The sequence below is a fragment of the Chelonia mydas genome, chromosome 2 (assembly GCF_015237465.2).
Source record: "Chelonia mydas isolate rCheMyd1 chromosome 2, rCheMyd1.pri.v2, whole genome shotgun sequence".
NCBI classification, from domain to species: domain Eukaryota; kingdom Metazoa; phylum Chordata; order Testudines; family Cheloniidae; genus Chelonia; species Chelonia mydas.
In genome coordinates this window covers 37,732,143-37,961,368 of record NC_057850.1, presented here as the reverse complement: position 1 = coordinate 37,961,368, position 229,226 = coordinate 37,732,143, and the positions used below count along the sequence as shown (strand labels likewise).

At 44.0% G+C, this 229,226-nt stretch overlaps 2 protein-coding genes and 2 long non-coding RNA genes across 14 annotated transcripts; 2 read left to right on the top strand and 2 right to left on the bottom strand.

Moving 5' to 3' along the window:
- Positions 1-67,123: 67,123 nt before the first annotated feature.
- On the top strand, positions 67,124-79,060 carry LOC122464419. The gene is made up of 3 exons (XR_006288413.1): positions 67,124-67,135; positions 74,536-74,538; positions 78,965-79,060. It is a non-coding gene; the product is annotated as an uncharacterized LOC122464419 (long non-coding RNA).
- A 22,239-nt stretch (positions 79,061-101,299) lies between these two features.
- Positions 101,300-128,892, bottom strand: ANKRD46 (ankyrin repeat domain 46). Of its 9 annotated transcripts, none has more exons than XM_037892197.2 (6): positions 128,749-128,888; positions 115,606-115,706; positions 110,748-110,866; positions 108,702-109,044; positions 107,199-107,357; positions 101,300-103,331 (listed from the first exon to the last, which is right to left on the bottom strand). In XM_037892197.2, exons 4-6 carry the CDS (start codon positions 109,010-109,012, stop codon positions 103,115-103,117), a joined length of 687 nt encoding a protein of 228 aa, XP_037748125.1. In that variant the 5' UTR covers positions 109,013-109,044; positions 110,748-110,866; positions 115,606-115,706; positions 128,749-128,888; the 3' UTR covers positions 101,300-103,114. The 9 variants fall into 9 exon arrangements, with proteins under 9 accessions (XP_037748125.1, XP_037748124.1, XP_043395200.1 ...); XM_037892196.2 differs by lacking the exon at positions 128,749-128,888 and adding an exon at positions 128,146-128,677; XM_043539265.1 differs by lacking the exon at positions 128,749-128,888 and adding an exon at positions 120,065-120,090.
- A 7,327-nt stretch (positions 128,893-136,219) lies between these two features.
- SNX31 (sorting nexin 31) lies at positions 136,220-199,106 on the bottom strand. Of its 3 annotated transcripts, none has more exons than XM_037892190.2 (14): positions 198,761-199,106; positions 197,950-198,024; positions 180,637-180,751; positions 179,611-179,675; positions 153,436-153,546; positions 150,088-150,178; positions 146,794-146,881; positions 144,974-145,043; positions 143,746-143,838; positions 142,792-142,995; positions 142,285-142,392; positions 140,398-140,475; positions 138,298-138,354; positions 136,220-136,649 (listed from the first exon to the last, which is right to left on the bottom strand). In XM_037892190.2, the coding sequence occupies exons 1-14, from the start codon at positions 199,061-199,063 to the stop codon at positions 136,554-136,556; spliced, it is 1,554 nt and encodes a 517-aa protein (XP_037748118.2). In that variant the 5' UTR covers positions 199,064-199,106; the 3' UTR covers positions 136,220-136,553. The 3 variants fall into 3 exon arrangements, 2 of the variants coding, with proteins under 2 accessions (XP_037748118.2, XP_037748119.2); XM_037892191.2 differs by having other exon boundaries at positions 138,298-138,351; XR_006288410.1 differs by lacking the exons at positions 136,220-136,649; positions 138,298-138,354 and having other exon boundaries at positions 142,285-142,412.
- A 78-nt stretch (positions 199,107-199,184) lies between these two features.
- Positions 199,185-220,397, top strand: LOC122464417. Its single transcript, XR_006288411.1, has 4 exons — positions 199,185-199,420; positions 199,559-199,787; positions 210,259-210,320; positions 219,941-220,397. It is a non-coding gene; the product is annotated as an uncharacterized LOC122464417 (long non-coding RNA).
- The last annotated feature ends 8,829 nt before the right edge of the window (positions 220,398-229,226 follow it).

The window sequence follows — 229,226 nt, the reverse complement described above, 5'->3', positions numbered from 1 at the left end:
GCTGCCCAGGGTTAGGGGTGCTGGAGCTCTGCCAGCTGGCACTCCAGGGCTGGGGGAGCTGGGGCTGCCTGCCTGGTACTCCAGGCTAGGGGTGCTGGGTCCCCACCACCCGGTACTCCAGGGCTGAGGGCACTGGGGCCACCCACCCAACGCTCTGGGACTTGGGGGGCTGGGGCTGTGCTGACCGGTGCTCCAGGACTGGGGGTGCTGGGGCTGCCTGCCCAGCACTCCAGGGCTGAGGGCACTCCGGTGGGCTGGCCAGGGGGGCCCAGGGTGGGGGGCTCGGGGCTCCGGCGGGGGAGGAGGGAGGAAGGGGTGGGGAAAGGCCGGGGCCTCAGGCAGCAGGGGTGGGGCTGGGGTTCATGCTCCACTCATGCTGAAGGAGCTCAATCGATTTAGTTAATTGAATGAAGGTTAAAGGACGACTTGATCACAATTTATAAGTACTCACATGGGGAACAAAAAATTGATAATAAGCTCTTACATCTAGCCATCAAGGGAATAACACAATCCAGTGGCTGGAAGTTGAAGCTAGACAAATTCAGACTGGAAATAATGTGTACATTTTTAACAGTGAGGGTAATTAATTATTGGAACAATTTACGAACGGTTGTGGTGGATTCTCCATCACTGACAATTTTTCAGTCAAGATTAGATGTTTGCTCTAGTTCAAACAGGAATTAATTCAGGGAAATCTTATGGCCAGTGTTATACAGGAAGCCAGACTAGATGATCACAATGGTCCCTTCTGGCTTTATACTGTAATCTGTGAATTTTATTGTACTGTTTCATAAGTAGAATGTTAATGCTACACTAAGTCAGCACCCTATGCAAATATAGATTATTTGAAAGATATTCTAAATTAAGAGCAGAAAGTTATGAATGTCATTTCCCTCCTCTTTTCTCTCCAGCTTGGATAAGAAGCATTTTTTCCTTCCCAGGCTCTCTTCTTCTCTCCTTTTCTCATGTTTCTATTATGTTTTCCTTTCTGCTCTATGACAGTGGTGCTGCATGTTAATGACTTTTTGGACTACACCAAGTGTTCCATTTTGAGGCTAATATTTTTGGATTCTGAACAATCACTCTGTATTTTCTGCTAGCAGCTGAATTCAACTATCCAGTTATGCAGGCTGAGTATTTCAGTCCTAGATGCTGTCTAGAAAATGTTGTGAAAACAGATGCTAATCTGTTTTTAGAAATCATGCCTTGTCATTGAATATTACAGGTGTGAGGTATTTCCTTTCCACTTCGTTAAGGGGTTTTAAAAGCTGACACTTTATTTTAATACTTCTCTTCCATCTCGTTCTGTAAGAAACATAAAAATAATAATTAATAAAATATATCCTATGTATAAATCTAAACAAATGTTACTAGCTTGTGTGTATACTTTGTGCAAAAATAACACCCTTTCTGCATTAAGATAATTTATCATTTGAGTATTTTTCTTAAAGTGCACTGGCTTCACTGGGATCCCACTAGCCTCACAGCAGTGGCACCCCAGGGCTCCAAAGTGGTTGCTGAGCCTTCCAACTTTTTATTATTTCTCCGAGTTCCTGATATCATCCACCTTTGCCACCTAGACATGATATGGATTTTTTTTAGTCAATACATTAATGCTTGGGTTTTGGTTTTGGTTTGTTTTTTGTTCCTGTCGCCAGTAATTGCCAGTTCCAAAATTTGAGTTTCTTAAACAATTTGCTACTGGTGATCCAATCAAATTGTGTTGCCCTGTTTTACATTGCAACCTACATTCTCATAATCCCTGCTCACTTCTCTTTTCCACCCATTTCCACCTTTTCCCTTCAAGACATACCTCTCCCCTTGCCTAGTTTTGGATCCTCTACTTCCCTTACTCTGTTTTCTCTTTACCAAACTCCACAGGTAAAAAAAAAAAAGTGTAAGCATCCATCCTGCAAAGACTTATGCTCATGATTTCTTTTGTGCATGCATTATACAATAGAACTCAATGGGACTAGTCGTGTGCATAAAATTACTTAGGTGCATAAGCATTTGCAGTATTAGGGCCTAAATAATGCACTTAGCATCTAGAAAGAAACAAGGAACTGCTACGATTTGTACACAACATACGAGTACACAAACATAATCTTATTGCTGTTACTCCTATTTTGCATCTCCCCTCCCTCTCATTCTTTGTTCTAATAATTTGTTCTGTAATTTCTAACAAGTCTCTGATCTTTCAAAGACTTACATGATACAAACCCTGTAACAACTGTAATGGGACTATGCACATGCATAAAGTTAAGCATGTGTGTCTTTTCAGGACTCAGACTCTTTGGTTGTAAACTCTCTAGGACAGGGACTATTCATGTTACTTGTCTATAAAACATCCTGCACATTTTAAATGCAGTATACATCATACCATTAATAATCATAGCAGATTTTTTGGGATTCCACAGCAGCTAAGTGGAAGCATCCTTGTGCTCTACAAAAAAAGGGTGATATAGAGAAGATCAAACACAACAAATTCCTCAAAGTCTATGCCGAGGCTATATTACAGGCCAAGAGAACCTTCCTATCAACCTCTTTTGAAGCTGCCAAATCTGCCCCAAGGAGCTATCCAGTGCAGTGAAACTAATTCATCAATCCTGAGCACCTACAGTCTGCACTACCTAGTTGGTGTCAACTGTACTGAACATAAAGGACTCAGAATATGCATATAGTATAGGAAAAAATCTAGATGGGTTTTCTCAAAAAACATCATCAGCTTGAAGCTAAAATCAAAGCGTGTCTGAATGTTCAGATATCACAGTGGTGAGCACACCACAAATACCTAGAGAGAGAGAGATTAGGGAAAAACAGAAGTAGATTAGCTAAACAGAGCACCTCCTTATCAATCATCAAGGATAAAAGGATACTAAACCATCATCGAAATAACAGCTGAAGGAGAAAAACTTTCAGGATTCTCAGTGTACCAGAAAACACTAAGGATGAATATTTGCATCACATTTTCAAAAAATATTTTTAAAATCTTTGATATGTTAGCGCTAGACAGTATACCTGACCTACTCAATGTACAAAAGTTGCACCAGGTTCCTCTAGTAGTCAGATAAGGAAAAAGCAAGAAATCGCAATTTAAGGGTTCTGGAACTGCATACTTCAGAATATCCCTGTCCCTGAAGAGGAAAAGTCACTTGAAAATAATCAAATATTTATTTCCAGATATGAGTTTTCTTATTGAAGTTAAAAGGAAGGAAACTTTGTCTAAAGACCTCATCCCACATGGTTTACTATGGCAACATTTCCATTGACTTCAATGGGAGTTTTGTCTGAGTAATGAGTTTATGTTTGGGCCTGCTAAATTGAGAATTAAATTCCAGGGACAAACCTAAATTTTTAGGGCTTACCTTCAGCAAATCTATTTATTGGCAAAGCTGTTTGACTACTGGTGTGTATCTGACTCCCAATGAGAGTGATGACTCTTTTTATGAACATTTTTCAAGACACAATATATCCCTCTTAACTGACCTAAATTGCTGAGCTAAATATTTTCATTGTAGTATTATGCCAGGCTATGTGGCTTTTGAATTTAGGTTGAAAGTTGTGTTTTGTGCCAATTCTTTCCTACAGTTAATCATAAAGTAAGAGATGGAAAAGATTATAGTAAATCATCCAGTTAATTTCCCTGCAAATGCCTATGTAAGCATGATCTGAATGAGCTCTCCCCTGATATCTAGTGATGCACTGGGGAAAAAAACTTCAGGAGCAGACGGTGTTTGCATAGACACAACTACTCTGCCTAGGTGCACAGCATGATGGAGCTGATTTGCCAAAATGATTAATTTTTGGCTGGTTTTGGTTACAAATCACTCTAGTACTTGAATGCAGGGGTAATGAATTGTTGTTATCCTTATTGTATGAGTAAAAGGCAGGAGAACTGAGATCCTGTGTGAAAGACAGCCCAGAGAGTGTGCTGGCTGATAGTGATTTCAGCAGGTAGTGGGGAACCTAAGAGCTGGGTTAAGTGGCAGAACCTCAGAACATGACGTTGCAGGACCAGCAAGCAGTGGTGGCAGAGAAGCAATGGCAAAAGAGAAGCAGTCACGTTGCTTGATTGTCCCTCCCACCCCCCGGGGTAGGAGGGGAATGCACCTCTGAACCCTGTATCTCCACTAACCAAGGACAGCAAACAGTGAGTGGGGTGCAGCAGAGGGCAAGGGGAGTGATGTGGTAAAGGGACGTTCATTTGTCCAACTTGCCCACTGCAAGGTGGGAAACTGAGGCAAGGGACACTCTACAACGTGCTGTGGGGTTGGGTTTGCGTATGGTCACATGCTTTTGAATGTAGTTGCGGTGTTTTCCCAAATTAATGCTTGATTTCCTTTCCCTTTTAATAAAAGTTCTCTTTTGTTATACACAGACTCAGTACTTGTGAGTGGGGAAGTATTGCCTCTTAGAGGCACGCCGGGATAGCATTAAGTTTAGCTGATTATGGGGTGGGAGCTCCAGCCAGTTCTATTTTCTGTTTTTGAGAGAAACCTCTAGACACTGAACCCAGCCCTTGTTGCTGCCGACTTCACCTGGCAGAAGAGTTACACCTACAGTACATTTTCTAGTGATTTGTTCAGAAATATTACATTTGCTGTGTTCACTGCTTCTAACATTGAAATCCTATTTTGTTTTGAAAATTATGAACACTCAGTGTTTGCTTGAAATGAAATATTTGAAATGAACCAAAAAAAGCTATGGCAGATTGTAAGATCACAGCATTTTCCAGCCACATTCTTATGGACAAAGCAGCACAATTAATATATATATATATATGCATGCCAGTGTTAATACGATGGTTTTATTTCCTACTCTTCCTCTATGACGTCAGTGGAGCTATGACAGTTTACAGCTGCTGAGGATCTTCTCCCAAGTATCTACAAGCTTTATATGAGAGTCCATCCTTCATTTGCCTTTCCAGCCCAGGAATGAAGAGAACAGTCCCTATTACCTGTGTTCAGCCATTTATATTTACTTGGACCAATAAGAGGTGCCTTTTCAGATCCTCAGCCTAATTAATTATTTGCACTTTTGGTTCTTTGTAGGAAGAAAACGACTCTTCTTGTAGCCCTGCTGGAGGAGGGGTTAAAAAAAAATCCCTATTCCTACCGAGTTCCTTTGCAGTTTATTAGTATCTTTTTTGCTAAAGTGAATTTCCTGCAGAAGAGCAATTCCACCATTAACCTTTTTAATGTAGTTAAAAGTTTTTTCCAGTTGAAAGGGGACCGATTTCTTTCACTTTTAATGATGCCATTTTAAATCAGATTAGGCATCCTAGTATTTTAGTGTAAAGGCCACTTGCTACTACTCCCTGCTCTCATATAGAGCCAGATACTCACATTATACTGAACTATGGGTGCTTTCTGAGGTAGGAAGACTGTTCTAGAAGAAGAAAAGAGAACCAAATAGGAGTTATAGCAAGAGTAGCAGTAAATCTTGTTGTTTATGTTGCAAAATACTCTTTCCATTCTAGCCCCCAATTTGTTTTTCTCCACGTGCTCACAACTTTCTGAAATTTCCATTTTTTTGGGTTGAAGGCGTCTATGCTTAGTCTCTATCCAAAGGTGAAAATGTTTTTGGAAAGCTTGAGCAAAAAGTGGTTCAAGTATGAGGAGAATGAGAAAGAAAAAAGTTGCATTAAAAAAATGTTTTAAAAAACAGCTTGTCCATCAAAATAGCTAGTGGAAAGTTGAAAATTGTGAGGGAAATAGCCCTGGCTAAGGAAAGCACCCTGGGTTGTTCACAAGAAAACTGCTTTTAACCAAGTTATTAGCCCTTGAAAAATCATATCTTATGCAGGCTTGGGCAGAATCAGAGTTGCCCTCCTCAGGGGATGAATTTCTGCTCAGGCACAGCTGCCTCCAAAGTCACAGAGTGGTGTACATTAGACAACCATGTTTCACTGGGATGAATTAACCCCCAATACTGTATGTGATAAATCATTTAGAGTCAGGTCATGCCCTTTCATGCAGACCTACAAGAAGGAAAAAGATAAGTAAATACCACACAATATCATATCTCGGGGGGTAAGGTTTGTTGATCTACATTGGCCTTTTAACCATCCAGTTGACACAAAAGTCATGGCAAAATCCCTGGAGATTCGCCATAGGACCATGGGTTTTCAAACTGTAGAGTGTGCCCTCTAAGGGGGAGTACAATGAGGTTATCAGGGGCACGAGGATACGATTCCTTTCACTCATTGAGGCTTCTGCTGCTGCTACCAGGCTGGAAGAGCAAGGAGGGACCAGGAGCAAAGGGGCCAGGCCTCTCCCTGCGCAGGAGAGGAATCCAGCTCCCTCACATATCCAGGAGCTGATGTGGTGTGCCTCCTTAGGAGATTGTGTGGGCAGAGAGGAACTGTCTATTGCACATGCATGCTGGGGATTGCACCAGGGCCCAAGTAGCCTGTGGCCTATGAGTTATTCTGTGGGGTGCTGGGGCAGGGGCACAAGGGAGGGGTGCAACCCAGCTGTCTGTGTCCTACTGAGACCACCTGCCCAGTACGTGTCCTGGGCAGAGGATGCTGGCAGGCTGGGGAGCAGAGGGGGTGCCCTGGCTGGGATGGGCTCCTGGACTTAAAGCATCTGTGGAGAAAGAGGGGGCTGTGCATGGGACACGAATCTTTGAAGGAGGAGAGCAGCATAAAAAAAAATTCTGGGACCCTCTGCCATAGACCATGGCAACTGTGTAGAGGCTCAGCCATCCAATGTTGATACCCAGAGGAGAGGCTAAGGCCATGGAGTGGGACTTTGTTTCAACTTCTGGGAGAATGTCATTTTGACTTTGCATTGGAATGATATGGCATAAAGCCGCTGTCCTCAGGTACATCCTCCCACTATCTGGCCACTCCCTAAACCTGCAGAACCCCTGTTTTGTTCTATGCTACTCTATTCTACATAGGTTTTTCTACCATGCTCACCACCATAGTATCTGAGCACCTATCATAGTATGTGTGTGGAGAGGTTTTTGTGGATTCAGACAGATGGCGGGGGGAGAAAAATGCTGCTAAGTTGGGGGATGAGGTTCTTTATTTTTCCCCCACTCCTCTATTCAACAGTTTCAGGGTCACAGGAGTGACACTTCCACGCTTGTCTTCTACATGCAGTAGAAAGGCTGATGATGTGGCCCTTTAGTTTTCAACACTGAGCCACACTTTGATTTTTTTTGATAGTGACAGGCAAAGCAATTTTTTAATATATATTGGGCATTTTCTCTAAGCCACAGTTGTTAAATTCTAGAACTGGCACACGATCTTTGGGGGTTAGCCTCTTATTTTCTTTCAGATTGGAATTTGCATTCTATCCCAAAATAATCAGCACAGGAGCCAGTGGATTTGGCATCATTAAAAATTGTTTATGCCTCTCTTTGAACAGTTCTGAAGGAGGTGCTGTATGCCAGAGGTTCTTCCTTTTCTTTGGGGGGGGGGGGGGGGGGGGGGAGGGTGTGTGTAGTGTTTTTTTTTTCCTCATTACTTTCTATTTTTGCACTGCATCAGCCCCATGCTGTATACAAAGAAAATTCATGTCTCTTTCCTCAATCCTGCCTAAGACACATGGACAGAAAATTCCTTCCCCTGTAAGACAATGACTCACCAAATCTGGAATGACATGAGGAAGGCAGTCAGGTTTCAGCTATCTCTTAGGCTATCACGTTCTTCCTCAATTCCCATTCGTACTGCTTTTACTCATCACTTGTTTGTAGGATTGCCAACTTTCTAATTGCACAAAACCAAACACCCTTGCTCCACCCTGTGTCCCGCCCCTTCCCTTCCCTTCCCCTCCCCAAGGCCTTGCCCCCTACTCATCTATCCCCGCTCTATTGCTCGCTCTCCCCCATCCTCACTCACTTTCACTGGGCTAGGATAAGGGGATGGGTATGGGAGAGGGTGAGGGATCCAGCTGGGGGTGTGGACTCTGGGGTGGGGCCAGGTATGAGGGGTTTGGGGTGCAGGAGGGGGCAACTCTAGACATTTTGGTGCCCTACTCAGCCCCCCCCCCGTGGGGGGGGCATTCCCAGGCCTCCATGGGGGAGGGTCACAGGAGCAGGCTTGGGGGCAGGGGGGAACCGCCCCCCCCCCCCCCAGCATGAGCTGGCAGAGTGGAGCGTGCTAGGGCCAGGTTGCTCTATTTCCTGCCGCCCGCTGATTGCAGGGTGGGCCCGACCCTGCACTCATGGGGCGGCAGGAAGTGGAGTGACTTGACCCCAGCCCTCTCTGCTCTGCTCCCCTCCTCTGGCTCCCAGCCTTGGGACTTGGGGGGCAAAAAGGAACGGCCCCCCATCACTCACCAGCGGCGTGACTGGGAGCCGGCAGAGCGAAGCAGGCTGGGGCTAGGTCGCGCCACTTCCTGCCGCCCAGTGAATGCAGGGTGTGGCCGACCCTTGCTGAAGTCCCCTGGGATGTAGCTCAGGGGAAGGGGTGGAGTGGTGGCAGGGTGGGGGTGGAGTAGGGGCAGCTTTCCTGGCCAGCTCGGCCGGCTGGGGGATCGGGCTGGCCACTGGAGCAGCATGCAGCTGCGTAGGGCACCAGAAAATTTGGGGCAATTTGGTGCCCCAAATTTCCTGGTGCCCTACGCAGCTGCGTAGTTTACGTATGTGTAAGGATGGCCCTGGGTGAGGTATCGGGTGCAGGCTCTGGGAGGGAGTTAGGGTGTGGGAAGGGGTTCTGACCTGGGGCAGAGGGTTCGAGGGTGCGGGCGACACTTACCTCAGGTGGCTCCCAGTCAGCACCCAGGGGGTCTAAGGCAGGCCCGCTGCCTGCCCTGGCTCTGTGCTGCTCCCGGAAGTGGCTGCCATGTTTGGCCCCCAGCCAGAGGTCTCTGTGCAGCCTGCAGGCGGCACCCCTGCAGCTCCCTTTGGCCATGGTTCCCAGCCAATGGGAGCTGCAGAGGCAGCGCTCGGGGCAGGGGCAGCGCGTGGAGCTTCCCTGATCACCCCTGCCCCTAGGGGCTGGACATGTTGGTCACTTCTGGGAACTGCATGGAGCTAGGGCAGGGAGGGAGCCTGCCTTAGCCCTGCTGCGCCGCCGCCCAGACTTTAAGTGGCCTGGTCACTGCTCAGAGCTGCCAGGGTCCCTTTTCGACCAGGTGTTCCAGTCGAAAACCAGATGCCTGGCAACCCTACTTGCTTGTCTTCACTACAGGGATAAGTCAACCTAAATTACACTACTCCAGCTGTGTGAATAACGTAGCTGGAGTCGACGTAGCTTAGGTCAACTTACCCCGGTGCCTTCACTGCACTGCGTTGACGGGAGACACTCTGCGGTCAACTTCCCTTACTCTTCTCGGAGAGCTGGAGTACCAGGGTCGACCAGAGAGCACTCTGCTGTCAATTTAGCGGGTCTTCATTAGACTCGTTAAATCAATCCCTGCTGCACCAATTGCAGCAGCATCGATCTCCCAGGTAGTGAAGACCAGTCCACACCTTCTCTGTAACAGACATTTTGCCTAAGCGTCTGAATTTAGACTTAAAGCTGGATCTTGTACGGCACTTTTTTTGTTTGGTTGAATAAAAGTTTAACCATGGGGCAGCCCTAGTTTATGTTTTAATAAACACAAGGGCTAGTACCCTGTTCAATAGGCAAACTCCCACTGATGTCACTGTGAGTAAGCATGAGTAAGGACGCTGTAAAAATGGAGGGGCAAATTCTGCCCTGCTTTACTCTCTTTGCCATAGCTTTAGCTTCATTGGATTCCAGGGATGTAAATCAGGGCAGAATCTGGGCCTGAGTAAAGACCTCAGGGTTTGATCATATTTAATTTTCAGACTAATGGTAAAATACAGATTGAAAACTCTCAAAAACTGAGAGTTTTCAATTAACTCAGTGCTAATTCTCATAAAATAGTACAGCTAGAATCATGTCATAACTGTTTCACCTTACTTGTTATGTCTAGATTTCTCTCTCCTACAGTTAGGACCAAGTTCTGAGATCCTTGCTCAATTTTGACTTAGTCAACACGCCTATTAAAGGGAAGGAATAAGTAAAAACTAAGCAAGAAACTCAGAATTTGGCGCAGAATTATTAGTTGCTATAATAACTATTAACACATGCCAATGTGTTCCTTTCTGAATGTGCGGAAGAAGTTTTTCTTGTAAGGGTGTACTGCCAAAACCTTGTGTCTTGAGCTCCACTTTGTCCTAATTGTACATATATATTGCTCCATCAAAGCTGTGTGTTGTGACAGGGGAACCACAAGCGTATATTTTAAAGGTTATTTTATGAACTAGTATAATCATCTGCAGGAATTCACTGCCATGGGACATAAAGTCAAATACTTTGCTGGAATTTACAAAAGCCTGGATGAGTTTACAGTTGTATAACTACACGTTAAGATAAGGATAATCAAATTGCATGCTTCACAGCATAAGCTGGTCACCATGGGTCAGAGAGGACTTTTCCCCTCCCACATGCAGCATTACATAATTGGCTCCATTTGTTCTTATTTGGATGGGGAGGGTTGTCTGCCAGGGACAGGGCTCAATGGACTGTGACCTGACTCACAATGGCGAAAACATTGATGCCATTGATTTCAAACCTTTTTGTATTGTGAATTACTTCTTAAAGACAGAGTTCCTGTCACAGACCACTTACTCCCCAGTTCTGATTTCACACTTTCCCTGCGACAACTATATTCCTTGGGTATATGAAAAAGTAATATTAAGACATAATAAGGAGACAAGATGAAAATAAAGTTACTTTGATGCCACGGGCACTGGCTATGACCTCCCCTTCAGTCTTTGTGCTATTTGTCTTCTCCTGGTCTATAGGGTTTTACATTTATTAGGACTGAATCCCCGAGTACCCGCAGCCTCCACTGCTCTAATCTCATCAGGTCATTTTGCAGTTTGTTACCATCCTCCTCTGTGTTGACTGTTATGCCTCTAAATTTGATGTCACCTGTAGTTTATCAAGTTTGAGCTTACACCAAAGAAATACCCAGCACAGAAAGATATAAGGCACCTGTGCAAGGTACTGAGAGATGCTGGTTTACTTTTTGTTTAGTTGGGGGGTGGGGGGGAGGAATCTCTAGGAGCCCTGTGGGGCCTGGACTCAGCTACTATCGGGCAATATCAGTGCATGAAGACTAAGATTTTTCATCACTGTGACCGAAGCAGCTCTGTGGACTACCTGGATGTGGCACATGGAACACGATTTGAGAACTATTCTTCTGAAGAATGGGCATATTGTGTATGACTTAAATTGTGATACTGAAGTCCTGGGTTAAATCAAATACTTTATTGCAAATCCAGGGACGACTGACATAGCATGATCTTTTGTCAACACCTAGTAATGTAAAAAGAGGTTGCATTAAACCTTTCATAAATACATTCACAATATTCAGATTTTGTATTAGTTTTCAAATGCTAGCTTCCTTCCTTCCTCAAGAATGTAGCTAAAAAAAAAAAAAAAATCAAGATGATGATTCTGATAGATTTGGTATTATAAAAACTCATACTTCAAGGCAAATTGCAGTAATTACTTATAATAGCATATATAGTTTCATATACTAACAAACTCTCCTTCCGCTTCCCGGTTCCAGGTAGGGTGACTAGACAGAAACTGTGAAAAATCGGGACAGGGTGTGGGGGGTAATAGGAGCCTATACAAGAAAAAGACCCAAAAATCAGGACTGTCCCTATAAAATCGGGACATCTAGTTCCAGGGCTGACTTACCCTTACAAGTCCAGACCCAGGCTCACATCACATGAACCAAAACAAAATCATTCTAAACATGATTCTAAAACCAGAATATACTAACATCTTGAGGCCTGTTAGTCTGCTTTCTTTCTGACAGCTGTTAAGCAAAGTATAGGAAGCATAAATAGAAGAACTGAATATAGATTGTGGAAAATTATTTTAGCACTGTATAAAGGAACTAATACCTGTAGCCCTGTAATTGAAATACAAATTGTTGTTGTACAGTCGAGTATTTAAAAACACCCAAAGTTTTCAATTCTAGTCATAAAAATATAACTGCAGGAAGAAGCAGAGAGAACACTGCAGAAGATGACTGAAATATTGCATTCATTTGAGAAACTGAGTTATTTCAAAAGCTTAGAGGAAATAGATCTTTATCTATGGAAAAGGGGAAACGAAAGGGAAGTGGAACTTCATGTATACTGACTTCTAAAGAGAATAGAGAAGTAACCTGCCAGAAGTCTATTTGAGCTACAAAAGAAAGGGTTCACAAACATGAAAAGTAATTCAGATGAGCTAAATATTATTATTCTATAAATAGGGATGGGCACTAAAAGAATACGGGAAACACTTAGTGCTTGTCCACCTGGTGCTGGTGCGTTAGTCTGCACTGGAGGGTGTAAGTTCTAGCATGTACTAACATGTTAGGATTAACTGGCCCCTCTAGGGCCTTTGGTACACATGAAAAGTTCCATAGGGCACATTAACATAGTACTGTTTGAAACAGGACTACATTAATGCCACTAGGGAACATTTAGTGTGCACCAGCAGGGTCCCCAGGGGCCAGTTTGTGCAAAACACAATAATATACACTAGAATGTACACCTTTCTAGTGTGAACTAATGTCATATAGCTAAGTCCTTCAATACTAAATTTCTAGGTTAATAGAGTAATTAATATATGGAAAGAAGTAGCAAGGGCAACAAGTAGTATACTAGTATACAATGTTTTGAATAGGAGCTAGTCAAATATTTAGACATACACAAGTGTTTGGTTATTCCTGCTGCTGCTCCAAGAAGAGGACCTAGATGGACAACTTGGACATTTTCCATTCTAAAATTTCCTTCATTGCCTGAGGAGCTCATCATATTAGGTTGAATCAGTGGCCTATTTCTGTGTCACAGTACTGATGGCCAATCTATAGACCCATAGGGTAAATTGAAATTAATTCCCTGTAAGGAAGACTTTTCTCCTCCTCTGTTTCCTACAACACACACAACATGGGCTTTGAGCAGAGGGCTGAAGGAACGAAATCCACCCTCCACCTTTGGGGAAGGTGTAAGGTTATGCCAAACTCCCTCTGTGATAAATGAAGCCCCTGTTTATGAACACCCAGCCAGCCAGTTAACTGTAAAATCCCTCTTGGTGTCTGTTCTCAGCTTGCTTTACCTGTAAAGGATTAACAAGCCCAAAAGGTAAAAGAAAAGGAGTGGGCACCTGACCAAAAGAGCCAATGGGAAGGCTAGAACTTTTAAATTTGGGAAAGAAACTTTCCCTTTGTCTGTTGTTCTCTGGGCTTCAGGGCACAGAGCAGCAATGCTTTAAGCAGAAATGCTGTGTAAAGCTTTAAGCCAGGTATGATCATAAAATCATCAGATCACACCTAGAACTACTTATCTGAAACTCCAAATGTGTAAGTAGATCAGAATGTTTACCTGAGATGTGATCAGGTCTATTTTTTAAGGCTTGTGGATCTCCTCTGTGCTAAGCCCAGATGCCTTTGTTTGCTTGTAACTTTAAGCTGAACCCCCAAGAAAGCTATTTTGGGTGCTTGATTTTTGGAATTGCTCTTTTAAAATCTAGCAAAAGCCAAAGTTCCAAATGTATTTTCTTCCTTTTTGTTTTTAATAAAATTTTTCTTTTTTTAAGAACAGGATTGGATTTTTGGTGTCCTAAGAGGTTTGTGCATATGCTGTTTGATTAGCTGGTGGCAACAGCCATTTTCCTTTGTTTTCTTTCTCAGCTCTTCCCCGGAGGGGACGGGGGGAGGGGGGGGTTGGTGAAAGGGCTTGAGGGTACCCCACAAGGAGGAATTCCCAAGTGCTCCTTCCTGGGTGCAAGGGGTCTTTTTTTGCATTTGGGAAGTGGCAGCGTTTACCAAGCCAAGGTCAGAGAAAAGTTGTAACCTTGGGAGTTTAATACATGCCTGGAGTGGCAAGTATTAATTTTTAGAATCCTTGCGTGCCCCCACCTTCTGCACTCAGAGTGACAGAGTGGGGATTCAGCTTGGACACCCTCCATGGAGCTAGCACAGACCCCGGTATTGCCATGCACCACAGTTCCACTCTAGCAGGTGCCTTCCATGTCTCTTATGTCCCTAGCTGGACTTTTACTGTGTGAACTAGGTAGCACACAAATGTAATGAGTGAATCTGCCTGTGTCCTTTGCAGTTTTTCCATGTCCTCGTTAGTTTTTCAGATGAATCTTCACATGCACCATAATCTCACCTAAAATGCCAAGACCTGTGTATGTATTTGGAAATAATTGCGTGCTGTGCATGTTCACTCGTGTCCTGTTTGCTCCCTCTTCTAGCTAACTAATAAAGATGTTAAGACCCGACTTAACACTGATCCCTGTGATAGCTGACTAAGCACTTTCTTTGCCACAACTAAATGCAGTTTGTTTATCACTGCCCATTTTTAGAGTGAAAGTGCACATACAGTGAGTCCCAGTTCTTGAAATCAGTGGTGCCCACTGTGCACTGACACTATTCAGCTATGTGAGAAATTTGACAATCTGTAGTCTGTGGAGCACTTGCTGGTGGTCCACAGAGGGCCTGCTGATCATTGGATCCTGGCTTCTCCTCATTTCCAGTTGCTAAACTATAATAAATTCAGGGGGAAAATACTTTTCCATATAAACAATTATTTGCTTGGGAAGGGCGTTATTATGTGAATGTGAATAGGAGAGGATATGGTATGCACAATCCTGAAAGGGTAGGGAGTGCGTTGGCGAGTCAATCCATTAAAATATGCTCCTCCATATTAAAAAGTTGGACAACTGAACTAGGCCTGTAATGGCTTGCCAACTCACCATCGCCACGCCTCCTGTTGGTTGCTCTGGGAATTAGCTCAGTCCTGCTCCAGAGCGCCCTCTGTTGGTGGTGTCTTGCTCATTGTCTGCTCTACTCCGCTGTTTCGGACCCATGTTGCTCCCCCACTCAGTGCTGTCCTCTTCAGAACACTGCCCTCCGGCAGTGCCCACTACTTCTTTCTCACCCCCCTTCCGGGGGTCCCAGCAGTTCTTTGGCTTGTACCCACCACAGAGGCCAACCACAATCCAAAGTCTAGCCCCACACTTCAGGGTCAAGTTGCAGTCTGTATTGGGCATGTGCCTCCGGGGCCAGGTGCAGTGAAAAGGGGGTGGGACCCAGGCCCGTCCGCTACTCTGGGTCCCAACCCAGGGACCCTCTAGTGCATAGGTGGGAAAACTATGGCCCACAGGCCGCACCCGGCCTGCGGGACCATCCTGCCCGACCCCCGAGCTCCTGGCCTGGGAGGCTAGCCCCCGGCCCCTTCCCTGCTGTTCCCCCTCTCCAGCAGCCTCAGCTCACTGCTCCGCCAATGCTCTGGGTGGCAGAGCAGCGAGCTCCTGGGGCAGCGCAGCTGCAGAGGCCGGCCTGACCCGGTGCTCTGTGCTGCGCAGCATGGCTGCCTGTCCTGGTGCAGCCACGCCGCCAACCACCGGTGCTCCAGGCAGCATGGTAAGGGGGCAGGGGGCTTGGATAGAGGGCAGGGGAGTTGAGGGGGTGGTGGGCAGGGGTGTGGATAGGGGTTGGGGCGGTCAGAGGGGTTGTATGGGGGCAGGGGTCCCGGGGGGGCAGGCAGGAAGGAGAGGAGGGGTTGGATGGGGCGGCGGGGGGACATTTGGGGGGGGGGGGGTCCAGGGGTGGTCAGGGGACAAAGAGCAGGGGGTGGATCGGACAGGGGCCCCCGAGGGGTCATCGGGGGGGTCAGATAGGAGGTGTGGGCCAGGCCATGCCTGGCTGTTTGGGGAGGCACAGCCTTCCCTAACCGGCCCTCCATACAATTTCAGAAACCTGATGCAGCCCTCAGGCCAAAAAGTTTGCCCGCCCCCGCTCTAGCGGTAGCCTTTCTGCCCTCCTTCTCTCCCCTTGTCTGCCTATCATCCTTGGGCCACTTCCCCTTTGCTCTTGCATATTCCTGGCCCTTTCCGGCAGGGGCCTGCAGCCTAGCAAGTAACAGGCCAGAGCTCACCCTCCACTCCCCTGAGTCTGCCCAGCACTGCTCTGTCTCAGGTGCTTTCCCTGGAAGCCAGTCCTCCTCCCTTGCTTGTCAGGGAGAGACTCCCCTCTGCTCTGCTGGGCAGCCCCTTATATCTGAGCTGCCACAGGAGCTGCCTCCTGTTTGGCTCCTAACAAACCACGTCCTAATTAGCTGCAGGTTTCCACAGCCTCCCCGGCTGGTTCTGCCCCACCCCCTGCTGGAGTGGGCCACCTGCACCACTACAAGGCCCTTTCACTCCATGCTAGATTAGCAGCCTGGGGACACTTCCTCCTTTTCTTCCCTATGGGAGCTATACTGCCAAACACAATACTGCATACCATACGAACACTACTTTTACTCTAATTGTAAAATAGAAGTTAGAGATGGAAAAGATCTATTTGATTCTAGTCCATTTGCCTGCCAGTGCAGAACTGTTCCGTGTATTCTATCTTATAGTGCTTTGCTCAGTGTAGCATTAAATTTCCCAATGTGTGGAAGAAGCTATAGAAAACCAAAAGATTCAAACAGACCTCTAAACTGTCTAAACTCTAGGCCAAATGGGAGTTTTCCCTAAGAGCTCCAGGATTTAGCCCCTAACAAACATTCAGTATTGATGTCTGGCCCATCTGAATTTGCAGTTTTATTTAAATGACTGAAGAAATATATAATTTTTTGCCTTGAGTGCTTAAAAATCCCCTCACTGTGGTATTTCACAATGCAACTGTTCCAGATGACCCTAATGTATCCTCTTTAAAGAACTTCTTTAGTTTAAGGAAGCATGGCAAATAAAAAAATCTTCAGCTAAAAGAAAAATTAGTTCTAACTGTATGTAGTACCAGGAACTCTAATTTTAAATACAGCACTTGGGCCAAATTCTGATCTCGCATTCATGAACCCGCCCTCAAGTCAAAAGTGTTGCATGGGTGTGAGAGCACAATTTGAGTGCAAGGCGATTAATTCCAGTTTCCACAGACGTGCTGTCCAACTTTTTAGTGGAAAGTATGGTCAGGTCTTTTGTTCAGTCTTGTGCCAGTTTTATAGCTCATCTTAGTGCTGAAGCCAGTTAGAGTGCTAATTCACACTGTTCGCAGCTACAGCCGTTTGAGAGACTATTCAGCACTGTAAAAACTCAAGGCCCCAGTATTCTGCCAAACTTTTCCACAGAACTTACTGTATCGCTGACACTGAATTAGGGCGCTGTCACCAAATTTGCTGTTACATCCAATGACATTGTTTCACTCTCTTCTTTTGTGCAATTCTCTCTAGAGTTGATCCCCTTTTTTTCCCACTCGGCTTTGCGATGGCATTTCTTCAAGACTACAAAGGATTTGTTATAAATTAATGTAACTGGTGAACTAGACAAGGTAGATAATGCAGTACCTGTTGTTGGACCAGAAAATAGCTTTTTAATACAAAAGCAAATCTAACTGTGAAAAGTATAATTCAAACAGATGACATATTGTAAATATCTGTGTGTGTTTGCACTCAACAGTGCACTTAATACTGTCATTTAATCAACTAACACCTGTTGTAGCCCAGCACTTCTATGCTGATTCATTACTATCCAGCTTTCAAGCAGGATAGATGATTCTTTCAAGGTTGGGGGTGGCTTTAAGGTTAAACAGGCAGCTACTTACAGCACTATATTTCTAAAGGAGCACTTGAGTAACATTGTGGTCATTGTGGTCACCCACAGGCCAATCCCAAGCTGTTCCCACCAGCTGTGGTGTTTCTGCTCACGTTCCTCATTTACAAAAAAGGTGCCCCTATTTCTCTTTAATCATGGGAAACAGAAATCTTTGGATCTTAGATGCAATGCAACCCAGAATACTTTGTATCCATTGTTCTGGGAGTCTGTTAGCAGCATCACAGCTAATGAAAAGAGTTCAGAGATATGTTCCCATTGCAAATGCCTGAGCAGAAATAGGGGCACCCTTTTGGAAGGAGAAATGAAGCCAACAAAGCAGACTGATAGACACAGATTCTTAGATATCATAGTGATAGTTGTGATAACAACTATGCAGAACACAATCAAAAACTTGTGGGCTGGAGGCAGCAGCACAAGGAATAACATTTTGGGAGCAGTGGGTTTTTTTCCCAACTATACATACAAAATTGTAACAGTAGCCACTGAAGTCAATGGATATCACCCTTTTTAACATGATCATTCATATCTCTCAGAGCAATTGTTTCAGGCTCTCTGCAGGCACAGGGAGACCTCATTGCATCAGGTTACTTCAGTTCAAATTTACATTTTTTTCACAACCATAAGGGCTCGAGATTCAATTGTGTTACAAATGAAAGAGAATTATGCAACAATTTAGGGGTCCACATAATAGCATTATACAGGAGGCCCTGAGCATAAGCAGTTTTTGACTAGAACTAGACCTTAATTATTACTAAAGTACCAAAAAAAAAAAAAAGACAAGGAAGACCAAACCCCGCCCCTCATTTACTGTTAATGACTGCTGCCCAATAATATAAGCCCAAAAATTAGGTTTTAAAAAGAGTACGTTTTACAAGGCAAAAGCAAGCATGGCTGACTTGTAAACAACTTAGCACAATAACATTGATTGCAAGAGCAATTTGGATAATTACATATGGAAATGACCACGATTCACCAGAAATGTGCAAGAACCTTGCAAATGTTCACATACGCAAGCTTTCCAACGTCGTACTATGATATGTATGCTTAGTACAAATTCCTCACTATATGTCAGTAAAAACATGGGGTTATATTAAATAAAGAGAGTCTGTAAAAAGTGTATTAAAGAATTTGCAGTGTAACTATCAAAATTAAGAAACCTCCCTTTTGAGAAGATTCTGGGTTATTAAACTTGACAGTCAGGATCTTCTTATGGAGTCTCTTTGTCAACATTAGTAATAGAGGGTCCAGAGGACAAACAAAACTAAATTTCAATATGTGAGGGTGGGAGGGAAAAGGAATCTGTACATTTTATATTACAGTTCTTCTGTTTGGTATCATGTCACAAAGTTCATTTCAGTGTGAGGAGAAGAACAAAGAGAGAAGACCACCACAGATTTTAGATAGGGTTTTATATTTTATTCATATTGAGATTAGGTTCCAGAGAAATGGAGAAAATGTTAATTGATCTGTACAAGGAGACAATCATTCTCACCAATAAAAAAAACATTACTTCAAGAAGTTGGGTGTTCTTTTTAAAACTCTGTAATGCAAGGCCATAGAGAAGCTGAACCAAGCAGTCCAAAGACACAAAAGCAAATGCCGATACACTGAATAGACAAACTCCACTGATCACAGATATGATTATGGCAGATGTTCACTGAACACAGTTTTCAGAGCAGACAGAAACATCGGAGAGAACAAACACTTCTTTTAAACAAATGCTCATAATGATTTTTATTTTGGTGGTTGTTTTTAGTGCTCTACAGAGGGAGAAAAAAAGATGACAGGGGGACTCTTGGCAAATGTTGAGTTGAGATAGTGGCACTACTGAGATTCTACCCTCCCCATAAAATAATGTGTTCATGAGCTGTATACATATTCGTTGTTTAAACAAATGCTCCTTGTGATAGGTTCCCAGTGGAATGCTCAGAATAACAGCTGCATGTGATCTCACTACTCTTATAAGCCTCAAACAAACATACAGGAGAGTTACGGTTTTGGAAAAATCCACCCCCTGTTAATTGCCACAGTGAACTTCCTCTATAAAAATTTCCCATGTTCCAGCTGTTCTTAAAATAAATACAATGGACCACATAAACATTAATGTGCTAAATGAAAAGAAGAAAAACCAGAAAAAGTCTGCTTTAAACAGTGCTGTTCAGCCCGCAGAGGGAGGGCACTCATTAATTAAAATCACTTTTCAGTGTTGTTTCAGTTGGACACAATATTCTTCACTTTCTGCCCTGTTTCAGTCTTTGTTATACTTTATTTTTTAATCTCTCCATTATTTTTTCCACTGAACTTTATTGCTCCATTGTAGCAGCTCTTAAAAGTGGAAACAGGGTCCAGTACTGCAAGGTCTTAAGTGCTCTCATCTACCACTGAGTTCAATAGGAGTTGAAGGCACTATTCTATTCTATTCTATACAGGCTCTTATACCATGCTCATCAATGTAGTAGCTGAGTGCCTACCAGTAGTGCATTAAACAACGTGACTAATATCTGTTACCTGTTGTTTATTCTCTCATCCTCTCACTGGAGGGAGGTGTGTGTGCAGTGGGAGTGCTTTGCTCTAGATTTTTTAAAATATATATTCACATGTTGCTATATGTTTATGTCAGAGAAGGCAGGTCAAAGAAATGCATCTTGCACTTGGAGCAGAAAGTGGTGAGGTTTCTGATGGTCCTTAGTTCCTGGGGGAGTTTATTCTGCAGTCTTGGGCCAGTCCCCAAGAAAGTTCTATCTCCTGCTCAAATGAACTTTACCCTTATTGTGGAGTATTCCATTGTGCCAGAGGAGCAAAGTTCCCAAGTTCCCCAGAGACATTTCCCTGCAGCATCCAATCCCTCAGAAATGAAGTCCGCTTTCTCCAAAGAGACAATGTGCACACACACTGCCCTGTTAGTCCATCTGAGGACACACTCTTTATCTTAATACACAGCACTGAGATGGTTTATAGTAAAACTAAGCTTACATTTTTTAATAAAGAACAGAGATTTAAGTAAAAAAGAAAAGGAGTACTTGTGGCACCTTAGAGACTAACAAATTTATTTGAGCATAGGCTTTCGTGAGCTACAGCTCACTTCATCGGATGCATTCAGTGGAAAATACAGTGAGGCGATTTATATACACAGAGAACATGAAACAATGGGTGTTACCATACACACTGTAACAAGAGAGTGATCATTTAAGGTGAGCTATTAACAGCAGGAGAGCAGGCGGGGGGGGGGGGGGGAGAGGAGGGGAACCTTTTGTAGTGATAATCAAGGTGGGCCATTTTCAGCAGTTGACAAGAACGTCTGAGGAACGGTGGGGGATGGGGGGAATAAACATAGGGAAATAGTTTTACTTTGTGTAATGACCCATCCACTCCCAGTCTCTATTCAAGCCTAAGTTAATTGTATCCAGTTTGCAAATTAATTCTAATTCAGCAGTCTCTCGTTGGAGTATGTTTTTGAAGTTTTTTTGTTGAAGAATTGCAACTTTTAGGTCTGTAATCGAGTGACCAAAGAGATTGAAGTGTTCTCCAACTGGTTTTTGACTGTTATAATTCTTGACGTCTGATTTGTGTCCATTTATTCTTTTACATAGAGACTGTCCAGTTTGACCAATGTACATGGCAGAGGGGCATTGCTGGCACATGATGGCACATATCACATTGGTAGATGTGCAGGTGAACGAGCCTCTGATAGTGTGGCTGATGTGATTAGGCCCTATGATGGTGTCCCCTGAATAGATATGTGGACACAGCTGGCAGTGGGCTTTGTTTCAAGGATAGGTTCCTGGGTTAGTGGTTCTATTGTGTGGTGTGTGGTTGCTGGTGAATATTTGCTTCAGGTTGGGGGGCTGTCTGTAAGCAAGGACTGGCCTGTCTCCCAAGATCTGTGAGAGTGATGGATCGTCCTTCAGGATAGGTTGTAGATTCTTGATGATGCGTTGGAGAGGTTTTAGTTGGGAAAAAAAGAGACAGGTACAGTTACAAACAAAACAAAACAAAAACACACTTTAGCCGGTTACAATCTATGCCTAAGTAGCTTTCTCACATCAAACTATCACCATCTCCAGTCCCTGAGGCAAGAGGCTCCACCATTCACCAAATCAGAGGGTGCTGTTCCCTTTGTCCCTTCTCTCCCCTTCTTTTTTTATAGTCCGGGAGACCTTTAAACCTATTCCTTTAAAATGTATACCCCCAACGGGGTAGTTCTCCCCTGCTGGTGTGCAGATGCCATGCTATCTGCCTCATTCATTGGTCAATTTGCTTTTTCGATTGGGTTAATCACTTTGTTTATCTTAGATGTAATTGTACTTTCATTGTCCTTGCTTGTAATCAAGCCATGCAGATAGATAAATCCGTATTCCTACTCTAGGGCAGACTAGTTTATCATTTGCCTCCAAAACATATTTTAAGACCATAGTTCAACCACAGGCATAAAGGAGGTCTTAAACTCACAGAGCCGAGGCTGTGGTCACAGTAGCCTGTGTTGCAGAGGAGATGCACTGCAGGATTCTATATCAATTGGATTTTCCCAAGTCCTAAAGGCTTCACGCCCAGGTATATCACGCTGCTGTAGTTCTGCCGAGAGGTGACAAAGTCATGAATAACCAAGGCCAAGTCATTGTGTACCAGGATGGGACTGAGTCTGCTAGACAACTGGAGATGGTAGAAAATATTACTCACAGATGCTGCTATGTGAGAGGTTAGCATCCCTGAGACATCCAGGAGTATCCTTAAATTACAGTTTGAATTGACCAACTGTGCATATGTATTTTCAATCAAAGGAGACTGCACCATGGCTGCAAGCATTTCAAAATGCTTTCCTCTGCCCAGCAACATTACTTCTGTCTTACTTAGGTTCAGCTTCAACCAGCTGCTCTTAGTTCATGAGCAGAGCTCGTCCAAGCAGTGGGCCATTTTGACGACAGTCTATAATTAGCTATGTGGGAATCAAATATTTAATAATGGGCTCTTCAGTCTAGCATGATCCAACGGTTGGAAGTTGAAGTTAGACAAATTGGTAGTAGTGGTGTGGGTGTTTGTGGTGAAGGATAGGTAGAGCTGTGTGTCATCTGCATATTGCTGACACTTGACTCCATGTCATCTGACCAGTTCATCTAGTGGTTGCATGTAGACATTGGAAAGGGCTAGAGAAATATTTGATCCTTGTGGGACAGCATAAGCGGGGTTTTAGAGTTGGAGGTGAGTTTCCCATCACTACTCATTGGATCATTCCCTACTGGCAGGGCTCAAACCATTTTGCCACATTTCCAAGGACTCTTGCTACTTCTCTGGGGCTAGACAGCATCATCTTATGGTCAACAGTGTTAAATGCTGCAGAGAGATCCAGGAGGATGAGAATGGATGTCTGCCCTCTGCCATCAGTACCACCGAGGTGGTTTCAGCTCCGTGTCCTGGCCTGAATCCAGATTGTGGTGGGTCTAGTATGTTAGCTTCAGTTAGATGAGCTTGGAGTTGGCCTTTGGCTAATTGCTCTATGGACTTGTTCAGGAATGGGAGTTTTGACACTGGATGGCAGTTAACTAGAACTGGAGAAAAATTTTCAGATGAATAAACTTTATTAGCCAAAAAAATCAGTTTTGGGTCAACTAAAGCTATTTGCAAATTTAGAGTAAGAACGTAAGAGTGGCCATACTGGGTTAGACCAATGGTCCATCTAGCCCAGTATTTGGACTTCTGGCAGTGGCCAATGCCAGAGGCTTCATTCAGAGGGAATGAACAGAACAGGGCAATTCTGAGTGATCCATGTCTTGTCATAAAGTCCCAGTTTCTGGCAGACAGAGGCTTAAGAACACCCACAGCATGAGGTTGCCTACCTGACCTTCTTGGCTAATAGCCATGAATTTATCTCATTCTTTTTTATACTTATACTTTTGGCATTCACAATAGCCATTGGCAATGAGTTCCACAAGTACTATTTTATGTTTGTTTTAAACTTGATGTCTATTAATTTCATTCGGTGACCCCTAGTTCTTGTGCTATGTGAAGGGGTAAATAACACTTCCCTATTCACTTTCAATTTGCCTGATTCTGAAGTTAGGCTTACTGACCTGTAATTGCCAGGATCACCTCTGGAACCTTTTTGAAAAATCAGCTTTACATTAGCTATTCTCCAGTCATCTGGTAAAGCAGCTGATTTAAGTAATAGTTCACAGATCACACTTAGTAGCTCTGCAAATTCATATTTGAGTTCCTTCAGAACTTTTGGGCAAATACCATCTGGTCCTAGTAACTTATTACTGATTAATTTATCAATCTTTTCCAACACCTCTTCTATTGACACCTCAGTCTGGGACAGCTCCTCAGAACGGTCACCTAAAAAGAATGGGTCAGGTGTGAGGATCTCCTCCACATCCTCTGCACTGAAGACTAGTGTTGAATTAGGTGAATAAAATGATTTTTTAGTATACAGTCAAAACATGTTGTTTTGACAATTTCAAAACAAAATATTTTGTCTTTTTGCTTAGGAACGATGTTTGATTTTAAAGATTAGCTAGATTTATTTTAAAGAAAGGGTAGAAAACACCCAATTTCTAAACAAACATAAAAACTGGGGGGGGGGGGGGGGGAGATTATTTCAGGTTGAACAAAATGTTTTGTCAGAACCAAAATGAATTATTTTCATTTTTTTGCTTCAGCATACCTCCTCCACAATCCAATTTTGGATCAACCCAAAATAAACATTTTTTTGGATTTTTCAGTTGAGCCACTGAACAGAAAATTCAATTATTTGCTCAGCTCTGTTCTTCAGTCCATTCTTGTGTGTTTGAAAAAGAAGAGGAGGGGAGGGATAGCTCAGTGGTTTGACCACTGGCCTGCTAAACCCAGGGTTGTGAGTTCAATCCTTGAGAGGGCTATTAAGGGATCTGGGGCAAAAATTGGGGATTGGTCCTGCTTTGAGAGGGGGTTGGACTAGATGACTTCCTGAAGTCCCTTCCAATCCTGATATTCTAAGAGAAGGTTCTTTCCCTGTCTGATGCATTGGCTATTTTGATCACGAGTAGCACCAATAACGATGGAGAATCTGCCACTGTTCCAATGGTTAATTACCCTCACTGTCAAAAATTTACACCTTATTTCCAATCTAAATTTGTCTGGCTTCAACTTCCAACCATTGGATCATGTTATATATAGCCTTCTCTGCTAGACTGAAGAGCCCGTTATTAAATATTTGATTCCCACATAGCTAATTATAGACTGTAATCAACCCTTAAACTTCTTTATTAAACTAAGTAGTTTGACCTTTTTGAGTCTAATTGCTATAAGGCGTGTTTTCTAATCCTTTAATCATTCTCGTGGTTCCTCCCTGAACCCTGTCCAATTTATCAACATCCTTCTTGAACTCTGGGCACCAGAACAGACCAAAATATTCCAGTGCCCAGCGCATGTTTAGCTGATTATTCAGAGGACCCTACCAGATTTACAGCCATGAAATCTGATCCGTATCATGGACCGTGAAACATGATCTCCCCCCGTAAAATCTGGTCTTTTGTGTACTTTTTACCTATATTACATAGATTTCACTGGGGAGAACAGCATTTCTCAAATTGGGGCTCTAAATCTTGACCCAAAAGGGTGTTTCAGGGGCAATGCAAGATTTAAGGGGGGATCACGGTATTGCCACCCTTACTGCTGCAGTGCCTTCCGAACAGGGAAGCCAGAGAGCAGCTCTGAAAGTAGAGCCCTGCCAGCAGCAACAGAGAAGTAAGGGTGGCAATATCATACCATGCCACCCTTACTTCTGCACTGCTGCCTTCAGAGCTGGGTGGCCAGAGAGTGGCTGCTGTTGACTGAGGACCCAGCTCTGCAGGCAGCAGTGCAGAAGTAAGGGTGGCAACACCATCCCATGCCATCCTTAATTCTGCACTGCTGCTGGCAGCACCTCTGCCTTCCGAGCTGGGCTCCTGGCCAGCAGCTGCCACCCTCCAGCTGCCCAGCTCTTAAGGCAGCACTGCCGCCAGCAGCACAGAAGTAAGGGTAGCAGTACTGCAATACCCCCTACAACAACCTTGGGGCCCCCCCACAACTCCTTTTTGGGTGAGGACCCCCTACAATTACAACACTGTGAAGTTTCAGATTTAAATAGCTGAAATCAAGAAATTTATGATTTTTAAATTTCTATGATTGTGAAATTGACCAAAATGGACCATGAATTTGGTGGGGTCCTAACTATGCACCATGACACACCCACCCCCATCTCTCATTGCTTCCCAGGATAGAGTCCACCATCTTGAAAGTATGGCCTACATTCCTAGATACATTTACATATAGCCATATTAAAATACAAATTATTTACTTGTGCCCAGTTTACAAAGCAATCCAGATTGTTCTGAATTAGTGACCACTTCCACAATTTGTGTGTCATCTGCAGACTTTATTAGTGATGATTTTATGTTTTCTTCCAGGTCATTGACAAAAATGTTAAACAGCATAGGTCCAAAAAACACTCTGCAGGACCCCTCTGGAAACACACTCACTTGACAATGATTCCTTCTTTACAATTACATTTTGGAGACCTATCAGTTAGCCAGTTTTTAATCCACTTAATGCGTTAATGTTAATTTTATATCATTCTACTTTAATCAAAATGGCATGTGGTACCAAGTCAAATGACTTACAGAAGTCTAAATATATTACTTGTGGCACCTTAGAGACTAACATAAGCATAAGCTTGAGCATAAGCTTTCGTGAGCTACAGCTCACTTCATCGGATGCATACTGTGGAAACTACAGAAGATCTTTTTATACACACAAAGCATGAAAAAATACCTGGGTGGTATGCATCCGATGAAGTGAGCTGTAGTTCACGAAAGCTTATGCTCAAATAAATTGGTTAGTCTCTAAGGTGCCACAAGTACTCCTTTTCTTTTTGCGAATACAGATTAACACGGCTGTTACTCTGAAACCTAAATATATTACGTCAGCACAATTACCTTTATGAACCAAACTTGTAATCTCATTAAAAAATAGTTTGACAGGATCTATTTTCTATAAAACTATGCATAGGCACCAACTCTGTGAGTGCTCCAGGGCTGGAGCATCCACAGGGAAAAATGGTGAGAGCTGAGCACCCACCACCAGCCAGCTCCCCCCATTTCTCCCAGTGCCTCCCGCCCACCGGTGATGCTGCCAGTCAGCACTTCCCCATCCCTCCCAGCGCCTCTCACTCACCACATATCAGCTGTTCCACAGCATGCAGAAGGTGCTGGGGGGAGGAGCAATGGTGGGGCATGCTTGGGGAAGGGGGAAGAATGGGGTGGGAAGAGGCAGGGCAGGGTGGGGGCTTTGGGGAAGAGGTGGCAGGACCTGGGGCAGAGCTGGGGGTTGCACACCCCCCAGCACATTAGAAAGTTGGCATCACTAACCTGTGCTGCTTTGCATTAGTTACATAACCCTCCTTTAATTCTCTATCAAGTCACCTATCAGCCACTCCATTATTTTGCCAGAGATCAGTCTCAAGCTGACAGGCCTATGATTACTTGGGTCATCCTGTTAACCCCATTTGCTTTCTTCCAGTTTTCTGGAACTTCCCCAATGCTCCAAAACTTGTTGAAAAATAATTAGTAGTCCAGTGAGCTCATCAGCCAGCTCTTTTAAAACTCTTGGATGCAAGTTATCTGGACTTCCTGAATTAAAAATGTTGAACTTTAGTAGCTTCTGTTTAACATTCTCCATACTAGTGGAATAGAAAGAGTATTATCACCACCATATGATGAGTGTAGATCTGTTTCCCCCCAAATAGAGAACAGACATGTTTATTGAATACTTCTGCCTTTTCTTCATTACAGTTGATAAAAAAAACATTCTGGGAAATGGTAGAATTAAAACTGGCTCGGCCTTCCTCAGTTGTACTATTGTGATTCTGGGGCATCTAGTAAGGTGTTTCTAAAATGATTCCCTATTATCATTCACATTTTTCAGATTAAATTCTTCCTCCCAGCTGATTTGGCTCATAATTCTTTTCAGTTTTGTGAATCTGGTCTTATTAAAGAACCAAGTATATATATTACTGGTCTGGACTTTATTTTACTTGCTCATTATAAATGATCAAGTCAGTCATGATCACTTGTACCTAACTTACCATTAATTTTTAATTCTGGGCTAAGATTTGGGGAAATCTTTCCACACCTGTAACCTAATTTCTCAGAAATGGACTTGAATATTACAGGTGCGATTTTGAATATGTATTTACATCCTGATGCAAAATTGCCCAACAATTTCCCCCCCATTTAGATGCCTATCTACCCCTGCAAGATAGCTAAGAGTCTAAATGGATGTAATTCAACTAACCATACCTGCAATTCCGTAACAGCACATAACTGTGATCACAGAACTGCACTGGCAATACTGGCAGCTAAACTGAGTCCTTGCTTAAAAATCAGGGCCTCCATTTTAATGGGTACAAATTTATATGAATAGTCTCCAATGGAGCTGGTAAATAAACGTGCACAGAGTTATTATATAGAAAATATGTTCCCAATATTCTTACTGATCAGTACATAAAAAGCAGTATCAGCCTTAATTTGCCAGGAATTACTATGTAATCTGTTTACCAGTTTTAAATATTTCCAATGCATCCATATGTGTAGTATCTAGGCACAATCCATTTTCTGGCTTTTGTTAGCTTATGCCACAAATTTTCCCTTCTTTAAATAAGCGCTGGGGAAGAAGAGTTGTATTTGATAATAAGCCTGTGTGGGTGAAATCCCAGCCCCACTGAACTCAGTGGCAACATTCCCTTTGACTTCAATGGGAGCAAGATTTCAGCAACTCTGTATGCTAATTGTCAGTCTGCAGGCAGAAATCCTGTTCACCCATAAACTGGAAGAGTAGGACACCTCTCATTGCTAAAGTGCTACATTCAGAAACATGGAGCCATTCTTTGCAGAATTGAAGCAAATACACTTACCCATTTTGGTTCATATGGCACAGAAACAGCAAGCTCTTTAGTAGTAAAGAGCTTTGTGGTCAGATTCATAACAGAGAGCATTAAAGACAGCCTCTGCTAAGAGATGTCCCCTAAGATCTGTGCATATGATGGCTGAAAGCTGTGCTAGCACCAGTTGTGTTTAAAAACATCTGTATGTAGCTATTACTAGCCTGGTTTTCCCTGCCATTGTGAACAGAGTTTTTTATTCTGATAACCATCCCAGCCAAACTATAGATGCCACCACTGAAAAGCCATTAGTAGGGATGTTGGACCAAATTCTGCCTCCCTTCTTAAGGTGACCAGGTGTCCAGTTTTTGACCGGAACACCCGGTCGAAAAGGGACACTGGCGGCTCCGGTCAGCACCGCCGACTGGACTGTTAAACGTCCGGTTGGCGGTGGTGCAGTGCTAAGGCAGGCTAGTCTCTACCTGTCCTGGGGCACCACACTGCGCCCCGGAAGCAGCCAGCAGATCCGGCTCCTAAGCAGGGGGGGCCATGGGGCACCACACGCTGCCCCTGCCCTGAGCACTGGCTCCGCAATGCGGTGCCTGCAGGCGAGAGCAGTGTGCGTGGAGCCTCCTGCCTATTAGCACTGGACCTGCTGGCTGCTTCCACTGCGTGAGCAACATGGTGTCAGGACAAGCAGGCAGCCTGCCTTAGCCCTGCTGCATCGCTGCCCGGGAGCTGCCCGAGGTAAGCCCGTGCCCCAACCCTGAGGCCCAACCCCCCACCCCAGTCCTCAGCCCCCCCAAACCTGGAGCCCCTTCCTGCACCTCAAACTCCTCATCCCCAGACCCACCCCAGAGCCATCACCCGCCCCACACCCCAACTCCCTGCCCTAGTCCTGAGCCTCCCCCCCAAACCCGGAGCCCCCTCCTGCATCCCAAACCCCTCATATCTGGCCCTACCCCAGAGCCTGCACCCCCAGTCCAGAGCCCTCACACATACCCTCACCCCAAACCCCTGCCCCAGCCCACTGAAAGTGAGTGAGGGTGGGGGAGAGTGAGCCACCGCGGGAGGGGGAAAGTAGTGAGCGGGGTGGGGCCTCAGGGAAGGGGTGGGACTAGGGTGTTTGGTTTTGGGAGATTAGAAAATTGGCAACCCTATATGGGGTTGGAAGGGTCCTAAATGATGTGTAAGAGAGGGCTTGAGTGTCAGATGGGGATAGCCAAGGAGAATGCTGATCTGGAGGCTTAGGGTGTGTGCAGCTGCTACTAAAGTGCATGGTCTGCTGTAGTGGCAGACGAGTAGCTGCGCCAAACTGCTGGATCAGTGCAGGAGGATCCTATCTACTGCACAAAGCCTATTTACTCCAGCTTTGTGTGAGGGAAGGGAGGCAGCATTGGTCCAATGGGAGAGAGAAAACAGGCTAAAATACTTTGGAGTAAATGGATTTTTTAGCATAATCCCTTAAATGTCTTAAAATAGGACCTCTCCATCCTAATAGGCTTCAAAAAAGAACTAGGTAAGTTCATGGAGGATAGGTCCATCAATGGCTATTAGCCAGGATGGGCAGGAATGGTGTCCTTAGCCTCTGTTTGCCAGAAGCTGGGAATGAGCAACAGGGGATGGATCACTTGATGATTATCTGTTCTGTTCATTCCCTCTGGGGCACCTGGCACTGGTCACTGTCAGCAGACAGGATACTGGGCCAGAAGGGCCATTCTTATGTTCTAACATGGGATAACTGGCCTTTATGGGCAAGTCTTGCTATCAGCTATCTCCACTGGAAGAAGATAGGAGACAACTACTGCTGCCCAGAACACTCAAGAAAACTGCTAGAAGTCTGCAAGCAAGCACTGTCAGATATGGGAGTTGCTAGCGTGTCGTTGGACCCCTAGAAGCAGAAATAAACCACTACAATTTTCCTGACCTGAAAAAGTGTGTTTCAAGTAGGGCTGATGCATGATTAATCACACTGTTTAACAATAGAATGCCATTTATTTAAATATTTTTAGATGTTTTCTATATTTTCAAACATATTGATTTCAATTTCAACACAGAATACAAAGTGTACAGTGCTCACTTTATATTTATTACAAATATTTGCACTGTAAAAAACAAAATAGTATTTTTCAATTCCCCTAATACAAGTACTGTAGTGCAATCTCTTTATCATGAAAGTTGAACTTGCAAGTGTAGAATTATGTACAAAAAAATAACTGCATTCAAAAACAAAACAATGTAAAACTATAGAGCCTACAAGTCCACTCAGTCCTACTTCTTGTTCAGCCAATCGCTCAGACACACAAGTTTGTTTACATTTGCAGGAGATAATGCTGCCTGCTTCTTGTTTACAATGTCACCTGAAAGTGAGAACAGGCGTTCTCATGGAACTATTGTAGCTGGCGTTGCAAGATATTTACATGCCAGATGCGCTAAAGATTCATATGTCCCTTCATGCTTCAATCACCATTCCAGAGGACATGTGTCTACGCTGATGACAGGTTCTGCTCGATAATGATCCAAAGCAGTGAGGACCAACACATGTTCATTTTCATCATCTGAGTCAGATGCCACCAGCATAAGTTTGATTTTCTTTTTTGCTGGATCAGGTTCTGTGGTTTCCACATTGGAGTGTTGCTCTTTTAAGACTTCTGGACGAGATGCGGAGCATGCTTTCCTCTCAGATTTTGGAAGGCACTTCAGATTCTTAAACCTTGGGTCGAGTGCTGTAGCTATCTTTAGAAATCTCACATTGGTACCTTCTTTGCGTTTTGTCAAGTCTACAGCGAAAGTGTTCTTAAAACGAACAACATGTGCTGAGTCATCATCTAAGACTACTATAACATGAAATATATGGCAGAATGTGGGTAAAACAGAGCTGGAGACATACAATTCTTCCCCCAGGAGTTCAGTCACAAATTTAATTAATGCATTATTTTTTTAACGAGTGTCATCAGTATAGAAGCATGTCTTCTGGAATGGTGGCCAAAGCATGAAAGGACATAAGAATGTTTAGCATATCTGGCACATAAATACCTTGCAATGCTGGCCACAAAAGTCCCATGCGAACGCCTGTTCTCACTTTATGGTGACATTGTAAATAAGATGTGGACAACATTATCTCCTGTAAATGTAAACAAACTTGTTTGTCTGAGCGATTGGCTAAAGAAGAAGTAGGACTGAGTGGACGTGTAGGCTCTAAAGTTTTACGATGTTTTGTTTTTGAGGGCAGTTATGTAACAAACAAAATTTACATTTGTAAGTTGCACTTGCATGATAAAGAGATTGCAGTACTGTACTTGTATGAGATGAATTGAAAAATACTACTCTTTTGTTTATAATTTTTACAGTGCAAATATTTGTAATAAAAAATACTGTAATAAAGTGAGCACTGTACACTTTGTATTCTGTGTTGTAACTGAAATCAATATATTTGAAAATGTAGAAAAACATCCACAAATATTTAATAAATTTCAATTGGTATTCTATTGTTTAAAAGTGTGATTAAACTGCAATTAATCATGATTAATTTATTTAATTGCGATTAAAAAAATCAATCACAGGTAAACTGCAATTAATTGACAGCCTGTGACAGGTTTCAATCGGTCCTCCGAGCCCCTAGGGAGCGATGGAGAGCTATGGTCCCACTGGTGGGCCTTAGTCACACCTTTCGGGCACTGGGGAATTAGCGGGAAAGGTGTGCTGGCCGGAGTCTGCAGCACGCCCCTCGGGCAGGGGAGCGCCAGCCCGCGTCGGCCGCGCACAGTTCTGTTACCCAAGGCAGGTTGGCCGGGGTTGGGGAACGCAGGCCCACCCAACTCCACTGCGTTCCAGCCCAGGGCCCTGACAGTGGCAGGAGGCGAAGGTCCCGCCGCTCGGTCAGCGGGGGGCCATCCGCGCCCACTGACCAAACACACCCACCCCATGGTGCAGTTCTGCCCCTGGGCTACTTCCTACCTGGTCTCTCAAGCGGGCCTCTCCGATCCCTCCAGCTCGTCCGGGTATTCCGCTGCTGGCAGCTCCAGCTCCCCCTCTGTGTCAGACTCACGCTGGCCCAGGCTACAGCTGGGCCCCTCCAGGTCCTCCGGGTACTCAGCGGCTGGCAGTCCTGGTCGCCGCAGGCCTTCCTCCCGGTCAGGTTCCTCCTGGCCCAGGGCCTCCCCTGGGTCGGCAGCAGGATCGCGAGGGAGCAGCCTGTGTCTGTCTCCCTCCCTGGTGCTCTCCTAACTGGGCAAAGAGCCCCGGCCTTTGTACTTCCTGCCCCACCCCTCCCCTTCCGGGGATTGGTGTAAGCTTGGTCTGATCCTGCCCACTCAGGCTGAGAGGGTGGCTCTTTACCCTCTGGTTCGGAGGGAAGCCACCCTGGCTCCCTACACAGCCATAGTTTCAAGTAGATTAAAACAGCAACAACAAAATGCTCTTCACTTCAAATTTAAAGGAGGAGGCTCAAGAATCAACAGCAAAGCAACCCCTCTCCCCAGTGCTGCTAGGATTCTCCAGATCATTTAAATACTTTAACTGTATTAAAACAAAGTCTGTGCAAGAGGAAACAAACAGGCAAACTGAGAGCTAGACAGTTTCCATAAACTGGACGATTGATTAACAAGTATGTTTGCATAACTGTGTGTAGGCTGAAGCAACCTAAAAGCTAATAGCTGCAAAAGAAGATTTAGATAAAGAAATGGATCCCAGACTCTCATAGCATGGGTCACTTCTTAGCAGTGAGATCCTCATCTTTACTATTTCCTCTCGCAACCTCTCGGTCATGTTCATATCCTCCCCGTTTTTCTCCTTTCCCCCAATGCATACAGAAGAACTTATCTCCTCAATTCATTATCCAGTTTCCTTCCATTCAAAAGTAATTCTCCTTTATCATACTCCTTCACAATGGGTCCTCAGTAATGGCTGGGGCCTTTAGACACCACTGTTATACAAATAAACTATAAATAAGAGAAGTAAGAATATTAAGAACAGATGAAATTTCTGTTAATTTCTCTGTATGTTCAGGATCAGACTGGAGATTCCATGGGTCTAAACCTATAGATAATAAATGTACAATAGATGCCTTCAAGGCTCTACAGTCTGTGAAAGTCTAGAAATTATGTTGTAGTGTGTATATTTTTAAGCTACAGTCTATCCACTCGCTGTGGACCTGCTTTTTATCTTGCTGCACACAAGTTTGACGTGTGTATATATTGAATTCAGTTGTATTATTCCTTATTTACACTGGTGTACATAAGTACAGAATCAGGTTCAAAGTGTGCAGTGGACTGCACAAAAACAAAACAGTCTTCTCCTTGAATACACTATAAACAAATGAGCTTTTGTCTTGAATGGAGGCTGCAACATAAGCCAACACTCTAGACAGTGTTATTTGTAAATTTATACACAATAAAATCAGGCATTTGATAAAGCAGAAGAATGTTTCTGCTGGTTTCTTTGTTTCCTTCACAATTCACCTTACTTGTAAATCTCGATAATGGTTTTATTGCAGCTCAGTTAAGACAGGTGATTGTATAGCTCAACAAAAATGAAATGAAATACCAGGAACAAACCACAATAGAAATTATGATTACTAGCATGCAAAACTCTATGGACAATCACAAGCAATACTGACAAGGAAATGTGGGTATCACAGGAACAGCCCACAGCCCTTCACAGAGCATGCCCATTAGAATCTAAATAAAGGATCTAGTGTCATATGTATCTAAATATTAATATATAATAAATAATGGGAAGCACTTGTATTGACCTTTTCATCCATAGATCTCAAAACCCTTATAAAAATCAAATAAATAATTATAACAACTAGCTTTTATATAGTGCTTTTCACCAAGATCGCAAAGCCATTCACAAAAGTGGGTAAATACTATTTTGTACTCATTTTATAGATGGGAAAACTAAGGCACAGAGAGGTGAAGTAGCTTGCCCAAAACATATAGCAACTCAGTGACAGAGCCAGGAATAGAAGACAGGGCTTCTTATTCCCAGTCTGGTGTCCCATCTCCTGGACCAAACTATATGCATATGGATATACATGTATGTAATTGTGTACACAAATTTTTTATACATGCACATCTGTAGGTACATTAGAACTAGTGGTGCTCAGAAAATCAGAGGGTTTTTCTTCTGATTTTTTGGGGGTGGGGGGGTATCAAAAACATTTCAGGTTTTGGCAACCAAAAACCAGAAAATTTCAGCCAAACACTGCTGCAGACTGAAAATTTTCATCTGAAAAAGAGAAACCAGTTTTTGACCTAAAAGTTTGGGGGTTTTGCTTTTGATGAAAAATCAAAAGTGTTCTAGGAAATCAGACATGTCCCGTTAACAAATTTTTAGTCAGAAACCCAATTTTCCATTACAAGTTCCAATAGAAAATTTTTGAGCACAGTTAATTATACCCTTAATTTCCTGAAATGTTTCAGAAAGGTTTCTGCTCCCTTGTGCCACCCACAAGTGTCTTTGCACTTTTTTTCAGACTTCACTGATGCATGTAACACCTTCCTGACCAGATGTACAAGGGTGCCTTCTAGTCTTTCAGAACCCTTTCCATGGCCCACTTGTGGTGTGACACGTACATGAAAGCCAGCCTGTGTACGACAGCAAGACTGAGGAGCAGTTGGGGCAAGTCAACCCATAATTACAAATCTAAATTTGTTTTAAAAATAGCAAGTGTCTATAGTTATATAAAACTTGTACATGTCTGATGGTCTCTTTCCTCACCCTTTGTATATCACTCATCTTCTAAAACTACGCTTTTCAGGGCAGGATCTGTCTCTTACTAGGTTTGTTCTGTACCTGCCACAATGGAGCTGACTGGGGCCTCTGAGCGTCAATGTACTATAAATATCAAATTACACACACAAAAAGCTGCATTAGAAGAACATTACTGAGGTTGCAAAGTCAGGCACTCAGAAGTTAGGCGATGTCAGAATTAAGGTTGCCTGTGCATTCAATCCCCTTGTGCATATGCACTCTGATACAGTCTTTAATTACATGATCACATTTGATTTTTCCCCAGGACCCCTGCATCAGTCAGTGCACAGTGCTCACTGAATGAGCAGCTGTTTCATATTTTGTTTTATTTACCGGACACTAGTCAAACACTGCTCTGAAGGCAGAATTATTAATTTCCTCATGGGCTTTTCTAAGGTGCTCATTACTATAGCATCTGAGTCCCAGATTCTCAAAGGTATTTAAATAAGAGTGAGGCATCTAAATATTGTTGAGGATCCGGGCATGAGGGCTTCACAAACATTAATCAATCAATCTTCACAACACCCCTGTGAAGTAGGGGTTGGTAATACCCCATTTTACAGATGGGGAGCCGAGGCCCAGGTCCAAAAAGCTATGTAGGCTCCTAACTCCCACTGAAATCAATGGAAGTTAGGAGGCTAAATACTGTTGTGGCTCTGGGCCAGAGAGATTAAGATCAAAAGTTTCCACTAATTTTGGGTGCCCAATTTGAGATGTCTACAAGCTGATTTTTCTGAGTACATAGTGTTATAGAGCACTTTATGTGCAAGACACAGCTCCCATTGACTTCAGTTCCTGCTGTGAGTGCTCAGCACTTCTGCAAATCAGAGACGGTGGTACGAAGCTGGGCACCCAGAAAAAGAGGAACATGTAATTAGTGACCACATGTGAGAAGTCTGGGTTAAGTGACTTGGCCAACATCACACAAATTCAATGGCAGAGGGAGGGAGAAAAAACCAGTTGCCAGAACAGCATTCAAGTGCCTTAACCACAAGATCCGTCCTCTCTCTTCCTGCAGGCCCCTGCCTCATATACTACATACCTTCTAACTTCTGCAATAAATGAGGCAGGCGTCTTGCGCTCCAGAACCCTGCTCTACTCCCAGTGCAAATGCATCCCGTGCATTGAATGAGGGAGGGGTTCTGTGGAAAAAAGAATTGGAATCAGAGCAGCACAACATTGTGCCAAAGCAGCTCCCTGCAGATTTTAGGGGAGGAGTAAATCAGATAAAAAAACCAATTCTGAGAGATGTTTTCCAAGCTAAATGTTTGCATCAAAAATGAAAAGCTCTAATGAGAGCTAAATGCAGACTGAAGATGACTGGTACTATGAGCGCTTGTCAGTTGTACCTCAAAGGATTTGGAACTTACTGCCTCATAGCATTAGCCAGCCAATTAGACCAATGTTTAAGAGCAGACTAAGGGAGAAATAGAGCCAAATCAAAATCCTGCATGCAAATATCCCTGACCTTAGAGCAAGTTCAGATCCAGAATAAAAGTCCAATATTGTATATATTGCTTGGCCACTTTTAACTGAGTGGTGAGAGTCACTGCTCGAGGCCAGAGCCTTTTCTCATGCATACAATGGGCCAGATTGGTATTCTTTGTGCAGTCAAACCTCCAAGTAATGAGAGTGGAAATTTTGGGTGCACGAAGAATACAGCACTTGGCCCTGTATGTTTTCAGGCCTGTCAATAATATGAGTGAAATTTTAAATCATTCATCAAGGTGCCTTGCACTCTATGGCAGGATTCCCCTACATTCTGCAACAAGAAAGCTGGATTCTGTGGTATTCCAGTGCAGCAGACTGGAAACCCTGTGGCAGCTTCAGATAAGTTTACAGAACGGAGGTTTTAATTAATTAAACCTGAAAATGAGTAATACTCTCAGTACAGCATTCCTAGTGTTTGAGATTGTTTCATTTTACATTTCACCTACATATTTAAATGCCCTAGAATTTTACAGGGAAAACACATAACTACCTCATGGAAGTTGTCAGGGGAAGAGAATAAGGTTTTGGCAGCAGGGCAGGGGCAGCTGGGGCTTTTGGCATTTTGGGAAGATATGGGAGGCCATTTAGGACTGTGGAACAAGCATATTGGCTGGATATTTCTGCTACAACTATCAGCAGTGAAATAGTTATCCATGTTGACATTGACATCAACATTAGGTTTAGTCAACATTCAGTGGAGATGTATGGGACAGTCTACACCTCCACAGAGCTAGGGTCTTGGATAAGTCTGTGTAATTTGCAGATTTTTACATAACTATGCCTGTTTGTACTTTGTTCGTATCTGGAAAGGCTTCTTCACAGCCGTAAGGTCTAGAAACAGGTGGGTTTTTTGTTTTGTTTTTGAAGCTAGACATTCTGCAGCCCTGCTCTTCAGTGGTTCAGAGTAAGTGTTTTTTTTAAGGAATTTGTCCCCCTGCTACATACAGGCTTTACCCTTTCAAGCCCATGGAATGGTTTTCTTTCCACTCATTCCTTGGTTCCAGTGTGGTCTTCTCAAGACATAGTTAAATCTTTTCTCTTGACCAGTTGGCATTCTGGCATGACTCCAAAAGATTCCTTGTGTTCTTTCCCTGCCCTAAACATGTACACACACGTGATTCTACTAGGAGGCTGTGTGGGCTGTCAGCTCTGATCTTTAGTGCTTCGTACTGCAACAAAATAAAGGTGATTTGTCCTCCCCTAGCTGAAGACCATTAAAGTGGTTTTAATTCTTTTACCCTACACTGTATGGCACTCTCCTGGGAAAAGCATGAATAGCTTAATCTACTTCCACAAATTCCCCTTGTCGGGTACATTTGGTCCTATATCACTGCATGTAAGGAAGGAAAGAGACTCACAGTCAGCTGTCATAGTGTTCATTTGCTTTTACATCTCACTGTGCATGTCGACTGCAGTCGTCGGAGCTGAAAGCCAAAAATTTTCTTACTGTACCCTGAAGGTTGAGATCCAGAAAACACAAACATTGGATAACTTTGAATTTCCTGTCTTAGGGTTTTATACTGCCATGCAACCAAGGGTATCGGAGCCTTCCCAAAAGAGGGGGGGGCCCCCGAGCCTTCCCCCAATGGCCTGCCCCCACCCCTCCTTGTCCTCTAGAGTCCCCGCCCCCAGCCAAGCCAGAAACCAGAGCAGGGCCAGAGAGCCTGGGGTGGATGGGTGGCCAAAAGCAGCCACTTCGCTGTGTCCCTGCCCCCTGGACCCCCACCCAGGGCAGGTGGAGGGACCCAGGCTCCCTACAGCTGCCCATACAACTGTCTTCGAACCAGCTCCGGCCTTGGAGCTGTAGCCCAGCCATGATAAGAACCACGCGGGCAGTTGTGGGGAACTGTGGTGGACCCTCCACCTGCCCGTGTTGCGGGGGGCCTGATGAGAGCAGCTCCCAGCCTGTGCCCCTCCCCCCAAACCCACTGCCCAGGGCAGGTGAAGCGTCTGCAGTTCTCTACAGCTGCCCAGGTGGCTCTTACCACGGCCAGGCTGAGGCTTCGAGGCCCAACCCCCCAGGCCAGAGCTGGGTCAGGAAGAGCTGCGCAGGCAGCTGTGGTGAGCTGGTGCGGAGTTGTGGACCCTCAACATGCTCCAGGCTGGGCAGGGAGCCCTGGGGGTGGGGACATGTGCCAGAGACTGCTCTCAGTACCCCCATTCTGTGGTCAGGTGAAGAGTCCACACAGCTCCCACAACTGCCTGGCAGGGGCATATTAGGGTTTTGTGGGGCCCCTGGGCCAGAGCAATTGGGGACACTTCCCCACCTCTTCAGCCTGCAGTTCCCCCTGCCCCTCTCCCCAGCGCTCCTGCTGAAGAAATGGGGTTGCGGCACAGGGGCTTGCCCTGCCCCACCTGCCTGGCCCTCCGGTTGGGGTGTGGGGATTTGCCCACTCCTCCCACCTGGCATGGGTGGCAAGAGGGCATGTGGAGTGGGGCAATCCCTCATGCCCCAACCCTACTTTCTGGCTGGAACGCTGCGCAGGCAAAGCAGGGCAAGGCCTGACTGGAGTGTTAGGCTGGCAGAGTGGGGCAAGCCCCTGCACCCCAACCCTGCTCCCTGGCAGGAGCACCCAGTGGGCACAGGGAGCACCCATTTTTCAGGAGGCCCCCAATTGGCTGGGGACCCTGGGCACAGGTCCTGTTGGCTCAGTGGCTAATCTGCCACTGCTGCCCAGGCTCCCTAGCTGGGCTCCACGCTGGCCTGGCTGGGGTATGGGGCCTCAGGGGGGAAGTGCAGGGGAAGGGGTGGTATCTGCCCCAGCAAAAAGTAGACAGGACTGGCCTGTCCACTTTCAAAAAGTGGGAGGGCTATGGCCCCCTTGGCCCTCTCGGTTCCGGTGCCATTTCACCCATCCCCATACTGTCTGAGCACATTGTGGTTGTCACCAAAACAATCTAACTGAGGCCAGGGTTCTGAAATAGATGGGACTCAGTATATCATGATCACTGGAACTGGCATCAGCGGGCCAGTGTTCCCTGGAGTGACTATCATTGACAGGCTGCCAGGGGAACAGGGAACACAGGGCATTAGGCTGGAAGCAATGCAGCCACATGGACAGAGCAATGTACTGCATTCAATAAAGTTTCACTTGTTCAGTTTAACTTGCATTCAGCTTCACTCTTTGCTAATGGAAGATGACGACAGCATCGGAGCTAAGTTTTCTGCAGTGCAGCTGCAGGCAGTGTGAGTCATGGAACTTGATGTGAAACCCACCGGGGCCTTGGATTTTGTGAATACTCTAACCTAGCTCAACTATGGACCCGGGGAAAGGAGGAGTTTGAGCTAGACGCAGACCTGGCCATGCAGGAGGACGACAGTAACTGGAAAGTAAAACTGCTATTTTACCTAACTGGGCAACAAGGTAGAGAGCTCTGCAGCACTCTAAGCTCACCATTGCCTCCAGCCTCACAGCAGTCCTGGGGCCTATTGCTCCCCAAAGCAGAATGTAAGTGTGGACTGATGCAGGTTTTCACCAGTGATCAATCCAAAGGGGACGGGATAGACCCGTGATACTGCCTTACACACTCTGGCTGCTACATGCAATTTTGGGGACTTGCCAGACTCCTGGATTCAGGACAGGATTGTCTGTGGCACTTGGAAATTAACCTCCTCAGGAGCAGCTGCTCCAGAAAGGTGATCTCACATGAGACAGATGCTTATACATGGGATGTGCAGCAGAAGCCTCCAGAGAAAGGATGAGAGCCCTAGAAGGCACAACACCCACAGCAGTACCTGCAGTGAGACAACAGCAAAGGAGAGCAGATGGCCAGGGAACCATGCCTCTGGTGAGATGCATTTACCATGGGAGACAGCATAAGTAGGTAAGAGAGAAGTACCTTGCACTAGGACAGCATTGCAAGGACTGTGGCAAGTTGAACCATTTTAGCAGTGAGTGCAAGAGCAGAGGAAGGTCCCAGAAAGGTTCAGACTTGCACCAGAGGGGAATGGCACATGAGACAGCAGTGATGACATCATGATTCTCTCTTTCAATCTGAGAGCATGTCAGGTACAGGCTGCTTGGACAGGAAAACAGGGCACAATACCAACCTCTGTGCATATGACAGTGTGCATATGCCCTGTGCATTTTCAGCTGGATAGCAGAGCTTACTGTAATGCGATTCCTTGGTGTCAGCTGGACTCAAACACACCCATTAAAAAGAGCAAGTGCAATCTATGCTCTCATTGTACATTATTAATGTAGCCTGTCAGAAAATGTGACCTCATACTCAGCCTGAAAAACAGACAGTATCAGCTAAAGTTTGTGGTTGTGGATGGTAAGCACCACAGAGCGTTATTGGCATAGGTGACAAATTTTACTTTTCCCTGGGCAGTGCCAGATTAAGGTATAAAATAACTAAGCTGTGGCTTAGGGCCTCGCAGTTTGAGGGGTCTCTAAAAAAGAAAAAACTGATTCCATTTAAAATGTTATCAAACTCGATTGATATATAAAGGAGATATGGGGAAAAGATGATCTAATTGTAGACATTTTTGTTCAAATATGACAAAAATACACATATCTGGCTACACGAATACCTTTCCCTGCCTTTACCCTTCATTAATTGTTCATTATGGACAGGCAGGAGGCCAGGGCTGAGGGGAAAGAAAAGGTAATTGCACTTATAGAAATACTAATTTTACGAGTAAGTCTGTTATCAGTCTCCTAAGACAGGGTTTTGCTGGGCAGCTGCTACTGGTAAAATTCTGACCGTGCTTTCGTAACTTATTTAAATAAATTATCTCACTGCTGATAAAAGTCGGGAAAAATGTGAGGTTGGAGATGGCAGTGTCGTGAAGCCATCCTGCCAAGCGCCTACTCGTATGTTAGTGTGCTCTCTCTTCTTTTGAGCTGTACATACGTACAATTGTGTATTTTAGTGTGCCTGCTGCATTCTACTTCATGCGCTATCCATGCTTCACATGATTAAGTTTGCAGGTGATCGTTTTATGGACTAGGGTCGAGTGGATCTTGAGGAGTATAAATTTGTGTTGGCTTCCCTCCATCAGTTTTGGGAAACTTCACAGTAAATATCAGAGTGCTGATGAAAGGATAACTAGAGGGTTTTGAGAGAAGTGAAGGAAGATTTACATATAAAGTAAAATATTCTGAGTACTTGGTGAACACGTTATTTCAAACTATGTGCATATAGGATATATAGGCTATTAAAGTCTATAGTATTCATTATATTTGCTTGAGTATAGGCTAGTTTTTCCTCACTTTCTCAATGCCTGTCTAGAGATTACCAGTCTTTTTTCTGGTAAATTCTCTCTCTTGCACATATAGCCTGTTGTCACTCTGTGTCCGAGGTGTTTACTTCAGATTAATTAGTGGTCCTGCGGGAGACAGAGGACAGAAGCGAATGTGAAGAGAGATGTCTGCCTAGAAAAAAAAACTTGGATATTCTGCTCAGCAGGTTTGGAGCGTTCAAGTTAATATTTTATTATAGGTAGTATGCTGTGTAAAAATGCATATAGAGACTTATAAATCACGTATCATATGGATAATACATTGTATTTTTATAGTATGGCAAAAGAAAAATCCCAACAATTCATTGTTTCATAATGAAAATTAAATCAGAACAAACATTTGAAAATAAATTATATACAGTCTGGATTAATTTTGTTAAGGAAATACAAAATTTAACATTTTTCATTTATTCATATTAAAAGAAGGATAATTTTCATTATTCATGATGTAAAAAAATTGTATATCCTCTTGTTTTCCTGTGAGAGCAGAGACAAAATAGCACTAACTTTCACAGAAATATCCTGGTAAAGATACCAGTTTTGGCACATATAATTTGTTGTTGTATAGATATATAAATCTCAATATTTAGTATAAAATTTTTTTACTGGTTTCAGTAAAAACTTCCTGCTACTAATTGTAGTATCAGTATTAGGTAATTTAGCATAAACTTCCATAAAAACAAAACAAATCCATTTATTGGAAAATTCAACCTGCATACGATTTTCTGATGGTTTGCTTATTACCTGGGTGTAATTCATATCACTATAACTAATAGTTGAGCTTTAAGATTGTGGGTTATCCGCATCTTATATCCTCTATTGCCATCTTATATCCTCTAAGGGTATGACTTCACTACCCACTGGATTGGCGGGCAGTGATTGATCCAGCAGGGATCGATTTTTCCCATCTAGTCTAGATGCAATAAATCGACCCCTGAGCGCTCTCCCATTGACTCCTGTACTCCAGCGCTACGAGAGGCGCAGGAGGAGTTGTGGGGGAGCAGCACCAGTCGACTCACCGTGGTGAAGACACGACAGTAAGTCGATTTAAGTACGTCGACTTCAGCTACGTTATTCATGTAGCTGAAGTTGCTTAACTTAGATTGATTTCCCCCCCGCTAGCGTAGACCAGGGCTAAGAGTCTTGTTGCATATTCAGACAAGGAATTCCACAATTTAGATGCCCCCAACAGAGAAGAAAAATGTCCTGAGAACTTTTCTAGTAAATTTTTTTTAATTTTGTAATTTTATATTGGATTGTTTGCTTTTTACTTACATACATAATTAGTTCAAAGAATTTGTCTAAAATTTATTTTTGTCATGATGTCATCATTACAGGGAGGGCTGCTGAAAAAAGAAGATTATTATTCTATTTTTACAACTTCACCTTTGTATATATGCAAATATAAAGCTTTCATGTTTATATATTCAACGTCCTGTTAAAATAATAAACTCATTTTTTTATGGTATGGGGCCTCTTACTCTTGAGTTAGCTTAGTGCCTCAGAATGTCATAATCCAGACCTGTTCCCAGGGGTGCTTCACCCCTGCTCCACCCCAAGGCCCCATCCCCACTCTGCCACTTTCCCCAAGGTCCTACTTTCACTCCGCCTCTTCCCACCCCTGCTCCGGCCCCTCCCAGAGAGTCTGCCCTCGCTCTGCCCCTCCCCTAAAGCCCCACCTTTGCTCCACCTCTTCCTGCCTCCACTTTGCCCCCTCCCTGAGGCCCCTATCTGCCCACCACTCGCTGCTCTCCATCCTCCCCTAAACTCTTCTCCAAGCTGCCAAACAGCTGTTTGGTGGCACTGCCTATCAGCAATGACTGGTGGGTGCTGAGCACCCACTATTTTTTCCATAGGTGCTACAGCCCGAGAGCACCCACAGAGTTGCCACCTATTCTTCTTGGGGAATACAGCCATATAAGCCATGGATCTGATCAGGGTGCAGCAATGGAAGAAGCTAAAGGGGAATGCCATGGACAACGGAGACAGCATAAAAATCATATGGGGATGTTTTCAAAAGCAACAGGTGCCTCAAAGGAAAGCTGAGACTGGAAGTAGACCTCACAGTGGAACCTGGGCTTACCATGAAGAAAAATTCCAGTGGCACTTTGTAATCCAGTCCGTAATGAGCTCAACAGTCTGCAAAGCAGGGGTATCATAGCACAGCCAGAGTCCGGCACAGCCAGAGTAAGCAGCATAATGGTAATAAAGAAGCCATCAGCCAGCAAATTACTCATCTGCATAGATCCAAACCTGCTGAACTGGGCACTGAAAAGACGCCACTACCCACAATTGATGATATTCTGCCAGAACTTTCTGGAGCCAGAATCTTTACAGTCCATGGTGTGAGGAAAAGGTTTTTGCACATAAGCCTGGATAAAGAGTTCAGTATGCTGACAACCTTTGCAACACCATTTGGTCACCATAGATGGCTGTGCTTGACAATGGGCATAAACCCAGCACCAGATGTGATCCAGAGAAAACTCACCCAAGCACTGGAAGGGCTGCCTGAGGTGAAAATAATTGCAGATTGTATCAGGGACAGGAGCAAGGACAGCTGAATGAGACCATTACAGAAAACTACAAGCTTTTCTACAGCAGTACCAGGACAAGAACATAAAAACTGAACCCAGGAAAAATGTGGCTCAAACATCATGAGATGACATACACTGGACATCTACCTACAGCAGTTCCCAACAAGATCAAGGCAATCAGAGACAGGCCAGCTCCAATGAAGGTTAAAGGGATATGGCACTTCATAGGGATGACATATTTTCTGTCCAAGTTCTGTCCACCCTGTTAAGCACTGGGGAGGTTGTTAAGTACTGGGCTGTGGGTAGTCTTACCTAATGGTCAGTGGTTGAAGCAGCAGTAAATAGGTCTAGTGGCCAGAGCCCAAATCAAGAGCCAAGTTACCAAGTCCAGGGAGCAAGCTGGAGCCAAGAATCAGGATCCGTGGGTTGCAGCCAGGGTCAGAAGCTGACTACCAAGTCCAGGAAGTGAGCTGGAACTAAGAGCCAGGAAACAGGAGCTGAGGGTCAGAGCCAGAGAGGGGCAGGAAACCAGGAGCAGGGCCAGAAACACAGCTGCAGGTGTAGAATGCTATTGAGCAGCCAGGGATACAAACTGCTGCAGGGTTTAAGAATGTGCCTGCTGGTGTCTTCAGCCAATCAGGAGGCTAGGCACATTAATTGAATCAGCTGAGGGCAATGAGCTAGGTCTGGGTTCAGCTGTGGGGGTCCCTAACACACACCTGGTTGAAACAGCAGAAGCTGTATGTCAACTCAGAAAGCAGGAGCTTGAGTGGGACTGGGCAGGTCACCAACAGCGAGCATTTGACATGCTGAAACATATGATAATGGATGCTCCTGTGCTGAAGTACAACCAGCCAGGAGAGCTACTGACAATCCGGTGTGATATATTGGAGAAAGGATTATATGTAGCTCTTTTGCAGGATATAAAAGCTACAGCTCACTTCATCGGATGCATACTGTGGAAATTGCAGAAGACATTATATACACAGAGACCATGAAACAATACCTCCTCCCACCCCACTCTCCTGCTGGTAATAGCTTATAAGGGGAGGAGGTATTGTTTCATGGTGTCTGTGTATATAATGTCTTCTGCAATTTCCACAGTATGCATCCGATGAAGTGAGCTGTAGCTCACGAAAGCTCATGCTCAAATAAATTGGTTAGTCTCTAAGGTGCCACAAGTCCTCCTTTTCCACCTGCAGAAAGAGGCTTTGTTACCACATTAGCTGCCCACTCAACCATGTGAAGAGGTGGGAGCCGACCTATTTACCTTCAAGGAATAGCACTTCATTTCAGTGGACTACTATTCAAACTTTTGGGAGGTCAGTTCCCTTCCTGATCCAAGAAGCAAATCAGTGACTGGGAAACTGAGGGCTCACTTTGCAAGATATGGCATTCCAGACACTGTATTCACCAACAACAGACCCCAACTTGCCTCAGAAGAATTCAAGAAATTTGTACACAAGTGAGAAGCAACTCAGCCACATGGACAGAGCAGTACCCAGGATTTAATAATGTTTCACTTGTTCAACTTAACCTGCATTCACTTTCACTTTACTCTTTGCAAATGACACACAGGGTACCACAGAACCAGGCTAGTAGAGCTGCTATACCCCTTCCCGTGTGTGTTTTGGGGAGGAAGTCTTTTTTTCCTCCTTTACTGTGCACCTTTCTGATACCGATTCTTTTTTATTGTTTGATGTAGAAGTCAGCACTGCCAATAAGATGCCTAGTCCTGCTCTTTGTGTCAATGGCAAAACTGCTGTTGATTTTAATAGGAGCAGGAAATGACCCAGGAATTTTGTGAAATTCTAATGCCATATAATATGGATTTATGTAACACATCAGAGATGAAAAATAAATCCAATGAAAAGGTAAAATTAAAATACACATAAGCAAAAATAAGGACCAAAATGTGGAGACCAGGAACTGGTTTGGAATTAGTTGATTTGTTTTCACTTAAATAAAAGTTTGGGCTCTTTCTGATGGAAGAGAGAAAACAGCCTTTCATATGAAAAAAATCTCCCTTTTTCTCCTTCACTAGTTGCAGTAAACATGACACAAATTCTTCCTAATACACCTAGAAAGGAACCAGAAATCTCTTCAGCTGGCTTTGAAAAAATAAACAAGGAGTCTGTGACATTTAGGCTCCTGGTCGCTCCAATCTGTGTACATTAAATCAATGATGCGGACAGTGAATTAATTGCTTTTCCCTTTTATGTACCTTAGCTGGCAACAGCTGTTCTAGACACTTTGCAATATCCTACCAACTACAGTATTGTTTGCTAACATTTTCTAAATGCTCTGGTAGGCATCTGGTTGCCTTGTTAGCACCAGCTGTTTTGTGTCACTTGCAACAGCAAGTAGCTTTGCTTAGGCCCATACAGGTGTTTTGGAAATAATCAGGGGCAACCTTGGTACTTCATAAAAGCTGTTCTGTTTATTTAATTGTCTTTGCATAGGAGCTTCTAATCACAGCTGTGTGAAAAATTTCACATACACAGCAGCCTCAGACAAAATGTGGCTTTTTGAGTTATGCAAGGGAAAATGTCTTTTCACCTGATTTGAACAGCATCAAATTTTTTGTAAGTGAAAGTGCATCTGAAAGATCAAAAGGGGGAGGAGATGCTAAAATCGAACTGTAGACCTTGTCTGCGCAAGGGATTATCCCTAATTTCAGCCATTGGTGGCCAGCAACCAACATAGCTGCACTAGCCCAAATCCCTAGCATAGACAGTGTGATTTGCACTGGTTTCAAACAGAGATGAGTTCAACCAGTACAAATTGCAGCTTTCCACAGATATGCTAGGGGTTTGCATGAGTGCTGTTTCACAGATCGCTGACCACCAATGGCTGAAATGAGTTAATTCCTAATGGAGACATGGCCTTACTTTCCCTCTTTGCTTGGTCTTCATCTGAACTCTGGTAATGGGAGTTGCAAGACCCACTTGACAAAGGAGTGCTGGGGGAACTTTCAAAGCTGAGAGTGTTAGCACAGGCATCAGAAGGAAAGTCAGAATACAGTTAAATGAATTAGACTGCTCACCAGATTAATAGACGCTTGGGAAAGAGACAGCTAAGGGGAAATATGATTGCAGTCTATAAAATCATGACTGGTGTAGAGAAAGTAGATAAGGAAGTGTTGTTTACTACTTCTCATAACACAAGAACTAGGGATCACCAAATGAAATTAATAGGCAGCAGGTTTAAAATAAATAAAAGGAAGCATTTCTTCACACAATGCACAGTCAACGTGTGCAACTCTTTGCCAGAGGATGTTGTGAAGGCCAAGACCATAACTGGTTTCAAAAAAAGAACTAGATAAATTCATGGAGGATAGGTCCATCAATGGCTTTTAGCCAGGATGCGCAGGAATGGTGTCCCTAGTCTCTGTTTGCCAGAAGCTGGAAATGAGTGACAGGGGATAGATCACTTGATGATTACCTGTTCTGTTCATTCCCTCTGGGGCACCTGGCACTGATCACTGTCAGCAGACAGGATACTGGGCTAGATGGACCTTTGGTCTCACCCAGTACGGCCATTCTTATGTAGTTAGTATTTAGGATGTCATGCATCTATAAATGCCTCTAGTGTCTGAAGAGTCTGAAGAAGTTAAAAATGTCTGTCCTTTTAAATCTTTTCCAGCTCTTCTATTCCTTGAAGATGAACTGCGCGGCTTTTAAAATAAGCAAATAAACGAGAGCTAGATTGTGGCTAAACAACCTGCCCTGGGTAGTGTGTAGCAGCACTGCACCAAAAGCATTCCAGGGAAGGAATTGTGGGTCAGAAAGGCATGATTCCTTCTCTGCTTCCCCCTTTGTCCCGAGTGGCAGCAATCTGCTACTAACCCATACCAGTAATACACTATCTGGTACTTTGAGGTAGGGGGTGGGTGGGAAGCCTTGTGAAACCAAGGTTCCACCCATTTTCAGCTCCTCTTCATCCATTCATCTATGCAGGGATGGAGGAAGTACTGGAGGCACAGTCCTTGCTCCCTCACCCGCTTGTGTCTGCTTCAGAGATACAGAGAGGTCACACAGGGTCATGGAACGTGGTAAGTCTTACTTCCCTTTATGCCCCTACATTGATGCACAGCCCAGGGCATGATCTGGCCGTAAATAAATAGAAAAACACTGTTTAAGGTCCCACGTCATGAATGGGAAATGCAGATAGATGTCAAAGTTGCAAATAAATACACAGGAGAACTCCTGTAGAATGCAACAGGGATGTCTGACGCTGGCAGGCCAGATGCCAGGTTTTGCCAAGACTGCAGGCTTTAGCTAAGAACATCTGGAGACCAGACCAGTTCACCTGTATGTTAGTTTTGCTCAAAATAGGTATGAGTCTTATACGAATGTATTTGGTGTTTAGATTCTATGAAATGCTTGTAAATTGCTGCATTAATCTCACTTGTAACATCTGTATTGCAGGCTATAAGAAAATATGTAAGTTTTGCTTTATAACTTTGAAAATGTTTGCTCTGAACTTGTGAACCCAGGCAAAAGAATCATCCCTGCCCCCACCCATCCAAAAGGACTAGCAAAATCAGATGGGCCATCAACGAATACCACAATACAAAGGATTGGTTAATGGCCCTATTGCACCTGGGGAGGCGCGGGGGGAGGGAACCTTTTGTAGTGATAATCAAGGTGGGCCATTTCCAGCAGTTGACAAGAACAACTTCTGAGGAACGGTGGGGGGGGAATAGTTTTACTTTGTGTAATGACCCATCCACTCCCAGTCTCTATTCAAGCCTAAATTAATTGTATCCAGTTTGCAAATTAATTCCAATTCAGCAATCTCTTATTGGAGTCTGTTTTTAAAGTTTTTTTGTTGAAATTGCCACTTTTAGGTCTGTAATCGAGTGACCAAAGAGATTGAAGTGTTCTCCAACTGGTTTTTGAATGTTATAATTCTTGAAGTCTGATTTTTGTCCATTTATTCTTTTACGTAGAGACTGTCCGGTTTGGCCAATGTACATGGCAGAGGGGCAGCGCTGGCACATGATGGCATATATCACATTGGTAGATGTGCAGGTGAACGAGCCTCTGATAGTGTGGCTGATGTGATTAGGCCCTATGATGGTGTCCCCTGAATAGATATGTGGACACAGCTGGCAGTGGGCTTTGTTGCAAGGATAGGTTCCTGGGTTAGTGGTTCTATTGTGTGGTGTGTGGTTGCTGGTGAGTATTTGCTTCAGGTTGGGGGGCTGTCTGTAAGCAAGGAGTAGCCTGTCTCCCAAGATCTGTGAGAGCGATGGGTCATCCTTCAGGATAGGTTGTAGATCCTTGATGATGCGCTGGAGAGGTTTTAGTTGGGGGCTGAAGTTGATGGCTAGTGGCGTTCTGTTACTTTCGTCCTACTGTATTTTCCACTGCATACATCTGATGAAGTGAGCTGTAGCTCACGAAAGCTTATGCTCAAATAAATTTGTTAGTCTCTAAGGTGCCACAAGTACTCCTGTTCTCTTTGCAGATACAGACTAACACGGCTGCTACTCTGAAACCTGTCATTTGTGTCTGTATGTTTGCTTGCTTTAACCTGTAAATAACTCTCTTTTTCCTAGTTAATAAACCTTTAGATAGTTTATTACAGGATTGGCTACAGGCGTCTGTGACTCCATGATATAGTGATCCAGAAGTTTACATTTGTTACTGGCGTTGTGAAATCTAAAAATCTAATTATAGAACACACCGTAGGCGCCAACTTCCCCTCTTTCCCTGGGTGCTCAACCCCCCTCTGCCCCTGGCCCTGCCCCCACTCCACCCCTTCTATGGGCCCTGCCCCTGACCTGCCTCTTCCCACGCCTCCTCCTCCCCCAATCCAACCCCTTCCCCAAATCCCTGCCCCGGCCCCGCCTCTTCCCCACCCCCTCCTCTGAGCGAGCCAAGTTCCTGCTCCTCCTCCTCCCTCCCGGAGCGTGCAAACAGCTGTTTGGTGGCAGCTGGGCAGGAAAACGCTGGGAGGTAAGTGGAGGAGCAGGGATGCAACGCACTTGTCGGGGGGGGAGGAGGAGGGGAGGTGGGGGGTTAGGGGAGTTTGGCTGCCAGTGGGGGCAGAGCACCCACTAATATTTCCCGATGGAGCCCCAGAGCACCCATATAGTCGGTGCCTGTGGAACACACCACCAGTTTGGAGTGTCTGCCCTGTTTTTGACAGTCTGCCCTGAGGTAGGCATTCGTGGTCGTGAGCCACTGCAGGCAGCATGAAACCACTGGTTTCTCTACAAATTACTCTAGAAACTTATTGACTGTAATAGAGTGCTGGCTTTTCTACAGGGAATTTTAAACCATCCTAGAGAGCAGTGGTCTCCAAACTTTTTTGATCGCACACACCTATCAGTCAAAAATTTTTGAGCACGCACCCCCAATATATGTATATTTATGTATAAATTATATACATGTACTACTGTACTAATATATTATATAAATTATAAAACATACACAAAAAGTAGCAATTAAAAACCAATGAGATAAAGATGAAACAAACAAATATTTTTAAAATAATTTTTAATTTTATTTTATTTATTAACGGTACAAAAAACCTTTTTGCTCTCACTAAAAAAATTATTATTAATAATAATATTTTTAGTGAGAGCAATGTGATGGAATATGCTTTATTATTTTTGAAAATCTTGGTTTAACACTTTGTGATACAGCAAAAAGAAAAGGAGTACTTGTGGCACCTTAGAGACTAACCAATTTATTTGAGCATAAGCTTTCGTGAGCTACAGCTCACTTCATCGGATGCATACTAGGTATGTGTTAGATTATGATTTCTTTAAATGGCTGAGAAAAGAACTGTGCTGAATAGAATGACTATTTCTGTCTGTGTGTCTTTTTTGTAACTTAAGGTTTTGCCTAGAGGAATTCTCTATGTTTTGAATCTAATTACCCTGTAAGGTATCTACCATCCTGATTTTACAGAGGTGATTCCTTTACTTCTATTTACTTCTATTTCTATTAAAAGTCTTCTTGTAAGAAAACTGAATGCTTTTTCATTGTTCTCAGATCATCCGATGCATCCGATGAAGTGAGCTGTAGCTCACGAAAGCTTATGCTCAAATAAATTGGTTAGTCTCTAAGGTGCCACAAGTACTCCTTTTCTTTTTGCGAATACAGACTAACACGGCTGTTACTCTGAAACCTGTGATACAGCAGGCGCTCAAGGAGGGGGTGCGGGGTCTGGGAGGGAGTTAAGGTGTGGGAGGGCGCTCAGGGTGGGGGTGCAGGGTCTGGGAGGGAGTTAGGGTGTGGGAGGGCGCTCAGGGTGGGGGTGCAGGGTCTGGGAGGGAGTTAGGGTGTGGGAGGGCGCTCAGGGTGGGGGTGCAGGGTCTGGGAGGGAGTTAGGGTGCAGGAGGGCGCTCAGGGTGGGGGTGCAGGAGGAGGCTCAGGGCTGGGGCAGGCGGGAGGTGCAGAGCACTTACCTGGGCAGCTCCTGTTTGGTGCAGGGGGGGGTGCAGGTGGCTCTGCGCAGCACAGCACCACCTGCATGGCCGCGATTCTGGGAGCTGCCCCCCCCCATCGCAGGCAGGGCCACCCGGAACGTAGGGGCTTTAGGGGATTCAGGGCCCTGGGCTAAGGGGGCCCCGGGGCCCTGGCCTGCAGCTCTAAAGCCCCTTTCGGGATGCGGCCCTGCGAGCACGGGCCGGAGGACTCAGGGCCATCGCCCCCCTTCCGCGGTGCTCCTCCTGCCGCGCCCCCCCGTTGGAGACCACTGCTATAGAGCACAACATACAGCTAACAAACCTATTTCCATGCTCAGCTGCCTCTGCAGGAGCCCCTCCTTTCTCTGTGTGATGAGAGTCTTCCCCCTGGTGCTAGGCTTTGTCACACACCAACACTTATTCTACATTTTTACAACTGGGTTCGCAGTCTCCTCTTCCTGACCTATCGCGTCAGCGTTATCGTCCTCATTAATCAGCTCCGACATGCAGTTGACACAGTTTGGCAATGTGATCGGTGAGATTCGGGCTCTGTAGTATCCTTGTTTGGCCTCAGCCTGTGGGAGACACGGAGGTCAAGAAGTCCTTGAACCAGGCTGGGCTCTAATGAGAAACGTTTAATAAAAGGTTTCAGAGTACCAGCCGTGTTAGTCTGTATTCGCAAAAAGAAAAGGAGGACTTGTGGCACCTTAGAGACTAACCAATTTATTTGAGCATAAGCTTTCATGAGCTACAGCTCACTTCTTGCATCCGATGAAGTGAACTGTAGCTCACGAAAGCTTACGCTCAAATAAATTGTTTAATAAAAGAGACATCTTCCTTTCTGATCTCTCCCCAGAGTCATTTAGAAACTAAGGGACTGTCTCCTCCTCTGTGTCTGTAGATCAGTGGGGCCCCAACCTCAGTGGGGTTCTCTAGGTGGTATCATAAAACAAATAGCTAATAATATCTACTTCAATATTTTAATATGAAAAATTACATGTCTCATTTCCTGCTTAATCAACACTCTGGAGCAAAGAATCTAAAAAACTCTCAAGAATCAACTTCTTTGATCCATAGGTGCTGACCCTCTGGGTGCTCCAGATCTCAAGCACCCATGGGAAAAAAATAGCAGGTGCTCAGCACCCCCTGACCAGCCACAGCTGTTTGGCGGAGCCGCCAATCAGCTGTTTGGCATCTGCGGGAGGCGCTTAGGGGAGGGCAGAGAGCAGCGAGCACAGGGTGGGTGGGGGCATCGGGGAGGAGGTTGGAGCGGGGCAGGAAGAGCTGGAGCAAGGGTGGGGCCATGGGGGAGGGGCAGAGTGGGGGCGGGGCCTCAGAGCTGAGGTGGAGCATACCTGGGAAAAACTTAAAAGTCAGCGCCTATGCTCTGATCGCTTAACGTACTCTGTGGAGGACTGATCTCTTTCATGGCGGTTAAAGTGCCATCCTCCCACACTCAGATATGCATAACATCACTTCCACATTTTGTTGCATACAGCAAGCAAATGAGAGAGAAGATGTGGCCCATAGGAACATCCCTGCAGAGTACCATACCTGGGGCTTCATGTAAGAGCTGCAAGAAAATGGAGGATAGTCGAGCAAGAGATGTCAGTGAGATACACAGGGCCAGACCATCGCTCTCTGCATCTCCTAGATTGTAAACGCTTTGGGAAAGGGAATATATCTTGTCTTGTAAAAAGCAGTGCTCTACGAATGGTTAGCGTGAATGGACCAGGTCCTAAAGCGTTTACTCAGGCAAAACTCCCGCTGGATTCCGTACGCACTGTGGCCAATTCAGAATAAGGACTGGGTTAGGCCTTCAGGATTTAGCGCATTAGTAGTAATCTTTGGAAAATGTAATGGGTCAGAGATTAATCAAAGCATCCACACGCCCTGGTCAGTAAGGTACCCATAGGTGTAGTTTGACTCCTATATTTGCGGGGAGGGGGGCAAAGTGCGCCCATTCACGTGCACGCATGCACATGTGCATGCTGAAGCCAGTCCCCTTGGTTCACTGACTCTCTCCCCCCACCTACAGTGGTACCTGGGCTGCCAGTGCTGGGGGGCCAGGACAGTGCAACAGGGGAGCCGCAGCTGCTGCTGGCGGCCACTCTGGCACGATGTCGCTGCTTTGAGGCTGCTGCGGTTGCCTCCCTGCTGGGGCTGCTGCTGCTGAGGGTACGCCACGTGCTGGGCTCCTCCTCCCCCCCCCCCCCCGCCCATTTCTGTATCCCCTTCTCTTCCCTATCCCCTTCCTCTCCTCTTCTCTTCCTCACTGTCTCTTCTCCTCACCCCACCCCCCTTGCCCTTGCTTGGTCACCATTCCCCCGTGGGCCCCCACCGGTTGTAGAGACAACAGGTGGGTACTGAGACCCAGGAGGCAGCATCCAGATGCTGAGGCAGGACCTGGAGTGCAGGGGAAAAGCTGCTCCATCTGTTCCCCATGAGCCCAAACGTGCTGCGGGGGAGGGCACAGCATGGGAATGACAAAGTCCCCTTCTCCCCCTCCCCCAGGGCAAGCAGAGCAAGCCCTACAGGGCAGCTCTGCGCTCACAAAAATAGGGGGGGAAGTGGTATGTGACCCCCCCACACCTCACCTCTGTTTAGGGAGGCAATGCCCCCCTGCACCCTCCCAAGCTATGCCTATGAAGGTACCCCCCTCTGGCTTGAGGTAGGGTCAGGACAGTTCGTTTGGCATCTGCAGCTCTCCTGTGGTTACAATGGGCTGCACAGGAATAGCCGAAGTGATTATAGGCTTGGCCTGGGATGGCCAGCATCACTGCTGCATTTTCATGTCTCATTAAGCAATCGTGGGCAATCGGATTGATGGAATGTGCATGCGAACACATTTGCCACACGGATGACACATTTTCTAAACCAGCAGCATATTGCAAAGCTCCAGTTCTTTTGATCTAGAAAGAAGAGCGTCCTCCTGTGATGTGGGCTTTCTTTTGAAGTCACTTGGCACTGGTGCATGTGTTGGCATCTATGCCCCCCCTCCCTTGCCACTAGCATGGCTCGGAGGTGCTCTCTCTTGGCCTCTTTCTCTCTCTCCTCGCTTTTTGGTTCCCTTCTCTTTCTGTGACCTTCATTCATATAAGTTTCACTTGCCTCTGAGTCTTTGCCACCTCGTGTGCCTGTCATGTGCTGGAAATATCCCCTCTGTTTATAGTAAGGCTTTGGAACAAAGAATCTATTCCAGTCTGTACAGAGAACAATGCATGCAGAGACTGTAATGGAAAAACAGAGCTTTTCCCGGCTTCGTGAATGGATCAAATCTAGAGCATGTTGGTAATGAAAGAAAGTTGTCACCCTGTCTCAGCTGTCTGGTGGAATATGCAAGATATCTTTGCTGGTCTCAGGCCATTTCCAATAGACAGGCATCCACATCACAAAAAACCGACCACTACTGCCTCAACATTTGGCAGTCACAGCAGGAACTGACCCACCCTCAGACTCAGTAGATTGTCTCTCTGGACACCAGGGTTCGAGCAGTATGGGATGCCCTCCTGCCTGTGTTAAACCTATTCTTTGGTTAGGCAGAGGACTCTAGCCTCCGGAGCTCTCCGTCTGTTCCCTTTCACTAAGACCAGTACACACTGGAACAGAATACATAAGGTGTCTTAGCTATGCGTGGAAGCAGCTTAGCTTAGCTAGGCAGCCAATCAGCCTGCTGGCCCTTTACCTTTATCCCAAGCTTTAATGTGTTAATTAAAGGCTACAACTCACTAGTTCCATGAGTAACACTCAGAGAAGAGGCTGTTGCTTTATGTGCTGCTAATCCTGCTGGCCTTTTCACCTCTTTTTTTCCATCCTTCCACCTGCTTCCTTACTTTCTGTTTCCTTGCTGCACTGCACAGTGACAAACAGTGCAGGCTCCCTGTAGTCCCACGTTCCTCATCTGCTGATTATCCCTTCCACTCCTCCATCAAAAAGACAGAGCGTGCTTTTACACCTTGTTTCCTTGGGTTGTCAGTTTCTCAGAGCTCTGCAGTCTTTGTCCCCACAGTACAGGGCTGCAGCTGGCACCAAGTGCAAGGGAGGGCTTGTGCAAATTCCTTAGGGCACGACTACACTAGAGCATTTACGGCAGCGCAGCTGCACTGATGCTCTGTAATGTAGCCTCTCTGAGCAGAGGGGAGAGAGCTCTCCCACCGGCTTAACTACTCCAGCCCCCGCTAGCAGCGGTAGCTATGTTGGTGGGAGAACTTCTCCCACCGACACAGAGCTGTCCACACTGGCGGTTATGTGGGTGTAACATGAATAAATCACCCCCCTGAGTGACATAAGTTATGCCGACATAAGCCGTAGTGTAGCCATAGCCTTAGGGTATGTCTTCACTAGCAGCGCTTGAATGTGGCTGTGTAGTCGCGGCACCAGCGCTGTAAAAAAACCCCTCCCCGAGGGGCGTAGCTCCCAGCGTTGGTGCACTGTCTATACTGCCGCTTTACAGCGCTGAAACTTGCGGTGCTCGGGGGGGGAGGGTTCACACCGCTGCGCCAGGAAGTTGCAGCGCTGTAAAGTAGCAGTGTAGACAAGGCCTTAGTTTCCTTTCAGATAGAAGGTAAGAGAAAACTGTCGTTTCTGCCTGTCGCGGGCCTTGCCTCCTGTGTTACTGTCACAGCTCCTTCAGTGAGGATGAATCAAATGGCTTTCAGTGCTTGCTATCTCTCCTCAGATAAAGGCACTTCAGTACCTACACCATATCTCCCATCTGTCAGCACTATGTTGACCCCTTTCTAGTGCACTTGACACCCATAACGGAAAAGCTCTTCTTGTTGGTTATGAGCTTGAATAAAACTATGAGCGCCAAGTGCTCTATTCACAAGGCACAGGCAACATGGGCCCAGCATTATTATTGAAAGACAATAAGCTCACATTAAAAACTACTTGCCTTTCAAATCGACTAACCAGAGATGACTCAGCCTGAATGCAAGCATATATAACAGGAGTTTAGGAGTGAGTGCACTGGTGTGAAATTTTTATCCTTCATAGTAACTAAGGCGATCAAAGAATAAAAGTGTCCCAGACCTGGCAGACGATCAAAGTGAATTTGTCAAGTTCCCAGAATGGTTCTATGACTATAAGTAGAACCATAAGATATTTTAGGAACAGGAAAAGGCCACCAGCCTGGACAGGCCTGCCCTTCTTTTGGTTCATTGCTCATTCTCCTCAAACTTTGGAAGGTGTGTTGTGAATGAAGCAGAGGTCCCACAGTAGGTGCAAGGTGCTGGATGGCAAACAGTGAACAAGGCAGAGCACCAGATATTGAACAAGGTAGACAATTAAGTTTTGAACAACTGCCTCATTCACATCTCATTCACTGTGCACTGAAGGAAAGAGTAGTATGTGATGACGTAATTGAAGACTCTTGTAATGCACTAAGGGTAGAGTTAAGTTGCATGGTTCAGTGTTCACTTCCGCAGTTCCTGAATTCTTAGTGCTTCACTTTGCAACCTTAAACGTTTTTTCATGTAGATTTTTTTAATGTGGAATATTTTCTCTCTTCTTACGTAAACAGTTAGTTAGCTCAGCTCTCAAAGGTACAAATCACTGGACTTGTCATTTAAGGCTGACCTTGTAACCTTGCGCTAGTGCTCTGCATTGCCATGTGGGTGACTTGGGTTCAAGTGAAGGTCTCTCCCTCCCACAATGGCAGTGACTGGAGACACATGGTACATCTACGCTGCAAGCTAGAGGTATAGTTTTCAGCTCAGGGAGACAGCCACCTGCTAGTTCTAATCCAGCTAGCATATTACACATTGAGTGTAGCCACAAGCAGTGGGAGGGGCTAGCCACCCTGAGTATGTGCCTAGGTCTTGGATGGATACATATCAGGGTGGCTAGTCCCTCACCCCTATTTCTAGCATGCTAGCTCGATCAAAGCTAGTGTGGGTATGTCTCCTCGATCTGCAAGTCACACCTCCAGCTCGAAGTGTCAACATATCCAGAGTGCAGGCAGCATAACCCAGGCCTGGTTGGGGGCAGGAAGGAAGCAGCTCTCGTCCAGCCAGTTAAGTAGTACTGAGTTTCCCACTCCTTTGCAGCTGGGTTGTGAGTTCCTGAAAGTAGGGGGGAAGGACAAGGTGTAGATCCTCAAGGATTCTCAATGGATGCAGAGGATGCACCCCACAAGGCAGTACACATTCTACTTAATCTTTTCCAGAGTGAGAGTACTCACCTCACAGCATCCCACCAGACCCAAGCTGCTTATCACACCCTTTTTGCAATGAGCTGCTTGAGAGAAGAAATTCATCTTTAAAAAAACAAACCAACCCGAGAGATTAGAAAGGGCAGGGTGCACACACTAGGAGGGAGCATAGAGAAATGCTGAACAGTCACCTGGATAAAATTTAAACCATGCCAGCTGGCGCTGTAATCTGAGCCGTGTAGGAATGCTGGGCTCTGTTAGAGTTTGCGTGTGTATCCACAGAGATGGCCATATTTCCCTGGTGGGTGACACTATCCCCTCATTCATGACCTGCCCCACAGCAGGGTTGTGAGGTTGGATTATGGAATGTTTGCAAAGTGATTTGAGAGTTTTGGATAAAAACATCCATAGAGAAAGACACAATCAGAATAAACAAATATTGCAAACTATTGATTTAGCTGTTTGTAGACCACTTTTAAGTAAAACAATCATTTCAGCTGTTAACAGGTTGGGGGGGAAATCTATAACTCAGCGATCTCATTTATAATCGTAGGGAACCAATAGCTTTATTGATGTTTCTCTATAAATAGCAAGCATCATAACATTGTGTATTTTCATTCATAAAACTCAGATGCCAATTCATCTTTCTGTCCTGCAGATCCCAGACCTATTGTGAAATTATTGCTATAACAAATGAGGTTATGGAAAATTTTGTTAAGTAAAGCACTACTTCACCCCCCTCTTATATTTTCATCTGTGATAGGTCTCTCTTCTTGAATCTTCATTCTGCATTGTATTACACTTTGGGCCTGAGCAACTGAGCTGTTCAGTACCAGGGTGACTTGGCAGAGTTCAGGAAAAAATGTTGTACTGTTTATTCAAAACTGATAGTTAATTTGATGCCCCTTTACAATCTATTCAAATAACCTGAACATCAGAAAATAAGGCAAACTCATATACTTCTATGCGAGAAAGGAGGAAATACTTATATTTCTGCTGTCAAGTATTAAATGCTCATGATGTGACAAATGTTTTTCATCCTACCTGGAAAATGATTCTTAATTGTAACATTATCACTGCTGTCAATTATCTCAATTTTGTCATGACTAGCAATATTTGATGAATTTTTCAAGCTCCAGCTCCTGGAGTCAAATGATTATGAGAATCTGAGCTTTATCTATTTTTAAGTGCGCCTCTGGCCCTTCTGGTTGTGGATTTAAAACATGGCCTGTGTGTACCCTGAAGGTTTAAAAACAATAAGGCACAGAAAAACAACTGAAAATTCATTATATTTTTTTAAATCACATAATTTTTAGGCCAATGTCATGATTTTGGGGGCCTGACTCATGATCTTTGAATGCTCAGGGTGAGCAATACTACACTGTAGATCAGGAAAGCAGTTAGCTATTTAGAGCTAATTCATATATGCTGCTTAATCTGTTGCTGAAACCCCTTCCTGCCTACCCTTTGCACTTGCAGACACCATATTTGCAGTGAAAACCTCATATTTGCACATACATACTGGGCCACTGCACCAAACAAGTGCTTATGTGCTTGAATACCCTTTTTGGAAGTTCAAATGTCACTGCACAAAAGTTGCAGGCGCAGTTTAGATGCTCATATGTGACAATGTGTATCATAACCTTCTACGTCAGTCCTGTGTCATTACGTACCCTAAGAACAGAGACATCAGGGACTTAACTAGAGCTATCTAGTAATGTTAACAAAAAACCTGATGAAGAAGAATTAAAAGGAAAAACAGTGTTCTTTCCTCTGCCTCTCTCTCAGAAACTAAAATTTCACACCAGATTCTGGAGAAGTGAGAGATGAGGTACGCTTCCAGAAACCATTACTGAAGATTGGTGGAAACATCCAGTTAAACCAGTGGTCAGATGTGGGCAATAGCTGGATTTATTTTAGTTTGTGTGTTTTCATGGAGAGAGCTTTCTACAGGCAACATTCCATCAGATCCCCAACATTCTGACCCCCCCCCACACCTCCCGCTCTTACTCCTTTTCCATGGTATTAACTTTCCATTAGGTGCTCAGACATCCAGACGTCGCCTCTTACTGCACATCAAATTTCAGAATCACCGGGATGGGGTGTGAATAGGAATGTGCCTCTACATCACCTCAGCGGGTCCATCCAGTTTTGTCTTGTTAACACTCTGCAGTAGAAGGTAGAATTGTTGCTAGGATACTGTATCTGTGTGACTGTGGTTTTCTGCCTCAAAACACGACTCAGCTCCAGCTCAGATCAACATCATTAGTGCTTAACCATGCAAAGAAGGTGCCAACATGATGGCTTCAGTCACTGAAATTGGAACATCTAAGGTTTGGACCTTCCAGGTCAAATTCATTCCATAGAAATCAATGGAACTGTGCCTGCATTGAATTTAGCATTTATGGTAAAATTGATCCTGTTTCTATAAACGTAAAAAAGTACAAAAAACTAGCAAATCAACAAATGTAAGATATAATAATATCCTTAGTTCTTATAAAGCACTTTTCACCTGTAGGTGTCAAAGCGCTTTACAAAGGAGGTCAGTACCACTTTCTCCATCTTACAGAGGGGAAACTGAACCACAGAGAGGCTAAGAGACTTGCCCAAGGTCACGCAGGAAGCAGAGCAGGGAATTGAATCTGGGTCTCCCAAGTCCTTTGTTGCGTGCCCTCACCATAGGACAATCCTTCCTCTTAAATAAGGGTAGAGTACAGCACAATGGATTGGAAGGATGGTCTTGTGGGTAAAGCGCAGGCGTGAGAGTCAGAGGACGCATTGTCTATTCTTGGCTGTGTCAGAGACTTCCTGTGTGATACTGAACTCAGTCCTGCATGGCCTTAAGCACCATCAACTTTGATTGAATTCAGCAGCAATTGAGGGTGTCAACTGAGGGGCAAACACTTAGCAGGAGGTGCTCAGCAGCCTGCAGCTTTGGGCTCACAATATCTGGGTCTCCATTCCCCTTAGGGTTGCTAACTCTGATTGATGATATTTTGGGAGATTTCACCACCACCACCACCACCATGACGTAATGTCATTTTCTTAAAATATCCTACTAAAATCTTACAGATTGCTTTCAATAATCACTGGCAGATCGATGCCGATTCTGGGAGACTCCAGGCAATCTTGGAGGGCTGGCACACCTCATTCGCCTGTCTATAAGATAAGGCTAATATTACTAATCTATTTTAAAGAGCTATTATGAGACTTAATTAATGTATGTTGTAAAGAGCATTGACACCCTCTGTCAAGGCTGACTCCCCACTCTGTCACTCGGCCTGCAAGGATTTAAAAAATTCATACTTGCCACTCCAGGCTTGTATTACACTCCCAAGGTTACAGCTTTTCTCTGACCTTGGCTTGGTAAATGCTGCCACCAAATGCAAAAAAAACCAAAAAACAAAAAATCCTTTGAACCCAGGAAGAAGCACTTGGGAATTTCTCCCTGTGGGGTACCCTTTCACCACCACCACCCCCATTCCGGGGAAGAGCTGAGAAAGAAAACAAAGGAAATTAGCTGTGGCTACCAGCTAATCAAACAACATGCACAAACCTCTTAGGACACAAAAAAATCTAATCCTGTTCTTAAAAATGGTAAATTTTACTAAAAACAAAAAGGAAAAAATTACATCTGGAATTTAGGCTTTTGCTAGATTTTAAAAGAGCAATTCCAAAAATTAAGCACCCAAAATAGCTTTCTTGGGGGTTCAGCTTAAAGGTTACCAGCAAACAAAAGCATCTGGAGTTAGCACAGAGGAGATCCACAAGCCAAAATAAAAAATAAACCTGATTGTGTCTAACTAAACATTGCCTATCCAAATAATTTCTTCTAGGTATGGAAGATTTCATACCTGGTTCAAGCCTTACACAGCATTGGTGCTCTGTCCCTGCAGCCCAGAGAACAACAGACAGGGGGAAAGTTTCTTTCTCAATTTTAAAAAGTTCTACCTTCCCATTGGCTCTTTTGGTTAGGTGCCCACTCCTTTTCTTTTACCTGTGGGGGCTTGTTAACCCTTTACAGGTAAAGCAAGCAGAGAACAGACCAAGAGGGATTTTACAGCTAACTGGCTGGCTGAGAGTCCATCAAAGGGAGCTACTCCCCCCCATTAATGTATCACACCCTCACAGAGAGGTGCTGTAGAAGTGGGACATCTTATTACTAATGTGCTAACCAGAACCACCCATCCAGTGGACTGATAAGAGAAAGGGTTTGGGGTCACCGAGGAAGAGTCATGGAAACCATGAGCCAGGTACTCAGCAGCAGGAAAAAAGTGAGAGCATGCTCAGAAGTATTAAGGCTAGATGACGAGCAGCCCCTGCATGGCTGCACCTGGGCTCAGGGAACCTGCACAAGGGCAGCTAAGAACAGTGGTCTCAGTACTCTGGGGGGGAAACAGCAGGAAGCCCTTGTACAAAAGGAAGCATATTACAGAAATCTAAAGGAGTAAACAACGAGGGTAGCACAAAGCCACACTACCTAGGGTTTCCTCACAAAAGGACTGTGGCACAGGAGGTATAATACTCCCCTGATCACCCCTGGTTGGTGGGAGGATCATTTTCTCTTCTCCAACACTGGCAATCTCTGGGGGGCATTTCGGACGGTGCTGGGGCCTTGGTCCCTTCATGACTCTTTTGTGGCGATTTTGTACCCCGAGGTACATGGTGGGAACAGTCCTTGAGCCACCTAGCCCTTTTATGTGGGGTGGGTGTAAAGGGATTTTCCTTGACCCCTCCCCACATCTGTGCATCTACACTAGAGCTAGGGTCAGTCTGGCGCAATATCAGCAGAATTATAAGAGCTTGGATCCAACCTAGTTCTCAGTTAAATTTATTTTAATCCAGAGCAACTTCACTGAAGTGTTATACCAGTGGTAATACAGCAAAGTCTGGCCCCTTGATGAGAAAATATGACTCCCAGAAGAGCTGTGTATTTTAATACAAAGTGCATCCACCCTCTTCTTTGGCCTCTTTCTTTTAAATTAACTCAGTTACACAAATTCCTGCTTGCAGTTGCCTTTGATTTCTGGAGCAAGTTTGCTGTGAGTCACGCATTCTTGTTTTGAACTCCCTCAGCATAGTCAGTGAATCTAGAATTATGAAAATCAGAAACGAATGAAATTACCATGATGTGATTGCCAGAGATGCCTGATATTAATTCATCCTGATCTGCAGAACCTCTATGCTGGCATTCAAAAGCAGATTCTCCACGGGAATATTGTTAGCTCTCTGCAATCATACCAGAACATATGGGTGGGGTTACTTCCACAGTTTGCTGTGGATTCACGTTCTGTTCACATGTACTTTAACACACAAATGATGAAGAAATCATGACATAGATGTAAACAGGGTCTGAATGAGCTCTCCCCTGACGGCTAGCTGGGGAGGGGCAAGGCTTCAGGACCAGACTGCATTTACATGAACATACCCACTCTGCCTGGGTATCTAGCAGACAGAGCTGTGTTGCCAAAGGATCAACTTTGGCTGGTGTTGGATTACAAATCACTTTAGTACTGAATGCCGGGGTAGTGAAATGTTGTTACCAATGCTTTTATCTTTATTGTATGAGTAGAGGGCAGCTATCGGAGCGGAGCAGCGAGTGGCCAGCGAGGGCGGCCAGCGGGGCAGCGAGTGGCTGGCAGGGCGGCCAGCGGAGCAGGGCAGTGGTTGGCTGGCAGGGCAGTGACGCCAGAGCAAGTCCTCAGATGGTGGAGCAAGCAAGGTGCCTTCTCCCGCCCCCACCCTCCACTCTGGGTGGGAGGTGAACTCACACTGATGCACCTCTGAACCCTGGGTCCTCACTGACCAAGGACAACCACTGTGAGGAGCAGAGAGGGGCACGGTAACGGAACTTTTGGTTGTAGAACTCAAGAACCGGAGGCAGAACCGGAGGCAGACACTGCCCCATGCACTCTGGTGGTGTCCTGCTCACAGTTTTATGTTTATGAATCCAGCTTGTGGCACTTTCCCTAATTAATGTCCGGTGACTTCCCTCCTTTCATTAAAAGTTTCTTTTCTACACTCAGACTCTGTGCTTGCAAGAGGTGAAGTATTGCTTCTCAGAGACACCCTGGAGTGCAGTGTAATTTTCCCAGGGTATTGACTGGGGGCTCGAGCCAGTTCAGTTGTATTGTTGAAAAGGAACCCCTAGATATTGAATCTGGCGTCCGTTAGAGTGTATCTGAGCCAGGAATCCATACACTGAAAAATATTTCTCCCACAACACTTGAGCAATGGTGGTGGCCTTCTGGTCATGTGTGGGATATGCCTGTGCATACCGTATAAAATGGTCAGTCACTACTAAAATGTTCCCAACATTCCTCCTGTCCACTTCTAAAGATAAGAAATCAGTGCATACCAGCTCCAAGGGTTTGCTGCCGGTGATATTCTTCAGCTATGCTGCTCTAGTGGGCAGAGTTTTACCGAGCACTTGTCTCACATTTCTTGAGAACATTCTCAGCCATCTGGGGCCAATAGAACCTAGTATGAATAAGTTCTAAGGTTCTATTGGCCCTATTCTCATTCTCTCCATTCTCAAATGTCCAAAGTCATCATGCAGGGCCCTAATGGCCAGGGCTCTGTACTCTTTTGGTAGCACTAGTTGTGTTTGTTGATTTTGTAAAGGGTTTGCAGTAATTCGGTGCAGCACTCCCTGAATCAGTTTTAGTTTGCTCCATTCTCTCAATAGTAGTTTACCCTCAGGGGGTAGATGGAATAATTGCAGCAGGGTTTTGCCCCTCCCTTTTTGCAAGTCATGTGTCACAAATGTCACTATCTTGCAGTTGGGCTTTTTGCCAGTCAGCGGCATTGAGCATGGACAATGGAGATTGGTCCCACACAATACAGTTCATTGAGGCAGGTGGTACACTTTCAAGGGGCAAGCCCAGAGTTTCTGCAATGCAACCATAAAGATTCTCATGGGCCTCTGGCTCTTGACAACTCCCACTGCAAAGAGCTCTCACTCCCTCCACAGGAATTACAGCAACTTCAGATGCCTGTGGATGCCGGGACAACGCATCCGCATCTACATTGCTTCTCCCTGATTGGTACTGAATGCTGAACTCGCAGCTAGCCAAGGCAGACAGCCATCTCTGCCCTGTAGCATCCATGCTAGCACTAGTTAACACATAAGTCATCAAATTGTTGTCTGTCCACACTTGAAACTGAGCACCATATAAGTAGTCAGAAAACTTCTCAATGATGGCCCATTTCAAGGCCAAGAACTCCAGCTTGTGGATGGGGTAGCAAGTTTCACTATCAGACAGCCCTCAGCTGTCAAAGGCCACCGATTTACGTTTGCCTTCAACTTCCTGGTATAGGACCGCTCCTAAACCCACCAGACTGGCATCTGTATGTAGGATAAATGGCTTGGTTGGGTCAGCAAAGATTGGGACTGGAGCATGAATTAGGCAATTAATGATTTCTCGAAAAGCCCTTTCACATCTCTCGTCGCATTGTGATCCAAAGGGCTCTAAGGGGCCATAGTGTCTCTGCTCAGGAGACCTTGGGGACCTCCCCTTACTCTTGGTCTTAGACTTGTTCTTGCTGGATAGGTATCCCCTGGTAAGATCATTGAGAAGTTTTACGATGGTAGCATAATTCTTCACAAGCCTGCTATAGTAGCCACTAAATCCGAGAACTACAGCATGGCTGTTTAGTCAATACACATCTGGATTTTCCCATTCTTTTTACGAATCACCAAAATGGGTGAGGTGTATGGGCTGCGGGATCTGTAATGATGCCATTCACAATCAGCTCCTGAAGATGATGTCGCACATCTTCCATCCCTGAGAGAGCAATCTTCCTAGATCTCTCCCTGAAGGGTTGGGAGTCTTGTGGACTGATGTTGTGTTCCACTCCTTTTGCATATTCCATGTCCCACTCATGCAGTGAGAATACCTTGGATCTTTCACAAAGCTTCTTCCTCAGGCGATCCTTCCACTCCTCGGACAATGGCGAATCTCCAAAGTCAAACCTTGCAGGATCCACTGCCGGAACTTGAGTTTCACACTGGGGTCTCACAATGGTTTCGGGCTCAAAGAGGTCTGCTATCTTCTGTCCTTGCTTCACAACATCACGGCTTGTTTCATTAGCAATCAGTATAATCACCTTTTCCTGGGCTTCAGAGGTAGGGTTATGACTCCACTGGGGACCAGCACTCCTTTAGGGAGCTCTCCATCAGCCGGCTGCTCTACCATTGCTAATGCCCCTTTACTGCCTTTCAGCCAGGTACTCATGACAAGCACTTCTCGCTCCATCCTTGCAGGTATACTAAGGGCATACATCAGTGCTCCCATTGGTAGCTCAGAGATCTCCTTGTCAGTGCTCTTGATTTTTCTGTAGGCTTCAGCACAAAGTGTATGGATCGTTGGGGTGTTAAGGTATTGGTCCCCAGCTCGTTGTCTGCAGTAATCTGCGAGTACCTTGAAGAGACCGAAGTTGGTCCCTGTCAGCACAGACACGTCAGAGATTCCTTTAGAGTTGGGACATGTTAAGGCAGCTGTGTCTACCTCTTCTCTTACCCCGGCAACCTCCTCTGGAAATTCCAGGTGCACTATGACATACCCTTGGTAGGGGTATTCATCCATGCTGAGGCCACACAAGCCAAGGCCGGTCAGTGGTTGTATAGGCAGGTGCCTAAGCATCCATTGGTAGAATGACTGAAATATAATAGTCACTTGAGATCCAGTGTCAAGCACTGCATTACATTCTGCCCTTTGAGCCTCACCGTGACTTCTGCTCGAGGCCCTGTCAGTCCTGATGGGATCCCAGCTGGACAGTCTTTTCCAGGGGAGCCTTCAAGTCCTGTGGGCCTGTGTAGTAGTAGGATTTTATTTTTGTATTTTGGATAATTTAGAATGAAGGATATAATAATATAGCATGTATTAAATGTATTGATGTATGATTTGACGATATCCTGCCAGCCACCCTTTTTGAACAGCAGAAAGGAATGGCCTAAGGGGCCATTGGTAGAAACTCATTAGACAGGCTGCCAGTGTCTGAACTGATGTTAAGGCAGGAACAGACCAGAACAGTCCTTATGGCTAATTATGGTCACCTTTTGTTTTAGGATAAGTTTTCATTACAGTATTTGCTATAAGGTCTTGTTTCTTATCTGCATTGCAAATGAAGTTGTGTAAGGTTCCTTTGTAATCCCTTTGGTAACCATATAACCCTTTCTAAAATGTGATCCTATCTGAAATTCTCTGGTAAAATTGTTTGGTGTCAGTAAAGGATGTGTGCATGGTTAAGGCTGAGTGTGAAAGCCATCATAAATGTCCAGATGGTCAAGAAGAAGTGAGAGACTTGGAGAGACCACAGGAAACAATCAGAAAACATGCATTGTATCTGATACTAAGCGAGTTAACAGCATTGACAACCACCCCCTGTAGGCGAGACAACAAATAAAAGATAACAGCGGAAAACCCCAAGATTAACACCATTTAAGGACTAACGATTACAAAATGACATTGCAAAATCCACAGACTAAAATGGGAATTTACAAGTATAAACCTGGGGTGTTTTGCCATAGAACTTTGGGTTCAGTCCTGCAAAGCCTCGGAGTATCGGATCGTGACTGACAGAACCCAGCTCCTCATTTGTGCTCAATCTAACTGGCCATTAGATTGACTCAAGCTACAACAGGCTGGTAACTATAAGACCATCTGCAGGACTTGTGTGTGTGTGTGATTGAATGCATATGCTAGCTGTTGTATTTTCAAGAAACGTGGCATATTGCCTTTTCCCCTGAAGAGATCCTGTGTGCTTTTTATAAGCATAACACCGGGGTGGGTCCCCTTCGCAAGCCCCTTTGGCAGTTCTTCGACCCCTCCCAACTGGCCTTCAGCTTTCCATACACTAAGGAGGGATTTTCTTCATTACGACTCTTGGCAGCACGGTGTCCATTCTGGCCACACCAGTAGCAGAAGAATGGTCCTTTCCCTCTTCACTCAGGTGGGATGGTGGCTCTAAATGCTGACTTCTCCATCGCCACAGCCAGAGGATCCTTATGCCTGGAAGTCTTAGCTTGGTCAATGGTGCTTTGCAGCTCAGCTATCTGTTCTGTCAAGACCTGCACTTGTTGGGCAAGTTCCTCTCTGGTGCTCACCATCAGTACACTGGCCGTTTCTAGGGGTGCTGTGCTGACTGCCTCAGAGGGTTGGACTTCCCAAAACTCACTGGCAGCCTGCCTTTCCTCCTCCCCTCTGACCTCTTTTATCAGTTCGGCGTAACTTGTGGGATTTTCCTGCCCTTCTCTTAACCAGAGATGAAGTATAATCGGGTTCTTAAAATTTTGAGCCAGTCTGGTCTGATCCATCTGCTCAGCAGTCACTGCTCCCACAAAAGCTTATGCCCAAATAAATGTGTTAGTCTCTAAGGTGCCACAAGGACTCCTCGTTGTTTTTGCTGATACAGACTAACACGGCTACCACGCTGAAACCTGCTCCCCTCTTGACAGCTCTCTGTAGCAGTCTATCCAGCCTCTGTATATAATCGGAAACCTTCTCACTCCTTTGCTGACAGGAATTAAGGAACTGACAATAAATGTCCTCAGAGCCCTCTGCGCTCCCAAAGGTGTGCTCGAGGGCCTCTAAGCAGTTGTTCACACTGACCCCAGGGTTAGTGAGCTTCAGGGTGCGAAGCACGTCTAATGCTGGGCCTCTGAGGCTCTCTAGTAGACAGCTTCGCTTTTCTGCATCGGGTACGGCCCACTCCTGCAGCATTTCAGTGGTGTGTTCCAACCAGGGTTCAAACTGTTCTTCCCCAGGTATTGGGATGGGACCCCCAGCAAATAACCTTAACTGACAATAAGAGCCTGACAAATGGGACAGCACTCCTTTTTCCAATACTTGCCACAGTGCCTTTCCTCACTCACTGACTGAGGCTGCAGCACCCAGTGTTGGCGGTGCTGAGTCAAGGCCCAAAAAACCCAGCATATTATACATTATACAAACTGTGATTTCTCCCAAAATATAAACAAAATTGTTTTCCCAGCTTAGTGGATCACTCAAGATGTGCTTGCAAGGGGGTACTGATCCAGGATCCCAGACAAGCCCCCAAAATGTAATCCTTCTGCCAGGTGGAGTCGGCAGCAACCAGGGTCGGGTTCAGTATCTAACAATACAACACAGAACTGGCTCGAGCCCCGACTCAGTAACCTGGGACAAATTACACACCACTCCTAGGCACCTCTAAGAGGCAATACTTCCCCACGCACAAGCATAGAGTCTGAGCGTAGAAAAGAAACTTTTAATGAAAGGAGGGGAGTCACCTGACATTAGGGAAAATGCCGCAAGCAGGATTCATAAACATAAAACTGCTCAGACCCCTTTAAAAACGATAAACACCCACCCACCCCATTGGGCAGTGTCTTCTGCCTCAGGTTCTTGAGTTCTACAACAAAAAGGTTTTTTACAGTGTACCTCTCTGCTCCCTCACCACACCCCACCCCACTCACAGCGGTTGTCCTTGGTCAGTGAGGACCCAGGGTTCAAAGGTGCATACATTATGAAGCACAAAAAGGGGCACAAATGTAATTTCTTTTCCCTTGCCAGCAGATCTCTTAATCCCACATCACTACAAAGGCAATTTAGGCTGGCAGTTCTTTAATTATACCTCAAGTGAAATTTGGCCAGGAAACTTGAACTAACACCTTCCTGTTATGGAAAGTACGAAGTGCCTGGGTATCTTTGCTGGCCATATGCGATCAGGACCTTACTTTATATCTCATCTGAAAGCCTCCAGCAGCACAGTACTGTCCAGAACCACACTAGACCTTGGCCCAGTAATGTTGCAGAGGGAAAACACCACTTCCTGCAAAATGCAGGTGTCCTTTGGAGGTCACTCACCCTGGCACTGATCCTCTTTGCCTTGTGAGTTGTGACAGGATCACAGCAGCAATCCAGATGCCTGAGGCAGCAAATTCCTCAGGTTGACTATACAGGATGTAAACAAGATTTTTTTGGTTCCTGTTAATGACTGCTTTCACTTCCATCAAGCTGCCCCCCTGGCACTAGGCTACCAGTTTACCCACCCCAAATACATTTGTTGGAGGTAGCTAGTACTTTCAAATGCTCAATGTGCACACTTTGGATTTGCAAACACTCTCTTCTGTTCAGGCAGAAGTAGCACATTGGCTCCTAGATCTGGTACCTGCGATATATGAAATGGCTCAGATCCCTTATGCCGCACCACCAGCAGGTTTTGGCCCGAAAGTCAGCATGGAGCTGCGCTAGCAGATCCTACGCCATCCCTCCTGTTGCCAGCCTAAGGGGTGTGGCTAAGAGAAAGGAGGCATGGCAGGGGCCTCCTTATGCCCCTTAATCTCTGACTACTGCATTGGTCCTTTTAGGCTGCTCTAAGATACACTAGGAGCCCAACTGGCACACAGTTAGCACAGGATCATGGGGATGTAAAGGTCACCTATCAACCCCTATCTTGAGCTCTGCTGTGTACTTCGCCATTGCTAAGGATCTGGGTCAGTATTTCTTTTCAGGTGAATTACAAACAGGTTTGAAATATGGCTCAGCAGCTAGAGAATTACTATTTAGTATGTATAGCTATATACAAATACGTAATTGTATATCCTGAGCATACTTAGAAGTCCGACAGGAAAGAGGCAGGAGCCGGAGTACAGTTAGCATGCTAATAGCACTGATGGACTCTTCAAACTGCCATGCACAGGCTGGTCAGCTTTTTAAATTCACGCTGACAAGATAGGGTGATCTGTGCATTTCTTCTCTTCACCCTGTTTACTTACGACATATCTCACAGGTCCACATACAACAAGTGGCAGAGTAACAGTGTCCCCTCTCAGCTATGTGCCTTCAAGATCCTGTGATGTCTGAATTTAAGATGATCTATTGATCATCACTTTGTCAGAACACAGAACACATTAATTGCGCATCTCCCTGCTGGGTTGTAGAACAGGGTTGGCATCACATGGTGACTCAGCTTTTTGTTTTGAAATGTAAATTTGAGTACATTTCCCCAACTGCGTACATTAGCAGCTCATAAGATGCCCACTCCGGCTCTCTTTGAAATCATTTGGAATTGGATTCGGCCCCAGATCACAAGAACACCACACCCTGGTCACCCCACAGTAGGAGATCCACATTAGGATTTAATCATTATTTCATAGAGCTCAGTCATGCTCATCTTGCTCTTCTTCTCTGTAAGCTAAATAGCCCTGAATTTTAGAGCTTTTCATCCCATGTAAACCACACAAGGTGGCTAACCAGGGGCAGCGTGTGTAACTGACAAGATGGGTGCAACATAGGGAACGGCTGTTTTGTGAATAATTTCTTATTCCCTACACCTGATAATTGTTCTGGGTTAGTGAGAAAATGCTGAACTTGTTTATAACCCCTCAGAATTGTGTATTTTAAATTATTGCCAAGGGGTTTGTTTTTAATGTAGAATTTCTCATTGATTTCAGTTTAGCTGGATTTTTTTTTTATTTGTGAACATTTTAGTCTGCCAATTAAGTAGACTAAATTAAGTATTGGTGAGATTAATTTAGTATAGCTCTCAGAGAGCAAGCGCACAGGTCAACAATATTATGATCACATTCTGTTCTAATTAACATGTTAATACTCACGACAGTTACCGAGCAACAATAGGATCATTTTAACATGAGCTGTAAAACATATTCAAGGTTTAACTTATTATGACATCAAAGTAAGTAGGAAAAAAAAGAACACAAACATATCCATTAGTCAAAATCAAACCCTAGATACATAAACAGAAAGGGCCACATGGCATAAACAGGTCATCTAGCATCAGTGTTTGTCATTAACTATGACCCAGAATGGAAAAAAAAAAGGACAGAATAATCAATATTAAGATAATGTGTGTGGGATGGTTGAGTGACACATGACCTTAGTGGTGGTAGGGATGAAAAGCCTTTTTCCTCTAGGTCAAAAGCAAACACATTATTGCTTCTGCTTCCACTGCTGGCTTAGCAGTGCTGTCAAGAGTAAGAGAAGCAGAGTGAAACTGACAAATACTGGTCAGTTTCATTCTGCTGCTCCTGCTGGGTCATGGGGAAAATGTTCAGTGCAGCTGTTCAAGCATAGGAATAATGCTCTAGTTGCTGCTGGGGGTGCTCTAGGAATAAAGAGGTGAGATCAATTACCCTATTTAATGTCAGGAAAATTACAGACAAAAGACCCTCAGTTACACTTATGAAACCCCATTGGCTTAGGTTAAGTTGCGTGGGTATAATGAAGGCATCCGTAGACTAAAGTACTTGTGACTATGCTGCTTAATGGCAAAACAAGGGGGATATGGCAAAATCCAAATGTCTTCAGTATGCTTCTCTCTAACTCATGTCAAAATTTAACTCATCTGGGCGTCAATCAGGAAAATCAGCTATCCTTACAGTACATTGAAATAATGAAAAACAGTAACTACAGCAGAAGATCATCCCTGACCATGTAGGATGGGTTTGACAAATTTAGAGTCAGGAGGAGGATGGTGACAGTTGGCTATTAAGGATGGTGATAGTTGGCTACTAAATATGCTTCAGTACTTTGGATACAAATAAATAGAGCCCTACCAAATTCATCGTCCATTTTAATTAATTTCACAGTCATAGGATTTTAAAAATCATAAATTTCATAATTTCAGATATTTAAATCTGAAATTTCAGTGTTGTGACTGTAGGGGTCCTGACCCAAAACGGAGTTGTGGGAGTCACAAGGTTATTGTAGGGGAGTCACGGTATTGCCACCTTTACTTCTGTGCTGCTGGTGGTGACAGTGCTCCCTTCATAGCTGGGTGGCCAGGGAGTGCCGGATGCTGGCCAGGAGCCCAGCTCTGAAGGCAGCACTGCTACCAGGAGCAGCGCAGAAGTAGGGATGTCATGGTATGGTATTGCCACTCTTAATTCTGCGCTGCTGCAGTCAGAGCTGGCCCCTCGGCCAGCAGCCGCCACTCTTCATCCACCCAGCTCTGAAGGCAGCGCAGAAGTAAGGGTGGCAATACTGCGTGGTCCCCTTTTGGGTCGGGGCCACGAGTTTGAGAAATGCTGGGCTCCTCCATGAAATCTCTATAGTATAGAGCAGCGGTTCTCAAACTATGGGTCAGGACCCCAATGTGGGTCATAACCCCATTTTAATGGGGTTGCCAGGGCTGGTGTTAGACTTGCTGGGGCCCGGGCCCAAAGCCGAAGCCTGAGAGCTTCAGTCCTGGGTGACAAGGCCCAGGGTTACAGGCCTCCCACCTAGGGCTGAAGCCCTTGGGCTTCAGCTTTCGCCTATTTCTCCCCCTGAGCTTGGGTGGCTCAGGCTTTGATTCAGTGTAGTAATTTTTGTTGTCAGAAGGGGGGTCGCAGTGCAGTGAAGTTTGAGAACCCCTGGATTAGGGGTATGGAACAGCTTCCATAGGAGGAGAGATTAAAAAGACTGGGACTGTTCAGGTTGGCAAAGAGACAACTAAGGAGGGATATGATAGAGGTCTATAAAATCATGACTGGTGTGGAGAAAATGAATAAGGAAGTGTTATTTACCCCTTCATATAACACAAGAACTAGAGGTCACCCAATTAAAGTAATATGCAGCAGGTTTAAAACAAACCAAAGGAAGTATTTCTTCACACAACGCACAGTCAACCTGTGGAACTCATTTCCAGGGGATGTCATGAAGACCAAAAGTATAAGTGGGTTCAAAAAAGAATTAGATAATTTAATGGAGCATACGTCCATCAATGGCTATTAGCCACTATGGTCAGGGATGCAAACCTATGGTCTGGGTGTCCCTAAGCCTCTGATTTCCAGGAGTTGGGACTGGACGACAGGGGATGGCTCATTCTTTGTTTTAACAATGACAATTGTTAAAAAAAATATTTTAAAAAGAGATATTTAGGAGAAATATTTCCCATGTGTAATTCTGAGGCCTGTCTATGAAGTGTCAAATATGCCTGTGATTAGCTGTAGAGAAACCACTGCTGTACTGTTTGCCAAGGTCACCAGGAAACCCATAATTCATCCATCACTTTGCACTTCCATCCAAGGATCTCAGTATGCTTTACAGACACCCTTGACTTAAGCCTTGCAGTCCTTACCTGTGAGGTAGAAAAGCACCATCCTCATTGTACAGCCATTGAAACTGAGACTATGGCTACACTACAGAGCTTACAGCCTGGGCCGCTACAAGCTCTCTAGTGGAGCCACTCTGAGCCGGGAGAGAGCTCGTCCTCGACACCGGCACTTAGGTTTGTGTGACTTATGTCACTTGGGGGGAGGCTTATTCACAGCTCTGAGTGACCAAGTTATACCGACATAAAGAATAGTACAGTAACTCCTCACTTAACGTCATCCCGGTTAATGCTGTTTCGTTGTTACGTTGCTGATCAATTAGGGAACAGGCTCGTTTAAAGTTGCGCAATGCTCCCTTATAACGTTGTTTTGCAGCTACCTGCTTTGTCCACTGCTTGCAGGAAGAGCAGCCTGTTGGAGCTAGCTGGTGGGGGCTTGGCACCAGGGTGGACCGGCAGCCCCTGTATCAGCTCCCCTCAGTTCCCTGGGCAGCAGCTGCCCAGCAGGCTATCAATTGACAGCAGTTCAGCTGTCCCTTCCCCCACTGCCATGTGCTGCTCCTGCCCTCTGCCTTGGAGCTTCTCCCCGGAGCCTCCTGCTTGCTGTGCAGGGATTAGAGGGGAAGAGGGGTGCTGATATCAGAGTGTCCCCCTCCCCGGGGTCCTGTCTCCCGCTCCTATACCTCATATCCACAGAGTAGGGGGGGACATGACAGGGCTCAGGACGGAGAGAGCTTGCGGGCAGCAGCTGCTGTCTCAACTTGCTGATCTACTTAAAAAGGCAGTGTACTTAGCGTGGGGACAGTGTACTTAAAGGGGCAATGCACGTCTCTCTCTCACACTCATGGTGTGTGTCTCTGTCCCTCCCCCCCCCCGCACACACACATGGTGTGTGTCTCTGTCTCTCTCTGCTATGTGTCTCCTCCCTCCCTTCGTGCTGCCTTGTACAGTGTGAGGCTACATTAACGTGTTAACCCTTGAGGGCTTAAAATTTATACTGCGTGGGGTGTGTGCGTGTGTGTGTGTGTGTGTATTTCGCCAGATAAAAGACTATATTTTATATAAAGATTATAAAATATAGTCTTATCTGGCAAAAAAAATTTCCCTGGAACCTAACCCCCCCTATTTATATTACTTCTTATGGTGAAGTTGGATTCGCTTAACATCGTTTCGCTTACAATAGCATTTTTCAGGAACATAAGTACAACGTTAAGCGAGGAGTTACTGTATAGACATGGGATTCTCAAACTTCACTGCACTGTGACTCCCTTCTGACAGCAAAAATTACTACAGGACCCCGGGAGGGAGCACCAAAGCCTGAGCCTGCCCAAGCCCCGCCACCTCGGGCGGGGGGCCAAATCCAAAGCCCGAGGACTTCAGCCCCAGGCAGGGGGGCCTGTAACCTGAGCCTTGCCACCCAGGGTTGAAGCCCATGAGCTCGGGCTTTGGCCCGGGGCAATGGGATCGGGCTCCAGCCCTGGCAATCCCATTAAAACGGAGTCACGACCCATTTCTCAGTCCTGACCCACAGTTTGAAAATCGTTGCACTAATCTTTTCTGTTGCCCTTCTCTGTAGCTTTTCTACTTCTAAAATATATTTTTTGAGACAAGACAACCAGAACTGCATACAATATTCAAGGTGTGAGTGTACCGTGGATTTATATAGCGATATTTTCTGTGTTCTTATCTATCCCTTTCCTAATGGTTCCTAACATTCTGTTAGCTTTTGTGACAGCCACTGCACATTGAGCAGATGTTTTCAGAGAACTATCCATGATGACCACAAGATCTTTCTTGAAAGGTAACAGCAAATTTAGACCCCGTTAGTTTGTATGTATAGTTGGGATTGTGTGTTCCAATGTGCATTACTTTGCATTTATCAACATTGAATTTCATCTCCCATTTTTTTGCCCAGTCACCCAGTTTTGTGACATCTCTTTGTAACTCTTCACAGTCTGCTTTGGACTTAACTGTCTTGAGTAATTTTATATTGTCTGCAAACTTTGCCACCTCTCGGTTTATCCCTTTTCCCTGATAATTTATGAATATGTTGAACAGCACTTGTCCCCGTACAGATTCCTGGGGAATTCCACTATTTATCTCTCTTCATTCTGAAAACTGACCATTTATTCCTACCCTTTGTTTCCTGTCTTTTAACCAGTTACTGATCCATGACAGGACCTTCCCTCTTATCCCATGACAGCTCATTTTGCTTAAGAACCTTTGGTGAGGGACCTTGTCAAAGGCTTTCTGAAAGTTCAAGTACACTATATCATAGAATCATAGAATATCAGGGTTGGAAGGGACCTCAGGAGGTCATCTAGTCCAACCCCCTGCTCAAAGCAGGACCAATCCCCAACTAAATCATCCCAGCCAGGGCTTTATCAAGCCTGACCTTAAAAACCTCAAAGGAAGGAGATTCCACCACCTCCCTAGGCAACACATTCCTGTGCTTCACCACCCTCCTAGTGAAAAAGTTTTTCCTAATATCCAACCTAAACCTCTCCCACTGCAACTTGAGACCATTACTCCTTGTTCTGTCATCTGCTACCACTGAGAACCGTCTAGATCCATCCTCTTTGAAACCCCCTTTCAGGTAGTTGAAAGCAGCTACCAAATCCCCCCTCATTCTTCTCTTCTGCAGACTAAACAATCCCAGTTCACTCAGCCTCTCCTCATAAGTCATATGTTCCAGTCCCTAATCATTTTTGTGGCCTCCGCTGGACTCTTTCCAATTTTTCCACATCCTTCTTGTAGTGTGGGGCCCAAAACAGGACACAGTACTCCAGATGAGGTCTGACCAATGTCAAATAGAGGGGAATGATCACATCCCTCGATCTGCTGGCAATGCCCCTACTTATACAGTCCAAAATGCCGTTAGCCTTCTTGGCAACAAGGCACACTGTTGACTCATATCCAGCTTCTTGTCCACTGTAACCCCTAGGTCCTTTTCTGCAGAACTGCTGCCGAGCCATTCGGTCCCTAGTCTGTAGCAGTGCATGGGATTCTTCCGTCCTAAGTGCAGGACTCTGCACTTGTCCTTGCTGAACCTCATCAGATTTCTTTTGGCCCAATCCTCTAATTTGTCTAGGTCCCTCTGTATCCTATCCCTACCCTCCAGCATATCTACCACTCCTTCCAGTTTAGTGTCATCTGCAAACTTGCTGAGGGTGCTGTCCACGCCATCCTCCATATCATTAATGAAGATATTGAACAAAACGGGCCCCAGGACCGACCCTTGGGGCACTCCACTTGATACCGGCTGCCAGCTAGACATGGAGCCATTGATCACTACCCATTGAGACTGATGATCTAGCCAGCTTTCTATCCACCTTACAGTCCGTCCATCCAGTCCATAATTCTTTAACTTGCTGGCAAGAATACTGTGGGAGACCATATCAAAAGCTTTGCTAAAGTCAAGGAATAACACGTCCACTGCTTTCCCCTCATCCACAGAGCCAGTTATCTTGTCATAGAAGGCAATTAGATTAGATTAGTCAGGCATGACTTTCCCTTGGTGAATCCATGCTGACTGTTCCTGATCACTTTCCTCTCCTCTATGTGCTTCAGAATTGATTCCTTGAGGACCTGCTCCATGATTTTTCCAGGGATTGAGGTGAGGCTGACTGGCCTGTAGTAACCCGGATCCTTCTTCTTCCCATTTTAAAAGATGGGCACTACATTAGCCTTTTCCCAATCATCCAGGACCTCCCCCGAGCGCCGTGAGTTTTCAAAGATAATGGCCAGTGGCTCTGCAATCACATCCGCCAACTCCTTTAGTACTCTCGTTCGCAGCACATCTGGCCCCATGGACTTGTGCTCATCCAGCTTTTCTAAATAGTCCCGAACCACTTCTTTCTCCACAAACGGCTGGTCGCCTCCTCCCCATGCTGTGATGCCCAGTGCAGTAGTCTGGGAGCTGACCTTGTTTGTGAAGACAGAGGCAAAAAAAGCATTGAGTACATTAGCTTTTTCCACATCCTTTGTCACTAGGTTGCCTCCCTCATTCAGTAAGGGGCCCACACTTTCCTTGACTTTCTTCTTGTTGCTAACATACTTGGAGAAACCCTTCTTGTTACTGTTAACATCTCTTGCTAGCTGCAACTCCAAGTGTGATTTGGCCTTGCTGATTTCACTCCTGCATGCCTGAGCAATATTCTTATACTCCTCCCTGGTCATTTGTCCAATCTTCCACTTCCAATATCCACCAGATTGCTCTTGTCCACGTTTGTTGACCCCCTCAAAGAATTCTAATACATTAGTGAGGCATGATTTCCCTTTACAAAAGCCGTGCTGACTCTTCCCCAACAAATTGTGTTTATCTCCATGTCTGATAATTGTGTTCTTTACTATAGTTTCAACCAATTTGCCTGGTACTGAAGTTAGGCTTACCTGCCTGTAATTGCCAGGGTTGCCTCTGGAGCCTTTTTAAAAAAATTGACATTACATTAGCTACCCACCAGTCATCTGGTACAGAGGCTGATTTAAGTGAGTGTTACATACCAGTTAGTTCTTCAATTTCATATTTGAGTTCCTTCAGAGCTGTTGGGTGAATGCCATCTTGTCTTGGGGACTTATTACTGTTTATCAGTTTATTACAAAACCTCCTCTACTGACATCTCAATCTGGGACAGTTCCTCAGATTTGTCACCTAAAAAGAATGGCTCATGAGTGGGAATCTTTCTCACATCCTCTGCAGTGAAGACCGATGCAAAGAATTCAATCAGCTTCCCTGCAACAGCCTTGTCTTCTTTGAGTGCTCTGTTTGCACCTCGATCCTCCAGTGGTCCCACTGATTGTTTGGAAGGCTTCCTGATTAAACATCTTTTTGCTGTTAGTTTCTGTCTTCTACAGTTAATGCCCTCTGGAGTACCTGGCATTCGCCACTGGTGAAAGACAGGATCCTGGGCTAGATGGACCATTGGTCTGACCCAGTATGGCCATTCTTATGTAGTCTACAGAGGACAATGGAAGTATGAGCAGGGATGTTCCATGGGACAGCTGTTATCAATACAAAACTACCAGTAAGTGTGCTGCTCACTCACCCCTTACTTCATACACAATAACTTTCTCTCAAGAACCCACACTCTTCTCTGAATCCACAAGTGGAAAGAGCCTAAGCTTCCAAAACGGATGAGTTCTAACTATGTGGCATTCACCTCCTTTCTCCAGTCCTCATGGAAACCCCTTTATGGCAGGATTGGGACTTCAGGAGGGAAAGCACTGAGTTCCTCTGGATTCTCTCAGCCAAACCTACAGAGAAGCTGCACAAGTTAACACAACTACAGACTATATTTCTTCTGTTATTTTCTGGAAATCCCCTTTGAGGGAAGATGCGTTAATTAGGCGAGGAGAGAATGGGCTCTTCATTATTTATTATTAATGCTCTTCCTTGAATCGTCTGGTTGGACTCTGACCTTGTTCTACCATTCATGTGTCTCTTTACCAATCTTCCTCACTCTCAACTCTGTTCCTGACATTTCCCACTGTTTCCCAGCAACATGAACTTTTCAATAAAAGTAAATACAATTAATAAACTAATACTTGCACTGCAGCGACTTCAACCCAAGTTAAGTGAGAATTTGTAGAGCTCCCTACTTGCATGAACTGTTTCATTCACTTCGGTTTTTCATATTTATGTGATGTGGTCCTCACACATGCATTTATTTTCTCAAGTTTGTAACATGAGTCCAGTTAATCCAGCCATTCCTTTGTGTGGGAGGGATGGCTGCATTCTGTTCCCTAGTTTCAAAGCTGTGAGCAAGAATAATCTGTGACATATTCCAACTGGAATGTCTTTTTTCAAAAGGAGTTTTTGGCAATATTCCCAACACAGCAAGTGCAGGATCAGGATCTGATTTCACTTCTAGGGCTGGAAATATCTGGCTATTATGGAGAGAAGGCAGCAAGAGTTAAGGTTTACCTAGTTTTCTGTTATAGTCTGATTTTCACACACACACACACACACACACACTCACACACACACTTTTGCCAAAGATAAACTAATCGGCCTGCAATTTCTAATCTGTTTTCCTTTACCAGAGGAGAATTTTTTTAAAGGTTTGAGGGTAGTTAGACAACATGTTTATCAGATATGAAAGTTCACAAAAATTATATGTTTATATTTTGGAATTTTTCCCTACCACTTTTCTACCAGTTTCATCACTCCAAAATCTCCAGATGTGGGTTTTGTATTGTCCTGCCTGAGGAATAGGGTCAGTACAACAATAGTATTTTGTGCAAGTTTGCTGGGATAAATTTTGGATGTATTTGCTACATTTGATCCAATCCAATGAGAAGTCCTGGCAGTTTGTAAAAGTCTGCAAATAGTACTGGATGCGCTTCAGAAAGATTGCAGCCCCAGACTGCTTATATCAAAGCTGGGCAGGTATTTTGGAGTTTGACATGTTTGTAGATAAAAGCACCACAGAACTGCTGTTGGGATCCTGCTACTGTTGTGGAGTTTGCTACTTGGAATCCCTGTGGTAGTTATAAACCCTAGATGGATGCCTGAAGCGATTATAAACCTGCAAGGACCCATGAGGAGGTTTGCACTACAATAATAGTTCACAAATGTAAAGAGAAATACATTCTAATCCCAGCTTCCGGAAATGCTAATACACAAAAGAGTTATAGAACCATTCATAAAATGGGTTTTAAAGAGCCCAAAGAGATTTCCAGATCAAAAAATTCTGAGAAACTGGAATTAAATTTGTAAATGTGTGAACAACTTTGGAGGAAAACTTAAAAAGAGTATTGTTAAGAAATCAGAAAGTGAGGAAATTCAAAGTTAAAGATACACTTAAACCCTTTTCACCCAAAAGCTAAACATTTGGTAATATAGAAACACATGTTAAGGTAGCCTTACGTCTGCCCCTTCCTCACCATGTCCTGAGACCAATTCTTCTCAATGCACTTCAGGAGGAAGTCCAATGAAGTCAATAGGACTTACACAGTCATAAAGCTCATGCAAATGAGAGCAGAATGCTCTGTGTAAGGTACATGCTAGTGTATAAATATCTCAGCACATTCAACCACTAGCTAACAATAATATACCTTGGCAATTTGGAGACTCACCCTGTCACATTGGCTATGGACAGTGAGAAGCCCTTGTCCTGTAGCTGCAGACATGTTAAATTGGGCCCACCATGGTTTAAACAAGTTGGTATGCGTAGCTGAATCATGAGAGCATATGGGCTTTTTTACAGCCATAGCCTCAGGCCAGCTGGACTTGTTTACAGTGGGATAAAAACTATTTATTAAGATTGAGATCTTAATGAGCAATCACCATTTTCCACATACTTTGCCATGACCTGTCACAAATGATTACTTTCTCAATATATTTATTAAAGTGAAAGCAGCAGCAGCAGGAACACAGCGGGAAAGGGAAAATGATTACGAAACAAATAAGTGACTGAGTCAAAGGGTTTTATCTGAATACGTCAGGCACTTGATTCTCTGTCAGTGCTAAAGGCAAGCAGAACTGGAATAGTTTTCTTTTGAGACTATTCACTCTGCCATTTGATTATAAACATTAGATAAAAGCTCGACTCCATTGCAGGATGACAATTTCACTTTGTTCTGCCAGAATCTTTCTCGCTAAACAACCACATGTAAAGAGCAAATTCAGATGGCATACAATGGAAGCTTGCTTGCAACCATAACTATACAGTCATGACTCTGCCCCCATAATGAGCTTGTCATGATTACAAAACTTCTTTTTAAATAAGACCTCTAATAAGCCCTAGAGCTCAAAGACTTAACAAACAGGCTTGGCTGAAAGTATTAATCAAAATAAGATGAAAATCTTTGTTCTGCACACACAGAGAAGTTAGGTAAAACCATAAATACTCTTGCCATAAGGCTGTAATGTAACACTATTATTTCTTAGAATTCAGAACAATAATGCACAAAAACCCCACAGCAGAGAGACACACAAAGCAAGCTGCTCCCTAAAACAGAGAGGCACAACTCAGCCCACTTTACTCTAGACTCTCTCTCTGCAAACTGACTACTGCTAGGCCCAAATTGCATGCTTCCTTACAGTGCACCTAGCCTGCAAGCAGGACCGGGAAACCCTTCCCTGAGATTTAAAGTGACAGATTAAAATTGTAGCACAATTTTTATTCCACCACAATCTGCTTCTCCATAGTCTGGATTGAATGATGACATTCTGGGAACTTTTTTCCATATTTTTGTGTGTGTGAACTTAGCTCTGGTAAAAGGTGCTGGCCTATGTGAAACCCATGAAAACAGTGGAGCTCCAAAGGCACCTCCCTCACAATGTGGGGAAAGGACCACAAAAACAGGGGCTCGACTAGCTGGCAGGTTTTCTCAGATATTGAGAAAATAGACACAGGAATGGGGTTAAAGGGTCAAAACAAGGAATCCAGAAGGGGGCATCCAGGAAGGAACCCCAGATAGAGCCCACGGCTCCAAGCAAGTATCAGGGCAGGTAAAGTCAAACTGCTTCCTCTGCTTCTCGTTTGGATACTGAACAGTTAATATTCTTGATTAGTGTCAGAGCACCCTAATAAACTAGAGAACTGAACGGGTGGGAGAGTATCAATAGGGCAGTGTGTCTACAGTAACCATGCCGCTTAGGTTGTAGTTTTGCCCCATATCCTCACTTGTGCTGCACTACACTGCTGTGGTTGCACTGGGTATCTCTCCCACAGTTTCCAGCACAACTACAGGGTGTGATGCAGTGGCTTGTGGGAGATTTCAAAAGGCTTTCTGGGAACCCAGCAGAAATGTGGGAGGTCAAGCTCCCATGGGTTCCTTGAAAATGTCTCTAAGTCCTTGTGACTAGGTAAGAGGCTTTACACCACTTTTGTGCTCCCACAAACCTGGGCCAGCTATCTCCCAGGCCAATTGTCCAGTCAATGCCCCTTTTACTCCAGTCATGGCTCCATACTGCTATGGGCAGGAGGGGTGTCACGGGAGCTGCTATGCTAGCTCTGTGCCACTGGAGGACCTCCTCCTATAGTTGGCTACGCCACCTTTTAGATGCTTTGTCAAACAGTTTATCGATTGCTTTAACCCTAATGACTAAGGATACGACTTAGTCACGAAGGTCACGGATTCCGTGACTTTAATGAACCTCCCTTATTTCTTTAGCTTCAGCCACAGTGGAACGGCTCCAGGCTGTCAGTCTGTTCTCTCTCCTCAGCAGTCAAGCCCCACCCCTACATTAACAGACAGGTCACGGGCTTCCATGAATTTTTGTTTATTGCTCGCGACCTGTCCATGACTTCTACTAAAAATAACCGTGACAAAATCTCAAACTTACTAATGACTCATACAAAAGTTGGAGTGGCTGCCACTGTTTTAATCTGCAGCTCAGCTAGAAGGCAGGCTAGAGTTCATTCATATTTTCCAGAATGCATTTTAAAGAGTTAAGGAAATCCCATAATCCTCCTCTCACCTAAAAGCAGATCTTTTTTTATAGATTCAAGATCAGAAGGGACCACTGTGATCCTCTGCTTTGCCCTCCTACATACGCAGGTCGTTGAATTGTCCACAGAAGCTGGAGTAAAGCATGTCTTTTAGAAAAAGATCTCTTTGGCTTTTGTCCCTAGAAATAAATGGTGTTGACCATTAAAACACTCTCTAGTGTGAAGTCTCCATATTTACCAAACAGTCTGGGAACTGGGCAAAAAGTCTTGATAAAGTTCCAATAAAAACATTTACACACAGCAATGTAATGTGATTCTTGCCATTTCCACAGCCCTTGGTGCCATGAACCTGCCTTCAGCACAAAGCTCCTTTCCCAAAAAATTACTATTTCCATTGGCATCCATTCTGTATTAGCCATCGTTCACCATAACACAAGTGGATGCATTTCTGGATGTTTATTGAAAATAATTGTACTACAGTGGTGCCTAGAGACCAGAAGCCCACTGTGCAATACTACATACTGTACAAACATATAACAGAGACAATCCCTTCCCTGAAGAGCTTACCACCTCCGTGTAAGACTACAGACAAAAAGATGGATCAAATAGACAGATGAGAGAGACCAGAGAAACAATGAGATGATACTGATCAGCATGAAAAAGAGTAGTCACAGCAAACCACCTGCCTCGCCATTGTTTTTTTCTGGTCCTCACAGCAGAGAAGGATTTTAAGGAGTACTCTGAAGGAAGGCATGGAGGTGGCTTTGCAGCTATCTACAGGGAGCTCCTCCCATGCATAAGGGGGTAGTATGGGAGAAGGCACCAAGATACATGAAGGACAAATTAAAAAATGGGCGATCACAACTGGCATCATGGAGTCTTCCTAACAAAGTGTAAATATGAATTAGTGGAAGGAAATTAGATCATGTAATACAGTTCTACTTAGGACCTAAGGGATCTGTTCTCATCTTGCTATCCAGGGATTTATTCATGTAAAGTCCTGTGCATCAAGACACTTGTAAATTGCTTTGTGTTTCAAGCAAGTGTCTTGCGAGTACAAGGTCAGTCTTCTTTGACATCCTGTTCCCCTCACCATGATACAATGGGCCAGATTCTCTACTGAAATAGGCCCCTTTGCAAGGCTCAGGCAGAACAAAGGAGATAGAATCCGGCTCTAAATTGTCAGCAGGAAATTCTCCTGGCATAGAAGAACTCCCCACTAGTATAAAGCTGGTGGGAGCCCTATGCCAGCTACTCCCCAAGCCCATCACCAGCAAAGGAATGTTTTAGAAGAAGGAAGGGAGCATGCTGGAGTGGTACTTTGCTACATCTATCCTCTAGGAGACTCAATACCACTATGTAAATGACAGCAGCTCCACAGGTCCTCCCACTCTCATTAGGACAAGAGCAGACCATCTTCCAAGCTCAGGAAGCCATAACCACCTTCCTGACCCACCCACACACTACCCCCTCACATCTCCTCCCCATCCCCTTGCATGCTGAGCAGACATCAACCACAGGAGAGGCTCACTGTGTCCTCAGAGCCTGGGCTGAATATTCAGCTGAATCCAGACTTGACTCAGCTGAGGGGAAGAACCACAAAATTGCGGTTTGCAGTTCTTTAGTTTGGGGCAGTTCTATGCTGTCCCTGTCCCCAGATTATGATGATGACCCTCTGGATGCCATTATCCTGGCAGAGGCATAGGGTACTCTGGCTGTGTTCCCTTCCTCTCTGTAGTGCAAAAGGAGGTGTAGGATGGAAGGAAATGGTGTAGAACCAGCTCTAGAGCAGTCAATGATTCTTCAGGTGAATGTTCTGGTTAGCTTTAGGTCCCTGGCTCTGCTGGAACGGAGTAAAGGTGACTTAGCATGAGCCAGGATCCAGCCCATTGCATTCCTTTTAATCTAGTAATCAGCTGGTAAAGGCCACTGCAAACTGTATGGTTAAAATGCCACTTCCCACAAGAGTTATAGTGTCACCTGCACAAGACACAGGGCCAGAAGCCTTAGCCTCACTCTTGAATTCAGCAAAACTCTGGATAGATCAAATATATTACTACTACATGAGACACAAAACCAACGGTCTGACCATTTATCGTCTTTAAATGTTTTAGGGAACACTATGCAGAGGTGGGGGTGTTAATCCCAACATGCTGCCAAATTACAGGTCCAGTAATTGGATGTTGCCTTTCCATCTTCCCCCTGCAGGTTCAGTGGATTGCATTTGCAGCTGTGTTCTGTACTTTCTGTTCTCGACTGCTGTGTGGTTCTGCTAAGCAACATTAAACAGCTGCTGAGTTCCATGCCAGAGGTGGATCCGTTTCAGTTGTGGGTGAACTGATCCATTTCTATCCCTTAACCTTCTTCACAGAGATGTGGGTTCAGTAGGCAATTATACATCACATGACAGTTTTTCAGCAAATGGACGAAATTACTGATGAACTTAGCAGAGGCTGTTACTGGAAGAGGAGAGGTCAATCGAGCTGTTTGAGAACTATTTTGAGCCAACAATGGCCACCACATTTGCCCATAGAGTAACTGCACTATCAACATCACTCAATACACTGCAAAACAGCTTTGGATACCTGGGGAAGGAAGGGTGTTGCGTACAAATAAATTCTAGTCTAAAATAGCAGACAATACAATCCCAAGACTGGCTGGCATAGTTTTCTATTGGACAACTCAGCTAGAAGGTGCACTATATTGCAGTGAGGAGACGATGACAGAGAGAGCAAACCACACATGACAGATGTTAGCCATGTTGCTTAATGCAAGACTGGAGGGTGCTCAGACGCCGCGGGGATGAGGCCAGTTTAAAAACCTAGACAGGACAGAATGCCTTTAAAAATTCATCAAAACTTTACATTCCGACTGGTGCATTTCAGGACGGGAAACAAATTCTTACTCTGGTTCAGCTTTGACTTAGGGTTTACTACATGCTTCAGCTGAGGCATGTAGGTAAGACATGTCATGGAGGGGTTTCACCTTTCAATTAATGGCATTATCGTGACAAACTGTATTTAAAAGCCATAAAATATGGGGGGGGGGCTAGTTATTTAACACGCATGTAATTGCTCATGTAGGGTGTTAAAAAAAATGAAAAATAATAGTATTAATAAACAGTCTGATTGAGAAGAATTCCAAAGGTGCATTGCAAATTAGTTCCCTGGACAGCAATCACTTTCCTTGCCAGTGAAACACAGCCACCTTTGGAATGGGAAGTGACAGCTGTCCAACTGTGCAAAGCAGCACTTCACAGCAGTTTGAGACAGGAAGTGAAGAATACCAAAGCCAGCTGAAACACAATAGGCTTTTTTCCCCTGGCATATTTTCTAAAAAAGCTCCATGATCTGTTAGGGCCTGATCCAAACCCTCTAAATCAGTAGGAAGACTCCCATTGAGTCCACTGTGCTACGGATCAGGCACCTCTTTCAGCACGTCATTCAGCACGTCTTTAGTAAAAGTGCATCTTTTTCCTGTGTTATACTTCACTTTACAGATGTAAAATGATCTGTATTATTACTGATTCTAGCTATCAGCAAGTCCAAATTCTAGGTTAGTGTGGTGACTAATGCTGGCAGTAATTTCAATTTTCTACTGAATTTACCTAGAGCACTAGCAAGATTTTTATATTTCAGAGATCTTATGCGGAGCAGTATACCTACTTTACCTGCTTGTGGGGTGCCTACCACAATGGAGCTCTGACCTCAGCTGGGGACTACTGCAATACACATGTGAAAGAACAACATGTATAATTCAGCATAAATTGGTATATCGAATGCTATAGGGGTAGAAGGGCATGTTGCAGCAGGAAAACAACTGACAGAAGGATATAAAAAGTGTAAGTTAATTGCTCCTAGGCCAAATTCTGCTCCCAGTTATATATGTGTAGTAAATCTGAAGTATCTCCCTTGAATTTTTAGTGGTTACTCCAGATTTACCTGGATTTAGCTCTGAGTAGAACTGACTGCTTAGCTCTTCCTGCCAGACCCCCTCTCCTTCCACCCTCTCTGAATGTAAGTTATCCCAGTTTACACGGATTTACCATTGTGTAATTTAGGTGTCTATTTATATCCTCTCTGTATTTAGCCTTATAATTCTCTTATAACTAGTACAGTTATGCAAAATAAACATGTTTACATAAACGGTCATGATAACTCTCACAAACTCCTGTATTTCACGCACCATGGTATGCATTTTAAACTGGCTTCCTAATGCACTTGTGAATATCACTACTAAAGCTCCACACACACCAATTACATCATTGTTTCCACAATAACTACTATATTTCAAAAAGGAAAAAACAGAGGGAGATTTAAAAAGGTCAAACCTCAAAGAAGTGGCATAAACAAACTATGAGCTGGTGTTAGAGGAGCTAGAAAGTGCTCAGCACTTACTCAGGAAAAACTTTTGGGCATGATCCAATGTCCACTGAAGCCAATGGGGATTTTTCTATTAACTTTAATGGACATTGGATCAGGGTCCTTAAGCGTACTGTGATCATGCCAGCCACATGGTGGTAACATTTAATTGCACTGCTGCACTCACTTGGCTAGAGAAACTTCAAGTGAAAATTTTCAGCTGGTCCCTTATGGATCTAATTAGGTTTTGGAACCAGGCAGCAGATCCACTGGTCCCTGGTGTTACTGACCAACCCACTGAAACTAGCAGAGACCAGCTGAAGGATTCTAAGAGTTTACTGGAATTTCCACTAGAATAATTCACAGTCATGAATTTCAAAGATAAATACGTTGACCACATCTTTTCTGGTGATACAGTATCTAGTTGTGCTGCATAAATCAGTGACTAGTGACTTTATGGAATTTTAGGTAAACACACAAAAAGCTCTGTTGCCTTCAGCTAAAGAAGTCACTTCTCCTCTTGGTGGCAAAGTACTTGTCCTGCATCTGGAAGACCCTTGTGATGATAATTCCTAATTACAACTATTCTCTTGACATTTGTTAATGGCATCAGAGATGGCTGATTACTTTGAGGAGTCTGTGATGGACTTGGTCTTTCGTTGTTACCAGAGGCAGGAAGGCACCTGATGTAATGTATTTCCTGTTTCAGCATCCATGAAGTTATCAGTGCAGGGTAATATTTCTGTCCCACAAAAGGGCCTTCAGCTTTACTGTTTGCCGTATAAATTGCCATTAAATATAGAAAATAAAAATGAAGCCACTGCAAATGTTTACCAGGATGACATTAAAATAGGGTTAAGAAGCTGTTAAAAATGTCAGTATTATAATTTTGTTTTTAAAATGAATTTGACTTCTCTATTCCCATGAAGTCAATGTTTCCTTGACTGAATCCTATGGCTAGTCAGTCATGCATTCAGTTTTGTGTAAATCATTCCTAATGTACAAGCAGAGCTGTTTATTGGCTAGAAGGAAATAAATGTGTAACTGGGGTTTTTATTCAGGTCTCTTGGCTTACATCCAGCTGAGATAGTAACCCTGCCCCGCTGGACTGCCTGCTTTCCCATCACTCACTTTCTTTATGCTACACATACTAATTTCCAGTTTCAGGTGGTTTTTTTTTTTTTACTATTTCATAATTAAAATGTCATGACACTTTTTTTTAAACATAAAAAAGAACCAATATGTATTCAGGCTTTAATCTAAGGCTGCTGCAATCAGTTCCTGACCAAGCATTTTAATGCTTACGTCTTTTGTCTCAGTGCTCAGCATCTAAATTGTATGCATTAAGGAGAATCATCTTGCACCTCTTATGCACACAATTCTCACTTACACAAGCAATACTGCTGAATTCCGTCTGGACTGGTCACTTGGGTAAGGATTATATGCAGAATAAGGGCTGCAAGAGCAGGCTCTGGACCTACGATTTCCATCTACCATAGAAGTTTTTCTAAAAATTGCTTGAGAAATAATCAAAATCACCCAACTGTTAAATCCCTTTCAAAAAATACCATTTAGTGCAATTCTCAGTGACCTCAAAATAAACAAAACAGACCTAACCTAAAGGAGCTATTCAGACATTTCATTCTGGGAAATCAGCGTCGTTCAGCTACAGCTCATAAAGTCACAGAACAGGCCCAGCATCTGATCTTAATAGGCTGGTTATGAAATACAGTTCTGAGAAAATAAAAAGTGCATCTCCAAATTGGGCTTTGCAGGCAGGTGATGGGGAACCACCCTATCTCTGAATGAAAAGCTGCTGGGCTCTTGATTTGCAACCAGTAAAAAGCTTGTCAGTTGATAAATTGCCACAAGACTAGGAATAGTTTATGGGGATTAAGAACAGAAAACCTTGCCTTTAAATGGGGAGCCCAAGAATTCATAAGATTTTCAAAATGCTCTTTGACAGTTACGGGGTTTGAACTGTATTATCCCCATTAAAAACAAATAAACAACCCCCCCCCCCAAGAATTCACAGGATGCTCTAATTGAGACCCCTGGCCTTTCAGACCTTTTTTATATATTGTAAATATATATTTATATTCAAGGCCAAGACAAAAAAGTTACTCCTAAGTTATTTGCTCTGCTAATGCACACAAATGTTTGTGGTAAATTGACAGGGAGCTCATCTTGGTGACTGCTCCAAAAATATTGCCTTAGTCTGTGAAGCAGTACCCTGCACATCTTACAGCTGGCAAGAGACAAGAGTTCAAGTGCCTTTAGCATACAATTTTGCTACATATTTACCTGATATTAGTATATACAATAGCGTGGGGACATTGTGGGTTCTGATCTCAGTCACATCAGTGTAAAACTGGAGTTAACACCATTGACCTTAGTGGAGTTAATCTGGATTTACACTGTGGTAACTGAGGTTAGAACCTGGCATACGGATGATGGCTTATTTTTCATTTTCTGAAAGAAAATTAGTTGAGTAATGATAGTCTCAAACCCCAAGCAAAACTGAGTGGATTCTTACAGTTAACAACGCATACCCTGTTCTTGTGAAGAACAGGGAATTTCCGTTTGGAAATCCCCTTGCACCAACGCCACATCCTTCTCCATGAGAAGCGCGTGCGCAGCCACATGCGAGAGAATTCTGACAGGCCCGTCTGCTACGAACATCAGGGGAGTCGCTCCTTTAAACAGTTAACTTAGCTGAAAGAGCAAAAATATTTTCTGGAGTAAGAATTTTTTTTAAATGTAACAATCTACAAAATAGAGTCAAGGTGGACGAGGTAATATCTGTTATGGACCAACTTCTGGCAGTGGAAGGGACAAGCCTTTGACCAACAGGAGTTGGTCCAATAATAGATATTACCTCACACATCTGGTCTCTCTCATATCCGATGACCAACACAGCTACAGCAACACTGCAAACAGTCTGTAATGTTCATATTTGCCCAGCTGACAACTAAGATGTAAACACACACCTCAAGAGAGAGCCTTAATTCAAGCCCTGGTCACCCTTCACCTCCCCTAAGCCACACTGGGACATGGTTTGGGGTGGGGGTTTTCCACTTAACAAAGCAAGAAAAAACAAGAATTCCCCAAGGAATGCCTCAGCGTGCATCTGAACCCAGCCATTTCCAGACTGGCAGCTCCACTGCGGCTAGTGAAAGTGGGAGCTCTCATGTAGACAAGGCATAGTTGTCAAAATGCTGGCACCCTGTCTGCACTAGAGCTTCCACCAGTGCGGTCACTGGTAAAGCTGCAGTGATGGCAGTGGTGGAAAATGTTAGGGAAAAGAAGCCTCATGGAGCCATAGCACATAGTAAAATAGCAGTGAGCAATACTGACCCATTACTGCCACCAGCACCTCTAATTCACTTTATTCCTTCTCTCTCTCTCTCTTTTAATTTCTTATTTCCTTCAATATTTCTCATTTTTTTCTGATTGCTGCATTTTGCTTACATAAAGCTTTCTTTACCGTCCTTTTCTAATACCTGGAGAAGTGCTTCAATAGGTGCTGAGAGCCACCTGCTCCTGCCTTCTTTAGAGAGAAAGTAGTTCCTTCCTCCACAGCTGTGACAGGGCCTTGGCAGTGGAACTGGTGTACTTCTGCTGCACAGGGACTGCATAATGGATGAACAAGTTCTGCACAACAGAGCCCTACTCTGTGTGAACTCCCAGGTTGGCAGCACGTGAGCAGCAAAGGGGGTGAGATATGGGTGGGATGGGGAAAAGAATAAGTGGAGGCAATAAGGTCCATAACTAAGGTAATCCTCATCCTGGGGGATGGGCATAAGGGCCCTTGGAGGTTACTCCATTTATTGGATTGGAATAACCTGTGTAGAGTAGCTCTCACCTGCTCTGGCCTGGATGGAGAATATTTCCTTGCTTCTGTCACATGCACACTCAGCACTTAGCCTGATTACTCAGGATGGGTGCTGAGCTTACAGTTTGGCCCTTCAAGCACTGCCGTTAAGAAGACAGTGACTTGCTAAGGGTATGTCTACATTACAGCGGCAAGTTAGGGGGCTGCAGGAAGTAGCGTAGATGCTTCCTACAACAGTGGAAGGCATTTTTCTGTTGATGTAGTTAATCCACATCTCTGAGAATTCTTCCATCAACCTACCTCCATCTATAGTGGGGGTTAGGCTAACCTATTATCTCACTGGGCGTGAAATTTTTCAGAGTCCTGAGCGACGTAGGTCAATCTGATTTGTAGGTGTCCACTAGGCCTACAAATGGAGAAATGCCCAGTGAGATGTTTCAAAGCTGTGTTCCATGCTGTGTGCATTCTGTGGGTGCAGTATTTGTCTCCAGCATGAAAGCTCTCTTCCAGCTCCGCACAGCACCCCACCACAAAGAACCAGGACAGTGCACTAATCAGAATGCCTCTCACTCCCTAGGCTCAGCCAAAGCCAGGAGCACTGACTGCCCAGGAAGGGCTGTCCTCCCAGTACATAAATCCGGAACTACAAGACACATACTCAGCCTCCACAACACACGTTCATTTAATTTTGTTCCCAATTCCTGTTCACAGAGTCTCATTTCAATATAAGGTCTCCTGGACAGGTAGCTTGCCTGCCTGTTTTTGGCCCCAATCCTGTATCAGGGTCCATTAGTGTGGATCTGGTACCTGTGTCAAATCCCACTGAAGTCAATGGGACTCCACATGAGTGTCTAATGCAGAATCAGGGCTTCTGTCTGCAAAGGTTCATACACGTGTGGTGTTGTGAGGCAGGGGGCAGCCCTCTCTACTCACATCCACCACAGAGCATTCCTTTCCTCTGCTCCATGGGACACAGGTGTGATAGGAGCCTCCCTCGCAGGGCCCACTGCTCCAGCATGTGCATGTGCCCTAAAGGCCACGCCACTAGCAATGGCTGGGGAATGAAGGGCCTCACAAGCAGAAGCAACAGCGGCAGGCTATCCTCCCTTGGCTGCCTCGAAGATTGGGATCAGCAGCAGTCAGGGCTACCTTCCTCCCTGCCCAAAGATCAGCAGCAGCAGGGCCCCTGGCTGCAGGTACTTACCTGAGCCCCTGGATCTATAGGGACCTTTTGTGGAGCAGAGCCTCATGCTGCTGGCAATCTGCTCCACATGCTCTCTCCCTCAGCTGTGTGTCATGATGTGGCCAGGTAACCCCAGAGCTGGGCATTGCTGTGCCTTGGGGTTAATCCACCCCTGCTGCTGGATTTGAGGAGCAACATAGATGCTTGCCTTTAAGGCATCCCCTCATCTGCCCTCCCAGCTAGAATACAAAACTGAGGGGACGAAGTTCAAGAACTGAATAAGGAGGAAAACAAAACACAAGTGGAGAATGAAGAGCTGAGTGGTCCCATTTGAACTTGGCTTAGGTTCAAGTTAAGCAGCTGACAGAGAGCTTCTGATCCAATATATTAATGTTAAAAAATGGAAGTGGAAATTATATATTGGGATACTTATTTATAGAACCTGACATCTTAAACTCATTCTGTACCTAGCAGTTCAGACCCAGAAAACTTTCCAACCCAACTTTCCATCTCAGTAGTGTCAAGTTGAAGGTTTCAGTCCATTCTGTTTTAACAGCTGGAATGCTGTTACAAGAAGAGTGCACAATAAAAATCTTATAGATCTTGGCAAAAAAAATCTGATTCTGTTTAGGTTTCCTGTTAGAAAACTGAGCATGTTTTGCTCATTGCAGCAGTAATAGCTCCAGTAAAGTGACATTTAAAGGCCTGCATCTGGAAGAATGAAAATGGAAAGATTTCCCAAGAAATCTATTCTTTTCTGCCAGTAACAGGTCTGAGCCTGTCCAGCTTGCTTCTTTGGAATGTCTGTAGCTTTTAAGGACATTGGCTAATCTCTCTTCAGCTTTTTGCTCACCACTTTTTGATCCTACTCTTCAGCATTCTTCTTTCATGTGCCAAAGAGACATACTGGAGCTCAGATTCTATTACTGTTTTTATCACTGGAAACCAGAGTAAATTAATTTATATAGAACACTTTTCAGGCAGAAAACATGCTCTATTTTGTGCATCAGTGATACTTGAACAGTGGTCAGTGGTCCACGGACCACTTGATGAGGGGCCACGCAGAGATGGCAGGCTAAATGGTGCGGATTACACCTCCTTTCTTCCCAGCTTTTTCTGCATGTGTCAACATGCATCATTACAGGGAAGAACCTGGCTGCCTGTAGAAGCAGCCACAGGAATGTTGTATGAATGCAACTGAGAGAGGAATGGCCCATAGCAAAAAGAAAAGGAATACTTGTGGCACCTTAGAGACTAACCAATTTATTTGAGCATAAACTTTCGTGAGCTACAGCTCACTTCATCGGATGCATACTGTGGAAAGTACAGAAGACGTTTTTATACACACAACCCATGAAAAAATGGGTGATTATCACTACAAAAGGTTTTCTCTTCCCCCACCCCACTCTCCTGCTGGTAACAGCTTCTGTAAAGAGATCACTCTCCTTACAATGTGTATGATAATCAAGGTGGGCCATTTCCAGCACAAATCCAGGTTTTCTCCCCACCCCACCCCCCAAAACACACACACACAAAAACACTCTCCTGTTGGTAATAGCTTATCTAAAGTGATGACTCTCCTTACAATGTGTATGATAATCAAGGTGGGCCATTTCCAGCACAAATCCAGGGTTTAACAAGAACGTCTGAGGAAGGGGGGGCAGGGTGCCTGGGGCTAAGGCAGGCTCCCTACCTGCCCTGGCTCCGCGCTGCTCCTGGAAGCAGCCGCCCCATCTCTGCAGCCTGTAGATGCTGGCCAAGGACTGGGAGGCTCTGTGTGCTGCCCCTGCCCCGAGTACTGGCTCCGCAGCTCCTATTGGCTGAGAACCACGACCACTGGGAGCTGTGAGGTGGGGGTTGCCTGTGGGTGCGAAGGCAGCGTGCACTGTGCAGAAACGCCTGGCTGCGCCTCCGCCTAGAGGCCACAGGAACCTGGTGGCCGCTTCCTCAGAACCGTGGTAAGCGCTGATGGGACCCACCCTGTCCCCCCTCACTCTAACCCCTGGCCCAGCCCGAAGTCCCCTCACACACTCCAAACCTTTCATCCTCCCCCACCCCCACCCCAGCCAGAGCCCTCACACACACCCTGCACCCCAAGCCCCTGGCCCGGCATGGAGCCCACTCCTGCACCCTGAACCCCTCATCCTCAGCCCCACCCCCAGCTGGAGCCTGCACCCCCCACACACCCCAACCCCCTGCCCCAGCCTGGAGTCCCCTCCCACACCCCAAACCTCTCATCCCTGGCCCTACCCCAGAGCCCACACCCCCAGCCAAAGCCCACACCCCCCTCCACACCCCAACCCCCTGCCCCAGCCTGTTGAAAGTGAGTGAGGGTGGGGAAAAGTGAGCAACGGAGGAAGGTGGGAATGGAGTGAGAGGGGGAGGGCCTCAGGGAAGGGGCAGGGCAGGGGGTGGAGCAGGGGTGTTCGGTTTGTGTGATTTGAAAGTTGGCAGCCCTACTATTTCTGCTACAGAAAAATGGCTGTAAAGCCTGCTGAACTACCCACCAGGAATCCCCGCAGAGAAGGGGGATTTCTCAGATGACATAGAGCTGCTGTAATGGCTCTATGCCACATGTACCCCTTGCAGCCCTGCAATGGGGGCCACTCTCCTCTTGTGAGCGCTTCCTGTCACTTGGGTACAAACCTGCACTCTCTCTCTTTGTCCCAGCACCTCCTGTTGGCTGTTAACCTGATCAGGGTGTGTAATGATCTTGGGGTTCATTAAATAACAAACCAGTGAATGAGAAAGGAATAAAACAAACCTGAGAGTATCTCTGGTGACCTGCTGCACACAGCCATGTGGCATTCCACCTCCAGGACACTTCTGCAAATTCCTATGTTCATATTACTGTCCCTTATGAGGAAGTGTCTCTAAATTATCATCTTCTACAAACATATCTCTACAGGTGGGTCTTCAGCAGCCCAGCCCTCCAGCCAAGTCACACACGGTCAATATGCACAAACAAACCCCTTACGGGCTGAAAGGTCCAACAGGACCTGTCTCTGTGCCCTTGATAAAGTCTTTAGCTCTGTTTCTGGGCTGTCTTCAGCCTTTTGGGGCTAGTTTTAAGTTCATGCCTGCCTTGGTATAAAGCAGTGCCCCCAACACTTCCTCTCTGGAGATTCTTTGCCTTATCGGTTCTTATTGCCCCAGCTCTCCAGCCAGGCCACTCCTTCAAGTTCAGTCCCCTTCTGGGGTGACAAAGTTAAACAAATGGTTGGCCCTCTGCAGGGTCTTCAGACGTGTTCTTGAGCCCTTTAAATTCTAGCCCAAAACTTGTCCCTTCTCAAAGCTTTGGTCGGGGACCCAGGCCCGCCCAATACTCCAGGTCCCAAACCAGGGACCCTACAAATAGCAGCCATGTGCTGCTTCCTTTAATAATTGCTGGTGCTCTTCCCTAGGCTGCTTCCCAAGTAGCCCCTTCCTCTTCACTAGGGTTGTCAGGTGTTCGGTTTTTGACCAGAATGCCCACTTGAAAAGGGACCCTGGCAGCTCCAGTCAGCACTGCTGATCAGGCTGCTAAAAGTCCGGTCGGCGGCGCAGCGGGGCTAAGGCAAGCTCCCTGCCCGTCCTGGCTCCATGTGGATTCTGGAAACAGCCGGCATGTCTGGCTCCTAGGCGCAGGGGTGGCCACACAGGCTCCGTGTGCTGCCCCCACCCCAATCATGGCCAATGGGAGCTGCAGGGGCAGCACATGTGGGCGTGGGCAGTGCCTGTGGATGTGGGCAGTGCACAGAGTCCCTTGGCCCCTCTGCCTAGGAGCTGGACATGCCAGCAGCTTCCCGTAGGCACCTGAGGTAAGCACCGCCCAGCTGAAGCCCGCGACCTGAACCACTTTCACACCCCAACTCACTGCCCCAGGTTGGAACCTCCTCCCGCACTCCCAACCCCTCGGCTTCAGCCCTGAGCCCCCTCCCACACCCAAACTCCCTCCCAGAGCCTGCACCCCAACCCCCTGCCCCAGACCTAAGCCCCCTTCTGCACCCAAACTCCCTCCCAGAGCTTGCACCACACCCACCCTCCTGCACTCCAACCCCCTGCCCCAGCCCGGTGAAACTAAGGATGGGGGAGAGTAAGCGATGGAGGGAGGGGGGATGGACTGAGTGGGGGTGGAGCCTCAGAGAATGGGCAGGACAGGGGGCAGGGCCTCGGGGAAGGGGCAGGGCAAGGGTGTTCGGTTTTGTGCGATTAAAAAGTTGGCAACCCTACTCTTCACCCTAACCTCAGGGCTGAAGTTCTTCCTCACATAAGGCCAGTGCCACCAGAACCTGTCTTCTGGTTTTCCCTTGAGCTCCAGCAACAAGAAGCACCTTCAGTGCTTACACCTCCGTCCCTGCAACTCCTTTTATCTGAGCCTGCTGTGCAGTGATTGGCTGCTTTCCTGTAGCCTTTCTAGGCAGGCTTAGAGGACTCACCTTCACTGCTCCTTTTTTGGGGTGGGACGTGGTAGGAACATGAGGCCTTCAGTAGGGGGCCTCAAAGGACCTGATACACCCCATCACATACATCTCCCCGCAGAAAAGATTTGGGTGGAGGTACTATGGAGGGTAATGTCCCCTCCTATCTAGTCTTGCCTTGATTTCATGGGGTCTACTTTCCCAGGCCTCTTTGCCTGGAAAGATTTTTTAACTTCGCCTGGCTTGTCCTGGTCTTCTGTTTGCAGTGTCTGCCCTGGTTAGTCAAGGTCTTTCTACCTGGAAAGCTTTCACAATCTTTGCCCCCTTTAATCAGGGTTCTCTTTCCCAGACCTATCTGGAAAGTTTTTCCAGTTTCTGCCCTGCTTTGCTCAGGATCTTCTCCCTCTGGCCTCTACCGGGACAGCGTTTTTGTTGACTCCAGTTGCTCTATCAGCTCATCAGCCTTTAGGAGGGGGGCAATAAAACAGGCCCACACTACCTCTTTCCCCATCCTGGGGTCCTGTTGCCTACCTAGCCCTCTTCTTGAGCCCGTCTCTGTTGGAGCAATCTTGTTTGAATCCCCATGCTAGCTTGTTCAACGGGTAGTTCAGACTGGGTTCCCAACTTCCTAAGCTGGTCCCTCAAACCTTAGGGAAAACCATGTTCTTGGTCCCCTTTGCCATCTTTACTCTGGCTGATAGCCCCTTTACTTCCTTTCCCAGTTGGTCCCGAACCCCCCGGTCCTCAGCTGCTGACCTAATCCCTCCTGCATGAGGGCTGAGAAACCCACCCAGTCTCTCCCCAAAACCATAGGTATTTGTCGCACCCCGTTGGTTTGAAATGGTTTCCATTATATACAGGGTTTACAGTTTGGTTCAGTGGCTCTCAGCACCTCCTCTACAAAATTTGTTCCAGCACCCTTGCCCCGAACTATGGTCCAATGCAGGCCCTCGACCACCTCAGCACACAGTCAAGCTCCCCAGCCCTGCACTTCCAGCTCAACTTCTGCAGTGAGGCAGACACAGGTCTCGCCATGTATATAGGAGAGACATATTGGGAGGTGTTGGTCCAGGCTATTTAACCTCACCTGGTTTTCCTGGACCAAGGTGCACCCACAACCTGAGTCTACAATACCCTTAACTATGGTCCTCCCATCTTAACTGCTACTACCTATTGTGGGGTCACCCTGACTTTCAGAGTAGATCTGTGGATTATTTTTTACAGTCCACCTTATTTTCCCATTTCTAGTATTTTTAAATTTCAGGTCTTCAAGAAATTCTTCTTTAAAACACATTGGCCACTTCACTTTCATTTCCGCAGGAATTATAGCTTGTTGCCCCTTAATTATGGTATCTCAGAGATTCCCAGTCCTCCTTCCACTCTAATGGACTGTAATACTGCCATCTTACCATACTTATTAGGGGATTTGCTGTCTTTATAGGGAAGGCAGAAGTGTCTTTTAGCCTCCTGTTTCTTTCTGAGAGGAACCAAGTCCCATCTGTCTTCCTAAAATTCTTTAGTTGCTTAATTCTTATTTACTATGGTGATGGATGCTCTATTAATATCTAAGCTAGACACGTTTTTTTAAATGGCTACTACAGATACACAAAATTCTTTTGATAAAAACATCAGCAGTGGTTCAGTACCACTGATACTGCAGAAAATCACTATCAACACTATGGGAAATCCCAGTTTATCTCAGATTTCTGCTACACTTTGACTTTAGAAATCCGGGAGTTCCCCATTTCCTAGCTATAGATAATACTGATCTTACAGTTAATTGCATTTGTTCCCTTTCATCATACATTTCTAAGTATCTTTTCATACGAGCATCTCTAGGAACTGCACAAAGACAGACACAAAACACAAATTCAGTTCAAGCACTGGAAAGGCTGAAGACAAAAATCTCTGGGACTTAACTGTAAGCAGAGATACTGAACTAGCTCTAATGTCATTAGGCAGGGAGTTTCATAACATTAGGGCTCAACCAGCAAAGGCTCTTGCACCATCAGTCTCAAATCTGTATGTAAACTCTGGTAATCAATCAGTTTACAGGGATATGTGCAGGATACAACACAGTGCAAGATGGTCAAATTTTTCTAGGAAGCCAGTATGGTGACAGGAGTGTGATAATAATTTGTTTAATCTATGTAGCATTCTTGATCGCATAGGAGTTTTCACAGGGTATATTCTGGATGACCAGTCTATATGAATTGTTTATAATGAGGTAAAATCATAAAGGAGCACAGAGCTCTCCATAGTATAATAATTCACTAGTCATAAAAGGCTTTCTTAGTCACCTGATCAAAATATGGATCAAGGGATAATTTAGGTACATATTAACTCCTAAATTCCTTCGGAGGTGAGAGCTGGCTATAGAAATAAGAGTAGCACTTCTGAGGTTTTTGTTTTTTTTGCCAGTGAGGAGAATGTCAGTTGTTAGAATCAGGCTTCAGCTAACCTTCAGACAACCACCTGTAAACATATCTGATCACTATCTCTAAAATGCTTTATTGTGCTTAATTTTTACTATTAACCTTAGCAGTTAATATTAATTTTAAACATATAACAAGGCAAACAACAGTATTAATCCCTGCACATGTTAGGCATGTAGATGCTTTTGTCTGTGTCCTATGCTTTCTAGACTTATTTTAAAGTATCTTATTTAATTTCTGGATAAATTACTGCCATCATTTGCACTTCTATAATGCCTTATGACCAATGATCTCAAAGCATCATTGACATTAATTAGTTCACCTACTGCATCTCTGTAAGGCAGGTGCTAATCCCAATTTGTATGTGAGGACACAGCCAGAGAGAGGTTAACTGACTTGCCCAAGTATCGAACTGCAAGTCAATAGAAGAGCCAGGAACAGGAGCTAGATCTTCTAAGTACCAGTCCTATACTTTAAGAACCAGACCATGCCAGATTACTTATAGTGCATCAGCTAGAAAATGTACTATACTGGACTATTGTATACTGCCCAGAAACAGTACAGACTCCAGGAAAGTGAGACAACAATTGACTCTGTCCCATAAAACATAACGCCACTATAAGCCTCAGAAAGCCTCCAGAACCACAAAATACCTTTCTGGTATGACACTGGGCAAACTATGTCACCTCTCTGTGCCTGTGTTTCCCCTCCCACTTTTCTCTCTGTGTTGTCTATTTAGCTTGGAAGCACTTCAAAGCAGGTACAGCCTCTCACCCTGTGTCTGTACAGCGCCTTGCACAATGGGGCCCATTAGCCAGATCCTCTTGGCACTACTGTACTACCAGTAAATAATAAATCTTAGTGGAATATATAAAATCCAGAGTGGACTTTATGAAATGTCCAGATCCCTGGAACAACAGGTTCAAGTACAACAGGTTATACTTAGCTCTCCACCCTTGCAAGGGCGAAGGTTGAGTTCCATGCAGTTTGCTGTGTGGGGGAGCCTGGCTCTGTTCTTTTGAATGGACCCCAGAAATTGAAGTCCTGCATGGTGTGTGGACATAGTAAAGATACAACTGCCCTCTTCATTTAAGGGGTTTGCCCTTGTGCACTTACGCAAAACTTCTCCTCCCCACTCTCGCTGCCCAGTGCTGTCCTGGCAGATTCCCTCTACCCCACAGATGGCTACATTTCAGTGGTGTTCAGTATATACTGAGGTTCAAGGAGTGCTTTGGATTCCGTTGGGATGAAAGTGGCTATATTAGACATTATAGAAATAAACAATTGACCAAAATAACAGCAGTAAGAGGGAAAAAAACATGCAAGCCCCCCCAAAATAATCAATCATTCTCCAACACCATATATGTTAAAGCTAGATTTTTCTGAAGTGGGAGGCCTCCAGCCCTGCATCATCACAAAAGCCTCATGCCTCAACCCTTAAGAATGGGAAAAAATCCTCTTTTTTAATACACATTGTTTCAATGTGGTCAGTGCAAAATGGAAAGAAATTAACAGCGAATCACTAAAATGAAATAAAATCTTTAGTTCTGTTCTAAAATAGTAATAAAATGAATGTGTCTACTTATACATCTTTATTTATGGCATTCATTCACACTCAAAATACATTTACAAATTATACAGTGTGCACATAATGCAAAATTTCATTATTGAATATAAGACACGGTGTTCTTAACAGAAATGGACTTACCTATACAAGTGAATGTAGTTTATATGTAATAGCTTATGTTTCTCTATTCATAAACAGATAAACAACAAATTAAACTGTTTAGAAGAGAAGCTCATTTTTTGGTTTTTGGAGACTTCCCTCTTTGCTGCATTTGTAGTATCTGGAAGAATAGCTTCTAAATGAAAAATAAGACTCAGAATTCTTCAGAAACAATTTAAAATGAACGCTTCAGTGAAGCCTACCCAACATCACAAAGACAAGATGCCTCCTCAGTCAATGATCACAAACTAGAGACAACAAATACGTATTAACACAATAATAAGGTATATGTATATCCACTATCATTTACCGTAATTTCTAACTTTGCATGTGTTCAGTTTATTTTGCATGATTTAGGATCATTTTAGTAAAACAAATCCTTTTGCTGTTTATTATTAAAGTTTGCTGAATTCACTTGGATTGGGATTGTCAAAGCAACCTAAGGGAGTTAGGCACCTAACTGCCATGGAAACTGAGTGGGAGTTGGGCACCTTTGACAATCCCAACCTTACTGCATATTTACCCAGTCTCCATAAAAGAGTATTAAATCACAGGTATTATAATTTCAGATTAACAACAACAATGAACCTCACATTGGGCCAGATTTCAATTTAAATAATATTCCCTAATATGAAGACACTCACTGTAATGTTGCATTATGTTAACTCAGAAAGTACCCTATCACATTTTGAGTGTCATTTGAAAACAGCTGAAACTGATAGCAACATAACAAAAAATATATCCCAATTAAACCCTCGCACAAAACTGCAAATGAAATGAACGTACTGTTTACTGTACTGTCTGTGAAAACACTCAGTTATCCTGCATGACACGTTTCACAGCAACACAGAACAAAATGTTTGAATCGCTTTTCATCTACGTTACAAAGAAAATGTTTCCTTAAAGGTATTTCAAATGAAAAAGTTGCATTTTAAAGATGTTTGGGTCCAAAAGCACTTCAGATAATTTCACTTCAAAGGATTTATTCTCACACAAATATTAATATCACCCCACTGACTGGGAAAAAAAACTATGTTATATTAAGCTAATACATAAATACAAGACTGATCCAAGGATGTCAAAGGAAGTTTAACAAAGTTATAAAATTTGAAATGTTTCTCATTCTTTAAATGTATATCTACTTTATAACCATACACGTGAACATGCTGAGTGCACTAAGAAAACTGCACATTTACAGTGTTGTATGATGTAAATATCAGAATATATTAAAATTACTCCAATTTAATCTAGGTAGCTTTTTATAAGAATACTCCTCAAAAGCTGAAGCATAAGAAAAGTAGTTTCACTTTTTTTTTTTTTTTTAAATGGAAAACAAGATGATTTGGTCCTGTACCAGGACACATTTTTTCATGCTCAAGGATTTGCTATTTATTTATGAAGGGCCTTTTATAATCACCACATTTGATCACTAAACACTGCTATCTATAAGTTTTGATTAGAAGTCAAGAAATGTCAGAGGTAGCCTAGGAATGCTTTAGAATTTGGTGTTGTTAGTGGAAATTAATGCAGCTCTCTTCCAAAAGGGTTAGAAGAACATATAAAAGGCAAACAGTATATACAGCTGCACTGAGAAAAAAAATTATAAGAGGCTCAAAACCAAAGATTAGAACTCAGGAAAAGAACGTTGTGCCTCTTTTCATTTGCTTTAATGCACCAATTCAGGCTGATTTTCCACAAAAGGAAGCACCCCACTAACATAGTATGCGATTCCAAGAGAGAGAAGGGCAATGACGATGATCAGGAGTAGCACCCTCCAGAAGCCCAGGTCCTCCACAAACTCTTGCCATGTTGTGCGGAAGCTGGAAAGAACCCCTTCACCTTGCTGCAGGTTCGGATTAAGGAGGGAATGGCTTTCCATTGCACTGTGAAGGATTAAAGTTATAAACACACCAAGTAAAAGAATGCATCCTTAAGTATAAGAGTAATCCTGCTAATACAACTAAAACATTCAAAATTCAGAATTAAACATTTTCAGATTTACAGTACTTATGCATGATCTCAAGACAGCAGATAAGAAAAAGGACCCTCCCCTGACCCCACCAACTCAATGTACAGTAGTTGACAAGTTTCAGAGTAACAGCCGTGTTAGTCTGTATTCGTAAAAGAAAAGGAGTACTTGTGGCACCTTAGAGACTAACCAGTTTATTTGAGCATGAGCTTTCGTGAGCTACAGCTCACTTCATCGGATGCATAGCATGCATAGCTATGCATCCGATGAAGTGAGCTGTAGCTCACGAAAGCTCATGCTCAAATAAACTGGTTAGTCTCTGAGGTGCCACAAGTACTCCTTTTCTTTTTAGTAGTTGACAAGCAATCCTTTGAGACAGATGACCTTATAATCTATTTTTTCAACGAATCTTTGATTTGGGTACAGAGAAGTATTTAAAAAAATAAGCAAATGTATTTCCTCTACTGATGTATGAAAGAACCACACTAACAGCAAAAAAACTGACTGAAGTCTTGATCATACACTTATGCAGGTCTGTAACTTTACTCATTTGAGTAGTCCCACGACTTCCCAGATGAGCAAAGTTACGTATGAGCATAACCATTTGCAGAATCAGGCTCTTACTGTGTAGAGAGAGAAACAGTGAAACTAGATATGTAGACAGTGATGTTAAGGCATAAAATATATAGAGTAAAAACGATTCCCCCCTCCCCCAATATCTCTTCAATTACAGTAATCTTAGGCATATCCTGTAATATTAATAGAAACAAAATATTTCAGATAAAAGTAATTTGTGAGTTAACACTATCCATTTAAATGCTCTTGCTTCTGATATGACTAAAGACGACAGTAACACATGCCTAGAAGGAAGATTCATTTGTAAACCTTTTTTCTGAAAATACACTCCTGATTAACATTAATGTTATTCATGTGACATTTTTCCTCACTATAAAGTACAACTACTGAATAATAATTAGACAAAGCTCCAGTAATTTACTGAACTACTACAGTGTCATGTGCAGAAATTTTCAGGCATTTCTAGTAAAATAGCTTGTCTTTTTTGGTTTTTAAATATTTACTTGGCTGCAAACAGTGACGGATTAATGATTTTGCCACCCCTAGGCCCTGAAATAATTGCCGCCCCCAGCCTCATATGAACTTGTTTTAGTTTTTGTACAAATTTGTTTGAACCCACTGGCAGCTGTTTCCTGCGACAAGCCTGGGAGGGAGGGGGTAGAAGTGGAGTGGCGGCGTGCTTGGGGGAGGAGGCGGCGGTGGAGCGGAGGTGAGCTGGGGCGGGGAGCGGTTCCTCTGCCCCCCCAACCCAGGTTACTTGCTGCGGCCCTCTCCGCGCCCCCAGCTCACCTCCGCTCCGCCTCCTCCCCTGAGCACGCCGCCGCTTTGCTTCTCCTCCCTCCCAGCACTTTCATGCAGCAAGCCTGGGAGGGAGGGGGAAGGAGGGGAAACGCGGTGTGCCCGCAGGAGGAGGCAGGGCTGGGGGTTTGGGGGGCGGAGTTGGGAGGGACACAAGCATACACCGGCGCCAGGTAAAGTCGGCGCCTATGGCTATTATAAATTTGCCGCCCCTGCAAATTTGCTGGCCTTGTCGGCCGAGGCGATAATACGCCGCTGGCTGCAAAACTATGGTGGTGCCCATAACTACAGAACTTAGTCATCTTCCCTGCTTATTATCATTTCCTCACTAATTAAGAACCAACTAGTTAATACATAATCACTCCAGGGGTTAAGAAAGGCACAAAGCAATCAAAAAAAAAAAAAAGGGGGGGGGGGAGAGATAAGTTCATTGTTAAGAAAACCACCACAACAAAACCAAAGATCCTCACTAATCTCAAAGAACCCCCTGTGGCATTTTCTACTGAAACCAAATTAAAAGCAACATTAATAAAGCAACAAGTGCCTCTATAAAACTATTCTGGAAAAGTCTGTAAGTGACAAATCCTTAAATGTTCATTTTGCTTCCAACAAAACCATTCAATGTTGCTTCCTGTTATAGTTACAGGTCAGTACGTCTATGCATACAAGCAGATTCTCTATGTGAAAATAGAGAGGGAGTGTTCTGCCCAGGCATAGCACAATCTGATACCATATGGGGCAGGCAAAGGAAAAGAGAAGAAATCTGATTTGGGAACCGAGTTTTGTTTTGTCCTTTGCTTGTGAGTCAGAAGCAACTGAGTGTAATGAGGAGGAGGCGGCATTAAACTGAGCCAGGAAAGGAGTGAACACTTTTGCACTGCTCTCTAGAAACTTCTCCTGTCAGTTCAAAAGTGAAGTTCAGGGTCTCCAGAGGGAACAGCAATTATCCTCCCTTGGCTTCATGCATAGTGGGAATGAGGGAGGAGAGAAACAAGTAGGGATTCTATTCTGAGAGTCTCTAGAATCAGGAAATAATACCAAAAGGTAGGAGTGAAACTAGAGGTGTGAAAAGCCAACCCCCAAACAGTGCTCTTACAAGGACAGAAACTATTTAATTACAAAGCACACATGTGCATTCATTTGCTTCTAATGCTGTCTGGATCTATTTTTATTATACAAAGTTATATTACAAAAGGAGATACTTCAGATATTTTAAACTAGCTCACAAACAAACTGGGAGTAAACTGTAAGTCTGTTATTCCAAAAGGCAAGTTACAGGTTTCCCTGCCAAATGAAACGAGAACATTAATGAAGGTTCCAAAAGGGAAAGGAAGTTACAGGTTTTAAAGGGACATTATCAGTTCAAAAATCACAGCTAAATCCAAGCCCCATTAAAGTGAATGGTAAAACTCCCATAGGAAACAGGACTTGCCACACTGGATCAGATTTGTGGTCTGTCTAGTCCAGTGTCCTGTCTCCAATATCGGCCAGCACTAGATGCTTCAGAGGAAAATGCAAGAAACCCCAGAGCAGGCAGATGTGAGATAATCTTTCCTCCACATTAGGTCTCTCCCTAATTGTTAGAGATTGGTTTAAACCCTTGACACATGAAATGAACATTTATTCCAAAATTTTTATCAGTAATTATTCTAACTTGTTAGTCTCTAAGGTGCCACAAGTACTCTTTTTCTTTTTGCAAATACAGACTAACATGGCTGCTACTCTGAAACTTATTCTAACTCTGGATATTCGTCTTATCCATATAAATGTCCAACCCCTTTTGAAATCTTGTAAAATTTTAAGATATAAAATGTAAAGTGAGTAGGCTTGTTTTTAAACATATGGCGTGACATATGTTTGGGCTCAGGCTGGAGCTCAGGCTCTGGCTGCAGCCCAGGCCCTGGGATCCTGTTAGGGAAAAAGACCCAAAGCTCAGGCAGCAGCCTGAACGTCTACACCGCAGTTAAACAGCCTCTCAGCCCGAGTCAGCTGGCATGGGCCAGTTGCGGGTGTCTAATTGCAGTGTAGGCATATCCTTAGTTTCTAGAGCATAATGCTGCAGGATATTGAGGGACTTGCTTATAACCAGTTTCGAGTGAATTTCATTTTCAGATTATCTTGCACCAGTAAAACGGTACAATATTTGGGTTGCAAACCCTGTAGTGGAATACTTAGCTGTTATAAAAACTTCTTTCACTAGAAATTAAAAAAAAAAACAAAAAAACACAAACTTTTATATTTAACTTTAGTTTTTATGAAAGGTAATTTTTATAAATATTTTGTTCCATTTTGAGGGACAAACATGTCAACTCATGTATCTAGCAAAAAACAATATGGATTTACCAACAAAGATATACTTTACACACATGCTTTTATTTTTTTCTAGTAAACATCTGTCTTATAATACCTTTCACTTTCCGCAGTCTGCATGGTTTCCATCTTAGAGTGAGCTCCTCTGTTAAATCCTTTCACCTCCTGCTCCTCCAAAGACTCCAGCAATCGAATTACATCCTTATTTACTCCTCTTCGTTTTGCCAGAACAAGTGGTGTTGCACCTTGGTGATTGCTAAAATAGTCCCCCCAAGAAAGCAGATGGGGGAAGATAACCCATAAAATGAGAATTCTAAGATAGGCTGAATCTGCATAAGTATGCAACGTAAAATGTACTAACCAATAAGTATTTAGGACTAGTCACTAGCTACACAAAATAGTTAACTATTCTTAGTTATAAAAACTCCAAGAATAAAAGGCAACTGTATGAAAAATTCAGTACAGTTTATTTTTAAAGCACACAACCCTATAATATTTTACTCTTGGTACACAGTCAAAAAACCTAGTACAACGGGGTCTTATCCTCATTACAGCCTTTGGATGCTCCCGCAACAAATATGAACAAACTAGCAACATATTTATATCAGTGTATAAGGCTTTGTATGATTACTGCTTGAAATCTAAGTTTCTTTCACAGCTCCTTATTGTATAAGAGTCACAGAATATTAAGCAATAAACGAAACACAAGATGGGTGAATCCTCCTACTTCTACCTTTGAAAAAACCAAACCAAGTAGGAGTGCATTTGTTGCCTCCAGATTAGAGGCTGCCAGCAAACAGGTGTTTGGGATAAAGGGAGGAAGGAAAAAACCACATGATGATCCTGGGCTGGCCAATAATTAATACTGCGGATACGAGGAGATCATGGGCAGCTCCAATAATCAAAGATGAAAAGAAGGCCCAAGGGCCTAAACTTTTTGACAGCTGCCAAGTTTTCCTCTGTTGGGATGCATGTGCAGAAAGTTCTCAGAACAATGTGTCCCTGGATAACCTAATTGTACTCAATAAAATAGCTAGTTATTTGGTATTCTGAGTGCTTCTGTCTGAACACTAGCATCTGACAGCTGCTGGGAGCTAGAAAGAAAGAATATACCATATTTGAAAGACGGATTCGCTTTGAGGAAGGGGGAGCACTGAAAGGTAGCAGAGTCTCCCAAAGAGTACCAGAGACCTGATACACATTTACTGTATAGTCTTTGTTTGTTACAGTAGTCAATTAAAGCATTAGGACTGTGGTACAGAAAATACTAAAAAAAAACATCCGTCATTCTAAATTATTCTGTGATGCCATCCACCCCCTCTTGGCTGTCTGGCCAAACCAGGATAGCAGAGCCATCAGCTAGTGAGAGACAGTGGCTATGCCAGGCCAGCCCAACAGCTCCTGCTTCTATTGCCGTTCATGATCAGTTAGGAGTGGGCCCATGCTTTTTTTTTTCTTTTTTTTCATAACTGGCATTTAAAAAAAATGAACTGCACTGAATTTACCACTAAAGCATTTGTATCAGGCAACCTATTCGTACAAATACTTCTGAGAGAGAGACTAATATACTATAAAGAGGTCAAAAAAGAGACAAACTTACCAAATATCAATTTTGAGTCCATTAGAGACTAGGAACTGGATGGTATCCACATGCCCACACAGGTGAAGGGCTGTGTTACCTTGGTAATCGGTGGCCAGTAGATCAGCACCAAATTTGTGCAACAGCTGACAGATGTCTACATTTCCTCTGGCTGCTGCAAGGTGGAGACCAGTTCGGCCACGACTGTCACGAATATTTGGGTCAAAGCCACTCTCCAGCAGCCGTTTGGAATAGTTAAAATCTCCATCAATGCACGCCTGCAATAGGGGCACATTTGTCTGGGAAGAATCATTTACAAAAACATAGGACATTGTTCCACTTCTGTCTGGAGTATGTGACAAACCTGCAGTTAAAAATGAGATGAAATGATCAGGTGAAGTGAAGTAAATAAATACAATGCAAATACCTCACAAATGCTTTCTCAAATAAAAATGCGAAGTAGTTTATGAATATAAGCTCTGAAATTATTGTATATTGTATATTATTTTAATATGCTGCAGTCTTTTCTGATACATAGACAACGCTCCTTTTAATCCTGGGCATATACCTGCTGGAACAGAAATGCATAGCCTTGTTACTTCAGATGACTGCATTAAAGCACCACCATGAATACAAGACACTAGGTAAACCCCACAGAGGAAGAGATCATACTCTGTAGATTTCATATTAAAAAGAAAACTTTGATAGGTCCAGCCTGTGAGCTAATTCTATTTAGAAAGGGGGAAGAGGGGGAGAAGAGTCATCTTTTATAACTCAGATTACAGGACTGAACAAACACAGTGGGCTCTCAAAGTAATGGATATAGTAACATTTTACGTACTATAAATAGTCACTAATGGGATTTCCTTTCTCATTTATCTGTTCCTTATTTACATCTGAACTTCAATATACAGTAGTGACAGCTGCTGAAAAAATTCATTGTTACTGTGAGCATTATCTCCTTCACTCTCTCCAGGAAATTACATTTTTCAGCCATCTCTGCAGAACATTTGTATACAGCACCATAGGTGAGCACAGTGTTTCACAAGCAACTATAAAGATAAGGTCCCTGCCTAGAGGACGTTAACTTAGACAAAGGATGACATGATAGAATTTTTAGATAATGTGAAGACAACAATGATAAATCAAAGGAGGGTCTAGAACTGTTGTGGGTGCAATTTCCACACCAGGACCCCCATCCAGCAAAGCAAGGGAATAGTCCCAAAGGTTTTAAAGATAAACATGTGCTTTGTTGTTTTGGGACTAAAAGTGCAAGATAGAAATTGGTTGCACCACAGATTTCTTACTAAATATTTTATTTGATTAAATATGATTCAGCTGACTAACTAGAGATAATAGGTATTGTGAAAAAAGTGAGATTTGGATGGGGAGAGAGTGAATAAATGATTAGAATTTTTCTGGGGGGGAATGGAGAAGAAATTATGAATCTTGGATACTTAGTACTCCATGCTCATGACATATCTCTAGCAGATTATAACCAGGATTCTGATTAGCTAGCTGAACCTTTGATAGGTTACTTAAGTACTTTAATTCTCTTGCCTATATAAGGCATCCTCCCAGCATAGTACACTCATTTCGCTGGAAGAATGGAAATATGGCCAGCAGCCAAAGAATTAGATTTAAGACTTCTCTTGCTTTTGGGGTGTTTACACTGTTCATGCTTTATAGCTCTTCCCTAGTGTTTCAGATAATCATTTTCCAGTACCTACATGACATGCACCTTGGTTTTGAATGCTGCTCTGATTAAGGGACTGTAATATTTTAGTCTATTCAAATTAACAAGTATTATTTACACTTCACAAGTTGGCATTTCTCATCTAGTCAAATTCCGCTACCAAAAATGTATGTATCAACACTATTTACTTTGTCAGGGCAAGACACAAAACTGACTTTTCTTATCTCAGATTTGGAAGAGGAAGAGGTGGGGAATAGCTTTCTGGCCCTGAACAGCTACACAGAGAATGACTTAATAACTCAGCACCTATGCAGAATACATTCTTTTTAGTCTGCAAGTACTATTTATGTAGGGGGTAATTTACTGCTTACGTGAAAGCTCTCTCTTCCGCAATCATCTCCAGCAACAGAAAGCCACAAGATAGTTCACACAATATTGTTTCCCTTTAGGACACGAACTGCTTCCATTTTATCCAATATGGACAGAGCAACTGAAAGAACACAGAATTTATCTGGTACTCCCAACTGAAATGCTACAAGAATTCTGGTGGGCTGCAAGGCAAGGACTCAACAGCAACAAGGTGGCTAAAAATCAATGATTTTTTTTTAAATTTAAAATTGGATTGTTTTGATAAAATGATTTTTGAAGAAAAATCCTATCTCAAGATAGTTTTAATTAAGATACATTATAGCTCAAAGGTATCTCATCATGGAATAGGGTTTATAAATTCTAATTCTATAGTATGAGACAATATACTCATGTAATGTTTAAGAAAAGTTTCATGAATGAGTTCCAATAGTTCACGGATTCGGGACCCAATTTTATGAGGTTCCAGGGGCTTCTGTATAGATTATTTAGGGTAATCTTTCTATCTACCCAATGGGACTCGGTGCTCAGTCTAGAAGATACCATCAGAGATGCTTAGTTTTGCAGTTCTCAAACTGTGGATTTGTGTCTCCAAAGACAACATGCTTGTTAACAGCAAAAATGTTTATAAATAAATAAATATACAGAGGTGAGAAACAACAGACCTCAACCCTATTGTTCCTCTGCAAATGTGTATACACAGAGTCAATCCCTTACCTCTCTCTAAAAGTGCAAAGTTTCAAAAAGTTCAATGAATAGAAAATTGTTGGGGGCAGAATAGGTCTGGAGATAAATGTGAGAAGGGAGAGACAGGCAGGAGAAACAAAAGTGAAACTGTTTGAGAGGCATACTCCAGAAGTCTTGAGGTCTTTCTGAGTGTAGCCTACATTGATTTGAGATCTACCATTACCATTCTCTCACTAGAAGGGAAAACCTATAATGGCAGCAGGCCATAAAATAGACCCAGTTTGGGAATAGTTTAATGAAGTTCCCCTACCTGTGGGTAAGACAGGCATGCGTGCAAAATGCAAACAGTGCAACAAAGAAATGCAAGGCCTGGTTGCCCGAATGAAACAACATCATGAGAAGTGTTCCTTCTCAGGATGCTGCTGACTTGAAGATGATGACAGGAACATGTCTGAACATGCAGGATCTTCAGGTTGGTAAACTTTTTTATTTCATACTTCTTTCTTAAGGATTGCCTGTCTTCCTTCTGGACTATTCTTGAATTCTCATGTTTGAGCAAAAAATATAGTGGTTACTCTATGGTACTATCATTTTAGATGCAGTTATGATTCAAAATAAATAGCGAAAATACAATTTCATCTTTAAAGTAGTACAGAGTGTCAGTGAAAGCAATAAGTAATACTAAATGAGCAGTATGGTAATAATAATTAAATAATTGCATTGACTTATTTTGTTTAGGAAAATCCATCCTCAACATACAGGATTCTGAAGACTATCCACCTTCAAGATCACCATCATTTTCTACAGTTTCAGAGTTATCTGCCAATGATAGTGTTTCAGTCACATCATGTACAGGAACACCTCACTTAAAGTCGTCCCGGTTAACGTTGATTCGTTGTTACATTGCTGATCAGTTAGGGAACATGCTCGTTTAAAGTTGCACAATGCTCCCTTATAATATCATTTGGTAACCGCCTGCTTTGTCCACTGCTTTCAGGAAGAACAGCCCATTGCAGCTAGCTGGTAGGGGCTTGGAACCAGGGTGGACCGGCAGCCCCCCATCAGCTCCCCGTTCCCCTAAGTTCCCTGTGCAGCAGCTGCCCAGCAAGCTATCAACTGCAGGCAGTTCAGCTGTCCCTTCCCCCACTGCCATGTGCTGCTCCTGCCCTCTGCCTTGGGAGCTGCTCCCGGGAGCCTCCTGCTTCGTGTGTGGGGGGGGGGGGGGGTGCGGGGGGGAGCTAATGTCAGGGTGTCCCCCTGCTCCTGCACCCTGCTTACCCCATATCTCCACAGAGCAGGGGGGGACACGACAGGGCTCAGGATGGAGAGAGCTTCCTGGCAGCAGCTTCTGTCACAACTTGCTGATCTACTTAAAAAGGCAGTGTACTCAGCATGGGGTCAGCGTACTTAAAGGGGCAATGCACATCTCTCTCTCTCACACACACACACACACGGTGTGTGTGTCTGTCTGCCATGCTGTCTCCCCTCCCTCCATTCGTGCTGCCTTGTAGAATGTGAGGCCACATTAACAACAATGGGTTAACCCTTGAGGGCTCAGGTGATTGCTAGTTTATCATTTAGCAATAAGGCATTCCCTGGGAAATATCCCACCCTCTGACTTCACCACCTCAACCAAGCTTCACAATCATCTTCGCTGTGTATCAGTATTAAATTGTTTGTTTAAAACTTATTGTGTATGTATAGTCTTTTGTTGTCTGGTGAAAAAAATTTCCCTGGAACCTAACCCCCCATTTCATTAATTCTTATGGGGAAATTGAATTTGCTTAACATTGTTTCGCTTAAAGTTGCATTTTTCAGGAACATAACTATAATGTTAAGCGAGGAGTTACTGTATGTCACATAGCCACAGTATATCACCTGTAGGAAAAAGAAAAAAAATCTCTATCATCCAGAAACAACCACAGATAAGTTTGTGATAAGAACCAGCAAATTACAAAAAGAGATAATTGATGAAAAAATTGCCCGGTTTATTTATGCAACAAACTCTCCTTTCCATATGACTGAGAGCCCACACTTTATTAACATGGCTCGGTCATTAAGACCAGGATACAGTCCACCCAACAAAGCAGATGTCGCAGGCAAATTGCTGGATAAAGTGTATGAAAGAGAAACTGAAGAGTGTACAAAAGGTCTAGAGGGTGAAATTGTTATCCTGAGTCATGATGGGTGGAGCAATGTCCACAATGATCCTGTTGTATGTGCCTGGATGACAACAGAAGAAGGGAATTTCTTCCTGTCAGAAACAATTCATACATCAGGAAATGAACATACAGCAGAATACTTACAAGAAGTAGCAGTAAAAGGTATAACAAACTGAAAAAAATTCAAATGTCTAGCAGCTTGGTCACAGACAATGCTGCAAATGTATCCAAGATGAGAAGAAATTTAGAAGAGAGTCCCTAGCTAATAACAGACGGCTGCAGTGCTCATTTGATGCACCTCCTAGCCAAAGACTTCAGTGTTCCAGAAATAAAGGCTAATGTTGTTGAAATTGCAAAACACTTCTTTAACAAGCACTTTGCAGCAGCTGCTCTGAAAAAAGTGGGAGGAACCAAGCTAACTCTCCCACAAGATGTGCGATGGAACTCAGTAGTGGACTGTTTTGAGCACTATATCAAGAACTGACTTAATCTGATGACAGTTTGTGAACAAAATTGTGAAAAAATAGATGGCACTATTCTCAACATTGGGCCAAAGAAAAATGTTGAACACATGCTGAGTACCCTGAAGCCTATTTCTGTAGCCTTAAACAAAACTCAGGGAAATAGCTGTTTTATTGCTGATGCTGTTGAAATTTGGAAGGAACTAAATGAGATCTTAAAAAGAGAAATATGCAATGACAGAGTTAAATTACTAGCATTAAAAAAAACAAATGTGACAAGCAATATCTCCAACTCATTTTCTTGCAAATATTCTCAATGCTCAGTACCAGGATCAAACTTTAACTGCTGAAGAAGAGGAGTTGGCTATGACATGGACATCCAGCAATCATCCCTCCATAATGCCAACTATAATAAACTTCAGAGCTAAGGGTGAACCATTCAAGAAATATGTTTGCTGATGATGTTTTAAAGAAAGTCACACCAGTGAACTGGTGGAAGTCACTTAAGCACTTGGATTCAGAGACTGTTGAAGTGATAAATCTCACTTTTAACAGTAGCTTCTTCTGCTGGTGTAGAAAGAGTATTTTTGTCCTTTGGACTAATTCATTCCAAATTGAGAAATTGTTCGGGACCTGAAAAAGCAGGAAAGCTTGTTTTTCTTTTCCAGATTATGAACAAACAGGAAAATGAAGGTGAAGACGACGGAGGTAGCTGCAGAAGCAAATATTTTAAGCTTCTCACGTTGACCTGGCTGACAGTCAATTTTTTTTTAATTTCATTTAACTATTTTAGTTAAAAACAATTTTAACAAAAACAAACCTGATTTTAAAAAACTTGAATGTTTAACTAAATTCAAAATTCATATGTATGTTTTGTTAAAATATCATATGTTTACTGTTGAAGAAAAAAATCCAGAATACATAACGTTGTTTTAGTTAAATAAAACAATTTAAATGTCTGTCTGGTGATGTTCTGCTCCTAATACAGCATGACAAGAAAATCCTCCAAATATTAATGATTAACCTGTTGAACTGGAGATAGTTCACCTCCCAATGACTTCATAAATATCTGCTTCAATTACCTTTGGTAAATGAAATAACCAAACGATCATTCATTTTCTGATATAGCTGTAAAATTAATTTGAAAAGTTTTCAAAATAAATCACTGTTTAAAAATGTATATGGTGTACCTTCTAAAAATGAAACCTACATCTATCTCTGAATTGTGAAGAATATGTGTTAAGGTTATAACACCCAACAAGAATGCACTTTTATATAGAAATCCATGATTAAATGAAGTCTTCCTGACAAATGATTTAAATCATGATTTAAATCAAATCCACCCTGTAAAGGAATCTAAATTTTCTTGGCTATTTCCCTTCCAGAATTAAAGTGGTACAACTGTATCTTCTTCAACCCAAACCTTTCCCAGGAGCTGACAGGCCCAATCTCCAAAAGATGCAATTTTCACATGAGAGCTCTGTACTAGAAATACTTTAAATCATTTAAAAATCTTCAAGTAGCACAAACATACCAACAGTATAAAAACTCACTTGTTCTTAAGAAAATAAGATTTTTCCTTCAGATGTTGAAGGACTCTGGTGGGATCCTTAAGCTTGTTTAATAAAATGTCTTGTAGTGTATCAGCGCAAATCTGTAACAAACAGATTATTCCATTAGAAGAACAGTACAGAACTTCCTAAAAAAGAATTGTGTGTTTTGTTAAATGTGTATTTGTTTGTACATCTGGTAAACCCTCCTGGAGTTCTCCAGGTACTTCACATGCAAATCCTGATGGAACAATCTAACCACCAGAAAAAACCTCACTGGACTAAGTATGCCAAGGTAGTTGTGGTGTGTAGGTGTGTGAAGAAGCAGCTGTTTATCATGCAGCAGGACTGGAAGTATTCTGGTTTAGAACTAATACGAACTACAATCTGCAGAGACATGCACAATGAAAGGCAGAAGAATTAGGATAAACCATTAATGCTCCACAGTAAGTAAATAAAAACAAGCAAAAATAAATCCCACTTGCCACTGTTTGAGGATTATGGACCATGCAACTGACATATTCCAGCCCACAAAACATAATTCCAGTATTCCAACATGCAGGCTACCAACCTCTGCCAGTGGTTCTAACTTTGTCACAAACTAGTGACAAAGGTAGAACAGTCCCTCCCAAAATTACCAGTCCCCTAATGTCAGAAATGTTAAACAAAAAATACACTAATATCTTGAACTGCATCGGGTTTAGTGAAGTTTTCCGCCATCAAAATACAGCACAATTATGATGGTTTATTTGTTCAGATACCTTTGATAACTTTGGATAAATAAACTGTGGATTTAGCGCTCTGATCAGAAGTTGCAACCTTATCCAGGACGTATGCCAAACGGGTTACTTCTGCCATGACCAGTACTTGTTAAAAGGATTAGAAGAAATATTGAAGTACTAACCAACCTCCTTAAATGGTTTCAGAAAGGTAAATTTGATGGCACCTCTAAATATAAGCAAAACACAGCATCATCTACCAGTCACCACAAATGTATGAGACAAACTAAAAAGAAAAGTATGTACTATAGTGTTGAGAAGCAAACATATTGTAAAACAAGCATTCTGAATATTTGTGAGAATTACCACTGTTGCACCTGGAACAAACACATGTAATTTGATTCAGTGAATTACTTGTTCCAAAAATGTGGCACTATTTATTGAAATATGTATTTTCTAATAGACAAGCAGTATACTTGTGTAACAAGATACGGTCATTGTCATTTTGTTGCAGTAATATGAAATGACTATTTTAAAATAATCAATTGAAGATATCATTTCAATGAGAAAAGGTGTTAAGGGGACATCAATTTATTGTAAGCCTATGCAATTCATACAAATTGAACACAGTAGTGTGATCACAGAGTGTATTTGTACTATTAATGGGAATTATGCAATAAATTGCTTTTTCAGTGCCACAGGAGATTTAGTGCAGTGGAAATATCACACTAAGAGGAAGAATCTAATGAAATTATTCTGTTTTCAAGAGGATCATAGGGGAAATGATTAGATGGTTGTAAAAGTTATTTACATTTTTTTATTAGAAGCCTGATGTCTGTAATTTTGCTTGTAACTCTGCTAATAAATCAAGCTTTTTTCTTTTACATTTTTTGTGCCCATTTAGACAAGACACTGCAGAAGCAGCAGGGGCGGAATTATCTTTAGCAAGTAAAATTACACTACTAGCCACAATTTGTCAAATCTTAAACAGCTTGTAAGTTTGAAATTTACCACCTCTGGGTAACTTTATTTTGCAGCAAGTGGATGTTTTCCTCTTTGTATTTCCCAACATTTAAAAGTTAGAGTAGCTAAGTAAAACAGCTACCACTCAGTACCATGAAGAGACAAAGAAATGGCTGGATCATTGACGAGACAAGATCACTCATGGGGAAAGGTTCTCCCTCTCTCTCATATGCATCACAAAGATATAAGTTATGATCAGGGATCCTAGAAATCCATTTCCAAGAATCTTTAGTTTTGACATTTTGTGAAAAAATAAAAACATATTAACTAAATTTTCCTGAAAGTACCAGTGTCACTTATTAAATGTGCACAACCTTCCCCTCTTGTTGTTGATTTTTGAATGCACTTTAAATTTACATACAGTAGAACCCCGTTTATGCAAACCTCCGTTACCCGGCTCTATGTGTTAACTGAACCACCAGCCGCCCGGGGCTGACAGTGGCAGGACTTGGGCAATCAGCCCCAGGCAGCTGGTGGTTTGGTTAACATGGACAGCTGGATAATGGAGGCTCGGATAAATGGTGTTCTACTGTATACCAATAAAACATTGTGTTCAACTGATAGCTATATATATTGTGGCTTGGGAAACTAAAGTTCAGTGTCCATTCTAATTGCTGAAAAACACAGATTTTTATCATTTTTTAATCAGAAAATTTGGGGGTTTTTTAATCACAGAAAACTAGGATCCCTGGTTACAACTGGCCAAAACCCTTTAGTCACCCAGTCAGTGCCACCCATAATGTATCAGTTCTAAAAGTCCGGGCGAAAAAAACTAGGAACACTCACACCATCTCTCAGAAAATGAATGAGCGTAACCATTACTACCTTTGCCCTTTAAAAAATTGATCAATAGGATGCAATGACATGTTACCAGTGAATGAGACTTCCCAACATTAATGACTACTTCTGATTCCCTGAGCCAAAATGCCAGTGAGTTACTACTGGTGATATTCTGACTAGCAGCAACGGGATATTTAGAATATGTCAACAAGTCAAAGCTCTCCGATGGAGAATATGGAGAGGTTAATGTAAGAGGTACACAGTTTACACATAAACTCCACATTCATCAACTCCTTAATTGCATATAATCTTCCACTCTTTTGTCATACACTTTTAGAGTATTTGACACTGGCTCGTATAGCCTCTCCTTTTTTTAAACTAACAAAGCATCCATCTTAAGCAGTTTGCCCACATCCTCTGAAAGTGAGGTTTCCTGTTCAACTGGGATTGCACGTAAAAATACAGCGAGACAAGAATAAGCCCTATTTACATGTGCATGCAAGATATAAACAAAACTAAAATGATGTAACTTTATCCATGAGAGAAAAACACAAACACTCTCTAGGTACTTGTATGACTCCTCCTCTGTCACGGCTGTATATGAGTACCTCTCAAGTATTTAAAAATAGAAACAAATAGCTCCCTCTCCCCCTTCCTTCCTGGCATGTAGGAGAAATTACTCAGTTTACAGGATGTGTTTGCATGTGGATTTCTTTGGTATGTGGAAATTGAGGGAAAGTTACGTTGAATAAATAAGTTTTGCATTTAGTTCTGAAAATGGTAAGGCCTATTGTCATTTTTGTTTAGGGAGAGAATTCCATAGTTTACATTCAGCTCCTTTGAAAGATCTCCTGCACTCACTCTCCCCCTCCCCACTGGATTACAGTTTCACTGTTCCAGTCAAACAGAACTGTTGTGGGAGGCAACCTCTCAGGTAGCCAGAACCAATCCCACTAAGGGCTCTGAATACCTCTCAAATACAAAGTTCACAATATACAGATCTACACTTCACTAACCTATAGTACTTGGCATTTTCCCCTACTCCTGCCTTTAGCTATTTTCCCAAGAGTTTCGCTTTCCACGGTGTTGATGCACTGTATCCAGGGGTCATAGAGATTACAATTTTTAACGGCCTGCTATCATTTTGTGTTTTCTCAGATGGGACTTATGAGTTGGTGGCAGTGCAAAAGCAGTGCTACCTATGTCATGTGCTGCACACTAAGGAGATTCACGTATTGAACCCTTTCCACTAACTGGGACCTGAAAATCCAGTTTTAGAGCTGGAATCTTCCAGTCAGCAAGATACCAATGTTGGAGGTAATCGTTCCCATTTTCCTTCAACAATATTAAATAGGGGTGTGTGAGATTTATAGCTATACTATCCTGACTTTAATAATAACCATACCCTGAGAAACTTTGCCACATAATAATATTACCCAGCTCTCATATAGCACTTTTCATCTATAGCAATGTGCTTTACAAAGGAGGTAAGTGTAATTACCCCATGTAGGTAAACAGAGGAACAGCGAGTAGATGTGTCTTGGCCAAGCTCACCCAACATGTCAGTTAGTGGCAGAGCCAGGGACAGAACCAGATTTCTTATTTCTATCTAGTGCTCTATCCACTAGATGACATTGCCTTCCAGTACAGTATAACGAATGTGCTGTACCCCCGCCCCAAAAGAAATTTTCGGATCTTACTCTGTTGCAGAAAAGAATGTTACTTTACACCACAGCTTTACTGATGAGATTCACAAATATTTCCCCCTACCAACCACATATATGCAAATCTGTTACACCAAAGTATTTTTACAGACAGAATTTGTTTAAAAATATTTCACTATTTAATAGATGCCTTTAAAAATCCTTTCTGAACCATTTTTATACTTTGGATAGGGAGCATTCAGTTAGGAGAATAATTTATAGTGATGTTGAACATACCTGTTCAAATTACCTGCAGACTTAATTCACTGCAATTGTCTCACGCAAAGTGGACTGAAGGAAACGGAATACATATATTTAATCTCAATATAGAAGTTGAAACAATATTTGCTGGCTAATGCCATAAGTTCTAATACTTTCGTCTTTATGAGAAGTTACTAAATCACATTCTTCATAAGTATAAATATGTTCCTGCTCAGAAACCTTCATGCACATTCTCTTTCCACTGGTATTCTGCAGGAATGCTAAACAACAAGGACTTCCAGAAGTTAGGTTCAAGGTCAGTGCAACATTTTTTGTTTAAAAGCTACTGATAATTATTTTTAGCTCTTGATGATACATTTCCATTTGAATTTGCTGCAGCTCTTAAAAGATTCTTATGCAATAGGAGACAAGTGCCAGTGAGCAACTGTCCATCAGAAATCAATTCTTTAATAAGTGATTTATTCTCAAATTGCTGTTTGTATGTGGATGAATGGTGCCACCATACGACCTGCTGAATTCACATTCAACTGCAGCAAACAGCATATAACCCCTCACTATTTCTTCTTGCTTGTTTTCGTGGCTGTAGTTTTCTTGAAAAAAAACTTGCAAGTAAAAGCTTAAATTATTAGGGAGACAAAAGGGGATCCTGAAATCCAAAATAACTTGAAAAAGCTAGAGATAAGTTTTGCAGCACAGTTACAAGACTCTATCCCATCTAACTGTTACCACCAAAAACAGAGTGCATTGTCCAGGAACTTTGGTCCTAAAACATCTCTCATCACTTATGCTAAAGATGGTTATCCTGTCTGGTCTTTGATCCCTCCTATTCTACTGATATTAGAGGCTTGGAATTGGGCCATGGGTCTCAAGATAAGATCACTTTCCTTCAAAACCACCAAGATTACTTCTGCCTGTTTATAGAAGAACAGTTCACATACCGTCAACAGCTTCAAAACCTTGAGGTTACTAAAATGGAGAGACTTACTGCCTTTCACGGACATAGAACTGAGTGTCATGGGTACATCTGGCATAGTGCTGTTCAGCAAATTAAGATACACACATTACAAACCAGTCAACCACATGAATTTTATATTAATGTACTACCTTTCCCCCCCCTTTTTTGTCAGTTATCACTTAACATATTCTAGCTAGGGTTATGCCTTGCCATGAACCTTCCTTTGAACATTTGTGCTTACGTTTTTTAGGTTAAATCTCCTACCTGTACATTTAACCTCCGTGGGCCCTTTCAGAAGGTTTCAGTAGGGTAACCATACATCCTATTTTGACCAGGACAGTCCCTTTTTTAAGCCCTGTCCCGGCCATCCTGACTTTTTTTGAAAAAGTGGGACAAATGCCCACTTTTGTTTAAAAAAAAAAAAAAAAAAAAAGGGCAGGGGTTACAGAGGAACATGCCGGGAAGGGGGACGGGGGGGAGAAGCAGCAATGCCAGCCCTGTGCATGGGGGAGGAAGGGCTCGGCAGAGGGCAGGCAGGGCTTGGGCGAACACTGATGCCAGGCCCATCCAGGGAGTGGGGGGCAGGGCTTGTGTGAGCAGCTCAGGCCAGCCCCGCATGGGGAGGGCGGGGATAAGCAGCTCAGGCTAGCCTCATGCAGTGTCCAATTTTCCCTTTGGGAAATATGGTCACCCAAGGTTTCAGTGTTCTCACTGGCATTTACAACGTTCAGTCCCATATAATGGCTAACGAACAGAGTCAGGTCAGCTTAGGGGAACTCTAGGTTAGCAGAGCCGTCTTAATTTTGTGCACTATACATCTATAGTGTTGTATGCTATTCTGGAAAAACTTTTAAAATATTAAAAAAAACATTGCTGTGCTTGTTCACAATAGGTCCTTATTACGAATATGCTATTTGCCAATACTGAAGATCATGAAATTGTAATTATTCTAGAATAATGTCCACACGGGGGAGTTATAATGACATAGCTAGAGCAGTGTCTGTGTTGGTCAGTTTCCCTGTGAATACAAGCACTATGTTAGCCAGAAGAGGCAGGATTGATAGTGGTGGTAGGAGAACTGATGTGGCATGAAATGATGCTATGCACAACGTTTTTAGGCTACATTTCTAATGAGTACATACTGATGCTAAGCACTTATCCTTTCTTGTGTCAAAATTTAAAAAATAGTAGCTAAACTCATAAAGCAATAATCTGGTATTTAAATTTCTTTTTCCTGATGTCAGTAATGATGTTTGTTGAAGAAATGTAAATGTCTTCTTCATTCAGTATTATTTTTGGTGGTTTTGTATTTTTCTAGAAAAATCAGTAAAGAAAAAAAATTAAAAGCTAAAACAAAAAAACAATTCCTGTTCTTCAGGCTAGAGGGACTCACTCATAACCTGTTCAACAGGATTATAAACTACAGCTATTTGCCCAAGTTTTGCATCTTAACTGCTTCCAGAAGAATCACCCATCCAGGAAGTTGCTATGGGACACAAAACAAAATAAAAGTTTCCAGTCATCAGGTTACAGCAGGAGCACTCTGTATACACAGACCTTAACTAAACTGTTCACTGTGTACTTTAATTTCTGCTAACCAAACTGCCTCCTTAAAATCTGTGCAAACCATGGATCCCAAAATTTGTGACAATTGTTTCAATTACTTTTGTTTTCCACAGAGAGTGTCTGTTGTTGCCCTCAGTTCTCCTACCACCACTATCAATCCTGCCTCTTCTGGCTAACATAGTGCTTGTATTCACAGGGAATCTGACCAAAGCAGACACTGCTCTAGCTATGTCGTTATAACTCCCCCATGTGGACATTATTCTAGAATAATTACTTGCTACAGCTAGATTTGTCTTTTTCCCCATGTAGACAAGCAAACAGTTCCTGCTATAGTCTGCCAACATTGCTTCTAGAAGGATTAATTTGTCGGGGAGGGAGAGTGAATCAGCAGATACGATGGATCACAAGACTCCTGAGCATACTCCCAGACTTGCTTGCCCAGGAATGAGGGGACTGAGTTGAAGGTTCACATCTCTGATGCCCACATAGGAGGGCACTGCATCACTTCTAGACTACTGTACTATCCCATGACTTTTTAAAATAAACGTTATGATTCCAAAGTTTAAATAAAACTGTAGGGAATTATTTTTTGTTTCCTTGTATTTATAGTTTATAACTCAGGGAAAGTGCCAAGCTGACCGAATTAAAACTAAAATCTACTTGTCCTCAAAACAGAAACGAGGCCAACTGTAGTAACAACTTCCCCACCCAACAGTGTGCCTCAACTCTGAGTCAGGAGAGACAACCTGCAAGCATGAACAGACAGCTCAGTCTCCATGTACATTCAGTCCTTAGCCGCTCTGCTGAGATTGCCAGTTACATGCATTTATACACCATAGTATCAGAGTCACAACAAGTGTGCCAATTAGTATGAGCTGTCATAATGGTTTTTGTGATGAGATACACAGAACTCAAAAAATTTACCAGACATCTAAGAGCCAAAGGTAAATCAAAAAGACAAAGGGGTGGCCTTACTAATAAAGTTGAAGGGCTGGGCTCTGGTAAGAAGCCCCAGATGTTGGTGAGGGTGCGGGGATTTCTAACAAGGTATTCCATCTTTTATAATCACCTGCTGACTTGGAGGTATCTGATAAATCTGAAGCTCCACCCTCTATATGCTGGAAGTTTGAAGGAATTTTGTCTCCTTCCCTGAAGAACCTCTGGGGCTATCAGAAGGGGTCTCTGCTACTCAACCCTTGGCCTAGCTTCTTCTTTCTTTTTTTTTTTGTTGCTTTCTCTGTCCTTGTGTGTGTCTGGTGACGACATAGCTTTTCCATGCAGGAGAAATACGAATTTGACATGATTCTTGAGAGTTACACTGCTGTTTACAAGATTTTGAATATTAACAATTAAACTGACCAGAGTCCTTTAATTCTACTCTGCTGCTTGGTAAATTTATGAAAATTCAGGAAAACTACGTTGTGCATCAATCAGCTTACATTCAGTTCACAATTGGATGGTTATGTTCACAACTGTAAGAGGCAGAAAATTCATTTTTTTAAAATAAAGCTTAATTCTTGAAAAATTGATACCTTTGGGCCCCACACTCACAAGCAAAAATGTCCCACTTGCCAGTGGATTGTGAATGCCCTGACTATCAAATGTTTGTATTCATGATGGATTTTTAAAGCACAAACACCACAACTGCATCCTAAGTCGCATCTATTAAAAAGTCAAATAAAAATGTAAACAATTATTTTAAAGTCAGAGCCTTTCTGAATAGCCTCACCATTCTTTACTAAACTGAAGTCATACTTTCTTCCATGGGAGTAAGAATATTTAATAAAAAAATTCAATTATACTTAAAAGTGAGCTGCAAGTTGTTTAATCAAAACTCACTCAACCAGTAATGAACCCAATGGCCACATAATAGGGGCACTTACCACATTATTTTAAAGTTAACATTTTTCTCTCTAAAAAGTAAATTTTCTCCTGTGCATTCATTTGGCTAGCAGTTTTCATGATTAGTTTTGTTTTTTTCTATCTAGTTACTCAACACATTCAGTAAGTTACATAAAAATCAAAGGTTCAGAAAGCACAGCAAATCCCTGGCAAAACAAAAACACTAATCAAACTGCAGTATCTGCTGATGTGCAGTGTCAACTGCTATAAAAGCACTTCTGTCACTATACCAAAAAGGTCAGGCAATTAATGATGGTGAGACCAACAGGCAAATGGGGATAACTGATATTTTACCTGATTTTAAAAATAACTTTAAAAACTAGCATTTGTAAAAAATATATATATATATATATTTGATTGTGTCTTTCTCTCACCACATTTCACATGCAATTTGTCTTCTTAAGCCAGACCTTGACAAAACTTACACATGTTTAACTGGACATATGAGTAGTCCTACTGACAAAGGCATAAAGTTAAGCACCTACATAAACGTATGCAGGATTGGGGTCTTGGACTGTATGATTTTCAGGACAGGAACTGATATAAATAGCAGTTGCATCAGAAAAATGAAGTTTTAAAACTAATTAGAAAACACTAAAATTGTAATTTTCACATTTTGCAAAACTAAAGCTTTCTTCAAATATCTTTTTTTCTTTCAATTCCATTATAGCTTTACTTGGTCTTATTACCAAGTGACTCTTCTTCAAAGCTAATTATTATTTAAAAAACACTTTGTTTTTACAATGAAGGCTAGTGCCTGAAAGAATGAACAGCCATACCCAGATTTCCTAAAAACGCCTTGAGAGGCAATTCACAACACCAGGAGAAAGAGTAGTCAGAAACTATACAAAAAATAAAGGGTCACAGCACGTAGAGCTATTGTGACCACATACAGTCACAGTGCAATGTCATTAAGAACGTTGGTTGCTGCAATTTTTCCTTCGGGTTCTTTATTATACTTTTTAGAGCCTTCCGATAGTATCTCTTTTCCTTCCCATTGTGTTAGCCTCTTTTCTGTCTTTCAGGCTAAAGAGCAGTGCTCATAGTAAGCAGCACTTATATACAAACTTTTATTTTATCCTTTTTGGCACTGCTGAACAAAAATATTAGACTTTCTCACAACTTGTTTTGATCTACTACTAATCCCTCACAATCCACACAAGATTTTAGAAAATGTTAAAGACAAGCTGCCAAAATATTCTAGTGAATAAAAATAGCATTAAATAGTAGGAAAAACACCCAAAACAAAATACAGCCATGTTGTTTATTTTGGTATTAAAATAGTTAAAAGGTGGAAGGCAGCTTTCCAGGGAAGAAATGGAAAAAAACAAACTACAGTGAACTCACACTTTGTGAGATTTTGGGCTTGTCTACATGGGGAAATTATTCCAAAATAAGGAAGGGCCTGCATTTAAAGCACAGGTTTCAGAGTAACAGCCGTGTTAGTCTGTATTTGCAAAAAGAAAAGGAGTACTTGTGGCACCTTAGAGACTAACCAATTTATTTGAGCATAAGCTTTTGTGAGCTACAGCTCACTTCATCGGATGCATCCGATGAAGTAAGCTGTAGCTCACGAAAGCTTATGCTCAAATAAATTGGTTAGTCTCTAAGGTGCCACAAGTACTCCTTTTCATTTAAGGCACAATAGCTATTCTGGAGTAACTCTCTGTATGAACATTCTTATTCTGGAATAAGTGTCCATACAGGGTCCTATTGCAGAATAACTTATGCTGGCCCATTTCCCTGTATAGACAACTCCTTAGTGATGCAAGGACAGTGCTCAAAGCTATTAAAATCAGTGGGGCAGAATCTCCAATGCTCTTGAGCTACAACTGCCAGAAGGTAGCTCTAAATTATGCTCAAATGCAACAGTCCTTTAGGAGCTGCTCCACAACCAAGAAAAGCTTTAACTATACAGTGTACTCTGGTCCCATCCGCTGCACTGGGTGCTGTGAGGAGGGAGCAGCATAGCTCTATTCTGGCAGTTCTGTGGCACTGAAGGAAAAAACCTTACACCAGGAGTATTCTCTGGTGGCTGAGGCTACCCTTTATGTTACTCTGGCAGTGTAAAAGGGCTGCAGAATACAACAGAATTTAGCCCACTGAATTTACAAGTGAAAGACTTCTTCAGTCATCTAATCATTCCTCTGCCAGTGCAGGACTGTTCCCTACAGTATGTATAAGATTATCAGATTAAAAACTATATTAAAAATCTATGCCTGTATAGCTAGCTAATATCATTTTACGCTATTACAAACATTAAAAATAAACCTTTCACCATTGGTGTGGTTGGTTTTCTCCCCCAACACACCTTTCTCTTCAACTCGCAAAGTGAGCGTCCAGTCAGTTTCACTTTTTGATGCTCATGCACTAGAATGATTCTATATTTGGGCTGCAAACACTGCATTACTTTCATAGCTTATTAAAAATATAGAACATACAGTCCTGTTAATAAAACTTACTGGTTTGTAATTTGTAATTTAAAAACAACAAAACACAGAACTAAAACTATATTAGGTTTGGTCTACACCACAGACTTATGTCAGCATAACTACGTTGCTCAGGGGTGTGGAAAATCCACAGCCCTGAGCGACAGTTATACCTAGAACCCTGCAAATTTGCTGATATCTGTTTTATACTGGCAGATATCTGCATCTGTTTGCGGATCACAGATGGATGTGGATCCAAATTTTATATCTAGAGCAAATCTGCAGATATCTGCTTTATATCCGCATCCACAGATGCGGATATCTGCAGACCACGTTTGCGGATTGGGGCTCGGATGTGGATACAAATTTTGTATCCGTTCAGGGCTCTAGTTATACCAACCGACCTTCTGGTGGAGACAGCTCTATGTTAATGGGAGATCGTCTCCTGTTGGCATAGTTACTGCCTCTTGAGGAGGTGGAATACCTATGCCCACGGGGACGAAGTAGCATCTTCATTAAGTGCTACAGCTGCGATGCTACAGTGCTGTATGTGTAGACAAGCCCTCATTAGTATGTAGCACAAGTGAACCCCAATCTTGACTGGGGCTTCTGAGTGCTACCACAGTACAAATCATAAATGACAGTACCTTTTAAAATATCTACCATTTCTTTTCAAAGACTATTTCAGTCTAACAGATCATCTCACTGTAAGAAAGTTTTTCCTGATAGACCACATTTTCTTAATTCTATCCCATTATTCTTAGTTACATTTTTGGCGGAACAAAAAGGGAACTCCTCTGCCTCCTTAGTGTTTACATGCTTAATGTTCTGGTACATCTTTACATCTCTCACACTCCTCTAAGGTATTTAGTCAAGCTGTACATATTTATAGATTTGCTCATGTTTCTTTGTAAGTCAAAGTTGGACTGTAAGGTGGGGAATTTTTTTCCTCACTCATTTTCTTTCTATTACTTCTAGTTTTTCCATCCCTTCATCATTTCAAAGGGCCCCTCCCCTGCCTTCATAGTGACATTTAAAGTATTTGTAGACAGGTATATCACTCAGGCTATGCAGAGTTAGCTATTTTAGTCTTCTCACAGCTTCATGACAATTTTGTGGATAGGGTCCAATTTGTCAGGGATGTTCTTGACACCTAGGTGCTAAAAACTAGTCAGTTATACCCCTGCCTACAGTAGCTCAACACAGCATTAATTCTGTGCGACCACATCACACTGGGAACCTACCTGATTGCCAGGCCAGTATCACAGCTGTTTTTCAACATTACTCCGAATGCACAACCCCTCTCCTCCTCCCCCCTACCTGGGATTAGTTTGCACTACACTATTTACACATTAACGCTTGTATTGGACAGGGGGGGCTTTACAAAAGCCATCGCTCAGCCAGGCCTTGCCACAAGGCGATCACCAGCTAAAGGGCAGGCACAGTCCGAGCACTGAGGACGGGAGGGTTTCTGGCCGGCATCTGCCGTAACTCCGCTAGCCTGGCCCTGGATGGGAATGACCCGGCCTGTGTTACGCAGCGGGCTGGGCCCGGCTCCCAGGACAGGCCCGGCCGTCTCCCCCCGCGCTAGGGGGGTGGCAGCTCCCGCAGCAGCGAGCGGCGCCAGGGCCCAGGCTCGGCGCACCGGGGTCAGGCTGCCGGCGAGGCGCCCAGCCAGGGGGGCGGCGCCCGACCCCAGCCAGGTGCGGGGCCTGCGCCCTTCAGCAGCCCTCGCGGCTGGGCACTCAGCAGGGAGCGGGCCCCGCGCCAGAGCCCCTCCCGCAGGCCGTGCCGGGCCCCGACCCCCGGCCGCCGGGCCCACCTCCTACCGCTGCCCGTCCCGGTACCTGAGTCCCGCAGCGCCGCGCTGGCCTGCTTCTTGCGACGCACACGCAGCCGGGCCGGGAAGGAGGCCGCGCCGCCTGCTGGTCGGAGGCCGCCTGCACCGCTCACGGGGCCCCCTGCCTCCCCTGGCCGCGGGGCGAGGCGCCTCGGCCCGTCCCGGGGCGGTCGGCGCGGGGGCCCATGAGTACAGCGCAGCGCTAGGCCAGGCTGCTGCGGCCCTGCCCTGCGGGGAGACTGCGGCCCTGCACGGGAGCTGGAACTGGCGGGGCCTCCGCACCCCTGGCCTTGAGGCGGCTTCCATTAGGTAGAGCAGTGGGCCCCCCTTATCCCTGTCAGCCGTGCCCTCCCCGCCCCCCGGAGCCAGGGCCGCGCTGAGTCGCGGGAGCAGATCCCCAGCCACGGCTGGCAGTCGGGGGCCCTGGCGCGGGCCGGGAGTGGATCCCCGGGCGGGGAGCCTGGGGCCGGGCCGGGAACGGAGCTGGGTGGCGCTCCCTCCCCACCCCCTGTGGGGGGGCTGTCCTGGGTCCCGGCCGTGCCCCCCTATGGGGGGGACACCCCACAGTTTGGGGATCGCTGATGTACAGGGTTTCGTTTGGTTCAATGGCTTTCAGCACCCCCACTATAAACATTGTTCTAGCACCCCTCTGGCCAATCCCTGCGAGCTTTGATCGAGCAGCGAAGCCTGGCTGCAGGTGCGGGGACCGGGGCAGGGCGCTAAGCTAGCACATGCAGCCCCACATGCGTTACTCCAACTCACAGCTAGCTCAGGTAGGGCTGTTTAGGGGTGCTTCAGTCACACCTCCTGTCTGCAGTGTTCATGTACAACTTCAGGGGTTCGGGTACCAAGGCAATGCCTGCCTTAAAATAACAGAAATAGCTCATCAGGCTTGAAGTGATAGCAACTAGCCAGAGCATAGGAACATAGAAACCTCCACACTGGATCAGACCAGACCTGCATCCAGTGCAGCAGCCTGTCTCCAACAGTGGCCAGCACCAGGTGGTAGGGGTAAGAACCCCACAGTCAGTGGATGTGGGATGGTATGCATCCCCACAGTAGGTCCATCCTGATCTCTAATAGTTAGAAAAATGCACCAGCATTTAACGTAAAGGTTTGTTTCAGCTCAGTAACACCTAAAGAAGTGGTTATACACTTAAAACTCTTGCATCTAAAACAGCCTTTCCTATATTAGAAGAAATTATTTCCATGTGTGTAAGGTTTGTAAATTAACTTGGTAAACTTGCTAATTAATGAGCATGCAGCTCTTTAGCCCTCAGCTTTTTAAAATCTAACGGAAAAGAAATATCCTCTTTACAACATGGCTGCCTTTAAAGAAAATAAAAGTGGCACTGATACTGAATTTGCTTGTAAAAGCAGGCTAGTTTGCTCATGGCAGCATGCTGGAAATTAACATGAGGGGGAAAGTATTTCACCAGTATGCTGAAGAGTGACATTGGGACTGTTCAGGGCTGCTGTCAGAAGCTACAAATTAGTTTTATAAGAACATAAGAATGGCCATGCTGGATCAGACCAAAGGTCCATCTAGCCCAGTATCCTGTCTTCTGACAATGGCCAATGCCAGGTGCTTCAGAGGGAATGAACAGAACAGGTAATCATCAAGTGATCCATCTCCTGTCCCCCATTCCCAGCATTATGCCTGCTTTAATAGTGCCTTATAATTAAGGCTAAGATTTTGTCATGGATATTTTTAGTAAAAGTCAGGGATAGGTAACGGGCTTCCATGAATTTTTCTTTATTGCCCGTGACCTGTCTGTGACTTTTACTAAAAATATCCATGATAAAATGGGAAAGGGCTGGGCAGCTGCAGGTGGCTGGGAGCCCTGGGGCCCCCACCACACTTGGGGGCTCAGAGCTCCAGGGTCCCTCTGCCCCGCCCCCTGCAGTGGAAAGCTGCAGTGTCCCCCTGCCCCCTCCCCAGCAGTGGGGGGCTGTGGGAATCCCCCTGATGACACAGTGAGGAGCAGTGGGAATCCCCCTGATGACACAGTGGGGAGCAGTGGGGATCTCCCTGCCCCCCTATGGTGGCTAGGGGCTCTGGGGGTCCCCCTGCCTGCTCCCCAGCAGTGGGGAGCTGCAGGAATCCCCCTGATACTGCTGCAGTGGGGAGCTGTGGGGGGCCAGGGGCTCCAGGGGTCCCCCTGCAGCAGAAGGGAGCTGTGGGGATCCCCCTGACACCGCCGTGGTGGGGAGCTGTTGGAGTACCCCTGTGACACTCTGTATCTCAGGGGAACACCCTGCACCCCCATATTCATTGTTATACAATGATTGTGTGGTATCCAATGCAAAGTTTGTCATGTAGAGTGTCTTCGGAAGGCTCATGATGCACTGATCATTGTTGTTATAGTAATCTTATAGTAATGTTATCGGCTGCAATTTCATGTATATAGTTATGAGGCTGGAAATGTGTCCTCATGGCTTAAAACAAGCCCGGGCAAAACTCTCCAGGAACAGAGGGGCAGTTCACACCTCATCAGGGCATGTATGGGACAAACCGAGCCCAGCCTCACAGGAACAAAGGACACTGGCCTAGGCAGCAACAAAGGATCTGTTGGACTCTCGAGTGAGTCATCCCCGTTCCCTTGGTCAGTTTGTGATTACGATGAAGTAATGCTCACCTGACCCTGAAGAGGTGGTGGGGGGGGGGGGGGCAAAGCCAAGAGGGAAGAAAGAACATGATAAAAGGGAGAGACGTTTGCCATGCACTCTCTCTCTTCCACCTCCATCTACAGACACCACCACCAAGCGAGTGAAGTGCTGACCAAAGGGGAAAGCCTGGCTGAAGGGCAACCAGCCAGCCTGTAGTGAAAAGTGTCTAAGTTTGGAAGGGCACTGAAAGTGTTAAGATCAGCTTAGAATGCATTTTGCTTTTGTTTCATTTGACTAAATCCGACTTCTTATGCTTTGACTTATAATCACTTAAAATCTGTCTTTTGTAGTTAATAAATTTGTTTGTTTATTCTACCTGAAGCAGTATGTTTGGTTTGAAGTGTGTCAGAGACTCCCCTTGGGATAACAAGCCTGGTGCACATCAATTTGTTTGTTCAACTGATGAACTCATATAAGCTTGCAGCATCCAGCGGGCATAATTGGGCACTGCAAGATGGAGGTTCTGAGGGTTGTGTCTGGGACCGGAAATATTGGCTAATGTCATTCGGTTGCACAATCCAAGGAGCAGCTTACATGTAAGAGGCTGTGTGTGAACAGCCCAGGAGCGGGGGTTCTCACAGCAGAGCAGGGTAAGGCTGGCTCCCAGAGTTGAGGATTGGAGTGACCTAGCACATCACCAGTCCCGATAACACCAGGGGAACGTCACACCCCTTTCCCCCATGCTGGCCAAGGGCTGTGAGGGTCCCCCTGCCATGCTACAGCGGCTGGGAGCTGCGGGTGTCCCTCTGTCCCCCGCAGTGGCTGGGAGCTGCATGGTATCCGCCCTACCTGCGGCAGCTGGGTGCTTGGGGGTCCGCTGCCTCAGGCAATATGTCACAGCTCCCTGCCGCAGGGGCTCAAATCACGGGGGTCTTTGGAAGTCATGGATTCCATGACTTCTAAAACCTCCATGACAAAATTGTAGCCTTACTTATAATTCAACATTTTTTGGCCTTAATTTAGCATAAAATAGTGAGAAATCTTTTCTTTTCGTGCTTCTCCTTTTGGTAATTCTCACTTTCCACTGACATTTCTTAATAAGGCTGTGCACATTTTTATTTTGAAAACAATGATCTTAAGAATATAATTTTCAGTCATTTAAAAAGAAGTTCATCTCAGGCCATTTGAAAAAAGAAACAGTGCTGGCGACGGTGCCACACAGACAGCCCTGGAGCTGTAAGTCTTCACTATGTACGGAACAGGTACAGCACGGACAGGGACTGCGCAAGCTTCCCGCACCCTGAGGAACACAAAGTCTATCCCAGCTAAGTTTTGTGCATAAGATTAATTGCTAGTGATGTTACTGTTTCTCTTTGCACAGTCACAGATTCTTTTCCCTCACAGAGAACTGGTTATATCATCTTACATATACTTAGTCTGATCTTCATTTTGTTTTGAATTATTTCTTTCACAGTGTGTTTTCTTTTATTCTCTTCACAAAACTTTCTGTCCAGATTCCTTACAATGGAGTAACAATTTGTTCAGACCATTTCACAGGGACCTGTTACGCAATTCCCCTTACGGTCACAGGTCTACTGGAGTCTTTGGCATTCCTCGTAGTCAGCATTCCCATGATAAAAGTGTGCACCTACAGGTTAGGCTGGTCTACAAATGCTGTGGCTGGGGCATAAGAGCAAGTTGTGACACTTTTGAAATTCTTTCCTTTACATCAGGTAGTGGTTAAAGTGTATTCTGCCCTATTTGGAATTTATTATAGGCCCCCATGATAAAAGTAACATTGCCAAATGTTTACTGTCAGTCTACCATGGCTGGCCTTGCACTTTGACAGGAATCAAAGGAATATATGCATCAGACATAAGTGAAACACTTGGACCATTTTGAGAATGGGCAGCAGGTAGCATAGGCAGGGGAAGGCTGTGCCTCCCCGAACAGCCTGGTGTGGCCCTGCCCACACTCTGCCCCCGACACTCTCTTGCCTGCTTCAGTTCCCTTCCCACTCCTCTGTGGCCGAGAGGCTGGGGCAGGCATCCAGGCTGGGGCAATTGCACACAAGCCTGGGGCTGAGACCATGCTGTGCTACCTGTCCATAGGGGTGCTGGGACTGGGCTGCCCGCCCAGTGCTCTGAGGCTGGGGGCGCTCCGTCCACGCTGTCTACATGGCGCTCTGGGGCTGGGGGTGCTCCAGCCATGTGCCACCCGCCCAGCGCTGGGGCTAGGGGCACTCCAGCGGTAGGGGTGCTCTGGCCACACCGCCCGCCCGGCACTCCACTAAAGAATGTATATTTGTTCATACTGGAGGGTTGATGCAAGTGGAAAGCAGTGCTCGGTCTATGAATGGTCCTTCCTGCTGGTTCCCATTGCTGAGGGGCAGATGAAAGTTTGGGTTTGCTGGGGCAATAAAGACTCTTTTATCCTAGTTAACTGTTAAATACAAGCCACTGCTTGGAACCTAATCTTGCCCCAGAAGGAACCTGAGGTATGAAAATAATAATTAGAGACTTTTACCAAACAACAGCAAAGGTTCTGATCTGATTCTTGATGTTTGTTAAAGCCTAATACCAACAATATTTCTTATTCATTGTTAACATTTTTTGGCATTCAAATGATTTCCCATCACATGCTGCTAAAAATGTTTGTACATTTTTAAAAGTAGCAGCTGTTACTATTAAGACAATAATGGACTACAGGTAATTTAAATTATTTTAAAGCAGCAATGATTTCATTCTTCAGAATGACAGTATAATGGGTATGATTAATGAAGATAATTGCTACCATCCACAGCTTAAGCAAAAGGTGGCTATTGTAGTTATTAGCATTGTTCTACTGTTCATTGTAGGCCTGTACCTTTAAGTTTAGTATGAGATCCAGGTGAAAACTTTAAATCTTTAAAAGAACATTTCAAGCAGTTAATAGATGTTTAGTAATTGCTACTCATCATTTATACCCCTGACAAATCTTTCCCTATTGAAGTTTTTCAGCCAATTTGTATCATATGTACCGTAATTTTCAACTGTCCAGTTATTTAAGTGTTGAGCTATGTGAATTTACTAAAAACAGTGATGTTTATTTCTAAAACAAGCACAAGTTGTAGATAATTGAAACAGATCAGACTTCAAAGTTGAGAACATGAAAGTGTTGTAAAACACTTCAAACTGTTAACCCTTTTAAAAAACTGACTAGATCAACATCCACTTCATTTGTGAAGTACTGTCCTGTTCATAAATCCCACTATCAAATTTTGTGATTTTACAGAGACATTTTCCTAGTTTAAACAGCCTTTCCCACCCCCCCACCCCCCTCCGTTGCTGTGTGAAAGTGTGAAGCTCTGGGGTACAATCCAGACCAATGAGGGGTTGTGTCACTGCCAGCCCTGCAACCTTGGATGCCTCACAATGCTTTGCTGTCGTAGCTCCCAACCTGGGTCGCTCACAAACAGCATGCAGGTCACACCCTAAGTGTCTGTGTATAGGTGCAGCCCTTGTCCAGCAGTTCCGATCCCAGCAGCCTGACAGCAACACTCCAGTCGCACTCTGGCTTCCACCAGCCTTGGTTACTACTTCCAGGATCACCTCAACACAGTGATTTCCCCCAAAATGTGTTTTCTGCACTGTCCAGCCCTTTTCTGGATAGGTCAGATATTAGAGGTCTGTTGCCCAATATTCAACAGTTTGTTACTTCAACTGGAGTTACCAAACAGTTCAATCATAAGGATCTGCACACCATACTACAAAGCACGGACAAACACAACACATGGTCAGAAGAATCATCCAGCCCAACTTCGCATTCAGTCAGACTCCTGCAAGCTGGCACAGAAGGATTCCTGACAGTCCTCATAATATCCACCCCACCAGCTTGTGCAAAATATTGGGATCAAAAACTGGTCAAGGATTGGCCAGGTGAAATTCGCAGGGTCTGCAGTGTGCCCTGGAGACAGCCAAGGAACCTCCCTCTCAGTAGTTCTTACAACCCAGGGTGCCTCAACTGAGAAAGTTCTCCCTGTAGCTTGGTCCTGTCTGAAATTAGGGACCAAGAACAGCCTTAGCATAATCGCTGGGCATGGACTCATCATTTTAGAGGTTACATTTTGAAGGACTATATATATGAACACTTAAGAACTTGTCTACACAGGGAAAGAAACCTGGAATAGCTAGTGAAAAAATAGTTATTGTGCTTTAAATTCACACCCTAACTATTTTGCACTAACTTCCCCCTGAATTCCCTGTGTAGACAAGTCCTAAGACCTTTACATATGTTCTTAGGCATATTAGCAGCCAATGTAGATTCCACAGTGTGCGTTAATAGGCATAACTGATTCCCTTGCTCTTATGCCAGGAAGTACAACAACAGCTGCATTCAGCAACTACTGCAGTCTCCAGATCAGCATCAAGGGAAGCTCAGTTAGGAGCATGGAGGCATTGTAGTAGGCTTGCTGCCCTTGATAAGGAAGAGCATAAATGATCATGGCAAGGTATGTGTCCAAGGGAAATGGGTGGCCCTCCCAGATAAATCCAGAGATGGCAACACTGAGCTGCACTCAACCACAGTCTCAATATTTAAATGGCTCAACTTGATTATCATACACATTGTAAGGAGAGTGATCACTTTAGATAAGCTATTACCAGCAGGAGAGTGTGGTGGGAGGAGGTATTGTTTCATGGTCTCTGTGTATATAATGTCTTCTGCAGTTTCCACAATATGCATCCGATGAAGTGAGCTGTAGCTCACGAAAGCTTATCCTCAAATAAATTGGTTAGTCTCTAAGGTGCCACAAGTACTCCTTTTCTTTTTGCGAATACAGACTAACACAGCTGTTACTCTGAAACCTGTCAATATTTAAACCAACACTCTTAACTAATAAAACCTTGTATTTTAATGCAAAATTAAATTCTCCAGCTCTAACATTTCAGTAGACTTTTCTATTTTAAAAATTTCTAATTTCAGTTATAAAAATACACAAGAAATGTAAGATGTTTTTATGTTGCCCTGTCTTCACTTTTTCTTCAAATTTGTAGCAAGTTCTAACTTGAGGGAGCAGTTAACTGGATCTTTCAAACTACAAGATCAAGAATGTTATAATTGTCAAGGAATTAGAAAAATGTGTAAGGTATTGTTAAATTGAAGACTATTTTAATATAATTGATACTTTGCAACATATTTGTATAGGCAGTTCTAAAGAATCTATCACAGATCTTCCTCTCTTATCTTCTCAAAAACACCGTCCTCTTTATTTGGTCTAACCAAAATCCTTTTTCTTGGTATAAAACCAGAGTGAGCTATCTGCAGAGAAACAAATACACAGTTAAATACAGTAAGAGCACACAAATTACAGTAACCACAAAAACCAACAGACATTCAGAGATAAGTATGAACATTAATGCAACTAAAAAAAAGTTTATCAGACATTATCCTATTTTACCGATGCAGTGTATGGCACTTCTAGGTCGGCATTTAGGAGACAATTTCTCATTGGAGCAGGAAACTGCTCCAATGATTAAAACTCATTTACAGTAATGTTTGTTTCAATGCTCTAAAGATGGGACAAATTGGGACATTTGGTGCTGCTTTTTATTGGTGTTATGCCTTAATAATAATGTCCCAATCCAGCAAATACTTACAAGTCTGTGCTTAACTTTAGTATGTGAGCAATTTTATTGAAGTTAGTGGGAATAGTCACATGCTTAAAGTTAGACATGTGGGTGTGACACTCTGTACCCCAAAGCAATACCCTGAAACCCTCATATCTACCATGGTGATATAATGATATGTTTTGTACAAAGTATGTCTTGTGAGGTATCTTTTTAAAAGTCTTAATCTGTTGAACATTAATATCCTGTTAAATTGTATGTGTAGTCATTGTATGTGGAATTATGAAGTTTTGCTATATGTATGTTACTGAAATATGTTATGAAGTTGGAGACACCCACAACCAGTCTACATCTTAGCAAAGAACAGCATGGAGTTTCCTTCCGCGCAGACTGCCTGTCACCTTGGTCCCAGCTGTAAACACTTAAAGTGGGGGACAGGACTATAAAAAGAAGTGGCAGACACCCCTTCTCTCTCTCCCTGTGTGTCTCTGGTTGCACGTCAGACGACAAAGGAAAACAGCCATTGGACTTGGGTGGGAAGGGAGGGGCCTGACCTGAGAGTTTGGCCAGTAATCTGCTGGAGCATATGGTGACAAACTTTGCTTGAATCTAATATAGTTAAGTTAGGCACCAGTAAGCAGTTTCTCATTATTTTTCTTGTAACCATTTCTGACTTTTATACCTTATTACTTATACTCACTTAAAATCTCTTTGTAGTGAATAAGCTTGTTTTATTTTATCTAACACAGTTGTTTAAGTTGAAGTGTTTGGATAATTATTTAAAATGATAAACTGGCATATTATTTCCTTAAAGGAATGAGACACTTAATATATTTGTGCTATCCAGGAGAGGGCTGGGCAGTGCAAGATATACGTTTTGGAGGGAAGATCTTGCACTGGGGAATTGTTCGGGTCACCCTGCAGCATAACTATAGCTACTAAGAGCCAAGGTGTGGCTGGCTGGCTGCAGAACACACAGCCAGAGCTGGGCGGGACTTACATGCTGGAGGCTATTTGTGAGCAGTCCAGGTTGGAGGCTACGGCAGCAAAGCACTACAACGGGCACCCCAAGGCAGAGATGACAACTACTCGGGGCTTGTCTTCACATGCAGCGCTGCAGCTGTGCTGCTGTAGCATTTTAGTGAAGATGCTCCTACGCCAAAGCGAGAACTTCTCCTGTTGGCGTAGTTAATCCACCTCTCCGAGAGGCGGGAGCTATGTCAACGGGAGAAGGGTGGATTTTTCACACCCCTGAGCAACGTAGTTATACTGATATAAGTCTGTAGTGTAGACCTGGCCTCAGTCTGGATTGTACTCTGGTACGTCATTCACTCACTGACCTGACTTTGTTGGACGCTGGATTTTTTACTCTTCAGGGACTCAGGCATCTCAATCTGCTACACAGAGTAATTAAATTTAAAACACAGTAAACTCAAAGAAAGCAAGTATACAGACAAACCACATTGGGCCTGGCCCAGTTTCCATTGAATCCAATGGGAGCAGGAGCAGGCATTAGTTCATTTATTGACACTTTCTTAATCTGGTTCAAAGTCACCATAGCTACTAAATAGTAGTACCAGCAACAGCTGAAAATTAGCCATCACTGCAACATTTAAAATGTTAGCATATCTCTACTACAAATAATTTAGGGCTTAAAGATTAAATCAGTTTCAAAATTGGTCTCCATCTCCAATTACCCAATGTTTAATTATTAATTGCTTAAAACGGAACATAGAAGTCATTTGTTGCCTTTCTGTCCATTTTAATGAGCATGGTGATATCATAATCCAAGTACTAACCCAGCAGCACACATGCATTCTCTTCCTTTCACTTCTTAAAGAAAAAGAATTGAACATAACAGCTGTTCTACAATACCGTTAAATTTCAGGAAGTCAGCAAAGGTATTGACATTTATCACTCAGTCACTATAGCTAAGACCGCCACAGAAACACATCTTGTGGGATAAGTATAAAATTAAAGATTAATTTGGTCAAGGATATGTATATGTGCTGTAAAGAAGGCCAGAATCAGCAAGTAAAAGAAGTCCATGAGAATAAGTAGTATTAGCTGTAGTGTGGGAAGGATGTATGGTTCCAAAAGTAACTAAGAAAATAAAGAGCTCCAGTAACAAGACAAAGAAAAACTGTCTTAAAAGAAATAAGGCCCAACCTTCCCATCATTCTGCCGGTAAGCAAGGAATGCGGGGACAAGATAAGAAAGGAAAGGCCTTGGGAAGAAAGAAGGCTGTAAGTCTTATCTGGATTAAGACTGGAAATAAGGGTGAACTGTCTCAAATTTGTTTTTAGGAGAAGTCAGTAATGGCAAGGACATCACTTGTTTGTTAAAGGATATAAAAAGTAAACTCTTAAAGGGTTCATTGCTAATACCTGCCTGACCACATTGGAGCTAACCAATATGGGTCTAATCACTCCTGGGTTTAGCCCATTTGAAAATATCTTAATCATATGCTTACAAATGTTTTGTTACTGTTTGGATGTAGTAAATTGCTTATTAGTTAGGCTTTTAGGCATCTTTATAGCAACTGCATCAATTACCGTTTGGCCTTTGGCTTTTGATGCTATCCCATATTAATAATTACAAATATTATTAATAAATTTAACACCTATAAAAGAAGTTCCTTTTTAAATTTAAAGAGACATTCAACGGTAACAGGGAACTGACTATTAGTCTTTTCACTTTTTAAGTTTACTAAATTTCTCTCTTTTTAAAAAAAGGCCCTCTCTGTCTCAGTGTGAATTTTTCAAAAATTTGGACTGATCACTGCAAACATGGTGAACAAAATGTCTTAGCAGAAAACAAAAATTCAGACAGGACCTGAATCCAGCAAGTGAAGGGAGTTATACAAGAGTTAAAAGATAAGTATGCTTTGTCATATGTGATAAAAGTTAAAAGCTAGAGGGGGATGGAGAAAGACTAATATTAAACACCATTACGATAAAAGGTCATCTTTGAAATCCAGATCACACAATATGTTTTGACAGGTTTCAGAGTAGCAACCGTGTTAGTCTGTATTCGCAAAAAGAAAAGGAGTACTTGTGGCACCTTAGAGACTAACCAATTTATTTGAGCATCAGCTTTCGTGAGCTATAGCTCACTTCATCGGATGAAGTGAGCCGTGGCTCACGAAAGCTGATGCTCAAATAAATTGGTTAGTCTCTAAGGTGCCACAAGTCCTCCTTTTCTTTTTACAATATTTTTTGTGACATTTCCACCACCTTGTCAATTCCATCTACAGTAAAAATACTGGAAACTGCAAGAGCCTTTTCTACACTGTGGATGCCACTGATGCAGCTGAATTGATAGTAGCAGCAATGGGAATTTCATTCCCATAAAAATTCCCTAGCATAGACACATGAGAGTCACTGGCCAGCTGCCATATATTTGGGAACCAAGAGATGCAGATAGATAGCTTTGCTCACCATTTCTTTGTCTCCTTTGGTTGCCTTCATCAGCTGTTCTGATATTATCTTTTTTAAGCAGCTACTCAGTAGAAATGCCTACATAGATAAACAGAATATATTCTAGTTTCTTTTGTTAAAGATTTACTCAACCTTATTTCCCCTTCCACTTTTCCTGGTAACTACTGAACTATTACTTACCTAATCTGGTTAATTTTACCATGTGTTTAAAACATTTATGATCATCGAATTAGTTGTAATCCAATCTCACTGTGACTAAACCCGGACACCACCACTTAGAAAATGTAGGGTCGGTATCTTTATTGTGGGTTCTGTACCGCAAGTTATTCTCTTATAATTACTCCCATTTTGTGCCGCTAAGGCAGCTGAACTACATTAAAGGCTGGTTTAGGCAAATTGCACTGGTAATGACAATACCAAATTAAGTATCGGCCATACTTCTAACACACCTTAGACTCGAGTTTCAGAAGTGCTGAGAACTCAAAACTTCAATGGAAATAAATGGGAGCGGCAAGTGCTCAGCACCTTCAGATTCCCTTGTGTCTACGTGCAAAAGTTGTTGCAACAATGCAAATGTTGACAGTGTGTTGCAATTGCGTGGAGCCAGTCTCACCGCCATTGCGCACGGCATGGTTACAGTGGTAGTGTGAACTTAAAGCAGTGGGCATGGCAGCACCACCAGTTCTATTGGGGCCAGATGCTAAGCCCATCAAAGTCTATGGCAGTCTTTCCATTGACTTCAGTGGGCTTTAGATCAAGCCCTGGGGTCCTCCCAGCACCTTTTCAGGCTATATTTTCTTCTTCTCACTTTTGAAGAAAGGGATGCAGTTTTCCTACTTACAGGAGCCTAGGGGCAGCTCTAGTTAACAAATTCAGGAGGAAAATTAACAATGAGGGAATTTCAGTTTGGCTGCTCTCTTCCCATAACAGCGACCAAAGTGGTAAGCCTCTTTGCTTGTGAATATGGGGGTGATTCATGTTCTTTTAAAACTCTGAGTAGCAGCAAAATAATGAGCTGCTACATAAGTGGGTGGACAATACAGAGTCATATTGGAATGCAGAAATAATGCGTGAAAAATTAAGCATTCTGATTTCACTTGTAAGTTCTTATCTGCTATTAATTTTGGCAGGTTTGGGGTGGGGGGGGAAGGAAAGGGAGGAGAGAGGAGGAGAAAGAAGAACACACCACATTCCCTTTGTCCCCCCCCCCCTTTTTTTTTTTTTTTTTAAAGCCAATTACTAGGGATGGGCCGTACCAAGACCCCCAGATTCAACACCGCCCCCCCCCCCAAATCTGGGTTCTTTCATATCCAGCTCTGAGTTTTGCACCTGCAGTGCATAACTGTATATTGGCTACTTCTCTTTCTGAACACCTTTTTCTTTGAACCAGAGACCTGATGGGTGGGGTGGGACACTATTGAAGTACTGTGGAAAAAGGAATTTTTAAAAATTGTTATGATTTACAATATGCTGGTGTGGATTTATATCTACCATGTACCTATTTTGTATTTAACATGGTCTTCAGTGGAATATTCATGTGCATCATCTACCACGTGGAAGATAGGGTCTAATCATTAAGCGTTTCCACCACATTAAAATTTGTGACTATCCACTGGGCTAGTAAATAAAAAAAGAAGACTAACACCTCTGCATACCATGCCAGGCTTGCAGCCCAGTGCAGGGCAATTTCTCTTGCCAACCTCAACCCTCTCTCTGGGGAGAAGTATTTGAGCTCCCATGTAAGTCTGTCGTTACACTGAACGGGCAGAGACACAGCAGTTGTCCAGTTATAGGAGCCACACAAGCACTGAAGAGTAAATTCCAGCTCCATTGGCTAGCAGCCTACATTTCACCAAAGGCCTTTTTCTTTACTGCCCTGATGCTAACCTGTTTTGTGTAAAAGACGATCCATCTCCATGAGTCCGAATCATTGTACTCAAACCTGAGCTCTAGGGTCTGCTCATGTCCTTGGTCTTTTGGCTGTGTAATAGCGCCCTGAAGAGGAAGAGAAGAAACTACCACAAAGAGGTATTAACTCAGAATCAGGGCTGGACTCTCCAGTCAGCCAGGTTCAGTTTGTGTGGCTTACAGGGCAAAAGTGAATTTGAAGCAGATGGAGATCTGTACTGGAAGAGTCCCCCTGCGAAGGGTGAAATCTCCAGGAACATAAAGTTGACTCAGGTGGCTCTGCTACCTCCTGCCAGTTCCGCTGTTCCACTCCACCTTCTCGCTTAAAGGAAGAGAGCTGAAGGTACGTACGCCGGGGCAAGGTATCTGAGAATTAGGGAGCTCTGACCAGCTCCCTGACAGCCTTAATCTCACATAGGAAAAAAGTCATTTGGAATTAAATGTGTTGAAATATTTGGAGAGGTGCAATGTCAACAAGGTACTTACCAGAAAAGTGACCTGCCAGCACCTCACCCTGTTGATCTTGAAGCTGACTTCTTTGGTCTGGTTACTAGGTAACTTTATGCAGCAGCTGATCTCATTATTTCCTATATGAACAGCAGCAGAACAGCCTACTTCTGGATAGTCACAGGTGCAGGGATCAAGCTGTATGTATCCATAGTGCTGCACTTCCTGAACCAGCTCTAGAAACTGCACCAGAAACACAGAATCAGAAAGTGATGAAAAATAGTGTTCTACATGATCTTCTGTACAGAGGCAGTTGTGATCTAGTAACTCAGCAAGGCACAAGGAACCAAGACGCGATTTCTAATCCCAGCTCTACCAAGTCACTGTGGCCTTTAAGTCACCTATAGACCTGGAAAAGTTTTTCCATCTGAATTTTTTTTTTTCGCTAAAAATGCAGATTCGGCAACATCAAGCCATCTTGTGAATTGGTGTAAAATTCACCAAATTGTTTCAGTCAAACCCCCTCCCCATCTGAAACAATGGAAATGTTTTATTCTGACATTTTTTAAATTAAACTCATTTTTTTTGCTTCAGAAAAACTTTGTTTAGAAATTTCCTTCACTTTTATTAAACATTAATAGTGTTTAATAATGCTCATAATTGAAACATTTTGTTTTGGAGTGAATTAAATGTTTAACCCAAAGAATTTTCTTCAATTTTTTGGAATTGCAGTGAACCAAAAAAATCCATTATTCACCCAGCTCTAGTCATCTGGTGTCTCTGTAGCTCAGTTTATCTGTAAAATGGGTCTGAAAGTCACACAGGGAGAGAGAGAGAGAAGGGATAAATACAGAACGTTATGATGCCATTTTTACAGAGTCACTTTTCAGAGAAAAACCAAATTAAATATATGTGGGGGCTGCAGCCTCAAGGGTCTTCATCCTGAAATATATTCTTTCAACAGATTTATATCATTTTAAAAGAGCACTTTACCTTCATTTTGTTTGCTGCTTTTTGTAGCAATTCCAGTTTCTGCAACTGTCCATCTGTGGGTTTGACCCAATTCTTTTCAATTTCCTGTAGTGCCTTATTTAGAAAAGTTAGTAAATTTTAACTAAAAAAAGAAAGGGGTGGGGGAGAGAGAGTATTTCCATCTGCCCTTTACTGTGCGTGTGGGGAAGATATCCCAACATCTTTTAAAACGTGCTCAGAATTTTGGACAGCTGCACACAACTTTTAGTCTATTCAACCCTCAGTCCCTGCACCAAAATGGTTTCCAATTCAGCGTTGCCCAACATACCTGCAAGCCCCTGACCTCTGGCTATGAAAAGCGGTATCTATCGTTACTCTGTCAACCTGCTGGTTTACTTGTGCAGAACATGGTTCCAGTACACAGAGGAAATGTAACAACTCGTGGAATGAGGGGTCACAACTACCAATTTTAAAAATAAAATGAGCAAGCAAAAATGGTAATTAATCATGACACTGAAGGACCTCCCAGCACAATATAGTGGTAAGGACACTGGAGCCCTGTCTACACTACAGTCTCCACCAATACTATCACGGGTGAAGCTGCGCAGAGGGTGAATTACAACCATGAAATTTGCTAACAGAGATTGCTTAAGACGATGCACGTGCCAGGTTTGAAGCCTTTTGAGTTGAGTTCTCAATAGAGAAAGGAGGAGTGTAAAAGTTATTATGGATATTTATTTTTTTCTACCTTCAGATAAAACAGAAGAAGCCTAGTGGAGTTTTATGAAATCTTCCAAAATAACTACCAGGAGACATTTTAATCCTTAATTGATAATTTTTTTTTTTTTGAGAAAACGGTACGTAGTGGTAGTATTCAGTATGGAAGTGTAATCTCAGCCTTAAAGCACTAGCACACAATAGCACTGACGTATATTGTCATGAGAAGCAAACGGACCAGGGTCTAAATACATCCCCTTTACGCATGGAATAATTACTTACACTAAACAGAATTTGCAAACTAGACAGTGTTATTTGTACACGAAAAATTTTCATAGAACAAGTTCATCCATAGTTATTTCTTTTGTTTTTAAATCATAAAAAAAAGAAAAATACAAGATAGAAGTACCTGTCCATACTTAATATTCAGATAACTTGCACTATTTAAAACATAGTGCGTACATTATTAGAATGGAAGACACATTTTGGGAATTAGCTTTTAGAAGTATCAGGAGTTTTCTTCTTTTGTTACCTGCATATAGAGTAAGTTCACTGAAGCTCTACAGTCCATTAACATGTTATCAAGAGAGGGATCCATATACCTGACAAATGCAAAAATATTAAAAGTTACATTTCTAAGCACAACAATTAGCATTTCCATTCAGCAATAAATATGCACTTGGGAGTACAACTGAACAGTAATAGACACAGAAAGATCCCACTACTCACAAAGTAATAAAAGAAAGCAATACGTCACACCTTTGAAATTACACATCTGTCAAGTATGTAAAAAAATTACTCTTTACAGCATTGTAGCAAATAGACTGCAGTATGAAATAAATTAAATTGCTCATCTGCTATTATCACAGTAATATGGAAAACAATGATTTAGAATCCAAGTGTTAAACAACTCCATTAAATATTTCTCTTGCATGTGTCTAAAACCTAGGGCTTACCTACATGGGGAAGTTTAGTGGCAGAACTATACCAGTACAGTTATACTGCTATAACTTCCTGTGTGGACACACTTATTCCAGTCTGAGTGCCTTTTTGTGATTTAGTTTACGCTACTTCCAAATACACATATGCTAAACCACAAAAAGGCACTCAGACTGGAATAAAAGTGTCCACACAGGAAGTTATAGCAGTATAACTGTACTGGTATACAGGGCCGTCCCTAGCAATTCTGGGGCCCCATGCAGCCTCCCCCCCACATGGCGGGGAGGCAGCCTCTGCAGGGGACGGGAGGGGAGCGGGGGGGCTGGCCGGCCCCAGGGCTCTGCGGGGGAGGAGGGGGTCAGGCCTCCACGGGGGGGGGCTGGCTTGGGGGGAAACCACCCCCCAGCACTCGCCGCCGGTGCAGCTGGGGCCAGGTCACTGCACTTCCTGCCGCCGGTGAGTGCAGGCCCAGCCCTGCTGCATTCCTCAAGGGAGTGGGGGTGGGGGTGGGGCTGGGGCTGGGGTAGAGCAGGGGTGGAAAGACGCAGGGCTGGGGCGGGGTGGGAAGAGGTGGAACAGGGGCTGGAGCGGCACACAGCTGCACAGGGCACCAGGAAATTTGGTGCCCCAAATATCCTGGTGCCCTACGCAGCTGCATAGTTTGCATATGGGTAAGGACGGCCCTGCTGGTATAGTTCTGCTACTAAATTTCCTCACGTAGGTAAGCCCTTATAAACTGGAGAACTTAACAGAAGGGCTTAGGTATGCCAAGCTTCAGTCCAGTTACATTTAAAATTGACAAGTTACAAGTGTCTGAAAGTATTTTTATATAGCTCAGTGACAGACACTTAAGCATAATGGCACTGCTATAATTCAGGAATTTTGTGATCTAATATTTATCAATGAGATCTTTAAAGAAAATCTCCAAAAACAACCCCCCTATCTCCTGCACATACTGCAACTTGCAGCTCAGAACCCCCGCCCCCCCTATTTTTCTTTTAGAAGATACAATGCCTCATATAAAACAAAACAAAAACAAACAAACATTAACTAAAGCAAAGAAAATAAGTATAAAAGGTTTCCTTTATTGGTGGCTTTGGCAAAAAAAACACCCAACAAACCACAGAACACACCTGAATCTATGTCCAAGAGTAATTGGCTGATCGCAGTAGTGAACATTCCATCAACAACTGTTACAGGACCATATACACTGCTCAGTTCCAAAATTACACTGAGCGGCCCAGAGACCAGCAGTTAGGAACCATTATGTTCCTTTTTTAAAAAAAAAAAAATCAGCTTTATATGTTAGGCTTTCAGGCCAAACACACAGAATTTAAGTTGTGGGGATTCTCTTCTCTAGTACATTTATAATTTTAATGCATCTTCCAAATTTCTCTTCAGCTTCCAGCTCACCATTTTCTGATCCCAATTGTACAGTCTGACTCTTTCATACTCTGAAGACTCACGTAGGGAAGTTCAAATTCTGCCACTTTTTTCACCACTGGGGGCAGGGTGGGTGGGGAAAAAAAAAGAAGAAGAGACAAATAAGCCTGATTGGTTGAAACCCCACTGAAGCAGCAGAACAGCTATTTTAGTATTTCAGTAAGTGCTCCAATTCAACACATGTTATATAAAAGAAAGAGGACATCACAAAAACAACTTATAAAAAATGGTTGGTGACAGTCATGTTGTTTAGACACTCCCCACCCCAACCCCTTTATCTAATCTTTAAGGAGCAATATATTAGTGTCTCCTTATTCTATTTTATATTAATGCAAGGAGCGCAAGTAAGGAGCACTAAACTGAGAAATCCAGGAAAGGAGATTTAAGTTAGTGATCTCAAATAACGCTGAGCTCTTAGGGGCAGCTGCAAATATGGGAGGCAAAAGAAATGTTTTGTGATTTGGATATACACTAATAGGGTTGTGGCTCTTTAAGTTATTCATTGCTTGAATGAAACAGAAGACAAACACACTATGACTAAGGTGCAATAAGGAATACAAGTCACCTTAGAGGTGACTGCTTTCAATAATAAGTTTTCCAAACATAAAATTAAGGGCCTGATCCTGCAAGTGCTTACTCCTGTGCTTAGTCCCCAATTCAGCAACGTAATTAAACATGTGTAACTTTAAGCATGCGAGTATTTAGGCGTTTCTTTAAGGTGGTTTGACTCTGGGGGTTATGCTGCAGCTTAGCAGGTTTTATCGTCCACCACTGATTGACGTACGTGTGTGTGTGTGTGTATATATATGTAAGCAGTTTGTACACGTACTTGGAGAACTCAATATGTCCATTTTTATAAAGTTTTAAAGTAAATAAAATTGCAATATGTGGAAAATGTATTCCAATATGCTATGTATTTTTATACTACAACACAATTTAGAGATAAGTTCATTTCTGAATATGGCAAATAGGATATAAATAAATAACTACAAAACACATCTTACCTAGATGTGTTTTATAGTTAAGTGTAAGATTCCAGGATTGCCTCTGGCTGTGTCTCACACTGAAGCCTAGAACTTCTGCTGAGTCAGTGTGAAGCAATGGAAACAACTACAAGCCTGGCTGAGAGCAATTTTTGTTCAGAATGTCAACAGGTTGGTATGTGTGGTCTGTTACTGTCCTATTTTTAAGTTCTCAGCCACTTGGACTTTATGAATTACACTAGTGAAACAGTAAGGCGTGTCTCCATGCCATTGTTACACCCTTAATCGCAAGACTCTGCTTTTCAGTATAAACATTGTTTATTCTAGGAATACAAAATCTTTTGCTTTAGGAGTTTCTTGCAGACAGAGATCTCCTCAGAGCCCAGCTACAAACAGCCTCCTCCTGCATCAGCACATATTCTGAACACTCCAGGCCAGGGTTGGGAAAACTTTTTGGCCAGAGGGCCACATGTGGCTATGGAAATTGTACACCGGGCCATGAATGCTCCCAAAATTGGGGTTGGGGTGCGGGAGCAGGTGAGGGCTCTGGCTGAGGGTGCAGACTCCATGGTGGGGCCAGAAACGAGGAGTTCAAGGTGCGGGAGGGAGCTCTGGGCTGGGGCATGGACGGTAGGGAATGTGGTGGGGGGGTTAGGGCTCCCAGCTGGGGGATGAGGGTTTTGGGGTGCAGGAGTGTGTTCTAGACTGGGACTGAGGGATTCAGAGGGCGGGAGGGTGATCAGGGCTGGGGCAGGAGGTTGAGGCATGGGGGGAGTGAGGGCTCCGGCTGGGGGTGCAGGCTCTGGGCTGGGGACGAGGGATTTCTATCACCATAACAAATATATACACAACAAATATTTTTATATTTAGTAATTTTGAATATGACTATAAAACATCATCTATTCCAGGGACCTCATATTGTGCCAAGAGTCCTAGACCATTGTAATATCAGAGGTAATTAGACAAATCACCACCCTAACTCTACAGCTAATTTGCATGCAACAATTTCATTGGTTGTCTGAGGGAGAATGCACAGATCGGTTACTTGGCCCAACTGCCACACATGCAATAGCACAGACTTTCAGCTACTACTCATGTAGTAAAAGCTGGGGATTCCACATTCAGCAACACATTCATCCTTCCACATCCATAAAAGCAAGACCTAGTTAAGACAGAGAAATGATAAATAAAATAACCATATGTAGTGAATCTTAGCAGCGATAGTTGCACTACAAACTCATCAAGGGATTGAACACCTGTCATGACCCTAACACCCAGAAATCATTCAGCCTTAATTTTACATATATTTTTAAAAAATAAAATAAAATCTAGATCACTGTAAAAGGTACTTCTACAGCACTTTTTTTGTCTATGGACCTGAAAATACTTTCAGGAGAGTATCATCATCACTATTTTGCAGTCTGGAAAACTGAGGCAGAGAGAGATTAAGTGACTTGTCCAAGGCCACACAGAATCACTAACAGAGTCAGGTATCAAATTCAAGGGTGAAATCCTGACCCCACTGAAGTCAAAAAGAGTTTCACCACTTACTTCAATGAGGCCAAGATTTCAACCCAGATTTGAGTCCCAGTCCTGGGTTCAGTCCACTAGATTACAGCTGCCCAAATGGAGGGAGGGGTAGAAGGCATATATGTATCACCAACCCATATTGGACAAAAAAAAACACAGTACTCCAAGAGACTTCTACATTTTGTGAGCACAGAGAATCACACCCTAGATTTAGGGCACATCTAGTTCCATCACTGTTATGACCTTTCTATGTTTATCAATTAAAAAGTGAAAGAGTGGAATATGAGGGCATAAACGAAAGCAAATTAGGGACTTCATTTTATAAAGGGGATAGAGGGGGAAATCTTCCAACTGTTCAGATCTGAGTTGGAGATTATATAAACAGTTTTTACTTCAAAGTATAACCATATGCAGAGAAGCCTGAAATAAAGCCAACCTCGCTCAATATTTACCAAAACAACCCACACAATAGTTACCAAGTTACTATATGCCTTGTAAATTAAATGCAATCCAAACTGTGCTTATAGGCAAAGTCCACTATGCTATAGATAACCCCAACCCACCTGTGATCCTCTGTGCCCCTCATGATTGCTGGGCTACATATAGAGATTGATGAACTTCTAGCCTTTGAGCTAACAGAAATGGGTCTTTTAGCTCAAGCATCATAGATTCATGCTTTTAGATCCAGAGGTCCGATCCCCACTGGCAATGACCCACCCAAGGGTGCGTTATGTGACTGCACATGGCTTACCAGAGAGAACTCCATTGCTGTGATCTTGAATAAAAAATAAGCTAAAATATCCTATTAATTCTCTTGACAGCCCCATCTTGTATGAGACAACCTTAAAAACAAAGAATGAAAAAGGAAGTCACCTATACATCCGAACATGAATTTATACGAGGTCTGGTCACTGGCAATTAATGCAGCTTCAAAATTGTTTTTTTTTTTAAACTGTTCCTTTATCCCTCTAGGCAGAAGCAGCTGTTAAGACCTAAATTTCAACCCTCCACAGTCTTGCTAATGACAATGCATGAGAAAGAAAGACCTACCCAGCTTGACTCTCAGAAGTAGATTCTGTTTTGCTATGGCCCCTTTACATCATTTGGGTGGCATAAAGGGGCCTTAAAGGGGGAATGGCCCCCAACTCCACTGGCAAAGAATGTAGGAACAGCCCTGTGCCAGCCCTGCCCCCCAATCTCAAGTGCAGGACATGTGACGAGGAAGGGGTGGGGCAGGGAGAGGAATGGAAAGTGTAGGATGGAAGAGGAGCTGAAAACACTCCACTCTGCCTATTTTCTGCTTCAGGCATTGGAAATCAGAGCTTAACTTAAAGCTGCCAAAGCCTACCCCACCATTCCCACACTCGATGGGTACCACAGAACCTCCTGGGCTCACAGGGAAAAGAGTAAAAAAAGGTGTCCCTTTTACTTATGAGCAGCCCATTTGATCAGGAAGTCACTGAGATGCAACTGTGGAGAGGCAAGGACATGGAAAAGCTTTCACCAGGAAAATGATTTCTCCATAGTCCAGTTGCTGGGTGTGTGAGTTGGCATAAGAAACACAGTGGGAGAAGCAGGACTTGTTTGGTCTGAACACAAGGTGGAAGTACAAGTTTTCAGAGTGCCTTTAGAAGGTACCAATTCCGCAAACACTTCCAGTTGAGAGATAGCTGGAGCATAAAATCACTTTCCCCCAACCTTAATTTAGAGCACTAGAATAAATGTTTAGAGGGCCAGGCAAAAAAGACCCTGACCAGGACTAACTTTCACCCTATATGTTCTTGAACCAAAATCCCATTAACTTGCTACCTGAAATTGCAAGGCGGCACTACAGAGTGTCAGAAACTCATCACTTAGTACAGCATCTCACATTGATCCAAATGAAGCACCTGCTTCTATTCAACACACTTCTCAGAGATACCCAATGTGAAACCCTCAGTCAGTATTGAGCTCAATTTTCTAATTCTTGGATCAAGGTATACCCCAGTATACATTACTCCAAACCCCTGTGGACTGTATACTAGTAATTGGGAAGCTACTGGGAGAATGTGGTGAGACAAATATATAATGAGGAAAGCTCACACATGCCCCTAAGCCTATCTCACACTAAAGGGAACCAAAGAACAGGCAGCATTTACAGTGTCAATGAATTATCAGAATCATTGCTGTTTGCCTATAGTGACATAAGTGTACATGGCACTTTATTGTGAAGTGTACCCAAAGTACTATTGCAGAAAGAGTGGCACCAGCCTGAAGAGGATCTGGCCCTTAAACAGGACAGACAAGGGCATCAGAACAATACGCACGAGTGCTTAGATAGCAAGATATTTTTATGGAGAGATGGGATTGAAGATGCCAGTGACAAAGCAGGAAGCTACCGTCATGCTGATATAAATCTGAAGGGTATGTGTTTTTTGGATTAACTGATTTTCTTGTTCGCCTTTTTTTTTTTTTTTTTGGCAACTAAGCAGTGAAAAGCTCCAAAGGTAGAAAGAGGCTTAACAAACTTGAACACGATGCTGTTCAAAGGGGTAGGGGAAATCATTGTAGGAGGCCGTGTGGAATTCATTTCACTCACATGATACAGAACTGCTAGAATGATGTTGTGTGGCCAGGCTGAACCACTGGGCCAAACTAGCTGTTAATGAAAAGAAACTAAAGTGAGAGAAATCTTTACACAAGGCAAAGCAGCTGCTCAGCTGCAGAGTGCTTTACCTAAGAAACATGATCTGGCCAGTATTTGGGCAGTTCTCTGTGCTATATCAGGGACTTTGCTTGGAGAAGAGATTTCGTGCTCTCAATTCTTGGACCCATGATGAACAGGGATATTAGAGGCAATGATAATATGTGTGGCGAAGATGGTGGAGAGACTTCATTAGACAGAGTAGCACCTGAAGGCCAGACTGCATGAATTCTTTGCTCAGGATGGTGAGCAGTTATGTGCACAAATAATCCCACTGAGGTCAATGGGAGTACTGGTGTACAACTGCTCACCAACCTCACGCAATCTGGCTCTCTGTGTCCCCTGCAGCAGCGACAGTGGCTACTGGGGAAGTACCATCCATATTGTTACACACTCTCCATCTCTGGCTAGAGAATGTTGGAGGATGAAGCTCACAATGTGAAGGGGATGAGAAAATAGAAATCAGGCAGATGGCAGTAGTTTGGCTTCTGTTACCAAGAAAAGAAAAAAAGATTACAGGCCAGCAACTCAAGCCACCCTATCTATAGCAAGCCTATTGTCATCTTTGAATTAAAAAAAAAGATGTTACAACCCAGTTCAGACTCTCTCTGTTTAAACAAATTTTGGCTGCTAGCGTGTGCAAGACCAAACTTGTAACTATTTACTCGTGGTATGGTAGCAAAATCTAGACACCTCAGCCCCATTGTGCTAGGCACTGAACAAAAAGAGACACTCGTTATCCTAAAAGGTCTACATACTTACTATACACAACAGGTAGATACAAGACGGATAGAAAGAGGGAGCACCAGGAAAAAAAAGATTGGGCATCAGTCAGCGAGATACGTAGATTGTAGACTCCTACTGGAGAGGCAGGAACCTCTGTTCCTTTTGTTCCGTGTCTGTACAGCGCCAAGCACAATGGGGTCCAAATCCATAACTAGAGCTCCTATGTGCTAGGATAGTAACAATAGGTGTGTTAGCACACCAACAGTCTTAAACTATATTTAAGCCAAATGTAAAACACTGGCTGGCAACACAATGTTTATCCAGATTTTGCCTGAACTATATTAAAACAAGCTTTTTAAAAAACAAAACACCAATTCTCTAATCGTCTTAGATGGCCTCCTGTCCACAGGGCCAAAACAGCTGCCTTTGGAGATGAAAAGAGCTGCAGGGATGTTGAGTGGGTGAGGTTAGGGGCAGAGAAAAAAAAAAAAGCTGATTAATATAAAAACTTTAAGAAACTTATCTACAGAATTAGTAAACAATGCCAAGTGTACGTTTTTTTCACATATTCCCTCAAATAGGCATTTTTGCCAATGTCCTGCTAAAATATCAGGGAAAGCATCTCAACTCTTCACACACTTTTCCTTAAATTTACAAGTTTCAGCAGTATTCCATTTAGAAACCCATTACCTCTAGTACTCTTTCAGCAGTGTCCGATGTCTGGATATCAAGCCTAACATTCCTTCCATCAGCCAGGTAAACATCCAGAGAGGCTCTCTGTGTCTGGATCTTAAATGTATCCTGTTAAAGTGAAATATGAATGTGTTTTATTGCTGCCCTCCTTATTAGAGCCCTACTGAAGGTGCTGGTGCTCCGCTTCCCAGTTTACTTTAGAGAAATTAACTGGATTACGGGGAGAGACACTAGAGCATGATGGAGGCCTAGTCTACACTTTAAATTTAGATTGACCCAGCTACATCGCTCAGAGGTGTGAAAAATTCACATCTTCAGCACCACAATTAAGCCAACCAAGCCCCCAGCATAGACGCAACTCAGTGGGCAGAAGAATTCTTCTATCAACCCAGCTACTGCTGCTTAGCAAGGTGGATTTCTTACACAGAGACAGCAAAACCCCTTCTGTCACTGTAGGAAGCGTCTACACTGCAGTGCTACAGCGACATGCATGCAGCACTATAGTTGTGCCATTACAACCCCCACAGTGTTGACACGGCCTGAGGGGTCTGTAGGAGGGAAAGGAAAGTACTGTATTGATGGATTCTCACTCTTGTACTATAAAGCCAAAACCCAAGACAGGCCCTGTGTGTTTAGAAGAATTATCCTTTCCCTGGGAAATTCCAGGGATTTAGTGTTACAGTTCATTTTCCTTCTGAGCTGACACTATTTCCAGTGTGATCTTGCCAAGAATAGGAAGGCTTCCTCCAAGGTTGCAGCACCTCTCTGCAGTTTGGGGTCTTCAACTGATCATGGAGAAGGGCAGACAGCAAGTTCTGGCTAAGGCTACACTACAGCTTAAGTCGACATGAGTTACGTCGTCTGGGGTGTGAATTAGCCATCCCAAACCGACAAGTTACACCGACCTACGTGCTGGTATGGACAGCGCTATGTCGGCGGAAAAGCTTCTCCTGAAGACATGGCTGCCGCCATTTGTTGGGGGTAGATTGATTAAGTCGGCGGGCGAGCGCTCTGCATCGGTGCAGCTACGCTGCCGAAAGCTCTCTAGTGTAGCCATATCCTTTCAGCCTTCCTGCTTTGTTTTACATAGTTTGCCACTGTGACCAATAGCACAGGGGTTGATTTGGATTTAATCTTTTCTAATGGAGATAAATGTAGCACCAAAGAAATAGGCAATACAGTACTGCTCAGACTATACAACTGTAAACATATATGTAAATTTTATATATATGATAATATGCGAGCTGAGGTATACAATAAAGAAAACCCATGAAAATACAGCCCAAATCTGCCTGAGAAAAGAACTATGAGGTCACTTATCCGAACGAGGAGGATGTATAAGGACCTGTTAAATAGGACTACGGGCAGGGGTGCTAGAACAATTTGTATAGTGGGGTTGCTGAGAGCCATTGACCCAAACCGTAAAGAATGTATATGACAGAAACCACCTCAAGCCAGGAGGTGTGGCAGGACCCCAAGTTCCAACACCAACATGGGCAGTTTAATATCCTGCCTACACTGTGTAAAGCAAACTGTTAGCCTACACATATATGGTAGGCACAGTATACGCTACATTAATGGGTATAATGTCTATGGTAGTAACATAATATATACGTTTTGTGAGGTTATGTTAATTGAATGTATTAAGCTCTCCCCAAAATTCTGTTCCCCTTTGCTAAATATCCCTAACACTTTGCAAAGCTGAAGTCAGCTTTGGCTCTAGCTGATATGAAATCTGTCAAAAGTCAAGATACATTTGTTCTCTGTCCTAGTTCAGGGACCTTCACGGGCAACTGGTTTGAAATGTAATATCCAAAACAGAGATAAAAAAAGTACAGAACAAAATGGCAAGTTAAGGAACTGTTACAAACTGGTGGGTTGGATTTTAGTGAGAAATAGAGAGTTTTGTAACTTCTAAAACCACACTATAAATATAACTAGTTTAACTGCATATTTCCAAAGCACACCTATTATGTACGGTGAACATGCTGTGAGATAAGAATTGCTTCCTGGAAGGAGGGTATGTGTCTCCTTTTTGTACTGTATTATTCTGAATTTAGACAATTGGTTGAGAGTGGATATTTGGTCTCGAACATTTTTAATATCCAATCACAAGCGTAGTCAAAATCAACTGGCTACGTATTGGCAATACAACCACACTGTATGACCCAGTTACAAAACAGGAGCGCCTGACTTGATTAAAACACAGCGTGGTCCTTTAGTGTAGGCAGAACTGAACCAGACTCCCAAGCAATGCTGAACACCTGGTGCGGTTCAGATCATGGAGTGTGGATAAAACACTATTCAGTATTATCTACACCACGGAATTAAACTGGGTTTTAAGCACATTGAGATCTAGGGTGTTATACTTGGGTACCACAATATGGTGGCTTTCCACAGCATAGACTGGATCCCTAAAGGACATGCTTGCACTGACGTACTTGCTTATGCAATTTTAAGGAAGCTCACACTGCAGCCATTTAATTTACGCAAGTAACTGGACAAACGAAAGTATGTGAGCAGCCAGCAAACATTCCTACATACTTCATTCCTTCACTGGGTCTGCTTGAAACGCACTTGCTCAGACAAGAGCTAGCCAGGTACAGGGCAAGATTCACCCTTTGGAGAGCTTCCTAGTTTTAAGATACATATAATAGATTCCAGACCTATATCATTTTTTCTTCTGAAGCTCATTTTTCATCTTGAAACACTGCCAATATGTCATAGTAAAAATACTTTTAAAACAGGAACTGTTGAAGAGATCAACATCAAAAAAAGATAAATTAAAAACCCAGGACGCTCTCAGCATGCTAGGGCATAGGGATAAAACCAACAGTAGCTCAGGGTTCCAAAGCTGTCTTAGCCATTGACTAAGGACACCAATAGAGTTCACTTGGAGAGCAGAAAATGTGCATGATCAAAACACCAGGCATGCTCATGTGGGTAAAAAGCAAAGGAGGCTCCAGACTTAGTGAAGGGCAGAGGTGAACCAACAAAGAGTGACAAAACAGAGAGACTATTCAGCAGGGTTTCCTTATTCAGAAAGAATCCAGAAACACACTACTCCTATGTTCCTGTGCTCAATTTCAATCCCTCTATTCATGCGTATTATAACCAGATCCCTGCACCTACTGCAATTCCACAACTGGAGAATAAATGCAGATTGGCAGAGTTGAGTAGCAAAAATAAGTAGGGCTGTCGATTAATCACAGTTAACTCACGGGATTAACTCAAAAAAATTAATCCTGGTTAAAAAAATAACTGTGATTAATCACACTATTAAACAATAGAATACCAATTGAAATTTATTAAATATTTTTGGATTTTTTTTCTACATTTTCAAATATATTGATTTCTACTGCAATGCAGAATACAAAGTGTACAGTGCTCACTTTATATTATTTTTATTACAGATATTTGCACTCTAAAAGTGATAAACAAAAACAGTATTTTTCAATTCACCTCATACAAGTACTAGTGCAATCTCTATCATGAAAGTGTAACTTACAAATGTAGATTTTTTGTTATATAAACTGCACTCAAAAACAAAACGTAAAACTTTAGAGCCTACAAGTCCACTCAGTCCTACTTCTTGTTCAGCCAATCGCTAAGACAAACAAGTTTGTTTACACTTACGGGAGATACCGCTGCCTGCTTCTTATTTACAATGTCACCTGAAAGTGAGAACAGACATTTGCATGGCACTTTTGTAGTTGGTGTTGTAAGGTATTCATGTGCCAGATATCCTAAACATTCATATGCCTCTTCATGCTGGGGCCACCATTCCAGAGGACATGCTTCCATGCTGATGATGCTTGTTAAAAAAATAATGTGTTAATTAAATTGGTGTCTGAACTCCTTGGGGGAGTATTGTATGTCACCTGTTCTGTTTTACCCGCATTCTGCCATATATTTCATGTTATAGCAGGTCTCAGATGATGATCCAGCACATGTTCATTTTAAGAACACATTCACAGCAGATTTGACATAATGCAAAGAAGATACCAATGTGAGATTTCTAAAAAACCACTACAGCACTCGACCTAAGGTTTAAGAATCTGAAGTGCCGTTCAAAATTTGAGAGGGACGAGGTGTGGAGCATGCTTTCAGAAGTCTTAAAAGAGCAACACTCAGATACGGAAACTAAAGAATCCGAACCACCAAAAAAGAAAATCAACCTTCTGCTGGTAACATCTGACTCAGATGATGAAATGAACATGCGTCAGTCTCCACTGCTTTGGATCATTATCGAGCAGAACCTGTCCTCAGCATGGACGCATGTCCTCTAGAATGGTGATTGAAGCATGAAGGGACATATGAATCTTTACCGCATCTGGCACGTAAATATCTTGTGACGCCAGCTACAACAGTGCAATGTGAACACCTGTTCTCACTTTCAGGTGACATTGTAAACAAGAAGCGGGCAGCATTATCTCCTGCAAATTGTAACCAAACTTGTTTGTCTGAGCAATTAGTTGAAGTAGGACTGAATGGACTTGTAGGCACTAAAGTTTTACATTAACTGCATTCAAAAATAAAACAATTTTTTGGACATAATTCTACATTTGTAAGTTCAACTTTCATGATAAAGAGATTGCACTACGATACTTGTATTAAGTTAATTTAAAAATACAATTTCTTTTATTTTTACAGTACAAATATTTATAATAAAAAATATGACATGACCATTGTACACTTTGTATTCTATGTTGTAACTGAAATATATTTGCAAATGTAGAAAGCATCCAAAAATATTTGAATAAATGGTATTCTATTATTGTTTAATGGCACAATTAATCACAATTAATTTTTTTAATCGCTTGACAGCCCTAAAAATAAGCTATTTAATTAAAAAGATAATTCAAGCTTCTAGCCACATATTAGAGAAGAAAGCTTCCACACCGTAAAACAAATGCAAATCCAGGCAGAGTTGTCTTTCAGAGTCTGCTAACAGACAGCCTTAAACACCTCAGAGGATGAACTATCCCATTCATCTCAATGAAATGTTAAGTTATCGCCATTATGATTCAGACTGCTTGTCTACACTGGCAAGTTTTGTTGAACAGCCAAATGCTAGGGCTGTCAGAGGAGCCCAGAGGGCTGCTATTAACATCAGAGAGGCTTTGAGGCACCACTTGGACAATGAGGGGCAGTAACACATGTCTGCTTTGGAGTTGCTTCCCTGGTGCATCCACGTACAATTTTGGGGCCCAAGATCCATGCAACACAATGCTTTAGAAGCCTGTTCCCGAGAGAGGACCGATTGCTATACGCTTCAGAATAAAAACGCTATACCATTAAATACCTTAGCCTTTATTTATTGTTAAAAAGGGTAAAGCCTCACAACGGTGTGTAGCTCCAGCTATCGTTGTGCAAGCTGTGAGAGAGGGTAGAGTGATGGGGAGGCTCAGGAGGGCTGTGAAGTGAAAAGGAATGTGTGGGCATAGAGGGGAGCGGGGTTGGCAAAGAATTGTGCATCTGCATGTGCTCCAGTGGAGGTCGACCACGGATGTGCTCAGTCTGCAGTTGTATCAAAGACTTGAGCATCTCTGTCTGATCCTCCATAACTTCTATCATCCGCTCTGTTGCTTGCCTAGCAAAAGCGGCACTCTCCTTTCTCTCCTGCCTTTCGGCTTCCCAGCACTCTTTCCGTTCCCTGGTCTGTCTCATTGCGCTGCAGCACCTCCCGGAACATGTCTTCTTTGTTGCGCCTAGGATTTTTTTTCTTATCTGCCAAAGCCGGTCTGCAGGGGTGCATGGCGTATTCTTCAAGGGCTGTACTGAACAGAAGAGGGATTGTTACATTCCAGCAAATGATTGAAACATTTTAGTAAAAAAGGGCATTTTGCTAGTAGAAATCACTTTCTCTCTGAGATTCTTTTTCGCCTTCCTCTGTAGCATGGGGCACGGGTCACTTGCTGGAGGATTCTCTGCTCCTTGAAGTCTTTAAGCCACGATTTGAGGACTTCAATAGCTCAGACATGGGTGAGAGGTTTTTCGCAGGAGTGGGTGGGTGAGATTCTGTGGCCTGCCCTTGTGCAGGAGGTCAGACTAGATGATCATAATGGTCCCTTCTGACCTTAATATCTATGAATCTATGACTCTAGGCAGGCACACAGCTCCACAAGCACCCCAATTATGGGGGGTGTCGGGAGCGGGGGGAAGGTGGTTATGCGTACAGACAAAAAGGTCACAGCTTGCAGGGAAGCTTTGCAGGGAATTCATTCTAAAATTATCCCACACTTTTTCCACAGGCGGCCAACCTGCTGGCTGACATCTTGCTGCTGCGGGTGACCAGAGAAACCAGGGCACAGCTGCTGAATGATTGTGGCTTTCACCCCGGTCTATATGCAGCTCAGCCATGTGCTGCTTTGGTCCCAGCTCCAGTGACTGCTAAATGGCATGGTCCAGTTTCCTACAATGGGTCAAGTAACAAGGCTGCAATCCCTTGGAATCTGCAGCAGAGGATTAACAAGTACCTCCTTGAAACTTTCCAGAGCCTCTCTCTGGAGGATTCCCTGCAGGTCTCAATGTCTATCGACACCCTGCTTGGCCATGCAGATTAGCTACACAGGGCAATGTCCAGCTCACAGAAAACACTACCTGCCTCCCACTTTTCGATTCCCTACACAAGCCACAGCAACTTACCCGGCATCTCATCTGCTTCCTGCTCCCTGTTGAGCACTTTTGGAGTGGAGAAAAGTTTCTGGCTGCCTGCCCCACCAGGCAACCCTGCTGGGAGCACCACATCCTCTTCTAGCTCGACATCTTCATCCAGAATTTCAGCCTGTGGGTTACCCCTCTTTCTGCTGCCTGCGAAGTATCCACGGGGCTATCGGCGATGGAGGTGGGGTCACCACTGAGGATAGCATTCAGCTCCTTATAGAAGTGGCACATCTTAGGTGCATCACCGGAGTGATGGGTCACCTCCCGTGCCTTATGGTACGCCAGCCTCTGCTCCTTTATCTTCGCTTTGCACTGCTGCGTGTCCCGATCATAGCCCTTTTCGCACAAGCCTCGAGAAATTTGCCCATATGTGTCCCGATTCTTCCAGGTCACTCGCAGCTGCGGCTGAACAAACTCCTCTCCCCATATGCTTATCAGATCCAACAACTCAGTGGTGGTCCAAGCGGGAGCGCATTTGGTGCGATAGCCAACCGTGCTCACCTGGGAAGCTACCTGGGAAGCTCCTCCGGGAAGCCAGCCAGCAGGAAATGAGATTTAAAATTCCCGGGGCTTGCAAGGGGGAGTGGCGGGTTGGCTGCAGGGCAGCGGAGTTCAAACCGCTGACCAGAACGGCAGCATCGGAATTGTGGGATACTTTCTGGAGGTCAATAAAATAGAGAAAAATAAAACCTGTGGTGTCTACACTGCATGTTTTTCGACAATAAAGGGAGGGGAAAAAAGACAAAAACGTCTCTTGCAAGACTGGAAGTGTTTTGTCACCAAAAGTCGGGGGGGGGGTGGGGGGGGTTCGAAAAAAGTCACATTACAGTGTGTATGCTCTTACTGTTTTGTCACCAAAAGCCAGTTTTTGGCGACAAAACTTGCCAGTGTAGACAAGAGTGGATGTTTTGGATGCCACCAGTTGCATCCAGTGTGGTTGAGCACTAAAGCCGAATCTGCATTAGAAAATGTATCATTCCAACTTGAACCGGTGGGATTACACCTGAGCAAGTTACAATGGTGTAAATCAAGCATCGATACTCGGCGTCCTGTTTTGGATCCATGGTGAGCACTGCATTCACACACAGAAGACTCCCCGTGAGCTTCGCAAGACCTGTGAATTTCTGCAGATCTCCCTGCATTTTTTTCTGCCCATCGCCCATCTAGATTGGTTCTGAAGTGCATGATCAGTGCTCACATGGAGAGGGTCCAGAACTGGGCCCCGCGACAACCTCATGCTACCGATACCAATGGCCCCTCCCCAAAAGCTGCTGCTGCATCATTATGCAGAGTCGCGCCTCCACGGGGTGATGGTGCTTGAGGAGAGAGAGAAGATTTTAGTTATTTTCATTTAATTTTCAGTAGGTTTTTGAGAGTTTTATTTTGCCTTTTTTTGGTTCTTCATTTTCTTTTTGTTTTTTTATTTTGTCACTGGACAAATGGTTTCCCTTTCTTTCTCTTGTGTTTCCCTCTGGGTGCCAATGATGGGAGTGATCTGGACTCCGCCATGTAGTTCAGTCTAATGTCCCACAATGCAGTGGGGCCCTGGAAAAGAGGGGGAGAATCCTCAGGAGAAGGGGTAAGGTGATGAGTAGTTGCTGGAGCACCAGGGGTGGCAAATGTGTTTACATGAAGGGAAAAGATAACCTTGCTTGTATCATTTAATTAATGAGCCTATGCTATTTAGTTGCAGCTAGCAAGAGATGTTAAGAGTAACAAGAAGGGTTTCTTCAGGTATGTTAGCAACAAGAAGAAAGTCAAGGAAAGTGTGGGCCCCTTACTGAATGAGGGAGGCAACCTAGTGACAGAGGATGTGGAAAAAGATAATGTACTCAATGCTTTTTTTGCCTCGGTCTTCACCAACAAGGTCAGCTCCCAGACTACTGCACTGGGCAGCACAGCATGGGGAGGTGACCAGCCCTCTGTGGAGAAAGAAGTGGTTCGGGACTATTTAGAAAAGCTGGATGAGCACAAGTCCACGGGGCAGGATGTGCTGCATCTGAGAGTGCTAAAGAAGTTGGCGGATGTGATTGCAGAGCCATTGGCCATTATCTTTGAAAACTCATGGCCATCGGGGGAAGTCCCGGATGACTGGAAAAAGGCTAAATGTAGTGCCCATCTTTAAAAAAGGGAAGGAGGAGGATCCTGGGAACTACAGGCCAGTCAGCCTCACCTCAGTCCCTGGAAAAATCATGGAGCAGGTCCTCAAGGAATCAATTCTGAAGCACTTAGAGGAGAGGAAAGTGATCAGGAACAGTCAGCATGGATTCACCAAGGGAAAGTCACACCTGATTAATCTAATTGCCTTCTATGACGAGATAACTGGCTCTGTGGATGAGGGGAAAGCAGTGGACGTGTTGTTCCTTGACTTTAGCAAAGCTTTTGACACAGTCTCCCACAGTATTCTTGCCAGCAAGTTAAAGAAGGATGGGCTGGATGAATGGACTATAAGGTAGATAGAAAGCTGGCTAGATTGTCGGGATCAACAGGTAGTGATCAATGGCTCCATGTCTAGTTGGCAGCCGGTATCAAGTGGAGTGCCCCAAGGGTCGGTCCTCGGGCCGATTTTGTTCAATATCTTCATAAATGATCTGGAGGATGGCGTGGACTGCACCCTCAGCAAGTTTGCAGATGACACTAAACTGGGAGGAGAGGTAGATACGCTGGAGGGTAGGGATAGGATACAGAGGGACCTATTGGGTCAAAAGAAATCTGATGAGGTTTGGGCCAAAAGATTGGGCCAAAAGAAATCTGATGAGGTTCAACAAGGACAAGTGCAGAGTCCTGCACTTAGGATGGAAGAAACCCATGCATCGCTACAGACTAGGGACTGAATGGCTTGGCAGCAGTTCTGCAGAAAAGGACGTAGGGGTTACAGTGGACGAGAAGCTGGATATGAGTCAACAGCGTGCCCTTGTTGCCAAGAAGGCCAATGGCATTTCATAGAATCATAGAATATCAGGGTTGGAAGGGACCTCAGGAGGTCATCTAGTCCAACCCCCTGCTCAAAGCAGGACCAATCCCCATTTTGGGATGTATAAGTAGGGGCATTGCCAGCAGATCAGGGGACGTGATTGTTCCCCTCTATTCGACATTGGTGAGGCCTCATCTGGAGTACTGTGTCCAGTTTTGGGCGCCACACTACAAGAAGGATGTGGAAAAATTGGAAAACGTCCAGCGGAGGGCAACAAAAATTATTAGGGGACTGGAACACATGACTTATGAGGAGAGGCTGAGGGAATTGGGATTGTTTAGGCTGCGGAAGAGAAGAATGAGGGGGGATTTGATAGCTGCTTTCAACTACCTGAAAGGGGGTTCCAAAGAGGATGGATCTAGACTGTTCTCAGTGGTAGCTGATGACAGAACAAGGAGTAATGGTCTCAAGTTGCAGTGGGGGAGGTTTAGGTTGGATATTAGGAAAAACTTTTTCACTAGGAGGGTGGTGAAACACTGGAATGCGTTACCTAGGGAGGTGATGGAATCTCCTTCCTTAGAAGTTTTTAAGGTCAGGCTTGACAAAGCCCTGGCTGGGAGGATTTAGTTGGGGATTGGTCCTGCTTTGAGCAGGGGGTTGGACTAGATGACCTCCTGAGGTCCCTTCCAACCCTGATATTTTATGATTCTATTTAATATCTTTATTAATGACCCAGAAGAAATTAAAATCATCACTGATAAAGTTTGCAAGTGACACAAAGATTGTAGCAATGGTAGTAAAGAAGAGGACAGAGTGATATGGACCACTTGGTGCAAGGAATCAGGGCTTGCAGCAGAGCCAGTCTGCAAGCAACCTAACACGCACAGCTGGCCTGTAGTAGGCGGCCTGATTGGCTGGAAGAGTCAGCAGACTGGCTCTTAAGCCCAGCGGCAGCAAGTCTGCAGTGGCTTCTCAAAGCATTTGTCCACACTAGTGATAGCTCCTGCCTTGGAGTCATACATCCAGGAACAAAGAATTTAGGCCGTACTTACAGGATGGGGTACTCCATTCCAGGAAGCAGCAACTCTGATGTGGTGGCGATGGTGAAAAAATCAGCTGAACACCAGCTTCCAGTACAATGCCATGGCCAAAAGGGCTAATGTGCTTCTTGGATGTACAAATGAGAATACTGAGTAGGAGTAAGGATGATTTTTTCCTCCCACTGATATGACTACTGCTGGAACAGAATGTCTAATTCTGGTGTTCACAATTCAAGAAGGATGTTGATAAATTGGAGGGGGTTCAGAGAAGAACCAGGAGAATGATTAAAAGATTACAAAACATGCCTGATAGTGTCAGACTCTCTTTATGCTAAATAGATTCAGCTTCTTGAAAAAGTTAAGGGGTGACTTGATTACAGTTTATAATTATCTACACGGGGAACAAGCATCAGATAAAGAGCTCTTCAGTCTAGCAGACAAAAAGATAACACAAGCCAATGGATAGAAGTTGAAGCTAAACAAATTCAGACTGGAAATAAGGCTTTTTTATTAATAATTATTATTAAACTGTAAAGGATAATTAACCATTGGAGCAACTTACCAAGAGCTGTGGTGAATTCGCCATCACTGGCAATTTTTAATCAAGACTGAATGGCAGGAATAGGCTGCCATTAATTTAGACAGAGCTGTCTAAACACTAGTGGTCACTCCAGCCCCTGCAGTGGCCCAGGATCACGTGGGTGAAAAAGTGGCCTAAAGCTACCTTAGCCCTGCTCCACCTGGGTGGAGAGGTTGGTGCTATGCCTCTTGGAGGCTAAGCACAGGATCTCACCCACAATGTCCAGTCACCTGTCCAGGAGGGTGAGGGAAAGAGGAGCGGCATCCCCTCTTGCGTCAGAAGATTCAGCTACCTCCAAACTGCCCAACACCTAAACTGTTGCCCACCTTCTTGAATCTCAGAATTACCAACTTTTCCCTGCCCAGCCATTGATCTCCAGGTTCCCCTCCATCCACATTCAGCTATTGTATCTTCAATACAAAAATTAGCCAAACATTGAAAATTTAAGGGTACCATAAACGAAGATGTCTTTGGTATTAAAAAAAAAACAAAAAACCCCACACACCTCAGACACCACAAGGGATAGTGTATGGGGTGCATTATCTGTTTTAATAGACTAGGGGAAAGTGCACTGGATTCAGTCAAGAGACTTGAGGTTTTCTCCCAGATTTATTACCAGTTTGGAGGCTGACCTTGCACAGGTCACATCACCCCTGTGCCTCAGTTTCCCCCCTGTAAAATGGAGACAAATACTGTCTTTTGTAGGGCCCTTTCAGAGAGCTTTTCTTCTGTACATCTAAAAGAGCTAGATGTTGCTGAATTAAACTAGAACTAGAACTGAGTTGCTGAGTTAAAATTTACCTAAATCTGCTGCAGAAACCACAGGGTGTTGGCACAACAGTTTCAGCTTGCTGCCGAGTTCCAATTATAACATTAGCATTTACTGGAGGATAAGCCACTAAGTTAGTTATTTTTCTTGAGGACTAGATCAGTGCTACTTAAAGTGGTGGTCCATGGACCGCTGCCAGTCCACGAGCCATCAGCTGCCGGTCTGCGCGCATATTGGAAAAAAAAAAATTGCCGGTCCCCCACAGATAGCTTGAGAAGCACTGGACTAGATAATGCGCCGGTGGACAGGTTAATTTGGGTATCTGCTAAAAGGGGGGAGGCAAGTGCAAAGACAGAAAAATATGGAGAAAACCTACCCCAACTGGAATGACCACATTGAGTCACTCTGGAACTGCATAATACATAGTTTCCTTGTTTGCTGTCTTAAGTCCACAGCCATCTGTCTCCACTAAAACTACAGGCAATTGTTTCATTTTACAGTATTTCTGTAAGAAGAAGATCTCCATTTCCTCATCTCCAACATTTGGGAAATTTACTACAACAGAATGGCTGCTTTTCTCCCCCCAGGAAGTTCACCTGCATGTTAAAGGCTTTTGGGTGAAAACTCAGACCATCTTTGCCCAAAAAAGGTCAAAACCAAGATCTCCATACTTTAATTTAACATCTTACGTGTTTGTCATATCCATGTTCAGCTAACTACAGTACAGACAAAAAACCTACTTATGTAAAAGCAAAAGGAGGAAATAGCACTGTAAAACATATATTCCCCCGATAGCTGTGAAAGTGCTAAGGGAATTTGGGGTTAATTTATTCCTGACATATTGGGAACAGTTTTATCATAGCTGGAAAGGGTATACAAATTACATTCATCTCCATAACACAGAAAAACAAATGTGTTTGTTATTTAAAAGTCCACAACTTTGGGAGTAAAGCATGGCCAGGCTACAGCAGTGATGCAATCACCCGAGTGATTAGTCATTTAGTTCTTATTCTATGCTGTTTTAATTTTATTTGAGGAGAGGAGCAAAGGCACTGCCCCATTTACTCAAAGCCCAGAAACTTTCTCCAGACTCCAACTTCATGTTTGTCTTTTCCTCCCCCCCCACCTTTTTTTTTAAAAAGCTAATAATTTGGCAACCTCACCCTTTAGTATTTACGCCACTACCCTTCTCTGTATTCCCTAGGTCTTCTAGTCTCTGAAATACATTCATATGTACATTCCCAAGATCACATGAAACACTTCATATTAAAAAAGGGACATTCCCTCCTGCCCCCACCCCCCAATGTCCAAATCCTTCTCCCTTAGAGTTGCTACTACTACCACCAGTAGTAAAAAATTTTGAACTGCAAATAACATTACTATACAACCCAACAATTTATTAACACAAGAATCCAGAACAATAACTAAAGTTATTGAGCAGAGCTGGCCAGGAATTCTCCATTAAAATATGTTTTTGATGGAACAAAGCAGTTTCTGCATAATCAGTTTTCCCTGGAAAAGTTTTGAATTTACTGAACTGGGGGGGGGGGGGGGGGGATTTTCCATTGTTAAGTTAAAAATGAAATATTACATTTTGTGTAGCATCAATATTAATATGTCTCACCTAAGCTAATGCAGTGCCTTATTGGAATTGTAGGTCTGGTACCTCACACTCCCATTCCCCTCTATAGGCCAATTTCCCTAGCTCTCAGCTGATACTGCATACAGCAGCCTCCTCTCTAGCTGAGCTGCTGCAGTGCATTATGGGAGTTGCAAACAAGGAATCAAGCCCACACAGGAGAACGGAGGGAAGGAGCATCCAAACTGCCGCTCCCATGAGGCACTGCAGCATCTTAAGGGGGGGGACACAGATTAAAGTCAAACTAAGCCAAAACTAAATGTTTTGATATCTCCAGATTGCAATTTTTCACAATGCTGCATTTGAATATTTTAACTTTTCATCCTGATTCAGCGTTTCATAGATTTTTAGGCTGGAAGGGACTGTTAGATCATCTAGTCTGACCTCCTGTATATCACGGGCTGTTAAATTTCACCCAAATGATCCTATATTAAGCCCAATGACTTTAGTTAAATTTAAGCGTTTCAGTCCTCAGGAGACAACTGTTGTGTTCCGCAGGCAGAGAGGAGAGACCACGGTGCCACCCAGGCCTCAGCTATGGCAAGGAACTGAGGAGGCGGAATATGCCCAGCTGGTCCTAGCAGGCAACCCACACTGAAAAGGAAGGCAATCCTCTCCTCAAGATCCCTGACGAGCTAACCTGCGGGGAAATTCCTTCTTAACTCCAAGTCTAATGATCAGTTTAATCCCAAGCACTGGGAGCAAGATATACCATCCAAGTATCTAAGAAAGAGGATTCTCTGTATCACTTCGAAGCATTGGTCCATCCTGTCCAGTTTCTCATCTCAAGCTGTAGTCAGTCTCTGATGCTTCCGAGGAAGGCAAAAAAACCCAAAACAAAACCCAGAATACATCTGGCCAATTGTGTGTCAGGGGAAAAAAACCCTTCCTGACCCTGGAGATGACCAACAAACTCTGAAGCATGAGATTTGTTTATAGTCACTGTCTGAATGCAGAGCTGCGAGTGTTATGAGCATATTGAGGGTAATGCCTGCAATCCTGTCCTCCCCTTCCTTTCCTTCATGGACATGGGGATGAACCAAGGAGATTCCAAGGCTGGAAGGGACCATCATGACGATCCCAGACACTCCCCCTCCCATCGTGGGACGCAGAATTTCTCCCAGAAACTGGATTAAAGCATAACTTTTAGAAAGATATCTAATCTTGACATGACTTTAAATTACGGTGCTTAAGCTTCACATTGTAAGGTTTGTTTTCCACCCCTAGATCATGTTTGTGGACCTCCTTCAAACTCTCTCCAGTATTTCCACATCCATGTTGAAGTGTGGACACCAGAACTGGACATAGTATTCTAATAGTGGTCTTACAGTGCTATGTATGGAGGCATGATCACTTCAATCCTTCAGGTTCAACAATCCTGGGCTTGCCTCCCTGTGCAGTCCATGGAGAACTCCATTGCAGCACCTCCCTACATCATCCCCACCCCAACCCCCTTAATATTCTACATGGTGTCAGGGGCCACTGTCCTATCCCTAGCATCCCATCTCGGGAGACACTAAGGACAAGCACAGCTTCACCTACACCAAGCTTGGCTTTCACAGTTCACTGAATATGTCGCTAAAGTCAGCATGCATGTTCATTCTCTTTCATAAGTTCTGTTGTATTAATTTATTACGTTTTTACATGTATTTACCATTTAAATTGCAGATATTTTTCTTTTCACTCATTTTGTTACAGAATAAAATTTATCTGTTTATTTATCTGTTTATTTTTGGAACACAATTCATCTTCATTAGTTCACAGCATAGTCTGCAGAATATCTAGCAGTTCTGAAAGCAACCAATTACTTGTTACCATGCAGTGTGACAATTCATAGGATCAGTGACAAACGAATGTACAGCAAGCACCGCAAAATTAATAGGTGCATTGACAGTATCTTATTCACACAAGTACATCAAGCACCACACATTTCCTAACAGGCGCGAAAATAGCAGGACCACGCAGAGCACAGTACACCACAATGTATTACTCTGGCTCACTGTTAATGTGCTCTTTCAAAGCCTCCCTCAGTTGTATAGCTCTGCTCTGCTCTGCTAGCCCTTGTGTCTGGCTGTTCAAACTCAGACAGCTGTTCTTTCTCCACCCTGGCAGCAACTTCTCCCCCTTGGCTTCACAGATATGTGGAACAGAATGGACTGCTCTAACCATTGGGATATTTTTCTCACTGAGATCCAATCTTGTAAGTAAACAACACAAGCGTCCCTTCTATTTACCAAAAAGCACATTCAGCTGTCATTCTGCACCGGCTGGGCCAATAGCTTAATCTTTCCTTGGTGCTGTCAAGGTGGCTGGTGTACAGTTCCCTGAGGCAAAGTAGTAAAGGGCAGGCTTGGTCCCCCAAGATCAATATTGGCACTTCAAAATTCCCCAATAGTAATCTGCTTGTACCTTTCCAAACAGCCCTATTTTCTTAGAGATGCGAGCAAGTGTCACACACCTTCTCTGACCAGCATACGCTGATGTCAGGGAAGCATCCCTGGTGATCCACCAGTGCTTCCATAACCATGGAAAAGTAGTGCTTTCCGCGACTGTACTTTGTAGCAAGGTGGTCTGGTGCTGAGAGAGAGATGTGTGCTGTCTATTGCCCCATCGCAGGCTGGGAATCCCACTTTTGCAAACCCCTCCACTATGTCCTGAATATCACCCAGAGTCACAGTCCTGTGCAGTAGGAGGCGATTAATGGCCCTGCACACTTGCATGACAAAGCCCCCCCACAGTAGATTTTCCAATTCCAAAGGACTTCCCACTGACCCAGGAGAAATCCAGTGCTGTAAAATTCCACACAGAAATCACCACTTGCTTCTCCACTCTCTGTGCAGCTCTCAGTTTCGCATCCCTGCACTGGGGGCTGGAGCGAGCTTGGCCCACAGATCCAGGAATGTGACCTCATGCCTCCAAAAGTTCTGCAGCCACTGGTCATCCCAAACCCACATTACAATACAATCCCAACAGTCAGTGCTCATTTCTTGAGCCCAGAAGCAGTGCTCCACTAGCTGCAGCTGCTCCATAAACCCCACCGACAACCTTGAATTGGTTCTCGCTTGTCCCACAGCAATCTGTCCTCCAAAAAAATCATCCTTTTCCCCACTCTTTCATTTAGTGCAGCTCTGCTAATACTGGATGATCGGGTGTCTTGTGCTTGCAATACTTATGACAATACTGCAGAGCTGTGCAGAGTCCATGCTTCTGACAGAGATGGTGGACAGTGAGGAGGACTGCACGGGTTTGTGAGATTTTGAAAAAAGGCACAAAAGTTATGGGATATAGATGACATTATGGGATGGAGACAATTGCATACTGAGAAGCTGCCCCCTTGTCACCCAGGCATGACTGGGAACGTTTCAGCCTCAGCATGCATTGCCAAAAAACTTCCCAAAAGACTGTGTGGGTCAGTGGCAAATTGCACATTGGGATACCATGGTGCACTGCGCTGTGCATCTGTGTATTCACCAGGAGTGCTTGTACACACACCAGACACATGGAGCCAAGTATGCACATTCACAAGCAATATACTAACTGTGGTGGCTTTATGCCAATGTAACTTGTTGACCGAAGTTTATAGTGTAGACATAGCCTTAAAACACTACCGCATCACCTGTTTATGTTTCCCCAGGGCCGGCCCACAACATTCTGGCACCTGAGGCGGGGAGCTCAAATGACACCCCCATGCCCTCTCACTTGGACCAAAACTTTGAAAGGTCTCAATTCTGCCTTCTTCCTGTTCTACTCCTCTCATGGTACTGCTCTGCTACCTACCCAAATAAAGGAGAACTAACAACTTAAAATGCCTTGTTCAAAAATTTTAAGTAACACTTAACTTTCAAACGCCTGAACAGCAAATGGAACTTTTCTTGTCTGCATAGTAAACACTGGCATTTTTATCTCTTTGAATAATCAAAGTGGTGCTTTCCATGCCTTCTTGGTTGCAAAGATTTGAACAAAAGCATTTGGAAAGAGGGTAGTCATCTTATTTGTGCACATATATTCCAGAACAGCCTTTGGAGTTGATCCTGCAGAAATGGATCTTGAAAGGGCTTTCAGTTCATCACCTAAATCACTCGCATCAATACTGCGCATGTTATCATGAGTCAACAGTGTCTCTAGTGCCCTGCATTGCTGGTGTAGGTCTTCTTCAGGTATAGCAAGGAGTTCTGGAATATCATACAACATCCCAAATATACTGCTGTGTTCCTTGAGCTGCATGAAACGTTCAACTGACTGTATTCCACAATCTAGCACCTGGTTAAATAATTCAACTTTGAATTGTTGTTTGGGATCTTTTATGGGATTATCCCGTGCCTCATAATCAAAATGTCGTCTTCTTCGGTGACTCCTGTATTCTTGAATGGGTGGGAAAATAGCTTCAGTGTGAAGTTCCTCTGCCAACTTCTGTGCACTTTTCAGAATGTTTTGAAATCCCTCATCTGACCGGTAAGACTGTAGGTATGACTTTGCTTTGTCCAGTTGTTCCATTGCTCCAGATATATCAAGGTCAACACCTTGGAGTCTCTTGCCTACATTTATTTCAAACAGTATGTCATGCCAAAACACTAAGCCACACAGAAATTTGAAGTTATGCATGTTTCTGGTGATTCCATTTCCCTCTGCCACTGTTCTCCCACAAACAGTTCCTGTCATAGCATTATCCTCCATAATGGCAACTATGGCATCATCTATCTTCCCAGTTTGGTGTTTGATAGGCTCTCTTGCCTCCACTCAACTTTCCCATCATGTGGCACTCAGTGGTTTCAGCTTCAGAGAGGATGTTCCCAGATGTTGCTTCAAAATTTGCCATTGATGAGTTGATGCAGAGAAAAATACATAGATGCTTTGAATTATATTAAAAAATTCAGCAGCCTCACTAGAAGCTGATGCTGCATCACTGACCACCAAGTTCAATGAATGAGAACTGCATGGGACAAAAAAAGATTGAGGGTTTAAATCCTTGGATCTGTGTCTGCACTCCTCTGTTCTTTCCTCTCATGCTGGCACCATTATCATAGCCCTGACCTCTCACGTCAGCTATCGCAATTCCCTTATCTTCCAACTTTTTAAGAAGCACATTTGTCATATCAGCTCCTGTAGTATCATCAATGTCAATATATTCTAGAAAATGCTCTCTGACAGTCACCATTGCAGGGACATTTTCACTAGGTTCTGTTGTTGTTACAAAACACACCATTAAAGTCATTCGTTCAGGGTAGCAGCAGGAAACAGAAAGCTCCCCGAGAAGCTGGTGTTAATCAGTCCAGGCTCCTAGGAGTGCTAGAGAGGTACATAAGAGGCTCCTTCTCCTCCCATCTCTCCCTACAGTTCCTGCTGCTTTCTGTTATTCCCTCTCACCTTTTCTCCTGCCTGCCTGTTATGTCTCTTGTGCCCTCCTTCCTCCAGCACAGCACTCCACCATCTCTGTGCATCCAGAGCAGAGAGAATACATATGCACCAGCAGCAGACACAATTTTCTACACTCTGAGTCCTAGTGGTGCCCCCCCCTCACAGTCTGGCACCTGAGACGGCCGCCTCAGTTCACCTCATGGTAAGGCCAGCCCTGTGTTTCCCCTTCTAAGGGCTTCTCTATACTGGCAATTTACAGCACAGCAACTTTCTCACTTAGGGATGTGAAAAAATACACCCCCCCCCGAAGCGCATCAAGTTTCAGCGCTGTAAAGCACCAGTGTAAACAGTGCACCAGCGCTGGGAGCCACGCTCCAAGCACTGGTGGCTTTGTCCCTTGTGGAGGTGATTTTTTTAGAACGCTGGGAGAGCTCTCTCCCAGCACTGCGCCGTGACCACACAAGGCCCGTTAAAGCACTATGGCGGCATCACTTTAGTGTTGCCAGTGTAGACTAGCCCTTAGGATCACGCAAGACACAATAAATGATGCCTGCAAGTCTTAAAGATGTAGCAATGGAAATGAGGACGCTACAGGGACATATGAAAGATCAAGTTTATTCATCTCTTTCAAAACTATTACAGAATTCCTTTACCATAAAACATTTTTACAAGACATTGATTGTGCTATTAAATATTTGGAGCATCTCAACCAAAGCCATGTTGTTAAGCAAGATTCTTTAATATTTAAGTGAATGTCTGTTAAGCATTTATTTACACCAATTAAAGGCACTTAAGTACAGATAATGACAGAGAATGGACTTTAGTCATTCACACAGCTTTCTGGTCTGACCCAGAATCCAGCTCTTCCCAGTAATGAAAGAACATACCCAGCACTATTGCTATGTGTATGATGAAGAAATCACTTTGCGTAAGTCTAATAATTATAAGATGAAGTTGTAAACAAAAATGTTGTGGAACTAGTATCTTTGCCAGGCAGAAAACTTAAAAACTCAGCACAACAAACAAGACATTCCAAAGTGGAACAGAAAGGTCTCTTGATTGTGTGTAGCGAGGATACACTGACTTTGAAATAAAATCTTAAAAGTTTTAATACAACCTACCATGACATGTAGGAAGCAACGGACTATGTGGTATTCAGTATCTCTTACTGTGTACTTTAATAAATGTATTTGACCGTACAATCAGTTAGGAACATTACCCCGCATCAGATGTTCCCCAAACCAAAGAAGTAATTCACATCCACCATACAGATAGCCAGTTTCAACACTTGCAATACACATGTAGGAATATGTTTCAGAGTGGTAGCCGTGTTAGTCTGTATCAGCAAAAACAACGGAGTCCTTGAGGCACCTTAGAGACTAACAAATTTATTGGGGCATAAGCTTTTGTGGGCAAGAACCCACTTCATCAGATGCATGGAGTGGAAAATACAGGATCAGATATAAATACATGGAAGAATGGGAGTTGTCTTATCAAGTGTGAGGTCAGTCTAACAAGATAAATCAATTAACAGCAGGATACCAAGGGAGGAAAAATAACTTTTGAAGTGGTAATGAGAGTGGCCCATTACAGACAGTTGACAAGAAGGTGTGAGTAACAGTAGGGAGAAATTAGTATTCATTCCAAATCCAGTGCCTCCTCCCCCATTTAAGACAACATAGTGGCAAAGTTTTTTCCACCAGAGCTCTGATAGAAAAGGCTTACTATCAGAAATTAATAGTTGAGGGGGGAAATGGCAAGATAAGGGCCCCGTGAAGGGAATCAACAGGAGTCATTCTGCTGTTTTTAAAGGCTTTGGATCAGAGCCTAAGGGCATGGCTACACTTGCGAGTCAGAGCGCATTCAAGCAGCCCCAGGCGCCCTAACTCACTACGCGTCCACACTGGCAAGGCACATAGAGCGCCCGGACTCCGCGGCTGGAGCGCTCCTGCTACTCCACCTCGAAGAGAAGCATAATACTTGCTGCGCCGAGGCGCCAACGTGGACGCCCTGGTCCGTTAGTGCGCTCTGATCGGCCTCCAGAAGTGACCCACAATGCCTGTTCTAGCCTCTCTGGTCATCACTTTGACCTCTACTGCTTGCCCTGACCTCAGGTGACCAACCGTCAGACCCGCCCTTTAAATTCTCTGGGAATTTTGAAAATCCCCTTCCTGTTTGCTCAGCAAGGTGTGGAGTGCTCTCAGTGAATCTTTCCAGGTGACCATGCCTCCACGTGCCAGGCGATCCCCAGTACGGAGTAATGGCAAGGTGCTGGACCTCATCAGTGTTTGGGGGAAGGAAGCTGTCCAGTCCCAGCTGTGCTCCAGCCGTAGGAATTATGATACCTTCGGGCAGATATCAAGGGACATGATGGAAAGGGGCCATGACTGGGATACACTGCAGTGCAGGATTAAAGTGAAGGAACTGTGGAATGCCTACCACAAAGGCCATAAGGCAAACAGCTGCTCCGGTGCTGCCCCTGCGACCTGCTGTTTCTACAAAGATCTGGATGCAATACTTTGGGGCGACCCCACTTCTACTCCAAGGACCACCATGGACACTTCAGAGCCCAAATCAAAAAGGCAGGAGGAGGAGGAGAAGAAAAGCGGAAGCAAGGGTGCTGAGGAGGAGGAAGACACCCTGGCATCCCTAGATGCGTGCAGCCAGGAGCTGTTCTCAAGCCAGGAGGAAGGTAGCCAGTCGCAGCAGCTGGTGCTTGGGGAAGGACAAACACCAGAGGAGGTGCCCGGTAAGCGGCTTTTATTTTGGGAAGAAAGTTGTTCGGTGCTGACTCTTGGGGTGAGGACGGTTAGGGCTGGATGCATATCTAGATGTGGAATAGGGCTTTGATGTGCTCTCTCACATCGCGGAAATCGGCCTTAGTGATCTCTTCAAAGGTCTCATGCAGAAGCTGGGCAATGCGTTTGCGTAGGTTCCTTGGGAGAGCTACTACACTCCTTGTCCCAGTAAGATTAACATGTCTGCGCCACTGTGCCGTGAGGGGTGGGGGGACCATTGCTGCACACAGGCAAGCTGCATATGGGTCAGGGCGGAAGCCGCATTGTAGTAGAAAACCTCCCTTGCTTCCCAGGTCACCCTCAGCAGAGAGATATCTTCCAGGACAAACTCCTGTGGAAAATATGGCGACAGTGTTCAGTATAGGGGCCCCCTGCAGATATTAGCTCTCCCCAAGGTACACAAACCTAGAGGACAGTATGGCTGTGAAACAATCAGTCCCCCTTGCCCCTGTGTTTACTCACCATTTTGGGGCTCCTGTGGGTTATGTGTGCTCCCTTTGGGATGGGCAAATTCTGCTATTGTGTAGACTGTGCTTGTCTTTAAGTACAGGGGAATCATTGCTCTATCTGGTGTGAACAATGCTGCCTCTGTTAAGTGTTGCATTTTGCTTTTACAGATGTAACCTTGAGATCTCAGCCGTCTTTGTTATTACCGGCCAAAGACTCCAAAGAATTAGGAAGAGGCCACGTAGAAGCAAAGAGGACATGCTGCACGAAGTAATGCAGCAGTCCCTTAATGAAAAATCAAAAAGTGCAGGAGTGGCAGGAGAGTGAAAGGAGGGTCCACTAGCAGAATGCGGATTGCTGGCACCAAAGCACGGAGCAGCTCAGAAGCATTATGGAGCGCCAAGCGGACTTGATACAGGTGCTCGTAGCCATGCAGGCGGAGCACTACCACGCCCGCCTCCCCACCCCCGCAGCCCTTGTTCCAAAACGCTTTCCCTTGTGCCCCCATGTCACCTCCAACCCACTTTCCCCCACATCCGGGGTCTTATCGCCACCAGCTGCCTCCAACACCTGCCGCTTCACCACCAAGCCCTGCAAACTACGACCCTTACCCTCTGCACTCAACCCCCATCACCAGGCATATTAGCCAGCCTGAAGTGCAGCACTCATTGCACAGCACTCCAGACAGGAAGGCTGAGTATGAGAACAGGACATACGCAAATCTGTGATTGAACTGTTCCCCACCCCATCCCCTTGACCTTTCTGTTTCCCAAGCAGTTGTGTTTCTTTTCAATAAATGGATTTTTTGGCTTTGAAAACATTCTTATTATTGCATTAAGTAAAAGATACCATAGCCCAGGAAAGCAACAGGCACTGCAAGTCAGTGTAGCAAACACAGATTCCTACTAACATTGGAACCACCACTCCTCACTCCCGTGCAGGGCATCAAACATTACTAGTGGCTTTCAGCCTCAAATTGCTCCCTCAAGGCATCCCTAATCCTTGCAGCCCCGTGCTGGGCCCCTCTAATAGCCCTGCTCTCTGGCTGTTCAAATTCAGCTTCCAGGTGTTGAACCTCCAAATTCCATGCCTGAGTGAATCTGTCACCCTTCCCTTCACAAATGTTATGGAGGCTACAGCACACGGATATAACTGCGGGGATGTGGTCATCAGCCAGGTCCAGCTTCCCGTACAGACAGCACCAGCGGCCCTTTAAACGGGCAAAAGCACACTCCACAGTCATTCTGCACCGACTCAGCCTGTTGTTGAACCGCTCCTTGCTGCTGTCAAGGCTCCCTATGTAGGGTTTCATGAGCCATGGCATTAAAGGGTAAGCGGGGTCTCCAAGGATCACAGTGGGCATTTCGACTTCCCCTACAGTGATCTTCTGGTCCGGGAAGAAAATCCCGCCTTGCAGCTTCCTGAACAGGCCAGTGTTCCGAAAGATGCATGCATCATGCACCTTTCTGAGCCAGCCTGCGTTAATGTCAATGAAATGCCCACAGTGATCCACATGCGCCTGGAGAACCATAGACAAATACCCCTTCCGATTAATGTACTTGGAGGCTAGGTGGGCTGGTGCCAGAATTGGAATATGCGTCCCATCTATCGCCCCTCCACAGTTAGGGAAACCCATTTGTGCAAAGACAGCCACAATGTCATGCATATTACCCAGAGTCAGTGTTCTTCTAAACAGGATGCGATTAATGGCCCTGCAAATTTGCATCAAGACAATTCCAACGGTCGATTTTCCCACTCCAAACTGGTTAGCAACCGATCAGTAGCTGTCAGGAGTTGCCAGCTTCCAGACTGCAGTAGCCACCCACTTCTCCACTGGCAGGGCAGCTCTCAATCTCGCGTCCTCGCGCCATAAGGCTGAGGCGAGCTCCTCACACAGTCCCAAGAAAGTGGCTTTTCTCATCTGAAAGTTCTGCAGCCACTGCTCATCATCCCAGACTTGCATGACAATGTGATCCCACCATGCAGTGCTTGTTTCCCGAGCCCAAAAGCGGCGTTCCACGGGTGGTGAGCAAGTCCATGAATGCCACAAGCAATCTCGTGTCATATGCGTTACGTGAGTCGACATCATCAGCGGACTCCTCACTGTCAGTTTGTAGCTTAAGGAGCAACTCGACTGCCAAACATGATGTGGTGGTGAGACCCATCAGCATATTCCTCAGCACTTCGGGCTCCATTCCCACAGGCTGAAAGGGAAAACAGAGCGCGCAGTACAAAAAACGTTGAAAGATGGCGCCAAATGTGGATGGAAGCACAGGGATTGCTGGGATGCAAAGCGATGTATCACAGGGCATTGGGACAGGACCCAGGATGCCCCGCCCCCTGCACCACCTTCCCACAAGCCACAGCGCCAGAATGGGAAGAAGTGCTCTGTGGGATAGCTGCCCATAATGTACCACTCCCAATGCCACTGCAAGTGCTGCAAATGTGACCACACCAGTGCAATTGCAGCTGACAGTGTGAACACACTGCAGCGCTTTCCCTACTGCGCCCTCCGAGGGCTTCTTAACTCACAGCGCTCTACATCTGCAAGTGTAGCCATGCCCTAAGATGCTATGTCCTTCCCTAAATAAATCTCTAAGGGCTTGTCTACACTGGCACTTTACAGCGCTGCAACTTTCTCGCTCAGGGGTATGAAAAAAACCCTCCAGAGCGCTGCAAGTTTTAGTGCTGTAAAGTGCCAGTGTAGACAGTGCACCAGCGCGGGTAACTATTCCCCTCATGGAGGTGGGTTTTTTATAGTGCTGTGCAGCAACTACACAGCCATGTTAAAGCACTGCCACGCAGTGCTTTAATATTACTAGTGAAGACGCGCCCTAACTCTCAAATACAGAGTGCTGCTTTGCTCACTGACAAGAATCTTTCCTGGTATGGAAATAAAAAAAAAAAAAAAAAAAAAGAGGTAGTAAATAAGCCACATTTTTATTGTGAAAGAATTTGTCTATGCTTTGTGTGGAATGCTTCTTTACACAATTACCTGTAATCTTACTAGCCCTAAAATTCACAGCAAATATGAAACGAGCAATAAAGTTAAAATTAAACATTAATTGTCACATTATGAAATTCTTTCAAGCATAACTTCCTCTCAGGAATTTCTATAACTATTAGGATTATGGTCATACAACAGGTAGATGCTTTCCATAGCCAAAGAGTCCCTTCGGAAAGAGCTTCTCACTGTGGTATTTAAGAGCCAAACTAAACATAAAATTAACATATTGCAAAGTATTGCACATCCACAAAAACCATGATGGGGGGTGGGGGGAAAGAGAGAAAAGAGTTAGTTACTTTGGGAGTCATAACAGTTTCCTGATTGTGCATTTACTGCAATGTTATGGTTGACGTTTCAACGCAGTGGGGATTTTTGTGCTTATTATACTTGATATTCCCCTCCCTCATCTTCTGCCCGACTATGGAGCAAGTAAAAATGGATTTTGAAAGCACTTCAGGTTACAACACTCCATATACATGCCAAACTCTGCCTGTCACTGTGTGTTACAAGGTAAGAGAAGCTGACATTCACAGCAGTCATCAATACACTTATCACCCCAAAGTACTGACACAACCAAAAAACATCTAGGATTGCAAAACCCAAGAATGTGTATAATCCTTTCAGTGAGCTCTCCACAAAAGACTTTTCTGGGCATTATTTAGGGGCGAAAGATTCATCAGATCTCCCACCAGGACATAAATAAAGCAAACAATTATTTTTACGGTGAGGTTGTACAGAGAGGAACAATTTATCACGTCGATAAGAGGATAACACCTGGCTCTTACATAGCACTTTTCGTCAGTAGATTTCAAAGTGCTTCACAAAGGAGGTCAATATTGTGAGCATATGAGTACAAGGAAGCCCACACAGAAAAAGCAGCCTTTGTGCAGAGGAGCTGAAGCACAGGTTCAGTTGTTCCAAGCAGCTAATTGTGTTGGTGAAACATTCAAAACTTACCTGCTGTAATTTTCTAAAAAAACTGATGAAGACATCACTGTTCGTAATACTTGGATCTACAGTTACTGAAAAACAAAAAGGCATAGAAATCAAAGTTAGTTGAAGTGGTGGGAGAAAAGGGTCTGCGTCTGAAAGTAAGATTACCTGCAATGCCCCTCTAAGTTAACATCAAAAGGCTTCTGGTAGAGCTGTCAATGAGTGCTTTACCCATCCTTTGATTTAAGCAAAGTTCGCTTTTTATTGGATTGTGCTCAGATCACTCCCAAGTCCTGCCCAGCGGAAGGCAGGTACTGCATTAGGTACACACCCCGATGTTGAAACCTGGCTCCACTGAAGTCAATGGAAGTTTTGCCATGGACTTCACAGGGCAAGGATTTCACCCCAATATTTAATAGATGGGCCTAAAGTTGTGGTCATTTATTTAGGAGCCTATTTTCTGAAGTGCTGCGCACCCAGCAACTCCCACTGACATCATCAGAAGCTGCTGGGTGCTCAGCAGTTTTGGAAGTGAGGTTATTTAAGAGATTAGCCTTATGTTTTTTTGAAAGTCTTGCCCACAAAGCATATATTACATCGGAGGCCACAAAAAGTCTCAGAGCTTCCTATTTCTTGTAGTTGAAAGGGTTACATTTTAATGTATTGGCTTACGTGAAATTCATGCATGATGTATTATACCTGCACTTCAGATATATAGTTTTCCTATAAACTTCATGTGTCTTGTAACAATTCTCAAGTCTCTGCTTGGAAATCTGAGAAAAACAAATTTACTTAGTTCTAGAAAAAACGGAGGCCAATTTAAAGGCAAGACGAGGGGTATGATTTTTGAAGGGACCTGCCCAAAGGCTCTGTTTTTCACTTTGAAGTCAGTGGAAGTATTTGGCATGCTAGGTCTGCAGGATCAGGCCCCCATGTAGTTTAATCCCAACATTCAGGGTATGCCCCCACCAGACCCCACAAATCATGACGTGCAGAATCCATAAACAGAGTTGAAAACCCAAACACGTAGTGAAAGCAGAGACTCCGTACCACTCTGTAGATATTGCTCAAGCTGAGACCTCCTCTCATCAGCCATGGACTTGGTCATTGCAAGATAGAACTTTGGAGGGAAAGCAGGCACGGTACTCCCAAAGATCCGTCTTAGCTACAATGGCAATCAAATAATGCTTAAGGTTAGTGAAGATCTGCTATGGGCTTCTGTGGACATCACCATATTACCATATTCCCCAGGTTGGAGATGTCCGTTCACTTTAGCCCCAATGCTACTGAGCTCTCTCAACCTCTAAATGTATTCAAGACATACAACCCCTTCAGAGCCAAACAATGTAGTCAACAATACTTTCTTCAGAGCCACTCAGGGGGGACTCTGTCACCAATGCAAAGCATGGTGCTTTTTGTTTTGTTTTTAGCTTTACGCAATCTGAGTAGCAGCTTGGAAGCAGTTTCTCAGTTCCAAGTCAGAAGGACTGCAGCATGTCTACTTCATTAAGTCTTACACACTCTATAGACAAATGTTATGCTGTCTTTGTCAACACTCAGTATTTGCTTTCCAAATTATCTATACCGAGATTTATTTGTAATACTGTATGATCACATAAACCCTCTCTTTTGAGAACCACTGACGTCGATCCTTGATTTTCATTCACAAATGCAAAGAAAGGGATCCTAGACATGCCGTAATCCTCGCCACAGGTCTCCCTTGCATCACTGTATTTCTTTAACATAATACAGACTCTGTATAGAGCTGAGAAATATTTGGAGACACTTTACACTTCCAATTGGCTGTTACCATATTTTACAGTCAGCTGTGGTTGAATGGGTGGACAGTAAGTTTTACAGAGAGCATGTTGCTTCCTGAGCATTTTCAACTCACATTGCGACCACGCTCAGCAGAAAATTGAACTTTGTTCTGACAACAGCATAGAACGCTCGATTGGCTTGGCTTTTGTTTTTAAAAATACATCATCAGGCAGAGTCACTGTTCGCCACCCAACACAATACCAGTTTTCTTGCAGTTTAGATTCCCCCAGAAAGTGGTGGAAGACACGGGAAATATGATCCTCTTAGTTCAGTTGAATTAAATGGAGATTTTCCAACTTGGCATTTGGACAATCCAATGAGAATCTTCCAGTACACAGAAGGGAGCGATCTCAAACTAAAGAAGGATCAACTGTTTTTAAAGCTACAATTTACGATGTTGCCAACTCTTGTGATATTATCTGAAGTCCTGAGATACTTGGCATTTTTTCTTGAAGCCCCAGCTCCTAGAGTCACGTGAATGTGAAATGCTCAGCTTTCACTTAAAAATAAAAGTTTCTAACTCTCTTGCTTGTGGAAGAAAGCTTGAAATCATGAACTGAGTGCACCCTAAGGTCTCAGAAACCCAGAAGAAAAATTCATTATTTTTAAAATCATGATTTTTCAGCCACCCAATTTATTGATTGGAGGAGGGGGGGCTGACTCAGGATTTTTGAGCCGTAGGGTTGGCAACACTGAAGTCAAAGAATCCTGAAATTAAGACTTCCATTCTCTCCTACTCACGCTGTTTGATCATGCGATCCCCCAAACTGGAAGTGCTCCTGCTTTCAGGACCTCATCTGGTCAGTTAAAACACACACACACACACACACACACACACTTACTTAGACCTAGCTTTTGTAAACCCTTAAGGGGCCACTAGGCAACAGGCTGGCAAAAATGAAAAGCCAGCTGAAAGCATGTGCACTTCACAGACCCTCCTTGATTATAACAGACTGTTGAAGTAAGTAAATAATAATTTAAACTGTTTGGGTTTTTTTACATTACCCTATACTAAATGTGCACATTGATACTATTTGTTGGTTTTCCCACCCCCATGGCTCAAGGTCATACCTGACTAACATGAAAAGAGCACCAAAGGCGTAATTCAGATTAAAATAATTTTTAATGGGAGGCGCAGTCCCATTGTCACCAATGGCATGTGCTACAAGGAGTTTAAAGTATTTACAAAAGTGTTAAACTTCCATCCTAACCCAAGTGACTGATTAAAAGCTAGAGCTTGTAAAATTAAAAAATTGTAAAAAAAGTTTCAGTTATTTCCATTTTTTAAAGCGTCTCACAATATTTATAAGGATTTTGAAAAAATGCCATAAAATTAATTTTGCCATTTTGAATTTTTTTTGGCAAAAAAAGTAAAACTTGTGTTTTCAAAAGGGACATTTTTTACCTGAAAAAACTTTGTTTGAAAAATTTCAGTCAACTCTAGTCAAAGCTATTTCATTTGTGGAAATACAGACTGATTTCTACAGCCAGACATCATTTGGCCACTACTGAGAAATGACAATTCATGGATCAAGGTTTATTATACATTTAATGCCACTCTCTGGAAGCAGGGGAAATTGAGGTAGAAAACATCATAGGCATTTTCAGGAAGGAAGAGGCATAACTCTGACAAGCCTGGACAAAAATCCCTCTCTCAGTAAAGCAGTTTCTGAATATATTAAGATTTGTGTGAGCTTTGCTTGTGGCCCATGTAGCAGCTGCCCCATTACCCCTGCACTGGCAACACATCATCACTTTCCAATTTGTTTATTATTTACCTGTTATTAGGTACTTGTAAACTGCCTTGAGACACACAGAGTATAAAAGGAGCTATGTAAAACCAAATCATGTTTTCCATGTAGTGCTGCTGCATAAATATAATAAGAACAGCAGCTTTTATATAGTGCTTTTCATCTTCAAAGTTCTTCACATACATACACTGATCCCTCCAAAGCCTCAGACAGAGAAGCATTCTCTGCTTTACAGAGAAGGAAATTTAGGCAAAGATATGAAGTGATTTGCCAGAGTTCAGAGATGGAGTCAGAGCTCGAATCCTGCCTCCTCGCCTGCCTCCTCGCCCTGCCTCTCACCCATGTAATGCAGCACTACCCATCATCATCACTAGTAGTTTGTACAAATGGAGACATGGACTATTTTTAAAAAATCCAAATCAATGAGAGCAATTAATCCACCTTGGAATGGACTGCTTGGTAAATTTTATTTTTCAAACTTAGGCTATGTTTGTCTGAAAGATTTGGGGAGTGGGTGGGGTGGGGAGAGAAGTTTCTCTCAACCTAGTGGAATCCGATCTGCTGAGCAATCTCCAGCATTCTAATTCTTCTGAAAAAGTATCTCACTTTTTCATACTTCTAAGAACTATAGAAATTTTCCATAATAGTTTACACACATACTTTGGAGGGTGGAGGTGGGGAGTTAATTTAATCAGACAGAGCTATCAGTCTGCAGGCATTAAGTTTCAGTCCAACATGACTGGAAACTTGGTTGTTTCCAATACTCACCAGCCCAAAAGATGGACTTAAATTTTAAACGCAAGCAGACAATCATTAAGGCTTTACCTGGCAGAGCTATGTCCTGGGGGCCAGATTCACTTCCAGCACAACACAGGTTGCAAATCTCCAGATAGCAGTAAATCCATCTAGAGAAGGAGCCAGAAGCACAAGCTGCTTGCAACTCTTACTCTGCTGAAGACCTCAAAGCCTGGTAATACATCCCAAAGTGGGCAAGGCCAGGCTGACTGGGAGAAGAGCTGAATCAATGTCTCTCCAGGGCTGCTTCCACTAGTAGAGCTCCTATGGACGTCCAGCCAGGTTTAAAGAGGTCCTATCTCGTGCAGAGGCAAGGTGAGTGAGATAAGCTCTTTCACCAACAGAAGTTGATCTAATAAAAGATATTACCTCACCCACCTTGTCTCACTGAGCTTTTCTTCGGGTCTGGGAAAAGTACTCAGTGTGTCACAGCTAAACACAAGATCAAACAGATTGTTTGGCAAAGTCATACTCAGACCTCTGTGGTTCAGAAGCCAAATTAGTGATCAACATTACCCAAAAGAGCCACAGTAGTATGAATTCGTTGTTTCTTTTTATATATACACACACATACACATATTAGTGCACTGAATGAGTACACTACATGTTGTGATAGGCATGTGTAGGACCTATGGATCTTGAAACATGTGTTGTTGGGGGTACTGATCATCATAGCGGTGCTATGGCAGGGTCTGGTGCTGCTTTGAGTTGGTGGAACAGGACACCCACATACCCTGAGAGAACTTGCTTCAATACAGAAGAAAAACCCGTCTGATCGCACACCCCAAGTTGTCACGTACCACCCCAGGCTGGAACTCATACAGGGTATCATCATACAATTACAACCCATGCTTGATGAGGACCACATCCTGAAAGAAATCTTTCCTGAACTCCCTCTTCTGACCTTCAAACAACCCCCCAAAATCATCAGAAGCAAGTTCCCCACAAAACCTTTCAAAACCCATGGGACCTACTGTGACGCTCTGTACCTCGGGGAAACACCCTACACCCCCAGGTTCATCTTTATAAAATGACTGTGTGGTATCCAATGCAGTTTGTCATGTTGGGTGTCTTCGGAAGGCTCATGATGCACTGAGCACGGTTGTTATAGTGATGTTATAGTAATTGTTACAGGAATGTTATAGTAAGGTTATAATTTCATGTATATAGTTATGAGGCTGAAAATGTGCCCTCATGGCTTAGAGCAAGCCCAGGCAAAAAACTCTCCAAGAGCAGAGAGGCAGTTCACACCTCATCAGGTCAGGTATGGGACAAACCCAGCCCAGCCTCACAGGAACAAAAGACGCCAGCCTAGGCAACAAGAAAAGAATCTGTTAGGGCTTGGCTACACTTGCAAGTTAGAGCGCATTAAAGCAGCCCTGGGTGCACTAGCTCACTACCCGTCCACACTGCCAAGGCACGCAGAGCGCTCTGACTCCACGGCTAGAGTGCTCCTGGTACTCCACCTCGGCGAGAAGATTAACGCTTGCTCTCCTTGCCTGAAACACCCCGGCGTCAGTGTGAACAAGGTGTTGCATTACTGTGCTCTGATCAGCCTCTGGAAATGTCCCATAATCCCCTTAAATCAAGTGGCCACTCTTCTCATTGTTTTGAACTTGCTGTAGGAATGCGATATGCCCTTTGAAAGCTCCGTTTCTGACACCCGGCTGCTTATCTGCTCCGACACAAAGCAACCATTATTGCGGAATGCTGTGTGTGAGAGAGAGAGAGGTCTGCTGCTGTCTGAATTTACAAGACAGCATGCGGACATGCTCTCAACCCCCCCAAAACCCACTCTCTCTCTCCCCCCCCACACACACAACACACTCCCTGTCACACTCCACCCTCCCCGCCCATTTGAAAAGCATGTTGCAGCCACTTACACTGTGGGATAGCTACCACAATGCACTGCTCTCTGTGGCCATTGCAAGAGCTGCTAATGTGGCCACACCAGTGCGCTTGCAGCTGTCAGTGTGGACAGATTGCAGCACTTTCCCTACTGCGCTCTACAAAGGCTGATTTAACTCAAAGTGCTCTACATCTGCAAGTGTAGCCATGCCCTTAGACTTTGGAGTGAGTCACCCCCCTTCCTTTGATCAGTTTGGAACTGCGATGAGGTAATGTTCACCTGACTCTGAAGGGGGGAGGGCAAAGCCAAGAGGGAAGAAAGGACATGATGAAAGGGAGAGACATTTGCCATGCTCTCTCTCCCACCTACATCTACAGACACCACACCAAGCGACTGAAGCGCTGATCAAAGGGGAGAGCCTGGCTGAAGAGCAGTCAGCCAGCCTGTGGTGAGAAGCATTTAAGTTTGTAAGGACCCTGGAAGTGTTAAGATCTGCTTAGAATGTGTTTTGCTTTTGTTTCATTTGACCAAATCTGACTTCTTATGCTTTGATTTATAATCCCTTAAAATCTATCTTTATAGTTAATAAATTTGTTTGTTTATTCTACCTGAAGCAGCGAGTTTGGTTTGAAGAGTGTCAAAGGCTCCACTTGGGAGAACAAGCCTGGTACATATCAATCTCTTAAACTGACGTACTCATATAAGCTTGCAGTGTCCAGCGGGCATAACTGGGCACTGCAAGACGGAGGTTCCTAGGGTTGTGTCTGGGACTGGAGATATTGGGTAGTGTCATTCGGTTGCACAATCCAAGGAGCAGCTTACATGCCAGAGGCTCTGCATGAACAGCCCAGGAGCGGGGGTTCTCACAGCAGAGCAGGGTAAGGCTGACTACCAGAGTCAAGGATTGGAGTGACCTAGCAGATCACTGGTCCAGATAAAACCAGAAGGGAACGTCACACCTACCCATGCCTATCCCAACATTTGGTATTCCTCATCCAGTGCACTAAATGCCCCAACAACTATGTGGGTGAAATGAGAATCACTACACTCCCGAATGAACTTACACAGAAAAATGATGAGACAAAAACACTGTGTCAACCATGGGCGAACACTTTTCCCAGCATGATCACTCCATTTCGGACTTCTCAGTCCACATTCTTAAAGGACAACTGCACAACACATTCCAAAGATGAGCCTGGGAACTTAAATGCATAACTTCCCATGATTTTTAGTGTCTAGCACTCAGTAAAGACATTGGATTTATGGCTCATTACAACAATCTGTAACCCACTAACATACCTTCATCTTGAATGCTCTCTGATAACGTTAAGTCCTTATGCTAAACAATTTGTTCCCCCTTGTATTTAGCTGCAACACTCTGGTCATGTGTACACTGCAATACAAAACCCACAACACGGAGGCTCTGAGCCCAGGTCAGCTGACCTGAGCTAGTAGGGTTCAGGTTTCAGGGCTAACTAAAAATTGCAGTGTAGCTGTTTGGGTGCAAGCTGGAGCCTGGGCTCTGAGACCCTGCGATGGGAAGGGTCTCAGAGCCCAGGCTCCAGCCCGAGCCTGAATGTCTACATTGCAATTTTACAGCTCTGCAGCCCAAGCTCCGCTAACCCAAGTCAGCTGACCCAGGCCAGCTTTGGCCATGCCACTCATCTTTTTTTGCAGTGTAGATATACCAGTTGAGTATCTGTCCCAGACCTGAAGATGAGCTCTGTGTAGCTCGAAAGCTTGTGTCTTTCACCAACAGAATTTAGTTCAATAGAAGATATTACCTCACTCACCTTGTCTCTCTACTATCCTGGGATTAACATAGCTACAACAACACTATCTTGTGGAATCCACCTAATGGTAAAACCCTCTATCCATCTGGCCCAAGACATACAAAGCAGTGAGTATTGTTTCTTTTCCATCCATCCACAAAAATGCTCCTCCGCCACAGAAAACGATCACTAGTTTCAAAGGTAAATGGCTGGAATTATCTAATCTTGTGGGGGTGTTTTAAAATGAAGTGTTTAGCCCTACCCACGCTGTCTAAACCAACTATTTCAGCCACAGCCACGTTCCATTATATGGTAAAAGCTTAGGGCAGATGAGGCATTTGAAATAAGATTTCTAACCTGGAAATAATAGTCAGAGCAGCATTACTAAAAGGAGTTAGAAAGGTGTCAAACTGTCCGTAAAAAGGGATTAAGAGAGTTGTACTTTTAGATACAGTCTGGATGAAGCCTACAGAAAGGGGCTCCTAATTTTAAAGTGTATTTAAACATGTTTCATATGTTAATAAAAATATTTGTATATGTAGATACCTAACAAACCCAAAATATAAAATTAGTCTGCTATACAAGTGGGTACACAAAATTGAAAAACAAATGTATTGTAATCATTAAATCCTTTATGCCTAATTACTTTTGTGATTAATTGATTTTTAGAATAATTTTCCAAACAGCTGTTCATGAAAATCATGGCTGTTCCTAGACTGACTCAGTGAATGCTGGTACAGTGTTTAGAATCAATCAACATTATGCTTTTGTCTTCAAACTAATTGTTACCATTTCATACTTACCTACATGCCTCCAGCTTTCATCCAGACCACATCACACAATCCATTGTCTACAGCCAAGCTCTAAGATACAACCACATTTGCTCCAATCCCTCAGACAGAGACAAACACCTACAAGATCTCTATCAAGCATTCTTACAACTACAATACCCACCTGCTGAAGTGACGAAACAGATTGACAGAGCCACAAGGGTACCCAGAAGTCACTTATTACAGGACAGGCCCAACAAAGAAAGTAACAGAACGCCACTAGCCGTCACCTTCAACCCCCAACTAAAACCTCTCCAGCACATCATCAAGGATCTACAACCTATCCTGAAGGACGGAGACAGGCCAGTCCTTGCTTACAGACAGCACCCCAACCTGAAGCAAATACTCACCAGCAACTACACACCACACAACAAAAACACTAACCCAGGAACCTATCCCTGCAACAAACCCCATTGCCAACTCTGTCCACATATCTATTCAAGGGACACCATCATAGGACCCAACCACATGAGTCACACCATCAGGGACTCGTTCACCTGCACATCTACCAATGTGATATATGCCACCATGTGCCAGCAATGCCCCTCTGCCACGTACACTGGCCAAACCGGAGAGTCTCTACACAAAAGAATAAACGGACACAAATCAGACATCAAGAATTATAACATTCAAAAACAAGTCTGAGAACACTTCAGTCTCCCTGGACACTCAATAAAAGACTTAAAAGTATCCATTCTTCAACAAAAAAAACTTCAAAAAACGGACTCCAATGAGAAACTGCAGAACTGGAATTAATTTGCAAACTGGACACCAACAAATTAGGCCTGAATAAAGACTGGGAGTGGATGGGTCAAAGAACTAAGAACTAATTTCCCCATGCTAATTTTCCCCCTACTGTTACTCACACCTTCTTGTCAATGATTTGAAATGGGCCACCCTGGATTACCAGTACAAAAGTGATTTTTCCTCCTGTTGATAATAGCCCACTTTAATTTAATTGTCTCGTCGGAATTGGTAAGGCAACTCCCATCTTTTCCATGTACTATATATATCTTCCTAGTGTATTTTCCACTCCATGCAGCTGATGAAGTGGGTTTTAGCCCACGAAAGCTTATGCCCAAATAAATTTGTTAGTCTCTAAGGTGCCACAAGAACTCCTCATTGTTTTTGCTGATACAGACTAACACGGCTACCACTCTGAAACATTTCAGAAGTGATTCTTTGTACATTTAGTGCCTGGAAATAAGTCAACATTCAGACAATTATGACACCTAGAGGCTTTTTCTTCCTGACTTTATAACTTCTTGTCAGGTTGTCATAGGCGTGTTATTCTAATATTTGTCTAGAAAGGGACAAGCAGCATACTATTTTAATCTGCTTCTGAATAGTGACCCAAATCTAAAAGTCATTTGTTAACACCACAGGTTTTCAAAGATGGAAAGTAAGGAGAATTTAGCCACCACAACCCCCATCAAAATAGAAGTGTTTTGTAATAATGAAATCCATCAGCTATTTCAATCTTCCCAAACAATTTGCAATAAAGCTCTCCTTTTCAAAACAAAAAGTTATGTTCAGTCTCCCATACTTTTATAGTAGAGCTTATTTTTCCTAAGACTCAGATATTTGAATGAAGGAGACAGTTAACATCTACTAATATAATCCTATCAGCCTGCGTTCCTCAAATCAGACTTTTTTGGGGTTAGTGTAGTTAGTGCTTTACATTAAAAGCACACCAATATTTACATGGCACCCTAAAGTTTTTGATAATGATTTGTGTGGAGAAATTCAGGGAACACTTTACAGAGCAGAATTCAAAAGCCCCTACACATAGAAAAAAGAAAAGGAGTACTTGTGGCACCTTAGAGACTAACAAATTTATTTGAGCATAAGCTTTCGTGAGCTACAGCTCACTTCATCGGATGCATTCAGGGGTGTGCACATGGGGGAGCCAGCAGGGGCTCCGGTCTCCCCCGCAATAATCAGCAGGGAATGCAGATAGAAAGGAAAGGAAATTTACAAATGGCAAAGATGCAAGTAAGTACATTACTTGCAGTAATGACAAATGGAAAGATGCACGAACAGAAAAAAAAAAAAAAAAAAAAAGTGAGGTTCAGTGTCATAGGCAAAAATGAACTCAAGATTGAGACAGTCTGAGGAGAGAAGTTTCCAGAGATGGAGTAACACAGTATTTAGGAATTGCTGCATTGGATCAGACCAGCAGTCCAACTCACCCAGTATCATGTCTCTGACAGTGGCCAGAACTAGATGCTTCAGAGAACTGTTCAAGGAAAGCTGTAGTGAACAATTATACAATAATATGCCCATAGGAAGTTTCTTTCTGACTCATCCAGGGGTGTGCGCATGGGGGAGCCAGCAGGGGCTCCTGCGTTCCCTGCCGATTATTGGGGGGGAGATCGAACTTCTCTGGCCCCGGAGCTCAGAACTCCTCCTGCTCCTGGGCTGCTGCGAGGAAAGCGAGAGCTCTCAGTTACAGGACAATGGCATACTTCCCAGCACCAGGGCAAAGTGACAACTGTTCTACCAATGCTAGGAACAAAGATCTAAAGAAAAATTAACAGGATGGACGGATTTAAATTTAAATCACTGATTTTAATCATGATTTAAATCAGCAAGCACAAATCAATTATTTAAATCAAGGCTTTCTACCTTGTTTTGAATTGGTACTTTGAAAAATGTATGTTAAGCCATGTAATTGCTTAAACGTGTGTGTGTGTGTGTGTAAAAAATATTTTCCAAAAGAGATAAAGCGTGATAATGGTTGATATAATTTGGTACGTTTTGCTAACTACCAAATTATATCAACCATTATCACCCTCTCTCTCTTTTGGAAAATATTTTAAACACGCACACAAGCAATTATATGCTTAACATACATTTTTCAGATTATTTTTTATATTTCTATTATGTTAGAAAATGATGAATGAGACATTTCTTACTTACTAGATGATTAATTTTTTTTTTACCTGTGATTTGTGTCAAGCTGCGCTTGGATGAAAATTTGGAATATAATTAAAATGCACAAAACTCGACATTTTAAAATTGTTTTTGTTAGTTAAATAAAAACTGCCGCAAATGCACTGTGTACATCATAAGAAAGAAAGTTTATCAATATAGGATTTACATTTAAAAGTAACTGCTTTATGAAACAAAGGAAATATTGTATATAGTTAGCATATAGAATAAATAAATATAGAATTTGAATAAACTCTGTTTTTTTAAACCAATTTTTTATCCATCCTGCACTGAACAATTAAAAAGCCCTTCTCAGGCTTCTGAATGTTCAGAAGCTGTTGGGAGACAGGCTGACACAGTGAGAAACTTTACAGAGGGAGTCTGAAGGAGCTGGACATTCCCAGATCCCGGGAATGGTAAACCTTACGGAAAGGTAGGCCTGTGTAGAGACAGGTTTATTGTTTTAAGATAGTTTTTTTTCAGAAATGTTTTTGTTCTAAATAAATAACATTTTGCGCTAATCAGACTGTTTGGTTCCTGGACACCACTGTCATAGAACTGCAGGGCTGAGCCTAAGTCAGACCTAATGAGATAATCACAGCTGATCACAAGGGACCGCTCGCTGCTAGGTACTGGCTTGAGAGAGGGAGAATCGCATGATTACAGCCTGAAACAGATAACTGCTAGAAGCCCAAGACTTGAGAGGGAGTGCCCTCAAAGAAACCCAGAAGGGTGAGAGATGCAGTTAACCCAGTGATGATGGCAGAGGATAGAGCCATGTGCTCCTGCTTACAAAACTAGAGGCAACTTTGACAGTAAAGAAAGAAAAGTTCTGAAGTAATACAGTTGTTTTAGTGATACTGTTTATCTCTGTGTCACTGTAACTGTTCATTTGTCTACTTAAGTAGCACCACTGAGACTACGGATCCCACTCTCCTTCAGTCTGGGTACACAGGGGTGTTTTCTAAGGCTGAAAGGCAATGCGTGCCAGCCCTAGAAATTAAGTGTTCTGTTTAATATCTGAACAGATATAGCATAGTCCTCAGTTCCACAACCTTTTCCACACTATGATGTTAATATGGCTCCAAACTCTGTTCCAGGGATGCTAAGACTTAATTCATTCCTCAGGCTCATTTGGTCCTTGGCCTCTCTGCCAAGATGGCCAACAAAAGTACTAATTGTGGTTATGTTTTTTGTCATGGGACAGGTTCCTCTGGGACTAGAGCTGAGATAACCAGTCAGACAATAACAACTTTTGAGCATTACCACCAGAGCTGGATTTGAACTGGTGACCTAGACATAAAAGTTTCTATTGCCCACGACCAATCTTCGGAGTCATCCAGTCTCCCCCAAGACTCCTTTGTTTCAATGTGGCACTAAGGAAATAAAGAGCAAAACCGAGAATGAATCCAAGGAATGGAGGCATCAAAACTCTTTTTACAGAAAGAAAAAGTATTTGACAAGTGTTCATATCAGAAAAGCCTCTTCATCATGGGAAAGTGGGGGGAAGTGATATAGAACTCATCAAATCCTAAATTTGAGTACTGAATAAGCCAGTGGTTCTCTACCTATTTACCATTGTGGGCCGCATCCACACAATATATATTCTACCTGCATGGGACTAAGGATGTCACATGGGCCACAGCTGTACGTTGAGAACCACTGGGATAAACACTCAAGTCTGAAAAACAAACTGTCCTTCTGGCTATATAGCTTATTAGCATATCCCCTAGAGACAAAGGCTGACATTCTAAAGCTTAGGGCCTACAATTTCTAAGCTTGAGTAGCCTGGAGAAAAGTACTTAAATAAGTCCCCAGTCATGCAATTAAATCAACACATGCACATTTCTGCACCCACACAGAGCCCCACTGACTTCAAGTACTTGACAAACAAGTTGCAGAATCAAGATCTATGCGGTCTGCTTTTCAGAAACATAAGTACCCTCAATTCCTACTGAAGTCTGAGTTACAAATGCTCACTAACTCTGGAAAAAAAAGGCCACTTACACAGGTGCCTAAATATAGGAGCTTCAATTGAAGGCATCCAAGCTTGAAAATTTTGGACATGCAGAGAAGATCTATTCAAAATGCTAAAATGATTGAAACATGGACTCATGAAATCCAGATAAGACAGAAAAGAAAACTGCCAACAGGTAAAATTAAAGATTTTAAAGTTTTGAGGAAACTGTATCCAGAACAACATTCTGCCTTTTTGTTCTCAGAAATTACTACTTAAGTTGGACACTAAAGGAAGACTTAGTTGGACTAGCTAAAGAAAAGACATGTATTGGGTTACATCTACTTAAATAAAAATAAAGGAAAGAAATGAAAAAAATTGTGTTTTAAGTTCTGAGTTTCATATACATCCATCCATCAAAAAGTTACAATGATTTATACTGTACATTTAAAAAATTCAGTTTCACATAAGACACAGAAATGCAATTCCTTCAGGGGCCACTTTCTGAATAATATGCCATTCTTGACATCCAAAACCAGACACAAAACTTCAATGTCAAGTTGTTCTATTATCTACAAAACATGCTGGTTTTCAAATTAGTTACATTTTCAATGATGATTGCACTCTCAGCGTGACCCCATTCTGTGATGTTCCATTCGATAGCATCAAGAAATGTACACATTAAGTGGGGAGAGTGAAAAAGTAATAATAGACCACTGTTTTTGGCAGTGGGTCACTGGAGGCAATGGGTACTCTGTGGGAAGCAGAGATCTGCCAATGTAGAATAGCTTTGCAAGATCAGGACCATAACATTTAGAGATAGAAGAGACCTAACAGACCAGGGGCTCTCGAACTTTTTCACAGCGTGAACCATTGTAGTATCAAAATGGTCCACTTTAAACACAGAGCTTATCTCGGACACCACATCTCATTTGCAATCATGAAGACCACCTCCCTGCTCCTTCGTAATCGTGTAACATCCTGTCTCAACTGAAGTGATTGGGCTTATTACAATTAGGGCTAATTACAATTAGGGCTGTCAATTAAATCGCAGTTAACTCACACGATTAACTCAAAAAAATTAACTGCAATTAAAAAAAGTAATTGTGATTAACTGCAGTTTTAATCGCACTGTTAAATAACAGAATACCAATTGAAATTTCTTAAATATTTGTGGATGTTTTTCTACATTTTCAAATATATTGATTTCAATCACAACACAGAATACAAAGTGTACAGTGCTCACTTTATATTATTTTTATTACAAATATTTGCACTATAAAAATGATAAAATAGCATTTTTCAATTCACCTCATACAAGTACCATAGTGCAACCACTTTATCATGAAAGCACAACTTACAAATCTAGATTTTGTTTTGTTACAAACAAACTGTTTGTTTACAGTTAACTGCACTCAAAAACAAAACCATGTAAAACTTTAGAGCCTACAAGTCCACTCAGTCCTACTTCTTGTTCAGCTAATCGCTAAGACAAACAAGTTTGTTCACATTTACGGGAGATAATGCTGCCCGCTTCTTATTTACGATGTCACCTGAAAGTGAGAACAGGTGTTTGCATGGCACTTTTGTAGCTGGCATTGCGAGGTATTTACATGTCAGATATGCTTAACATTCGTATGCCCCTTCATGCTTGGGCCACCATTCCAGAGGACATGCTTCCTTGGTGATGACGCTTGTTAAAAAAATAATGTGCTAATTAAATTTGTGACTGAACTCCTTGGGGGAGAATTGTATGCCTCCTGCTCTGTGTTTTACCCGCATTCTGCCATATATTTCATGTTATAGCCGGCTCGGATGATGACCCAGCATGTTGTTCATTTTAAGAACACTTTCACAGCAGATCTGACAAAACGCAAAGAAGGTACCAATGTGAGATTTCTAAAGATAGCTACAGCACTCGACCCAAGGTTTAAGAATCTGAAGTGCCTTCCAAAATCTGAGAGGGATGGGGTGTGGAGCATACTTTCAGAAGTCTTAAAAGAGCAACACTCTGATGTGGAAACTACAGAACCCGAACCACCAAAAAAGAAAATCAATCTGCTGGGGACATCTGACTCAGATGATGAAAATGAACATGCGTTGGTCTGCATTGCTTTGGATCATTATTGAGCAGAAAGCATCATCAGCATGAACGCATCTCCTGTGGAATGGTGGTTGAAGCATGAAGGGACATATGAATGTTTAGAGCATCTGACACGTAAATAACTTGCAACGCCGGCTACAAGAGTGCCAAGCGAACCCCTGTTCTCACTTTCAGGTGATATTGTAAACAAGAAGCAGGCAACATTATCGCCTGCAAATGTAAACAAACTTGTTTGTCTGAGCAACTGGCTGAACAAGAAATAGGTCTGAGTGTACTTGTAAAACTTTCGAGCCTAAGTTGTTTTATTTTCAAATGCAGTTATTTTTTGTACATAATTCTACATTTATTAGTTCAACTTTCATGATAAAGAGATTGCATTACAGTACTTGTATTAAGTGAATTGAACAATACTATTTTTTATTTTTACTATACAAATATTTATAATAAAAAATAAATATGAAGTGAACACTGTACACTTCGTATTCTGTGTTGTAATTGAAATCAATATATTTGAAAATGTGGAAAATATCCAAAAATATTTATATAAACGGTATTCTATTTTTATTTAACAGCGGGATTAATTTTTTTAACCACTTGACAGCCCTACTTACAATGCTTCCCTAGTGGCCCTTTTCCATGTATTTGCAGCTGTCTTCGTGCAATATAGCAGCTGGAGAGGAGGAGGGAACCAGCATGATGTTAACTTGGAGGTTTGCACAGACTACACTTTGAGACCTTCTGTAATAGATTATCCAGTCCACCTATCACCAGTACTGGACTGACCTCTGCAGTACGTTTTCTAGTGCTATTTCCAGTCTGCTGTTAGAATTGTTAAGCAGAGTGGCTTCCCTGCGATGCTATTAAACATAAGTGATCTGGACACTTATGGATATAAAAAAATGTAAGACTGATGGAAATAATCCAGCTGTTTGATAGGTCTTTCACTGCTCAGCCAATATATAAATATAAATCTATTACACCCTCCTTTACTATTTCATATTTGTTATTGGATCAGAGAATAGGTGATCCAGAAGAATACACTAATGAAGATCAACAGGCTGTACATAGTACAAAAGAGCTTGTTATGTAATTATCTGCAACACTTACTGTTATCTGAAAATTATGTGATAAACCTCTCTAGGTATTTATATGGCCTTCACCATTCTTGTATCTAAGGCCTCCACTATCATTAGTGGGGATTTTATCTTCACACCAACGCTATGAGGCAAGGAAGTAATTATTCCCACGTTACAGATAAGTAACTGAGGAAGAGGGTAGATTAATTGATGTGTCCAAGATCACAGGGTGTCTGTAGTCAAGTTAGAAACTGAACCCAGGTCTTCAATCCCAGTCCAATGCCCTATTCACAAAACCATCTTTCCTACCACTCTGACTCACACAGTCCATAGGTGTGTTAACAGCAGGACCTTGGCCCCAGTAAACATAGTTGGAGCCTATATACTTGAACTCAGAACAATGTTAGCACCTTCCAAGCAAGAACAGTTTGGAAAAAAAACCTATGATTTGAACTCTAGCATAGACAGGGCCTAAAAGAGGCTCTAGTGTTATTTATGACTCAGAGAGGAATGCTGCAATAGTTTCAGATGTCCTAAAATCAGAAGAAACTTCTTACAGTCAATGATACTAAAAATAACTGTGTGAAACCTGTTCCCCTGAATATTGGGTACATGACCATTACTCAATTCCCCTTTCATAGCTTTCAGATGTTGCCAGGTCTCAATAAGTAAACACCTTAAACCTTCACTGAGGAGTATTATGGGGAAAAATGGAGAATATTTTGCAAAGAAATGGGGGTGGGGGTGGGAAAGATACCTCATCTCTTGCATATAGCTCAGACCAGCATGCCTGGGGTATGCAGAACAAAAGCCAAAGAACTGCCATGAAAATAATTGGAAAAGTAGGGGAAAAAAATGAAATCGAACTGCTTACAAAGGGTGAAGAGTTTACCAAAGAAGCTATTAGATGTGTAATCACCTCCATCCATACTTCATATTACTTGTTTAAGTGTAAGCGAAATGGGGGGGCAGCCAAAAAATTCTGTCTCCATTGCTCAAAATTAAAAAATAGCTCTTCCTTGACACTAATATAAATTCCCAGCATACTGTATTTCCCAACACCATTCCTCTCAATATTTCTCTGTGATTTGCTTCAGAGTTTGCTGCACTCTATGGTGCTGGACACCTTAAAAATGTGTGTAATAACAAATATGACAACACACTTACATAAAGGTCTGGATGCTGTGGAGTATCTCCCTCCCACTTCAGGTACTACACAAGAAAAACTCATTACCATCCACAGGCAACATTACAGGATCTCAGCCTAAGTTCATTTCAATGAGGTGAAGAAGAGCTCTGTGCAGCTCAAAAGCTAGTCTCTTTCACCAACAGAAGTTGGTGCAATAAAAGATACACCCTCGGCCACCTTGTCTCTTCTCATTTCAATGGGGCATTTGTTGGCCATTTGATGGAAGCTCCCCTAGCTGAAGCTGGCAGGGGAGAGTGAAAAGGGGTTTGGGCTGGAGTCTCTTACCTGATCGTTCCAGTGGTGTAGCTGGCTGTAGCGCACCTTGCAGAAGAGGAAGCCTTCCAGGTACACAGAGTACAGCTGAAAATACACCCAAGGGGCATCAGCTTCCCTGCCTGCACAGCACCCCCATCCTCCTCCTCCACAGCCCTCCCTCCCCCCACATTCCCCTGCCTCCCCACACAGCTCCCCTCCCTACACAGCCCCCCCATTCCCCTGCCTCCCCACACAGCTCCCCTCCCTACACAGGCCGCCCCCATTCCCCTGCCTCCCCACACAGCTCCCCTCCCTACACAGGCCGCCCCCATTCCCCTGCCTCCCCACACAGCTCCCCTCCCTACACAGGCCGCCCCCATTCCCCTGCCTCCCCACACAGCTCCCCTCCCTACACAGGCCGCCCCCATTCCCCTGCCTCCCCACACAGCTCCCCTCCCTACACAGGCCGCCCCCATTCCCCTGCCTCCCCACACAGCTCCCCTCCCTACACAGGCCGCCCCCATTCCCCTGCCTCCCCACACAGCTCCCCTCCCTACACAGGCCGCCCCCATTCCCCTGCCTCCCCACACAGCTCCCCTCCCTACACAGCCCTCCCATTCCCCTGCCTCCCCACACAGCTCCCCTCCCTACACAGGGCCCCCCATTCCCCTGCCTCCCCACACAGCTCCCCTCCCCACACAGGCCCCCCATTCCCCTGCCTCCCCGCTCAGTCGCTTCGGTCCTCCCCGAGCCAAAACAGCGCTGCCCAGGAGCCGGGATCCCCGCGGCGGCGCGGCCCCCCCAGCCCCAGCGGCCGTGCCCGGCAGCCGAGACACTCAACCACGTAGCGGCCCCCGAACTTCTCCAGCAGCTGCTCCGAGACGGGGATGCTGAAATGCATCTTCATGGTGCCGCACGCGGCCCGCCCGCGCTCCGCCTCGCCGGGCCACAGGGGCAGGGCAGGGCAGCGGCCGCAGCATTTGTTTTCCCACGTGATAGAGGAGAGGGCGGGGAGGTCTCCTCCCTCCTGGGGGCGGGGGGCAAACCACTCATCCTGGCAGGTGATGGGACTGTCACAAACAAGGGCGGCCTCCCGTCCTGGCTCCCACTCCCAGGGCAGCGGCGGCGGCAGCAGCAGCAGCATCCAGCGGCGGCTACAACTTCCGCTCCGCTCCTCCCCCCGCCCAGTAGTTGGCCAGGTCCCTTCCATGGGTTTTATTTAACCAGGCTGGGAATCATCAGGAGAGTGCTTCCCAACCTTGGTCTGATTTCCTGTGCTCTCCTCCTCGCTGCCCCAAATGTGAGCAAGGCCCCTGGTGTGAGGACGGATATAACAGTAGGGACATAAGTGTGTAAAGGGGCCGCTGGAGGCTGCCTTCCTTCTTTATGAGTTTTTGTCCCACCCTTCCTCTAGATGTTGGGCAGCTCCTAGCCCCAGCCTTGTGGCTTTTCGGTGCTGGCTGGGACCAGGCTGGTGATGATGAATCAGTCATGGAAACAGGTACTTACCATCCAAGGAAACAAGTTTTCAGACTGCCCCAGCCACCAGTATGCGCCTAGCACCTAGGGGTTTGATTTGTCTTTGACCCTGTAATGTGGATGATAGTCCTGGCTCTGAGGCCCCTGCGTGAATCTCTAGGCACCCCTTCTGATGGGACTGAATGAGCATCCCAGGGTGAAGAATCCTGCAGCTGTGATGTGTCTCACTCTGAAGTATTACCCAATACTCAAGCTTCCCTACAGGATCTTCATAAACAGAACAAATATCTCATTGATTTAGGATGGGCAGAATGTTATATGCTGGGCGGGGAAGGGAATTACGGAAGCAAATGAGGTTCATACAGCTTTTGAAGAAGCGGAAATAACTGGTAGGAACTCAAGTAGAAAGTATAAAGTAACATTTTGTAATATCTTTTGATCATTTAATTTGTTTAGTTTCTTCATCTTCAGCCAAATAACTGACAACTTCTGAAGTCTGATAGCTTGTCAAGTCCCAAACCAGTTACCATATTACAGAAGCAGTTACTGTGAGGTATTGTGGGACAGCAGCTGGTCATTCAGTATCTGCTCTCGCACTGTGTCAACCTCTGTAGGTCTGTGGGTGCATCACCCCAGTGCTTAATTTGTGCCAGGGCTGAGCCCTAGCACCTCTAGGTTTGGCAGTTCATAGCCATGGCACCTCTGGGCTTGCTGCATCAGTTATGAATGTAAAAAAAATGCTTGACCCCTGGCACCTCTTTCATTACAAATTAAGCACTGCCCTATCTCTAGACCAAGGCTGCCCTGCACATGTCCCCATTCATATCTCAGTCCTTTCCACAAACCCTTTTCCCACTTACCCCATACTCCCAGTGGGCTGGGCAGCTGTGTGGGTGGCATGGGGGAGATAGCTGAGGTGTAGGGAGGCCAAAAGAATCTCCATGCCCCAGGCTCTAGAGTAAGGTGTTCACTTTCCCCACCTCTGGTTTCACTCTGATTGACATGCTCTGACACACATTAGATTTGGGTGAACTATGGTTTTAAATTGAGGTGGGATATTCACATGAGCAATAGGCCCAAAGCATGGAACCAGAAAGAATGAAATCATGAGAAAAAAGAGTTGTTATGTTCAACTTGTAGTGACCGTTCAAAATACCATGTTATTTTATTTAAGGTTTGGGCTAAAGCAATAGAAATAAAACACAGTTTAATTGGGTAGCAGATACAGTAAATAATTGGCTATATAAGAAACTCATTCATCTGGCCTTAGCTAAGGTCCAATAATTGGTACTGACATCACTTGTTTGTTAATGCATATAAAAAGGTAAATTCTTAAAGGGTTCATTGCTAATATAGTAATAGGTGATACTGGCAGTAGAATGTCTGTGCCTAATCGGGTAAAGAATGTGAGCGAAGCCAAACAGCAAAAATTAAGATGTTTGTACACTAATGCGAGGAGCCTTGGTAACAAAATGGAGGAACTAGAGCTATTGGTGCAGGAAGTGAAACCAGATATTATAGGGATAACAGAAACATGGTGGAATAGTAGTCACGACTGGAGTACAGGTATTGAAGGGTATGTGCTGTTTAGGAAAGACAGAAATAAAGGCAAAGGTGGTGGAGTAGCATTGTATATCAATCAGAGCCGGCTCTACGATTTTTGCCGCCCCAAGCAAAAACATTTTTGTCCGCCCCCGCTTTTTTTTCGTGCCCCGCCCCTGGCTCTGCCCCAACTCCACCCCTTACCAACCCCTTCCCCAAATCCCCGGCCCCGCCTCCTCCCCCGGGCGTGCCACATTCCCCACCCCCCGTTGCTTCCTGCGGCTCCCCCCCAGCAACCCTCTGCCCTAGCTCACCTCCACTCCACCTGCTCCCCTGAACACGCTGCTGCTCCGCTTCTCCCCCCTCCCTCTCAGGCGAGGGAGCGGCAGTGAGTTCAGGGGAGCAGGCGGAGTGGAGGTGAGCAAGGGAGGGGGGGGAGCTCAGGAAGTAACGGGGGGGTAGAGGAACCGCTCCCCACCCCAGCTCACCTCCGCTCCACGACCACCGCCTCCCCCAAGCGTGCCACCGCTCAGCTTCTCCTCCCTCCCTCCAAGGCTTGCCGCGCGAAACAGGCAGGGGAGGTGAGGAGCGGCGGTGGTGTGCTCAGGGGAGCAGGCGGAGGTGGAGCGGAGGCGAGCTGGGGCGGCGGGGGCACATTTCTAGGGGCCCCTAGAAATGTGCTACCCCAAGCACCTGCTTGTTTTGCTGGTGCCTAGAGCTGGCCCTGACATCAATGATGAGGTAGACTGTAAAGAAATAAGAAGTGATGGAATGGGTAAGACAGAGTCTGTCTGGGCAAAAATCACATTGGAGAAGAAAGCTACTAGAGCCTCCCCTGAGATAGTGCTTGGGGTGTGTTATAGACTGCCGGGATCCGATCTGGAAAAGGATAGAGACCTCTTTAATGTTTTCAATGAAGTAAATACTAATGGGAAATGTGTGATCATGGGAGACTTTAACTTCCCAGATATAGACTGGAGGACAAATGCTAGTAATAATAATAGGGCTCAGATTTTCCTAGATGCTATAGCTGATGGATTCCTTCACCAAGTAGTTGCTGAACCAACAAGAGGGGATGCCATTTTAGATTTGGTTTTGGTGAGCAGCGAGGAACTCATAGAAGAAATGGTTATAGGGTACAACCTTGGTTCGAGCGATCATGAGCTAATTCAGTTCAAACTAAATGGAAGGATAAACAAAAATAGATCTGTGACTAGGGTTTTTTATTTCAAAAGGGCTAATTTTAAAAAAATTAAGGAAATTAGTTAGTGAAGTGGATTGGACTGAAGAACTTGTGTATCTAAAGGCAGAGGAGGCCTGGAATTACTTCAAGTCAAAGTTGCAGAAACTATCAGAAGCCTGCATCCCAAGAAAGGGGAAAAAACTCATAGGCAGGAGTTGTAGACCAAGCCGGATGAGCAAGCATCTCAGAGAGGTGATTAAGAAAAAGCAGAAAGCCTACAAGGAGTGGAAGATGGGAGAGATCAGCAAGGAAAGCTACCTTATCGAGGTCAGAACATGTAGTGATAAAGTGAGAGAGGCCAAAAGCCATGTAGAGTTGGACCTTGCAAAGGGAATTAAAACCAATAGTAAAAGGTTCTATAGCTATATAAATAGGAAGAAAACAAAGAAAGAAGAAGTGGGACCGCTAAACACTGAGGATGGAGTGGAAGTTAAGGATAATTTAGGCATGGCTCAATATCTAAACAAATACTTTGCCTCAGTCTTTAATGAGGCTAATGAGCAGCTTAGGGATAATGGTAGGGTGACAAATGGGAATAAGGATATGGAGGTAGGTATTACCACATCCGAGGTAGAAGCCAAACTTGAACAGCTTAAAGGGACTAAATTGGGGGGCCAAGATAATCTTCATCCAAGAATATTAAGGGAAATGGCATGTGAAATTGCAAGCCCATTAGCAAGAATTTTTAATGAATCTGAGTTACTACAGAGAATTCTTTCCTGCGTGTCTGGTTGGTGAGTCTTGCCCACCTGCTCAGGGTTTAGCTGATCGCCATATTTAGGGTCGGGAAGGAATTTTCCTCCAGGGCAGGTTGGCAGAGGCCCTGGGGATTTTTCGCCTTCCTCTGCAGCGAGGGGCACGAGTCTCTTGCTGGAGGATTCTCTGCACCTTGAAGTCTTTAAACCATGAGTTGAGGACTTGAATAGCTCAGACATAGGTCAGGGGTTTGTTACAGGAGTGGGTGGGTGAGATTCTGTGGCCTGCGTTGTGCAGGAGGTCAGACTAGACTATCATAATAGTCCCTTCTGACCTTCAAGTCTATGAGTAACTCCTCACTTAAAGTCGTCCCGGTTAATGTTGTTTCGTTGTTATGTTGCTGATCAATTAGGGAACATGCTCGTTTAAAGTTGTGCAATGTTCCCTTATAACGTTGTTTGGCAGCTGCCTGCTTTGTCCACCGCTTGCAGGAGGAGCAGCCCATTGCAGCTAGCTGGTGGGGGCTTGGAACCAGGGTGGACCGGCGGTAGGGTGACCAGATGTCCCGGTTTTATAGGGACAGTCCTGATATTTGGGGTTTTGTCTTATATAGGCGCCAATTACCCCCCACTCCCTGTCCCGATTTTTCACACTTGCTGTCCGGTCATCCTAACCAGCAGCCCCCCATCAGCTCCCCGTTCCCCTAAGTTCCCTGTGCGGCAGCCGCCCAGAAAGCTATCAATTGCCGGCAGTACAGCTGACCCTCCCCCTACTGCCATGTGCTGCTCCTGCCCTCTGCCTTGGAGCTGCTCCCTGGAGCCTCCTGCTTGCTGTGCAGGCAGGAAGGAAGGGGAGTTAATGTCAGGGTGTCCCCCTCCCCCCTGCTCCTGCAACCTGCTTACCCCATTTTCCATAGAGCAGGGGGGACACATGACAGGGCTCAGGATGGAGGGAGCTTCCTGGCAGCAGCTGCCATCTCAGCTTGCTGATTAACTTTAAAAGGCAGTGTACTTAAAGGAGCAATGTGCATCTCTCTCTCACACACAGGGTGTGTGTCTCTGTCTCTGTCTGCCATACTGTCTGCCCTCCTTCCATTCGTGCTGCCCTGTAGAGTGTGAGGCCACATTAACAACAATGGGTTAACCCTTGTGGGCTCAGCTGATTGCTAGTTCATCATTTAGCAGTAAGGCATTCCCTGGGAAATATCCCACCCTCTGACTTCACCACCTCGACCAAGCTTCACAATCATCATCGCTGTGTACCAGTATTAAATTGTTTGTTTAAAACTTATACTGTGTGTGTGTGTATATATATATATATATATAATATAGTCTTTTGTCTGGTGAAAAAAAATTCCCTGGAACCTAACCCCCCCCATTTACATTAATTCTTATGGGGAAATTGGATTCGCTTAGCATCGTTTCACTTAAAGTCACATTTTTCAGGAACATAACTACAACGTTAAGCGAGGAGTTACTGTACCTGCCTGACCCAGTTAGAGTCAACTAATATGGGTCTAAACACCCCTGAGTTTAGCCTGTTTCTAAGTGTCTTATAAGTTCAGATGCTTATAAGTATTTTGTTACTGTTTGGATGAAGAGAATTGCTTGTTATTTAGGCTTTTTTAGGGATGTTTAGAGCAATTGTATAAATATCATTCAGACTTTGGATTTAATAAAGGAATTTATGGTTAAATGAGTGCCATGGTAATACCCTGCACAAACAATAATTCCAACAGCTGGTCTGTCAGACCATGGCTCCTTTTTTGCCTTCCTTTGTAGCATGGGGCACGGGTCACTTGCTGGAGGATTCTCTGCTCCTTGAAGTCTTTGAACCATGATTTGAGGACTTCAGTAGCTCAGACATAGGTGAGAGGTTTTTCGCAGGAGTGGGTGGGTGAGATTCTGTGGCCTGCGTTGTGCAGGAGGTCAGACTAGATGATCATAATGGTCCCTTTTGACCTTAATATCTATGAATCTCTCTTGCAAACCACAGGAGTTCTTCCAGAGGGAGAAGCTGTGGCACTTTTAGCTGCAAAGTCTCTCCCTCCTTTTCTGGTTTCCCCTTTTTATGGTGGAAGGAGACAGGGCTGGGGGAGACTTATAGATGAAGGCGTGACAGGATGGAATACATCTGGGCCAAATAGTGAGATCCATTTTATATTGTAACCTCCATTTTGGATTAGGACACCCATTTGTGTTACATGCTGAACTCGTGTCTGAGGCCTTGTCTACACTACAGAGTTTTGTTGCTAAAAGTCAGCTTTTGTTCACAAAATATTGGAGGTGTACACACTATAATACTACTTCTGCCAACAAAATGAAGCCACCTCGACGAGGAACATAGAACTTTTTGCGGCAAAGTTAGATAGATAAAGTGTCAGTGTACACAGTGTGCTTGGTTATGTCGCTTTAAATGGCCTCCAGGAGATGCTTCTGTTCATTGTTTCTTGTGCTTCTGCAGATGTGGCCTTTAGGGGAACCCCCTACACGTGGGCGGATCACCTCTGCCAGATAAGGAAGTGACTGAGCAGGAGCTGTTTCGAGAGGTGCTCCGATCCTCAGATGCCGAAAAACAAGAACACAGGGCATGGAGAAAGACTGTAAATGAACATTAGAAACATTATAAAATAGACAGGCAGGACAGGAAGGAGAGTCAGGAGTGAATTTTAATGGGTCAGGAGCGGATGATAAAAGTGATGGAGAAGTAAACGGAGATGTTGAAGTCCCTAATCGCACTGCCGGCAGAATGCGTGCACCCCTCGTCCTGCAGCCGATACAGAACTGCTTGCCATGCTCTCTCCAAACTCCTCCCACACACATTCCTTGCATCTTCCTGGCCCGTCTAAGTACCCTGTTCACTCCACCCCTTCAAACAGCTTCCAAAATTATAACTGGAGTTACACACAGCTATGAGAGCCTACATCAGGACACTGCCCTTCACTATTATCTCCCTTTCCACCACTTGTTACTTGGTTGGTGAACTCTAATTATAGAACTCACAATCAGTTTGGGGTTTGTGCCCTGTTTCTTAACAGTCTGCCCTGAGGTTGATATTCTAGCTTGTGAGTCACTCCAGACAGTGGGTCCTACTTCACTTCAATTTCATTTATCACTACCTATCATCTCATTCGCAATGGAGCTGTCAATGCTAGCCTTTGATCACCTCATGATGCCAGCCTCCACTGCCCACTTGCTAAATTTTAAAACAAATACCTTTGTGCTTTCTCCCATGCTACCCTATGTGCATGGAAGGCTGTGACAATGGTCGCTGGAAGGGCTGTACTGAGAATGCTCAGTCAGGGAAAACTGCAAAGAGTAGGGAAGACGATCCCCAAATCTGGTGGTTTATTCTTATAATTAGGTTCACCAAGCCAGTAACAAAACAGCTTCAGCAAAACAAAACTACCTTACTAATTACCAAGAAGCCAAAGTACAATTCCCTTTAAGCAATCCAGCCTTTGGCTCCTACCCAGACAGCCAAGTCTATATAGTGAGGGTTATTTAAAACCTTATTCGTCATATATAAAGTTCTACCAATCCCAAGAGACCGAATGCATTACCACCAGGTCAATGAATATTTCAGATCTTACCCAAATACACACTTACAGCCAATTCTCATGAATTTAGTCTAAAATTTATTAAAAAAGAAAAGAGTTACTATGTTTAAAGATGATACATACAGATATGAGTAAAGTTCTTAGGTCAGTTTCAGTAGCAGAGATAGTGAAACTGCTAATTTGTGAAAGTCCTTCCAGAATCAGTTCAATAGGTTATAGTCCAATAAGCAGTCCATGTGCAGAGTTTGTTCAAATTCTTCCATGAGAAATTGCAGGGCTAATCCAGAGTCGACCTGGAGATCTCAATCCTGCAGTTTGAACTTCCCATGACAAAGTTTAAGCAGATCTGAGATAGTAAGGATCAATTCCTAAAGTCCCTTTATAGCCAAAGCTCAGCTGATTAGCCTCTTGTCAGCAAATGATCACAGCAGGCATTCCTTGGATGAAGAATAGGTAATGTACATTGTTGCTTTGAAGTAAATCTCTATTTCCTAGGCATACACCGATAACTAGGTACACTGATAAACTATAAGGCAATTAACCACTCAAACGGTTCCTAGATAGTTTACTACAAACTTCAAAGAGAAATAAACACAATGATTTTATTACATAACAAGTTTCATCTAAATGTTAATATCCCCTTTATATCTCTGAATCAATAGACTATAGTGATGAAAAATTACAGATAGGAACAGAAGTTTAGCATCTATAAGCTAATTAGATTACATTGTTAAACTTCTAACAAGATATAGGTAAACACAGTGTGACAAAGTTCCTCCTCTACCTTGGTGGGTCTTGCGCTTATTGGCGGATTTGCTCGCCTTGGAGCTTCACGGCAGCCCTCAGCTTGGCCATTTTTCTGAACCCACAGTCCAGGTCGACTCCTCCTGTGTCTGACCAGGAGTTGGGAGGTTTGGGGGGACCGGGCCCGCCCTCTACTCTGGGTTCCAGGGCCCTGTGGAATGCAGCTGTCTAGAGTGCCTCCTGGAACAGCTGTGCGACAACTACAACTCCCTGGGCTACTTCTCCATGGTCTTCTCCCAACACCTTCTTTATCCTCCCCATAGGACCTTCCTCCTCAGTCCTCCAACAGTATGAGTTCTCACTCTCAGCTCCTAGCGCCTCTTCCTCCCAGCTCCTTACACGCGCACCACAAACTGAAGTGAGCTCCTTTTTAAACCGAGGTGCCCTGATTAGCCTGCCTTAATTGATTCTAGCAGCTTCTTGATTTGCTGCAGGTGTTCTAATCAGCCTGTCTGTCTTAATTGTCTCCAGAAGGTTCCTGATTGTTCTGGAACCTTCCCTGTTACCTTACCCAGGGAAAAGGGACCTACTTAACCTGGGGCTAATATATCTGCCTTCTATTACTCTCCTGTAGCCATCTGGCCCGACCCTGTCACAACAGACAAATACAATTAGTATCTACTTCTGATTGTCTAACAATACAGTCTTACATTTCAAGAACTCTAGTCTATTTAACATGGATTTGCTAACTATCTTCAAGGAATGGCCCTGTTTACCAGTTCAATATTTTTCTAATATGTCCTTAAAAGGTTGCTTTTAGTTCTATCAGCCTGCTAGTTACTTAACCCTCGCTGGCTCAGTGTCACAGGGGCATTCTCCCTAAACATCCACAAAGCTACTTCATTATCTTTCAAATCCCTGGTCAAAACTTCTCTTTTCCAAGATGCCTACAAAAAAACTTGACAAAGGTTAGGCTGCTGGTATACAGATACTACTGCATATCATGGTAACCAATATTCTCGTCATTTCCTTGTGCTTCACCATCTGTCGGCTCTTGTCTTACACAAATTGAAAGTTCTTTGGGGCAGGGACTGTCTTTTTGTTCTGTCTTTGTACAGCACCTAGCACAATGGGGTCCTGGTAGCATGAAAAAATAAGTGAACCTATGCAATATTGACTTTTTCTCTTAGCTGGGGGGGCAGCATGGTCCTGTGATTAGAGTAGCAGAGTCAGGAGTCCTGGATTTATTCTTTGTTCTTCCACACATAGGTGCCGACGCTGGGGCTGGAGCACCCATGGGAAAAAAATGATGGGTGCTGAGTACCCACTGGCAGCCCCCCTATCAGCTCCTCCCTATCCCCCCCAAGCAGCTCCCACCCACCAGCGGGCCCCATGGATCAGCGCCTCCCCCTCCTTCCGCACACCTCCCACCCACCATTAACAGCTGTTTTGCGGCATGCAGGAGGCTGGGAGGGTGTGGGGGAGGAGTGAGGATGCGACACACTTGGGGGAGGGAGCAGAACTCGGTGGGAAGAGGTGGGGCGGGGGTGGAAAAAGACGGGTCGGGGTTGGAGCAGGGGTGGGAACAGGCAGGGCAGGTGGGGCCTAGGGAAAAGAGGTTGAGCAGGGCAGGAAGAGGCAGGGTCGGGGTGGGGCCTAGGGGGAAGGGGTGGAGTGGGAGCAGGCCTAGGGCAGAGCCAGGGGGTTGAACGCCTGTGCTTCCACATGGTATGCAAGTCATGGTATGCAAGTCATTTAACCTCTGTGTGCTTCATTTTCCCCATCTGTACAATGGAAAAATTATGTTCTCCCACCCTCGTAAAGTGTTTTGAGATCTATGAACAAGTGCTGTATAAATGCTCAGGGAGAGTAATATTTGTGCCAGCACTGAACAAAGCAACAAATGTGTGCAGGGATGAGAGGGAATTATGCTGTCAGCTGGAGTTCTCCCATTCATTGAGACCTCAATCAAAGCAGGATCAACCACCCAGGCTGGCCAACAGACACCTAATTGCTATGATTTGTTTTACCTTCTAAAATATTTGTTTCCATATTTTAAATTATTTTAGAGCTAACAGAATTATTTATTTTTACTGCTTAATACACGATTATCCTTTTAAAGTGTCACTGTTAACATTTCTGCTACAACCCCCACTCAGAAATGTCAGTTTACTCAGAAGGCAGGGCACTGTTCCCTCAGGCTATTAGCCAGCTTAATCAGCAACTTCCTTCTATCTCACATTCCCTCAGGGCGTTCTGTGTGTCAGAGGCTTACATTAGCTCAGCTGATCCAGAGCAGAAAACAGGGAAACATTGATCCTCTACCGTACCACTAACCACTCAGCCCTTAGCCGATTTTGATAAATCCTCGAGCATTTCGTTCCCTCAGCCCTCCCGCATCTTCCATTTTAGCCACAGCAAACATTTCAGAATTGGTATGAGAGAGAGTCAAAAGCCGCTGGCCCTAGCCATGAAATGTAGGGTTACTAGAATTAATTGATGGAACCAGGTAAACCCCTGAGGTTCTTAAGCAGAGAATACTTTAGTGTAGTCACACACAAACGATTATACAGAAGTTGCTTGGGTTGACAAGCATTCTCTTTGGGTTTCTGCAGAGGGCCTGGAGATCTGGATTAGATTTTGGAGGGGAAAATCTAATCAGTATCCCTAGTTCACGCAGCATAATCACAGATGCCCTCTCTTACCTCAGATAGGCTCTGTGCCTACCACATCAAAACACAATCTGCATTTCAAAAAGTAAACAATGCCCTTCAGGCTAATTATGTTCCCCTACAGGGAATCAGCAACTTTGTCAGTGACTGTCATGGATAACTGGATATTGGAAGAGAGCCACTATCATTTTCCTAGACTAAGAACCGTGGCAAATAGGCTTTTTGCCTTCTGCTCTAGTAACTAAGATTTTTCATGGAATATTAAGAAAATCTTCAAAACAAGGGTTTTATTTATCTTTAGAGATAATCCAAGTTATGATCCATAATTCTGACACACATTGCCAGAGTCTCATGTTCCACTGTTTCATGTGATTAGGACTTATAAGAGACACTTGTTCTGCCAGGGTCTTCCATCTCCAGCAGTTCTGACAAACCTGCCTCTGCAGCTCAGAATACTTCAGATGAGGTAAGAAATTCTCCCATTTCTACAATTAAACTTTCCGGTAGGGTTGTTCCCCTGATATTGGGAGGGATTCTCCTACTATGGCCCCCCATACCTTACTGCAGTAATGTACAAGTGCTGTAAAAACTCATTAGCCAGCCATGGGGGAACTCCTCCAGCACAGGCATTGTAGGCTGCAAGCACCAGCCTAGCAAGCATGGCTGGGGCCATCTCTGAGGCTGGAGGGGGTAAGGACATAAGACAGTGAACTGGAGAGTGTGGGACAGCTCTGGGTTGTGTGGAGCACAACCCTGTCATAACGATAGGGGTAGCCTAAATTCCTCCTTACCTGTAAGGGGTTAAGAAGCTCAAGTAACCTAGTTGGCACCTGACCAAAGGAACCAATGGGAACAAAAAGAAAAGGAGTACTTGTGGCACCTTAGAGACTAACAAATTTGGGGACAAAATGGGTACAAAAGATACTTTCAAATCTGGTGGGCGAGAGAGGTTTTGTTTTGGGTTCTTTGTTTCTGTGGCCATTCGCTCTTGGGACTAAGAGGGACCAGACATCAATCCATGTTCTCCAGATCTTTCAAAATAAGTCTCTCATATTTCAAACTTGTAAGTAACAGCCAGGCAAGGCATATTAGTTTATCTTTGTTTTCTCAACTTGTGAATTTTCCCTTTGCTAGAGGGAGGTTTATCCCTGTTTTGCTGTAACTTTGAAACAAAGGCTGGGGGGGTTCCTCTGTGCTCTTTGAATTTTCTGCTACTCTGTAAGGTTAACTACCAGCCTAAGTTTACAGAGGTGATTCTTTTACCTTTTTCTCTTTAAATAAAATCCTTCTTTTTAAGAACCTGACTGATTTTTCCATTGTTCTAAGACCCAGGGGTTTGGGTCTGTAGTCCCTTTGTAACCAATTGGTGAGGATATATGCTCAAGCCTTCCCCAGGAAAGGGGGTGTAGGCTTGGGGAAATATTTTGGGGGAATAGGACTCCAAGTGGTCCTTTCCCTGATGGTTTGTTAAATCACTTGGTGGTGGCAGTGATCCCAAGGCAAGAAAGGAATCTGTGCCTTGGGGAAGTTTTAACCTAAACTGGTAAGAATAAGCTTAGGGGGCATTTCATACGGGTCCCTACATCTGTACCCCAGAGTTCAGAGTGGAGAAAGAACCCTGACAAACCCTGTAAGTCCCGCTATAACTTACAGCAGCTCCTTGGGCTACTTGTGACACCAAGCACTATTTTGGCCCCAGACTGGCTCAGAAATGGGAGTGTGCAAAGATGGCTTTAGGCCACGTTTGGCCTCCTGGAGACAAAGCACACAATATCTCACCCTTTTTTTCCTGGTCTCTCAGAATCATACCTAAAGCTTTTGTTGAAATGAAAATTCAGGCTAGTCTTCGAACTTACTAAACCTGAAAAGTGCCGGTCACCAGAGTATCTAGGCACAAGATGGTCAGGCTGCCCTGACAAAAAAAGACTCTTATCTCTTTACAACCAGTAGTTGCAACTAGTTCAGTCCTGATCAGGGCTGGATTATGACATGCTGAGGTATGTCGTGTCAAGAGGCCCCATACCATAAAAAAAGAATATAAACACAAAAGCTTTATATTTGCATATATAAAAAGGCAAAGTTGTAAAAATAGAATAATAATCTTAATTTTCAGCAGCCCTCTCTGTAATGATGACATCACGACAGAAATAAATTTTAGACAAATTCTTTGAACTAATTGTATATGTAAGTAAAGTAGAAGTAAAGAATAAAATATAAAAAATAAAAAATAAAAAAATACAGTAAATAATACAATTTACCAGGAGAATTCTCAGGAAAGTTTTCTTCTCTGTTGGGGCATCTAAATTGTGGAATTCCTAGCCTGAATACACAGTGACACTCTTAGAGGAGATAGGATGGCAATAGAGGATACAGGATGCAGATAACCCACAATCTTAAAGTTCAACTATTTGTTATATTGATATGAATTATACCCAGGTGATAAGCAAACCATCAAAAAATTTTATGCGGGTTGTATTTTTCCAAAAAATTGATTTTTGTTTTTAGAGGTTATGCTGAATTACCTAATATTGGTACTAAAATTAGTAGCAGAAAGTTTTTATTGAAACCAGTAAAAAATTTAATTGTGTATTATAAATATTGAGGTTTATATATCTATACAACATATATCTATATCTATATGCCAAAAAAACAGTTACTCACCTTCTCCTAACTGTTGTTCTTTGAGATGTGTTGTTCATGTCCATTCCAATCAGGTGTGTGCGCATCACGTGCACAGTTGTCGGAAAGTTTTCCCTTAGCAGTTTCCATCGGGTCGGCTGTGGAGCCCCCTGGAGTGGTGCTTTCATGGTGCTCAATATATGACCGTGCCGACCCATGAGGTTAGCAAATACTGATCGGCCAGACGCTTCCGGGTGGAAGACTGAGACAGCAGCGAGATGTACTTTGATGGATGACGCTGCCAGTCCTTGTTGTTTCAGGGACAGAAGGTGCTCTAGAATGAGTGGTATAGACGCCTGTAGTGGAGGCGTACGCTGCTTGGCACACCAGCAAGTGAACCTTTTCCACTGAGCTAGATATGTGGCCCTAGTAGATGGTTTCCTACTGCCAAGCAGGACCTCCTTTACTGGTTCTGAGCACAGAAGCTCCATGGGGTTTAACCATGAAGCTTCCAGGCCATGAGATGGAGGGACTGGAGGTCCAGGTGGTGAAGGCGATGGTGGTCCTGAGTGATTAGATCGGAAAGCAGTGGTAACTTGATCAGAGTGTCCACTAACAGTTCCAGGAGCGCGGCTTACCAGTGTTGTCGGGGCCAAGTGGGGGCCACCAGAATTACCTCCTCTCTGTCCCTGCGGACCTTGAGAAGTACCTTGTGCATGAGAGGGATCGGGGGAAAGGGCCTCTCTAGGGAAGCAGAAATGCGTCCATGATTGAGCCTGGATTGTGATTCTGGAAGAAGCAGAACATTGGACACTTCCTGGTGGCGAACAGATCGACCTGGGGAAACCCCCACCCTTGGAAAATGGCGTGTAAGACATTCAAATGGATGGACCACTCGTGATTTCGGAACAATCTGCTGAGGTGGTCTGCTAGTTCGTTCTGCACTCCTGAGAGATAGGACACCTCCAGGTGAATGGAGTGGGCTATGCAGAACTCCCATAGCTGGAGGGCTTCTCGACATAGCAGGGAGGAATGGGCTCCACCCTGCTTGTTGATGTAAAACATGACAGTGGTGTTGTCCATCATCACTGCCACACACTGAGCTTGTAGCCAGGCCTGAAAGGTTTGGCATGCTAACCATACTGGCCTGAGCTCCTTGATGTTAATATGAAGGGGAAACTCCTCAAGTGACCATAGTGTTTGGAGGTCTCCCAAATGCGTGCCCCATCCCAGAGCTGACACATCTGTTACAAGGGACAAGGAGGGCTGGGGGCTGTTGAATGGAACTCCCTCACAGACTGCCCGAGGGTCGAGCCTCCATTGGAGGGACTCGAGTACTTGCCCTGGCACCGTGACCACTATGTCCAGGCTGTCGCGTCCCAGGCAGTAGGCTGAAGTGAGTCACGCCTGGAGTCTGCCATGTGGCCGAGGAGACTCAGATATCCCCTTACTGTGGTGGTCAGGAATCACCTGAGGCCTTGAATTATGTCTGTCATCGCCTGGAATTGGGTGTCTGGCAAAAACACTCTTGCCCATACCAAGTCCAGTAAAGCCCCGATGACCTCTATTCTTTGGATCGGTGATAAGGTTGACTTGTTCAGGTTGAGGAGGAGACCCAGTCTATCGAAAGTGGATCTGACTAATCGGACTTGAGATTCCACCTGCTTCCTGGTGCAGCCCCTGAGAAGCCAGTCATCAAGGTATGGGTATACCTGCACCTGCCTCCTTCGGAGGACGGCTGCTACAACCGACATGCACTTGTTAACACTCGGGAGACTGTTGACAGGCCGAAGGGGAGAACCATGAACTGATAATATTTTTGGTTGACCACAAACCGGAGAAATCGTCTGTGTGCTGATCAAATGGCTATGTGAAAATATGCATCTTTCATGTCGAGGGCGGCGTACCAGCCCCTTGAATCCAGAGAAGGGATAATTGTACTTAGGGAGAACACGTGGAACTTCGACTTTATCGTGAATTTGTTGAGTCCTCACAGGTCTAGAATGAGTCTGAGACCCCCCCCCGCCCCCCTCCCCGGCTTTGGGGATTAGGAAATAACGGGATAGAATTCCTAGCCTCTTAGCTCCTGAGGAATCTCCTCCACTGCCCCAGCTGCAAGGAGCGCCTACACCTCCTGAATAAGAAGTTGCTTGTAAGAAGGGTGCCTGAAGAGGGACAGGGAAGGGAGGTGGGAGGGAGGGAAGGAGCAGAATTGGAGAGAATATCCCATTTCTACCATGCGGAGAACCCAGCGATCCGATGTTATTTGGGACCAAGCACGGTAGAAGTGGGATAGGCGATTCATAAAATAGGGGGAAGGAACTGGTGTCATGGAGGGTGCACCATCCTCGGGCGTCCATTCAAAAGGCCTTTTTAGAGCCCAATGAAGGTTTGGTTGGGCCTTGGCCCTGCTCAGAAAGGGGACTGGAAGGTTTGCGCCTGCTGTTCCTGCTCCTATGCCTATAAAAATTCTGCCTTGGCCGAGGAGGATAGGGGCAGTATTGTTGTGGTTGGGGCTTGAAATATTGTCATTGGGTTGCTATATGCTCAACGACTTCATAGTCGCCCAGGAGTCTTTGAGACTGTGCAGCTTGGAGTCTCTTTGCTCTGAAAATTACCCTGCACCTTTGAATGGTAGGTCCTGCAGGGTTTGCTGTAGCTCTGGGGACAACCCAGATGCCTGTAGCCAGGAGCGCATCCTCATGGCTACTCCTAAGGAAAGGGTGTGGGTGGCCGAGTCCGCCAAGTCCAATGAAGCCTGGAGGGAGGTTCGTGCCACTGCCTTCCCTTCATCAATGATAGTTAAGAACTCGGCTCTGGAGTCTGGTGGAATCAGCTCCTTAAACTTCAACATGGAGGCCCACAAGTTGAAGTTGTACCTGCTGAGGATAGCTTGCTGGTTAGCTAGCCTCAGCTGCAGGCCCCCAGTTGCATAGATTTTCCTGCCAAAAAGGTCCATCCTTTTTGACTCCTTGGATTTAGGGGCTGGCCCTTGCTGCCCCATCTCTCTTTCTCATTCACCACCGATACTACGAGGGAGCATGGTTGCAGGTGAAAGAACAGGTACTCGTATCGCTTGGAGGGAACAAAGTACTTGCGCTCTACCCCACTGGCAGAGGGTGGGATTGAGGCAGGGGTCTGCCACAGAGTCCTAATATTGCTCTGGATAGTTTTATTAGTAGCAGAGCTACCCTGGATGGTCCCTCTGGCACAAGGATGTCGACCATGGGGTCTTCGGGTTTGACCATCTCCTCTGTTTGTAACACCATGTTATGGGCAATCCTTCGTAGAAGGTTCTGGTGGGCACTGTGGTCAATTTGGGGAAGGTCTGAGGTTGAAGCTCCCAACACTGCTTCACCCAGGGATGAAGGTAAGGAGGCCAGAGGTGGTACGGGGTCCTCCTGACCCTCCAGCTTCCTGACATCCTCCTGTTCAGCATCTGTGGCCTCTGTGGCGACCATAGCCAAGGTGATAGTAGCCTGGCCTTGCAATGCATCGTGCCTCAGAGTTGCCTTGGCAGCGACCTGGGCTGTCTGTGAGGCTTGCGCCAAGGTTGCCTCAGAACCACCGGGCGTAGGCTGGTTCTTGGCTGTCTGGGGTTGTCGGTGCTCCAAGGTCACCAAAAGGGAGCCCCTGGAAAAGGAGCCCTTGTCCTGATGATAATCCCAGGGGGTCCAAAAGGGCCACTGTGCCAGAGGCTGCCCCTGGGGTTGCTATGCAGTTGGTGCCTCCCTCCGTCGCTTGTCGGATCTATGCCTGCTGCGACAGGAATAGTACAAGTCAACGTCTGAGTCTGAAGACACAGATCTCAACTGAGATGACCACGGTGGCACCGCATGGTACTGTGCCGAGTTTATGATGCACAGGGGACCGGTGTCGAGATACCCAGGCTGGGGACTGGTGTCTCAAAAGGCTGGGGAGGAGTTTGCACTTGGGTGATGGCAGCATCTACCCATCCAAGGTCAGAGAGAAGCTGTGACCTTGGGAGTTTAATACCAGCCTGGAGTGGCCAGTATTAATTTTTAGAATCCTTGTGGGCCCCCACCTTCTGCACTTAAAGTGACAGAGTGGGAAATCAACCTTGACAGCGCTGGTCGTGGCAGCACCAGAGGCTTATCTCTGATCACTGGGGGCTGAGGAGCAGTCATTGCTATTAAGTCTCTGGTTGCTTCAAAAGTGTCTGGGGTGGAAGATAAGGCCAACTTCTCCACCTGGCACTGCCCATCCTGGGAGCTGCTACGTGCTGGACTCAACGGTCTCCCTGTGGGAACCGAAGTCAACGGCACTGACTCTTGCTGCCTGGACACCGAGGGCTCCTTCATGGGATGCCCCAGTACTGCGCCTGCAGGTCCCACTGTTTTCTGCACCAAGGAGTGCCCCCTGTCAGCTCTTCTATGCTGCTTGTACGGCACCGGCCAATGCGAGCAGTGCTGGATAGTCTGTGCATCCTGCGGTGCCGGAGAGCGCTCGTGCCGAGGGTCTCTTAGACTAGAGTCCTTCCTTGGCACCGTGTCACATACCAATGCCACGGCACTCCGTATGGACGTGCTGGATGCGGGGTCCTGGCAGTCCACAGCAGACTGGGGACGAAGGGCGGATTCCATGAGCAACTGTTTCAATCAGAAATCTTGCTCCTTTTTAGTTCTGGGGTGGAAAGTCCTGCAGATCTTGCACCTTTCTGTCTGGTGCACCTCCCCCAGACACTTCAGACACAAGTCATGGGGGTTGCTCGTTGGCATAGGCTTGCTGCAGGTTCTGCAGGGTTTAAAGTCTTGGGCTCGTGGCATGGCCCGGAGCCCAAGTGAGGGCAGGTTGGGATAGGGAAACCCTGCTCCCAAACCTCACTATATACACTATATATACACTAACAACTAAGACTAACTACAACTAAACTAGGCTAAGCTAACTATATGAAAGGACACTAAGGGAAGGACTTGCTAAGCAAGCGGCTGCAGTTCCAATGACCATCACTGGCAGTAAGAAGGAACTGAGGCGGGCCCAGGTTGGCAGGGTCATATATTGAGCGCCATCAAGGCACTACTCCAGGGGACTCCACAGCTGACCTGACAGGAGCTGCTAAGGGAAAACTTTCTGATGACAGTGTACGCGGCGTTCACACACTTGATTGGAACTGACGTGAACAAGCACTCGAAGAAGAACCTGTGTTATTTTACCAGGATATTTCTGTGGAAGTTAGTGCTATTTCATATGTGTTCACACAGGAAAACAAGAGAGGATATATAATTTTTTTTACACCATGAATAAGGAAAATTATCCTTCTTTTCATATGAATAAATGAAAAAAACATTTGATAGATTTTGCTTGGGAAATACAAAGTTTATCCAGATAATATATGAAATATATTTACAAAGGTTTATTCTGATTGAATTGTTACTACGAAAAAATAAATTGTTGGAATTTTTGTTTTGCCATACTATAAAAATGCTACAATGCATTATGCATATGATATGTGATTTATAAGTCTGTATAAGAATTTTTACACAGCATACTACCTGTAATAAAATATTATCTTGGGCACTCCAAACCCATCAAGCGGAAAATCCCAGTCTTTTTTCTAGGCAGACATCTCTTTTCGCGTTTGCGTCTCTATCCTCTCTCTCCCCCAGGACCATGAATTAATCTCGAGTAAACACCTCAAATACACAGAGTGACAACAAGCTATATGCATGAAAGAGAAAGAATTTACCAGAGAAAAGACTGGTAATCTCTTGACAGGCATTGAGAAAGTGAGAAAAACTAACCTATATTCAAGCAAATATAATGAATATTGTCGACTTTAATAGCCTATAAATCTTATATGCACATAGTTTGCAATAACTTTGTCAGGGTTCCCTCCCCACTGTGAACTCTAGGGTACAGATATGGGGATCCACATGAAAGACCCCTTAAGCTTATTTCTACCAGCTTAGGTTAAAACTTCCCCAAGGCACAAATCTCTATTTGTCCTTGGACTGAGGTATGCTGCCACCACCAAGTGATTTGACAAAGAGTCAGGGAAAGGACCACTTGGAGTTCCTATTCCCACAAAATATCCCCCCAGGCCTACATCGCCTTTCCTGGGGAGGCTTGAAAAATAAACAAGGTGAGCACAAACCAGACCCGTGGGTTTGTAGGACACTAAAAACCCAATCAGATTCTTAAAAAACAGGTTATTATAAAGAAAAAAAAAGTAAAAGAAGCACCTCTGTTAAATCAGGATGGAAGGTAATTTTACAGGACAATCAGATTCAAAACACAGAGGATTTCCCTCTAGGCAAAACTTAAAAGTTACAAAAAAACAGGGATAAACCTCCCTCTAGCAAAGGGAAAATTCACAAGCTAAAACAATAGATTAATGTATTTCCTTGCTTTACTTACAATTTTTGTAATCTAGATGCTTAGTTCAAATAGGGCTTTGGGAGATGTATTTTCCCTGTCCTGATTCCTCGCTGACCCGGAGAGAACCAACAAAGAGAACAAAGCAAAAACGTTTCCCCACAGATTTGAAAGTATCTTCTCCCCTTATTGGTCCTTTTGGTCAGGTGCCAACCAGGTTACCTGAGTTTCTTAACCCTTTACAGGTAAGGAGGGATTTTATGATACCCTTAGCTGTATGTTTATGAAAAACTTGCTCACCAAGTACTCAGAATAGTTGGATATACAGTAACTCCTCATTTAACGTTGTAGTTGTGTTCCTGAAAAATGCGACTTTAAGTGAAATGATGTTAAGCGAATCCAATTTCCCCACAAGAATGAATATAAATGTGGGCGTACAGTACAGTACTATAGTTGGGAGGTGCCCCTGCCTTACCCCACACAGGCACAGCCAACTGGCACTGGAGAGAATGAGGCAGGCAAGGAGGCTGAAGGTGCTGTAGGCTAGGAGAAGCACCTTGCGCAGCAGCAGCAGCAGCAGCTTCCGCTACTCTGCAAGCACCAGGGGCGGGAGGCTCAACCCTTGGCCCACCCACTCCACCCCTTCCCCGAAGCACCCCCCCTTTACTCCGCACACCGTGTCCTCGCTTCTCCCCCCTCCCTCCCCTGCCTCCTGCCCGTAGCAATCAGCTGGTTTGTGGCATTTGGGAGGCAGGGGAGGGAGGGGGAGCCTGCATGCCCAGTCCTCGCTCCTCCCCACTCCCTCCTGAACACTGCAAGCCAGCTAATTGTCGCGAGCAGATGGTGGGGGGTGAAGGGGGAAGGCGCTGATCCGTCAGGTCTGCCGGAAGGCGGGAGGCACTGTGGGGGGTCGTAGGGGAGCTGATAGGGGGGCTGCCATCTGTGGACAAAGCAGACAGCCAAACGATGTTATAGTGAAGCATTGCACAACTTTAAATGGAGCATGTTCTGTAATTGAGCAGGGATGGAAGATCGAAACAACATTAAGTGAGAAGACATTAAGTGTGGAGTTACTGTATATGTATATCTTTCTTCACTTCTCTCAAAACCCTCTATTTATCCTTTCATCAGCACTTTCTGATATTTACCATGAAGGTTCCCAAAGCTGACGGAGGGAAGCCAACACAAATTTATCCTCCTCAAGATCCACTTGACCCAAGTCCATAAGACGATCACCTTCAACCTCAATCATGTGAAGCATGGATAGCACATGAAGCAGAAAGCAGTGTACGCCCTAAAATACACAATTGTACATATGTACAGATCAAAAGAAGAAAGAACACACTAACATATGAGTATGAGCTTGGCAGGATGGCTTCATGGCAGTGCCGTCTCCGACCTCACATTTTTCCCAATTTTATCGGCAATGAGATTGTTTATTTATTTATTTAAATAAGTTATGAAGGCACGGTCAGAATTTTACCAGTACCAGCTGGCCAACAAAACGCTGCTGTAGGAGATTGATAACAGACTTACTCGTAGAAATACTAATTTTACAAGTGCAATTATTGTTTTTTTCTCAGCCCTGCTCCCACCTGTCAATAATGAACAATTAGTGAAGGGTAAGGGTAGGGTAAGGGTATTTGTGTAGCCAGATGGTTATATTTTTGACATATTTGAATGAAAATGTCTCCATTTAGAAATAATCTTCTTTTCCCCATATCTCCTTTATTTATCAACCGATTTTGATGAAATATGAAATGGAGTCAGTTTCCTCTTTTGTAGAGGCCTCTCATAGTGTGAGGCCCTAAGATGTAGCTTAGTTAACTTGTGCCTTAATCAGGCACTGTTCCTGATGAAGCCAGCATAAATCTTTTTGACAGGATCTGTTGACAAGAAGGCACTAGCCAGGCCTTCCCAGCTGAGGTTGCAACCACTCCACCTTAACAAGTGTATAAAGGGGATGTGGACTTACTGGAATCAGGGGATATTCCTGACAATGACCCTGTGTTCTCTCAAATATTTTTTTATGTTTGTGTGTAAGCATCAGTGGGCTCATCAGAATTAAGCCCTGTGACATTCCCGGGTGCAATACAGATGAGTGAGGGGGCTGCATCACCCCTGCCCGGCAACCTCAGATGCCCACAATGCCTTGCTACTGTAGTTCTCACCTGGGTAACTCACAAATAGCCTGTCAGTGTACAGGTCACACACAGAGTGTCTGTGTATGGTCACAGTGCTGGTTCAGCAACTCTGATCCCAGCAGCCTGTCAGCAAACACCAGCCACACTCCGACTTCAACCAGCCTGGATCATTACTTGCAGGGTGACCCCAACATACTCCCAGTCTTGAATCTTCCTCCCCCAGAAATGTGTGTTCTGTACTGTGCAACCCTCTCCTGGACAGTTCAGATACTTCAGGTTCATTGTCACTGTAGGAGAACAATATATAGCAACTTACCACCTTAAATGGAGTTAACCACAGTTCACAACACTAGATTAGTTTTGATTAAAGAGTGAAACAAGTTTATTTAACTACTAAGAGATAGATTTTAAATGAGTACAAGCAACAGGGCACTAAAGTCAGAAATGAAAAATAAAGGTAAAACACTTTCTAAACTTAAACTAGAGTTGGTTCAAGGTGAACTTCTTACCACAGGTTTTCAGTGGTCTTGCTGACCAAATTTCAGGTCAGGAACTGCTCAGAAGATCCAGTGGTCTGTTTCTTTTGTCTTCTAAGGTGAAAAAAGAGAGATGGACAAGGAGAGATAACATGGGGTGTTTTTGCCCCTCACTTTTATAGTTCAGTCACCCTTTGAAATTCCTGAGAGTGACTCCTAGATAAAGTTCTTTCTGGCTGAGAGCAAGGAGACATGGAGTCTGGTGGGGAAGAGGTGCCAGGCTATTCCTTCTCCCCATGTTTGCTGAAATGCAGATTTTGTCTTCTTCCATCCATGTCTTCTCACTGTCTGAGGCCTCTGTATACAGCTTATATGCAAATTGAGGTAAACACACATCCTTTTGTTTAAGACAGACCAGTTCTACCTAATCTGGGATACATGAGTTTGAACATGTGCCTTTAACATCATACAAGGGGGATTTCATAACTTTACACATGTTGTTGCTACACACAAATCACCATATTAGTGACCAGTAATTTAGTTTTCCAATGATACCTTACAATGCATATTTTGTACAAGATTATTACAATAGCGCATAGGGTGTGAATACAGGGCCCCCCAACCTGAACCAGCATAATCCCCTTCATTGTCCAGGAAGAAAAAAGCTTTAGGATATTGTTGTTATCCCAGTCGGTCAAATTCCTCATTAACATCACACAAATGGCTCCTGATAAAAAGGGCATGGGTACACCTTCAGTGTGGAAAACCCAACAGGAGATAGGGATGTCCTAGAAAACTCTGCATATATCTTCTTGTGGAGTTTCTGCAGATCATGCAGGTTTAATGGGGGGATTGCAGTCCAGTGGCATTGAATTGGGGGTGGGGGATGAGGCTGTCCAGCACCACTCACTCATATTCTTATTTTCATAAGAAAATTTGACAGTTGTATGAACCTCTGTAGAAATCCCCTCTCCACTAGTCTCTGCTGCCATCCTACCTTGGACTCTCCATCCATGTCTGGCTTATGCTATACCCCCACAAAGGGTATTGACAGTGCTGATTAGAAACCCACAGGAATAATATTGCATTAACTCCTGCAGATACAGGCTACTGTCCTGGATCTGCAATCACCTAAACTTCTGGAGCTTCTTCCATGCAGGCCTTCCACAAGCTTGGTAATGAGACAAAGGGGCAGCTGCTGCTTGGTCTCAGCTCCTTTCCCTTTGACAGATTTGGGGCAATTAACTTATAGGCAGGGCCCGCTGTGTAGTCTGTGATTCCATGGCTGTGGGATTTGTTGCAGAAATGTGCTCCAGAGTCTCAGCTTTCATTTTAAAACAGTATGTTAGCAGCCCTTATGGTTACAGAAAAAAACTTCAAGTATACGAACCAAGCATAAATCAGTGCAGTGTCCATTTGCCTACATCTGATCAGAACAAGAACCAATAGCTCTGAGAGGAGTGACCTGCCCCACTTATCTCACTTACAGCCCGATAGACTCCACAATTTGGTGGCTGGATAACTTGAAATTTTCCCAAGATGCCATGGAATTCAGCATCCCTGCCACAGTATTTACCATTTTGCTGAAGCCAATGTTTTGTTTTCTCTGTCACCCTGAGTTAATTGGGGGAGTTAATTGGATTATAGCATATGCTCCTTGCATTGTTCCTTGGAGCCAGGCAGCAGGGGAGTGAGAAGTGGAATCCAGCTCCCAGCCAGAGGAAGCAGAAATGTAGTCTGGCAAACTAGTTTTTCTGGAGAACAGTGAAGCAGCTAAGGCTATGTCTACACTGCACTTTTGTTGGTAAAACTTTTGAAAAAACACACCCCAACTGACAAAAGTGTTACAGACGAAAAGGGTAGGTGTGGACATAGCTTTGTCGGCAGGAGACAAAGCTACTGCCCCTAATTGGGGGTGGTTTTATTTTGTCAGCAGGAGAAAGAGCTCTCCTGCCAACAAAGAGCAGCTACACTGCGTACCTTAGGGCATGACTACACTTGCAAATATAGAGTGCTGTGAGTTAAACCTGCCTTCGGAGAGCGCAGTAGGGAAAGCACTGCAGTGTGTCCACACTGACAGCTGCAAGCGCACTGGTGTGGCCACATTTGCAGCACTTGCAGTGGCATTGGGAGCGGTACATTATGGGCAGCTATCCCACAGAGCACTTCTTCCCATTCTGGCGCTGTGGCTTGTGGGAAGGGGGCGGGGAGTGCATTCTGGGTCCTGTCCCAACGCCCCGTGATGCATCGCTTCGCATCCCAGCGATCCCTGTGCTTCCGTCTACATTTGGTGCCATCTTTCAACGTTTCTTGTACTGTGCGCGCTGTCTTCCCTTTCGCTCTGCAGGAATGGAGCCCGAACTGCTGAGGAGTATGCTGACAAGTCTCGCCAGCACATCATGTTTGGCAGTCGAGTTACTTCTTAAGCTACAGACTGACAGTGAGGAGTCCAACGATAATGTCAACTTGCGTAACGCATATCACACGAGTTGGCTTCTGGCATTCACAGACATGCTCACCACCGCGGAACGCCGCTTTTGGGCTCAGGAAACAAGCACTGAGTGGTGGGATCACATCGTCATGCAAGTCTGGGGTGAGGAGCAGTGGCTGCAGAACTTTCGGATGAGAAAAGCCACTTTCATGGGACTGTGTGAGGAGCTCGCCCCCACCCTGCGGCACAAGGACACGAGATTGAGAGCTGCCCTGCCGGTGGAGAAGCGGGTGGCTATTGCAATCTGGAAGCTGGCTACTCCAGACAGCTACCGATTGGTCGTTAACCAGTTTGGAGTGGAAAAGTCGACCGTTGGAATCGTCTTGATGCAAGTTTGCAGGGCCATTAATCGCATGCTGCTCACAAGAACTCTGACTCTGGCTAACGTGCATGACACTGTGGCTGTCTTTGCACAAATGGGTTTCCCTAACTGCAGAGGGGTGATAGATGGGACGCATATTCCAATTCTGGCACCAGCCCACCTAGCCTCCGAGTACATTAATCGGAAGGGGTATTTCTCTATGGTTCTGTGGGTGCTTGTGCATCACTCTGGTTGTTTCATTGACGTTAACGCAGGCTGGCCCAGAAGGGTGCATGATGCACACATCTTTCAGAACACTGGCCTGTTCAGGAAGCTGCAAGGCGGGATTTTCTTCCCGGACCAGAAGATCACTGTAGGGGAAGTCAAAATGCCCACTGTGATCCTTGGAGACCCCACTTACCCTTTAATGCCATGGCTCATGAAACCCTACACAGGGAGCCTTGACAGCAGCAAGGAGCTGTTCAACAACAGGCTGAGTCGGTGCAGAATGACTGTGGAGTGTGCTTTTGGCCGTTTAAAGGGCCGCTGGTGCTGTCTGTACGGGAAGCTGGACCTGGCTGATGACCACATCACCGCAGTTATATCCGTGTGCTGTAGCCTCCATAACATTTGTGAAGGGAAGGGTGACAGATTCACTCAGGCATGGAACTCGAAGGTTCAACACCTGGAGGCTGAATTTGAACAGCCAGAGAGCAGGGCTATTAGAGGGGCCCAGCACGGGGCTGCAAGGATTAGGGATGCCTTGAGGGAGCAATTTGAGGCTGAAAGCCACCAGTAATGTCTGGTGCCCTGCACGGGAGTGAGGAGTGGTGGTTCCAAAGTTAGTAGGAATCTGTGTTTGCTACACTGACTTGCAGTGCCTGTTGCTTTCCTGGGCTACGGTATCTTTTACTTAATGCAATAATAAGAACGTTTTCAAAGCCAGAAAATCCATTTATTGAAAAGAAAATTCATTTACTGAAAAGAAACACAACTGCTTGGGAAACAGAAAGGTCAAGGGGGTAGGGTGGGGAACAGTTCAATCACAGATTTGCTTATGTCCTGTCTGGAGTGCTGTGCAATGAGTGCTGCACTTCAGGCTGGCTAATATGCATGGTGATGTGGGTTGAGTGCAGTGGGTAAGGGTTGTGGTTTGCAGGGCTGGGTGGTGAAGCTACAGGTGTTGGAGGCAGCTGGTGGCGAGAAGAACCCAGATGTGGGGGAAAGTGGGTTGGAGGTGACATGGGGGCACAAGGGAAAGAGTTTTGGGACAACGGCTGCAAGGGGCGGATGCAGTAGTACTCGGCCTGCATTGCTACGAGTGCCTGGATCGAGTCCCCTTGGCGCTCCATAATGCTTCTGAGCCGCTCCGTGCTTTGGTGCCGGCGATTTGCATTCTGCTGGCGGACCACCTTTCACTCTCCTGCCACTCCTGCACTTTTGGATTTTCATTAAGGAACTGCTGCATTACTTCATGCAGCATGTCCTCTTTGCTTCTACGTGGCCTCTTCCTAATGAGATTACTGATTCTGTGGATGAAGGGAAAGCAGTGGATGTATTGTTTCTTGACTTTAGCAAAGCTTTTGACACGGTCTCCCACAGTATTCTTGTCAGCAAGTTAAAGAAGTATGGGCTGGATGAATGCACTATAAGGTGGGTAGAAAGTTGGCTAGATTGTCGGGCTCAACGGGTAGTGATCAATGGCTCCATGTCTAGTTGGCAGCCGGTGTCAAGTGGAGTGCCCCAGGGGTCGGTCCTGGGGCTGGTTTTGTTTAATATCTTCATAAATGATCTGGAGGATGGTGTGGATTGCACTCTCAGCAAATTTGCGGATGATACTAAACTGGGAGGAGTTTACTGGGAGGATACTAAACTGCGGAAGAGAAGAATGAGGGGGGATTTGATAGCTGCTTTCAACTACCTGAGAGGTGGTTCCAGAGAGGATGGTTCTAGACTATTCTCAGTGGTAGAAGAGGACAGGACAAGGAGTAATGGTCTCAAGCTGCAGTGGGGGAGGTTTAGGTTGGATATTAGGAAAAACTTTTTCACTAAGAGGGTGGTGAAACACTGGAATGCGTTACCTAGGGAGGTGGTAGAATCTCCTTCCTTGGAAGTTTTTAAGGTCAGGCTTGACAAAGCCTTGGCTGGGATGATTTGATGGGGATTGGTCCTGCTTTGAGCAGGGGGTTGGACTAGATGACCTCCTGAGGTCCCTTCCAACCCTGATATTCTATGATTCTATGATTCTATAATTCTTTGGAGTCTTTTGGCCGGTGATAACAAAGAAGGCTGAGATCTCAAGGTTGCATCTGTAAAGGCAAAATGCAACACTTAACAGAGGCAGCATTATTCACACCAGACAGAGCAATGATTCCCCCGTACTTAAAGACAAGCACAGTCCACACAATAGCAGAATTTGCCCGTCCCAAAGGGAGCGCACATAACCCACAAGAGCCCCAAAATGGTGAGTAAGCACAGGGGCAAGGAGTACTGATTGTTTCACAGCTGTACTGTCCTCTGGGTTTCTGTGCTTTGGGGAGAGCCAACAGCTGCAGGGGGCCCCTATACTGAACACTGTCCCCACATTTTCCACAGGAGTTCGTCCTGGAAGATATCTCGCTGCTGAGGGTGACATGGGAAGCAAGGGAGGTTTTCTACTGCAATGCGGCTTCCGCCCTGACCCATATGCAGCTTGCCTGTGTGCAGCAATGGTCCCCCCACCCCTCACGGCACAGTGGCGCAGACATGTTAGCCTTACTGGGACAAGTAGTGTAGTAGCTCTCCCAAGGAACCTACGCAAACGCATTGCCCAGCTTCTGCATGAGACCTTTGAAGAGATCACTGAGGCCGATTTCCGCGATGTGAGAGAGCACATCAACGCCCTATTCCACATCTAGATATGCATCCAGCCCTAACCGTCCTCACCCCAAGAGTCAGCACCGAACAACTTTCTTCGCAAAATAAAAACCGCTTACCAGGCACCTCCTCTGCTGTTTGTTCTTCCCCAAGCACCGGCTGATGTGATTGGCTACCTTCCTCCTGGCTTGAGAACAGCTCCTGGCTGCATGCATCTAGGGATGCCAGGGTGTCTTCCTCCTCCTCAGCACCCTTGCTCCCACTTTCCTCCTCCTCCTCCCGCCTTGTTGATCTGGGCTCTGAAGTGTCCATGGTGGTCCTTGGAGTGGAAGTGGGGTCGCCCCCAAGTATTGCATCCAGATCTTTGTAGAAACGGCAGGTCGCAGGGGCAGCACCGGAGCGGCTGTTTGCCTCGCGGGCTTTGTGGTAGGCATTCCACAGCTCCTTCTCTTTAACCCTGCACTGCTGTGCGTCCCGATCATGGCCCCTTTCCATCATGTCCCTTGATATCTGCCCAAAGGTATCGTAATTCCTACGGCTGGAGCACAGCTGGGACTGGACAGCTTCCTTCCCCCAAACACTGATGAGGTCCAGCACCTTTCCATTGCTCCATGCTGGGGATTTCCTGGCATGTGGTAGCATAGTCACCTGGAAAGATTTGCTGAGAGCACTCCATGCCTTGCTGAGCAAACAGGAAGGGGATTTTCAAAATTCCCAGAGAATTTAAAGGGCGGGTCTGATGGTTGGTCACCTGAGGGCAGGGCAGGGCAGGGCAGTAGAGTTCAAAGTGATGACCAGAGTGGTTAGAACAGTCATTGTGGGACACTTCTGGAGGCCAATCAGAGCGCATTAACAGACCAAGGCGTCCACACTGGTGCCACGGCACTCCAGCTGGGGCGCAGCAAGCATTATGCCTCTTGTCGAGGTGGATTACCAGGAGCGCTCCAGCCGTGGAGTGAGGGGCTCTACGTGCTTTGCCAGTGTGGACGTGTCGTGAGTTAGGGCGTCTGGGCCTGCTTTAATGCGCTCTAAGTTGCAAGGGTTGCCAAGCCCTTACTGTGGCACTGCTGTAGCAGCACAACTCTGCCGCTGTAAGATGCGCAGAGTAGACACAGCCTAAGACCTGGAGAGCTGGGGAGATAAACTACAGAAGCTGACTCCAAGCTCCCCGCTTCCCTGGCATGTTGGGAGAAAGCGGTTTTGAGCTGGGTCTCCTGGACAACGTCATGGGAGCTGAGATGGGGATCTGTAGCAGATAGAGAGTGTGATGAAAAGCCCATCCTTGAAAACAATAATAATGGTAGAAAAATCAACAATGTTTATATCAATTAGTGCCTTGCCAGAGTCTCGCTGTGTGTTTTGGGGGCTGGGAACAAAGGAGACTTCATCATGACCGGATAAACCAACATGGTTGTGGAATTTAGGGGTTACCACCACAGAATTTGGCGCCATTGTGCTATGAAGTATAAGGAGTCCTGCATATAATGAGTTTTCCACTACTTTCTCTAATCTGTGGGGAATACTGGAAACCATGATACAGCCCAGAATATGTCATTCCCACTAATAAGCTCTATAATCTTCTCAGGGATAGCAGTCAATTTTGGTCTGTAGTTCTCACATAGAACTTAACAGTTTTCCATCAAAAAAAATCTTGATTTAAAATCAGTTTCATGGAAACTCAATGAGTTAATCTGAATTTGTGAAAAATTATCATGTACTGTTTTGATAAGGTCAAAGAGCCTTGTATAAGTAAGTATAATTAATAATTAAGTCTATTGTACTTAATTTTCATTATTTGCATTACCATAGCACCTAGCAGCTTGTTACCCAAGCATCGGAATGAGTAGAGGGCCTGCCAAACAGTGTAGGCTATAAAGAAATCCTCTTGTTCCGTCTTAATAATCCTGAGTCTCAAACAGAAAAGAGGTTTTCAGCTAGGACAGAATGGGGCACAAAACATTCCTTCCACAAGGCTTTTCAATGATAATCCACCAAATATTAACTGCATATAATTAATTTGTGGGCCAGACAAGGTTTGACCTTCAGCCTTTCATTTAATGTGTGTGCCTTCTGTACATTTTATGACATTGTTTGATCTATACTGACTGCATCCGATTTAGGGCCCAGTCCCGCAAAGCATTTCTTATTG

Bases quoted from the DNA above. Each gene is read 5' to 3' on its own strand.
- SNX31 (XM_037892190.2), bottom strand. From the start codon at position 199,063: ATGCTGCTGCTGCTGCCGCCGCCGCTGCCCTGGGAGTGGGAGCCAGGA. The intron at 150,179-153,435 runs GTAATGGGTTTC...TTTGTTTTTAAG, and splicing joins CTGCTGAAAGAGTACTAGAG to GTTGTCTCATACAAGATGGG. The intron at 146,882-150,087 runs GTAAGCCATGTG...CCCTGCCCCCAG, and splicing joins CAGCAATGGAGTTCTCTCTG to TGGTGAAAAAAGTGGCAGAA.
- ANKRD46 (XM_043539264.1), bottom strand. From the start codon at position 109,012: ATGTCCTATGTTTTTGTAAATGATTCTTCCCAGACAAATGTGCCCCTA. The intron at 107,358-108,701 runs GTAAGTTTGTCT...GGACTATTTTAG, and splicing joins GGACTCAAAATTGATATTTG to CAATCACCAAGGTGCAACAC. The intron at 103,332-107,198 runs GTATTATAAGAC...AATCCTTCACAG, and splicing joins CAGACTGCGGAAAGTGAAAG to TGCAATGGAAAGCCATTCCC.